Source organism: Pelmatolapia mariae, linkage group LG16_19, assembly GCF_036321145.2.
Source record: "Pelmatolapia mariae isolate MD_Pm_ZW linkage group LG16_19, Pm_UMD_F_2, whole genome shotgun sequence".
In the NCBI taxonomy this organism is placed as follows: domain Eukaryota; kingdom Metazoa; phylum Chordata; class Actinopteri; order Cichliformes; family Cichlidae; genus Pelmatolapia; species Pelmatolapia mariae.
This window is the reverse complement of record NC_086241.1, coordinates 59,104,802-59,386,129: the sequence shown is the minus strand read 5'-3', so window position 1 is coordinate 59,386,129 and position 281,328 is coordinate 59,104,802. Positions and strand designations below refer to the sequence as shown.

At 40.1% G+C, this 281,328-nt stretch overlaps 21 protein-coding genes, 1 long non-coding RNA gene and 2 other non-coding genes across 39 annotated transcripts in view; 12 read left to right on the top strand and 12 right to left on the bottom strand.

Annotated features, from left to right (window-relative positions):
• The window catches only part of grm1b (glutamate receptor, metabotropic 1b), a 24,850-nt gene extending 13,746 nt beyond the window's left edge, over positions 1-11,104 (bottom strand). For all 3 annotated transcript variants that reach the window (XM_063500221.1, XM_063500222.1, XM_063500223.1), the window contains exons 1-3: positions 10,998-11,104; positions 8,098-8,921; positions 4,280-4,529 (exon numbers count right to left, since the gene is read on the bottom strand). In XM_063500221.1, coding sequence (XP_063356291.1) covers positions 4,280-4,529; positions 8,098-8,812 — 965 coding nt within the window. In that variant the 5' untranslated portion in view covers positions 8,813-8,921; positions 10,998-11,104. The remainder of the gene's footprint in view (positions 1-4,279; positions 4,530-8,097; positions 8,922-10,997) is intronic.
• A 2,192-nt stretch (positions 11,105-13,296) lies between these two features.
• Positions 13,297-28,488, top strand: shprh (SNF2 histone linker PHD RING helicase). 2 transcript variants are annotated; one of them, XM_063500218.1, is made up of 30 exons: positions 13,297-13,415; positions 16,259-16,849; positions 17,068-17,197; positions 17,290-17,508; positions 17,654-17,732; positions 18,154-18,304; positions 18,435-18,537; positions 18,621-18,880; positions 18,974-19,627; positions 20,118-20,369; positions 20,456-20,534; positions 20,815-20,978; positions 21,146-21,402; positions 21,619-21,740; positions 22,005-22,093; positions 22,239-22,331; positions 22,447-22,554; positions 22,955-23,097; positions 23,205-23,378; positions 23,550-23,612; positions 23,695-23,920; positions 24,108-24,245; positions 24,573-24,674; positions 24,774-24,845; positions 25,302-25,490; positions 25,604-25,696; positions 25,789-25,875; positions 26,580-26,758; positions 27,366-27,446; positions 27,553-28,488. In XM_063500218.1, the coding sequence occupies exons 2-30, from the start codon at positions 16,268-16,270 to the stop codon at positions 27,647-27,649; spliced, it is 4,986 nt and encodes a 1,661-aa protein (XP_063356288.1). In that variant the 5' UTR covers positions 13,297-13,415; positions 16,259-16,267; the 3' UTR covers positions 27,650-28,488. The 2 variants fall into 2 exon arrangements, with proteins under 2 accessions (XP_063356288.1, XP_063356290.1); XM_063500220.2 differs by lacking the exons at positions 13,297-13,415; positions 16,259-16,849; positions 17,068-17,197; ... (1 more) ...; positions 17,654-17,732; positions 18,435-18,537 and having other exon boundaries at positions 18,199-18,304; positions 27,553-28,486.
• A 1,176-nt stretch (positions 28,489-29,664) lies between these two features.
• Positions 29,665-34,114, top strand: si:dkeyp-110a12.4 (pancreatic secretory granule membrane major glycoprotein GP2). Its single transcript, XM_063500224.1, has 8 exons — positions 29,665-29,748; positions 29,851-29,955; positions 31,717-31,877; positions 31,971-32,106; positions 32,597-32,691; positions 33,208-33,376; positions 33,594-33,708; positions 33,815-34,114. Exons 1-8 carry the CDS (start codon positions 29,695-29,697, stop codon positions 33,988-33,990), a joined length of 1,011 nt encoding a protein of 336 aa, XP_063356294.1. The 5' UTR covers positions 29,665-29,694; the 3' UTR covers positions 33,991-34,114.
• A 1,748-nt stretch (positions 34,115-35,862) lies between these two features.
• Positions 35,863-41,553, top strand: fbxo30a (F-box protein 30a). Its single transcript, XM_063499716.1, has 3 exons — positions 35,863-36,027; positions 36,908-38,958; positions 39,063-41,553. The coding sequence occupies exons 2-3, from the start codon at positions 36,946-36,948 to the stop codon at positions 39,264-39,266; spliced, it is 2,217 nt and encodes a 738-aa protein (XP_063355786.1). The 5' UTR covers positions 35,863-36,027; positions 36,908-36,945; the 3' UTR covers positions 39,267-41,553.
• Positions 41,554-42,608: 1,055 nt separating this feature from the next.
• Positions 42,609-42,691, bottom strand: trnal-uaa (transfer RNA leucine (anticodon UAA)). Its single transcript has one exon. It is a non-coding gene; the product is annotated as a tRNA-Leu (tRNA).
• A 713-nt stretch (positions 42,692-43,404) lies between these two features.
• Positions 43,405-46,145, bottom strand: stx11a (syntaxin 11a). The gene is made up of 2 exons (XM_063499195.1): positions 45,974-46,145; positions 43,405-44,807 (listed from the first exon to the last, which is right to left on the bottom strand). Exon 2 carries the CDS (start codon positions 44,800-44,802, stop codon positions 43,921-43,923), a length of 882 nt encoding a protein of 293 aa, XP_063355265.1. The 5' UTR covers positions 44,803-44,807; positions 45,974-46,145; the 3' UTR covers positions 43,405-43,920.
• Positions 46,146-47,526: 1,381 nt separating this feature from the next.
• On the bottom strand, positions 47,527-48,464 carry LOC134646044 (syntaxin-11-like). The gene has a single exon (XM_063499717.1). It carries the CDS (start codon positions 48,444-48,446, stop codon positions 47,595-47,597), a length of 852 nt encoding a protein of 283 aa, XP_063355787.1. The 5' UTR covers positions 48,447-48,464; the 3' UTR covers positions 47,527-47,594.
• A 12,382-nt stretch (positions 48,465-60,846) lies between these two features.
• akap12a (A kinase (PRKA) anchor protein 12a) lies at positions 60,847-71,388 on the top strand. Its single transcript, XM_063500174.1, has 4 exons — positions 60,847-61,103; positions 62,863-62,962; positions 63,137-70,018; positions 70,100-71,388. The coding sequence occupies exons 1-3, from the start codon at positions 60,996-60,998 to the stop codon at positions 69,988-69,990; spliced, it is 7,062 nt and encodes a 2,353-aa protein (XP_063356244.1). The 5' UTR covers positions 60,847-60,995; the 3' UTR covers positions 69,991-70,018; positions 70,100-71,388.
• Positions 71,389-71,477: 89 nt separating this feature from the next.
• Positions 71,478-76,129, bottom strand: rmnd1 (required for meiotic nuclear division 1 homolog). Of its 2 annotated transcripts, none has more exons than XM_063500175.1 (12): positions 76,050-76,129; positions 75,282-75,705; positions 75,089-75,194; positions 74,936-75,011; positions 73,501-73,540; positions 73,302-73,402; positions 73,114-73,220; positions 72,959-73,023; positions 72,745-72,821; positions 72,450-72,570; positions 72,245-72,361; positions 71,478-72,119 (listed from the first exon to the last, which is right to left on the bottom strand). In XM_063500175.1, exons 2-12 carry the CDS (start codon positions 75,675-75,677, stop codon positions 72,087-72,089), a joined length of 1,239 nt encoding a protein of 412 aa, XP_063356245.1. In that variant the 5' UTR covers positions 75,678-75,705; positions 76,050-76,129; the 3' UTR covers positions 71,478-72,086. The 2 variants fall into 2 exon arrangements, with proteins under 2 accessions (XP_063356245.1, XP_063356246.1); XM_063500176.1 differs by having other exon boundaries at positions 75,997-76,100.
• Positions 76,130-76,668: 539 nt separating this feature from the next.
• On the top strand, positions 76,669-79,632 carry ccdc170 (coiled-coil domain containing 170). The gene is made up of 8 exons (XM_063497747.1): positions 76,669-76,686; positions 76,847-77,020; positions 77,223-77,513; positions 77,886-78,086; positions 78,178-78,351; positions 78,503-78,745; positions 78,995-79,198; positions 79,381-79,632. The coding sequence occupies exons 1-8, from the start codon at positions 76,669-76,671 to the stop codon at positions 79,630-79,632; spliced, it is 1,557 nt and encodes a 518-aa protein (XP_063353817.1).
• A 1,059-nt stretch (positions 79,633-80,691) lies between these two features.
• On the bottom strand, positions 80,692-155,076 carry syne1b (spectrin repeat containing, nuclear envelope 1b). 7 transcript variants are annotated; one of them, XM_063497174.1, is made up of 146 exons: positions 155,010-155,076; positions 147,266-147,327; positions 144,691-144,786; positions 142,701-142,784; positions 141,706-141,798; positions 141,264-141,442; positions 140,965-141,161; positions 140,236-140,345; positions 139,803-139,853; positions 139,620-139,652; positions 139,242-139,349; positions 139,020-139,157; positions 138,406-138,570; positions 138,202-138,314; positions 137,941-138,109; positions 137,766-137,862; positions 137,136-137,338; positions 136,817-136,981; positions 136,535-136,687; positions 136,304-136,447; positions 135,710-135,877; positions 135,428-135,586; positions 135,179-135,343; positions 134,877-135,011; positions 134,524-134,682; positions 134,128-134,336; positions 133,530-133,638; positions 133,181-133,345; positions 132,469-132,636; positions 132,177-132,353; positions 129,862-130,002; positions 129,545-129,705; positions 129,201-129,351; positions 128,063-128,290; positions 127,866-127,964; positions 127,563-127,750; positions 127,266-127,389; positions 127,006-127,172; positions 126,758-126,911; positions 125,242-125,867; positions 124,956-125,135; positions 124,659-124,809; positions 124,374-124,532; positions 123,918-124,100; positions 123,702-123,803; positions 123,380-123,583; positions 123,029-123,236; positions 122,750-122,862; positions 122,168-122,373; positions 121,936-122,085; positions 121,530-121,821; positions 121,229-121,401; positions 120,837-121,146; positions 120,514-120,678; positions 119,495-119,851; positions 119,276-119,412; positions 118,891-119,068; positions 118,612-118,794; positions 118,355-118,498; positions 117,706-117,861; positions 117,213-117,377; positions 116,943-117,115; positions 116,596-116,749; positions 116,322-116,465; positions 115,949-116,113; positions 115,525-115,842; positions 115,113-115,268; positions 114,764-114,934; positions 114,269-114,595; positions 113,998-114,150; positions 113,616-113,783; positions 113,314-113,490; positions 113,034-113,180; positions 112,825-112,950; positions 112,335-112,511; positions 111,792-112,057; positions 109,393-111,553; positions 108,941-109,278; positions 108,691-108,835; positions 108,386-108,604; positions 108,020-108,288; positions 107,724-107,889; positions 107,371-107,526; positions 107,110-107,262; positions 106,800-106,982; positions 106,563-106,700; positions 106,228-106,413; positions 105,946-106,068; positions 105,643-105,825; positions 105,252-105,395; positions 104,866-105,054; positions 104,485-104,625; positions 104,208-104,321; positions 103,837-103,998; positions 103,420-103,614; positions 103,117-103,293; positions 101,986-102,177; positions 101,619-101,750; positions 101,146-101,246; positions 100,847-101,000; positions 100,628-100,756; positions 100,360-100,515; positions 99,880-100,089; positions 99,555-99,656; positions 99,318-99,437; positions 98,989-99,189; positions 98,694-98,867; positions 98,092-98,223; positions 97,695-97,891; positions 97,465-97,597; positions 97,018-97,200; positions 96,709-96,858; positions 96,232-96,408; positions 95,959-96,114; positions 95,725-95,880; positions 95,400-95,570; positions 95,098-95,231; positions 94,787-94,991; positions 94,394-94,576; positions 94,156-94,302; positions 93,899-94,053; positions 93,557-93,704; positions 93,371-93,465; positions 93,041-93,275; positions 92,626-92,820; positions 92,275-92,400; positions 91,969-92,124; positions 91,150-91,308; positions 90,841-91,007; positions 90,590-90,752; positions 90,051-90,238; positions 89,800-89,950; positions 89,439-89,621; positions 89,085-89,222; positions 88,674-88,865; positions 88,259-88,586; positions 87,835-87,903; positions 87,000-87,127; positions 86,602-86,728; positions 86,244-86,455; positions 85,853-86,053; positions 85,609-85,737; positions 85,285-85,497; positions 84,520-84,612; positions 83,575-83,633; positions 80,692-80,935 (listed from the first exon to the last, which is right to left on the bottom strand). In XM_063497174.1, exons 1-146 carry the CDS (start codon positions 155,074-155,076, stop codon positions 80,692-80,694), a joined length of 26,409 nt encoding a protein of 8,802 aa, XP_063353244.1. The 7 variants fall into 7 exon arrangements, with proteins under 7 accessions (XP_063353244.1, XP_063353242.1, XP_063353247.1 ...); XM_063497172.1 differs by lacking the exon at positions 155,010-155,076 and adding an exon at positions 148,310-148,765; XM_063497177.1 differs by lacking the exons at positions 87,835-87,903; positions 155,010-155,076 and adding an exon at positions 148,310-148,765.
• Positions 155,077-158,090: 3,014 nt separating this feature from the next.
• On the top strand, positions 158,091-160,156 carry myct1b (myc target 1b). The gene is made up of 2 exons (XM_063499091.1): positions 158,091-158,222; positions 159,082-160,156. Exons 1-2 carry the CDS (start codon positions 158,168-158,170, stop codon positions 159,576-159,578), a joined length of 552 nt encoding a protein of 183 aa, XP_063355161.1. The 5' UTR covers positions 158,091-158,167; the 3' UTR covers positions 159,579-160,156.
• Positions 160,157-160,604: 448 nt separating this feature from the next.
• Positions 160,605-174,889, top strand: tulp4b (TUB like protein 4b). Of its 2 annotated transcripts, XM_063498843.1 has the most exons (16): positions 160,605-160,702; positions 161,325-161,605; positions 163,219-163,488; positions 163,988-164,116; positions 164,278-164,439; positions 164,607-164,787; positions 164,881-164,988; positions 165,085-165,251; positions 165,608-165,832; positions 166,093-166,327; positions 166,775-166,898; positions 167,010-167,154; positions 168,357-168,450; positions 168,542-168,685; positions 168,790-172,244; positions 172,473-174,889. In XM_063498843.1, the coding sequence occupies exons 2-16, from the start codon at positions 161,588-161,590 to the stop codon at positions 172,587-172,589; spliced, it is 5,574 nt and encodes a 1,857-aa protein (XP_063354913.1). In that variant the 5' UTR covers positions 160,605-160,702; positions 161,325-161,587; the 3' UTR covers positions 172,590-174,889. The 2 variants fall into 2 exon arrangements, with proteins under 2 accessions (XP_063354913.1, XP_063354912.1); XM_063498842.1 differs by having other exon boundaries at positions 166,775-167,154.
• Positions 174,890-175,527: 638 nt separating this feature from the next.
• LOC134645173 (MFS-type transporter SLC18B1-like) lies at positions 175,528-182,498 on the top strand. Its single transcript, XM_063498510.1, has 14 exons — positions 175,528-175,631; positions 175,840-176,000; positions 176,772-176,867; positions 176,971-177,044; positions 178,017-178,164; positions 178,338-178,494; positions 178,610-178,746; positions 178,840-178,941; positions 179,021-179,112; positions 180,736-180,831; positions 180,962-181,036; positions 181,120-181,213; positions 181,284-181,333; positions 181,462-182,498. Exons 1-14 carry the CDS (start codon positions 175,592-175,594, stop codon positions 181,508-181,510), a joined length of 1,371 nt encoding a protein of 456 aa, XP_063354580.1. The 5' UTR covers positions 175,528-175,591; the 3' UTR covers positions 181,511-182,498.
• A 424-nt stretch (positions 182,499-182,922) lies between these two features.
• Positions 182,923-183,449, bottom strand: LOC134645174 (uncharacterized). Its single transcript, XR_010096515.1, has 3 exons — positions 183,386-183,449; positions 183,088-183,146; positions 182,923-182,966 (listed from the first exon to the last, which is right to left on the bottom strand). It is a non-coding gene; the product is annotated as an uncharacterized LOC134645174 (long non-coding RNA).
• Positions 183,450-183,751: 302 nt separating this feature from the next.
• Positions 183,752-190,399, top strand: LOC134644395 (MFS-type transporter SLC18B1-like). The gene is made up of 14 exons (XM_063497417.1): positions 183,752-183,907; positions 184,109-184,269; positions 184,793-184,888; positions 184,992-185,065; positions 186,375-186,522; positions 186,696-186,852; positions 186,975-187,111; positions 187,205-187,306; positions 187,394-187,485; positions 188,655-188,750; positions 188,869-188,943; positions 189,024-189,117; positions 189,188-189,237; positions 190,294-190,399. The coding sequence occupies exons 1-14, from the start codon at positions 183,877-183,879 to the stop codon at positions 190,340-190,342; spliced, it is 1,362 nt and encodes a 453-aa protein (XP_063353487.1). The 5' UTR covers positions 183,752-183,876; the 3' UTR covers positions 190,343-190,399.
• Positions 189,140-200,881, bottom strand: ahi1 (Abelson helper integration site 1). Its single transcript, XM_063497416.1, has 27 exons — positions 200,782-200,881; positions 200,388-200,466; positions 199,504-199,613; positions 198,660-199,234; positions 198,482-198,570; positions 198,195-198,381; positions 197,777-197,969; positions 197,598-197,693; positions 197,319-197,504; positions 197,057-197,209; positions 196,789-196,921; positions 196,471-196,594; positions 195,974-196,203; positions 195,303-195,418; positions 195,098-195,216; positions 194,784-194,914; positions 194,539-194,679; positions 194,248-194,441; positions 194,100-194,145; positions 193,962-194,014; positions 193,359-193,476; positions 192,984-193,042; positions 192,801-192,866; positions 192,554-192,716; positions 192,400-192,470; positions 191,751-191,839; positions 189,140-191,637 (listed from the first exon to the last, which is right to left on the bottom strand). Exons 2-27 carry the CDS (start codon positions 200,395-200,397, stop codon positions 191,454-191,456), a joined length of 3,636 nt encoding a protein of 1,211 aa, XP_063353486.1. The 5' UTR covers positions 200,398-200,466; positions 200,782-200,881; the 3' UTR covers positions 189,140-191,453.
• A 752-nt stretch (positions 200,882-201,633) lies between these two features.
• LOC134646130 (uncharacterized) lies at positions 201,634-207,352 on the top strand. Its single transcript, XM_063499849.1, has 13 exons — positions 201,634-201,823; positions 202,045-202,164; positions 202,800-202,919; positions 203,075-203,194; positions 203,470-203,589; positions 205,493-205,701; positions 205,784-205,829; positions 205,902-206,035; positions 206,247-206,378; positions 206,491-206,605; positions 206,701-206,835; positions 206,921-207,046; positions 207,160-207,352. Exons 1-13 carry the CDS (start codon positions 201,634-201,636, stop codon positions 207,291-207,293), a joined length of 1,701 nt encoding a protein of 566 aa, XP_063355919.1. The 3' UTR covers positions 207,294-207,352.
• Positions 207,353-207,502: 150 nt separating this feature from the next.
• Positions 207,503-213,943, bottom strand: map7a (microtubule-associated protein 7a). Of its 3 annotated transcripts, XM_063499846.1 has the most exons (16): positions 213,866-213,943; positions 213,336-213,599; positions 212,605-212,700; positions 212,425-212,496; positions 212,148-212,311; positions 211,933-212,032; positions 211,630-211,746; positions 211,248-211,411; positions 211,010-211,143; positions 210,680-210,918; positions 210,417-210,594; positions 210,173-210,341; positions 209,967-210,071; positions 209,127-209,177; positions 208,750-208,978; positions 207,503-208,335 (listed from the first exon to the last, which is right to left on the bottom strand). In XM_063499846.1, the coding sequence occupies exons 2-16, from the start codon at positions 213,460-213,462 to the stop codon at positions 208,325-208,327; spliced, it is 1,956 nt and encodes a 651-aa protein (XP_063355916.1). In that variant the 5' UTR covers positions 213,463-213,599; positions 213,866-213,943; the 3' UTR covers positions 207,503-208,324. The 3 variants fall into 3 exon arrangements, with proteins under 3 accessions (XP_063355916.1, XP_063355917.1, XP_063355918.1); XM_063499847.1 differs by lacking the exon at positions 213,866-213,943 and having other exon boundaries at positions 211,248-211,387; positions 213,336-213,790; XM_063499848.1 differs by lacking the exons at positions 211,630-211,746; positions 213,866-213,943 and having other exon boundaries at positions 211,248-211,387; positions 213,336-213,790.
• Positions 213,944-219,353: 5,410 nt separating this feature from the next.
• On the top strand, positions 219,354-237,017 carry LOC134644779 (otoferlin-like). The gene is made up of 42 exons (XM_063497836.1): positions 219,354-219,399; positions 219,938-220,064; positions 220,453-220,507; positions 220,604-220,735; positions 220,835-220,897; positions 221,005-221,089; positions 221,179-221,338; positions 221,414-221,600; positions 221,720-221,906; positions 222,040-222,263; positions 222,574-222,682; positions 222,924-223,101; positions 223,242-223,362; positions 223,448-223,548; positions 223,633-223,723; positions 223,814-223,930; positions 224,042-224,194; positions 224,307-224,496; positions 225,217-225,341; positions 225,452-225,586; positions 225,938-225,955; positions 226,510-226,671; positions 226,762-226,881; positions 226,984-227,145; positions 227,279-227,441; positions 227,527-227,600; positions 227,679-227,705; positions 227,822-227,953; positions 229,905-229,977; positions 230,580-230,698; positions 230,796-230,933; positions 231,045-231,176; positions 231,461-231,588; positions 231,703-231,873; positions 232,707-232,867; positions 233,203-233,345; positions 233,463-233,551; positions 233,700-233,798; positions 233,904-234,145; positions 234,312-234,490; positions 234,732-234,832; positions 236,837-237,017. Exons 1-42 carry the CDS (start codon positions 219,354-219,356, stop codon positions 237,015-237,017), a joined length of 5,400 nt encoding a protein of 1,799 aa, XP_063353906.1.
• Positions 237,018-239,676: 2,659 nt separating this feature from the next.
• trnaa-agc (transfer RNA alanine (anticodon AGC)) lies at positions 239,677-239,749 on the bottom strand. Its single transcript has one exon. It is a non-coding gene; the product is annotated as a tRNA-Ala (tRNA).
• A 1,769-nt stretch (positions 239,750-241,518) lies between these two features.
• On the bottom strand, positions 241,519-256,457 carry LOC134644382 (serine/threonine-protein kinase PAK 2-like). 3 transcript variants are annotated; one of them, XM_063497397.1, is made up of 15 exons: positions 256,211-256,457; positions 248,742-248,929; positions 248,510-248,616; positions 246,774-246,921; positions 246,662-246,678; positions 246,456-246,563; positions 246,183-246,303; positions 246,015-246,078; positions 245,840-245,888; positions 244,778-244,890; positions 244,566-244,683; positions 244,375-244,474; positions 244,064-244,260; positions 242,922-243,059; positions 241,519-242,739 (listed from the first exon to the last, which is right to left on the bottom strand). In XM_063497397.1, exons 2-15 carry the CDS (start codon positions 248,911-248,913, stop codon positions 242,653-242,655), a joined length of 1,539 nt encoding a protein of 512 aa, XP_063353467.1. In that variant the 5' UTR covers positions 248,914-248,929; positions 256,211-256,457; the 3' UTR covers positions 241,519-242,652. The 3 variants fall into 3 exon arrangements, with proteins under 3 accessions (XP_063353467.1, XP_063353466.1, XP_063353468.1); XM_063497396.1 differs by lacking the exon at positions 256,211-256,457 and adding an exon at positions 249,179-249,283; XM_063497398.1 differs by lacking the exon at positions 256,211-256,457 and adding an exon at positions 249,179-249,283 and having other exon boundaries at positions 248,510-248,613.
• A 1,173-nt stretch (positions 256,458-257,630) lies between these two features.
• Positions 257,631-269,613, top strand: hltf (helicase-like transcription factor). The gene is made up of 25 exons (XM_063497445.1): positions 257,631-257,739; positions 258,039-258,241; positions 258,372-258,538; positions 258,927-259,069; positions 259,164-259,249; positions 259,458-259,529; positions 259,739-259,930; positions 260,033-260,107; positions 260,201-260,261; positions 260,333-260,387; positions 261,425-261,492; positions 261,598-261,645; positions 262,066-262,176; positions 262,296-262,387; positions 262,498-262,641; positions 262,809-262,941; positions 263,477-263,612; positions 264,220-264,399; positions 264,580-264,695; positions 264,982-265,166; positions 265,283-265,405; positions 266,169-266,281; positions 267,320-267,500; positions 268,411-268,491; positions 268,645-269,613. Exons 2-25 carry the CDS (start codon positions 258,041-258,043, stop codon positions 268,786-268,788), a joined length of 2,907 nt encoding a protein of 968 aa, XP_063353515.1. The 5' UTR covers positions 257,631-257,739; positions 258,039-258,040; the 3' UTR covers positions 268,789-269,613.
• LOC134644410 (glycogenin-1-like) lies at positions 269,611-280,060 on the bottom strand. The gene is made up of 7 exons (XM_063497447.1): positions 279,919-280,060; positions 277,012-277,147; positions 276,754-276,928; positions 276,434-276,596; positions 275,002-275,128; positions 273,164-273,398; positions 269,611-271,859 (listed from the first exon to the last, which is right to left on the bottom strand). The coding sequence occupies exons 1-7, from the start codon at positions 280,058-280,060 to the stop codon at positions 271,689-271,691; spliced, it is 1,149 nt and encodes a 382-aa protein (XP_063353517.1). The 3' UTR covers positions 269,611-271,688.
• Between the last annotated feature and the right edge of the window lie 1,268 nt (positions 280,061-281,328).

The window sequence follows — 281,328 nt, the reverse complement described above, 5'->3', positions numbered from 1 at the left end:
GTGGTTTTCTGCTGCTGTATCTCCTTGTTGGTATCTCCTTCAAGGAGATACCAACACGTGCATTCCGAGATGCTCTTCTGAAGACCTCATCTGGCACCACAAACCAGTCACTAAATCCCGTTTCCCTCATTCTAATGTTTAATTTGAACTTCAGCAGGTCGTCTTGACCATGTCAACATGGCTAAATCCATTGGGCTGCTGCTATGTGATTGGCTAATTAGATATTTGCATTAATGAGCAGTTGGAGAGGAGGCTGGTGAGTGTACATTCTTTTAATGTTTATTTGTGTAGCATATTGATATTAGCGTTTAGGTTGCTGGGATCGCTTTTCCTGCTCATCAGCTTTGGAGAGTAACACCATGTGGAGGTGTGGTCTGTGGCTCAGCTGCAGGGGAGGAGCGGGGCAGTGAGCTCAAGGGGGCAGTGCCGGGAGGCGGGGGAGGCCACTAGTGGTGGCGATTGACTGATGACAGGCTCTGTTTCTTTCATAGTGAAGGAAGAGACGAGCGGGAGAGACTGAGATCTGGACTGGGAAGAGACTGTTTTCTTGTTGTGCAACTGTTAAAAAAAAGTAAAAATAGTGAGCACAACCATTGTGTGTGTTGTGTGCCTTAAAAGATGAAAGAATAAGAAGAGGGCTTTAACCTTTAAACGGACATTTAAATCTGGTCCAAAACAATTAAATACCCTTCAAAACAGAATATTTTAAAAATATTGTATATATTACACAAACCCATCCACAGGACAATAATAGCACTTTCCAGACTTCTACAACCCACATTTTGTTTAAGAAGCGAAAGCCAGCAGCATCTTTGGCTTGGCTGGTGCTTCAAAAATAAATTGACAATGGTTGTCCAGCGTGACAGTATCAACAGTACCTGGCCATCTGCTTCTCAGCATCACACTACCCCCAGTCCAACACTCTGGGTGCCAAAAACCTACAGCTCTGACGTCAACACACGCACATACTGTACAGACTTCTAACACAAGTCTGAGCTCACACGTCTGTGAATCATTTAATTTGGGGCACAGCGGCGTTATTAGAAAAACTATGAATGTAGAGCCAATAATTTTTTAATGAAATTATTTATTTGATTACTAGTCAAACATTGCAATCTAAATCATAAAATTGATATTTTCTATGAATTCCACCACAATGGGGGCTTCACTGGAGAGTTGATCAAATGAGTTGTTTGTTGTTTGTGATGTGTGGGTTCTGCAGCGTGAGAACAGCCATCTCTTTCATCCTCCACACAGCAGAAGATGGATGACTGATGACCAGCACCTCAGGCATTTCGATTTGCCCACTGCACAGGCCTGCGTGTGTTCACTTACTGCATTGCTCTAAAAAACATTTTCCTTTTTCAGTAGTCTCCTTGACCCAGAAAACACACACGTGTGCACGCACAGACACACACACTGCTCTACCAAACTCACGCCCTCCTTATCTTCAGTGTAGACTTTCACAGCAGTGCAAATTTAAGTAGAAGGGGTGAGAGTGAGTTTAGGCTTTAATGTGTCCTATTTTTTTTTTACTTTATGCACCTATTCCATCATTTGGGTCGCAAGTAAATCGGGTTGACTCCTTTGAATCTAAACATTAATAAACCACTCTTGGCAAATCAGCCGTAGCTGGCTTTTAGCGTTGGTTCTACAACAAGTGCTAACTGGACTTAAGGTGAACTGCTCCACAAAAAGGGAATGCCTGGTATATGTGCTGATATGAGCTTTGATATTCACTACTCCACTTTCCCCAGCTTATGCTGGAGGTGCTGTCCCATATTAGCCCATCCCTCCTGTGATCTGACAGGGAGTGTGAATGCATTATTCATTACCGAGCCAGACTCAAAGCATCTTCTTGCTTTCAGGGGAACTCTGCTACCGTTAGGAAAGGAAGAATATTTTGCTTCATATGAACTTTTTGTATATAATCCATTCTGAGTACAACTGAGTGTCACAACATGGAATTCAGCATTCATATTTCAGTCAGCAGAGTGTCATTTTTCTATGTTTAGCATTTAGTAGAAGACGAAGGGCTCCTGAAAGGATCTTCTAGTAAGATGCCTAACATATTTTCTCTAAAAGGAAAAAAAACATTAAAACTAAATTTAATCTTTAAACGTGTTGTGGAAGAATAGTTGTTAAATATTTGGAAACTGCTAATCCTTATCTTGACTGACAGCGTGTGAATGCTGCAGAAGAGCTACTAAATGATCCTAAGTGCCAAAAAGAAAGCAGAGCTGGAGCAAGATGGCATTTACAGCAGTACAAATTTCCCCATTTGTACACACTGCACAGGTGTTATTTTTAGATGGAAATCGCCCGTTTAAATTGCATTAGGGTTTGGAGTTGTGCATAATTTATGACATAACCACTATGAGTGAAAGATGGGTGCGATTTGTTGTACCATATTTCATTCATATAAATTTTACAGTGAGTTATGGGCACTCCTTGCTAACCAAGGTAACTAGGCAGCACTGATGGTAGCTGATAGCTCCCTAGACCTGTCCTCCAAATATGGTCATGGGTCACGTCTGCTTCAAAAGCAAGTCCACAAACTGGTGGCTAAAACATACTGGCATCTTTTGTAAAGGTCCATGTGTGCACATATACCTTGGTTTGATAATATTTGGTCAATAATGTGGCACAAGCACCTCAAGTTATTGAAAAATGTCAAGTTTTGAGATATAAAACACAGCTATTAAATGGAAGTTTCAATATGCCGGTTGGGAGGATAAATTAAAACCCCATTTCTAGAAATGTTGGGACACTGTGCAAAATGTAGTTAACAGAATGCAATGATCTACAGAGCTCATAAATCCATATTTTGCTCACGTTGAACATGGAACATTAAACATTTAAACTGAGCCATTGTCAAATATTGGGATGGGGGCAACAAAACACTGGAAAAGTAAGAGGTAATAAAAAAAACAGCTGAAGGTGCATTTGGCAACTAATTAGATTAATTGGCATCAGATCAGTAATAAAATAAGGTATTAAAAAAAGAGCATCTTAGAGAGGTGGCATTTCCTAATATCAAAGATTAGCAGAGAACCACCCGTGTGCAACAAAACTGGGTCTACAAATTGGGGAACAGTTTAAGAGTAATGTTCCTCAACATAGAATTATGAAGACTTTGAATATTTCCACATTTACAGTACATAATATCATCAAAAGATTCAGAGAATCTGGAGAAATTGCTGTGTTCCTCTGGACTAAAGAGGAACGAGACCATCTAGATTATGATCAGTGCTAAGTTTGGGGCCTGTGTCTCTGATGGTATGTGGGAGCATCAGAATCAGAATCAGAATGCTTTATTAATCCTTGAGGAAATTATGTGATTACGAAACTAAATTAAATAACACAATATATTTGTGTGTGTGCATGAGCAATTAATGATTTGACAAAAGCCTTATAACTCTGAAACTATGATTCGTAAAAGTGTCACATATATAAAGTACCGTATAAAGATTTCAAATAATATGTCAAATTTGACCTTTGACCTCCTCTTTACAGTCAGTAGATATATCTGAAGGGCAAGGCGTTACTATAATAGTTATGTAGAGCTATTTATAACTGTTTCTTACTGCCATTGTTTATATTGGCAACATATCAATAGTGATATATAGGGAGTCGATATATCACGCTATTTTGTATATTACAGTAGCAGGTTATAACCAATTAAATACTTAACAATTTGAATACATGTACAATGTTTCTGAATAAGTAAACTGCAGCACAAATGTTTTAAAATATATTTAAAAACAAACAAACAAGGAAAACAAAATAAATATATACAAAATATAGTAGTAGTCCCTTAAATGTAAATACTACCCAGAGCATGAGCTGCCTTGGGGGAGGTTTGCTTTCTCTGAGTGCATCTTATCTGAGATATGTTGCAGCCATCAAATTCAAAGTGACATTAATTTTTTCTTTAAATGCCACATTTTTGTCATTTTAAACAGTTAATATTTTCTACACTAAATTCTGGATTAAATATGAGTTAAAGAGATTTCCTAATCATCCAGCATCCTAACATCTTTGGGATTGGAATCAGCATTATTAACACAAAGGCCATTACTCTATTTGACATACAAATATGCCTCTTATTTATTTAAACTGATATACTGACTGATTTTTGTGGACCTATAAAAATACAGCTACTTTTGAAAAGCTTCAGCAAGAAAGATTTTCTTCTCGTCATTCTTGTTCTTTTATTCCAAAGAGCACCACGACTGACAAACCTAAAAGTCCTGTGGGAAAACATTCTCCAACAAACCTGCCAATTAGGAGGAACTCTCCGGCTACTCCGAGCCGTCTCATAGCCATGAGAAGCCCTCGGACTGTCATGCCTTCACAGAAGCAGACAACAACTCTGGCTTTAGGCAGACGCTCCCGCAGCTTTCTCAGCAGCCTGTCGAAGTGCTTCTCCCCAGCATTGCTGTAAATCTTGTCAGAATGGGCGATGCAAAGGCCTTCCTGCGAGGCAAGCTCTTTGAATACCTCCATCCCACTCTCCCCATAGTTACCTGAGAAAGATAAAAGGAGATGTCAGTGTGGCTCATTCACAAGAAAATGTAAAGGGTTCTCATTCATAAGTTCATTCTGTCATGTTTTATTCTATTAGATGTTCTTTAAAGGAAATAATCCAGAGGGAAAATTATCGAAAAACTCTTCTTTTAACATTTAAATAGTTCACTGTGTCCCCAGACCTCTTGCTGTGGAATCAAGAGCAGTGCAACTAGAGCAAATGGGCCAACCGTGACCTCAAGAGTAGTATCAGAGGACGAGCATTCACATAAGTCTCGTCGTTTTTGGGTTGTCCGTCCAGATGTTCACAGTCATTCAGCTGCAGCATCACTCATAAATCCAATAAACAGGCTGTAATCTAGCTTCCTCTGTAACATCTAACACCTACTGCTCATATTTAATTCATTACAGAATGACAAACAGGTATTCATTTCTGTAAACAAGGAAGGCTTGCCAGGTTTTTGTTTGGATTTATCAGATGGTTTTAAACTTGTTTTCATATTCCATCAGTTAAAACTGATTTGCAACAGCTGCCGTAACGGTGTCTCGGGTATAAAAACTGTGGGAGGAAACGTAATTAGAATCTGATTATAAAAACATGGCCTGAAAAAACGAGTTTGGGATGACTGTTGTGTTTTGAGCAAGTGTTGTACAAAAATGATAGTTTATGCCTCAAATGATCTTTAAGGCATGAAAACAAATGGTATAATTACCATAAAGAGACCTCACTTCTCCTCTGAAATTGCCCACCACTTGAACGAATATGGATTAGTCTCACAAAACAGGCTTTAATCATGTCTGCAGCCTCCTGCTGTTGGAACAGCAGTACATAAGCCATACTTAAACTGAGCACAACCACTTCATTAGTTACACCTTGGTAGTATTCCATTGAACCCCCTTTTCCTTTCAGAACTGCTTTAATTTTTTGTAAAAGTGTCATGAAATAGCTGCAGATTTGTGGATCACACATCTGTGATGTGAGCCGTTCCACCACATCCTAAAGACACACTACTGGTTTGAGATCTGGTGACTATGGAAGCCATCTGAGTACAGTGGAATCACTGTGATGTTCAAGAAACCACTCTGTGATGATCTGAGCTTTGTGGCATTGCCCTGCTGGAGGACCATGTCATAAAAGATGGGTATACTGTGGTCATAAAGGGATTGACATGGTCAGCAAGCACACTCAAGGTAGCCTGTGGTGTTTAAATGATGCACAGTGGGTGCTAAGGGGGGCAACGTCTCCATACCATAGCATACCACCAGCCTGGACTGTTAATACAAAGCAGGATGGATCCATGATTTTGTGGTGTTTAGCCAAATTCTGAGCCTACCATCTGAACGTAGTAGCACATGTCAATACTTATCACAACAGGCAACATTTTTCCAATCTTCTACAACCCAATTTAGGAAAGTCTAGGGGAGCTACAGCCATCCCTGTTCAAAGGCAACACAAATAGCACCTAGTGTGACCTTCCGCTGCAGCCCATCTGCTTTAAGGTTTAGGGATGCTCTTTTGCATACCTTGGTTGTCAGTGGCGGTCCTAGCCTGTTTGGCGCCCCGGGCGAACACGCCCTCTGGCGCCCCCCCCCCCCCCCCCCCCCCCCCCCCCACACACACACACACATATATGACCCTATATATGAAGAGAGAGAGAGTATGCATAGTATGCAAACGGCTACCAAACAGACATCATAATTCGTCATACAATGAGAACAGGACAAATCAACAATTGACACTGACTAATTAATATTATATTATTGTATATATTGTTTGGAGTTTAGTCTCTTACTGTTACTATTTTTACCATTTCTTCTTGGAGGAACTGTAACCCACATAATTTCCTTAGGGATTAAGAAAGTATTCTGATTCTTAATGTTTTAGGATACATGACCTGCCATTATCCAATGACACATCTGCTTACCTGTATCTTTTGCTATGGTGATGTGTAACGGGAGTCACGTGGGTGCTAGCGGTGACATTAAGAGGGCGTTGTCAGTCTGTCTTTCACTGGTTTGATTTTGACAGAGAGGAGGGCTGGGTAGCCGTAGTTTTTGTTGACCGCAGCACAACGAGTTTCCCCTTGTTGCATTAGAGCTGTGATGTTTTAAGAGTTTGAATCGCGAGCCGATCACATTGCTCTGTAAACTTTTCAAGCACTTTAATAACCAAGCAAGCAATTCCACCTCTCGCATTATTGCGTGAAGTTGACAGCACGTCAGGCAAATAGGCAGGCTCCATCCCCAGCCTCTAGCGACTGTGGAAGTCGCTATACTCCTCTTCTTTTCTCTTTTTTTTAAACTTTAAAAACGGGTTGTGTGTGAGACTTTAAATCAACAAAATATAAAATATACATTTTAAATTGTTATTGATCCCTTTACCCCTGGTCCTAAAGTATATATTTATTTTCTTACTCTTCTTATATTTATTGTTTGTTTACTTGCACTGCTGTAACTGGAGCCTCGTCATCTCATCTCTCTATATACTGGACTGTATGTAGCGGAGATGACAATAAAGTTTACTTTGACTTCAGCAGCGAGCAGGCGCACCGAGGGCTCTCGCGCTCACTTTTCGCGTATAGAATTTCGAAAAAACATCGGTGCAAATTATAAGTCTGTATCATAATGTCTGCTGTTTTCGTGTTTGTTGTATGTTTTTATTTTATTTTATTTTGCGAGTTGGTTATTAGATGCTGCTCCAGCCAGCCAGAGAATCCCCCGCCGCCCCGCCCTCTCCTCCCTGTGCCGCAAGCAGCAGGCGCACCTCGCAAACGGAGGGCGCCCTTACTCCCAGCAAATTGGCGATAGAAAACCGATCGGTGCCTATGCCATTCCCAATATGCGCTGGCATGATGTCGGGGCAGCATGAGTACGAGCATTTTTTTTTACCGATGCCCGTGATGCCGCCCCCCACCACGATGCCGCCCCGGGCAACCGCCCGTGTCGCCCGTATCTAAAACCGCTACTGTTGGTTGTAATGAGTGGTTATTTCACCTTTAAATCAGCTTTCTTACCCATTCTGAGTTATTTTGAGCTCTAGCATGTCATCATGATCATCTTTGAATTGACATTTGTGTTAAGGAGTAGTTGAATAGGTGTGCCTAATGAAGTGAGTTTCTTATAAAATAAGTTAGGTCAACAGAAACAACAGACACTATTAATATAGACCAGCATTTTTGCAAATGAAGGTCAGTTTACCTGTCAAATTGAATCCTACTCAGCTACTCAGTAAAAACATTTTTGGAGAGTTTTCAAGCTTGCAAAACCTGCCAAAATGATGTCAAATGATTTAATCTAGAACTTCTGCAGGTCTAGATGAATCTAGATTTCATGAAACTGCACTCGAAACAGTGTATTAGAAGGTCTGTATCACACACTGGAGATGTAGGGTTTCAACAGTGTGTGTTTTCAAACACAGGAAGCCATGAAGGGGCTTTTTTAAAAAAGCTAATGTGTGGCATTATAGGTACTGTAGGAGTCTAATAAGCTAGGTTCTCATTAGACGGTACTGTTTGAGTTTGGAGCACTGTGTTGTGAGCCCCCAGCTGATAAAGAAAAGTGTCTTACCCTCTGTGTGAACAGCTGACACATAGGTCCAGTTGTATCGTTTGACAATGTCCACCAGGGCTCTGGCTTGAAGAGTATCTGAGGGTACAACCCTGAGGAAGTACTTGAACAGTGTCTTGTCACTGAGGTCAATACTAGTTGCAGAATAAGCGATCTGCGGGATGTTGAATAGCTGCAGAAGGTTTTGCACCTGAATGGCAACAGAACTGGAGCCCGGCCCAATGACTCCAACGATGGGCTTCTTGGTCGGTGGTGGCTGACTGGAAGGCGCCCCTTCAATGCACCACCTGGAGCCGTCGCTCTCATCCCGGATGGAGATGAGAGAGTCTCGTATGAATTCGATGCTCTGCTCCAGAGCCACCGAGGAATGCCAGCAGGAGTCTCTGATCTCACAGCCAAGGGTGATGTTGGGTAACAGATTTGGGTCCGAATTAATCCGATCCAAGGTGTGGAACATGGCCTCCACCCTTTGGATGCCGTACTGCTCGCGGACCTCTCCACATTTCCTCTCCGCCACCTTCTCAGCTGATGGTTGGTGGTGAACAGAGAAAAGGGCTCCAATTATAATATCCCCGTCCATCCTCGCCACCAGGCGAGAGGCAGAACTTGGCACCACCGACCTCTCATACTTTCCTCTGGACAAACCGAATGCCTCGAACAGTAAAAAAGGTAAATATAAAATGCTTACGACAGTCAGGTAAATCATATTCGACATCGTGCCAGAGGTGCTGAATGTAGAATCATGTCCACTTGGCCATAATACAGGGCCATCAATCCTCTATGAGCAAATTAAACTCATCTGCTTCTTCTTCAGTGTTTCCACCCTGCAAATGAGACATGGAGTGTTCATTCTTACTTTATAATACATTTATTACATTGACAAATCTAAATAATTCAACACATGTATTTCAGAAATCTGTTTTATGAGAATGAATTGACTGAAGGAGAAAAAATACTTGCAGATCAATCATCTTTCATCCAATCACACCATAGCTAAAAATGTAAAAATATACAGGAGATCCAACCAGGCAAATACTTTTTGGGAGGGAATAAATACATATCTAAAGAAACTACATGTTCACGTGGAAGACACAGAGCTATTTGAAAACTGAGAATGCTCAAATTCTAGCACCACGGACAGCTGCCACTGTCCTAGTTGAGGGTTTCCACAGATTCTACATTTATACCTTTGACTGCTTGTTGAGCTTCTACCTCGGGATCATTCCTCATCTCTGATGCCATTTCAAAGTGGAGACATTGTGCTAAAAATAAGAGCAAAGCTCAGGATATTACGCTATAAAAATATTGTCTGTATTCTCCCCATTACTAGTCTCATCTCTATCAATTAAAAGTGTTTGAAATCTAACTTGACTTTTCTCCAAATGTATTTTAAGGTGTTAATAAACAAGTATAATCTAAAAATTGTATGACAAAATTTGCAGTAGTATGCACAAATACATTTTTTATATTAAACATTTTTTAATGAAATATGGTCCAATTTTTAAATGATGTAACTTTATCATTTAATACCCTGCAATCGACAATAAATATATGTACAACATTGCATATTCCATTTCATTAATTGAGAACTGAGAAGATAAAGGCTGCATAATTATGCTGCCCTATTTAACCTTATGTCTAAATCATCCTTAACTGACCTGTTTAAGAAGTTACAACCCTGTAATTCAGCCATTTTTATGTGTATTTAAAACAGAGCTAGAGACCTCTCCAGTCATTGATAAAGACCCCTGTGGGATAATTTGGGTGATGAAATATCCTTTTCACACTTACTGCCCTCTTACTTCATATTAAAAGTGTCAAGTTAGTGTCAGTTTCAGGAAAAAATGCTTGCTTAATGCTCTCAACAGCTTTAAAATCCATCATGATTATCAAAAAATGAAATAATGAGTGCTATATTTTGAAATTATTAAAATTTAAAGCCCATTCGTTCTACGTTTCCTTCTGAACAGTCGGTTGGATTTTCTGACATTTTGTGGGTTTAGATGCAAAAATAGAAGTGAATGAACATTTTAAACTATCACAACCTGCATGTTATTTTGTGTGCACTCCATTATTGCTTTTTACAGTAACAAGTAAGGGCAGTTTTATGTTTAAGTCAGTCATTACTCATGTCATGGACAACAAGCTAGTTACAAAAGGGGTTTTAATATGTTTAACAACTGCATGATCTAAATTACAAGAAAAATATCAGTTCACTCTGTAAACAAGTCACCATGTTGTGTTTCACTATATCAGTGAACCAATTGAAAACATGGAACATGGAACTGCTGATGAAAGAGTCATGTCTGGATCTTGTACAAAATACAGTATATTATTTTCTTTAAGTCATGTGAGTAGAGGGCCAGTGAAGGGGGGTGTTTAGTCAATTCAGGGAATCAACTTCATGCAAAGACTTCAAGTATTAAAAATGAATTAATATCTATTAATATCCATCATGAATAAAGCTATGCAACGGTAATGAAAACATTTAAAGTATTCTGATTTAATATTTTTTTGGGTAACTGAATTGAGCGAAGATCAATGTGGACAAGGTAATTATTTAAAAAAATAAATAATCTTTGATACATGTGGTTGTTTTCTACAGTTGAGCGAAGTTAAGTAAGTAAAAGAAGCCTTTGGAAATAAGTATTGGACTATTTTGACAAAAAAAAATCTAAATAAAAAATCACTATGGCTTGAGCCAGAAATGAGCCATCTCAAACAGCACACATAATGACTAATATTCGCTCTGCCTAAATACTCTTTATTATCGTTTAGCAGCTGTCTCCAGGTCCTCAGCTGCAGCTATAAAACGGTGTCATTCACAGGTCATAACATGCAACATCATCAGCTGCATACACATGCATGTTTAACAGTCTTACAGACATGATTTCACCTACCTGAACCAGGTAAGGACATAACCGGGACATAGTGGGTCTGTGTCTCCTCTGAAGCCGCCGGTCTGGACTCTTCTGCCTCCGAAACACGGTGGGACTCTTCCTCCCTCCCTCTCTCCCTCTCTCTCTCTCTGCATTGGTGATAAGATGCTCCCTTCTTCTCCTCTTGCTCACTGCATTTTTAAATCGGGTCAAACTCACTGCAGTGTCCCTGATTTAAAACCAGAGTTCATGCACATCACGACGGTCAGTGATGCGTCGATTGATAACATTTTGGAAAAGATCGGTATGAGAGTGAGGCTCCTGAGAAGCATATTTTAAAATAAATAAATAAGTCGGGGATAGATGACGATTTGACAAGCTTCCATTAAACCCCCCTGGACCAAATCAGTCCAACGTAAGAGACTGTTTATAGGCAGTCGCTTACTTTATGTAAACTTCAAAGGGACTCGTCAAACTTCAGTTTAATTTTTCCCTCCTGCGTTGTGTCTGACACCGACAGATGTGATGTACTTGTTATTCATTGCTGCAACTGTCAAAAGAGAGCGGGCTCTGCTGCCACCTTGTGGTGAAGGGGTGATGCCACCGCTGCAACCTCACTGAATAAAAGTTTACTCAACCTTAAGAGGTACCCTTTGTAAGCCTAGGTCACAAAATAAGCAACCAGTAAAACAAAGAATTTGGCATTGCATGAACTCTCTATAAACCTACAACTTTGTGCAAAAATGTTGAGTGACTCTTTTTTTTCTTTTTTTAAATATTTTGCTTCCAATTTTCTTGTAGTTTTGGCCACTGACTGCTTTTCGGCTCATTTACAATTCAGTGTTTTTACCTGAGATTTGTCAGAAGAATCTCTGTTTTTTGTAACGCTAAGCCACATAAAAATGACATATTAATCATTCAAGCACAACAAAAAACCCACCCAACTCAAAGGATGAAACACTGTTATGTCTACATGTAAGAGAAAACTTAGCAAAGAATCAAATTTAATTGTATCTTTAAGCAGTTTGTTACCAGCAGCCCGTTAGAAAAAGGTATAATTTGTGTCCTGGTCCAGGTAGTCTTTTTTCCTACTTCTTTCTTTTCCTTTCTCTTGCCTGCTGCTCTCTCTCTCCCTCTCTCTCAGGTGGAGCTGTGGACCTGCTGTTCTCGCTGGCAGAGCTTCTGATTTTCTTCAGCCCTCATACCAGTTCCCTGTCTTTTCATCAGATGCCAGTGCTTTAAATGATCATCTGCCAAAAAAGGATTACCGGTATTTAACCTGTTCCAAAATGCTTGTTGACCTATAATCAAACGTGTTTCTTATCATTCATATTAAGTCATTTTGAGCCAGAAAGAAAAAGTAAAGTACAAGCCGTAGTTTAAGCAAAATGATTTTTATGCATCCTTTAAATAGTCTTACTGACAAATAAATAAATAAATACAATTTTCAGGAAGCCATTCTTAAGGAAGGGAAATGGGGATAAAACGGCAAATTATGCCAGAACTGGCCTGAAAATCAGTGGAAACAAGTCTAATTGGGTGATGAATCAAGATTTGAAATTTGGTTCAAACCAGCACCAGTATGTTTGGAAGAGGTCAGGAGAGCAGTACAACAGTGAGTGTTGACAGCCTATTGCAAAATTTGGAGATCTTTTCAAATTTGCTAGAATTATAAACACATTTTTAAAAAAAAACCCACATACAGCCAGATTTTAATGCAACACGCAGTGCCTTCTGGAAAGCATCTTATTGGCAACTGCTTAATTTTTCAGCATGATAATTATTTTTAAACACACTACCAATGCAATACTACCATAGCTTAAAAAAAAACATGCAATAGAACCTATCAGTCATGGACTGGCCTTCCCAAGACCCTGGACATCAACATTATTGAAGTAGTGTTGACAGAGAGTAGAATGAAAGCAGCAAACAAAGGAGATCTTTTAGTGTGCTTGAAGAAACCTCGAAAACTATTAAACTATTCCCTAAGACTACTTGAAGAGATGACAAGAAAACTGAAAAAAAGAAAGAGTTCAGGCTGAGTTGAAGAATAAAGGTGGTCATATACAAATATTGACTTTTAAACTCATTAGACTCGAACAAACTCAGTTTTTGTCTGTTTTTCTCTGATATTGGCAATATATATAACCATGAAAAAATGTAAAGAAATGCAAAAAGAAAGACAAAAAACAATCATTTGGAGCAAATCATTTAATCTGTTGTAAGTTTTGAGTCACACAAATTTGTGTTAGATAAACTTAATCTGACAGTTTCCGCTGCTTTGACGTCATTTCCTGCATTTAAAAATGGCGGACGTCAACATTGATGTCCGTAGATGAACTGTACTGCGGTTCAGCCGGATTGTTTGGAGCTGCTTTAACATGAATCGATTTCTCGTCGAGCTGTAATAACAGGAGCAGTTTGAGGCAGACCCGACAAGTAAATATGCTTTTTTTTCTTTTACCTTTTTAATTTGCTTGTTTGCAGTCAGGGGATGAAATGTGGCGCGCTGTGCGAAAGTGCTCTCATTGTGTAACACTGTTTATACCACAGACTGTTGTGTTCTGATGGTTTCGCTGCTGACTGAATTCTCAGAGGATAAACTCTCCCCGCAGGGAAGGAGCTAATTTTAAAACTGCTGTTTGTAAGCCGTCGTGTAGAAGATGTATAAGTTAGCCAGCTAGCAGTGCATGTAGCCTGAGCCATAAGTGGTAAACACAGATACAATATAGGTGAAGTGACAGGCTCCAGCTGTGGATGCAAACTTAAACTCTGACAGTTTGTCTTGTGGGATATGTCTCATTCGCTTTGATAGTTTAATAGCACAGTAAGTACCTCACATGCTGCTTCCATTGATATGCTATCTTCCAATATGAGCCTTGTTGACCTGTTGGTAAATAAGAAGTCTGTTGTATCCCATAAGAGGCCTTTACTGTGAAGCAGGGTTTCATCTTAACCAGGAAACTTCAGGGTCAACCCTCAGTTTTCTGTACTACAAAGGCAGATCACTTCTTACTGGGATCAACATCAACATAGTAGCTTATGGTGCCAACCTAAATAAGTGGACACGTTAAGGTCATTTTCCGGATTAGAAATCAACATTCATGGTATCACCACCTATTGTTTTCTGGAGAACGGCCTCACCATTATTGGAACAGCCCTTGAATTCAATTTGTCCATCCATGTTCTTCCACTTATCCAGTTCTGGAGATTATCCCAGCTGTCATAGAATAGAATTAGAATTAGAATAGAATTCAACTTTATTGTCATTGCAAATGTCACAAGTACAAGGCAATGAAAAGCAGTTTGCATCCATCCAGAAAGTGCTTTAGCAATAATATAGATATATTACAGAATATGGATCTATTATAGGTATGTTACAATGTACACGGTATGAAGGTATGTTATGAATATGCTATAACTATAAGTATGTACAGACTGTAGTGAGTTTACAAGCTATGTACAGGCTATCAAAAGGATATAAATATGGTTAAAAATATTAAACTATACAGAATATGAAACTATACAGATTGTTGATATACAATTGTGAGTATTAATAAACAATTGTATAACTATTGTATTGTACAGAATGATTGTCTATACTATTCATATGGTGAGAAGCAGGGTATACCAGATTGCCACATTATTTTAGGGTTAACACAGAGATAGACTCACATTCACCAAGTAACGTAAGGGAGATCTTTGGACAATGGGGGGAAGCCAGAGTAAATACAAACTCCACACAGAATCCAGACTGGATTTGAACCCAGAACCTTCTTGCTGTGAGGTGATGTCACTAACAACCACACCATCATCCCACCCTACATCAGAGGACTAAACGTCAATTTAATGAAATACTTACTTATGATCAGTATTGATTCCTGACTCAGTCAGAGACACAAATATTTGGGTTGTGTCAGGAAGGGCAATCAGCATAAAAGCTGCCAAACGTGGCATTATGCTGTCATGAATAGGGAAGCAGCTAAAGGTAGCTTTGTTACTTAATTCTAATCCATCAGATTCTCCTGTGTCTTAATGTCAGAGTATTCTGGGTATGCTGAAGTTGCACAGGACCCAAGTTCTCCCCAAACAAAATAGCGTGGCTGAATAAGAGATCAGCCTTGAACATCACAGTTGCTGCCACCTTCATAATAACTGCTCACAAGAGATATCCACAATCTGTCGTTGAAGTGGTCTTATTATAATTAACTGTTGCAATTATGGGTGCTCGTCTTAAACAAAAAAGTTTTAAAAAAATGAAGAAAGCTTATGTACAAGTAATCCCAAGGATCCAAGAGGTTAAACGTTTTAAAACTCCAGTTTCTAGTGGGTTTTTTCCTACTTTTGACTCTGTATGATGCCTCTTGCCCTATGGTAGCTGGGATAGGCTCCAGCCCCTCGCGACCCTGACAAGGATAAGTGGAAGAGGATGGATGGATGGACTCTGTATGATGTCAACATATTACTTCTAAAAGGATCATCTTAGACACAAAGCTCTAGCTGTGAGAACAGAAGCATTCATGCATGTACAAACATACTACAGTATTAATATAAAAGTCTTTGTAGAAACATGATTTTTGCTGTGGATCTACCAGCAGTTGATTAATGCTGTGCACACTCAGGGACTCTGAGCTGGACAGTTTCCAAAAAAGTCATCTGATAAAGTCAACTAAAAAAGGTTGTACTAAGGCACAGTAATAAATAAATATGGATTAAGTTGAAATGTGAATTATGCAAGAGTACTAGTAGAGTATATTAAGTCCTGCATAAGTGCATGTAAAAATGTAATGATTTAAGGAGGGATATAGGCTAAAAGGCAACATAAATAAACAAAATGTTTGGTTAGTGGAAAATTGGATTTTACTTAATTTTGTTTGTGTAAAAGAAAAGCATATTCCAGCTGCTCCCTTATTCACCAGGTGTTGCCGTACTCTGGAGCTCTGCATATTTAATTTGACAGATTTTTTGAACTGGATGCCCCAAAGGGATTTGTGTTTCCTCTGGAGACTGAACCATAGATCTTTCACTCATTAGGTGAATGAGTAAACCACTGTACTGTGGAGCCATGGTCTGTATGACGGAAAGTTTTTATGATTAAGTTATTGTTTATTATTAGGCAATAATCAACATTGTTCAGGGAAACTCAGGAAGGGTATTTTCTCTCTGCCTACCAAATATAAATATAAGTATTTGGCATATGCTACTGATGTAGTTATCAATGAATAAATGGCATGGTGTTTATTTTTTTGGTGAGCGTTTCATAATATTTGCCCTCTTTGCAGAGCTTCACCATGAGTAGCCGAAGAAAGAGGGCCCCTCCTGTGAGGGTGGATGAAGAAGCTAAGAAGAGGTTGAACTGGAACATGTTGGAGGACCGCAAGAATGAGGAAGTCCAGGAAGATGAAGAGATACCGACTTGTTCCATTCTTTCAGCGGACCCAGCTCCTAGTAGCACCCTTCTCTCCCCTCCAGAGGGTGCCACAGAGGCTGCCTGCACCCCTGTCCGGTTTACAGAAGAACTTCCCAGCACGTCGTCCGACATCACCGCTGCCTCTGCCTCCCTGGCGCTCACTGTGTTTCCACTTTTGAAGTTCGGCCACATCTGGAAAGCACTCATTGGGGAGTTCAGTGTCAGGCCAGCCTGGCTCCCATCTGACTGCGATCAGAGAGCTTTCACGTTTCACAGGATGGGTGAGCAACTCTGCATCAGTTACAGCAGCTGTGATGAGAGCTCAGGGGTGCAGTGCAGTCCTGATGAAGACACTTGTACGGCAGAATGCAGCCTCCGTAGGATCCCATTGGAGGACCTCGACTGGCTACAGAAGAGGAGGGTGGTGCAGCTCTGTCACCAGGCAAAAGACGACTCAGTCAAGGTATGTAGGTATTTCTACTGGGATACAAAGATCCATGTTTAGGCTTGATTTTGTTAATAAATGGTCATGAAGTTACCCTGCTTTTAATACCATATATTTTTTAAATCAGCTGTCTTTGGCTGGAGTAAAATTGTGCTCCTTTAGTCAAATCATCAAACAGTTCAAGTTTTGTTAAACATTATTTCATATTTAAGCTTTTCCCTGGCTCTGTCTGGCAGGTGGGAATTTACTTGCTGGAAACTGGGCTCGGGAAGCCAGAATTCCTCAGTGAGGGAAATGCTCGGCTCAAAAAAGCAAACCAACTGATGCAGAAGTTAATGGAGTATTTCTACGATTTCATTATTCCCGGTAAGCAGACCCCAAGTTCTTCACACCATACTATAGCAGCACAGGGTTTCCAATTCACCTTGACTTGTTTTTGTTGTTTATTCTTCATAAAGAGGTCGTAGATAATGAGGAGGAAGAATGTGATACCGACCTGGAGAGGCAAAATGTTGAGGAGCTCTACGATTATGTCAGGCATATGCAACAGGAAGAAAGCCATGCGGTGACCTATGACGTCCAGCATAAGGCTCTTATTCCTGTACTCAGGCCCTATCAGAGTCAAGCAGTCAACTGGATGCTGAGAAGAGAGAAATACAGGATCAACTCAAGTAAAGGTGCCTCTGTTCATTCCCCTGCAGCTCATGCACCTTTAACTGGAATTTTAATTTAAATCCCTTTATATTTAAGAATTTTTGAAAACAAGATATCAGTGGTTTGTTTCAAAAAGCGTCATATTCAGTATTTACTGTTTCTTTGCAGAACAATCATTGCATTTCCTCTGGCGGGAGTTGATCGGTTTGTGTGGCAAAAAGCTCTTTTACAACCCTTTTATCGGCTGGTAAGAACATAGTTATTCTCATGTTAAAGGTTCCGATCATTCGGAAATATTTTCTGCCTTTTCAATATTATAAAGATAACAGGAATCTTAGCTTTCTGCAAACAGTTTACACTTAAACTCAATATAATCCACAGGCCTCACTGTCAGCAGTTTTTATGGGGACTACTATTTAAGTTGAAATCACAAAAGTTGTGTGTGTTATTATTTTGTTTGTTAAGCACCATTAGCATAAAACTTGATGGGAGAATTGTTATCTTAAAACCACAACAGTATAACAGCCTGAAGGGACACCATCAGTGGGAAAAAACGTGTGTAATTTGAATGAGTTGACCTTTTAACTTGCTGTTATCACATTAAGGTGACTCTCAGGTATGATATAGTTCTACAGCTACTAGAATTTAGTTTCTTTTTTTATTTTTAGCTTAATTCGAGAATTTCCACTGGCTGGCATTGAGTGGCCTGGTGGGATCCTGGCTGATGAGATGGGGCTTGGAAAGACGGTGGAAGTTCTGGCTCTAATCTTGTTTCATACCCGGCAGGACCTCGAACAAGAGGCCCTCACACTCCCTGTGGTTAGTAGACCTCTACTGTGATGATTGCCACATTTTTTTTCTTCCCTAAACTTTATAATCAAATCTTATGTATGTTTAACATACAATGGTTTATGATTTATTTCTTTTTTTTAATCTCGTGGCTTTGCAGGGAAAATCTGTGAATTACTTTGTTCCTCCTCCTCCGCTAGAAAGAAAGAAAGTTATCAGCTGCAAGTCTGAAGCTCAGCCTAAAATTAAAATATCCTACCCAAGTATGTCACTCAAGTCCTTTTAGACAATCCTCATAAGTCACTGGAGTTTCACACCTTTTTGAATGATACTTATATTTCTCCAGCTGTGCGTGTCATGCTACTCACTGCTATAAAGGAGATGAGATCTGGCAAGGGAGCCTCAGTCAATGCCATCTTCACCTACATCCGAGCCACTTATGGCTATGACCTCCTCAAGAACCGCAACCACATCAGGAAGACGCTGACAAAGCTCATAGATGACGGCATGGTTGACCGGGTCAAAGGTCGGGGCTTGGCGGGGTCGTTCAAGCTGGGAAAGAAGTACAAAGAAACAAAGAAAACATTTGCAGGATCATCAAAGTCTGTAAGAATAAAGAACTTCTAATATGAATGTTTCATGCTACAAATATGACTTTATTGTGTTGCCTGAGTTTGGTCTGCATTTGTCTTTCTTAAGACTTCGAGAAGCACGGAGAGCACGCCCAGGAAAATGTTTCAGAGACGAGCAAAAGAAAAGGCAGAGGCAGCTCTACAAAACTCTCTCTCAGATGATCAGAGAGATCCGAGCACCCCTACATCTGACTGCCCTGTCTCAGAGGAAGCAGAAACAAAGAAAGAGTGGGATGAAAGTCTGAATGAGAAAGCAGATCAGCCAGATGACATGCTGGATTCTTCCACGGCACCGTTGCAGGTTTCTCAGGATAAAAGTGACTCAGATACACGAGACATGTGCAGAATAGCCGATCTCCCCGAAGAAAGAGGAGAAGCTTCACAGCTCGATGATGACAAGGAGACGGAAACCCCCACCAGAGCGTCTGTCGTCCCGTTTAACACCCCTGACTACAGATTCGAGTGCATCTGTGGTGAACTCGGCATCATTGACTACAAGGCCCGCGTCCAGTGTATGAACTGTCAGCTGTGGCAGCACGCAGACTGTGTGAACTATAAAGAAGAGAGCCTTGAAACTACACCTTTCTACTGCCCTCACTGCCTGGTAGCCATGAAACCCGTGTCCACAGGAGCCACCCTCATAATTTCCCCGAGCTCCATCTGCCACCAGTGGGTCGAGGAGATCAACAAGCATATCAGGTCCTCCTCCTTACGAGTGCTGGTGAGAGAGTAGATTCATACATCAGTCTCTTGGTAGTATCTCATATATAATATGCTCAAAGTCTAAAATAAAAATAAAATAAATCTTAAATGTGCTTCCTGAGTAAAACCAAAAGGTGGTTTTGATTATTTGCAGTTGCTGTTTGGCTCAGTTTAGGCACAAAACTGATTGGTTAGATGTAAGTAACAAAACTGTTTTGTTAAGATTAAGAAAGACCAGGTTTTGGTTTAAAATACACCCTCTACCTTCCAACTTTCAGGTACTCTGAAAATGATGCACTCACTTAAATCATTGCATGTTACACTACTGTACCATCACAACAGTGCGAGTCGTCAGTTGCAATGATGATGCAGGAGCAGGAACAACACAACATTGTGCAAGCACTACACATCTTTTATAATTTGTTAAAGCACGCACTCTTCTCTCTCATCTGTGTTTCCTGTCATATCCTTGGCATGCCTAATTATTTTGCCTTTCACGTTCCTCCTAGGTTTATCAGGGTGTGAAAAAACATGGATTCATTCAGCCTCACATGCTCGCCGAGCAGGACGTGGTCATTACCACCTACGACGTGCTGCGCTCTGAGCTCAACTACGTTGACATTCCCCACAGTAACAGCAAAGACGGCCGCCGCTTCCGCAACCAGAAGCGTTACATGGCTATACCCAGTCCTCTGGTAGCTGTGGAGTGGTGGCGAATCTGTCTGGATGAGGCTCAGATGGTTGAATGCCCCACTGCGAAGGTGAGATCATTCAATTCTTGTTGCATCTCACTTTGTTTTGTTATTTAAACGTAGTTTATGTGATCACCTGACGTTTATCCCATTAGGCTGCGGAGATGGCTTTACGTCTTGCGTCTGTTAACCGCTGGTGTGTCAGCGGCACTCCAGTCCAGAGAGGCTTAGAAGGTAATGTGAAGAAACTGTTACCTCAGAAGAAAAAAGAAATACTATGAGTTTGAATGCAAATGGAATTTTTTATGTAGCACATAAAAATATAAAGATAAAATAAGTGTAGGTTTTCACTGCCTTCACCTGCCACTGCCAGAGAAAATGCCAAAATATAATAAAGCAAAGTGTTTTTAAATCTATGCAAAGATGTAATTAATCTGTCATGGTTGTGATTTCAGTCTTTGGTCTCTTCAGCAGTAAAAAAAAAAAAAAAATTAAAACTTTTTTTTTACTGTAGATCTGTATGGCCTTGTGCTTTTCCTGGGAGTTGACCCGTACTGGGTGAAGCACTGGTGGCACCAGCTTCTTTATCGTCCCTATCGACGTGGAAATACGGAACCTCTGTACCATGTGATCGCTCAGATATTGTGGCGATCGGCTAAAAAAGACGTCATTGATCAGGTAGGATTTTAAAAGTATTTTTCTGATCGTTGGCCTGGATTTCATTGAGACTGTCTGAAGAACTATTTTGTTTGACCCATTTTTTTTTTCATATGAAACACATCCTTAAAGCTTTCTCTTTTGAATGTTTGTACTCATCTTAGATGGTCCTGTTAATCTTTCTCCAGATTCAGATCCCGCCTCAGACAGAGGAAGTGCACTGGTTGCACTTCTCGCCCGTCGAGGGTCACTTCTACCACCGTCAGCACGAGGTCTGCTCCCAAGACGCTTTGGTTAATCTCAGGAAGATCTCAGACTGGAGCCTGAAACTTGGCAGCCTCGACCGCCGTACCGTCAATACCATCCTGTGCCCGCTGCTCAGGCTGCGCCAAGCCTGCTGCCATCCACAGGCTGTCAGGGGGGAGTTCCTGCCTCTGCAGAAAAGGTATTATGTTCTCAAGGTGCTTATGCATGAGATGAGGTCTTTATAAAGGCAGCTGCAGCAGTTAATTAACAATCCAGGTGGACTAAATCACAACATTAGGATGATTGAAGCCCCCCAGCAACCTTTTTGTTGCTGGGGGTGTTTATTTAAAGCTGACCCATTCTGTGTAATCTGCACTGGAGGATTATTTAAGCAGGTTTGCCTGCCTCTCTGTAGCACCATGACAATGGAGGAGCTCCTGAAGTCCCTGCAGAAGAAATGTCGAGTGGAGTGTGAAGAAGCTCACAGACAATTGGTGTGCGCACTCAATGGTTTGGCTGGAATCCACATCATCAGAGGTATAGATCCCCACGTCTATACATCTGCTCCCTTTGCTCGTAGTTTCCCATGGGAATTAGTTTAAACAAAACAGAGGCCGTGATCCCATCTTTGTGTCTCCCGACACTTTTTGCACCGGGATGTTTTGTTAAGGCTGGTCTCAGTAAAGCGATATGTTTATTGTTGCTGCACTGAGGTGATTTGTGTAGCCAACTTTGTTTGCTTGACATGTAGTGGACATTTTAAGTGGCACTAAGGTTGACTATTTCCTTTGCCACCTGCAGGTGAGTTTGTAGAGGCAGCAGAGATGTATAGAGAAGTGCTCCGTTCATCAGAAGAGCACAAAGACAGACTGAAGACTGATTCGTTACAGGTATGTGGCCTCATACATTTCATCTCTACAAAGACTGAGGGAACACGTGACTTAAAAACCAGAAGCTAAAATCTTTATGTTTCTGGCTCTTAGAGTGTATTGACATAATTAATTTTCTATTACTCTTGCCATTGTGGTAAAACAGAGGCTTCATGCTACCCATAACTTGATGGAGCTGCTAAGCGCAAAGCATCGTGGGATTCCTCCTACCCTCAGAGATGACAGACTAGATGAAGAGGTAATTCACAGATATATATTATACTGTCAGAATGTATCTATTTTTCTTCTTTTTAAATCAAATCTGTGTTTTAAGAATTACTATTGCAGTTTTTTCATTCTCCCTGTCTCTGTAGGCCGAGCAGCTGCGACAGCACTACATGACCAAATACGATTCTGAGGTCGCGGATGCTCGGCAGGCTTTGCAGCCAGTGCTGCAGAACATAAAAGAGCTGAAGCGAAAAGTGAGAACTTATTTACCCTCGGGGAAATTACATATTTTATGAAAAGATTACATATATAAAGAGAGACATAAGTGATGTTTAGGAGTGCAAAACCAATATCTTAAGATCATCAAATTTCTGCATTGATTGCCTTTTTATATACATCCTCTGCAGCTCCTAAAATTAACTTACTTGAAATGTATTTAAAATGACATTTATTTTGATCTGTTAATGAACTCCAACAAATTAGCACAACAAAAAGAAAACTGCATAGCAGGAAATTGGAGCTTACTGATCAAATTATTTCAATAAAAAGAAAATAGTAAATGTAGCTAATGGCACCATAATTGGCATTCTACTCGTTACTTACACAAACAGTTAAAGTAGTTGAATATCACTATGATTATCTATCTTTCTCAAGGTCAAGCTGAACTCTCCCTGGTGGCTGGATGTTATTCAGAGGGCAGTTCGCTGCTCCACTGATGATGACCTGGTGTCCCGCATCAAGAATGAGCTGACGTCCAGCTACAAACAACAAGCCCACAAGCTCTCCATGGCAGACAAGTAAGCACTTTTTATCAAGTAGTTCCGAGTAGTTGCATGGTGGTTGCAAGCAGTTACCTTGAACTTATCAAAAGACCAGAATGCTTCAAGTGTCTGGTGTCCTGCAGGTTCCGTGATGCCTATGGTCTGCAGTTTCTGCTCACCACGCAAATGCAGGATCTGATGAAATCTCAAAAGACCGTGCAAGATGCAGTGAAAAGTCTTGAGGGTCCGGCCTCGAAAGAAGTTATAGAGGAGGCCACAGTTTGTCATCTCAGGCCAATGCGACTGCCACTCAACAAGTATGTCATCAGCATTTTTCAGCTTCGTACAAGCACTGTTAGAAACCTTAAAATGTTCAGTTTATAAAGTTATGTGGAGGTTATATGACAGCTTTTCCTTGTGTTACATAACACTTCTTTGTAAATACTCTGAAACTTATTTTACCTAATATCTGTCTTGTCATTTTCTAGCTGTGTTTTTTGCAAAGCAGATGAACTTTTCATAGATTATGAGTCCAAGCTGTTTTCTCACACGTAAGTAGAGCAGTATTTTTAGATCCATCATCAATCAGATTACATAACCAAGCAGTGATTAATCAGTAAAATTCCTCCACAGCGTCAAAGGTCAGACAGCCTTCTTTGAAGAAATGATCGAGGATGAAGAGGGGCTGGTCGACGACCGTCTCCCTACCACTAGCCGAGGTCTGTGGGCAGCCAGTGAGACAGAACGCACTTTGAAGGCCATCTTGTCTTTTGCCAAACTTAAACGCATGGACCCAGACATGGTGGAGGAAGGAAACACTTTTATGGAACTGTTTGAGACTTGGAAGAAGGAGTACAAGGTTTGTAGGCACACTTACAACATTACAAGGACAAACGACAACAAGAGCATCTCTTATTCTTTAAAAAGCTGCATTTTTCCAGTAGGGCTTCAATAGGCATTTGGTATTATTATATGTATTATGAGGAGTCACTTTAACAAAAATTCTTTTTTTAAGTCTTTGTTTTGGTCTTGGTGTTTGTCCTCAGGTGCTGCACGAGTACTGGATGGTGCTGCGCAATCATGTGTCAGCCATCGATGAGCTGGGTATGGCCACCGAGAGGCTACGTGTGCGTCTGCCTGATGAACCAAAGCCCAAACTGCCGCACATCATAGAGCCCCACGAGGCGAGTTAAAGACAGTGACACTCGTTTAGCGTAGCTGCACGCTTATGTCAGTCTGGTAAAAGATCATTTATACAAGTTGTGACAACATGACTGACTTGTTATTAGGACTGTTAAAGGATTGGCTCTTTGCAGAGTTACTTTGCTTCATGGACTTACTGTCTGCAGAGATTTAAGTGGGTTTTTTTTCTTCACTGTCCCCGAGTTTTCTCATAAGTTATTGTTGGATCAGTGGGTTTCTACATATAATGTAGATCTTTATATTTGCAATGTAAAGTGTCCTGATATTTTTCATTACCTGACCCCTCCTCTCGATTGTTTTGCTCCCAGGTGGAGCAGAACAGAGTCAAACTTCTGAACGACCAAGCTGTGGCAAAATCTCAGCTCCAAAAGAAGCTCGGCCAGTTTTTGTATCTCACAAATCTGGAAAAGGTAATTTTATAGGTGATAGTAATTATACAATTCATAATGTTACCCCAGCTAAATGTATTATGTGAGCTTACTCTGAACAGCATACATTTCTTGATCCAGTCGCAGGACAAGTCTACTGGAGGTCTGAACCCAGAGCCGTGTCCCATTTGTGCTCGGCCGTTGGGACAGGAGGTGAGAGTCACTACTTCTTATACATCTTGGTTGGTGGGAACATCTCAGTAGATCATCAGTTTGTGAAATATTCATACTAGCCCATCTAGCATTTTCGAACAAACCACTTACAATCTGATTTCTTCTCCATTCTGATGCTCAGTTTGAACCTCAGCAGGTCATCTTGACCGTGTCTACTTGCCCAAATGGAATAGGTTGCTGTCACATGATTGCCTAATTAAATATTTTGAATTGAAAAAAACAAAACAAAACAAAACCCCCCCCCCCCAACAATTTCCTTCGGGGTCAACCTTCAGGATCAATAAAGTTTTATTGAATTGAATATTTGTGTTAATAAGCAGCTCAAGTGGTGTACCTAATGAAGTGGTTAGTGAGGGTTTGTAATTAATGTAAACAGTTAACCATACTCTGCTATTCATACTTTAGAATAATATCTTGCTCTTCTCCCTTTTCCAGTGGGCCGTGCTGACGTGTGGACACTGCTTCTGTAACGAGTGTATTGCTATCATTGTGGAACAGTACAGCGTGGGCTCAAGGCGGCGTGCCATCAAGTGTGCCATTTGTAGGCAGACTACATCCCACACAGAAATCTCTTACGTGTTCACCACCCAATCATCCAGTCAGGACCAAGACATACCAGTCAAGGTCAGCCAGAGACCCCATTTTCATGTAATGCAGGCAGAGATGGCCGGATACCTGTAAAGAAAAAATAAATGTATAACACAGCCATGACAACGTTCCTCTTCCTGTGTTGTCAGGGAAGTCACTCTACCAAAGTGGAGGCAGTTGTGAGAACTCTGAAGAAGATTCAAGTGACCAACCCCGGGGCCAAATGTCTCGTCTTCTCCACGGTAACAGTAAACTATCTGCACTCTTCAAGACTTACTTTGGCGATATCGAGTTTGGATCTGACCTGTTTTGTTGCCTTTTCTCTTGTGCACAGTGGCAGAGTGTCCTGGACATCATCGCCAAGGCCTTGTTTGACAATAACATGGAGTTTTCTCAAATCAACGGAATTCACAAATTTCAGGTTTGATTTTGACACATAATGAATGCCACAATTTTTAATACACACACCTGCTTTTTTACTTTTGTATTGTTTTGTTTTGTTTTTTGTTGAAATACCACAGACAGTGTGATAGAGTTAAACATTTGCAGTAAAACCCCCTGTCTAAGGACTCTCTAAATACCTACCTACTAGGTTTTCCTTGGTGTGTATTCTCCACCAGCAGCAGCTAAAACAGCTGTTCGGCTTGCTGCTACACCTTGTTCTTCATTTGAAGTTGTTTTTTTGTTTTTTTTTAACCTAAGATCACTCCCTTAAGGGCACATCAACCCTAAACTCTCAATATTTCTTCCTTTACCCCAGGCCGCATGGTTTTTTTGTGTGTGAGCTATACTGCCAACAAACCAACAGGTTGATCAACTGGAGATGAATCCCTACCTCTCATATGCAGAGACTTAATAATTAAGGTTTTTCTGTAGTAAAATACAGTATAAAGACTATAATGAATAAATTCATTGTCTATGGTTTTTGTGTAATAAAAAGGAGAAATCGGATAAAATCCGATTAAATGATTGTTTGAATTTGAAAATACACAGTATTTAAATTGCAGTATAAATTTTCAGGGGATCCTCATTTTTTTCTTAAAATTATTCAATTACCGAAGCATCTCTTGATACAGATATGACTGTAATTTGTTCATTATTGCACTGTTCATTGTGGTTTTCCAGGAGAATCTAAGTTCCTTCAAGTACGAAGAGAAGATCAACATTCTTCTACTGCCTCTCCACACGGGCTCCAATGGGCTGAATATCATCGAAGCAACACACGTGCTGCTGGTTGAACCAATCCTCAACCCTGCTCATGAGCTCCAGGCAATAGGCAGAGTGCACCGGATTGGCCAAACCAAGTAAGAAGCAGGCAGTAAAGCGTGTCAGTAAACCTCTGAGGTTTCAGCATAATTTTGTCAGCACTTTAGAGCTTCGTGTGGGTGTGTTGCTGCATCTACACAAAGCTTCTGCATTTTTCTCATCTTGTGAGAATTAACTTCGAAGCTGCAGTTTTTTTTCTTAGATTCATTTTTAATACGAGTGCAACCTCCAGTTGTTTAATAAAACTATAAATCCACAACTATGCAGCTTATAGTATGAGTTCAGCGGGATACACTGAAACTGATTTCATTAGTTTTTTGTTTTTACTCACCACTGTGCTCAGGGATATGCAGTTCTTGACCAAAGTGCACTTAAATAGCGTGCACACCTCTGTCAGTGCTGTACACACATCATTACTGCTTCTAGTTACAGATCTGCATCAGAATGCACAAATGCATGTAAATTAAATCTAACTAAGATTAATTTTTTTTTTCATTTTAGGAGCAGTTAAAGTCTGACAAAGGAATGACAATGTGGAGAATTTGTTAATCCTTTTATCAAAATAATATTTATATTAAATAATCCACCCTCTACTGAACAAAACTCAGTAAACAAATGCTCATTTTTGTTTCCTCTCTCCACCAGGCCAACATTTGTTCACAGATTCCTCATCAAATCTACAATTGAAGAGAGAATGCAAGCAATGCTGAAGACAGCAGAAAAAAGGTGCATGTCAGTTCTTAATGATGCTATTTTTGTATTTAAATACAAGTTTAAGAGGTCAGGGGATACGCTGTTGTCAAAGTACCAATAAAAGTCTTTTTGATTCCAGTCACACCAGCACAGCCATGAAGCACTCGGAGGCTGCGGTACTGACAGTCGCTGACTTGGCTGATCTGTTCACTGAAGACACTGAACCTCTGGAGTGAATCTCAGCACTGGGCTCCTCATAGAGGGATACCAAGTAAAGCAAACAGGAGAAAAAGGGAGTTCACGATTTACACAGCGGTGACAAATTTTGCACATTCCACTTTTTTTATATAAGCATCCTGGTGTTATGAAATGAATTTCCAAAAACTATTTTAAGAAATCTCTGATGGATGATGACTACAAATTTCTTACTTGTTGAATTTTAACTCAATTTAGAGCTGATGCATTTGCATCACTTGTCATAGTTGTATCTTACTGGTCCAACTTGTTCAGCTGTGTTTGTTTATCACATTTAGTCAGGTGTGTTCATTTATGTGCAACTTCACTGTATCTCCAGATGGATTGAACCACTTTGAGGCATTCTCACAACATTCAGGAAATAAAAGTCTGTGAGTGACGGGTCGTCCGCCGGTTATTACCAGCTTTATTTTTTTGTCCCGTCCTTTTACTGTGTGGTTAAAAAAATGAAGCAGGAAGGACGCCATTGATTTGTGCTCACCTCTGACATAAACTCACTTTGACTCTTTTACAACTGAAGTGAAAGACTGTCGCGGGATTTCTTCGGCCGGGCAATCGACCTTAAGTTATTTCGCTGTTGAAACAAAGCCACACAGTTTGGTCTAACAATGGCGCCCATCTTATTTGCAAGACAAAAAGAAGCACAATGTGCAGATTGTTGGAAACTAATCTTGTAAATCAAACTTGTAAAAATTGTGTGAAGATGTTTTGTGCTTTACAGCAACTGTCTCATTCTTTTCTATTCCTCAAAATCGTCTGGTCAAGCTTAAGAATCATGTGGCTTAATTAAATGTTACTTGTCTTAAACTGATTAAAATAATCATTCCTCTCTTGTATTTTATGGTCTCTTCTGCCACACACATGCACTCACTGGTACTTGGCATTGTTAGCGAATTGCCCTTGACTTGTAATGAGTTTCTTTTCACCTGACTGACTGCGATTCCCGCACTTGTAAAGATTTTAAAATGTCCAGACAACAAAGAGGGACAGCCTCGTGCTGGTGTTCCTTTTTACATGGTTACCAGACGTCTTGTTACTCCGTGTAGTAAGAAACAGTCATAAGATGTTTACTAAGAGAGCGTCGCCACAGTAGGCGGTGACATGCGTGTTACCTTGGACTCCCCCCAGTTCCCCCTATTCATGCATGGAATCTCATTGTTGTTGGGGGCATCATTCAAGCTGGTGTTTTTAGGGCTTGAGGGAGGGCCGCAGTTCATTAGTTTTCAAGGGGCTGGAGTAAGAGACGGGTACTACATTTTCTGGTGTCAGACTGTGGTGAATAGCTCGCAGAAGATTCACAGAGTGTCAGAGAAGGAGCCAAAAGGTAGTGGAGTGGCTGAGCTACCAGAAAGCAGAGGGAGAGTCTTTGGAAGATGGCATCTGCCAGTTTGGTTTTTGTCTGGCTACTGCTCACCATGAGGATGGTCACCTCGGCAGTCTATCTGGAGCCTGAGGAGGAGGGTGAGCACACGTTTCACAGCCCACAAATCTGGGGATGAACAAAAAACAAACTGATTATTGATTAGCATGTTTTGTTTTGTTTTACTGGCTGCAATAATTGTAAAAAGGTTCTAACACAAGAGAGGAGGATTTAGTCCACGTCCAGTGAAAGCTGGAGTATAACTGGTGCCTTTCTTGGCAAAAGCTGTATGCCTTGACATTAAATGCAGTGACGGGTTTCAACCACATTCAGGTCTTGACACTCTGAAAATTATTGAGGCTCATTTTTAAGAAAAATATATAGAAAATGACCTATATATACATACATAATGCTCAAAAGTACTGAGTCATAGTATAACTTTCAACAAAAGAGGAAAATAATCATTCTAAAGCTAATATTTTGGATATTATTGGTTTGGTTGATTTACTTATTGGTGGCTAGACTGTTGGTCCACTACATGTGCTGACTGGTTAAATAGTAATATACCTGTTTATAGGTGCTGAGTGTAAAATGTGACTGATAAAATAACTGTTTGTCTTTTTACTGTTAGAACTTAATGAAACTGTCATTTGCACCAACGACCGTATGGAGCTTGTTATTCCAAGCGCTTTTTTCCTCAACAAAGTTCCTCCTGTTTACGTAAGTCATCACTGACCAGTCATTAATAATGCCAAAGCACTGTGTCATTTTGAGTAATTATTACATATTTGTCTCTATTTGTTTTGTGTCTTCTCTTTTAAGGCTTGGGATTTGCATTTAAATGATCCGGAGTGTCGTGGTGATGTAGTCGGAGAGGACTATGTTTTCAGCATTAAGACAAATCTGTCATATTGCGGCACTATAATGGTATGCTCTATCTTTGATTTGCCTTAAAAAGAAAAGATTGCTATTTCCGGTGATCTTTTAAGAGTGTACTCAGATATTAAATTCAGGTAAATCTTATAAGAAGACAAGCTACTCTTTATTACCTCCATTAATGTTAAGAGAATCCCCTTCATAATGAATTAAAGTGTCTACAGGTGCTGCAGGAATATCTTCAGATCCATGATCCACGCACCTTCTTTCGACTGTGATGTGAATGTGGACTATGAGGCTCTGTGTTCAGATTTTGTATGGAAATTAGCTCATAGCAAGTACAATAGATGGACAGAGAAAGCCACACACTCTGAACCCAGAGAGACAGGAATGAAGAGAAAAGAAGGGGAGGAGTGGCATTTATTCAAGAAAGAGGGACAGAGCTGTTCTTTTTGCCTATAACAGGACAGGGCCTCATTTAAAGCATCAATGGGACCCTGAATGGCCTTGTATTTCTTATTTATCAGCATTCACGTGGGAATGATGATTTTTTTATTGTTAAAGCTCACTGAATTGGAAGGCCACAAACCACTGGGCAATGAGGCTCACGGTTATTTTAATCCAGCTGCTCTACACTGAAAGTCAGCCACTGCTTAACACATAAGTGTCCTTTAAATCCTTGGAATGCTTTAAAATTTTTCTTGTAAACCACCTAAAAGGTTAACACGGCTTTCAGCAGTTCTCTCAGTACTCAAGTATGTATGAAAGGAAAGTGCAGGTAGCAGTGGGGGGGGGGGGTTCTGTAGTTTGCTGTGAGATCTGTCAGTGGTCCTCTCATTGAGGCTGCCCCCGGGGGAGCGATTGAGTGTTTACCAAAAAGTAGTAAAAAATGTTCAACTGTTAGAGGTAAAGACAGTTTGTTCTGCTTTGTAACCATGGTCACCACCCTGCATCTCAACAGGGACCTGCAGAAACTTCACACACTAGCTTTTCACCTGTTCCCATTTTATGGTTTATTTTAAAAGGATGGTGACAGCTGAAAAAGAACATTTAATCCCAGTGACTACTCAACCTAACTTTAAATTGATCACTGTGTTATTATAGGTTGTTTACATGACAGTACAAAGCACCTTGAGGCAACTGGTATGTGATTTGGCACCATATGAATGAAACTGAATTGAATTTAAAAATTTATGCGGTGATGCTAGCATATCCACTTTGCCAGTATTCATATGTACAACCACAGTAGAGTTTATGTATTGTTAAATGTTAAGTTGGATTGGTACTTATATAGCACCTTTCTACTCAGTTGAACACTCAAAGCACTTTCTAATACAAGTCTCTTTCACTCAATTACACAAACATCCATACAGTGCTTTTATCTATGCCTAAGTGCTTTCTAACATTCACACAAACTTGCACCCTGATGAATATGGTGGTGGCAACTCAGGGTTCAGTATCTTTGACATGCAGACTAAAGGCAGCCCAACCTGCATTATGTTAGACTCGTGTATATATATGTGTTTTATGATGTCGCGATCCAGATATTAGTTAGACAAAGGCATGAAAACACAGACCAGATTCAGTGGATCGCCCGACTATTTGCCCTAAACTTTCACGAAAGACATCCTCTTAAGATCTCCACTATTTAATCACCCCATCACTTAATTTCTATTCCAGGTTTCTGCAGTTGTTCTTACCTAAAACAGCATTATTGATTTCTATTTCTATAAAAATCTAAAAAGTAACGGTAAAGTAAACAAACTACATTTCCCTTCACTGACCATCACACATGCTATGTTCTCTCCATAGGCCTCAGATCACACACACATCGTGTTCATAAACACCATACAGAACAACTACTCAGATATTATTACAAGAAACTACATCAACATAACATTTGCGTGCCGCTACCCCATCAACTACATGGTCCAACAGCCCAACGGAGAAAACATGATCAGAGTGGACATCAGGTAAATGTTTTCTTCTTTTCTGACTTTTCTCCAACTGGAGAATGATTTGTTCTCAACATTTGGCCTATTTTAATAAACCCATTGCTTCTGCAGACCTATCACTCTGAACACCGAGGATGGGAATTTCTCAGTGTCAATGCTGCTGTACAAAGACGAAGCCTTTGAGGACAGGTGGACCACTGTGCCATCGCTGACTCTGGAGGATAACATCTTTGTAAAAGTTTTCATGGTAAATCGCAGTGAAATGCCAGTTTATTATATTTTTCGCCTCCAAATAGTAAAGATGTAGTTCTCACCTTAACCAGCTGTATTATATATTTGCAAATTGGCATGATGCACAAAAGCAATATGTTATATTTGCATTTGATTGGCAGGATAAGTATATCTGTTAATATCTAACAGGGATTATATATACTTGGCTCTGACTGTTAAGCATTCAAAGTGTTGTTAATATTCACAGCTATTTTTGAGTTAGTTTGGGTGTGCTCTTACACAAGGTTAAGCAATATGTTTTGTGGGTAGTTTTCCAACCAGTGCTGGAAATCTAACACTCCACCCATGACTAGACAGTCATTTGAGTCCTCTTTCATGCTGTTATAATCTCTTGGTACACCTGTTGTTTACTTACTATGAGTCATCATTTTGTTGTGCGTTATGGAAAACTGTTTGTCCTGTTTAAGGAATTAATTGACCGTTGCCGAACTCTGTCTGTGTCACAGATACCTTCTCATCTGCAGCTGCGTATGGAGAGATGTTGGGCTACGCCGACCAGTGATCCATACAGCAATATTCAGTACACCTTCATCACAGACAGGTCTGCCTCTGGACTGTTTAAACTGAATGCAGATGAAAATGCATGATTGCCATGTTTACACAACATACTTTAAAGGTGTGGAAGCTTGTTTATGGCGTTCTCCGTGGCTGTGTTGTTTCACCGCATTAGCAAACAGTTCCACCTCCTCCTACGGGTGCACTGTTGAAATCTGAAATAAGAGAGTTTGTTGCATAGAGAGCTGTCCAGACAACAAATCTCACAGGCTGGTCATGTGACTCCTGGCTGAGAGGCCACATGCATTTCACTTCAACAGCTGTGCATGCCCTTGACAACCAGGCAGTATTTGGTACTGTTGGCAACAGCAGAGCTATGAAATGCAGAAAGATTTCTCAGTGCTAAAGAGATGAAAGCACTCAAACACTTCTGTGTTGTATCACCTGCAGTTATGTTTGCTTATTTTATTAGCTGTTTCTCCTTTTGTTATATTTAAAGTACAGCATCGTGTTTCATTGCTATCAACAGGCCTCTTAGACTTCTTTGTCTCATTCCCTCTAGCTGCCCAGTGTTGACCAACGACCAGACTCTGAGCGTGCTGAAGAACGGTCAGGGCCCAGAGGCCACGTTCAGGATACAAATGTTTAAGTTTGTCGGCAGCTCTTACACCAACGTCTTCCTTCACTGCAACGTCCAGATCTGCCACAGTGGTCCCGGTCTGTGTCAGCCTGTGAGTGACCCCATGCTGCACTCATTCCTCAAACTGATAGTCAGAAGCCAGTTCAGACAAGTAGCCTGCTATATGTCACCAATATAGCCCCATCAGCCTAGGAGTGGTTTTCAGCCATATGAGCCGCCATCATTTTAAATATACAGTGCTTATGACTGAGGGTTATAGCAATGTTGGTTTTTAAATTTCACATTTCACTCGTGTATTTGCCAAACAGAACTGTTCCAGTGAAGATGGATTACTGAGAACACGGAGAGAAATCCCACTGTCCCATACAGTGTCTTACGGACCCATAAGACGACTATTAAACCACAGTGAAAATCCCAGTCTAGGTATGTTTTTAATTCAGTCTTTGCAGTTAATATAGTTTAACTTCATAGTTTAAAGATTCCAGACACTGAAAGCAGTTCATAAGCATGCAGTCCCACCTGTGTGTAGATGCAGGAGGAGTCCCAGCTGTGGAGACCTTTGTCCTCGGAGGACTGCTGCTTGTCTTGCTGCTGGTAACAGGAGTCTTTGGGAGGTTGTGGCTTCGCTCCAGACATTTCTACCCAGCAAGGGAAGCACAGCTTACCCTGTCCAACATTCATCACATCTCAGAAGTGGCCTCATGAATTGTATGGACTTTATAGAATTAGTAAATGGACACAGGAAAACATACGTACACGTGTTTTTATAATAATGTTATATGTTTTGTGTATTATGCTCGTTAGAATAAAAATTTGTTTGATTTGTAAAAAGCTGTGGGTAATAAACATTTCTCTTAAACACATTCCTGATATTAAGATACTTGTGCTTTATGTCATTATTTTTATTTTGTGCTACTTAATTCAACTACTGTATACCATTTGTATTTTCACTGAAGTAAATTTTTTCTTGCATGTGTGGCTTTTACTCAAAAAGAAACTATAGTGCCTTTTCAACTGAATATGATCCAGAGCAACAAAACAAAAAACATGCCTGAACATTTAATGTTTTACTTTTTAATGTTATATGACACACAAATATGCTGCTCAGTTTTGGGTCACATGGTTTTAGTTTTAACACGTGACCCAAATTGCAGCTGTAAATAAAACAATGTTCTTAAATTAATCATGTTTAATCATGTTTCATGTTTAATGAAAATGGATGTGAATTTGCTGTTAATGCTTCCTGGATATGACAGGAACACTAATCAGACTTATTTATGATAGGTTAAGTTATAATTTTACGCCAGTCTTTTTATCTTTATGTATAAAAATGTAATTAGTCTTTCTGAGTTTTTTAAGCATCCTCTGATTTTTACTTGTATGCCTACATACAGTACCATGCAAGTCTAGAGCCGCCACTCATTTCTTTGTTTTTGCTATGAAAATGGGAAATAGATTAAACTAATTATGAATCATGCACAAACATACATAGGAATGCAGCATATATATATTCTTTATGCAGTGTACCTCTCCTGCCCTCCTCCCACACATACTGATTTTGATTCACCACACTATCAGACTTGTTGCCACTGATTTTCAGTCCAGTTGTTGTGAAAGTTTGCATACCTCAGCCTTTTATTCCAGTTTACCTCCATAAGAATGGTTTCTTCACAGCCACCCTTCCACTAGGACCACGTCTAATGATGCTTTGGTGAATAGTAGAGTTAGATGCGTCTCTCAGGTCCTGTGTCAGGTCTTTAATAAGCTTTTTCCTCTTTCTTAAAGCCACAACTTTCGGATTCTGTGCCAATTCTGTGCCAGCTGCAGACAGATTTTATACCTGACACTTGTTCTGTTGTCCTCCATTTGTCCAGTTTCCTTACGTTTTTTTTAAGGACACACCGCACACCATGCTGTCTAGACAGATATGAGCTATGATATGAGCTACGTTTTCAGTTAATGGTTCTTTGGGAATCACCTTGTTGGTTCAACAGTAGTATTTTATGCCCATCATATCATGTTGTCTTTGACTTTCTGTAGATTCAAAAAAGAAATTGGAACAAATTATGTGTTTTTGCCACAGGCTTCTAGTAACGAAGTGTGTCAGAACAATGGTTCACTCCTTGAGTTAAGTGCCTTGTCATGCTGGTATGATTCATAGGTCAGTGTTAAGCAGCTTAACAAAAATAAAAACATTCCTCTGAAAATTAGTGAAAAGGCAGCAAAAGTCCAAACAAATACTTTGAAAGACCTTTAGAAAGCCAGAAGAACTATTGCTGGAGACCACTTAAAAAATGACAGGAAACTGTCTCCTTGGAAGAAAAATATTAATTAGGGGTAGCTAATTAATATTATATTAAGAGTCTATTCCCATTAAATTTCCCAGACTGCATCATAGGTATCCTAATAGAGATTATGGATGTAAAACTGCCCTCGGGGGTTTTCCCACTCTGTTTATTTCAGTGCTCTCAGGTCTGCCTCCATAAACCTAAATATGACCGGGACACCGGCCGGTTTACGTGATGACGTAGTACTGCGCCGCAGTATCAGGATCAACATAACTCCGACTGACCCCGAGCAGCGAGGAAGCAGCTGCAGCCTGTTCAATTCATAAGAAGATTTAAACACATTTAATACCGCGGGGTGTTTGTGTAGTCACAGTTTCAGTACTGCAGGCATCGACGGAGCTGTTAAAAGTTAGACAGTATAAATAAAGCACACTCGGAGAGCCCAGCGACTCGGGTAAGTTGTTTGTAGAAGCTGTGAGCTAGCTAACTAAGTAGGCTAACAAAGTGTAGCCGCTAATGCTAACCGGCTAGTCATGTTGTTGATGATGTTCTTTTGTTTAGCTATTAAACTTTTTAAAGTTTTGTGACTTAGCTTGTCATTCTTTAACTTTATACCTTGTCACGTCAATGCATACTTGCCAAGCTCCTATTGGATGTTGTTAACATGTAATCTGTTGATGGTTTGATGTGTTAGGAGTTGTTGCTGTGTTTTTGTTTGTGTTTTTAGCCATTTGTGCTTGCGTAATTTAGACAGCGGTCGCCGGCCAAGGCATTAAAGACTTGAATAATAGCTCTTCTTTGTTGCACTGCATTGTTAGGGCTTGCAGCATTGTTGTGGGTCTTTAATATGATTGTTGTCCTCTTAGCTTGCGTTCATTATCCCACAAATCCCCTACACAAGTAGCATGACCAAATAAGCCCGGCGTTATAATTCACAAGTATTTTGGTGGCTGTGTTGCACCCGGTTGGCAGGTTGAATTGTTCGCTGTTCTTGTTTTACTTGTTACCAGAATTCCTTGAAAAACTAAGGGCAAGTTACAGGGCCTAAAGGTCAGGGTTCAGGTTTGCCTTGAAAGTCCTGGAAGAACTGGTGTGACCATGAAACCTAAGATGGGTGTTGTGAAATGTTACTGAATAGCGTAAAGGTTTACAGTGCATGTGGAGGGAATCGGTGACAGGGCTTTTTGAAGGCACATGTGTGCTATTAAATGGTTGCATAGATGGTATAATGTAACCCTCAACATGTTTTGTTCCAGCTAAACCTAAAAACAGGGGTGTTACCATGACGTGTGAGATTTCTCAACAAAACAAATCTGTTTATCATTTTGTTTCAGGGTTGGACACCTTCTCCAGCTACCATTAGGGGAAAAAAATGGAGACTCTACACCCCCACTGCCTTAAATGCATCAATAGAAGATGCATGGTGAGACCAGAGACAGGTGTTTCCTGTGACCTCATTTGCTGTCCTCTTGTCTGTGGGGCAGTTTTTCACTCGTGCAAACTAGAGGAACATCGTCTGCTGTGTCCCTATGAACGCCTCCCTTGCCTCAACAGTGGGTTTGGCTGCCCTTTCACTATTGCAAGGGTCAGGATGGCACAACACCTTGAGACGTGTCCTGCAAGTATAGTATGTTGTACTATGGAGTGGAACCGCTGGCCCGTCAGCTATGCTGATCGCAAGTCCTATGAAAACTTGAGCAAAGACTTCGATGAGGTGGAGCAGTTAGACATGGCTTTGGCTCTGCAGGATCAAAGGATGCTGTTAGAGTCCCTTAAGGTCACGACTACTGTGTCGAAGAATGGAGATAAAGAATTAGATGAAAGTGATAAAATGGCCACAGCATCAAGTTTACCAGAGACAGTGTTAGGTAATGCAACAGTGGAAATGGAAGAAGAGCCCTTTAATGAGCTGTACAGGGCTTCAGTGGAGACGAGGAGAAATTTAGCTGCTGCCTTGGACATCCTCACTAATTCCAAGGACATTAATGTAATTGTTGGAAACTTAAATGGCGAAAAGACTGATAAGAATGGAGCACTCCATAATGGAGAAAATGGTGATAGCCATGGTATTTATGTCGCTGAAGGCGGGAAGAATGTAGATATGCACGAAAGTGACTCTGATTCAGAGTGTGAGCTGGGAGCGGTGGGCGGAGTGGAGAGCGCTGCTATAGACGATGGAGAAGAAGATGGTATCAACTGGGTTGAAGAAAATGATTTTGTTGAGTTGCTTTTTGATGAGAAGGAAGACGACATTGATGAACCGATAAATGATTCCAACCTTGTCTGGCCAGAGATGCCTCAGAATTACATGCCTGTTGTAGCACTGGAACCTCCTGTGCCTCAACAAGAACCACTTGCACCTCCAATGCCATTCCTACTGTCCGATCATGTGAGAAATAACTTCTTGCAACACTTACCCACTGAACTCAGGTACAGGTGCCTGGAGCGTAAGCTACAGAATGTAGAAGTGCTCAGAGGAATAAGTATGTTTACATTTAATGGACGTCGGGCCCTGCTGTCAGATCCTTATTTGTTTCGAGCGAAGATGGAGGACAAGGCAGTTGACACGTCTGACCTGGAGGTAGCAGATGACCCCATGGGCCTCCATGGCATTGACCTTATCACTGCAGCTTTGCTTTTTTGCCTTGGCGATTCTCCAGGAGGCAGAGGAATCTCAGACAGCAGGTTTGTTGATGGCTACCACATTGATTTTGGTACGCAAACATTCTCCTTCCCTTCTGCCATTCTTGCAACCAACACCATGGTGGGGGATATTGCTTCAGCTTCAGCCTGCGATCATGCCAGTCCACAGCTTTCCAACCCCAGCCCCTTCCACACTCTCAGACTGGACCTAGTGCTTGAATGTGTGGCCCGATACCAAACCAAACAGCGCTCCATGTTCACATTTGTGTGTGGGCAGCTGTTCCGACGAGATGAATTCTCATCTCATTTCAAAAATGTTCATGGAGATATTCATGCTGGACTCAATGGCTGGATGGAGCAGCGCTGCCCCTTGGCCTACTACGGCTGCACCTACTCCCAAAGACGATTTTGTCCATCTGTTCAGGGCTTCCGGATCATCCACGACAGGCACTTGGGTTCTTTCGGGGTGCAGCCTGGTTTGCCATTGAAAACTGGGGACACGCGCCTAAGAAAGAACTGCCAGTTTAGCTCTCAGTGTGACCAGTTCAGCAGTCTTCCATTTGAAGTTTTGCAGCACATAGCAAGTTTTCTGGACAGCTTTAGCTTGTGCCAGCTCTCCAGAGTGTCCCGCATCATGAGAGATGTGTGTGCCAGCCTGCTGCAGATGCGTGGCATGGTTGTTCTGCTGTGGGAGAAGAAACGGCGTGCTGATGGGTCTCCCTCATGGCAGATCACAAACAAGGTTTGTCCACTTGCGCACTTTTTAAAGACAGCTGAGAGCAAATTTCACTTGTCTGTTTTGTGCTCAGCACATGAAAATGAACAAATTTTCCTATTTCTGTTCAGGTGTGGCGATTCAGCACAGCCTTTGGTACAGTGAACGAGTGGAAATTTGCAAACATCGCCAGCATGGCTGATCACCTCAAGAAATGCAAATTCAACACAATTTCTCGTCGGGAGGAGGCGATCCCTCTGCCATGCATGTGTTTCACCAGAGAGCTCACAAAGGAAGGGAGGTGTTTACGTTCAGTTCTCAAACCAGTAGCATAAACAATGAGGTCATCCTTCAGACTCCTCTGGGTCCTACAGAACTCAAATGCACATTTTTCCTCCAGTGTTTACAGACATTACGACTCTTCCGGCCTCAGAAAGACAACTCCTGGTTGAACTTTACCTGTGGTTCTCTGCTACACAGTGGAAACAGTCTTCAATCCCTCAAATAAGACAAAGCCAGTAGTGAGCTGACAAATACTTCAGCTGAGGCTGACCTGCTGCAGTCACACATCAGGACTGTAAAAAAGCAAATTGAAGTTCTAGCGTTGTATCTTCCTCTCTGATATTAATCCTGGTGTACTGAAGTTGTATCTTTACCTACTCTGACACTGTAAATAATCAAATGTTTTTGGTGTAGAATTTTTAAACAATTTTTATATCAAAAAGTCAGTACTGTGCTACATTGGTAAGAGTAGAGCCTTAACTTGAGATACACTTGATTTTTCTCGCCATGAGGTCGTTCAGAACATCTCAGTGAGATTTCTCCACTGCTTCACGCTAGAACAGTTACTGCTATCTAGAACGCTTTGACATCTTCTTTAGATACCTACAGTGACCATGTGTGTACTGCTTAGAACTCAGATTTCACAGTGTTAATTCTACATTTTCACATTGACCAAACTTCTGTGCTCCACTTTACAGGATGATTGAACTGCACCAGCATGAGCATGCTCACACCCTATTTTTTTTTTTCTTCTTTTGGCATGTTTTAGCAGTCACAACAGTGGTCCACCCTCAACTTTTTTTCACACTTCTGACTAAGAGGCGGCTTTGTTAGTCAGGGTACAGAGACGTGAAGCAACACTATTTACCAGTTGAGTGTCAGTACTATTTTTTTTTTCTGTTTGTTTTTTAAGCCACAGTTGGCTTGTGGGTTTTTTACCAGCTATTTTGACAAGTAACCAGCAATTATTTAGAGGTTCTTCTCTTCAAAAATCTAAATGTAGCAAAGTCAGATAATGAATGTACCTGGTGAATCATCAGTGACTGGTTAGCAGGAAGCGTGGTTTCCTTCCCCTCAGTGTCAGACCTCAACAAATCCTGCAGGCCAGGTTCTAGGAAAAATAACGGGCACACACTTCCCTCCTTTAATAAGCACCATTATCTATGTTCATATTCACTATTTATCATGGTTTTTAAGTTGTTGGGTTTTTTTTTCTTTTTGGCACTACATGTCCGCTATGTTCACATATTGTTGGTGTCTCAGGGTCGTATCATGAAGCTTCGTCTCACTGTAGTATATTTGAGAAAATTGCTGAGAATGCCACAACAGCTGGTCAGCTGCTTTATTATTACAGGATCCGTGGGGAACTGTTTCAGTATTATAGTGGTGTGAGTTGCAGTGCTGAAATAACATGGTTTTCATGTTTATCAGTAAGGTTTTGTTTGGTTTTTTAAACGTATAAATCTTCGTGATTGGGCTTGTTGAACAAATTTTTTTTTAGTCTGAATTAAGAAATTTGATGTAACAAAACTTGTAGTTCCCATATATAGAAAGAAATCTTCAAAAACTTTTTGAAACTGGTTTAAAATGACAGACATGTCATTAGTTAGTGATGAAATATGGGTATGGTGTGTGTTTCTTTTTCTTTTGGATGTAGGAAAGCCCAAGCTGTGTCAAAACTAAACTGTCTTTTTCAGTTTGTGTGATTTCTTTTTTATTTATTTATTTTTTTCTTCTTCTTTTTTTTTTGTACTGGTACATTTTTTTTTTTGTTTGTTTTAAGAAATGTAAGTCTGCCTCTGTTAGGTCTGGATTTGAATTACTGATTTGCACATGACGACATGTACTGTAAAATTTAAATCCTAAATCGACAGGTTGTCTTTGTTGAAGCAGCAAGAATGCTACTCCTTCCTGTTCTTCATGTAATCAGTCCAGTTACAGACTAATTTATACAGTTTGTTTCTCAGGCACCACGCATTAATATTAGTACATTTTATGTCCTTTCTTATATTATAGAAAGAAAGAAAGGATGACAGAAAGAAAGAATTTGGCGTTCAAGTTGTCCGAGTGAGTTGAATGAGGAACTGAGCATGCAAATCAGGCTTTTATTCTGTGGATGTTCATGCATGTAAGACAAATATGAGGTCTCCAGATAACTTTTTGTTTTGCAGTCTTTGCACCTGGAGTGTATCAGCATTTTGATCAGTATTTTGGGTTAAATTATCACTCCTGCTGTTTTTTGTTTTGTTTTTTTTTTCCCTTTTGGTTTTTTTGTTTTGTTTTGGTTTTTTTCACCACAGTATGCCAACTTCATTTGTTTGACTTTTGGTCCATTTTAATAAAGAGACTCTTGAGTTCTTGAATGTTTCGACTTTTAGTATTTTTCAGTATCTATCAGAGATATGTCTGTATATTTAGATAAGGTGTGCACTAACAGATATTGTTCTCCATAAAAACTCTTCAGACCCACTTAGTCTACATATGATTGGATCAAAAGCCATTTCAAACTGTACTCGAATATCTTTGTGTTTTATTCCTCCGTTTTGATCCATTGCAAAGGCAGAAGAATATAAATAGGACACATTGTCTTCTTTTAGTGCCAGCAAAGTCTTGAGAGATTTAATACAGTGTCTGTGAAACTGGGAAAACTATACAGCATTTGTGAAATAATATTTCTCTCACCGCTAGATGGCACCACATAAACAGACCTTCACCGTCAGGGGTGCGAAACCGTCCACACAGGAAATATAAATAGGCCTCTTGGTACATAACATCTTCCACTGCGATGATGAGCCAGGGTGTGATTTAGCTGTTGGTCCCCGATTGGTGGGTTTTGATTCAAGATAAGAAGGAAGAGAAAATAAAGTATAAAAGTCCTCATCATTGACCTCGTTTCAAATATTTGAATAAAAGCGTCACTGAAGAATGGCAATGATGAAAGCTTCTCCACGTGCATGTTACTTTGCAATTACGTCTCCTTTTGTTACAGCATTTGTAAATCTGTTAGAAAACATCAACTACTGCTTTTTTAGGGGCTTTTGAATATTTAAATATTAATATTTGCTACTGTACTGCCGTTTTGTTTGCATTTGGACCACACTGTGTAATCAAATACCTGTTAACTCTCAAATCTATAGTGAGGCAGTGAGGCGTGCCCCTTGTAATTACACAAAATCTCTCTTAGTTTCTTAGCTGAACCAGAGTGCATGCGTGGTAAGAAAAAAACAGACAAAGCAATGGCAAACAATGGCTTCGCAACAGGAATCTCAAAGGAAGGTGACAATTATTACTGTGGGAGCTTAAGCGCAGAAAGGCTGACCATGAAGAGTAAAGTCGTCCTGAAGTGCATGAGACTGCACGCATTTCCTCCAAACATCGGTTAAAACTTCCGTTTTTACCAGGAGTGGGGTTCGAACCCACGAGGACTATTGTCCATTGGATCTTAAGTCCAACGCCTTAACCACTCGGCCATCCTGGTGAGTACACGTGCACAATCAGCGCATGGCACACATCAGATAAAGCCGTGTGACTCTACCAGAGGCGTGACGCCACAGTTCAAATAAACGCGCTCTTGTCGGTAAATGCCCCCAGTAGAAACCGCACAGCACTGCTGAGGAAGTGCAATCATTGCAGCCCTGAAACTCATTTCAACACAGAGCAGAGGCAGTTAAGTCTGAAAACTCCCACAGGTACACAGCAGTCTGAGTCACAACACCCTCAGTTTACCAGCTGATGACTGGGATTCCCCCAGTGAGGGATGGGCTGGCCCAGAGGCACAGGGAAATAAGGGTTTTTGAATTTTACTACCATCACAAAGGGCAGTGAGATAGGCCTCCTGTGCAAACAGAAAGTCCTCTGACCTGTTTAGTTTGCCATTCTGTTCTGTTTCTCCTGTAACATTACCTGTGCAAACACCGCATTAAGTCAGGCAAACTGCCCTGTTAAAGAGATTTCACTGGCTTTGGTGACGTTGGTTGTCTGGCAGTGATAAACAAAATCATTGACTTTCTAAAGTGGAGCTGACACAGATATTTGTGTGTGTGTGTGTTTTTTTATGTGAAGCAACACGTGGAGGAAAAGCACAGCCTTGGCTTGTAGCTGGTGATAATATACATGGGGGTGGCTAACATATAGTTGCACAATCCTCACAAATCTAACTTGCCTCCCCAGCTAACCACAATTGCTGGTTGAGCTGTGATCAGTGTTTCTACACACTTGTGAAGCAATGGTTGCAATAAGAAACACGTCTATAGCAAGTACCGGTTCCAAGCTTAGCTGTAGATGTACATTCACGTTGTCCAAATATAGCCACTCCAAGGCATTTATTTATAAATAAAATCATACTTTATGGGCTTAAATATTGCATGCCACATCAAAAACTGTACAAAGCTAAATGCTAAACAAAGCTGCAAGTCACATGAAATAATAATTTAGATGTTTTTACAGCAGTCATGTATGCATAAGCTGTTCTCAGTAGCAATCAGGAAACGTAACTACCATTATCGCACTGTATATATTTGCATATGTGCGTGTGGTTTGAATCACTCTGACTAGTTGGTATCAACTCAGTAAAGAAAATGATACCAGAATGTGATATCTGGACACATCTAGAGCAGCAAGAAGCTTTCATGTGAGCATTTAGAAACATTTGCAGAGAAAGCGGATTTGAATCAAATGTTCTGGTAGGGGGCGGGAACTGGTGGCGCCTCATTTACAGCACGGGAAACAACAACAAAACAGCTTCTTGCATGGATTGCTTTTCTTGTATTTCACAGCCTGCTTGATCTGCGCTGAAGCTTTGGCTACGTAGTCCTCTGTTGCCCCTACATTTGCTTCTATGTTGTCCAGCATGCAGCCCTGCTGCTCCACCAGCATCGCCATCTGGAAAAAAAGGTCGTGAATGTCCCTAATGCGGCCCTCCAGCTCCAGCAGCTCCTTGTGCCTGTTCTCAATCTCGTTGAGAGCAGATCTGGCAGTCCTCCCTTCCAGCAAGAGATTATCCGAAAAGACGTTCCACTTGCCCGTCTCAATCATCTCATCTATCTGCTCCCTGGTTACCTCCTTGCCCATGATCTCTGCTTGCCTCTGGATGCGGGTTTTGCAATTCTCCCTTTGTGCCATTTCAGCCTCATTGTATTCAGACATGGCACTGTGGAAGGCGCTGGTCAAAGACACGTACTGCGAGCGCACCATGCGAGCCAAAGCTGATGTAACCCCGTGGTCTTCCTCTAGCTCCTTGCTCAGCTTCCCCATTTTTTCCAGCTTTTTATAAATGGACTCCCCTCTGGCCTTGATGTCTCGTCCCAGTGCGTTGGAGTCCCGCTTGATGCTGCTGATCCTCCTGACTGATGTGAGGAACCTGGTGTTCTGCTTCCCCAGACGTTTCACATCCATTCTGAGCAACTGGATCTCCTTCCTCATCACTTGGGCATCCTTGTAGATGCCATCCATCATGTCCTCACCCTCAAACACGATGGCGTGTTGCTCCAGAGGCTCCTCATCCTCACTGGTGAGTCTCTCGTTCTCCGTGGGCTTGTACTCCTGCTCTGCAGGCGTGAAGGCCTGCAGCTCAGTCAGTCGGTCCTTCATCTTACCTGCAAGAGTCACAGACATTTATTCACCTCTCTAATGGAATTGTGGAAAATGCACTCTTTACTCTGTGGTGAAGAACTAGATAAAAAACTAATATCAAAAATTCTAATGGCACAACTTTATTTTGCTGGCTTTGCTCCTCTTCATCTTATTTCCTGTCACATGTATACTGTTCATATTAAACATAGCAAAAGTTTCAAATAATGAGGTCAGCACATGCAAGAAAACAACCAGGCTTTGGACTGTTGTTTCTACTCTCAGCTCTATATGATGTCACTTTGTACATATATCCTTAACATAGTCATCTCAGGCACACAGCTCTCTGGCCTTGAGCACAGAAGCCCCACCCATCTGTATTCAAGCCCTCTGTTTTCAGCTAATCAGAAGAAAATTGGAGTAAAGGTCGGCGGCCATAAAGAGAGAGGACTTAAAATGACTTATTTGACACCTTAACTTAAATGTTTGAGATTATTCTGAAATGTGAATCACGCAAAGCTACACAAGTCACAGTTTTTTTAAATGTATGGAAAACCTCCAGTCACTTACGGAATGAAACTGGATATTGGATAGCAAATAAGATGGGTCACATAAATGTGACCAGCATGAGTAATAATCTACTGTTCTTTGGCAATTTCCTTTCAATATTGCACTGAAACCTCCTGTTAACAGAGAGAAGGAGGGGCTGGTATGACACCGAGTTCTTCTTTTGATATGTTATTATTAATATTAAGGCACTAATGTTAAGTCTCACTTTTAGATAACGATAACAGTTTTTGATGTACTATCCAAGGTGGCTGTAGGTCAGTGAAAAGTCCTCAAAAGCAAACTGGTGAGTTACTTCCTCAGCTGTATCACTCTCATCATCATGAGATAGAAGTTATTTTAAAAGTTCCTGTCCTTCATTCGCGGTTATTTCCTGCTAAACGAATCCATTCCTGAGGTGTACTGAGATGTAGATAATGTTAAAAATCCTCACTATAGTGAAAAAACCACATCAGAGAAGCACAAAGCATCCTCTCCCGTGATAAGGTGAGATCGGGAGGAAACAGAATAGCTCGAAAGCAATCTTTTGATACAGAAATCGACCTATATGATACAATACACCAATGTATCGATTACTGAGCCTATATCTATATAGAGAGTACAACAGAAGGTGCACACAGCCTACCTTTTTGTGTCCTCCACCGATATTAGAGAATTAAAGTCCCAAAAGCAGAAGGGGCGAGTACGGAAAGACTCATTTCCTCTTTTTGTCTCGGTTATAAATGCAAATTTCAACATGTACCAGAGTCAACTTAGAATTTTTGAAGGAGGTCTTGCATCACGTCCTATACATTACAAGTGACACGCTGACATTACACTGCCCATATACCCTGCAGCGGGTATTAATGCGGAAGATAACGCCTTTTCGCCTTTACACATTTCACTGCTTCTCGGGTTTGATTCCAGGAAGGAGGTGTAGGTCAGTCACAGTCATTTTATATGGTGTTTTTTTTATATCAAAGCGTGCGCATTTGGAATTTGCGCAATAAAGGTTTTGTGTTGTAAAAACGTTTTAGATTTATGAGTCGACCACGAATCTCAGTCATTTTCATTTTAGTTTAAATTCTTCGCTGTGAAGATAGAAAAGAATTCAAGAAGGACGAAAAAAGAAATTCATCTTAATATACTAATATAAAAACGCGAATAGAAGTTCAACATTAACCTTGAAAACGGGGGGAAAGCCTCGACATAAAACACATTTAGTGTTCAGGAACAAGTGTTTGACATAAGTGGAAAGTGCAACCCCAATATTTTTACATGTGGTTTTAATGATCAGGTCTAAGAATACAATGCTAAAAATATACAACGAGTATTAAAATGTATATTTCTGAGAGAAAGGGGAAGGGGGAGGGGGGAGTTACAACACTGGGAGTCTTGTAACCTGTAATAAGCAATTTTCTTTGGTAGTTGGGAAAGGAAAAGCTTTCATAATTGCCTTATATGTAGGGACAGAAGAAGTGCTATGGCCATTTGCTCCATTTAGTCAGCTGCAACAGTCCTGTGTTGAAAAAGTGAAAATGTATCAGATTATTTAAAAAGCTGAAGTTCTCCTAATGTAAAATTACAGATGATAAAGATTAAGTTGAAATAAAGAAGCGATAGTTACACAAGGTTTTTTCTTTTTTTAATTTTACTTAAGGAGGGCAAGTCACACAGACTTGGTATAGGCTGATATCCAGACTGCTGACACTCTCCTTTGGCTGGTATCATACAGGAGCAAAGGCTTTATCAACATTTGAACAGAAATCATTAATGGTTACAGGAGTCTTAGTCATACCGGCCTGTTAATGGCTAAACTTTTATACTTCCATCAATAAAGGCCACATTACAATTTCACATAAAATCACATAAAGTCTAAATATACCTAAAATAACAATCTGAAATCACCTAAGTTAAGGATTTAAGGTTAAATATTAACAGTTCTATGAGTCTTTACATTAGCAATTGCACTTTGCTTTTACAGATAAATGCCTTAAATAAATATTTTACTATAGATCTATTTTTAAGCACCTATACAATTCAGGCTTGCAGGAAGTGGGGCCCTTCCCAGAGAAACGGAGAGCCAGCCCATTGGTGGGTCTTGTTTTATGATGACCAGCGCAACTTGGCTTCATCACCATCAGTGTTCAAACCTTTCTATTAGTGGCGCCATCTACTGTGCTCCCATCTGTGGGTGTCTCCTGGAAGCCAGTCCGATTCATTAAAAGTTTCACCGTATTTTAGAATCAATAAAAGCTTCATAAGACCTAAATGTGATAACATGGAAAGCAGCCGCAAAACAGCTTCTTGAAGGGGTTGTTTTTATCAGATTTAGTGGCATTATCCAGATAGACCCTGCTTTCCAGAATGATCACACCAACATTTTGAACATTTTTCTGGATGTTTTCCACTCCTGTGCCCTGCTCCTCCATGAGGACAGCCACATCTAGGAACAGTTCCTGGATCCCCTCGATTCTCTTCTCCAGCTCCTGCAGCTCATGGTGCCGGCTCTCTATCTGCATTAGGGCAGACCGGGCAGATTTCCCTTGTATCTGGGTGCTGAACACAGTCAGTTCTTCACCCTCCATCATCTCCTCCAGGTCCTCCATGCTAACCTCCTTACCCACTATCTCCATCTGTCTCTGGATCTGCTTTTTACAGGCTTCCCTGTGGTCCATCTCTGTGTCATTGTAGCTGAACATCACCTCCCGCAGAGCGTTGGTCAGGCAGTGGTACTGTGTTCGAGCAATGCGCGCTGTTGGGTCCAAACTGCCGCACTGGACCTCCAGTTCACCTCTGAGGTTATTTAGCATATGCAGCCTCTGCAACACAGCTTCACCTCTGCGTTTAATATCTGCCCCGATTGCGTTGGAGTCCCGTTTTATCACAATGGAGTCTGAAGTCTTATTCAAAGCCTGATAGTTCACGTCCTTCAGATCTCTGATGTCATTTTGGATCTGCTGGATTTCCAGACGTATCAGCTGGGCCTCCATCAGGACATCATCCAGCTTATTATCTCCAGCTGTTGCTTCATGATCTGATAGGTTATCTAGCTGCACTGTACTGAAACCCTCAGTGTCAGTCTGCACCTGATGCAGGTGTCCCAGTCTGTCTCTCATGGCTGGAAGGAAACAGAAAAAAGGTAGATTTACTCATCTGGGAGAAAAGGTTTATCCGTGACTTGAAAAAAAAGCATCACACCCAATATATTTAGTGTTTAGCAACTTTTAGAGGCAATGAGCAACCTTATTCTTCATTTGTAGTCATGTTTGAGGCCAGTCTTCAGCTTCTAAGGGAGGTATTTGGCTCTTTGGCTGCTAAAGTTGAAATTAAACTATGTTGAACAGCTAGGTGTGTGTCTGTGTGTGAGAGAGAGCATATTTGTTTGTCGTTCTTTTCAGAAAAAAGCAGTCTGCAGCAGTTCAAAATGATGTGAAGTGAGTGTCTTAAAGTGAAAAAAACTCTCAGCGTTATGAAGCTGAGGAGATTATTATCATCTGTGGGTTTGTGAGTACGTGCAGTGCGTTGTGTAGATTAAAAATAAATAAACAGTAAATAAACAGTAAGCTTTGCAGCTGCTTTTAGTTTTTTTTGTTTTTTTTTACACAGTGAATGAATAAAAACATTTCAAATTGAAATTAAAGGAAATATTTACTCCTCAAACTTGGTTTAATTGATCACAACTAAACATCTTACTGCTGAACCGACCGCCACTGCCTGACCTTTTTACCCCGAACTGGCCAAACTGTAACATCCCTGCTGAAGACATAAATGCTTCCTCTTTTACAAGCTAAGAAGAAAAATGCAATTAAAAAAACAGAAAAACACCAAGAGAAAGCTGTTTCCCAGCTATTGACTGTAAAGCTTTTATTCTGGTAAGCTCATCTTACAAAATAAAACACAAAGGTTTTGTAATCACTGCATAGCACCGTGGCACATTTTCTACGTCTCCAGTATCGAGTAATCTTAGATGAATTCTCCTGATCCACTAGGACGTGTAGTCTGTCAAAGACTTGCCAAACAAGTTCTCAAACAGAGAAGCTGTTGGATTTTTTTGTTAGTGGTAAAACTTTGAATTAAAGTGTTTTAAGCTTTGGTGACGGTTTAGCTCCCAAGCAGATCAAGTAAACATGAGCCTCAAGGCTGAATGCAGCAGCCCAGGTTTGATTTGGACTTGAGGAACTTTAACACTCTCATTTCCTACTTTCCTGAAAAGCCCCACCCCCAAAAACAAAAATAATAATATTAAAAATTATTTTAAGCTTAACTCAACAAAAACAACAGAAGACAAGCAAATCATGTTACTGATCACCGTCATACAAAGCAGACATGAACTCAGTCACAAGGAAGTCTGGTTGGATTTAAATGATTTTTACAATAGATAATACATATTTTACATTATTGAAACACATAATCTATTATTCTGAGCACTGAAAAAGCCTTATTGGGATTTGAATAATTTCTGTAAACATTAACAGTGTAAAGTACATGGACATAAGTGTATGATTTTGCCAGTACTGGCCCTTTTCTTTGATGATGATTCATCAGGAAAAATTCTCCCTTTCTATCAGATGCAGTATAAACTCACTAACAGTTTAATATCTTGTAGCATGATGCTGTGCTGACAACATTTGCACCCCTGAGCAAACCTAAAGAATATAAAACCTATGAAGCTATGATTAATTATTATATCTTACTTGTATTGTTCCTAGTTAGCCGTAGATGAATTTCAGATACTTCCTTGTCCTCTGTAGTTAAAGGTGATAATGAAAATGGGAGTTCAGTCCAGTTAGTAGAGTGACGGCTGCTTTAAGAGCAAGTGATTTTTTTTAAAACTGTTAACCATCATCTCTGATAGACCTGCTTATGAGGAAAGGTTTTTAAAAACAAAACTTTCTGCATTCCTCTCGTGTCACGTAGAGACGTGAGGTGACGTACAGTAGGACAAAGCCATACTTGTCAATGATTTAACATATAGATGAAACACCCGTGCTTACATTTCACCTCTATTATCATTACCTTTACCGCACTGCTTTTTTTTAAAAAAAAAAAATAGCGTTCTCGGGTGTTGTTTTCTGTCAACAGAAATGGCAATGAAGGGGGTAAATGGCTGTGCTGAGGCCTTGACAAAGCACATATAAGATAACATCAGGGATAGAGGTCACTGACTTTGGACACACAACATGTTAAAAAAAATAAAGAGGAAGTATTTGAGATAGCTTATCTTCCAGAGGGGTGGGACCAAAATGTTCTTATATGATAAAAACTCAAATCTAAAAGAAAAAGAAGAAGAAGAAGACAAGAAAGACTGTCTTCTTTAGTTAATACTTCCTTTCCTGTTTCATGAAACACAATCTAAGTGTGAAGCCTCCAACTATCAAGTGATTTTCAGTCATGCAACCAGAAAAAGAAACTCAAGCTGTGTAGATCATTCGGTGCATAGGCTGCATGTACATGAGCAGTAATTTCCATCGGCCTACTGAGTTTCTGAGTCACTGGGATGTTTCTCATGGGGGATTTTTTTTGAAGGCCAACGTGTGCCCTATAGCTGTATAAGCATAACTGACACTTTACTCTTAAGACAAAAGCATAAATGAAACCATGTGAAGTTAAAAATTCCCCACTAAACCACAACCAGCAGTAGTGTTCTCTTTCACCGTTTCTGTTTTTAGCACATTTCTCACTCGCCTTCTTAAGACCTGGTGTCATGGGCTAATGGAGAGAGGACACAAATGTAGTACATAAAGAGAAATTGGGTATTGACTAAAAAAAAGGAATAAAAGCAAGCTAAACAAAGGGCAAAAAGATTACCCTAACACAGCACAGGAAGGACAATTAAAGAAAGACAAGGAGAAAGAGGAAGACTGGACTATATATAGACTGTGGACTAAATGGGGAATAAGAGACAAAAGAGGAAAAAGACACAGGTGAAACACAATCATAACATCCTTTATTTCACAAAAGGGGAAGGAAAATTAAAAAGCAAACTGTTAAATTTAAGCAGTAGACAGACACATTACTCGCACTAAACATGATAACAGAGAGGGTAGAAGAATATAGAGAGGAAACATAGACAAGGGAAACACTGTGGGAACTAAAAACCCCAAAAGAAGAACTTCCAAAAACCACACAGGAAACAGAACTCAAATTTAAAAAAAGCTAAAGCTCAACATCATTAGAATGATAAAGACGTCAAAAGAAGGAATCCAGAATTAAACCTTCACACAAAATCCTAGAAAATGCTGAAAGACGAAGAAACTTGGTTCATTTTTTGTGGTCCATGACTAGAAAAAAATTCAAACACATGCATTTGTTGGTCAATTGTCTGTTCAAATCACAACAAAGCAAAAGACCAAAAGATCGACCACTAGATGGCAACAAAAATAGATCGTTCAGTCAGAACACCTCAAATTAGAACCTGAACTTTGTTTTTCTAGTTTAACTGTCACCTACGACTTTGAGTAACGGAAATATTGACCACTTTATTTCATTTATCTCTATACAAGAGTGAAAGGGAAGTTTTACAAGATGATAGTGAGACCTGCTGTGATGTATGGTTTGTGACGGTGGCACCAACAAAAAGACAGAAGGTGGAGCTGGAGGTGGAGGCGGCAGAGCTGAAGACAGACCAGGATAGACAGGATTAGAAAGGAGTGCATCAGAGGGATGGCTCAGGAAACAAAGTTAGGGAAGCATGCAGCATCTATCTGGGCAGTGCAGAGAGCTATTTTCAATATATCAGATCAAATAAGTTCACAGTCAACAAGTGTAAAAATGATCCGATATTTCATGAAGAGCCAAAAAAGTAAAAAAAAATAACACATAAAAAATCAAGTAAAACAAAGATTATATAAAACTTTAATGAAAAAGCCCCAGAATGCTTGGGATTTAGTGGTTCTGCTAGTGGTTTTGCTGGCATGGTTATGCTCAGTTTGTCCAGTTAGAGGGAAGGGGTGATCTATTAAGCACTACCTCTTCTGCTCACTCACTTCAATCTTCTTCTTCTATCCAGCTTGCTGTGCCTTCTTTCTGCCACACCATCATGTGAAGCAGACCTTAGGAAGCTGCTCTGCTCCCAGGCTGTGGAACTGTCAGCCCCCAGATATAAGAAACATTTGTTCTCTCCCCCCAGTTTAAATCAACTCAACTCTGTTCAAATCTGCATATTCGCTGTGAATTTATTGTTTGTTTATTTTATCTTGTGCTTTTTGCTTTTATTGTTCTTCATTGTCATTCTTCTATTATGTGTTTTATTCTATTTTTAAGTGTCCTTGGGTGTCTTGAAAGGTGCTTTTAAATAAAATTTATTATTATTATGAAAATTTTTCTGAAATTGTATTATTTATCGTAAGAATAACAGTCTCTTCAGCAGTGTTATGGAGACTTGGAGAGCCAGTGCCAAGAAGCTGTTCTGGTGGTACACCACCTAAGTAAGACAACTTATGATTTTTTTTCCTTTAATCTGTCACCTGTGCTTTTTTGTGACATTTTTCTGGCCCGCTTTACTCCCCCTTTAACCATCACAGAACCCCTGGAATAAATCCTGAGACCCACTGGCTGCTCACACATCCGGAGGGATCTCAAGGTAGAGCCTCTGATCTTGCATCTTAAAAAGAGCCACTTGAGGTGGTTTGGATGCCTCCTGGAGGCCTTCCTTTGGAGGTGCTCCAGGCAAGCCCACCTGGGAAGAGAATCTTGTCTAGCTTGGGAATACCTTGGGAACCCCCTGGAAAAGGAATAACGTATTGACTTTTTAAAAAAATGTTTTTTCTGCATAACAATAAGTTCTTTTTTTGTATCTTGTGTTTTCACCCCATAATGAAACACATTTCTTCTTACATTGTACTGCTTTGGATCTCTTGCCTTGAGAGATGTCTAATACTGAATGTGATACTAATGGCACTTAACTTGGGGGTGCTCAAAGCTAAAAAAATAAAAATAAAAAAAAAATTAAAAAAGATCTGAAAGCCCCAGCTGCAATATCTCTTTCTAGAAATGTTGAGGGCAGTTTCATGTAGGAACTACTTTTATTTCTATTGAAACTCTTGCCAAGTCACCATGCAAAGGGAAGAGTCCACCTGCGCCTGAGGACACGCTTGTGTTGGTGACACTGTGGTGTAAACAGTGATGGCTGAGCTGCACGATTCTTTTGGTTCAAGTGAGAATGATGTACACCAAAGGAAAAACATATCAATTAGAGGTGAACTTCTGCCGGAGATTCACTTTTGCCACATTGTCTGTGCAACATGTTGAAGTATTTATTTTATCCAGCAGATGTCAGTGATAAAACAATCAGGTCTCAGGGCCACAGATACAACAGTACTTTAATCTGCTCCAGCAAAGCTCATTAAGTTTCCAAAAAACAAAAACAAAAACAAACAAACACATACACACAACCAGCACGAGGCGAGCAATAAACTAAAGACTAAGCTTTATACCTCTCCAAGTCATATGTAAACTAATGCAGCTTACATAATTGTTTTAACAAATTTCTGTTATTACCTTTTGAGACAGATGATGATATTAAGAAACATTACATAAGATTAAAAAGCATGCGTATTAGACTTATGGATCTTTATTTTTGTGGACAGTTTTTATTTTTAGATATTTTCCTGCAGATGTTCGGGCTTTTTATAGATTGCAGTGTCTTTGACTTATTTCCAGCACCAGACGCAGCTAAAAAAAAATAATAAAAATAAATAAAAAAGGGGGGGGGGGGGGGGGGGGGGAGAAAATACAAATTGAAAGTTCCAGTTCAATTTATGTAATCTGTTTTTTCAGTCAGCTGGTTCTAATTTGAGCAGCTACTAATCAATAAACCATGTTGCATGAGATTCGCATGTACATTTCCCTGGTCACAAGTTGTGATCTGGGCATGTGATCAGCAAACTAACTCTTAACATCAGACTCTAACTTTGACACTCTCTGCCCTGTTTCTCAAAGGTCCAGACCTAACCGGCTCAGTTAAAGAAACACTGGGAAACTGTTCATTGTGAACTAGCCAAGACTTCTTATTCTTAATGAAAAGCTGTAAATCTGCTAAACTCAATGACAAAGGTCTACTTTGTGCACTCGGACAGTTGAACAAACCAATATTCTCTTAGGCACCACTGTAACACTGTAACACTTTGCCACATTTCTCTGCAAATTTCCTTCTTTTTTTTAACCTACAGAGCGTTTTGTTACATAACGGGATCGCAATGTAATGGGAAAGATCATAAAAAAGGTGCCTTCTAAATTCTAGGTTTTAGTGATAAGATTCAGTAACTAGAACTGTCTTAAAATATATCTGAAATTCCTATTTAAAGTACAAAATTGGTGTCAAATTAATCAAATATTTACGTAACTGTGATAAGATGATAATCTCTGTAGAACAACATGCTTAATGCAATATATTACAGTAGCTTTCTGTGTGTGTTTTCCCCAAAAGCAAGCTGCAGCCATGTTTATAGTATAGTGATCTACAGTTAATCACATTTTCTGCATTTCTGCAACATATACAGTGCAACTGTGCAGTGCAAAGATAAAAAACAACAACAACAACAACAAAAATAGCTGTGTTAAAGCTTCTTTTTTTTTATAGAGCAATACATTTCATTCAGACATAAAAATTGAGTCATCTGTTAGGTCTGAATTTTATACATAGTCCTTTATGATACCACAAAACGCACAGGTAGAAGAGGACATGTACACACATGGAAGCTGACTCACTGAGACCCCCTACACTTTTATTACATTATGCAGCATTAGGCCTCAACAGTTAGGCTGCTGTAATCAGTGGAGAAAACATCAGCTGTTTTCACTTAGCCGAAGTTGTGACTCTAATTAAGTGAGCTTATTAACTTTGTACTAAGGTTCACATAACAGCACCAGTGTCTCAAAGCGTCTGATCAAATCAACATGAATGCCTGTCATGGGTTTGCAGAAGTTTCTCTGCTCTAAGCTTTCCCAAGGTCTCATTTTATCCACCTTGGTGACATATCATACTGCTTTTTCACTGAGGTGAAGAGAGGACATCACTGCTTCTATTACAATATGAAGCAAAATTAGTGCACGTATTTAATGCCTTTTAGGTTTAGAAGTTTAAAGGAATTTTTTTTAAACAAATAGAGCATATGTTTAATAATCAGTATATAGTACTCTTTCACTATAAGAAGCTTTGCAAGAGGAAAATTCTCACTTCATTGTTGTGAATGAAGATATTTTCTTTCCAAATTGATACAAATTTAATAAAAAATAAAATTGGATCTGGTCAAAAAAAAAACAAAACATAGACACAAATGATGGGATTTTCCTAAAATAATCAGCTAGTGACAAAAACAATGATTTATGATACCACATCATAATAAGAAATTATGAAAGGAAAGTTCTAAAGAAAATGTAAAAACATTAGAGAAACAATTATCAACTGTAAATACTGAAGATGGATTGTTTTGCTGAAGTTATCTTGAAACTGGTGGACAACTATGCAGCTGGGACTGTTTGCCAACAGCAGTGTTAAACCAGGTCTTCTGTCCAGCGTGGGCAGTAACAAAGGTCAGTCCACAACAAATAATAGCAGAGAGATGCAGTGTCCAGTAGGCCAATCAGACCAATCAGTCGGGTCCTAATTCTTTTTCAGAAGAGCATTAACAAGTTTAATCTTTTTATGAAAGTTAAAATGTGGGGTAAACAGGGGAGGGTTTTTTTCTTCCTATCTCCAGCATTGGCTGAGTTTATATGCAGACTAATCTGTTTAAAGTCCCACAACAATAAAACCTCACCTCAGTCAAAATAAGCAAACCGTTTAGAGCTGCAATATATTATTTCATGCACTTGTTATAGGTGTAAGTGACTCAGCTGGTGGCTCATTCCCCTTTAGCATGCTCTGTGTCTTGAAATCCATTTTTGCATTAGCTAATGATTTTCATCTTGTCTTATGTCTGCAGTTTCTGGCAGAAACAATTATACCTATTATAACATGCCTCAGTGTTCCAACCAGACAACCTGGAGGAGGTAGCTGGGGAGAGGAATAATGGATGGATGGATGGATGGATGCTGTAGTGGACTTACAAGCATGTTTTGTTTTGAGTGAGCAATGCTGCATCTCCAACAAGAGCTGCTCAGTGAACACATACACTGCAGGTTGGTGAGAAAATAAATTGAAATCCTGAATGAGTGGAGTGACTTTACAGTCAGTGTATAACAAAGGCTACTAAAGCTTTTCTGAAGACCTTCCTATATACATTCACCAAACACTTTATTAGGCACAGCTTGCTAACATTAGGTTAGACTTGCTTTTGCCTTCAGAAAGGCTTTAAGTCTTTGTGGCACAAAATCAACAAGATGATAGCATCACACAGTTGCTGCAATCTTACATCCTTGATGCAATCTTACAACATCCCAAAGCTGCTCTATTGGATTGCGATCTGGTGACTGTGGAGGCCACTTAAGTGCACTGAACTCAGTGTCACATTCAAAAAAGCAGCTTTTGGTGATCTGAGTGTTGTGACATGGTGTGTTATCCAGCAGGAATTAGCTCTCTGAAGATGGGTACACTGTGGTCATAAAGGGATGGACATAATCTGCAACAATATTTAGGTAGACTGTGGTGTTTAAACAGTCCTCATTTGGTACTAAGGGGCCCAAAGTGTGCCCAGAAAATGAACCCCACATCATTATAGTCTGAAATGTTGACACAAAATAGGATGAATCTATCCTGTTCTAGGGTGACAAGAGTGGCACCTGGTGTGGTCTTCTGCTGCTGTAGACCATCTCCTTCAGGGTTTGCTGTGATTCCGAGATGCTCTTCTGGATACCTTGGGTGTTACGACTGGTTATTTGAGGTTATTTTACAGTTGCCTTTCTATCAGCTTAAAGCAGTCTGTCCAGTCTTCTCTGACATCTGCTATCAACAAGGCATTTTCCCCAAGAGAACTGCTGCTCATTGAATAGTTTCTCTTTTTCATTTAAATCACATTTGTCCTTTTTCTGATGCCCAGTTTGAACTACAGCAGGTCATCGTGACCATGTCTACATGCCTAAATACACGGAGTTGGTGCTATGTGATTGGCTGCTTAGATATTTACAGGTGTTCCTAAGAAAGTGAGCAGTGATTAGGATGTGTTTTATTTATAGTTGGCTAAAATTCTGAGTTTGGCCTTTGTCATTACTTTGGCATCTAAGTAAAAAATTGCCATGACCATCATAAAGCATATGTGTAATATGCCCCCCCCCCCCCCCCCCCCCCCCGCCAAAAAAACAATCTACCACATTGCCACAATATGGCATTATCATGTAAGCCCAAACACTGCAGTGCTAGTGCTCATAAAAGAAGTTTGAGCAAAATGCTTTAATGAAAGAAATGCAGCTTAACAGATAAACACATTATTAATTTATCTTTTATTTTTTCACAGTCAGAAGTTAGACTGCAAGGGGTCAAGCTTTTGAAGCAGTCTTTTCTAAAATGAATCTTGTATTTTAGACAGACTGTTGTGTGTTTGTCTGCCCTGCTCATGATATTCTGCCCACACGCCTCAGTTTAAACACCAAATCGAATTAAGTCTGTTTTGCTCAAGAGGTACATTTGACCAGTCGGCTGATTTTCATTTTCAAGAAAACTTTTTTGCCAGCTTTAAAATATTTGATCATTTCCATAAGCTCTATGCTGTTATGAAATATTGTTTGTGTTGGACTGGTAACAGATCAGCTGATCAACACTAAATACCAAAAAAGAAACCCTCAGAGGTTAAGGGCGTAATGGCAGTCCTGACACTATGCCTTACTGCAAGCATATCCCACGTGATGCCTCCTGATGTCTTATGCATCAAGCTTTCTGTTACTCTAGGCAGGGACATTAAATCAACCAGTTATTCCATAAAATTTACCCATAGAAAACATTACGCAGTGCTTGAATTTTACACATTGGTTAAAACAGTATCTGCATGTCTGATTGTTGTCCTAAAACCTTGTTCCCTTTGAACATCAGACGCTTCATTACCAGCATGCTGATGCATTTTTATTCACCAATTTGCATCGTCTTGGTATCAATATATGTTATATGTCTTTAGTTATGTAAAGGAAAACATGAAAATGAGGCAAAGGGTAACTTTCAACATGTCTGAGAATATACATCACTAGACACTTTATTAGATACACCTTAATACTGTGTTGGACCCCCCTTTGCCTTCAGAATTGCCTTCGTTTTTAATAGCACAGATTCAACAAGGTGCTGGAAACACTGCACAGAGATTTTGGTCCATATTCACGTGATAGCATCGCACAGTTGGTGTAGATTTGTCAGATGCACATCTATGATCTGCTGTTCCACCACGTCCACAAGATATACAACTACTCTGAGATCTCGTTACGTTGGAGGGTATTTGAGCAAAGCAATTGAGTACATGTTAAAGAAACCAGTTTGAGATGATGAGATCTTTGTGGCATGATGCATTTTTCTGTTGGAACCAGCCATCAGAAGATGTCACCCTGTGGTCATGAAGGGATGGAGATAATGACAAAGTGTGTCAGAATATATCCCCAACACCACTGAACAACCAGAAGAACCTTGAACAACTTATTCAAGGCAGAATGGGTCCATTCTTTAATGTTGTTTACAACAAATTTTGACTCTGCTCATCAGTTAAGATATTTTTCCAATCTTCTAGAGTCCAATTTTGGTGCACCTATAGGAATTATACCCTCAGCTTCCTGTTCTGAGATGACAGGAGTGGGGCTGTAGCCTATCTGCCTCAACACTCGACATTTTGTGCATTCAGAGATGCTCTTATGCATACTATAGTTGTAATGAGTGGTTATTTGTCTCCCTATCAGTCCTTCTTCTCTGACCTATAGCATCAACAAGGCATTTTCACTCAGAGAACTGACATTCACTGGATATTTTCTATTTTTAGAACATTCTCTTTAAACCCTCAAGATAGTTGTACAGGAAAATCTGAGCAGATCAGCAGTTTCTGAAATATTCAGACTATCCAATTAGCACCAAGAAACACGCCACATTCAGATTTGCTTAAAACACCTTTCTTCCCCCATTTTGATGCTTCAGCAGGTCATCTTGATCAGGCCTACATCGATTGGCTGATAAATATTTCATTTTACAAGCAATTAACATGTGTTCCTAATAAAGTGGCTGGTGAGTGTAACGTATGCCATGTGGAGTGAACAGTAATTAACCTCAATATGAAAGCACTTTTAAAGTAGATTTGCTTTTCTATGGCTTTTTGTTTTGTTTTTTGGAGAAATGTCGTATAATTGTTGAACGATTTGTCCATGCAGTCTTTAAAGTGGGGAACTCTACTCAATTTTACTGTTTTGAAGATTCTGACTTAATAACAGTAATAATGGGTTAAAGTTTTAATATCTAGTCATGTTAATAATCATGTTAATATGTTTGGGTTTTTTTAGCATTAGCATGCAGCATTTTGTATATACTGTGTTTATATAAGGCTGGCAATTTGCTATTTAAATGTCCTCTTCTTTCCATTCTCTAAAAGATGTTTTAGTAGTACAGCTGCCCATTTTAATGTTATTAAATAAGTTATTAAGACATACATTTGTTTTCCCCAGAACACTTCCCACTTATTATAAATTAATTTTAAAAATGTTATACATAAAGAGGATTGTTCTAATGATAAGGATGTAGGATTTAACATGCTGTCCAAAAACTGGACAAAAGCATCTCCATAGAAGTATTTGCAGGGCAGCTGATGTAATGGCAACTTTATCAACAGGCAGTTCAAGAGGTTGTGACATTTTCCCCAGACACTGACCCACAATGTCCAGCCGCAACTTCATAAACCACTTTTGACTCTCATGGGCCTATATGACATTTGTTATAATGAAACCTGTCTGCTTATTTGTCAGACTGAATGTGCCCTACAGTGACTTAGAGAGGTTTTTGATACATAAAATGATCGCAAAATTTGGTGATCAACATGTATTCTTTTCATTGTACAGGTTATTTTACTCAGTTAGGCAAGTGCTTTACAAAGGGCTGCGCCTATTAAGTAATTGGAGGGATGCTATAACTATTATATATATAATAGCCAGCCAGTAGTTAATTTTAACTATTTTTAATTGTTAACCATTTCTTTAAAGATTTAAATAGTTTAAAAAAAAAAAAAAAAGAACATTCATGGTTTCAAAATTCTTAGGTTTTGTTTTTTGTTTTGTTTTTTATAATAAAACTAGTTATAAAATCCACTTTCCGAATAGCCAAAGTGTTAAGCAGCAACAGACTTTCTTATTTAATGCGGCATGCATTTGCAGCATCTGTTTCCGATGAAAATATCCTTTAAACCTTTAACATAGCCACTCGTTGTTCAGTGCATCAGCGGGCTAGTGCATCCTCACCAGTGCAGGTTTATGCTTGTTGCTGGGACATTCTCTTCAGTAATCTGAGAGCAGGCTGTTTTCTCTGCAGTTCTTTTTTTTTTCAATGCAGAGAGAGGCGGGCCGAGCCGGGCCGGGTCAGCTGGCTCATATGGCTTCATGTGATTCTGCAGGGAGGTGTTAATCTAAGAGGAAAGAGTTTTCCAGCATCCAGACTACACCATTTGAGAGCTGACCGCCTCCTGTGGCTCAGCTGAGCTGCCGGCCTGTTTTTCTTGTGGGATATCCGTTTCACTTGTGTGGCTCATTCCGGATAGCGACGCGCTGCAGTTCAGATAATGGGAGACACTCAGTCTGCGCAACGTGCGGGCAAGAAGGATGCAGAGGAGGAGGAGGAGAGCGCAAAAGTGAATGATGTTCAAACTGTGCAGGATACTGAAGACAAGGTAACATATCCCAAGAGCCCCAAATTCTTCCTTTATGGCTGTATTAACTTTGCAACAATGATTTAGCCTGTCCTCTTTACCAATCAGTGGTTTTCATTTGATTCATTATGGTGGCAGAGAACAAACAGTCGGCGCTTTGAAAGATGAAAAAATGCTGAGGGTGGATTTTGTTGTTGTTGTCGGGACGGTGCACACGCTGCATGCCAACACATCAATTAACGTCAGAATAAAAGGAAAAGTCCTTGTCCCTTCAAAGTGGATGAGTGCATCCAGCCATACTGGGACACTGGCGAGTAATGTGATTATTTTTTTAAGCTTTTCTGTAACAGGAAGCATTATTGATTGATATATATATATATATTGTGCTGGGTGCACAACAGCCTAGTGTAATTTCTCCTTAGACATAAAGACAAAGAAAATAAAAGGGGAAAAAAGTCTTATATGTGATGCATTTCAAATGTATATGTCCCACATTGACTGAAACTCTTTTTGGCCCCATTTTCCTTATAAAGCAAGATTTGCAAAATGTGAAAAAGAATAATAATAGTAAATCATAGCCTGAGTCTTACAACACAAAACTTAAACCATTTACTGTAAAAGTTGTTGTTGTTGTTGTTTTTTTTTTAAGTTGTTAAATGTATTGTGTGCAGTGCCTCATGTTGAAATTGTGAGTAAATTTAATGGCCCTTGACTGCTGGCTTTTGGCTCTTGAGGCTACCTGATAACTTACATCGTATTACTCTTCTGAATACTCATTTTTTACGATTTCATTGATGGCGCAGAGGTTTTCATTTACTGTAGATGAAAGAGGAAACAGCATGGAGGAATGATGACCTTTCATTCTTGGAGTGAACCAAATAAAGCCCATGGGAGAGATGGAATTTCCCTCCTGCTGGACTAAGCAGAAAACAACATTGATTATTAGTGTACAACATTATAACAGCTCATGCTGATGAGGATGTCAATTAGTACTGTCCTGTAAGAATCAGTAGAGAAATTGATGCTTTTTATTGCCGATGTTGTGTTGATTTGATGATATATTCGACCATGCTGAATGTTATTACGGTGGAGACATGACACTGCTGTAAGAAATCATGTGCTTAAGCTTGGAAGTGGGGTGTTAAAAGAAAGAAAAAACATTAATCCCAATAAGCTGTATTTAAATTGTGCTAATGGGAAAATATCTACTGATGATTATTATGGCCTTTAACTATCTAAAACTAGGTTGTTTTGCCTTCTGTTGCTATCATTTTCGGGCTCTTGGAGAGCTCGGATAGTCAGTTTAAATTCAGTTTAAATTAGATAAAACACTTAAAATAAGGCAACATTATGAGTAAACATGAGTACATGAGTAAAAATATAAGCAAAACTCTGTACATCTAATAAATTGGTTTAAAAAGTTGAAAAAAAGCTTAACTTGGAAATAATATCACCGTCTGATGCGTTTACAGTTGTTTATTTAGGTTTCTTCTGCACACTATTGGGTACAGCTAAGTTTCTTATTTCCTAAACCCTGCTCAGACATTTGCAACTAATCTGACTCATGGATTTAGGATTGGAAAAATTAGGAGCGTTAACTCTAAGGCTGCCACAGAACCTAGCCAATAGTAACTGGTCTATACTGTTTCTATAGGTCTTTGGCATCCCTGTTAATTTCAGATGGAAATTCTTCAGAGGTTCAAGCTAGACTTAAATTTTTTTCATGCCACCACACATGAGCAGAGATTTATTGTACATTCAGTTTTGTGCTTTTTTTCAGCCTCTCAAAACCAATGGGCAAATCTCTGAGATAAATGGAAAAGCAGACGGCTCTATAGCAGCACTCAATGGTCACTGCAAAGACGAGATTTCTGCAGAGGGTGGGTATTCATAATTTGTGTATTTCTGCCAGCATGGTTTCAATAGAAGCAAGAGTTGTTGGGTTCTAGGTGAAAGAATCTGTTAGCACACTGGGCCAATTTTGTTGCAACTTCTTGCCATCAAAAGTATTTTAATGATTAATTTTATTGTTGGTTTAACTATCCTTTCCCCAGACAAAGATGTTGCAAAGACAGAAAAGTCCCCTGAAGAAGAAAAAACTCCAGTGGAAAGTGTTGACATCAATGCAAAGACATCACCAGAAGAAGCTGATGCAAATGAAGTTGAAAAAGTAGAAATTATCGAAATGGAAGAGAAGCAGAATGACATCAATGAAAGTTTTAGAAATTTTTTCAGCAACATTGGTTTGAAATTGACAGTTAAAAAAGGCTCTGGTGAAAAGGCTGAAACAGATGTGCCTGAGGAAGTACCAAACATACCAGACAAGGTCAAAGACAATGCACAAGAGGTCAAAAGTGAAAATGAGGAACAGAGTGTGGATCTAAACACAGCACAGGAAGCAAATGAATATGATTCAACAACATGTCCCAGTCTGACAGATGGTACATCAGAGAATATTCCAGAAAATGCAGACATAAAGAAAACAGAAACCAAAGTGGAAGCTGAGCATGATAATGATGATGCAAGAACAACTTCACCTGCTGTAAATGAAGATGGACACCAGGATACCACACAGGAACTACATCCAGCATCACCAATGATTACTGAAGAAAAGGTGGTTGAGTCTCCATTAAAAAGGTTTTTTACCACAGGAATCTTTTCTAGTCTACGGAAGAAAAAGAAACTTGCAGAAGATGAGGTGACCGAGAAAGAACTGGTGGATATGGGGGAAAACGAGATTGCCGAAATAGCAGAGCAAGCAGTGGAAGAACAGGATAAGGAGGAGATTACTCTTGATACTGAGGCAGCTACAACTGAGAAAGGACTTGGAGAAGCTAAGATCGTGCCTGCAGTAACCACTCAGGATGATGTTAAACCACCTTCCATGGATAGATCAGATGGTGAGGGTGAAATACTAAACTCTCAAGAAAAAGAAAAAGTTCAGGCGAGTCCCCTGAAGAAGCTAATGTCAGGCTCTAGTTTCAGGAGTCTTTCCAAAAAGCAGAAAGCAAAGAAATCAAGTGACACAAAGATCTCTGACTCGCAAGAACAAGTCTGTGATCAGCTGCTGTCTTCAACAGAGTCAGCTGAAAATCAGAAAGAAGAAAATCCTGCACAACCCTCTGCACCGGCAGCAGAAGAGGACAGTGCATGGGCAGCCTTCAAAAAACTTCTGACTCCAAAAAAACGAATCAAGACGCCTTCATTGAGCAATGAACAGGCACAAACCTCAGGTTCAGCAGATGAGGAAAAACCAAGTGAAGGTGAGCAAATATCAGATTCCAGCACAGAAGAAGGAAAAAAAAGGAAAGACTCATCTGTGTCATGGGAAGCTGTTTTGTGTGGATCTGGAAGGAGAAAAAGCCGAAAATCATCAGACTCAGAAGAAGAAACACCCCCAAATAGCAAGCAAGACAGTGGACTTAAACAAGGTGCAGAATCACGACTAGAGAGATCTAATGAGGCCCAAGAAATTAAAGAAGGAAGTCCTCCAGAGAGTGATGGGGAGTCAACATGGAAATCATTTAAAAAACTTGTCACCCCCAAAACAAAAGCCAAGGATCTGGATGAAAGCAAAGATATCCATCCTTCTGACAATGAAGTTACTCAAGCTGAGTCCACGTTTTCAATTAAGAATCTCATACCTGGAAGAAAAAAGAGAAAGCCTGCTGAAACGCTAGAACAAGTATCTTTAGATGAAGCTGACAAGGAAGCTTCGGGTGATGAAGACTCTGAGACTCCAGCTGTGATTCCGCTGTCAGAGTTTGCAGATGAAATGGGAGAAACCAAGGCAGATGTAGAAAGTTACGTACCAGAAGTAACAGACAATGAAGTCCAGCAGGACTCCACTCCACCTTGTGATAGTCTTCCACTCGAAACACAAACGGTCCAAGACAATGAGGAAGCTTTAGAAAATGAGGTTCCTAAAACACTGGCTACACCTGCTCCAGTTGAAGAACCAGATGACCTTACAGAATCAATCAGTAAACACCAACAACTCAGTGATATTCCAGAGGAGGGAGTACTTACAGAGACCATGGCCACTCCGGCTTCAGGCATTGAGGAAGCAGCAAGAGATGACACTATAGCAGAGGACCTGGTAGAGATCACATCTGAAGCCATAACAGCTCCAGAGCCTGTTGATGTTACTGTGACAGATGAAACTGAGATGATCTCTGCAGTTTCCCAGTTATCAGACTCTTCAAAAACATCTGGTAACACAACACCTGTCCCAGCTGAATACAGTGTCAACAACACAGAGTTGTTGCTAGAACAAGTTGCTGAAACCATCTCTGTAAGCACGCATGTAGTCCCAGTGACTTTAGAGGAGCCAAGTTCAGAAAGAATAGTTAGTTCTGTCTCGCCTCAATTACTTGAAACATTTGAAAAAGAACAGCCGAAAATCCTGGAAATACACAAAGGATCAGATGAAACAGTGGTAAACGCAGAGCTAAACGCTGAACCAATTGATGCAATTAATGAACTTGAGGCAACAGCCCAAACAGAGAGCATACCTGATGTTAACAAAGCTGTTTTAACAGAGATTGTATCTGAGATTGTATCTGAGGAGATTGACAATGCAGAAGTCACCGAAGATGAAGTTCATGAGGTCAGTGTTACACAGGTGCAAGAAAGCATTAAAGAATTAGAAGTCACTGATGACAGCCAACATGTGCCAGAATGCATTTCTGAAGAAAAGGAAGAGTTACCTCAGGAGACATTACCTGAAGGTGATGAAGTTGCCCCAGATAAAGGTTCTCTAGTTGTGGCAGATCAAGTAGAAGAAGATACCTCAAAAACTGAGACTCAAGAAGCAGAGTCAGCTCTTTTTGTGGCTGATGAAATTAAAGATGGAAGCATCGAGCAGGAAGCCCAAAGTTCGTGCTCCATGGGGGATCAGATCAATCAAAATATTACTGAGCAAAGTCAAATTGAAGCTGAACCTTCTGTGGTGGTGGATGAGTTGGAAGCACTGGCGAATGTAGAAAAAGATGTAAAAGCCTCAGAAGAGGATACTGTTCAGTCACTTGAAGACGAAGCACCACACTTAGATGACATACCACCAACAGAAATAGTTACAGACGATTCCAAGCAGACAGAGCATCTTGCTGAAGTGACTGTTGAGTCAGAAGACAAACAAACACAGGCTGAAGCTCCTAAAACAGAGGATGACGAAGTGAAAGATGTAGTGGAAGTTGAGCAAAAAGCCACAGCAACTGCAGAAGAGGATAAAGTTCAATCACCTGAAGAAGAAGCACCGGCCTCAGAAGATGTTCCACCAGCAGAAAGTATAGATGAATCCAAACCGATAGGAGAGCATCTCACTGAAGGTGAAGTTTCCATTGAGCCAGAAACTAAAGAGACACAGTCTGAAGTTTTTGAAGTTACAGAAGTGCCAGAAGGTATTCAAGCCACAGCATTACAATCAGAAGAGGATAGTATTCAAGAAGAAATACAGCCCTCACAGGACATTCAAACTGCTGAACCAGTAACAGATGAATCCAAACAGACATCAGAGCATCTCACTCAAGTTGAAGTTTCTAATGAGCCAGAAACTAAAGAGCCACAGCCTGAAGTTTCTGAAGTTACAGAGGTGCCAGAAGATGTTCAAGCCATAACATTACAATCAGAAGAGGATAGTATTCAAGAAGAAACACAGCCCTCACAGGACATTCAGGCTGCTGAACTAATAACAGATGAATCCAAAAATACAGGAGAGCATCTCACTCAAATTGAAGTGACTGATGAGCCAGAAACTAAACCTGAAGTTTCCGAAGTTACAGAGGTGTCAGAAGGTGTTCAAGCCACAACACTGGAATCAGAAGAGGACAGTGTTCAGACAGAAATACAACCTTCAGAGGACATTCGGTCTGCTGAAATAATAACAGATGAATCTAAAGAGTTAGCAGAGAATCTCATTGAAGTGACTGAGGAGATTAAAAAAAAAGAACCACAGCCTGAAGTTTCCAAAGTTCCAGAGGTACCAAAAGTCCTTCAAGCCACATCATTGCATTCAGAAGAAGATAGTGTTCAAACAGAAATACAACCTTCAGAGGACATTCAGTCTGCTGAACCAGTAACAGATGAAAACAAACAGACAACACAACATCACACTGAAGTGACCGATGAGATTCAAAACAAAGAATCACAGCCTGAAGTTCCAGAAAAAGTAGAAGCTGTACAAGCAGCCACATTAGATTTAGAAGAGGGGAGTGGTCAGTCATGGGACAGAGAAGTAATATCGGAGGATGTTCCACCTGCAGAAAAAGATCAGCCCCAAGAGGCCAAAATGGTACCAATCACTGAAGATAAAGGTGAAGCACTGGATGATTCCATAACCAAGGATGTTCAAGAACCAGCAGTGTTACAAGTGGTACAAGCCGTCACATTAGATTCAGAGGAAGGTCAGCCTCAAGGAACTGAAGATGAGGTGATATCCAAGGATATGGGGGCAATGGAAACAGTTACAGGTGAACCCAAGCAGAAAGCAGTTGACCTAATGGAACCAGAAGCATCACTGCCTGATGCAGAAGACAATGTTCCTGCAACTGACCGTGAAGCATCCAAGTCTGCAAATGCAGTTGCATCAAGTGTTGAGGTGTTTAGCACTCAGGAGCTTGAAACTGAAGCATTGCTAGTAGATGTTCCAAAACCAGACACTGACAGCATTACAGATGAAACTGAGAAAAAGCAACCAGACCAGGATTTAGAAATAAACAAAGATCAGAAAACCGAAAGCATTTCACAAAATGATCAAGCTGAACACGAAGATAGAAAAGGTGAAGCTTTGGAAGAAACAGTACCAGCTGCTTATGTGCCTTCTGCAGAACAAGAAGAAGAACAAGCAAGTAATGATCAGGTCCATGAAGAGACTTGTGTTGACAGTGCTGAAGCTTCAGAAGAACCCAAATATGACGAGGATGTTAGCACAGCCCAAGTAAGTGTTGAGGGAGAAAAAGCTGGTGAACTTCAAGGCACTGAGGTAATCACTGCTGCCACTGAGCACGCTGTAGTGATGCAAGTAATAACATGTAATCTAAAAGATGCAGTAATACCTGATGTTTTGATTGAGGAAACAACTGAGATTCGAGAACACTTGATAGAAAGAAAAGCAAGTGAGATGGAGGTAAAGGACACTTTTGAGACTACAACACCATTAGAGAAGGACAATGTCATTAACACAGCAGAAGGAGGCCGTGTGGTTGTTATGATGCATGTTCCATCACTAGAGTTTGATGACAATCACAGATTCCAAGTGCGAGTGGTGGATGTTGATGTCAATTCAGCAGAGAATATCGTCAACACAATGATTGAGGTAGGGGTTACAGAAGCCAAAGAAGTTATTGATGTTTGTCATGAAACTCTTGAAAAAGTAGAAAATCTATCTGCCTCTACTGCAATCGAAGAGGAAGTGAATAACGAGGAAAACAATCTAACTGTTCAAGAAGTTATTCAACACGTAAAGGAGAATTTACCAGAGCCAACTCCTGAATCTGTGCCAGATGAGTTGGAACAAGAAGTTATAAAACAACCAGATGTTAGCGAGACAGTTCAAAGTGCATCAAGTGAACCAGAGGATGAAAAAATGATGAAGGACAGTTCTGGGGAGCTCATAGAAGAAGAGGGTGAAGGACATGGGATCCCAGCTGAGCAGAAAGAGTCTGAGGATCAATTGCAAACTTCTGATTTAGGTTTAGATATCTCTACCCATGATCACAAAGAGGATCTGGAAGAAACTAAAGCTGAGCTGCAAAAATCAGAGGTATGTGTGACAGCGGAGGATGCAACAGCAACATCTGAAGAATTAGCTAAGAAGAAAGATGGCGAAACCACCACAGAAGCACAAAAACTACAAAGTACACAAAGCCAGATTGTTACACCAAATAACACAGGATTAGTAGCCCCCCAGAACACGGGTATGATCTCGTCAATAGGTAATGTAGAGTCTCCTTCAAGCCTGTCCTTAGAATTCAAACTTAACATACAGTTTGGACAGCTAAAGGCACCAGCATCCCCACCACCTCCTGCAGAACCTGTGAAACAGCTTAATGTGTCCGAAGTTGCTGTTCAGGCAGTTGAAGCAGTGGAACCTACAAACCTGATAAATGCAATGCAAAGAGTAGAGAGCGAGAAACAAATGGAGCTAATGGAAGTCGCTGTTCAGACAACAGAAATCACTGAATCAAAAGCTGTGGTCTCCCATCCGCCTAAACTTCAGGACGTTGCTGTCCAAGAAATGGAAACAACACAACCAGCAGAACAAGTTGAATCAAAGGAACCAATAATCTCCAAAATCCAGGCAGCAGAAACCACCAAACTGCTGAAGCAAATCACAGAGCCAGCAGAAAAATTAGATTTAACTGAAAGAGCCATGATATCAAAACAGCCAGTACTACAGGCTGTTAGCATCCAGACAATAGAAACAATAGAACCAGTGGAACAAATTCAGTCAAAGCAATCGATAATTCCAGACATTCAGGCCACACAAACGACAGAACCTGTGATGCAAAAAGAGAAACGAGGCCTGTTGATCAGTCATCCTGCAGTCTTCAAGGCTCATAGCAAAGAAAAAACAGCAGAGGAGCCCATTAAACAAACAGAGGAGGAAAATGATGACGTGTGGCTGGATGCTGAGGAAGACATTTACACTCAAGAGGAAAAGGGGGCATCCCACATCGAAGTGGAAGAACCCACGGAGCCTCAAGCGGGAAGTGCACATGAGGAAAAAGAAGATCCTGAATCTGAGTTTGAAATGGCACCTGACGCCAAGAGTGAGGACGAGGAAAGTCACCAGAGAGTGCACGAAACAGGAGGAACAGGTGAAATTGAGAGTGAAGGTGAAGATTTTGCTGTTGCCCTGGAGTACCCAGTAATCACAACATGTGTCACTCAGGCAGAATGGGATTAACCTAACCCAGCTCAAGTGTTACTGAGTGGTAAGCCACTTCTCTTATTCTGTGTATTTTCACAATCAAATTCAATTAAATGTATGCCCTTTTTTGTATTTCTTTTTGTAGGTGGGACAATCAAAAAGTAAAAGGAAGAAAGCTTCATAAAGCCATCAAAGCCTTTTATTTCACATTATGTTGCACCAAAATATTCTGATATTTATTAGCGAAACTAGCCTTAATTGCTAAGATTATTTTAATATTATACAGTATATGACTTAAGAGAGTGTTTTGGAAAGTGTGCATTGAAAAAAAAAGGTTAATCTTCTCAGGGGGCATGGATTGTGATTTTTGAATGATTTTAGAAGTGTGACGATGAGCTACTTTTACCACACAGGGGCCTCAGTAAATTTAACTACCTGTTTGTCATGTAGTGCAACTTCATTGCTAATTATGTCAGGTCTCTCCACTCATACTGTATATGTCAGTAAGTCAATAAGAATATCATAATATATTTGTTGAATCTTTCACCTTTTATGGTAAAAAGCTTAAAAAATGTTCAGGTGTTATTCACAGAACACATTAAATCATGATGTATGTTACCAGTTACAGCACATAGAAAAACCTTTTTATAAAAATTAGCAAAATGTAGATATTTCACAGCTTCCACAACACATAGTTTTTGCAATCAGTATTTCACTTATATACATGTTGTCACATGATTTAAAAAGTCAGACCTGAACATACTGAGGAGATATATATATATATATATATATATATATATATATATACATATATTATTATTATTATACGTGATCTTGTACATAATGACTATTTTAGTGATTATAATTTTTACTGTGAGCAGTTTGAAAATAAGAGCATGGTGAGAGCATGGCATGAAGCAAGGTGTGACAGTGTTTCATTTAAAGCTCAACTTTATCAAATACGCAATTAATCTAATTTTAATCAGCAGTGCCTTAAGCAACCATGTTTACTCAAACTTCTTTTTTCTCCTGCTCTTTATGTACTGAAGGCTGTTTCTACCACTGAAAAAAATAAAAAATAAGTGGACATTTTGATTATCTCAAAATTTCAAGTTAAGCTGAGAATTTGAGATACTAACCCTAAATTTAGACTTCGAGACAGAAAAAATAAATCTGCCAGAAACAAGCTTCCTCACTAAGCTTGATGCCTGAGCCTCAGTAATCAAACTGCGACAGAGTGAGAGAAATAAGCTTGTGAAAGGGTATTTGTGTTAGTTGTATGTTTTTATTTTGAACATTTATTTCCATTACTGTCTGTTATGGACAATCCTTGCTTGTCTGATGTCACTAATATTGATTTATGTGTATTTATATATTTACTGATATATTTACCAGTGTTTAATTAATAAAAACAATTTTATTTGAATAAATTAATTCATATAAATTAAAAGTACTTCAGTAATAATTTGTTTACTGCAAAAGAAAAGAAATCTGTTAATAATGTTTAACATCCAAACACTGAAGCTTGGAAATATTGAACATAAATACTTTATTCCCATCTTTTTATAACAGCGTTACAGTTGGTGTTTGCGACTCAGTAAATCTGGATGTATTTCTACATCTTTTTTCCCCCCTTTCTTTTTTAAATCAGCTGCAAGATCAGTGTCAAGATGTGGGAGTCCCCGCCTTCCCATGCAAATAAGACCTTTCAAAAATGTGTCTTTGACACTGACAAGAAAACATAAATGCTTTCACATGACGTAAAAAGAAAATTAAGAACATAAAGACAAAAAACGTCCCAAAACATAAAGGTCAGATCATCACAAAAGATTAAAAATCTTCTTTTTTTGCCTACTTTGATTTTTCTTTGTTTTTTTCACAGTAATAAAGAACAAATGTGTGTAAAATACTCCCCCCGCCCTCAGCCAAGATCCTCAGCAACAATTTGTGAAATTCTTGATTTAAAAATAATTCATGGTTTTCAGAAAGTTGCTGATGTAACACATGAAGAGTAAACACATTCAGCGTTATCTAGGTCCCCTTCACGACTCAGTGCCTTCGCACAGTGCAGCATTCTTCTTTCATAGCTGCTTGTGCCCTTTTTAGAGTTGTTGTAGCTTCAGAGGAGCAGTTTAGAAGATCATTTTTGCGAGTTCAAACATAACCTACAAGAGAAACAAATGAGATGTACTCATTATTAAACATCTCCCTGTTTTTTTTTTAAAGCATGAATAAAGGTTTGTTTTAAAAATGCTGCATTCTTTGAGGCTTCTTGCTTGACCTCTTTTACCTCAATCGTAATCAGGATGACTATCATCCACTCCAACCTCAAGCTGTGCTTCTCACTCAGGTGGCTCCTCATCAAGTCTGTCAGCTGCGTGCAATGTTCCAGCTTCTCATTCACAACCTAAAATGAGATAGATTATGAAGCTACATGGGCAAAAAAATGAATGAGTGTTAACACAAAGACCCAGCAGCGATGGTTTATCCTTTACATTGACTCTGCGGTTGATGCTGAGGAACTGGCACGTCTTATCGTAGAGTTTTTCTAGGTTTTCTCTGTCCCAGTAGAAATCAGGCGTGAGGAGGAGGTCAGATCTCAGGTTTATACAGTGTCTGTCAAAGCAGAGTGTAAATAAAAATACTAAAGTACGGTAATACTAGAAAAGGAAACAAACAGCAGTTTTTGCATTTAGAAATAACATGTACAATTACACAAAACTCAAGCTGTATTACTTGCTCATAAATAGTGTATACAAAAATAGAAAGGCTGTACTTTCCTGAATTTACCTTAATGTGAAAAGCTCTCCTATCTTCTGCATAACCTCTGCAGAGGACAACTTGACTCTTTTCCCAGACTTGAGTGTCTGGGTGGGAAAGGAAAAAAAATTAGCATGCTGCCATTAGCATTTTAGAAAAATACCTCTCACGTGCATCTTCTAACACACAGACAACCATTATAAATAATCAATTATTCATTCTTGCTGTTAAGTGTCCACTGTACCTCTGGAATTGATTGAATTGACTCTACAAAGTTGTCTAATGCTACCTCCCATATTGCCAACTTCACTGGAAAAGAAAGCAAAGGGAGAAAGTTAGCAGTGTTCACAGGAAACAAACACATTTTTTATGATTCAGACTTGAAATACAGCTTCTCACCAGACAAACAAAGTGCATTTGAAAATGCAAATTTCTCCAAAACAGCTTCCTCTTGATCCATATCATCACTCAGAATAAAGTTGCCACGCTCAAGCTTTGTATTTCCCCTGAGGTGGAAAAATGTGTCTGTTTAGAAACGTTACAGAGTCTGAAAGTACTAACAAAACAAAGCATGAGGCTCATCGTACTCTCCCACAGTGTAGTTAATTTCCTCGTTTTCCCAGTGGACTAACGCTACTTCATAAGGCTGGATCTCATGGTGTTCCAGGATTCTCAAAATGTTTTTCATCTGTAAAGAGTGAGGGGAAATTACAGAGTTTAACAATAGTATAGTAGAAAAGTGAACTGGAAATTAGATTAATTGCATTAATGGTAATGTTTGCTTACCGTTTTCTCCTCGACATTCCAGAAAACTACTGAGCCTTCTCTAAAAATTTAGGAAGTGAGACAAGTCAGTGTTTAACCCTTCCTCTCATGTTACAAAACAAACTATTGGTCCAAGGAAATCATGAGGCAAGCAGTCAAACAAGAACTCAAGAGCTGAACAAAACAACTTTTAAACTTAGAAACTTTAGACTGAGATCAGGCAATATGGGGCCAAAGAAAAAAGCAGCAGTACTAAAGAAGTATTAGTAACTACACTGCTGAAAAACGTTAAAGGAATGCTTGATTGTCAGCGTATAACAAAAAAGTCAGCTAAACTTCAGGCATATCAACCTGTCAGTTAGAAAGCATAAACTATTAAGACTCAGTTTCACCTGCTCTGGTGCAAATCGAAGGGACAACAGGTGCAGGGGGAGACAACAACAAGACAACCCCCCAAAAAGGGAATGGTTGCCACAGACTGTTGCTATCTCCTTGTCCTTACTACCACTAGTAACATGAGACACTATCACCATCTCAGCCGGGTTGCACAAATAGTCCAACTCCTCCAGGATGGCAAATCCATACGTGCCATGGCAACAAAGTTTGCGTCTCTCAGCACAATCTCAAGAGTGTGGTGGAGATACCACAGTGAGAGCTGGACAGGGCTGTAAAAGGGCATCAACCCACCAGCAGGACCAGTATCTGCTCCTTTGTGAGAGGAAGAACGGGAGGTGGCCTACAAAACCTCACGCGCATGATTTAAATCAAACTGTCAGAAACAGACTCCATGAGGGTGGCATGAGGGGCTGACATCCATCAGTGGGACCTGTGTTCACATACAAGCACCATGCAGATCGAATAGCATTCACTAGAGATCAACAAAACCAAAAGGTCCATCAGTGGCGCTCCATTCTCTTTACAGATGAGAGCAAATTCACACTGAGCATATGTGGCAGGTAAGAGTCTGGAGATGCTGTGGTGAACGTTAAGCTGCATGCAACATCCAGCATGAATGGTTTAGCAGGAGGTCAGTGATTGTCTGAGGAGGCATATCCTTGGAGGATTACATAGATCTTCACAACCTTCCGCGACTGCTTAGACACAATGCAGTGGGACCTGGATTCCTTGCCTCACGTGGCAAGAGCGTCAACAATTAAAAAAGGCACCACTGCCACTGATTAGCCTCGTGTAATCCAGACCCGAATCCAATCGACAATCTCAGCAATTGCATGTTTAGATTTGTGTGTGCATCTGATGCTGAGAAATAGATCACTGATATAGGCATACAGGCAAACCAAGGTACGCCTGTATCACCGAGTACTGACCAAACCAAATATCAATAATCCCCAAATTAAGCCATATTTTTGACAACGTTTGAACAGAACTGACCTTTCTACAACAAAATAATACCATTAATATTGGAGACAAAGTCTAAACCAAAGCGCGTCAGCATTACCTGAAGAAGAAGATTTGTGCATTGTCATCTGGTTTTGCAGCCATGTCTGTGCTTATCACCAGAACATTCGAGGCATCTGAAAATAAAACATGACGATCTTGAAAGCCATCACTAATAATCTAATGCACAGCTGTATGACCTTTTCACTCATACCTCTGGGCAAATCTATCTCATGGAAGCCGTGGTTTATCAAGTCGTGAGAAAGTGTGGGCAAATGATACTGATCTGCTGTTGCAAAAGCAATGCACTGCATCATATCCTATGGAGACAAACAATTGAATCAACACATAAAACAATACCAGGCACAGCTAAATAAAACATTTCACTACACTAAAGGGTAAATCACCTTGTCTTCACTGAGGGAAGGCTGGTTGGCTCTGGATGGCTGCTTCGTCCGTGGTCCCTTGGGTGCCCTTTTCCCAGGCACTGTGGCTGGTTTCAAACCTGGTTTCAACACTGACTTTACGAGGTTGGTTGAATACAAACTTGTTTGTCCTCTTGCACAGTTTGAAAGTCTCCCAGGGTCAGTCAAAAACCCACTGCTAAGACTTTTACATCCACTCAAAGCAGGCAAAGAAACATGTCTTTTCTGCTCGTGCTGCTGATGAATAGAGTTTAAATGGCAGGTCCTGGAAAAGCTCCACGGAGCACAGTGAGTCCTGGCAGAAGTTAAAACGCAGCCTGATATGCTCCCTGCATGCAGCTGGGCTCCCAGTCTGGACCACAACGTCCGGAGAAGCATCTTCCATTCACACTCACCTACAGGTAACCTGCAACCAAACGAAAGTGCCTTTAGGTGACTGGAACCACAGAACTATTTTAAACAACCACATCAACTTAGCTAACGGACGTATAGTTATATTGTTACACGTTAAATCTAAAGTATAGACAACAACAGTAATCAAAAGTGCATCAGCAAGCAAAACACTCGTATATCCTGCAAACTAATTAGGATAATACATTCAGCAGTACTGCGGCTCCATGCCTGGAGCTAACTTCTGTATACATGCCAGCCGCAGACAATTCAGTGAGTAGAAAACGTCAGGAGTTTCTTCGCTTACCAGGTTAGAAAAAACAAAATACGGTGTTAAATTAATTCACAAATTCCAGCTACCTTCAGTGTTTGCAGTCTTGCATACATTCACAGGCGGCGTGTTTGTTCCCCGTCGCTTGTTTCCTGCTCGAAGTGACGCAATAGAAGTAGTCACATTATGCTCTCAGCTCTGACTTGAAGGTAGAGCGTTTCCATTATAAGCTGAACTGTATTACTAAAACTTCAAAACACAGCAGGAAGTACCTTACAAATACTCAGTCGTTTATATTTAGACGAACTCGATCAGTTTATGAGTGGAAAATTTCCGGTAAGTGAAGCTCATACTGGGGTTGAGCAGAAGGGCTACCTGAAAGTCTAAGCTCAGGGCTAATGTGGTGCAAAGCTAATGACCTTCACATTGTCGCCCGTTCAGCGTGACTTTGGATTTTTTATGCTATTGTATTAATTAAGAAATTAATCTTTCTAAAGTAAACTAAATTAAACTAAAATAAAATAAAATAAAATAAAATAAAATAAAATAAAATAAAATTCCACCAACTTGATAAACGAGATGATGCCTGACAGGCTCAGCTATAGCGCCCCCTTCTGACTGAACCTGTGTTTGTTGTTGCCAGGAGACTTCTTAAAACAGAGGCAACATCTACTTAAAGTTCACTTCTCACCTCTCTTATTGGGAATTATGGAAAACTCTAACGAGGTAGGACTTAAAATATTTTAAATGTCTACTGAATTCAGTCACAGTGGGGGGGTGGGGGGGAGAAACTAAATTGATTCCTATGTTGGCAACTTTTAAAAATAGATTTAAAAAAGCATTTAATAACTATTTAGTACCTTTCTTCAACCTCTGTAATTAACAGTGCAATGAGAAGGAGAGGCTGAAGATGAGGGTTGCTGTTTTAGAAGAGAGTGTGAAGTCCAGTGAGGTGGAGTGCAAAGCCAGCAGAGAGACGGTGCTGAGGCTGGTGGCAGAGCTGGACCAAGAGAGGAGGAAGGCTGCAAGCAGTGTAGCAGCACTTGATTCACTCAAAGTGGTATATACACAACTTAAAAGAGCAGTTACTTTACAGTACAAGATTTCAGATGTCTGGACGGCTTAACCCACGAACTAAAGGATTTAGTAGCGTTGTGTAAAAAGTACTGATTTCTGTATGAAATTGTTAATTTAAAGATTTTATTACCTTAGGAGTAAATGCTAAAATTGCCCTATTGTTGTGGTGTTTGTATGTCATTTAGGAGCTTGATGGTCTGGCTGTTGGGAGAAGAAGTGTCGAGATGGAGAAGCAGACCCTAACTGAAAGACTTGAGGCCAGTAAGAGAGTGATAGAGGCAGCCAGGCGAGAGTCACGCTGTCTGGAGAACCAGGTGGAGGAGCTTGAAAGAAGGACCCAAGAAGCTGAGGGCAAGCTGCAGGCATTCTTGGAAAAGTTGGTCGGCCTCCTGGAGAAGAAGTGTGAGGACGTCATCCTGCCCACGGAGAGAGATGTGCTACAGACACTGGATAACCTCTGCAATAAGGTGAGGAACGTTGGGATTTCCAACAAAAAATGTTTAAAAGCTGCTTTAAAGCTAAATTTGTTCTCCAAGGTACAAATGTGGCTCCAGCCAAACAACACATTTGCTGACAATTATAAATCACATTGTATTTTAGTTATTAGGATTACTTTTTGTTAATCGGTATATGTCATGAATGATCAGTTACCTGTGTAAAACGAAACATACCGGTTGATTTTTATTTTATTTTTTTACCAATAAGCATGCAAGTAGCACTTTAATCTCAATACTTGCAATACAGCTTCCTGTTCCATCTGTCAAGGACTTAGTCCAGCTGTAAGATGAAAAGGAGTATGCACACAATAGTTTATGTTACCACTCATTTTCACTATGCTGGTCTTTCAGAGCTTGCCAGAGGTGGAAATGAGGCTGTGTTGTGTTTCTGAAAAGCTGAGTGAGCAGACAGAGCTTCATCACAGTGCACAACAGAGGGCTCAGCTTGCAGAGCAGCAAGTCCAAGACCTTAGGGGAAGACTGCAATGTCTGGAGGCCGAACTGCTGACAGCAGACATGCATCGTGACCGATTGCAACACAGCAAACAGGATGTGAGTAAAGTCATGTGACTAAGCATATAAGTTACAGATACAGGTTGGTATAGCGACACATTCCTATGATTTGTCTCTTTTTTTTTAACAGTATGAGGAATTCTTGGAACAGCTGTCCAAGACGATGAAGGTTGAGGACTTTGACATTGATCTTGACTTCGAAATGAAGCTAAAATTCATTCTGTCACGTGCCGAACAACTTGTTAGACAAGAGGGAACTGCTTTAGTTGAGAGTAAAAGTCTGACTTACAGCTTACAACGGAAGGTAGTTTTTTTGTTTGTTTTTTGTTTTTATTATTCACAAGTTTATACAAGTGGAGAGTGGTGCTGAACAAGCAGATAATTTACCTCTAAATGCACAAATGCAGCTTAAAAAAATGTATACAGTTGATTTAAAATATTCCCATTCCCTGTAGTTGAAATCACAGAAGGACCAAATAGAGAGCAAAGGACTCCACATCCAACTACTGAGGAAAAAGGTTTCAGAGCTGGAGGAGGAGAAGAGGACCCGATCAGCATTGGCTGCGGAACAAAATGATGCACAACTACAGGCTGCGAGGCTGCAGAAAAAACTGGAGCGTCTTCAAAGTGAACTGAAAGCAACCAAGCTTTCCAACACTGAGCTCAAGGGCCAGCTCTCCCATACCAGCGAGCTCAAGGTAGAGGGGAGAAGGGTTTGGGCCCAAATTCACTCCAGAGGGATTTTCACTTCATAATGTTTTGTGTATTTGTGTTAATTTTGGGGCATGGGTTGGTGGGTCATTAAATCATATGCATATGCAATCAATGCATACTTTCAAAGTATCAGAGTATCTTAGATTAATAATTTGACATAATTAAATAAAGTCACTCTTGTTTTACTAAAACCCGACGCTCACTCGAGTCTCTGCTGTGCCTAAAATGCCAAGCTGAAAGTCGCGCAACAGACTCAGACCATGCAGGAGCAGAAAAAGAAGCTGGATCTGGTGGCGGGTGAGAAGGCAAAGGTGGAGAAAAAGCTGAGCACAGTTAGCTCAGACCTGCAAAGCCAAGAGAAGAAGACAAGAGGCGACCTACAGGAACTCCTTACCCTCAGACAGAGCCTGGCTCAGCTGTCTGAGAGGCACAGAGAGGTAAGAGTCAGACGACAAATAGGAAAACTTGTTTACCATGCTTTCATCCACATCTCATGACCTTGCACAGCAGATGTTTGTTAGCGGTCACACAGCTCATTTAATGTTGTTTGTTAATATAAATAAAAGAAAGGTCACAAGATTTCTGAAAACTTTTGAACCAGGTAAGTTTCTTTTTTCAGTTGGTGGATTTCCGCATGCTGGTTTCTCAAACGTTGGGCCTGGATGCCACAGCGTTGGCTCTTCCAAATTATGAAATCATCAAATTACTTGAAACCCTTCTTCATGGCCATTGTCACCGTCACCACCTTCATCATCATGTTAACATACCCCAGCACTGCTCTACTCACCAGAGACCTCACCTGCAACAAGTCCAAGAACTATCCGATGGCTCCAACCTGGATGTTACCACCTGTAGATCTCACGAAACTTAAAATCTATTCACTCCATTCACACCAAAAATAAGTTGAAATGTTGAGAAATAGTGGAGATATTAATTACTTTTGAAACACAAAATAACAATTTAAAAGTTTTCTTTTATATTTGTGTTTTCATGGGGAGATCAATATAAGTATGATGCACAAAGGGTGAAATATTAAAAATGCAAACTCACAAATAAAATGACAACTTTTAGAATGAAGGTTTGGCATTCATTGTTTTTGAGAGTCGCATATACATACATTTCTCATATTTTTTCTTTTTGCATTATATACATATGTTAAATAACTCTCGACTGTTATACATTTGATACTGAACTCACAGTCTTACAAAATATGCAATAATTCTATTGGTCATATTTCTCAATCTTAAAGACATATTTCATATCTTGAAAAAATAAAACAGCAGAATGTATAAAGAGCATGGATGACTGTTAAAGGTTAAACTCCTGCGTTGCGTCTGACTTGGATATTAAATTCACTTGACTTGGCTTAAATGACTCTTGCATGAATCAATGTGGTTCAAGTTAAAAATGGACCGATTACCACAGACACAACGATGGATGTAAGTAAGTAAAAGCAAAGATTAAAACTGCATGCCAAAATACAGGTAAAAAAATAATTGCAATGTAAGATATATTAAATGTATTTGCTGTTTACAAACTTTTAGTTACAAGCAAATTCACAGGCTATATATCAGCATTTAACTTTGGTGCCATCGGCTTGAGAGAAGTTACGTCATGTTTACACCACTGAGTCGACACGTCGTTTATCCAGCAGATGTCCATTGTGGGCAGAAACCTCCAGATCCGTTACACCAAAAATGCAAATTAACTGACACAGCATTACACAGAGTAACATAGTGAGATGCTTGATCCTATGTGCTACACACAAAGATATTAACTGTAGATGGCAGCTGTTATTCTGCAGTAAAAATGGACGAGCAGGATTTGTTTTTGCTCCCAACGTGATTAACCGTTTCAAGGATATCAACATGAATCCCACTAAGGTCATTCTGGCTCAAGAATACTAAACATAAGTGGTTTTTACGTCCATCTAGACTGGAGGCGGTCCGTTGGTGTAGCTCAGCATCGGGTAGAAGGAATGAGCAAAGTTGTTGGACTGAGCACAGTAGTCCTCCTCAGACATTGGCAGCAGAAAGGCAAAAACCACTAACAGGAGCAGGAAGAGCTGGAGAGGCAGTGCGACCCAGAAGACGCGCCACAGAAACGAGGACCTACGAGATGATTGTGTCTCCGAGTCAGAAGGGAAGAAAGCGGATCCAGCGTCGCTGTGAGGCCTGCTCACACACACACAAGCATTCACAGGATTAGTCAAACACAACTATGGATTATAGACTTTTAAAATCTCCTTCTCATCTGCACTACTGCAAATGTGTTTCCAAAAAGACTGTGGCCTGAATGTATACAAAAGCAGAATGCAATGGATTTTAAATCATTTAAACCCAACCTAAATTAATTATCAATTAAAGGTTTTTTTTAATTAATGAAAAGAATTGGCAGACCTATGTCTAAATTTCCAGTTACTTTTCTTAATTTCAAGCTTGAGCTAATCAGTCGAAATTTTCAGACAATAACCCGAAATTTTGACTTTAAAATGATTTTTTCAGTGACAGAAACAAGCTTCCATACAAAACATGTAACATGCTGGAACAGAGTTCTTTAAATTATAACTTATACTATAGTCTAACCAATCAAAGTCTGATTTTCTTCATGGAAATGACGGATAGTTGGTCCTTTGGCATAAAGAGAACATGAGCCAACATCTATTATATGATAATAACAGTAGATGTAGCTTTTATAACTTGACCATCTGTGAAGAAAGATACAGGATAAATAAAAAAAGATAAATGCAGGTTTTGAAGCAACACATGCTGCCATCTAGATATCAGCTAGCCTTGTTTATTTTAGCAAAACCATAGTCTCTGTAGTAGAGAGAGTTTGGGTGATACCCGCTAAAAACTCTTGATCACAATTATAAACATGCCCTGCACCACCAATTTGAAACATGAGGCTGCTTTCAAAATTGGCTGAACATATATAAAAACATAGAACAGAATATTTTATAAATCAAATTACTTGCATTTCATCATTTGATTTCTTTATATTAAATATAATTGAGTTTAAATGATCATTGCATTTTTATTTTATTTACATTTTGCACATACTCCCGTCTTTGTTGGAAACACGGTTGTACTTTCACAGCTATATAATCCACCAATCTTACACGTACAAAACTGCTTCTCTTTGCTACAGAAATAGTAAAAATTACAAACAAATTAAATTAGTCTAATCCAATAAACAAACTTCCCTTTAAAAATTATCCTAATTTAATATCCTTCTCTCCACACTCTTCACTGTTTTAATGTTGCCTGCATAGTTTCAATCCAAATAAGATCTCAGTCCAGCGACAGTGGAACTGCATGGCAGTGTGTTAATGTAAGCACCATGCTGTGTTTGAAAGACATTGCCAACACAGGGTAAAGCAATGTTAGACAATGTTTAACATTGTGATCTACATGCTGACTGAGACTGGGATGGATAAACACAAGTACGAATACGGTCACAAAACAGTTTTCACGGCATACATTCTGCAATCCTGTGCCAGACAAAGACATGTAATACGAGAGCTTGCATTTCTTTGCAAAAGGCGTTAGAGTAAAAGGCAAACGGCATGCTGCAAGTAACAGCTGAATTTGAGAATACTCTCTTTATTCATATAACGATGGAGTCTTTGAAAGTTTGTGTCCTGTTAAAAAATGCAAAGCAAACGGAGGCGGGGAAGAGCACGGCAATTAGAAAACAGCATCTTTGACCCTGGTAGTTAGCTGAGCTTTCTTAAATCAACAGTTTGGGAAATCCAGTTCACTTTCTAGATTTAGAGTTAGATGAGATGACTGAAATCCCTTTGTGAATTAAGATGTTAAGATGAAGCTGGGAGAGAGCCTAGTTTAGCATGGACACTGGGAGGAGGAGGAAAGAGCCAGACACGCTAGCTGTTTCCAACTGCTTCCAGGTCTAAAAAAGAAACATAAATAAATAAGCGAATTCACAAAATGTCATACTATGAGTAGTAGTGTATCATTTTTCTGTCACCATCACCCTCAGTAAAACTGTCTTCTTATAGCCTCAAAAAGTTAGAAGACACGGTCAGTTGAAAGCAGTAATATAGGGGTTTACATATGTATGTATTGTAAAAAATAAAGTGTTCAGAATGTATTTAAATTGAGACAAATCAAGGCTGCTTTGCTCTCTAAATGTATTTTTCCCTCAATCCCAGAATGCATGAACAAAGTGACTCGAGCTGCCCTGTGTTTTTACCGAAAGTGCCCCTTTACCATTTCCCAAATGGAGACCTGAGAGGCAAGACTCACAGATGACAGACTGAGGGGGGGAGATGGTGGATACTCAGTGAGATAGCAGCAGCAAAGGGAGAAGAAATGTAACACACAAGAGAGAGAAAGCGCAAGAGAGGAAGAGAGCGGCCTTTGCATTGTTCATTGCAGACATTTACTGGCTCGGCAATTTGAGAGCAAAAGGGTGTGTGTGTGCTCAGTATCAGCGAAGAAGTTAGATATAGAGAAATATTTGTGTTATTCATAAGAAACGCCCTCTGGTTAGCAATATTAAGCAGCCAAGGACATTGGCAGAGAGGAGGCCTTGCACCTTTCCTTGTGAAACTCCTGTCTCGGATGCGTGGGCTACCACTCACCTGATCGCCTAGCCTACACAGAGCATCTAGACTTACAGAAGATGATGGAATTCATTATCATGAGCTGCTACTCTGGCACGAGCATTAAAAGCTGAAATTCTGAATATTTGTTTCATTTCAAAGCTGAAATCAACTGATCTCCAAGTGCATCATGGGCTGCTGAGTTCCATTATCTTCTGGGTGTGCTAGAAACCAACAGAAAGGTACCTGTGGTGTGGACTGCTCACAGAGGGTCCAGGCTGTGACAGACTACATTTGCCCCGTTGCTGTTTGCAATGAACAGGGGGGGGAGGTAAAAGAAAGAAAGTATGTTTAAGTCCAGGCAAATCAAGACAAAGCTATTGATGAAAAGAAAACCCAAAATGAAAGAAGAGCAGCAACAAAATCATACGTGAAAGTGACTGATTTTGTAACCTGTTATAATAAGGAATCTGGCTCTTCACAGCGCACAACTACTTTGAATTGCTTCAGCTTGGGAGTGCAATAAAGGGACTGCTACAATTATGCAATGTGATGCATGAATCTCTTTGGAACAAGGACATTTAGTAACATACACATAGTATAAGCAGGGACATGCTTATTTGGACTGATGTACAGTTGATTAATGAGAAAATAATGCTTTCTCATTGCTGTTGTTGATGCCATGCTTGCTCATTAAACCAACAACAAGTTCTATGCTACACTTGAAATTAAGCAGTTGCACAATAGCCAGTAATCCTAGCTATAATACTACGAGGATCGAAACGTATCTACAGTGAAAAGAAATTTAAGGGAAGTCTGAGAAAAAGAAAAGGGTTTCAGAAATACTGAAAGAGAAAAAGAAACAAACTGGGCAGAGCTAAAAAGCCTGCCAAGAAAAGGAAGGAAGAAGTAGAAAAGTTAGAAAGGAGGAAATCTCAGGAGACTGTCTGGAGATTGACAACATGCAAGAAGAGTAAAAGGCTGGAAAAAAGTTCAAAATCCAGAGGGAGGGAGCGTAACGCTGGTTGTGGAGGTGGAGAAAGATTTGAAGAGAGTGAGGAGAGATCTTGGAATGACAGGGGTGAATCTGGCCTTCACTGGGGCATTTGGGGCATTTACTCTATGTGTCTTAGGGGTTTCCAAACACTTGGTTCTCATATAGCAGCATGTACAGGTAGGGATAAACATTACCGATCGTCTGTGACTGGGAGTACTCCTTCCTGATACAGGACTGAGGGAGCCAGACGTGTCCAGCTCATCGGCAGACGACCAAGAGGAAAGATCCTGATGTTGGAAACAATCACAGATACAAAGAGAGACAAAGCAGGTGAGAGTTAAGCAAACAGTGACCCCTTTTCTAAATGTGGCCACAGACTACACAGAGTGGTTGGCAGGTGATTAGTACTTAAAAAAATCTAAATGAAGGACACAGCCAAACAATATAATCCACTCAAGTAAAATTAAGTGCATCCTGTGCTGAAACAATCATTTATTTGCAAATATGATATTTTTTATTCAGTGTAAAAATATGCTCCACATGAGAGCTATAACTAAAAATGTGAAATGATTACACTCGTACAAGATTCGGGCAAATTGCACCATCACAAGTTTACTCCCCACCTTTGCTAATATTGCACATTAATGGTGTGAGTAACACATTTGTGACTAATGAAGTATCACTGGAGATGAACCTGTGAATTTTCAGCCTGTCTGCGTTTCACAGTTCTTTCTTTTTTGAGCATTTTTCGAGATTATAGTCAAATTTATTTATTTATTTATTTATTTATTACAAAAACCACTTTAAACTTGAAAATTCTGTTTTAAAAAAATCTGATGATGGAAAAAATTGAAAATGTTTCTGTCAAATGCTTTTTGACTTTTTAAATGCAGGTGAATATAAAAGAAAAGACGTGTTCAGGTAACACATGACAGGTACACAAGTGACTGAGGCTCTACCTGTTGACTGCTTGTGATGTCCAGAATCTTGGCCAGCTCTCTGAGGTCTCGGGTTACTTCCTTTAGCAGGAGTTTTAGGCGGTTTCCTATGACGTGAACCTTCTCCTTAGCCTCCAAGCAATCACTGCCCTGCGAGTTGACCAGCAACTGGAGGGACATGTCTTGTAGTGAAGCAACTTTAAGCTGTGAGTCTAGCAGCTCCTGGCGGATTTGCTGGAGAGAAAATTTAAGAGATACATTCAAAAAAGAAACCTTTTACAGAGTGGATTTATGGAAGTAACATGGAAAGACACACTTAAGTTTAAGAGTGCGACAGTTTGGTACCGTGAGTGTTTTGTGATGCTCATGGAGAGTGTCACTGTCCTGGATCGGATCAATGGGAACCACCTCATTCCTCCTCCGATCGATGTTTTCCAACCAGAGCAGCAGACCGTGACTCATCTCATGAAATTCCTATTGATCAGATGGAATTTGGGAAGGTGAAGACCCAACTAGCATATCATAGAAGGATATTCGTACTCATGAGCAAGTCGATCTGTTCAAACAGTCCGACTTGATCAGCACTCACTTGACACTGCATCAGAGCTTCCTGTAATGAAGACCTCCATTCCTCCAGCGCGCTGCCGAGTTTATCCCAGTGGTTGTTCATGTCTTTCAGTTTGGCTTGTAGCTCTCGGGACTCATCTGTCTCTGAATGCAGAAACTCCGCACTGCACAAGTTGATGGAAAGCACTATAGCTTTGCGCTTGTCATACGCCTTCTGCAGCTCCTGTAGACAAACACGCATGTCCATGGTGACGTACAAGTAATGCAAAAAATTCCCAATTTGATGAGAAAACAAGGAAACAGTAGGAATAAAGACTGTAAGGTATATATTTATAAGTATTCAAGTAAGAAAATAACAAGCAGAGTAATAAAAAAGTTAAAAATAGGGACTTTACTACTAAAAAAAACTGTACCTTGAGCTTTTTGATACGCAGCTCAATCGTCTGGATGTCCGTGCCGAGCTCCAGTCTACGCTGCTGCTCCAGCTCTTCCTCTGTCTCTCCCAGCCAAGTCAAGATTTTGTTCAGGTCAGAGTTCAGCTGCTGCCACTGCTGCTCGTTCTGCTTTGTTCTCATCTCCTTGCTGAGGTCCTGAGCCTGCAGGAGCTCCCAGCGCTCAATCACTCCTAGATTGACGGATGTGAGACCAAAAAGATTATGTTAACTGAATTTACCAGCACCGTAGCCCAATGGATAATTCACATTTTTTTCTTTAACAAGCATAAATTAAAATAAATGCTTATTTAAGATGGAGGATAGTTATAGGTATTACCTGAAGTCTGGGACTCTGAGCTGCTGGGATCTGCCAGTCCAGACACCGTATCCTCTTCCTCCTTCAGCTCAGAGCCCATCCTCCTCACTGTGTCAATACTTCCACGACACTCGCCCATCAGTCGCAGCTACAGAGCAGTTAAACGACTGGTTATTGCAGGCAGTGTAATAGGATTATACTGACTATTTCAAAATTGGAAAAAATATTGTTAAACTGAAGAACCAAGTGAGTTCTGCGAGGAGAAAATAGATTATTAAAAAAATATGAGCAAAAATAAACAACAGCAGCATTCAAATAGACAAAGCAGAATTAATTGCGGTTAAATCTACAGTCCAGTGCAGAAAAGCTTTAAAGAATAGATTGTTCTGAGCTCTAAGCGTAATACGAGTAACACATACATATCCCATGTATGAGGAGTCCGTTTCTGTGCTTGCAGAAGTGCGGCTGCGGCTGCTGTCTGTTTGTTGCAGGTGGAAACGGCTGATATCCAGAGGGTGAATATGAGAGTCTGCAGCAGCAACCTCCCCTGTTAACACAATATTAGCTGATTATATTTCCATAATGTGTTTGTGAAACATGTTTAACATCAGAAAAGAAGGTAAGCCACCCTGATTTAAGAAAAACAAAATGTGGAGAGCGAAAAATGAGAAATAGACAGGAATGCAGATTGTTTGTTCTGGCCTTTTGTCGCAAATCACAGCACTCCCTTTGTGCCCCTTGCATCGGGAGCTGCATCCCTGATTTGAAATAATATGTTTAAAACCCGTGTTTTTACTGTGATTTGCCTTTGTGTGACCAGGGTCTATGAGACGTCTAAACAAATCTGCAGTCCCTTCTATAAGAATCAATACATTTCTTGTTTATAAACAAACAAACAAAGGAAAAAAAAACATGCAAATCAACAAATCCAAACAGGTTAGCTACAAAGAACAAGTCAAGTTAAAAAATGAATAAAGCTAGTTAGAAAGAAGGGTTAGGCTGAATTCCATTTCTGTTCTGCTGAATTAGAGCCCAAAGCAGAACAAGTGAATAGAGGGAATAAAAATGGAATTGACCCTATTCCCCAGGGTTAGAAAGTGTTGCCATTTGTGCCCAAAGTGTGTTTAAGAGAAGAAATGAACACAAATCAAATTCCAAGCTGGTGAAAAGACTACTAGTGTTTCATCACTCAGAGTGTATCTGTTATTTCTGGCCCCAAACACATGTGGCATGCTGGGGTCTGCTGTTGCCTACCAGTGGAAGACCTCAGTGTTTGTTCTGTTAGTTTAACAAAGGCCTCAGGGCTCTCTGGGATCACTACATCTGGAAGAAACATTATACAGTACACACATTTAGCAGTGGGCTTCACACTGACTCAGTGAACTGATTATCCTGGTATTCAACGGCACCAAGAAAATACATAATGTAATCAGTCACAGATAAACCCTTCACTAACTTTCTTGTGTTCCTTATGTGTTTTTCTGTGATTATTCCTTTTCTGTCCCCTATGGGAACTTTTGATGTCATTTTTTGGACTTCTCAAAAGATGCAGAGGCACAATGGTTTAAGATATCTCTCTTCTAACTTTTTTTAACAGCTAACACTGATAAAGAAAAGTTATTATTCTGAAAAATCTCTTAAATTTCAAGCATAATTTTGCACTGGTATGGGAACCTACCTGACAAGCCTGAGGCAGGGCGCTGAAGGAAGTCTCCCTCTTCACTCTGCTGCTCTCTGAGTGCCCTGCTTGCACTCTCAAGCCCACGGCTCAGGTCGTAGTCATGGTCCCATTCCAGGGGAATGGAGTCCACGCTTGCTGGGGTGTCTCTGCCCGAGCGCTCAGTCCGGAGCTGGGCAGCCAAGGAAGCTGAGCGACCGGAGGACGGCAGAGGTGACAGGAAGCCATCCCCCAAACGTTCACTCCACGGCAGACTGGACAAATCACAATGCTCATCTAGCTCCAGCTCACGATCGGACAATGACACTTCAGTGTCGTCATCTGCAAGCTAAAGATAAAGGACTTTAGTATGGGAAAGATTACATTTGGACCCAAGCCACAGATCTGTCAGATTCTCTCAATTTTGAAGTCTTACAGGAAGGCGAATGAGTTTCTTGTAGTAGCGCTCCACTCGACCAAACACTTCCTGACAGTAGCGCTGCAGCTCCTCCAGCTCTTCCTCGATGACAGCAGCATCCAGAGGCTCACTCTTCTCTATCAGAGCCTCCCCCTGGTGGAAGATGTGCTCGATCTTGGCTGTTGTTAGAGAAATCTCCTGCTGGAATGACTGTGAAGCCGGAGAGAGACAAGCTGTTAAAGCTAAACACAGAGTTGTGTGTGATGTGTATCTCTTATTAATTATGAAATATCCATTTAGCTGCTCTTCACAAGTGCAAACTGACTCTAGAAATGAAGATAAAATGAACATATGTAACAGTCAGTAGAAAGCAGTGTTTGAAAAATGCATAGTGGATTTTCTTGGTCTGAAATATCATGGCAGGCTCACCCTGAGTTGTTTGATCTTGGCCTGAATGTCACATTCAGAGAAGTGCTCGATGTTGGTCAGCTGAAGGTCCATCTCTGTCAGCCAAACCAAAATGCCATCTCTGGCTGTCTCAAACTCCTCTCTCTGATTAATAAAGTGCTGCACATGTAAAGAGGGACACTGGTGTTAGAGTCTATGCTTTCATATCGTGCAAATGGAACAAACCTTTGTTCGGGCTTTATTAGTGAAAAATAAACAGTCACAGAAAAGTTAGATGAAAAGAAATGAATTCAGAAATGCATGACAGAAATTTAAAATCAAAATGTACAAAAATGAAATGGAAATAATATATAAGTACTAGTAAAACAATTGTACCTTAAGCCTGCGGAGGATGGATGCCACCCTCTTCTGCAGGTTGTCCCATCGCTGGTTGGCATCATGTGCCATCTCCTTCAGCCGGCAGGAAGAGTCAGTGCGGTTTTCTCTGGCCAGGCGGCGGTATTGCTTATTGATTAACTCCAGCTGAGTCAGACTCTCGTGAACTTGTCTCTGGAAGGCCTACAAAAACACATTCATACATTTTCTCAAGAAATTTGCTTTTGTCTTTTAGCTTCGTGTTTAGTTTACATGTTTGCATTTGAGAGATAGAATTTTCTTATTTAATGCTGTCCTACTAGGTGAAAACAGTAGGTAGTTTGATCACTTGTACAGTTTACACAAAATAATTCAGCAATACCTCAAATTTCTTTAGTTCCTCCTTGGCTACAGTATACAGCACACCAGAGGAGTTGGGTAGAGCAGCTGTATTTTCTGAAGTTACCAGCCACTCCTCAAAACGTGCAAAGTCGTCCAGGAACTTTTGCCATAAACGCCATGTCTCCTCAATCCTAACAGAGGGAATAATTTCAGGATAACAGTTATAACAGTTACCTGTTATCCATAATAACGTATGCATTTGTTGCTTCCATCTAGTGTGTAACGTCTTACTTTAATCTCCTCTCCATAGACAAGGCACAGATGCTCCTCCAGCGGCGATCAAGGCTCCGCGTTGCCTGCTGGATGGAGTCGCACTCTGCATCGGTGGCGCAGGCGTCACAGTCATGCAGAAGCACCTCGCATAGATTCAGCACAGATGCCACTCCTGTACTGTGCTTCTCTATGTCACGCTGAAGCTCCTAAGAAGAAGAAAAGAGTGACACGGTAAGTAATAAGATGAGAGACAGAAGGAGAAGGAAGAAGCTTGATAGAAAGTTAGAGAATGACTTTTTGAAAGTGGTTACAAACTGTACAACAATAACTTTTATTAGTATATTATATCACAAAACCTGTTTGCATAGAATTGATACTAATAGTTACATTTTCATTACATGATTACAAAAATGTGAAAGTTTTTAGAAATTTCAGCTAAATGACTGCAAAGCCCTGTTGCCTGTATGCTATTAAAGAGCTTGCATTTGACACAGACTGAATGATTCCTGGCAAGCTGCACATATGTATTTTAGGTCCTGTTCAGTATATTATGTCACCTGCTGCAGATCGAGCTTCCTCTGAATCTCTTGGGCATCACAGGAGTCATAGGCGATAGGTTTGGACAGCTCTGTTTCGATGTGGGCGAGCCAAGAGCGCAGGCTGCTCATGTTTTTATCTAGCTGCTGCACAGCCACTAGAGTTTCTCTCAGTTTCTTTACTCTGTTAAAAGAATTTAACAGATTAGTTACAAACAACCCAGCATGGGATAAAAACACAGCTGCACAGCTGTGACTGCACGTCTGCTCACCGCGCTCCAATGAGATCGAGGAGATGCTGCCAGCGGTCACTGACTTTGTTGAGTTTTTGTTCGATTTCAGTGGCTTTGCTCTGGTGACTGGCCCTGGCCAGGCGCTCTCCCAGCTGGTGCAAATGTAGCTTGTTCTCCTCTGCTACTGTGATCTCCTCCTGGTAGTCCTGGCATACAACGCAATGCAAACAGGAAATTTGAAAAAACTGCACTTGTAAAAGAAGCAGAGTAGGAAAAACAAAACGTAACTGAAATACAACAATTAAATAACACTGTCAAACTTTGTAAATATTGGAGGTGTGTACAAACCTTGCGAAGCTTCTCGATCATCTCCTCAATGCTGACGTCTCCATTCTGGGACACCTTGCTCTCCATGTTAGTGAGCCACTCGCAGAGCTCCTTATACTTCTCGTTGAAGACAGTCCACTCATTTAGCTTCTCGCTTACCTGCTGCCTCCGCAGTGACAGCTGTGGAAGAACAGCAATACATGACAAGTTAACTGCACCTCTGTGCGAAGCACATAAAAACTGCCAACGAATGCATGGTAATTTAAAACAAAAGCTAATAAAGATCAAGAAGGCTCTAAAGGAAGCCGTTCAGACGCTTTCATTTGCATCACGCAGTGAGTGAGTGCTGTATTTCCTGTGTGTGCATTTTATCCGCTGCACACAGGATGCCGCTGTGAAAAAACGAAATCACCTTGAGGTTTCAGCTTTTCTTAACTGACTGACTGATTACATTAACTTGTCACGCCAACTGTTCCTCTCAGTGTATTCCTTTCTCAAACTTGTTGCACAATGGCATATTCAGCAAAATTGAACTACTGCTCCAACCGTTTAAAAAAAAAATGCTAATACTATGAATACCAATTTTTTTCTAGTATATAGACATAGATTTATATATGATGTTGAGCAACATCTACCATCTACATATACAAATATATGCTTTGTATCTTATAGTGAAGATTGACATTAGTAACACTATCTCCTGGGACTTGTAACTGTTACACAGTAAATATTGTGTAATATGCAGAATGTAGCTATAAACTAATTTTTGAGAATCAGACTTATAGTACACAGTATATTCAGACAATCCAAAATAGTAAGCAACTGTGCCAAGAGTTGTACCTGGTGGCAGATTTCATCCCACTGTCTATGCAGCAGCTCAATACGCTCTTGTAGGACAGAAAGGTCCTCAGCACTGATGTAGCAAGAAAGTGACTCTCTCAGTAAGGTCAGATGGGCCAGATCGCCTGTCCAGCCGTCAAATGTATTTTCCAAATCCTGGAAAAACAACAGTACCACTATTAAAACACTAAACAAGCACCTGAACAATGTACAAAATCAGCTCAACATACACTTAAATAACTCTACAGATGTCTTACATCTAGATGCACAAAGAAAAGTCAATTTTTTAAATGTTCAAGTTGTTACCTTGCAGCGGATCTGTTCAGCTTGCAGATCCTCATTGTGATCGGGAATAGGTTGAGAAAGCTGCTTTTTGAAGGCTCGAAGCTTTTCCAGTGATCCACAAATCCCTTTTTCACTCCTCTCCCAGTCCTGCATTCAACAGATTACAAACACAGGCAAAATTACGAGTTGCTCTAGAAAAGCTGTCCTCACTGAAACTACAACTAGAAGAGATTGGTGTATTATATGGAAATCAATGTAAAACTTAATACATACAATGGAGATTGTACATACAAATGCAAGAATTATAGTAGCCATCAAGGTATTCTGAAGTGGCCTGGAATTCAGAACGTGCTAGCATATTGTCTGTTTTACCTTTAACAGAGTGGAAAGTTCTTTCTTCTGTTCTTCCAGCCGTATGCTGGTTTGTTTCCATCGCTCCTGGACATCAGTGAGCTCTGCCTGCAGGGTCGCCTCTGCTCGGCTATCAGCTGATAAAAGCAATTGCCTGCCAGCCTCCACCGTCAAGATATAGCTGCCCTGCTGACGCTGCAGCACCTTTTCCTTCATCTGAAAAAGGAAGAAAGGATTCTTATCAAGCTACAAGCCTGTTAATTTACACAGATAACGCCCAACCCACAATTGCAGTTGCATGTTTAACATTATCAGATAATATATTTGTGGTTTATTACATGAAGAACATCACATTGCAACAGCTTCTTAATGTTAGCTAGCCTTTGCTGTCACTGCTGTATTAATGTGTATTACAGTCAGGTTTGTCACTATGTACCTGGACCGCGTCCAGCATAGTACGCGCTTGTTGCAGAGGAACTGTATTCCCTGCCTGAAGTGTCTCTGTACGATGGGACACTTCCAAGAGCCATTTGCGCAGCTTGTCCACCATTTCTCTATACCGCTGCCACTGGCGGATGAGACCATCGATGATCCCGCGCCTTTGCTGAGCACGTCGCACTACGCCCTGCCACTGGTTACTCAGCAGAGCCAACTTCAGATTGAACTCATCTCTGTAGGTGATTTCAGAAAGACAGGAGACAAAGAAAGGCTTGCAGTGGAGTATGGTGGTAATCTACAGATCTACAGAGTAGTCGAATAGGTTTACCTGTCATCTACCTGACCCTGCTCTAGCATTCTCTGTCCATCACTGATGATGGAGTGGAGGATCTGCTGCCGACTGAACATCTCAGCTTGGAATAACTGTAAGATAAAAAAATATTAAATTTGTTATATGTGTTAACAAAATTAAAATATACTGCCTGAGGATCATTTTCTTCAAATGGGCCCTAACCTCATGGGCTTTCTGCTGTTCCATCAAACTCTGGTAGTTCCCTGAAATTTCTACAGCCAGATTCTCTTCTGTTTGGACCAAGAACTCCATCCATGTTTCACACTTTTCAAGGAAGGTCTGCTGCTGCAGCAGGCATGACTGAAGCTTGCTGCAAGGAAACAAACAAAAGGTGATCTTATATCTCAGTCACATGGGGAGAGTGGCCTTTACCACTTTATGGTATTTGTGCCAGTCCTTCATTCATTCATTATTGAATTTATCTAACCTTGTTATTTAACAGAGTATCTTGAATTAGGATGGGTTTAAACCTTTTCAGACTGACTTGTAATTTTCTTGTCTTACCTGAATCTCTCTGTGGTCTGTGCTGAGGTGGTGGACCAGCTTCTGTTGAGATTCTGCACGCGCTTAATCTCAGAATCGTTAAGAGGGAGCCGGTAACCAAGCTCATTAAGACGCTCTAACTCAGGTGCCATACTGCTGAATTTCAACATGAGCCTCTGTAAAGCCCAGAAATTACAGAAACATTTCAGCTGTCGAACCAGTACGTGATATTCTGCAATTTGTTCACCAAACTCAAAAAGGAAAACAGTAAAACAAACCTTGAGGTCCTCCATGCGGTCCTGGATGACTGTTAGGTCAGTAGAGCCATTAGGATCTTGTGCCTTCAGAGCCTCTTCAGCTTCAACTACCCAGGACCCCAGTGATTCCAGTTGATGGTTAAAGGTTTCATAGTCTTGAACTCCAGTCTAGTATAGAAGAATGCCAAAATACTGGCTTGGTAACTGACTGCCTATACAAAAAAAAAGTGCAGTATGTTTCATAAATCTTTTTTTTTACCTGTAGGGCGGTGAGCTGTCTAGTAAGAGCCTGTTCCACTGCAGCCAGCCGCTGGGTAAGAGATAGGTGATCGGACTGGATAGCAGATGCTGCTGATGTATCCACCTGCTGTTTCAGCTGTTCTCCCAGTTCTTGGAGAACTTGAAGTGAGGCCTGGACCGGAGCTTGGGACCTGAGCAACTCCTGAAATAAAACACCCATAACATTCAGGGCAATATGTCTTCATTATCAAAACTAAAATACAACATCCAACTGCACCAAACACGTGAGGGAATGTTTAATATCATTAAAATTTTCCTTCATATCGATGTGGCTTTCACAATGAGGCATTAGAAGTGAAATACTGAGGAGTTGTTCTGATGTTGCAAGTTGCAAAGCTGTGGCTTGACTCACGCTGCATTCTTGAATCCAGTCAGACACCTCATCGTCAGCAATGTCCTTGTTGCAGGTAATCTTGAGGAGCTGATCTGCTTTTTCCTCCTGCAGCTGGATGCTGTTGCAGCTCTGCTCATAAAGCTCTTTGTAGCGCTGCCACAGCTGAAGCAGTGCTTTGCTGCTTCTGAGACGCTCTCCAATCTCCTCCAGTAAGCCAGTCCATCTAAGTGCAATGACATGGTAATACGCTAATAAATGTCTTAAATTCGTTAAAGAAACACCAGTAGTAATGATAGTAATAAGCATAGCACCATGCTAATTAGGTTCACCTTGCATTGACATCTTTCAGGGCATTGTTGAGAGAATCTGACACTGAAGGGTGGCACTCTCTCAGCAGTTGGTGGGTAACAGCACCAAATTTTCTGAGACTGCTCTCCTGTTTTTCCAGTTCCCCTTGCAAATCCTTCACAGTGACAGATACAGTGGTAAATTCACCAGCAGTTTAATGATCACATTAAGAAACATACCCCTAACATTGCTACAAGATTTCAGAAACTCATATCAATACAGTTAAAGGCTTTAGTCAGTAAATATGAAAAAATACACTGAATGCCCCTTTATCTTAATATACCTGCAGACTTTGCACTTGCAGATGAACAGCCTCCAGTGAGCCTGTGAGGAGGCGGAAACGAGACACAGAGTACCTTCCCTCCATCAGGTAGCCATTGATCTCCTCTGAGGCGTGTTTGTATAGAGTCCACTGGTCCAGCACTGACTTCAAGCTGATCTTTAGCTGCCCAATCTGTAGAAGGTGAAATCAAAAACATGCATCTACATCCAGTAAATTGCAAAATCAGGCCAAAGTCTGAGCACGATAGGGATGGACAAGAGAGGACAGAATAAATGGGCCTAACCCAGGTAATAAAAAATAACAAAAAAAAGAACAAGGAGATTACCAAGTGGTCCAGGTTAGCCCAGGTGTGATTGACACCTTGGAGTGTCTCCATGACGATAGCACAGGCCTCATCAGTCTTATTTTGAACAAGGGCACAGCCTTGCTCTTCGACTCGCTCCAGCTCTTTCTCTTTTTCTTTTACCAGCTCCTCCATTTCCTTTAAAAAAATTGTTTTTATTTAGCAAATACAAAGACAAGATGAAGGGCAAGAATATCTTAATCAGATCTACAGTACCTGGCAGTCTTTTAGAGCATTCTGCACAGATGTCAGATCCTCTATCCGGTGTTTCCTCTTCAGCCTTTCTTCTTGAGTTACCATCCAAGACTTCAGGGCCTGAATGCTGCTCTCATAATCTAACCACATCTCCAAGAGGCTCTCAAGGAACTGGATCTTTAAGAATTTCATGCAAAAAAAAAAAAAGTTAACTTTGGATGTTGCATTGATAAAGGACATTGGGTGAATATGCTGTTGGTTTTATTGTAACATTATCAATGATTACGCCCTCACCCTCTCATTGATGCGGCCTTGTAGGATCTGCCAGCGCCTGTTCATGGCTCCCAGGCGCTCAGCAAAGTCTGTTTTATCACTGCGCTTGCTCTCCACATCCTGACCACTGAGCTGCAGCACTGACTGGTTGACAAAGTCCACAGTCAGCTGCTTACAGCTTAAATCTACTCTGAATCCCTAAAGTGAGGAAACAACAGGAGATTTTATAATAAAAGATCTACAGTTAGAACCAGTAGTTGCATCACCATTATGATCAGGTTAGGAAAACTCCATGTTTAAAAATCGAAATTTTAGCTCTCAACATATGCTCTTATTAAGAATTTTATCTAGAAAAAACCTTACTTGCAATGGCAAACCACAAAAAAACCCCAAAACCATTCATTCCACTAAAAAAAAGTTATATTTTTGATTTAATAAGAGTTCAGACCATACATGTAAACAAAAACTGTCATGAATCAATAAAAAATGCTCCACTACCTTATATTTTTGCAAATAGTCTTGAATCACACTTGATCCCACAGCACTCTTGAGGTTTTCTTCATCCTCGTCAATGACACTCTCCATCAGCGATATCCAGTTAAACAGCTCACAAATGGCATGACGGGAGGCCAGTTTTTCCATTTGGATCTAGAAAAAAAAAGAGAAAAAAAGAAAAAACGACATGTTGGTAGTTTAAAAACAAACTGCAATGAAAACTTTTGCATGCAAACTGGAGAAGCAGAAAGAGGTAATCCTATTTGTCCTGAAGCAGGTAAGCCTTTTTAGTCCGGCTGCATGTGACGATACCTGATGCAGCTTCTCCTGGACCACTGGGATGCGTGTGAGTAGCTCAGACCACTGAGTGTCAATCCGTGCCAGGTCAGAGCGCAATACCACCGTGTCCACTTTCTTCAGCCGCAGCAGCTGGTTGCCCTCATTAACCACTGAGCTCTTAAGGCTAGACTTTCCCTCAACTTCTTTTGAAAATTCCTAAAAAAGAGAGAAGTGGAAAATCATCCAATCAAAACTATGTGGACCAGACTGCAGCAAAACAGCGCTACTGCAGAAGATAATAACAATATTAAACAAAAACAGGCCCAGCATGTACAAAATGAGTATGTTAATTTGTAGTATATCCTACTGATGAACTGAGGTGTTATGTTCATGCCTACAACTGCCATTAATTGAGGCAGCTGGTTGGCCAGCAAAAACAAAACAAAACTGATCAACCAAATTGATTGTTTTTGGCCTCACAAGGAAAGCAGAGAGATGATCTCTGACGGTTTCCAGCTCCTGTGGCACTAACACCGCCTGCGTGTTCCAAAACTCCAGACGCTCCAGAGCAGACTGCAGCCATTCGCTCATCTCTCCACACTCCCTTTGATACCTAAAGAAAAAACAATTGAAATTAGACCATGCACTTATTCACTGGATATTTATATCCAAAGCCTAAGAAACAGTCCTTAATTAAAAGTCTTTCTGACCTGGTCCAGTGTTTCAGAATAGCCTCGAGGCGTTGTAACTCCTTGTTGACCTTGGCAGTGTTGTTGAGCCAGTGTTCCCCTAAGAGTGCGAGCTGATTCTCCAGCGAGGGGCAGCACACTGACAGTAACAGATGTTTACCTTCATCCAATACCTGGTAGAGCTTGTGCTGGTGCTCCGCTAGTCTCCCCTTCAGACCCTTTGCAAAGAAGAAGAAGAAAATGTGTTTCCAGCTAGATAAATATATTTTTCTACTTTGCAGCAAAGACAGGAAGCCCGTTTTGACTTGAACCTTTCTTAATCAGCGTATAAGAGAATTTAAGCGGCTTGTTCCTTTGTCACAACTAAACAGTTAGCCCGATGTAGTAAATTTACACCTGAACTCATGTGACATTGTACCTGATACAGTGATATTCTGTCCATAAGCCTTTCTTCAGTTTCTTCAACCAGACCAACAGAAGGAATACTTTCTTCAACAGCCTCCAGATGTTGGTTCAGACTCTGGTAGTCCTGCACCAAACGGCACCAAGTCTGAAAATAAACATGATTATAAATAAATATTTAAAATTCAGTCGTCTGACAAGTACATCTTTGCTCTTTTAATCAGCACACTTGTTACTATGTAACTATAATAATATTTTTTTAATTTTACCATTAATTTGATTTTTTGTTGAGAGATTTTGTACTAAATGCTTGCAAACACATCGGTCCTCCTACAGTACAACTCCAGCATTATCTCACAGCTACCAACTTTAATATGTAATTTTTTTCAAGGTAATTAAAAAGGCTTTTAAAAATGTGTTTATATAGCTTGTGATGTTCTAATATATAACATTTAAAAACTAAGTAAATGTCTTTTATTAAACATGTCATATCTATTATATCTACATGTAATAAGATACAGTTAAACCAACCACACTTGGAACTGGTCAAAAAATTATCCATTATCAGAATTTTGTGACTACGTTAACCTAATATGGCATAAATACTCCTTCACCTACCTCTAGGATACACTCCAGTTCGACTCCTTTACTGTGCGCCTCTTTGAGGACTCTCTGAGCCTCAGCTAGTGTCTCTTCCAAGGCTTGGTTTTCTTTGGGAAGCATCAGGCCACTGATCTTCCTGAAGTATGTTTCCGTTAGAATCATATGGGACTCTAGACCCTGGAAGAACTCCTAAAAGAGGCCAGAAACAAAGACGATCAGCTCTATTTGTCTCCTGCATCACAGCAAATTGGGTTCAACATGTAACCTTGTTGATTCTTTAAGCCTAAAGGATTTAGCAAGTTGACTATACTTTATGTTTGTCCAGGTGATTCTGGACTTCCTCCACAGAGCTGGCAATAATTCTCTGATCGGCAGCCATCTTGTCTTTAGCTGTGTCCACCAGGTCTTTCAGGTCCTGCAGAGCACGTTCATACTGCTCCTTCAGTGCCATGTTCTGGTTCAGCCCACTGCGCCGGGAACCCACTGTCATCACCAGCTCCTCATAAGAATCCTGGAAAAACACAAAATATCAGTTTCAGGTTTTGCATCTTTTGAATTTGACGGTAATTTCTTTGCTGTACATTCAGAAGTAAAACCAAATTGATGATTTCTCCATGAGCCATCAGTCATGCGTGTTACCTGTAGTTTGAGCAGTTTGTTTGTTGAGATCTGATCCGCGTGCAGTGCTGATCCTCTGGTTTTAAGTTCTGTGATTCTTTGCTCAAAGTCTTTCAGGCTCTCCTCTGCGCTGGCAATGACCTGAGAGAAACCGATTAGATGTATTAAAGACATTCACAGTAATGTTCTTGTTTTCTACAAGCTTTAATGGGAGATGGTTAAAGCTTCAGGAGGAATATCAGTCAACTCTTGCATTACCTCCAGTTGTTTTGATGCTGGTCTATCCATTGCTCCAGCTAGGGCTTGCAGTATCTGGCATTTGGTCTCAATTAAAGCAGTTTGAAGAAGCTGCAATTCAGTCTGTGTAAGACACGAGGTAATTTATAGGAAATTAAGTCCAAATGCATGCATGCATGTCTGGTTTCATAATATAAAGATATAAATGTTGTTCCCTATAGGCTTGTCTTTGTCTTCTGCAACAGTGGCTTAACTTAATAAAAAGAAACATTTCCCCAGTGGCTGTCTCTTTAAATCGTCAAACATTAAAGGGCTTGAAAAACAAAAAGCACAATATGAGGCAAACCTGATAGGACGTGAGTTCATGTGCTCTGCTCCTCATTTGGTCACAGCGTTGTCCCAGAGCACAACCCAGAGCTCCTAATCTCTCTTTGAGGCAGTTAAGGTTGTCTTCCAAAAGTACTCGTTCTTCGTGCCTTAACGCTGAAGATGAAGCGAGCAGAGTTTGGCTGAGCTTCACCTCCTCCGTCATGTGCCTCACATCGTTCTCCAAGGTCTGCAGAAGAGGTCAGAATCATCAGCTTGATTTATACTAAATAATTACAGGGTGAAATCTGTAATATGGGAAAGCATTTTGATTGACAGTGTAACACTGCAGTTAAAATGACATAGCTTTATTTTTATGCATCAGCACCATGCTTCCCACCCAGAACTTTAGCCACATGCTGGTGTAGACGTTACCATTTAACCCTTGTGATCATGTGATTTATTCATTTGAGATTTCCTGCAATATTTACTAAAGCTCCACAAATAAGGCCAATTGTACCTCCTGCTTTTGTAGCTGGGTCTCTGCATTTTCAGCCAGCAGCACTGAGCCAGAGAAGACGTTGTTCTCCACATTATCCAGCCAGGAGGAGGTGGATGACACAGCTGTGTAGAGCTGTTGTTCCATCTGCGCCACCTGTGTCTCACCACCACCAGGCTACATACACATGTACACGGGAAGAATGTAAGTTTTCATTGAGACCACATGCTTGAAATAAAAAGTTGCATTTCCAACATTGCATTAAAATATAATAACAGATATGCTAAACCTGCGGGGTGACGTCTTCTACTGTTTGCCTGAAGCTATTGTACAGAGTCTTCAGAGAGGACCTGTCAGCCTGGGTGTCTCCTTTAAACACCGGCCCAGATGTGGACACACGGGAAGCTCTCGAAAAAACCTAAAGGACAAAAAATAAATATTAAACACTCTGATTAGTTTTTTCTATTGAGTGTATGCTAACAGTAATTGAAAACACAGGCATATGTACTGGCTGCTTGTGGTCCTGCTCCAGGGTTTTCTGCAGGAGCTGGAGTTTAGTTTTGAGCTCCAGTCTCAGACTCTCCCATCTCTGCCTCATCTGCTCCCGCCCAGCGTGCGTTTCCCTTTCAGCCAAAGCTGCTGGTGAAAATGGTTCTGTCATACTGCAGGATGACAGAGAATAAATTAGTGCTCTGTTACATTACTTACATTTATATTCTGCCATAAGAATGAACCTCATACATATACTTCATATTTTATTATTCATTTAATTATTATTCGTGTATAATATAACTGTTATTAACAGACCTGGCACTGCTGGGTGAAGCCTGCTGGATGAGGATCTCCTCTCCTCTGCTGGCAACTGACTGAAGAAGCTTTTTCTGCTCTGCAAGCTGCTCTTCCAGTTCCTACAGTAGAAAACAACCAACAAAACAACAGTGTTAGACCATATGTGGCATCACAAAGAAACATTTATGAAGTTATTTATACAAATGCTCGTTAGACCCTTAGGGATACACATGTTTTGGTGAGAAACACAGATTTTTGGCTCTTGTGGGGACATGTCATTTATTGCACACTCACTCCTTTTTACATTCAACTCACAGATGAGGACTGACCCAAAAGACAAATTAAAGTTTGTCATCAACATTAAGAGAATACTTTGTGCAACTTTATTGTGCATTCCTGGGTAATAGTCAAAGAAATCCAATGACAAACTATGTAAGAACGTGTATTTAAGTCTATACTGAACTTAATGAAGGTTAAAAAAAGAAAATCACCTTCTGTCTCTGAAGACTGTCTTGGTGCTGTTGGGTTCGTGTGGTTCGGGCCTGGGCCAGCCAATCTTGTACACTGGGACTCTGAGAGAGGCTGGAGTCTGATTCACTGTCTTCCTGCTCCTGCAGAGAACCCTGTCAGATCAGAAAGTTAGACATAAGACAAATGCTTCAGAAAAAGTAGTATTATCAAATACAATAATTCAAAATTTACATGTGCATTTGTTGTAGACCCATTGCTGATAAATACACCAGAGCAAACTTTGCAAATATGGTAGTCACAGTGAGGACCAAACACAGAGTCAAATATTCTGCACTACATGCACACACATCAGCGGATGACAACATTTAGCCCATGCAGCAACCTCACCTGGATGTTACCCTGTTTGTCCTGTAGCATCCTCTGCAGCTCCAACAAACCACCCTTCAGTGTGCGTAACTTCCTCGCCAAATGTTCAGCTTCCTCTCTAGTGTCTGTGCGGCCTCCCCGCAGCAAGTTCTCACTGTGAACTGACAGCTCTGACAGGGCCAGCACCTTCTCTTCAATCTCCAGCAGCATGTTCTGCAGCAGTAGGAGGAGAGACGCCAGATCAAACATCGTGTTTCACCGCCTACAGGAGCTCCTCCATCTACACGACAGCCTCTCCAGGTACGGATGAACCCCCTTCACCAGCAGCTTTCCCTGTCCAAAGGACAGGGACGGCTCTCATCCTTGGCCCACCTCTTCGGCCTTGCCTCCTGTGCAACATATTACCGCTAATCCTTCAGGCTCCGTGCTCTTCAGCATACATGCTCTCCCTCAACTTACAAACCAGTTTGTCTGTGTAGAACACCATTCTAATTCCAGACCAGCTGTCAGTGCCCATCAGTAAAGATTGTACAAATGTTTAAAGAAACATTTGTTTTTTGATATTACTGACATTCCTTTGCAATCGTTAGAGTCTGCATGTTATTCTACAGCAGAGAATCGCTTCCCACCCTACTATCCTACACTCCCTGTACTCTAGGATTCCCCTACTTGGATATTCTAGCAGCTTTGTCCCGAGCACCAATCCAGGTAGCGAGCTCTGACTACACAGCCCTAGGCTTCTAACATGCCCCTGTCGCATAGAGAGATCTGCATAATCTGCTTAAGACTAGTGCTACAGTCACTTAGGTCCAGCCATGTGAAGGTCCCTATTACTCCTCTAATACGCTTGTTTACTCACTGAAAGGCCCCTGACCCCCTGAAATGATCCATGTGTAATAAGGACAAAATACTGAAAGATGAGACGTAGGTAAATAATCCACTGACAAATCTGATTTGCACTAGTGTGCTCAGAAAAAAATCCCTGAGCATCTAAAAAGTAATCCCAGACATCCACCTGTCATTTCTGAAAATTTCCTGTGACATGCATTATTAATTAACCCCACATTTATATTCACAAATCCATTAATATTCTCAAGTACAGCAGTGTTCGAGGCTGCATTACTGTGGGTGAACAGCAGGGGGAACTCTTACTTGACATTCAGCCAGTTGATTCTGCATATCTGTCTCCTCTGCAAGTTTAGGTTCAAGGAGGGACATTACAGCACTGCGCATTTTGCCCAACCACTGGTCCAGTTCATCTGCCTGGGTGTGATAGAGCTGTACGGCCTGTTCCTGAAGCTGACCCTCCAGGCGGTCACTGACACGCTCCTGAAGGATGCCACATCCAATTTGAGTTATTATAACAACTTTCTAAGTTGGTATTCGAGAAATAAAGTTTGATTAATTAATAAAACAACTATTTCTACTATTTGATATGATTTTCGCAAAAAATACCTCTAATAATTGTTGTTTCCCCGAGGCTTTCATGTGGATGGTGGCCATCCTCTCAGCTAACACGGCAAGGGAGGACTGCATAGCCAGCTGGTCAGCCATGTCTGAGTCCACAGCATCAGTGGCCAAATCTTCCGTGAAGCTTGTCTGCAGCCGGTCTATTTCTTCCTGCACACTCTGAATCTCTTCTATCAGACCCTTTACAAAACAACCAAAAGTTATCCTACTCAGTTTACAAGCAAAAACTGAGACAGTGAAGTAATGTTTACACAAAATACCATAATCCTGTAAAAAATAATATTAAAGATTCAAAACAAGGTGATATGATTTGGCCACAAATACATCTTCGACAAGTCTGACTTTCCTCAACTCAGCTCTCTAATCTTCACAATATGCAAGACCTTTCTGTATGTGACAAACCTTATGTGCCTTTACGTGGCTATCTGGACTTTTATCTCCCTCCAGAGGTTCACTGAGTTTGGCTTCTAACGCCTCCATCTTAGAAGAGATTGATTGGAGTGAACCCTGGTAATGCTGCTGCTTCTCGAGAGCTTCATACAAAGATCTCTGCTTCTCACTGATCTGTAAGACAAAACAGAGTATAAAAAAAGGTCTGAAATACCATTGATACACTAATAATGCTAACCATTAACAAGGAATAATCAAATACCAAATTCATAACATTGTTTCTAGCTGCTAAAAACAGTGTTTTATTAAAAAATGTTCAAATCTACGTGCTGGTAATCGACATTTTTTATTAAAAAAGCAGTAAGATGAAGGCTTTCACATACCACATTCTTTAAACTCTCCCAGGAGCGCTGCAGGTCATCTAAGTTGGCCACAGACTCAAAGGTTGGGTCATACAGTTCTTGAATGGGAGCTCTTGTGAGTGTCCCTCGTCCCATCTAAAGGGAAATTTAAAGGGTGTCATCAGCAGTTACGTTATTAAATGGATAGTAACCAGACAGAAATATTTACACGAAGACCCAAATCTAGTGTCATCTACACTACACAAGAGAATCCTTTTACTCAACAACTTCGAACAAAAAGAAGAGAGAAGGCTGAAACCTTGGTTACAGTTGCTTCAGTGTAAGTTATGGGAGAAGGAGAACGGCACACAGGAGGAGAAGAGATCTCGCTGTTAGTGCCCTCCTCACCAGACTCCTCAGTTACAGGTGACAGCAGGGTGTGACAGCGTCCAGCTGTCATCTGGCACACCATGCAGGAAAACAGAAGAGCAGACATGCAAGGTAAATCGGAAAAGATGATTCACAGGCAAGGCGTAGATAAACGTAAAAGCTCCACAATAGACCTGGACCAGGAGCGAATTAAAGAAAAATATCCAGGCTATGCTAAAGCTTTAAACAGTAGAATAGGTCAACATATTTGTTTATCCAGCACAAACTTTATAGCCATCAGTATATTATGTTGTGCATGATGTTCTCTTACCACGACAGCTTGAGCTGCAGATTTCTTTGATTTCTCCCCATCCATCTCCTGGAGATCCTCAGGCAGACCCTCTACATCAGTCACTGTCAGGAGCATGGTGGCGTGCTTGGCCTTCACTGCCAGCATTTTGCATTTTGAGTTGAGTGAGGCGATTTGCTCCTGGTAACCTTTGATCTTTTGGGCAAGTTCCTATTCAAAATACATACAGACGTTATATAGCAGTTATGGGTTACATATAAGGCTCAGTATGAAAGACAAGCAGATATCAGGATTTTTTTGAATCAAAATAACAAATACAGCAGTGAATACAGCACAAGTTCACACAGTAGGTTCCTGTTTTTCTTAAGAAGAAAGACAGGGAAAGTGAAAGAGTTGAAGTACTGTACTTCATGGTGTAGGATCTGGGCTTGCAGTTCCTGGATGTTGTTGGTGGGGATTGGTCGGTCCTGAATGACCCGGTGCGCTTCCTCTATCAGCCCCTGTAGATCTCTGACTTCCTGTTCATACTGCTCGTACTGCACCACTGCCTCCTGAAAAAAGTGAAGTGAAAGTTTTAATATTACATGATTCGTTAAATCTCAGAATGTAAAAAGAGTAAACTTTTCAAATCCAGCGCGTATTAAAAACTGAAAGAAACTTTGGTTACAAACTTTGAGAGGACTCAAAATACACCTTAAAGGTGTCAAGTAACTTTCTATCAGTACCCAGCGTTGTTGCATATTTTCTGTGAATACAGTGTTGACGTTATTATGCTGCAGCAGTAGTGTCCCCCTGTACCTGTAAGATGTTGCACTGCTGAATGGCTACATGCTGCAAGTGACTGGCTTCTTGCTGCAGGCGCAGAGCTGTGCGACAGATAGCAAGGTTAGGCATCACCTCCTCTGGAACCTGCAGTGCACTCTGACACAGCTGCACGGCCTGAACCTGCTGCTTGAAGCTCTCCATATCCGCCAGCAGACGCTGTAAAAATGTAAAGTTAATATTGCATGAAAATGTTTAAAATACACAAGATGAAAAGTGAACATTTGAGGCTCTTTATTAACAATAAATAAATAAAAGGCATTCATGTGTTTTGGTTACCTGTCTCTGAGCCAGCTGTTCTTTGAGGCTCTGGCGTGCCAACTCTGGTGAAGTCAGTGTAGCTTGGACCTGCTCCAGAGCAACATGGAGGGCCTTCACTTCATACTCCAGGGCTTCCATACTCTGAAGACAGACGTCCATAAGATAATTTTCACAAAGTGCTACGAGTATTAATGCTCCTTTGGGTAAATTCTACTAGTAAAACATGATTTTAAACTAAAATAGAGATGATCAAAACTCTTAACAAGTGAAACAAAAACAAAATCTTTTATTTTTCTGTACCTTGTCTGCATCCTGCAGACTCTGCAGTCGTGTCTTCATGCTTTGCTGAAGCTCCTCAGTGTGTCGACTGAGCTCACAAACCTGCTGGCTCATAGACTCGACCTGCAGCACTTCAGACAGAAGCTCTACTTTCTCTGCCATGGATTCAAGGTCTCCATGCAGCTCTCGAGACTCACGCAGGACAGCCTGAGTACAGAAAGAGAAAGGTTAGTGGTACGGTGTCCAGAGGGTCACAGGATTGTTCCGTACAACAGCTAACTTTGCCATAGACAAAAAAACTGAACCCGTTTATGACTAATAACACTAATAACACTTTAAAAAACACGCCAACTCACCTGGTACATCCGTATCTGTTCCTGCAGATGAACAGAGGAGTTCCAGATGATGTTTGCCCTCACCAGGCTTTTGGCTTTTTCTGACCACCTCACAATGAAGTCCAGCATCTCATTATACTCATCTAAATAACAGACCGCCTGAAAAGCCACAATAAGAAAATGTAAACTCTCTTTACCTTTATTACTATGTTGGATTTATATAACTTATTGTTATGGAGACGACCTGAACAAACAAACCTTTTTGAGCCAGTTGTTTCTACAGTCTGCCAGTCTTGATGTATGATGATGCATTTCTGACAGCTTGCTGATGGCATCACTTAGCTGTTTGGCCAGCAGGGGGTTTCTGCGGCCAAACTCTTGTACAGCTGCATCGAGCTCTGCGAGAGTGCGACCGCAGGTATCCAAGTCTTCAAAAAGACTCTGGGAAAAAAAATCGGTGCATACAAGTTTATATCAATCATTGTTCTCAATGAAAAAAAGTGTAATTTCAGAGTTTCCTTTATCAACAACACATAAAATACGATCAAACACAAAGTAAGCATTCTACCTTGACCTCTTCTTTGGCATGGTCAACATCAGGAGATTTTTCCTTAAATTTAGTGGAGATGGCTTTGAGTTTCTCTGACATGTCATGGATTCTGGAGCTGAAGTCCTCCTTTATTTCTCTGGTTTTCTGATTTTCTCTCTCCTTGGAAAGAACCTGGAAAATAGATGAGAAAAGAAGTGACAGAAGTGACAAATGCTACAAATGTAACCGATGCCCATTGATGTCTAGTTTATATTCTGGGCTGTGTGTGTTGTAGAGTACCTGATCCTCAATAGCACCCAGAGCAAGCGAGACCTCTGCTAGTTGCATGGAGATTTCTGAAGGGAGTATAGTGTAGAGGTCCAGGTACTTGCTCTGTTGTTGCTCTGCTAATTTATCCACATTCTGACGATAAGTGATCACATCTCCATGCACAACCTATGCGCAATAAAGAGAAGACCTATTTAGCCTTTTTTGGCATCAAACACTTTCACTGATATTGGCCATTAAAGAACAGAATATTTTGGAGACTTAGTCGAGGTATAGTGTGAGCAACAGTGTTCTTTTCAGACATATTTAATTCACAAATTGGACATTTCTCTGTTTAGATGACAGATTTTAGATGGCAGATATACCTCAAGCTCCTGCAACAGAGAATCAATGTCTGGAGTGGGATTGAGAAGAAGTTCCCTGGTCTCCTGTATCCAGGCTTTTACAACACTAAGTTCCTTCTCCACTTCCTCTCTGTCCCTCAGCTCCTGAGCTGCCTGAGCTCTTTTGGTCCTGGACTGTGTCAAGAGGCTGAAGACAAATAGATAATTAATTCATCTTATATTCTGAACAGCAACATAGATCGAACTTCATTTTGAAGAGCATTTTTTCATCTCTGATCGCTACAGATGGACTTGTTTAAAGTTTCTCATCATCCTACCTTTCCATTCGGTCTTGTACAGCTCTGATCTCCTTCAGGCTGGGCAGCTCATCTTGTCCATTTGTTGGCGAAGGCACTTCCACATCATGCAGCAGACTGAGTGCGTACTGGCGCAGCAGCATCAGGGAGGACAGTTCCCGCTCCAAGTCTTGGCTCAACAAGTCATGCTGGTCTAACAGAGACTGCAGAGTGGCTTTGGAAGCCTTCTCCACAGCACTGTCAGGGAAACGACTTTGGAGCTCATCGCAGACCGCTTTAACCTTCACCATCTATATAAAGAAACATATTTATAGATGTTTTCTACTGCAAATCTTTATTTTTCCATACTTAGCAATACATTATTTCTCCCCATTGGCTGCAGTGTACCTTCTCTCTGAAAGTCCTCCATTCCTGTGCGGTGTCCTCAAGTACTCTCTCCTGTCCCCGTGCTACACTGCGTAATCGTGTCCACCGCTGCCACACAGTGGTCATGGAGCGACTGATGGTGGCCTTGCTGGCGTCACTCCCCACCAGCTCCAGCTGAGCTGCCTGTTCCTCTAAACCACTCAGCTTCTCTTGGAAGCCATTCACCAGAGATACAAGGGACTGAAAAAATTGAAAGAATGTCAGTAGCATGAAGCATTCACAGAAGCACCACCTATTGAATAAAATAATATCATAGGCTATCATACTCTGTGACTGCCTAGCTTGTCTTCAGCCTCTTGGCTTGTGGCTGCCTTTGCAGTAGAAAATTCAGTCAGTTTCTTTTCAGCCTCATTCATAAGCTCAATGACAGTCTGCCTTGCTTCCTGGTATGACTTCCACTGGGCCACACAGCTGAAAAAAAACAGAATATATTCAAATATAAAGTACCACTATAAAACACCAACAATAAACTGCAGATAAAGGGCAGATTGCATGATCAGACTCTTTTCTTATTACCTGTGAAGGACTTCCTGGTGACACTGGAGCTGATCTCGAACCTCCATGCCTCTCTGCTTTGCCGACTCCACACTCACCCGTAGCTGCTCTTTAGCAGTAGGGTTGACCAGTTTCTCCAGCTGAGGAAGGAGGGTTTGCAGTTCCTCTAGGTGGATGAGAAACTCCTGCTCTGTGGCCATGATGTCCGCCTGCTGCCTCAGACACTCTTCATAGTTCTCCACGTCCACACCCAAGCTAGCTTGCTGCAGGAAAGATACGGCATCTTCCAGCCACTCGCACGCTGCTTGCATCCTGAAGTGGTATTTCTGACACAACACCAAGGCTTCCTCCAGAGTAATCTTAATCAAAAAAAATCAAATGAGAAAAATATGAAAAGGAAACGTCGATCTAATTCACTGAACAGCTAACAACTTTAAAAATGAAACATTTCCATTCACTAAAGATGTTCCCACCTGTTTGGCAGTCAGTGCCTTCTGAACATCTGCCTGTAGCTTTGCCATTTCTTCAAGACTTGTATCTACGTGGGCTGGGACAAGCTCATTGGCACTGATAAACTCCTGTTTTTCCCTGCTACTGAGAGCAGCCACAATTCTCAGTCTGGACTGCACTTCTTCTTGCATGATTTGCTGCTTCCTGATCTCCTCCTGGACCTTCTCCACCCTGACATCCACAATCACAGCACAGTCAAGATCATCCCTGACTTGCTGCAGCCAGTCTAGGGTCCTTTTCATCTCCGTCTCAAAGTCTTTGCTTTGGATAAACCTGTTCTCACATTCTTCGATCAGCTCCCCTACTGCAGCTTGTAAGGATCGCAGCTCCTCTTGCCAGAGCACCACTTGCTCTTTCGAGGCATCATGGGATGATTGGTCCACACGATGAGCAAGAGTGTCCATCTGCTCCATGAGTCTTGACAAATGAGAGTTGGCGCTCTGGAGACTCCCTGCCAGAGCATGGTAGTTCTTTAGCCTCTCCTCAGCGGACTGCGTTTCTGCATTCACTTTAACCAGCTGCTCTTTTGTGGCCTTTAACTCAGAGTCAACCTGCATAGCCATCGCCTTGTGGTCCTCAAACGACTCCAAGGTTTCGTCCAGATGCTCCACTTTCTGTTCCACCAACCTCTTCAGTCCATTGTACAGGCTCACGAGCTGGGTCATTTCCTCCGGGCGCCACGGCTGGCCAGTGCTACGAAATCCCTCTTTCTTCTGGTTCAGTTCACTCACTGCTAGACCCAGGTTGCTCAGATCTTTCTGAATTGATTTGTAATCACTCTGCAGGCTGACAACTTCTTCTGTTTGCAAGCCTACAGGCTGAGTCCCCAGATTATTATACTGTTCCTCAAGTTCTTTCAGTGCTTTGTGAGTGATATCTATGAAAGACTTGTACTCGTTCCTTGTAATAATGGCCTGCTGGATTTTCTCCTGTTTCTCTTTGGCTAGTGCTAATATGCTGTTATACTGCTGAGGAAGGGTGTTAAGTTTTTCATCTAAATAGCAGTGGTCAACTTCATTCAGAGTCGGCAATATTTCCTGGCCAGCTCTTTGCACAATTAAGAGGAGGTTCTCATACTCAATTGCCTGTTCAACTATTTGTTGATACTTCAGCAACTGTGCTTCCAGTTCAGCATCTCCAACCATCAAGTTTATTTCAGGAAAGGTGACTATATCAGCTTGCTTCAACCACTGGCATATTTTCTCTAAATCAGCCTTGAAATACTTCCTAGAGATAAGCACTTTTTCAAGTTCTTGAAGTTTCTGGCCACATCTATGAAGGGTTTTGTCAAAGATACTTTGCAGCTCCTGCAGCTTTGTGAGAATCTCATTCCTTTCTTCCTCACTCGCATCCCTCATCAGGTCTCTCCCCTGAGACCACAAGGATGTCAGCTCGCTCTGATAGGCCTTCAGACTGCTCTGGATGTTGCGACAGGTTCTGACCTGCTTGCCTAGGTCATCAGGTAACAAAGCAATGTACTCTTCTGCCTGAGCCTTCTTCTCATTCTGCTGGACCCAGGAGATGGACTGACTTACAGCCATCAGGAACTGTGTCCTCTCAGTAAAAGCTTTGCTGAGGTGTTTTCTTCGCTGCGTCACCTTCACACTCAAAGATTCTACCTCAGATTGTGTGTCGGAAATCAGCTGCTGCAGATGCTGTCGTTCACTGAGGCCCAGCCGCGCTAACACCCTGTCAGCGTCGGCCATGGCCTGAGCCAGGAGGAGCTGCTTCGCCTCCAACTCACTGCAGATGCTCAGGTGATCAAAGAGAAAGCTCTGAGCTAGCTCAGGAGGAGGACTCATTTTCATGGCCTCAGACAGGGCAGGCTGCTGCTCTTCAGCCCAATCCCGAGCCTCTTTCAGACGGGCCTCCACTTGATGCATATCCTCTAGGGTCACGACTGAGTCTTGGATTTTTCTTTCAATTAGGTTTTGCATCTGAGACCACCGCTGCTCAAAGTGGCTGATCTGCTCTTTAACCAGCTCTTTGTCATCCAAGTTCAAATGCTGGATGACTTTCTGTTTCTGATCCTTGAGGTCCTCAAGAGTGCCTTTTTGCTCTTCAAGAGTTATTGCAAGCTTCCTCAAGGCCTCCAAATGCTGAGATGAACTTTCGGCATCCGTTCTGTGAATACACACACACACAAAAACATTTCCTTAAATTTGTGGACACATAAAGATTAAATTTTCTTGATTACGAGCTGAAATTCAACTCTAGGAAAAAAAAACTCTATTTATGATGAACAATTATTCTTGACAGTTTCTGCCCAGAGGACAATATTTACCTCCCAAGTTAAATGTAAATTTAATTTTCAAAAGCTATGTTATTCCTGAATTGAAGTATAGTTCATATAAAAACACACCTGGCCAAATTGTCCCACTCTTTGGACACCTGTTCAAACAGCACCTCCACTGCAGCGATACACTCATGGTATTCTTTAGACCTCTGCAGATCTTCCTCTCTCTGGCTCTGGAGCTTGTTGGCCTGGTGACAGAGCTCGAGCCAGGAATGGCTCAGACGGTCAAGCTCTGCATGCTCTGGAGACTCTTGGGCACCTGTTAATCTGCTCACAGTCTCAGTCATCTTGGTAAGGATACTCTGTTTGGACTGAAGTTGCTGGCTGCATTCCTGAGTGAGTATAGGGGATGGTCACCGGAAATACTTCCAAATACCAAGCAGATCTCACTTTAATCCCATCAAAACCCAGGCCACAAATGTTGCAATCACAAGGGAACAGATCAAGATTCACTGTGCTGTATGGTTAAAAAGCAAGTGAAAACATACAGTAAAACCTAATTTACAAATATAAGTACAGAAGCAAGGGATACTTGATAGTTATTATTGAAAAAGAGTAAACCTATCTGTGCATTAATGAAGGACTGATCATTATGATAGTGTATCCTACCTTGGCTTGTGACAGCATGTTTTGTGCTATCTTGGTCTCCAGCTCTGCTGGCCTTCTGGAGAGGCTGAGAAGCTGCTGCTCCATGTCCTGGAACAGGCTGGTTAGGTCTTGCTTCTGTTCCTTGATCTCTCTCCAGCCCTCTGAAAGCTCTTGAGCACTGGACATCCGTTCCTCTATCTGCACAAACACATGGTAAATCTTTCTACGGTCAGTACAATACTTGCAAGATGATTCATTTTATAGTGTATATCTGTCTGCACTAGCACACTGCATGCCTTATTAAAGCATATACTGAGTTATTGCTTAATTAACAGCCAACTTGCTTTAGTACGTTACAATATTTTGCACTTGGTCTGAAGTTCTGTCAACATACCAAAAAAATTCTGTTTTATCCATCTTATTGCAAAATAGAGTGACTATTACCTATATTGTGATATCCACACTTTATATCCACTCTTATGTTGCAACAGGAGGTAAAAAAGATACCAACCGTGAGTTTGACTTGCTGGACCTCCGCAGCTGTCACTCTTACGGCGTCATCGGACAGGTCACACACAGAGCAAACCAGGTCTAGGTAAGTGCTGGCCTGCTCCTGAAGTGCTCTGTAGTGCTTCACCTGTGTTTGCAAAAGTAATAATCAAAATAAGTTATAGAAAAATAACTGAAGTAAAGCTGGAAAAACTGTGCAGTGCTAAATACCTGCTTCAGTGCTTCCTGCAGACCAGATGGTCCCTGATCATTGAGCTGAAGCTCCTCTTGTACAGTAGAGAGCCACGTTTGACACTGCTGCAATGTGTCCTGGTGATTAACATGTTTCTGCAGTTCCCGATCCAGACTCTGGTAGACCTGTGGAATATGTTTTGCATTACATACTTTATCCTTCAGTTTTGATTTGCTTCCCTTGTTTTTTTCTTCTTCTTTTTTTTTTACAAAACACTCGAGAAACAAAAGAGTATTGTCTTCGTCTTCAATTACTCACACGTTGGGCAGTACTGCAGATTGCAGAGTAGCTATCACTGGTTCCCTGTATGTGAGCCTGGACCTGCTGACTGATCTTGGTTTGAACTTGGTCTGTACAACTGGCAACAAGACCTTCTCCCTTCTGCTTCAAGCTGGCGAGACGCTCCTCAAAACTGGCTATTTCCTCCATTATAGCCTAAAAATGATGACACAAGAGCAAAACTGTTGAATTAAGGAAAAGCAGAGCTAACTTTGGACTACTACTTTAAACTGTAACATTAATGCTTTAAAACTTCGAACAAGAAATATGAAGTTGATTACTTTGTGTCTGGCAAGCTGCTGAGTGGCCATCTCCATACTGCTGGTCTGCATGGAGTCTGAGGTCACCAGCCTACTGGACATCTGCAAAAGCCATTTCTCAGCTTCCTGCAGCTCACTGTTGTAATCCTCATGTTCTTTCACCCACTCCACAAGGTTCTGGACCTGTGCCTGAAACACAACAAAAAGCATTTCTGTGTATTTTTTTTAATTACACCTGAAAAAGTATAGGCTTTGGACCAAGATTTGTCTTTTTTAATGTTTGCTTATATATTATAATTAAAAAAGCATAAGCAATGATTAAAATGTAGGATATTGGACCTATTTCACACCCTTCATTCCAAGTTATATTAGTGATATCTGAGTAGGAAACAGTTAAAAATACCTTAGCAGCCAAGCACAGATCCTGATAATCAGCCTGCAACCTTTTCATGTTTTCGCTGATAGTTGGATCGTTTACTGTATCAAGCAGTGCCTCTCCTTTCTCAGTGACAGATTTCACTGCTGACTCATGAGACTGGACTGTCTGCTGGATGGTCTGCGTGCATAACAAGGAGGAAACATATTGCATGTAAATCAAGAAGTTGTCTCTTTCTCTTTCAAGTTCATTCTCTCACTGGTGCAAAGCTAAAAAGGATTTAGCGGTATGAAGTTACCTTGTACTTTGCCAGCTGAGCCTTCTTCTGGTAAAGTTCAGCTTTAGGCTCTACATTTGATGCTAAAAGGTTCTTGGTCTCCATCACCCACTGGGCCTGGGCCTTGTACTTATCCATAAAGTCTTTGGAGAGGGAGATGCACTTCTCAAGGGAGCTATGCTCTGTGCGCAGAGCTGCCATAAGTTCCTCAAGCTGGAAGAGTCGTGTGCCCACCTCCTCTTTGAGCTGTTCAGCTTCAGGCTCTTCCAAGAATGCCATTGCTCGCTCTGTCTTCTCCCTCATTGCCTTTAAGTAAATGTGACCCTGCTCCATGTCAGCCTGAAGAGCCTGAAATGACATGGGCTAGCATGACTGATCGATGTCTCTATTGTGACATAATACTTCCAGCCCAAACAGGCTTTAGAAAAAAACAAATTCATATCTGTATTAGGTCTAATCCTGTGAACGTCTTTATAGATAGTATAAGCAGAAGAGATGCTATTTAATAAACTATACCTCTAGTTTCTTCATCTTTCTCTCCATGGCAAAGCGGTCCACTATATCAACACTTATAGCCACAGTGCTGAAGTTATTCTGAGCTGTGCTGAGCCAGTCTGAGAAGGTCGTGAAAACACACTGTGCCTCTTCGATGCAAGACACCTCTTCCTGGAGCTGTTTGATAGTCTCCTGCAAAGTAAAAAAAGAAGTAAACATAACAAAGAAAAAGTTAAAGAGGAGGCAAAAGCTTAGGGTAACTTAAACTAATCAAATCTTACAATTATCAGTCTAAATATAAATTCACAATGTCAATAAAGGCATAGTAATATTTGCAATTCCAGTGACGTTGTGTTCAAAATCACGTTACCAGTAAATGCAGAAGCAGGGCGTGGTAGCGGGCTGTGATCTGGGTGGCTCTGGTACTGATCCTGCTGCTAATATGTGTCTCATCGAGAACCTGCTGAGCCAAAAGACTCAGGCCCTCCATTTCTTCTTGATAAACCAGCACTTCCTCCTGCCAGCTCTAATTAAAGAAACATGCTATTAATGTCAGGACCAGACTTGGATAATTAGATTTTATTATATTCATTACTTGACTGCAGAACAAATTAATTTCTTCAACATTCAGCCATGAAAACTTGAAAAACTAAATGACCTGATAGAGGAGACAATGAGTGACACAATAATATGAGCAACTAATTATTTACAAATAACACTGCAGATCTGTACAACTCAGAAAAGATTGTCACGAGTGTACCTTTTGTGTATACTACACTAACCTTTATGAGCTGAAGCTGAGCATCTTTAGTGGCACGGTCAGATCGCCGATGACTACGCAGTTGTGCTTTGGTCTCCATGCCCTTTAGCCAGCTGTCAAGACGCTGGAACTTCTGCTCCATCTGCCGAAGTTTGGCTAGAGCACTGTTGAGCTGGGCTCGGGTGTCTGATAGCCGGGCCTGGTAAAGCCGCCACTCCTGCTGAAGCGTTTCTAGAGCTCTGTCTTCTAGCTGAGGCAAGCCCCAGGGAATGACCAGCTCTCGACTCACCAGTAGAGTGTTTAGTAAAGCCTGGCCCTCTGTGCAGTGAAGCTGTAGTTCCTGTAATTATATAAACGCTTGCTTTCACATAATATACTCCATGCTAGTGTTTTCTAACCATTTAATCCTTATTGAGTTATAATTTCCACAGTAATAATTGTCGGACCTGTAACTTTTGGAGAGTCTCTTCCAGCATATCAACATCACCCTCCAGCTGGGTGTAGCAGCCAAGCTTCTCTTGTTCCTGTTCTAGCCACTCTTCAAATGCATGAAGGCCCCGCTGATACTCTTGGTGGGCTTTCACCAGCTCCTCAGCTTTGCCAACAGCCCTCTGAAGAAGTGGAGAGCGATAAAAATTCAGTGTGAGCTAATATTTTTCTTAAATTAACCCACAGATGAGTCTAACTTGTAGTTTTTTATTTAAAAAGAAGCATTCTTTTGCAGACATCTTTAGGTTGATTTTTTTGTATCAAGCTGTAACACTGAAACTGAAATTCTGCATACGATTCTAGCACTGTTCAAATGTGTCGAGTTATTACCATTGCATTGTCTTTGACAGTGTTATAGCGCTCCTGCAGATCTTGGAGTTCCAGCTGAGTGACATAGTTCTCAGTGATGCTGGCACTCTTTGCTGTTATGGTGTCCAGTAGGGTGTTATGGGTGAGCACTTCCTCATACAGTAACTGAAACCCCAAAATTAACAATCCACTGAAAAAATATGCTTGTAAGACTATTAGAGCATAAGGTTAACACAATAAATTGTATATTTAGCACACAGTATGTAGTAGTTGTAATAGTAGAAGATTGCAGTGCCTTAGCTTTGCTCAGATTTGCAGTTTTATCTCTCATCTCTGGGCACTGTTTATCAGCAGGATCGAGACTCTCCTCAACACGCTCAATCCAAGCAACAAACTGGTGTACATCTTCCTGGTAACTGGTCCACTGAGACAGGGAGCCCTCCAATTGACTATCAGTTTTAAAGATTAATATACCGTGAGACAGTGTTTGATGCAACAGCGGTAATACGACATGAAAAAACTGAAAATACAGATGCAGCCTCAAAGTAAATCATTTACACTTTCCATGGAAATACATTTACTAAAGAATGCACTATAAAGCAACCAAACAGTACTTGCTGTTACTTTTGGTAATGCACAAACCTTTTGCATTGAATAGAAGCAGAGAGCAGAGCATCCCAAGAATCTTTTAGCTCCTGTATTTGTTTTTGAACTGCAGGCACTCCCTCGGCTGAGGTGTTCCTCTGAACTGATTCTCCTCTTGTGATCAGCATCTTCAGCTGAATTTCCTTCTCCTGACGTGCAGTTAGCAAAGCCTGGTGCAAAATCCACCCATGTGCATTTATTAAAATCCTATACTGGTATTAAACATGGTATGTTTTACTTTTGAAAAACAATAGTGACTTGGTATACCTCCAGCTTGATCATCCTGCTGTCAAGAACATTTTTGTCAGCTGTGGGAGCACAGTAAGTCTGCAACATATGGCTGGTGTCAACCACCCAGTTCTGCAGCTCTTTTAAACCTTGGGAGAAAAGCTGGTGCTCGGTGACTATCCGATCAATTCGTGATGCCTTTTCCTGCAGAACCATAAGGCAGACACAACCAGCAAGTTACTAGACAGATGGAATCCACAGCCGCTTCAAACTTTCAAACTTCAAAGTGCACATGCAGATTTAGATATCTTGCAAAGATACATTTAAATTAGTTTGTATAACCTCATTTAAAAGAGCTGCAATAACAAAACAAAGGAATCAGTGTTTAGTTAGGTGAGTTAGTACCATCACAGTTATCATCTGTAAAACATTATTAAGTCAGAGCTCTGTCCAGTCTAGTTCCTCTGTCTTCTCTCCATGCCTACCCCAGAAATGCCCCAGTGCACAAGCAGTTTGGTAAGCATTACTTTACCTTTGTCAGGTTGGTTAAAGCTAGGTACTGAGCAGAGAGCTGTGACACACGGTGCACAAAACCCTTGCCGGCAGCGTGTTCGTCCCACAACAGCTTGGCCTTCTCTTTCAGCCTGCTCAGCTGAACCTCTTGAGAGGCTAACTCCTCAAGCACAGACTGGAAAAGCACAAGCAGGTTATCAAAGACACATGCAAGCTGGCGCACAGATATTTAAGACAGTTAAATTCAGACAAACAACAAGGAGTTAGAGATGGGAACATGACAAAAAGGAAAGCGAAAGAGATATCGTGCCAGCGCTAGTCTCAATAAAGCTCTTGGTCATGACATGCAGTCGAGCCCTCAGAAAATAGTCAGTGGACAATTTTAAATAATGAAAAATATTATAAAAGGTCTTTTCATAGGTTAAATATATTAACTCATATTAAGGACACTGTTAAAAAGACATATGAGTAGCAAAGGAGCAGAAAGTATTTGCAGTTAGCATAAGCTCTTGGCAGTGCATCTAAAGTGAAGAGCAGCAATGCTTTAACTCTGTAACTTAGCTGGAATGGAGAGCTTCTGTCAATGGAAGTTAGGTTCACACTTAAACTGAGTGGCATAATTGGCCTTTATGGGTGTTCCAAATCTGGTTGATTTTGAACATTAGTACCTGTAGCTTGTGAAGCTCCAACTTCTTGGCTGTGAGATCATGAAGTCTTGTGCTGCTCTCCTGTACAGCCAGCTCTGTGGCGTTTAGGAAGTCCTGAACAGGTTCTGCACTCGCCTCAAAGTCCTTCATCTGTGACACAAGATTCTGAAACACACAGGTAGACTGATGCATCACTTGGCATAAATCTGATTTCTACACTGACGGTTTTAGGGAATAAGATGCCCCCAGTTAATGACAAGGGGTGTTTGAATGCTCACTTGCAGACATGTCTCTCTGTTGTGCAGACTGGACATCATGTTTTTCCAGTCCTCTCTGGCAGTGTTCATTTTAGCCCGAACTGCATCAACTTTATCTTTAGCTGTGACACTAGAGACAAGCTCACCGTTCAGAACCACAGCATTCAGCTTTGACTGACCTTGCTCCCTATCACTTAGAAACTCCTGTCAAGGAAAAAAAGAGACGAGAAGATCAATTATTAGGCTGAAATATTGGATATAGATGCTAGGTCTTTAGTTAGTTTCATTAAAGTCCTATACCTGAATTTTCTGCAAACTAGACGAGGCCTCACTGAGATTTTGAGGTGCATCAAAGCACTTTGCCGTGTTGATCTTAGCATTAACCAACCACTGTTGAAACTCTCTGAAGGCGGAGCGGAAACCTTGTTCCAGCAGCTTCTCTTTGCCCTGGCACTCCCTGGAGGCTTGGAGACTCAGACTAGAAACAAATCATGACGAATTTAAGAATTTCTTTCTGTTAATGTCATTATTTTCAGTCAAATCTGAAATTGTTGATTGTATTTTCTTATTTTCTGTTATAACTTTCTTGATCAATCATTTTTAAATACATGAAAAAATGTATCACACAGTATAGTGTATAAAATAATGGTCTACATTGGAAAAAAACATCATTACTTTTACTTACCTATTGTATTCCTTGATGAGAGCAGACACTCTCTCCGACTGTATTCCCATTTCTCTGGAGAATCGGCACAGATCGTTTAGTTTAGTCTTCAGACTATCAGACATGGGCTCAGCTTTGACAAGTTCCTCCAAAGTGTCCTAAATGGAAAACAAATATGAAGTTATGGACCGTCAATTAATATTAACTTATCATTGGAACCAAACTAAATCCAAGACTTGCCTTTGCTATCTGCCAGCCCTTAACAGCTTCCTCTCCGTCATTTTTTCTCTCTGCTTGGGTCAGCCTTAGTCGCCAGTCCTGCAGCTGTCGGTTGAAGTCCTGCAGGTCCTGCTCCAGCTGTGCTGACAGGCTGTTGAACTCTTGTTCAGAGCTTGCTATCTGTGAGAGTGTGGTCTCTAGACTTGCGCGTGTCTGTAGTGCTGCCCGCTCCCACTGTTCCCATGATGACAACAGGGCTGCTTCCTCTCGCTCTATAGTCTCATATCCCCCCGATCCGGTGTAGTCTCTTGCCACTACTCCGCATCTTTGAACCCGGTTCAGCCTCTCTCTGCCTCGCTGCTTAGAGTCAAGCAACTCCTGGAAAAATCCAAAGGAATGGCAAACAAATTAAATGCAAATTTCTACTAATTAAATCTGTAAACAGCAGCAAACTGTGCCCCCACTGGATATAGCGAGAAGATATCTGTCAACTGAGAAACCTGTAAACTCAGTAGTTAATGTAGCCCGCTTTTAATATTTTCAGGATAAATCCATGCGCTCAGTGAACCAGTTGTTTGCTCAGTCACACTCATGGTCTGACAAACTAAACAGTGTATTAATTCCTTCCATCTGATTCTAATTTTAAATATTTTTTTCTGCCTGTAGGACCTTTTTATCAGTTTAACAATCCCACTCCATATTTTAGAGGCTTTTATAAATAAATATAAAATAACAATTTCTTAGGTTTTAAAGGGTACAGCTGACTGGGTAACTTAATTATACTGAGCTCTTGACTGTGGCCAAAATCATAAAATTATTGCTACCTCTGGCACAAATAACTGGGATTCATGTCCAGCCCTTATTTGACGCTAAGAAGAATGGAGGAAGAATATCTTGATTCCTTATGGTTGTCTCCCTAGTGCTTATTTGGGGAAGTTTTCAGGCTGGAATATGAGACGTGCATCACAGTGGAAAAACTAGATAACCTCAAATACGTTTTGCCTTAAATATAAGCAATTATGATTATTAAGCTTCCTCACCTGCACTTTGGAGAGCTTTCTTTTAATGCAAACTGAGTCTCCTGACAGGTCAGACCAGCGCTGGAGTTCCTCTTTTGCTGAAATTAGCCAGTCGTTGAAGTCTCTCACAGCATCAAGATATTGCTCATGCTCAGACACGATGTTTTGCATGGACTGTACTTTACCCTTTGGGGAAAAAAAGACAATAAAAACACTGTCAGTTATGAATGAGTCAGCTTCCTGGATGCAGCTTCTGTTTAGCTGTCCTGTTTTCCTGTATTGATGATCAATAATTCAGTAATTATTTGTAAGCACCATTTAGCCTATGCCTGAAGTTAAATCACCTTGACAACAGCCGAGATATCAGCAAAGTGTGCATTGAGCTCTGCCCTTGACTCTGGTCCAAAAATCTGATCACCAGTTTTTTCATGCAACTCCACCGCCTTGTCTGTTAGGCGTGACAGGACTGCTGCATGAGTGTCCACGTCAACCTGGATGGCTCTGAGGCGCTCAAGTAAAGCCGACTTCTCTTTGAGGCCTGGCTGCTGAGGCAGAGTCATCCCCACCTCTTGCTCCACTGACTCCATCCACTGCTGCAGTTGGCTTTTATTTTCCTGATAGCTGGTCCACTGAGCCACTGTCCACTCCAGACGACTATAGAAAATGACAAAATTTCATCACGTAATGTAGATAATGTAACTTTTATCAGATCCCGTGTAGAGGACATGTTTCCTACCTGTGACAACTCATAGATGTCATTAACATATTAGCCCAGGCATCCTTCAGGCTCTGGAGCTGCAGACAAATAACTTCTTGCCCTTCCATTCTGTTGTGCTTTAGAACCTGTTCACCTTTTCCTACTGTCATGTTGAGCTTCACCTCACCTTCGCCCTTCATTAGCAGGATATCCTGAACATATGAGAAAACAGTAAGGAAGATCTGTGAGCCACCTATGAGATCGCTTATGCACTTCAAAATGTGTCCAGACAACACTGTGGACCAAATAACTGCATTTCTGGTACACATTATTTACTGACCTGTACAAGGCCTAGTCTTTTTTCCAGAGTCTCTTTATTGCCAACTGTGCTGTTGAGTGAAGCCAGGCGCTCCTGGACACCATTGAGCCAGGTCCAGGTAGCCTGTAGTGTCTCTTCAAAGGCCTGTTGCTCTTGCAAAGTGAGCTGGCAACTGCGCAGCCTCTCTCTCACACGCCTCAGCAAGGCCTGGTGTTGTGATTGAAGCTGAGCAGAAACTCTTGTCTCACTTCCATCACCTCGCCCACCTTCATTAAGTGCCTGCCCCTCTTGACAGAGACGCTCAAATGAATCCCTGCATGTAGGAAGGTAGGATGTTTAATTGCTTTGAATCTTTTGGGCACATTCAGAAACAATGATAATGCACTAAACAGTCTTTCCTTGGCAAATAAACATGTATAGTTAGCACCTTTCTTTGAGCACTTCCTGCTGGTATTCCTCCACTTGTTCCAGGACGGCCTTTTCAGGACCACGTTGCTGGGCTTCAAGCAGATCGGTGGTCATTTTCTTTTCCATGTGTTCCAACCAGCATCTGAGCTTCTTAAGGCGACCCTCAAATCTACAAGGAAATCAAAATGCCTCACTTATAAATGGTGGGCTTACAAAGGGCTTTACAGATGCACTTCAGCAGAGGTGCTCACCCTTTCATAAGAGATGCACTGTCTTCCAGGATCTGTTGGTTCTGTCTGCACTGCTCCACAAAGCTGTCCCAGTCCTGCTGGATGGATGAAAGATGCTGCTGGACCTGCCCAGCGCTGGCTTTGGGAAGATGAAGTAGGAGCTTCTCTCCTTCCTCACAGACCTGAGTCAGACGTACCTCACCCTCCTCCACACGATCCATGGCGCCCTGATAGATAATCCACATCACTTTTAGTTTCAAACTCCTTCACATGTGAATCATACCACCACACAAGCAGCATCCAGAGCCAGAGGAAAGACTTTATGCTTTTAACCACAGATACTGCACATACAACCCCTTCCTGTGAATGCTACATCATTTAAATGATCAAGTAAAACATCATTGTAACATCCTCTAAAAACACTTCTCTGGCTGCTAGTCAATGCCAAAACGTATGAATACAAGTGGCAATTTTGTATTTGATCATCTTGAATCAGTGACACTAACTTGTGATTTTTACCTATTCAATACCTTTAAAGTCTTCACTATTACTATATATTCAAAGATTAAAGGTTATTTACTGTAGTGGTAGTAGTCACTGTACCTTCAGTTTCTGCAGTTTGCGTTCCACAATTTGAGTGTCTCCTGATCGGTCAGAGCATTCTTTCACTATCTCCCTCTGCTCTGACAGCCAGCGATGAAACTCCTGAACTAGGTCTGAGGAATTGGGGGGTAAAGAGAATTAATATCAGGTGTAGACTTAGACAGAATCAAATCTAACACAATTAATAATTTTCTTCCTCAGGATTAAAGTTTACACAGAGCATGGATTCCCATTAAAGCGCAGTATAGCTGTACGTTTTTATCCAGCCAGCCTTCTTACCATTGAACTGCTGCTGAAGACCGTTCTGCAGTGAGGCAAGTGTCCTTGCAGAAAGCTGGTTTGCAGACTCATAAGTCTTGATAAGATCAGTGAGAGCTGAACCCAAACCAGCCAGCTCCTCCGATGGATATTTTCTGCACAATGTGTTGAGACTTTCTCTGGTGGAGTCAATACTCCCTTGCTGATTTTGCAGCTCCTTCTGGAGGTCCTAAAAACATGTTAAAAATGTAGTTTTGATTATCACTGTAACTTCTCATTTCTGTCTTCTTTCTCAAATTTATAGAAGCACATTGCATTCACCAATTTTTTGCAAGGACTATAATTTTAAATTGGTTATTATTTAGACTGTACCTTCACTCTGCATATGTCCTCAGGATCTGATCCAGTTGGAGAAGAAACTAGAGAATCTTCCATACTTTTTAGCCATGCGGACATCTGTGAGATGTAGTCTTCAAGCTGTTTCCGTTGGGAACTGAAGTCCATGAGATTTCCCATAGCCTGCTCATGTAGCTTCTGGACAGTGCAGATCTTTTTGCGCAGGTCATTCTCCAACACCTAATACAATCACAGTAAGGGCCTGTGGTATTTACTGAAGAAAGACCAGTTCGTCTGCAGCGCTTGAGCTAATATTTGTTTGTTCAGTCCCACCGAAAACCAGAGTTGCATTTAGTACCTGTAGTTTAGCTGGAGTCTCTTGGTTTTGACTGCACTTCTTCAACTCTGCCACTTTACTTTGCAGGGCTTCAAGTTTCTGCTCCTTCTCACCAAGTTCCACCTTTGAAGATATCGAATGAGAAAAGCATGTCACGCACAAGCTCACTTACAACAACCAAACCCAGGTAAAACAAATCCTTGCCAGTTTTCCAAGACATCATATATCTTACTGTACCTTCAACTCTGTAAGCCTTGCTGATATCTTCTGGCTGTTGTTTAGGTTGTTCAGGCTTTCATTTAGCTCAATCACACTTGTGCCAGTCCAGCTCTCAATATCATCATTGATTTTACGCACATCATCCCACAGCCCCAAACACTGGTTTAGTCGATCAATGTTGTCATCTACCCTCTCAGACACCTGGGAAATGGAATACACTTTACCATTGTTGATTAAACTGTGTGGACAGTAAACCTTAATCCACAGTAGATGAAATTTATGCTCTGTTGTACATCTTACACAGAGTATAGCTTTTTACGCTCTCTGTTAACACATAGACACAACACAGATAGAAGTCCAGTCTTTTTCTCCGATTTAAAAAAACCCCTGCAAAAACCTGAGCAGAGAACTTTACTGTTAACAACAAGGCATAACACTGATGCTTCAGAAATGAACTCTTAAAGTCAGGCTTACATCCAACCACTGGTCAACAAGTGTCTCCATATCCTTTTTCATCATTTGAGAGTCACACTCAGGGACCTTCTTTAGTTCAGTCACCAGCTGTTTTCCTTTGCTGGAAAACTGATCTAGTTCATGCTGCTTGGCAGCCAGATCCACCTTCACTGCTTCATGCTACAAATGAAGTAAAGACAGCAAAGTATTTAAGTAACACAATGTAGTCTTGAGCCTCAATATAAGAAAAAGAATAGAGGCATAATTCCTAAAAGCGATTTATATATTTATATATTTTGTTCCAACCTTGGTTAGTGACCTCCTAGTTTCCTCGTGGTCCTTCAGAACAGAGCTTATCTCAAGCAAAGGCTCAGCACTCTCAATAGTGCTGCTGAGTGAGGCTTTCAGGATTTGGTATTCTCTCATAAGCTCAGTAAGGACACTGCACTGCTCCTGTCTGTCAAATGGAAATGAGTTTGTTTCATTTTAACTGTAAATTAACTGGAAAATACAGTAAATTGAAGAAAAATGTGTTTAAAGACACTCAAACACACTTAAACACATGTTAGAATGAAGGAATCCCCATTGCTTTTACTTCTGTACCTCTCTGCAATGAGCCTCTTGGTGTCTTCCCATGTAGTCTCTAGCAAGCTGATTTCCCTCAGTACCTCTCCAGCCAACTCTGCATCTCTCTGAGCCAGCTGGTTGCCTTTGTCCCTCAGCCACTGCTCCTCATGCTGGTGTGAGTGGAGCTCATCTTCTAGCTGATTAAAGAACCGAAGTCTGACACACAGAGGGATAATATGTATAGTTATTGACTATGTTCAGTTGTCAATTTCACCACTAACTTCACATTTGAATTACATCAGATATTGCTATAATACTCTACCGTTGCTGTAAGCCATGCAGGCTGGGCTCTTTAAGGCTCTGGCGCTCTGCTTTTTCTTCAATATCTTCCACGGCTTTCAGAAGCTGCTCTTTCCGCTGTCTAAATGAAGTCCACAGAGCCCCCAGGGCTTCTGCTTCATTCTGCTTAGTACCAAGCAAGTTCCTCACTGCATCCAGCTCAACACTAAGTGAATCCGCCAGCATGCGACATGACTTAGGAGAACCCTCATCAGCACCAATGTGAAGATGACTTTTGCATAGACTGCTGTCCAGACTGATGGCTAGAGTCTCGAGCTGACTAATGTCTGGGACAATAGTGGTCAGCTCTTGCTGCAGCTCCTCCACTCTTCCACGGTCCCAGCTCCCAGCACTTTCGACAGTCTGTCTCAGACCCCGCAAAACTCCAGTCACCACACTGTGGGTCTGCAAAAAAGCCTCGAGCCTTTCCAGGCACTCCAACTGGAGCTCGGCTATATTGTGGGCCTCCATGTAGGGCTGCAGACAGCTGTCTGCTCTGCTACGTAGGAGCTGTGCATCACCAGGCTCACAGAACTGACAGAGCTTCTCGGTTTGCTGCTCCAAACTCTCTCTCACACTGGACTGCTTCTGCAGGGCCGCCTGCATCTCCTGTAAGATGCAAGTTTTAGAGAATCAGCTGTTGCTCTGAAAGCTCAATTCCTCTGCCTATTTCCTTTTATCTTGGAGAAAAGCATGTTGGTTTTGTCAGTCATAGCCTTTAAAAAAGGCTATTGAATGTTACATTCAGTTCAATTCATATTTAATTTAAATAGCACCAAACCACAACAACAGTTGCCTCAATGTGCTTTATATTGTATGGTAAAGACCCTACAATAATACAGAGAAAACAGAGAAAACTGTTTGGCGACATTGGAAAGGCAAAACTCCCTTTTTAACAGGAAGAAACCTCCAGCAGAACCAGGCTCAAGGAGGGGTGGCCATCTGTTTCGGGGTTGGGGGTTTATGTCTAAATTTAGCAAAATTTGGGTATTTTAGAGACTAGAATCCAATTTTTTCCATAATATGTCTGAAGTACATCTAAATAGTAAATTAAGGTAAAAAAAATCAGGTTAAATTTGGCTCAAAAGAAAAATTTTAATAGTGTTCAAGATTACACCTTAAACATTTGATTGATTTGATTTCCTTTTTTTAATATGTATGTGTGGTTGTGACTTTAAGATCAAATAGACATACAATGTCACCCTGTGGTACACAGAAAAGGTATGTATCTTTTACTTCAATAAAGACAGATAGCAGCATCAATAGATATTCAGTAAATAGAAAAGTTGGCATGGTGGTAAAATGGTAAGCAGTGTCGCCTCACAGCAAGAACAGTTTGAGTCCTTTTCTTTTGATTAACCAGAGTTAAGAGATAAAGTGATGTATTTTTGTGTCTTGAAGGGTGGCTTAACAATGTTTAGGTAAACCTGTCTTTTCAGCATGTCTTTGCCACGGGTGTATTAGGCATGCAAATGTAAGAAAAACATTTCAGTTCTTACCTTTACTTGTGTTGCAGCAGGTTGCAGTTTGCCGATATTGATTTGAGGAGATGAGTGCAGATTTGAGAGCATGTTCTCACTCCATTGGCAGAATTTAAGCAAGGCCTGGTCAAACTGCTCTACCAGTGAAAGGTGGCTCCTAAGCTCTGAGATTCTGGGGTAGAAAAAGGCTCCATGGTAACTCCACAATTTAGTTAGTGCAAGACAAGCTTTAAAATTTAATTTGCAGTCAGACTATTTCATTGTACCTTTGAGGGAGAACTTCATTTTGGACATGCAATCTCCTCTGCAGGGTTTCAAGCTCATCTTTCAGCTGACTAACTCTCTCTCCCTCTGCAGTGGGATACAACGATGTCGCCAAAGACGCCAGTTCAGCATGAGCCCTCTCAAGGGATTGGACCTCAGAGTGCAAGGACTGCAAGGAAAAAATATTCATCCATGTTGTTACAATAATATATTATTAATGGAATTCTGTTTCATAGTTAAACTGTGTCTGTATAAATTGTACCTGCAAATTCTGTATCTCGCCGCGGAGCTTGGCTTTATCTGCTGACAGGAACGGACTTTCTGGTTTGGATGCAGATTCACTTCTCTCCAAGCAGGAAATAAAGTTTGAATGCTGCTTCTCATACCTGAAGGACATCAGAAACATTGGAATTGTAAGATTTATTCACAGAGTTGGGTGCACTTTGCTTCAAAGGGAGACACGGCTCTGTTTTGTCTATTGTCCATATCAAATGTAACTATCAGCATTTCTTAATTTTATCCTAAAGCTTTTAAAATTACTATGCTACATAATCCATACTTTTGCCAAAGGGAGAGCAGGTTTTCCAAAGTGCTCTGTTTGTCCTTTGCTTCCTGTACATGCTGGTCATAGGTGGTGTTTAGCTCTGTCACAGTCCGCTCTGCTTGCTCTTTGTCACTCAGTCGACGGGCGCCAGCCGACAGCGACAGCAAGGTTCCTTTCAGCCGTTCCAGACACTGACAGGCATCCTGGAGAATAATAACACATGGCAGTGACCAACAAAGCCTCAACCTGCACTCTCGTACCATTACTGGTATTTAAAGTTAACTCATAAAATGAGCAATTGTAGAAAGAAATTAATACCATGTGGTTTTGAAGGGCTTTGTAGGTCTCTGATGAGGAGGTGCAGGATTTGATAGGATGCTCCAGCTTTGTATACAGCTCACTAAGAGATGCTTGTACCTGACAGAAAATTAAGACCCGATTAACTCCATTAATTATTATCTCTCTAATCTTTTCTATATACCAAAGTTCAGCAGTATCAGTCAGTGAATATATACCTCCTCTAGGCTCATTTTGAACTTCTGCTGGTGAGAAGAGCTTTCCTCCAGCTGTCCATCAAGCTGCTGAACGCTCTCCTTCAGCTCCTCCCAGTACCTGCCGATTTGGGTCAAACGAGCCTTGATGCGAGCCGCCTCCCCCGAAGACACAAACTGAGCCAGGGCCTGGGAGTCTGTCTCCAGCTGAGAAAGAACCTCCGCTCGAGACTGAAGTCCTGCCACAACAGCCTGAAAAAGCAAGACAATTAAACTGTAATAAAGTCCAAATAAGATCTTTATGACTCAATCAGTGTTCCTCAATCTAAAAAGAGGTCCTGCCCACAATTAAATCACCAGTAGTTACTGTTTATTTGTCAGTAAGGACTAATTAGGAAGGAAACTCTTTGTTGGGCTAGTAGCTGTTAAACATAGTCAGACAGAATAAGGCATTCATTTTTATAATTCCAAATTAATAATAAATAGACGATGTGTCCCTTTTATTAAAGGTAATAAGTGACTAATTAATGGCGATACATGCACGAATGTGAGTCATCAGACCACAATCTATTTCTATTGTCTCATCATTCAGATCTGATGTGTGTATCCTCAAATGTAGTAATCTTCTATCTAATGTGTATTTGATGCACTTATATGATAGCCAGCATACAGTTTATCAAGATTTCCGACCCCATCTTGCCATCACAATTTGGCCCCTTGTTAAAGTTGTTAGCCTCTTAACTTAACCTCTGCCATTACTAAACTGTTCGAGTGTTGCCCGATATATCCCAACAGCCAATATTTTCTCTGGGGTTTTGTGCCTTAAATGTGCCATCTTCCAATTTTTCAGGAAATATAAGTTTCACCCTCAAGGCAAATTTGTCAAAACTGTGACAGCTTGAGGAAGTCAGATACAAACCACAGACTTCATGAGTAGCTCGTTCTCTCATTTGTGTTAAAGACTGGGGGTTGCTGTGGGTGTCAATGAGAGAGACAGGCTCGATGGGCAAAGCAATATTGCACTGTTGCTTCCAATGGCCTCTTTAGACACCTTATCGATTTTAACTTTAATGTTTTGGCTTTGTGGTTATTGCTTGCTGGCTAATATTACTTTTTAACCTGGTTTTAAAGATTTGGAGCGTTATAATACACACTACTGTACCTTGACTGTGTCGATCTGTTCCTCCAGAGGCAAAGTAGAAGACTTCATTGCATCCAGCTGTTTTTCCTTTTCAGATATCCATAAGGAAAAGGCTTCAAATCCAGCTCTAAACTGATCCCACTGATCTTTCATTTCTTCCAGATTCTTGACACTGGGGGAGTAAAAATTATAAATAATATAAGTTTTAGCTGCAAGCAATGCCTGATGAGTCATGTTAGGTGTAAGACAGCTAAATTTACTACTGCACATGTCAGTCAGCAAACTCTCAAATGCTCCAATGTGTGTATGCGTATGTGTGTTTCCGAACAAAATAAAAGCTTTAATCAATGAATCTATTTTCTTACTCTTTTTTCAGCCCAGACTCTATTTTATCCACTTGTTCGCTGAGAGAACGGGCTTGCTGTAAAAGCAGAGTCTTGTTTTTGGGGCCCAGCTGGATTTCTGCTGATCTCTTCAGCAACGTGTTCATATGTAAGGCCTTTGCTTCACATTGCTTCAGCAGCACCTGCTCACAAAATGGCAACATTTAGTATAGTTTTCTACAGTATTTATTTAAACCATACCTTTCAGTTTAAATGTTAAGAGTCAACCAAAAGATATTTTTTGGTTTTTTGGTTTTGTTTATTTGTTTGTTTTTTCTAACTTAAAAAAGAAGACTTACTCTGGCCTGATCAAGTTCAACTGCCAGACTTTCTGGACTGCTGAAGTTCAGGTCTCTCTCCATTGTTGAGCGTGCTTTGTTAACAAACTCATGAACTGCTTCCTGTTGGCTGTCAAACTCCTGCCAGGCTGCCAGTGTGACCTGGGAATGACAAGCGTCAAACTCATTAAGGTCAGATCAGCATTATTTTTAGATCCATTCATTGTGTTTACTGCTGATATCAAACCTTCATATTTAAATGTTATAGCAAGATAATAATCATCACCCAGTGGCAGAAAAAACACATTAAGATCACACTAACAGAACACAAAGGCACAACACTATACCAAACCTGCTCGGTATGACTACTATGTATGCAAATGACACCATAGTGTCTGCACCTATCAGCAGGGGTGATGAGTCAGCACTGCTAACACTCGACAACAACCACACCATACAAGGCAGCAACTGCACAAAATCATCGGTGTTTACATTACTGATTATCAGTATAACCGCTAGCATAAAAAAGGCAGAACTTAAATTTCCATTTCAACACTAACCCCTCATCTCAACAGCCCATAGCAGCACCATTAAGAATAACATATCTGACTCACTGCAGCGAGGCATCCTTAGAGCTGTAATGCTTCTCAAAGAACAGTACTCCATTAGAAAATATCAGTCAGACCTTTCAATCCTCTATACATAACATTTTCCTTTACTCACTTCATTCATTTATTTATACGCAGCAACACACATTAGCTTATATAATATATAGTAAAATGTAACTGTGTCAGAGTCCTGGAGAGAGTAAACATGCAAAACAATATAAAAACACATAAAGGGGAAGCACTGTGAATTAAAGTAAGCTTAATAATAAAAAAGGCCTCAAACTTCACAACAACAGACGCTGAACTGAACAATACTGAGGACTACACAAGAGTAGAGAGTCAGTTAGAGCAGCGGTCCCCAACCCCCGGGCCTCGGACCGGTACCGGTCCGTGAGTCGTTTGGTACCGGGCCGCGAGAGTTGAGGCTCGGGTGTGAAATGTATGGTTTTCAGGGTTTTTATCAGTTTTTAGCGTTATTTTGTTATCGTTTTTATCGTTAACTCGGTTTTCCTGGGTCTTTTCACGTGTGTTATGAATAATTTTTTTTTTCGGTACCGGTACTAGTTTTATTTTGTTGTATTTATCCGCGACACCTTAAAGGCCGGTCCGTGAAAATATTGTCGGGCATAAACCGGTCCGTGGCGCAAAAAAGGTTGGGGACCGCTGAGTTAGAGCAGAGAGAAAATGAACAGTTTGACTAATATCAGAAAAAACTTCTTACGCAATAAAGTTTACTTTGACTTTGACTCACACTTTAACAAAATAATATGAGAGCAAAGCAGTGGAGCGATAATGCGTGCTTCCACTTGGCAACCTTACGTGATATCATAACATTCATTACCATAGTTACGCAGATGATACACAGATATACACAGATATATTTCTACAGAGCCATGTGATAATGATCTACTCATCTCATTAGCACTTGACATTAACAAATTGATGACTGTAAACGCCTTAAAACTTAATAGAAACAAACTGGATTTTTTTTTTTTAAATTGGCCCTAAAAACAAACATGATCTGCCTTTTCATGAGTTGGGGATATCACCTGACATAGTACAGCCACAAATTAAAAGTCTTGGGCTTTGTTTTAGATTCTGGTTTGAACCATTATTGGTTCCATCACAAAGATATCATTCTTCCATCTTAGGAATATCGCCAAAGTACGAAGTTTCCTGCCATGACTCTGAAAAACTCCTTCTCAGTAGACTGCAACTTATCTAGAACTATATGAAATATGAAGGTAATGAACAAAAACAAATCATTCCAGTTTTAGCAGAGCTACATTGGCTTCCAGTTTCTTACAGAGTTAATTTTAAAATACTCTTACTTGCATATAAAATCCTTTTTTTCTTACTTCCTTCTCCTCCTCCCCCAAATATTTCTTAATATGGTTTTATGGGTGTAAAACCCTTTGAACCTGTACTTATACTAGGTTATACAAATTGAATCGAATTAAATTGAATTAAATTGAATTGAATTGAATTGAATAATACAACTGCTAAATTGATCACTACACCAGGATTAAGCTCAGATCCTGGGAATAACTTTTCACACCATATGCTCATTTCACCAGAATTATTCAGAGCACAGTGTCACAAAAAAGAACTTCATGACTTTAGTGGGTGAAGAAGCATGCAGCAAAAACACTGTTTCATCCCTTTAGCCAGTGTATCAGTGTATCAATAGCTTTCATTGCTTTCAGATCAGTCTTAAACACTGCTCACCTCAAGGCTTTGCTCCTGTGAATCCATATTCTGTTCCATTTTGCTAAGTGTGTTCTCTAAACTCTGCAGGTCCTGCTGCAGAGTCTCCCCCAATCCTTCCTCAGCCTGGAGTTGCTGGCCTCTGGTGAAAAGGTGCTGAACATCCTTCCTCTTTAGTTTCAGGCGTTTTAATAGTTGCTATTGGGAAACATTAAAATTGTTTGGTTATGAGAATCAAATTCAATAAGAAAATCAAGCAAAACCAAAATCCAAAGCACGGTAATGTGGAATTATTTGTTTGGTCTAAGGATACCTGATGAACAAGCAGCATCTGTTGGGCTTCTCTAGCAGTTGAGCAGTCCAGTATTTTAGTAACCTCAGCCTGAGCCTCTTTCTGCCCCTGAAGCAGGTCTTCCAGTGTAGTTTGTACCTCTTCTCTGAATTGTACACAATCCCCAACAGCCAGCACCATCTTCTCGGCCTGATTAAAGACATGAGAGAAAAATGCAACGCTGTCACAAACAATACTTACGTTTGGATATTGCTATTGTCTGCTTCTGTTGGCTGGAAAATGTCAGTTTCATGATGTCAACTGTAACAATATTTAATAACTCATATCTTAGACTGTAGCTGATAAGAGATATTTTGATAAAATTCAGTGGTCTCACTTATATGGTCCACAGGCCAGAGCCATCCTGTCAAGAGGATGACTGCACAGCATGAAAATTTATATCTTAAATTGGAGGGAAATCATTTATAATCCCAATTTTAACTGTTTTCTGTTAAAAAGTAAAATATGACTGTGATTTAGATCTACATATGAAGTATTTGTACCTATTTTTTGAATAAATTATTGGTTTGTTAAAGACTAGTAGGTCCAACTCAAACTAGGTTGCATGTGCAAGTTAACTAAAATGAGTTTCACACTCTTCATACTATATCTGTATTCACAGTTTATTTTTACTGTATGGTATTTTAATTGTTTTTGGCACCTTAAGAAAAAAACATGTGAGAACATCACTTACCTCTAACAGAGAAGCGAGAAGACCCTTAAAATCAGTGGAGAGCTTGCTCAGTGCACTTCCTTGCCTCTGGGCATCGCTGTCAGCACAGATTTCAATCAGTACAGCCATACGGCTTTTCAGCCAGCCAAGATTCCCCTCCTGTAGCTCTGCATCATTCCTCAGCTCCTGCACACAACAACAGAGTGTGATACGACCCGTGTGGACAAGAGTCACCTGACTCGGAGTGTTTATACAGTAACATCCTCAGACACGACACTGAGAAGCCTATTAGATATCAGATGTGACACACCACAGAAGAAAATGGGAAAGGAAGTAAACAGTTTGGACTTTAGGAAGAGGACTAACTCACCGTTATGGTAGCCTTCACCGTGCCATATTTATTGGGGTCATTAGCTCGGTTTCTCAGCATCCTTAGTTGGCTTTCTTTAGATATAAGCCAACAGGAAAGTTCAGCGTATCTGTTTGACACCAAAAACAAATCTCATGAAAACCTTGAACAGCACTTTAAATTTATACAGAAAATGAGTACTTCTCTAAGAATATATATATAATTAAATATCAGATGCACTACGGAAGCTGGGATAGACTCCAGCCCCCCGTGACCCTGATAAAGATAAGTGGAGGAGAATGGATGGATGGACGTAATTTGGAATCTGTGATCTTTGTACCAAAAACTGAAAACACTCGTAACTGCTACAACTGCTGTTCTTTTTCTCAAGTGAATGAAAGAATGTTAACATGATTACATTGGGTATGCCAGGAATGTGTGGCACTGCCCGGGAATGACAAACACACAGTTTTATTGCTGCAGTGCCACAAAACACAAGGTTAAATTCTAAACACAGCTCAGACCTCTTCTTGCAAGTATGTGCGTATGTGACATTTACAGAAAGTTTTTACACTGAAAGAAATGAATCATAATGACTAATTTTATAACATTATTGCACCTTTTGTTGTACTCCTTCCATTTATCTTGGTGCTGCATTAGCTTCTGGTGAGTGTTCTCAATTTCCTCCCGGACCTCAGCAAAGTCCTTTCTTGCCGTCTCCAAGGTCTGGTGAGCCAGGTCACCCTCGGGGAGTTTTTGACAAAGTTCCTCCATCAGCTGCAGCCTTTTCTCACATATAGACTGTGGACCCTTTTCCCTAAAGAAGGCCTGAAGGCCATTTATATAAAGCAGAAAATGCATGTGAATCCAAGGCAAAACAAAATGCTGCTAAGCTGGGTGACAGGAAAGAGATTCAGCTCTCGACACACTGTTACTGTGCGAGGCAGTGAACTGATTCACACTGAGTTAATCAATACATGTAACCAGGCCAGCCAGCCATCTACACTGTGCTTACCCTGTGCTCCTTAATGAGCCTTTCGCTTCCCATGCTAGCCAGGTGGCGGTTTTCCCTGGTCAGCTCTGCCTGGCACTCTTGCAGTGACAACATCAGCTTGCTTCTTTCCACCTCCACCTTCAGATGCAGGAGATGAAAGGGAGCATCTGTCTGTATATCCTGAAAAAGGAGAAAGACAACAGCAAAGCTGTCAGACTCTGAGCAGCACAGTTTGTTTGCACCAACTTTTTGAAAAGCTGCAGAGAGAGTGTCAGTCATTCCAGTACATTTTAAGAATTTCTTACTATCTTATAAAAGTCATATTGAGATTGAAAACATTTTAAATTAATGGATTAAACATCCTTGACACCAACCTTCCAGTGTTTATGCAGCTTTCTAACTGTTTCCTGCAGTGACTGCTGCTCCTGCTCCGGCAAAATGTCTGTCAGCTCATCACAAGCTTTCAGGAAAGTGTTCAAGACCCGCTGGTCGAGCTGTCCAAAGAATTCCTGAAAAATCCCATAACTGCTCATCATGTTTAACACTTTGCACAGACTATACTTTGTTTCATTGTTGTACATGTTACTGCACTGGGATTCAAGTATACATATCGTGTATACTGTCATAAACTGATATGAAAGATCTAAAACATCTGAATCTGGCAAAGTACACTCACAGTGTGTTTCTTCAGCAGCTCTTCTGGGTTGCCTCTTTCTGTCAGAAAGTTCTGTGCCATTTTAAGAACCTTCTCCAGCTCTACCCGTGACTCATCAAATCTCTTCATTAGACTGCTGTTGGCCTCCACATGTTTTCTCCACTCTGTGGACTCTTTAATCAAGTTCTAGGCACAAAATAAGTCATTTTTAGTGCTAAAATAATTCAGTCACTGATTATGGTGGAGAAGACAGCAGGTCTTGATGTTTACCTGTGATGAGGTCTGCAGGTCTGCTACCCGTTTCTGCAGTAGACCCATATCCATATGCTCAAGGGTTTTACTACTGTTCATTATTTTCTGGATGGTCTGGTGGTCTTTCTCTATTACTGTCAGACACTTCTTACAGCTATGTGTGAAGGTTGCCAGTTCCTGCAGTATTAAATGACAGGTAGGGTGTTAGCCATTTATGTTCATCCTGAGGGGTTTAGGCTAAAACATACATAAATCTGCTCGAACTACTAAAATGCCTCAGTGTATTTCACAGTGACTCACCTGGCATTTCTGTTTAAAGTCTACTGGTCCCTCCGAGTCGGTGGTGCTGGTGATATGACTAGCCTTCTCCAGAGCTTGGTAGAAGCCTGTGATATTCTTCTCCATTTCCTCCAGTGGAGGTAAAAGCGATTGAGACTCCCGAAGCAGAGGCAAACATCTCTCCCTTATCTGATTGGAGGAGAGAAATGGTAATAATATTTCATCATAAGAAACTTCATTATCCTTATGTTCAATACAGGTTATCCACTTTTAAAATTATGATTTTTTTTAAAAAAAAATGTCAGTACGTAAAAACAAAATGTTCTATTAGAGTAAAAAAGCGGTTTAGCTTTTATTCTATTAATAAAAATGGTACATTTGATGTTGTAGGAAGTGGCAGTTCTTGATTTAATTTTAATAAACCATGGGCTAGAAAATCTAAGAGGTTAGATCTCACAGCTTGGATTTCATTTAAAGACCTCCTTTGCTCAGGAATACAAAGTAGTGCAAAAAAGCTAATAGAGTAAGTAAGATGCAGTGGTGTTAAGCAGCAGGATTTCTATTTTAATCACACATTAAAGTAAGGCCATGTAATCTATATAGACTTGTACACACGTTACTCAGCTGCTCTTTGATTGAAGCCATCACAGTCATCATCTGTGAAACTTCCTCTTGTGGAGTGTCTTTGGTTAACAGCTGAGCTGTACGGCTTGCTGCCTTACAGGCTGCTTCCATAGCTGGCAATTTGTGCTTGATTTCCTAGAGGAAGTTGAAAAAAATGATGATATATCATATAATAGAGGTATTCTCTATAAGGATTTGTCTAAGTTGAGAAAGCAGATTTACCTCAACATCTTGGACAAAGGCTCTGCAATTTAGAAAAGATACTTGGATAGGAGCTGTCATCTTCTCATTGGTTGCATCCATGAACATCTTCAGTGTATTAATCCCGTCTTGGTAGTCTTGCCTCAATTTATCCACCTCATCCGCTCTTGCATACTGCAAGTGAAATAAAAGATACCACAATATTTTTGTCCAAATCGTTAAAACTTGCAGCTGTTTGGATAAAAAGTACAATTCGATATTTTTTGGTGGTGCATGTGTTGTTCCAAAGTGTGTTGCATTTACATGTTTGACTTTAACAAACAGTTCCCTCCATCTCCCGTTCAGCAGCAGAAGTTGCTGCTTTAGATCCCGTGAGACCGTATCGTCACACGTCTCAATGAGAAAGTTCCCGGCATCGTTCATGTCCATGTGCTGCTGGATCCAGTGGGAGAGGTTTCTGAAAAAGTCCTGTAACAAGGAAAAATAAAAAAGGTAACACAACTTTAACTGTCCACTCCTTGGCCAAAGAGAAAAATATGCTTTTCTTTCTATTCATGTTTTTAAAAAATCAACATAAATTGTACAGAAAATATTGTTTTTTCTATTATCTGAATGCACTTACACGTTTGGCATTCTCTGACTGGCTGAGCATCTGCTCTGCATCCTCTAGCCAAGCCTGCAGAGCTGCCACTGTGCTGCTGTACTTCTCCCAGTTAGCGATCACTTCCTCCAGCATGCTCCGTACACTGCGCACCTCCAAAGCCAGGTTCTTCCACTGAGCTGTGGTATCACTGAGGAATTTACTCACCCCCTCTGCTTCATCAACTTAAAACAGAGAATAGAAATAGTAGTTCAGTTAAACCAAAATCTGCATGGATGCCACCTGTATACAAAGTATTTGATTATGTCCGCTGATGATTTGGCCTCATGGTTGATGCTGGTGTGTTAGGTCAGAAAAATCATGCTAAAAAAGCATTCAAACTATTGTTACTGCATGCATTATGCATGATTTCATAGTTTGGGGATTTTAAAGAGAGCGAAACGAGAAGTGCAGCCCCCTATTTGCAGACAGAAATGGCTCAGGATCAGGCAAAGTTTGGACTGTTTTTGGACTTACCTCTGTTACAGGTCTTAGACCCTGTAACGTGAAATCAACAGTAAGTCTGTTTACAAGAAGCCCAAATTAAAACACTTGCATATAGTATGCACAAATAAAAAAGCAGCTTATAAATAAAAAAGCAAAGAGACTTACTTGAACTGTCAGATTTAACATAAACCTCTGCAGCTTGCTTGAGACCTGTGAAGATTGTCTCATACTGCTCAAAAAATCTGTGGCCTTCAACGAATGTCTGAAACAGAAAGAGAAACGCTCGTTGGTTTGATGTCTTTTAAAAACCCGGACTACAATTCCTATGACTTCAACTTACAAGGTAGCTTTGCAAGAGGAGTTCAACTGAATCCCGTCGGCCATATTTAATGATCCACGACTTGAGTTTTGATTCAGCCAACATAAGAAATGCCATCAGTCGATACTTCATTTCCCAGAATTCCAGCTTAATCAAGTGAGCGTGTGATGATGTAGACACAAAGTTGAACCTGCAAATTAAACAAATGGTCTGTTATTATTTTGAAAAGTGCAAAAAAAGAAATCATGAAACGGCAAAGAAAAATCCTGACAACGATCTTACCGTTCTGCCATATCCTGGAGCTGCTCAGGTGGGACAGGCACCCCATTCACCGATCTGTCCCTGTGGATCTGCTGAAAGGTTTGCCTGTGGGACTCCAAGCTTTTCAATACCTCCTGCAAAATTAAACAAGCGCCTGTTTCTTCATACCGTCCAAAACAAAGTTAACCCCACAACACGTAAAGACTAAAAGGTAAGCTATGCTACCTTATGCTGCTCTAGTTTTCTGTGAAGAACATTGGCTGTCTCCTCATGAGCATGTTGGATGGGAATGTCCTCTCTCAGAGCCATCTCGGCTCTGTGCAGCCAGGCGCCAATCACTCCCAGAGGCCCAGGCAGGGACTTGTCCAGATGGATGTGCCAGTCCAGCAGCTGCAATTGACACTCATTAAACAAAACCACTCTACCAAAGCAAGATCCCACCGTACAGGAGGCTATGCTGGGCATAACATTTCCACATGGTCACAAGCAATCAGGCCACAAAAGAGTGTTATGCAAGTCTAGACAAGCTGTGGGGGTCTCGAGGAGTAGACCGCCCCGTTAACAAAATTGCCTCTGTTCCCATCTCCTCCCCCTCTGAACAAACCGCTTGCACCCCACTGAACTTTCATTGGCAACGAGTAAATAGATGAACCCTGACTGGTGTTTCTCAGAGCCTCCAGTGCATCAATCCAATCTTTTTAGCCAAGAAAAGAACAACAACTAAAAAAGAATGATTATTACTAATCATCAGGTTTTATTTAATTCATGTGTGGTTAATTATCACAAATTTTCCTGCTGTCTTTGTGGCCCATAATGAATTATTCATGCAGTACAATTACCCTGGTAGACACACGGTCCCAGGCCTGCTTGACCAGAGCTTGATCCACAGAGAGCTTGCCATCCTTTTGGACTGGCTGTAAGAGTGGATCTGTCTGCTTTTTCTTCATTTCATACTGGACACGGAAGTTCTTAAATGCCTAAAAAAAAAAAAAGCAGACACACATTGCTAAATGAGTTTTCCAAAGAAGAATGCTACAGTCCATTTGCCACACCTCACTAACCTGGTACTTGTCAGCAAGGCTTCCCTCTGTTCCTTGGGCCCGGAGCACATCTCTCTCCAGCTGATCTAAAAACACCTTTAGTTCTCTCAGCATCTTCCGCTCCTCTCTCTGTCACAATCAGCAGACATACAGCTTAGATTGGGAACAGACCTAATCTCTTTCATTATAAGCAGGCCAATGGGAATCTCAAGTAAAAATGACATGCCGAACACACACAGTTAAAGATTAGACTCAAGACTCAACTTGCAAAGAGACACACACACAAACACAACCTCTACATTTAAGGACTAAATAGTTTTAAAAGTTAAGGTAGAAGAAAAGAGTGTACAGACAGTATCTTGTTAGAAACTCTGATTTAGTCTTTTAAGTTGAACATACCTCAAGCATTTGCTCTATATCTTGGGGACCAAACTATCCAGGAAAGCGGAGAGATGCAAATATGTGATAAAAGCATTAGAACAGCAAGGGAAAAAGAAATAAAGTGGATAGAAAATGGAACAAGATTGAGGTGGACATTCACTCCAAACAGGAAGCATGCAGCACCGTGACCTGAACGCTCACCTGGAGCACTGGCACTGACAGTGCAAAAGTTGGAATTGAGCCAAGAAGCAGCTTAATGTGCACAAAAAATAAATTAAAGAACGAAATTAAATGAGCCCATGTTGATGGAAAACTATGTTGATGATTATATTTATGCTGTGATCATGCAATGATTGCTTTATCTCACTTAAGCTTTATGTGATAAAATGACAAGAATCACATATAAGCAGACATGGCTATTCAAAACCTTTGCTCAGCAGCAGATGAAGCAATTTTCATTAAGTATGGACAGTTCTCTGTATGTCGGCAGTTTTTGGAAAAACTGTAGGCACTAAGTACAAATTTAAATGTAGTAACGTATGTAGTTACACATTCATTCTAATCCCCATTTTACCCCAAACTATCACTGCCTACATACACTTGAAATATAAATGATAAATTTAGGGTTAGCTACCTCATCCTGCTGACCGTCGGTCTCAGAATGATGGGGGTTCGGATAGTGCTTCAGAAACTGCGCCACGTATGTCATGATGGATTTCTCATCTGGCTTGTCTACGTCCACATCTGCAGATTAACATAAACATTGTCCACTGCACTTGTTGAAAGAATACAAAAATAATCATATTAAAAATGGATGCAAATATATTGAGAGGTTTAATAATCCTGTCAGTATTAAAGGTAAAACATGCTATGATGCCTGTAGAGATGAGGAGGATATCTGACACAGTCATTACTTTTGGTATTAAGTCAGTATGGCACATAAATACTTTGTGTCCTTAGGATAACTCTCCCAAGGCCTGCCAGCTAATTATACATGTCTTTTTCATTTCCATCCTTGACCTGATGTTTCTAGAAATTCGGGTCAAGCTCCTATAAAAGCAAAGGCATTTCAATGTGTAGCTGCAATAAAGCATCACGACTCTGCTAGAGAAGACAGGACTGCAGAGCTGCTGCAGACTGCTTCTACACAGACTGAAACTCAGAGCTACAGATAGCACAGAATATTAATCCTCTGTAAGGTGGTATTTTCCACCACACAACTTAGCAGCACAATTTCCTGTGCTAAAACACTAGCAAACATCCAAAACACTCAACAGTTAAGCATGCATACTCAATACCATTTGCAAGAATAGCCTGCAACTCTGGAATAATTAATGCGAGCTGTTGAAAAGGTCAAGGACACCTTCTGGATCCAGCAGACGGGGAATGCCCAACTCATTTTCTGCGAGTGAAAAGGCCTCCTCCAAATTCTCCCTGTTGCTTCTTCGCCGTACCACCTCCATGTCCACCAGGTCAGGTCTGATGGCGTGCACCACTGACTGGAATGCAACACCATCACGCCAACTGGGACCAAAGTCCTTCACCTCAATTCCAAAATTCCTTAAAAAAGAAAAATGTGAAAATGTTAATTTTGCAGACTTTGCATACATGAACCTTTCCCATATGATATATATCATGATGATGATTTTTAAAGTGACATACTTGGCTGCTGTACACTGCACCCATTTGAGCAGTGCCTTCTTGGCATTGCCCTTAAATTTGTTGACCACCTTTCTCTTCATTGGAGGGCTTCCTGTTCCAGAGCTGGCAATACTCTCCACAGAAGAGTTGCTGTTGGATAGAGCCTGAAGGGCTGGCAGGTTACTGGTTAGCTCTTCAATCTAGTTGAGAGAAAAGAAGAGAAAACAAGGAGAACATGGCAGCATGTCTTGAGATTTCCCTGCATCTGTAATTTCTAACATCACCTTTAAGCTGCTTGACTTATACTTTGTCCTTTGTAAAGGTTAGACAGCATAGAGATTAGCAATCGATTAAATGTTGACCAAAAAAATGATCAGAGGGTGTTACTTGCAGGACAGCAACTCACCTTGGAGAGAGACAATGTAATAAAACTTTTGGGATTTAAAGAGAGATGAAGTATTACCTGGAAGTAGAGGATAATAGTCCATATCAACCCAAGGACAATTGATGGTCGGCCATCTGCGATGTCAGTTGCATGAATGTTAACAAGTTTGATCTGAAACAAAAGCCAAGCGAAAGGTTATTATGAGAGTTAAGTCATATTCAGGCAGTCTAGAGGTGAGACGTTCAACCCAGAGGAACCCTTTCAGTTACACAGTCCAAAGAAATCTGCAAGCTTTTGTTTGCTCAAAGTCATCAAAGCCACGTCTTTGATGCAGTTAAGTATTGTCACTGGCAGAAGGCACAAACAGCCACAATGAAGAGTCAACCAGATGAACAAAAGAAAAGTATTCAACTAAAGGTTAAAGCAAAAGCAGATGCAACACAGCGTTTCAAACCCTGCATTGAAGAACTGCTACAATTTGTCATGTTCGCATCTCTGCTTTTGGAATTTAGGGAGCCAAACATACCAGTAATCAGTGGTGTAGTCAAAATGCTTTAAACACACATCAGTAGAAAAGCTTAATGGCTACATTTATAGAAAACAAATGACTGTATCCAAGCATTGCATAGTCTACATCGTGCATCAAAAGAAAAGGATGCATACAGCATATGATCACACAGGGCGTTTACTGGCGACTGACCGGTGATCCTCGATACACAGACTGAAGCCACACGTGATGGGAGAGAGATCACAACAATAGAAGTCTCAGTCCTGAGGGAACTCCAATGAAAGTGGGACACAGGCTTCATAGAGCCAAGAGATTTAGAGATGGCTTATGTAATCAAGAAGTCCCGTTTCCTGCTTCTCTAAACGTAGTGCATTTTCTACCGACAGCTACCTCATGCATACTAACTAAATAGCCAATCAAAAGCTTTTTCTCGGGGGTTATTAGCCATACCTTGACTTCTTGAAGACATGTCACGTATTTCAAGTATTATATTCAGTTGTGGAAGAAAAATACTTGACAAAATTTACTGTGAAAGGTCAAATTGTCATTATGACTGCATGCTTACCTTCCTGCCTTCGAGGAATTTGAGTGCAGTGCCGATGTTGGAAACCCAGTGGATCCTCTTCAGCTGGCGGCCTTGCTCACAAGGCTTAAGACAGAAAGGACAGAAAGTGAAAATTTAGCTAGCTCATTAAACTTAAGGATATCTTCATCCAACCATCTGCCATCTAATTTGTAAAATTCAGATTCAGATAACTTTATTAATCCCAAAAAAAGCTGTGTTTGTTTGCAGCTACCCCTGACTCACTGTAACACACAGGGAGTAGTCTGTGAGAATTAGCAGGACTTTTCGTATATAAATTAACAGCAGAGTGCCAAAGTTGCTTTGAGAAAAAAAGTACAATCCCAAGCTTCAAAGCATGAGTTAGAACCAATGATATCTGTCTATATTAAAATCTTGGCTGATCTAATACGACCAAGGGTGCACTTCTGAAAGCGGTAAGTGAAATCATCAAACACTGTTCACCATGAAAAGAGTGAATGACTCATTTGCCAACCAACAGCTTTACAGATGACATGGAAGTCTGTATCAAGACAGGTCTAATCAGAAATTGCAAAACAGAATCTGGGTCAGCGCGTGTGTGTGTGTTTCTGTATTTGTGTGTCAGGAGAGAGTGAAATAGTGGCACTGTAGTACTAACAGCTCCTCACAGCGGGGAGGCTCAGATCAAAATTAAGTCCTTGTACAGTAATCCACGACTAAATGTTTACAGCCTTTTCAATGAAACTTAGTTGTCTAAGTTTACAGTATAGTATATACTACTAGATTTGCTTGTTGCCTTAAACACAGGACAAAATACAATCATTGAGTAGGTTTTGCTAGCATCTTCATTTAACAGAATAGAACATTAATATTAAAACCCCACATACTGTACAGACCTGTGAAAACCTAAGTACACGCTTAGTGCTTCCATACTAATTACAAGGTAAGTAGCAGTCAATTGCTGCTAATCAAATCCACTTTATTAACTGATTATCAGCAAGTGTGACCACCCCAGTAAAAGCAGATATTTTGGCAGTTTGCAGGTCTGGAACATTCAGGTGTGTGTTAATACAATGTCAAGGAGGAAAGCATTAATAATTACATTAGAGAAGCAATTGTTGCTGCCCATTAGTCTGAGAAGGGTTATAAGGCTATTTTGAAACAATTTGAAGTCCATCATTACACAATGAGAAAGTTTTTTTGCAAGTGGAAAACATGCAGGACTTCCCAGAAGTGGACTTCCCTTCAAATTCAGTCCAAGGTCAAACCATGCAATCCTCTGAGAAATTCCAGAACATCCAGAGCTACAACTCAGAATCTACAGGCCCAATTCAAGAAAGACTAAACAAATAAGGCTTGTTCAGAATGGTTGTCAGACGAGAACATGGCAGCACAGGTTAGGTTTGAAAAGTTGGATCTGAACAACCTAAAAGACTTTTAGAATAATATTCTTTAGACAAATGAGACCAAAGTGAAGAGTTCTGCCCACAATCACACAAAAACAAACACAGTATTTAATTTTGAAGTACAGTGGCCATGAACTCCTCTGTATAACAAAGTATTTTAGAGTCAAATGTGAAACCATCTGTCCAACAGCTAAAGCTTTACCGAAAATGGGTTCCACCATAGGACAATGATCTCAAGCATATCTGCGAATCTACAACTTGAATGGCTTAAAAATAAAAGCATCAAGGTGTTGCACTGGTCCTGACCTCAAGGTGACTAAAATGCTGTGGTGGTACCTTCAGACAGAATGTCTGCAACCCTCACTGAACTGAAGCAGGATTAAAAAGAATGGGCCAAAATGTTCTCACAATAAAGTGAGAGATGATAAATTCATAGAGAAAGCAATCAAAGTTATTGCTTCTAAAGGTGTTACAAGGCACGGCATCATGGAGCGTAATTAGTTTTTCACAGGACTGTAAATTGAAAGTCCTGTGCAATCTTTCTTTTTCACATGAATGTAAATTCATATAATTTATTCCTAGATCCTGAAAAAAAAAATACTTACAAGTCTTTGGCCAGACAGGACCTCAAGCAGTGCCAAGAGCTTCACCCCATCTTTGATGTCCTCAAACAGGTCATTTACCTCCAGTGGTGGTTTATGCTGGAGGAGAGAAGACGGTTTTAACGTGCAGAAGCAAAAATGTCATGAAAATCTGCAGTAATTAGAAGCTAAACCATTACACTATGAATTCTAGTGTATCGAAGGATACCAGCACATTACAGCAAAGAGGAGAAACCAAAGGCTGTTTGTGAGAAACAAGCTTGTTAGCAACAACTACACAGCCTCCCTGCAGCTGAAAAGATGGTGCCTTTTCCTCAGCAGTGGCTTGGTGCCCAGTCCTGAGGCGATGGTACTCATTTAACCCTAACCGGTTACTGTCTCCTGATATCATATCCTCACTTTTACAGAACTGCAGATTCTCCAACATGAATGACAGCGTTATGACGTGCTGTTTTACACGTTCAGCACAGAATAAATAACCAGAACACATGTTTATTTATTCAGCACAGTGAAGCTGTAATTAAAAGCAAAGCTCACCATGGGAATTCTTTATTTGGCACTGTATACAGGCCATTTCACAACTCAACATATTCCATGACAGGATGCAGTTGGCTGCCTATTTGGGGCAAAGCAGCATGAAGAAGCAAGCTACTGTCTTGTTACTGGTTGCATGTACTGTTTTGTCTTTTTGTCACAAAACAACATTAGATAATCTCTTATTGTGCTCAGTTCTGTATCATACTACCGGTAAATGAAAAATCTCAGTAAATGCCCGGACAGTATAACACTGTGTGGGATCACCATTCGGGTTTTTCCTGTGATTTTTCACCTCTTTATACAACCTAATTAAAATGCACTTTGTTCCTTCAACACTGCAGCTTAATATCCACATTGAAGTATGAGACACAATTTTAGGAATGTAAGTTTAAAGAGTTTTATCTATATGTCGTGATCTATTCTATTTCTGTTAGATAAAAAAAAAAAGCAGCCCTTCAGCATAAAGCAGCCTTTGTAGTTTGGAAAATCGCACGTACCCTGGAAACTTAAAAATTACTGCGCTATCAGCAAACACTTAGCAGTGGAAAAACAGTGAGAATCACTGGAAAGTTGCTTAGTAACACAATATCAGAGGAAATGGGCACAAAGGCTGAAGGGAAGTGTGACAACTCGAGGAAGTTCAAACTTTGATAAACTTTGTTCAACACTCATCTATAAAAAGCTAATTTAATTCAAAGTGATTCTTAAATATTTATACATAAGTGCACCAAATCTTTATGTAGAATTTTTTCATGACAGCAAAAAAAAAGAAAAGAAAAATTGAGACCAAAAGTCGCCACTGTTAATTCTTCTGGTAAATAATAAGGCAGTCGCTCAGGAGCTGTTTGCAGTGCAAACCTGACTGTGTGAAATGGCTTTCATGATGTGGCTTATGCTACATTAGTCCTATTGGTATGCGCAGTGTGTGAGCTTGAGCGCAGTGCATGAATAATGATGAATAGACCAACAGAGCGTCCCAACTCTGGCCCACCACATTACTCAGATTCTTCTAAAGTTTTAGAAGCCAAGCTTTGAACTATCGTGGGCAGATCAGGCTCAACAAAAGACCCCCTCTAAACCAAATCCTTTGCCAGATCCCAGGCTGAAAACAAGCAGCGTTGCCCCATGCTACACATTTTGCTGTGTCATCTGCAGTTACATAAAGATTCCCAGCTAGTTATTTATATTTTGAGTAATTTCTGGTATGTAGTACATCAACGGACACAATCTAATTTAGCTCCTGATGCATTCCAGTCCCACTGTGATGCAATACAGCATGTGGGCATGTGTTATTGTTGTGCACTTAGGCCCTTGTAATTTACATGCGTGAACCTTATAAGCAGACGACGGCCTGCAGGGAACAGTCCTCACCCTCTTGCTCTCCATCTGCACACTGCATCACTGTCCCTGCCAATCCTCTCCGCAAACACACACACACACGCCGACGCACACACAGAGTACATGAATAGCCGAACACCAACACACATACTTACGCACTCCTAAACAGAAGACACACAAACGCTAAAAAAATACAAACACATAGCCCAAACGCCAGTTTTTAGTTAATCCTTAAATCCATTCCACTTTGACTATAAATATTCAAAGTGTGATTCTTTAAAACTGAACTGAGCTTTGTCTGATCTTCCCTGAAGAACCACAGGTTTGTATGTATGTGGAGTTTGTGCCTTCCCCTTCATTAGACCGATTGTAAACAACAGCCCAGTCTCATTAAACAGGATTTCATTTTAAGTGCTTAACCATCTTGGTAAATGATGTCATTATTTACAGCTAACTGGATAAATTCATTTGTCTTGTGCAGTGTTATAAAGGCTGGTGTTGTCACGTGGCAAAAATCATTTCCTTTTACAGATCTGACAGGTCAGCAGCTTGAAAATAGAAGCTACATAAATATGACAAGTTTGACAGGTTGTTTTAAGTGAGTTTGATCAGCCTGTAAATTACATCTCCGATAGTTTATAAGTGATTTAGGTTAGTTAAGTAAAGAAAGCAGTGGACTGCATGGATGGAAACTCACACTTACCTTGGCTAAATGAGAATTGATCCATTTTGTGAAGGTTCTCTTCTGCACTGCCTCTTGCTCATCTGGAAATTAAAGGAACACAGTCCATGTCAACACATGATTGCTAAATCGCATGCTCCGATACATTATGCTCCAACGTTAGGCTCACCAGGAGAACTGGTGATATTTATAGAGAACAAACCACCAGATGAAACGAACACACATAGTAAACTTCTAAAAAAAATCATAAAACACATAAAATAATAATCTCACATAAACTTTTGTGACTTGAAACCATTTTCGGACTTCCACAGTCAGAATAATATTTTGTCATAACTTACACTATATAATGTCAGGTAGCATTGGAGCACTCCTGCACTGTGTATGTCCGCATGCATAATTTGTGGACTATTTAGATGTGTGCGGTTGATTACCAGGTCTAGTATAAAGGATCCTCCTGGGAAGTGCGCTCCAAAAGAGGTCACACTAGGAGATTAGAGGATGAGTAGAGAGGCAGTTTCTCACCCCGCAAACCCTCTACGTCCAGCGTTAACATGTGTGATTGTTTAGGTCACCCTCAGCCTCTCTTGTGGCCTATTAATATATTCATTCAAAATCCCTCATGCATTATTCAGGATGTGTAATAAAAACAACACATTTCTTTGCTTTGGCTGTTGACACGGTGAGAAGTGATTTCTAACACTCTGTCAAACATACCAGTTGGCTAATGCTGCATGCCACACAGAGTGGCCATTTTCAAATATCCACCCTTGGAGATATAGACAGTGGTCACGTGTTTAAGGAGGCATTGCGAACACTATAGAGGGAGCAAAGATATCAAGTTAACCCACAGGCAAATGCTTCATCACTGATGCACTAGGGATGCCCACTGAAGCATAGCAAGTACATACAGATGTGAACATGCAAGGATGCAACACTGAGCTGTGTTTGGGCAGCAGGCTAACTAGTTCTGAAAGCAGGGATTCACCTACAAAGCATTAGGATATGTTATGCCCCATATTAGCCACATACGACCACACAGACAAGAGACGATGCCCTACTTACCACGAAGATACTGAAAAAATCCAGTCACCAGATTTAAAGAAGTCTTCCTGACAGATACATCCTTATAGTGAGCCATTCTACACCCCACTCTCCGGCTCTCGCCCTGTGCATTTCATGAGTTCCAGTGTGCATATATGTGTGTGCGAGAAAATAAAATCCAGAGTGGAAAAACTGACACAAAAACACCCAGATGTCCTTGCACCCTTTTTCCAGCAGGAAGCAAAACAGATCTGGCTGTCTGGTTTCCCAGTGAAAGCAAAAGAGCTGCTGGAGGCTGTGATGAATACGTCCCCTCCTCCCTGACACCCTCAACCTGACACACACACACACTCACACAAGCACACACACATACACACGCGCACACAAACGGCAAAGCAGAAAACCCTAACAGAAAGGGTGATTTACAATCCCATCCTTCCTTCTTCCTGTGTTTTTCCCATCCAGAGGAGCCATGCCTGTGTGGATGTGCACAGCCCCCGCTGTACTGCCTCGCTGTATCATCGTACCATCTGAGGCTGGAGAGAGCTCAGCTTGAAGCATGGCTCCACCAATCAGCATACGGGAGGCGGTGATGTCACAGCCCTGGCTGCATTATCCCGATTTAAGCTTGGTTTGTGTGTGTGTGTGTGTGTGTGTGTTTGGCTGTATTTGCCTCTTAGATTTGCCTAATCCTCTATGAGACTGACACATTTAAAAGCATTAAAAAGCCAAGACAAACAAAAACTAAAAGTTAAACAAGTTACTTTTTTCACAGCACAAATAAATAAATTACATTTAGGTTTATTTATTAAAGAACAAAATTAGACTTCTTCACAAAGCTCTCTATGCTAAAACTAATCTTAATAATTAATGCAGTCTAGTGAGTGATGTCTACCACCTGCTCTCTCAGTGTCAATGCTATTGTGACGTCAAAGCAGACACACCCACGCCGGGATCCCCTTTGTACAAAAAGAAGCATGTTAAAGCTCTCAAGCGTGCCCGTATTGTTCTATTAAGACCTCGAAGAACCCCCTCAGCTCTGACCAGTCTGACTACCACTCAACTCTCCTGTATATAACATACAACAGTTACTAAGTATGGTACGTGATAGCTTCTCAGCTCCTGCAGAAAAATCCCTTTATTCTTTCAAGACCACCAGCATGCTAAAAGCCTCTCTGATATGTTAAAAATAGGCCTGAGGTTGCCGTTCTATTATTATCGCTCTATAGACTGCTGGTGAAACTGGCCCAGAAAAGCTATTTGGGTGAAAATGTTTTTCTGTTTTTTATCTAAACATCAAAAGGTTATCGGTACTCTTAAAATGACGCGCAAAGCTGCCCATACTGAGAACAATAAGCTTTTAGAGGTACTAAAACTATTACTCAGCTCAGCTAAATACCAAACTCTCCATATCAGACAGGTCCAACCCAGGAAAAGATCTCAACTGCAAAGGAAGTGATCTGTTTTTGTTCCTATCAGAGGCAACTAGGGCAGGAATCAAGTAAAAAAAATATTGGATACTAGTGCCAATATGGGTGTGGTTGAACAACTTAACATATAAAGCTGTTTTTTTCTGCTTTTTTCTTCAGTCTAAAGCCGCTCAAATTATAAGTGTTGTTTAAATGAAAGGCACTGTTTTCGATAAACTCCTGCTTAGGTACGAGTCAAACGATAACTGTATCATGTTAAGAAGCCAAGCATGTCTGATTATAGGACCAATATTATTATGATTATTTATGGAAAGAAAATGCCATATGGAGTGGGAAAGACTTGGGCCTGAGACTGGGGTTTGGGAAAGGCATCAGTGAGACTGGCAGCAGCTCGCAGGAAGGGCAGACCCCTAGTACCAACCGGAGAAGGTGAACAAACCGGCATGTGGGGCAGGAAGGTTTGCGAAAACATATAACCAGATGCGGAGCATGGGAGAAATTCAGATAAATTATCTTCAGTGAGTTAAAACAATAAAAATCTGGCATTCAGTAGCAAGTTCTTGTTATTCTATGCAAAGAAACAAAAGTACTGATGTTCGATATCCCACCCCAAAAAACAATGAGAACATCAAAATGAACAAAACTATAAACTTAAGACTTATTGAACTTTTCCTGATGTTCCAGCTGTTCGGTACGATGCTCAGCATGGTATTAAGGAGCTGTCCAGAGTCCTGAACTCTTGTTTAAAAGGCTCATTTCCTGTAAACAGATGCAGGTAGCGGGTAGCTCACACCTTACTATCTGGATTTAAAAGCTTTGCCTAGGACTATTTAAAACAGCACGCAATCATGAGTCGTTATGATTGTGTCATACTTAATTATCAATGACATAATACTAATAGATAAGTGGCAAATAAAGTGCATACACTCAACTGGAAATAGCACACAACACATCAAACCACTAAAACACCTGCAATTCATGTGAGTAATGAGGTACTTAAGGTGATCTTAGGAGAGATGATACCACTGGAAATACTGTACAGTCAGTGCTCAGCTTCACTGGCTAACGGTGGTCACCTGGGAGCACTGTAAAAGCTCACTTTTGTTCCATTTAGTCGGCGGCAGCCCTAATTGAGCTCCAACAGGCCAACAACAATCAAGTAGGCCAAGAAATGATGTGCAGTTGGACTCAAGCCAGCCAGCCCCATATGAAATGCATGAGTGAGAATGTGTTACTTAGAATGGCTTACTTATCTTCATAGTAATATGGCAACGGTGTAATCTAATTTTCAAAAACAAAGACATATAAGCATAATACAAGCTATTGCAGAGAAATAACTAACTTCTACAATGTTAGGAATCTAAAACAGTCTGATGCGGAGAGTAATTAGGCTCCTTGTTCATGAGGTAAAATTAGTGTGATGGCTGTCTGTTTGCACCAGCTGTCAGTGACGCAGCAGAGTAAAAGCATCTCTTAGGGCTAAAGACATGCATCCTTCTCTTTGTTTGTTTTTCATTTACTTGCCGTCACTCTGTTGATGATGTAACGACAATCCACTGTGGTGCACTCAACGGGTGCACTCTTACACAGAGGCTATCAAAGTGTGACCACTGGCAACAGGCTATGAATATGTTTTAGCAAAAAGTATGATTATCAGAGCTCAATGAACGCGACAGACGCTAAACAATTATTGCTCTAATGTTACTCACTGGTTGCAGTTCTTTACATGTGAGCATTTGCTTCTTTATATCTAATTATATCTTTTAATCTGGATATCTCTACATTTTGGGCTGCTGATCTGACTGAAAAAGAATTTGAAGCCAAGACCAGTCTATCAGCCATCCATGTGTTGGTGTTGTTCCTGCATAATCATCATAATGTTGGTCCAGGATCAACATCGCAACTGACCAATCACCCTGTTGTGATGTCATAGCTTTGAAATTTGGAGTAAAAAAGGAAAGTGTTCCTTTTTTTAAATGTAAAACTCTCTTCTGGAACAAATAACAGGCATTTCAAGTATTTTGTTTATTGATTATTGGAATGTAACAAATATGTTATCAAGTTAGCGTTACTGTTAGTCAAAATTAGATTACTCATGTTGGTTTGCTGGCGACAGTTATTAGCTAACGTATTGGCTAATGCTAACAGAATGCTGAGACAACATGATTGGTCAGTTGCAAAGACGATACTGGACCAACATAATTAGGGTGATGCAGATCGTGCCTGAAATTATGTTGTTGGCTTTCTTTTTTCACCCCCTCTAAATGGGTTTGGGGTCTGTTTGTTTGAAATAATTTAAAAAGTTGTCAGTGCGTTTACATGAAAATTTTACCTTTGTGCAACTTTGTCAAACCAGATCAAGAGCTAGATCAAGGAAACCTGGATATTTCCCATCATATCTTTACAAATACATACCAAATCAAAATTTTAAAAAACTTGAAGACATTGGCTTGATCTACTCAATTAAATATCATAAATTGATATAGATCCAGATATTCTTCTGCATCCAGGAACTCAGTGTTACAGAGGGACTGAATCCTTTAACTGAGATAGTAAGTGTTGCAATTCCTAATTCAGACAATGAGGCTTCCTTACTTTCCTTACAGAACACTAAAAAATAATACTAGATTTAAAGATCTGATATATGGACTCATTTTTCTCTTAAATATCACCAAATTTTCCTAACATTTTTTTATGTGTGGTTATTTACGAGTCCTTAGTAAGACGACATAACAACACAGTTTTAAAATGATCTTGTTTTATTGTTACAAGTTTTTGTTTCCACTCTTGATATTTGTGTTTGTGGCATACATGTGTTGCCAACAAGCACATGCATGCCAAGTTGCAAAATGCTCCTTGGTAAACAAACTTTGCAACATCAATATCCATAACATGATTGAACGGTGTTTGCTCTTCACTTTTTAAATGATCATTTATCCATCCACCCATTTTCATCTTCTTCTGCATGTCTTCAGACTGTGATGAAGCTAGAATACCCTGTGAAATCCCACAGTACATGCAAACTACACAGAAAGGCCGAAACCTGGACCAGCCAATATATCAGGCTCTACTAGACATCTTAGTTTAAAAAAACAACTCCTTAAATCACATTAACAGGCTTATTTCTGTGTATATAATACGCGATCAGATTGCCATCTTTATGTTTCTGGAGCAGACATTCATTATAGTCCACATCACCGCACGCAATTCACTGCACGCAATTTACCAGCTGTGTTTCCGCATATCCTGTTTGACACACGGTCTCAACTAGAGTGAAACCCACAAGAAGTCAGTGAGCGTATTATGAAAGGAACACGCCTGTCACGAATGCTCCACCTGGCAACTAACAGGCATCAATTATTCCCCGAGGGCATTTAAGGTTGCAAGGTGAACCATCATAAAGGTTTTAAATCAAAGCGACAAACAGCGGGAAACCATGATAGAAGCAACACGTTCTTAATCTACCTTTTTACATAATGGCTTTGCTGTCAATAATGCATCTGTTGCTCCATTCAAAGTGAGTGTGCAATAATTGTCTCTGTAGGATACTTTAATTGACAGGAAGCTGCATATGATTTCCAGTGGAAAAGCCAAGAGCACCTTGCCGCTTGCAATCTAAAATCACCGGCACGCTAATGTCTTCCAGATGTGACTAATATACACTTCCTGGCATGAAACACAACAGCGGCTGGCACTTTGCAGTGCAGATCGTGCCATCTGTGTACTGATCGTGTGAACTTTAACAGAATTTTTATCATTTTCTTTGTAAGACCTAAGAGATTTGGCATATATTTATCACTCAGCAATACTGCAATGTCAAGAAACAATCCAAGCATGCTTCAATTAAGTCTAAGTGAGCTGGTAGTCCTTCTCATCAGGGTACAGCTCAGCCAATATGAAGACATCAAAATATCAAAACACCCACACAAAAGTGTTCTTTGTCACGCATTATAACCTTCTATTAGTTAACATATATTACCATTAAGCAAACTGAAATAGCTGCGCAATGCACAGGAAATGAGGTTTCTCTGCAGCAGGAACTGGGCAGCACTGGCACAACCACAGACAAACCTTTCATAACAGTATCTATGGCGACACGCCATAAGGTGTGAAATTTCCTAGTATACTGTATATCTGAAATACAACTAAACCTGTGCCAGACTTGACCAGACTTGTGAAATGATGGTTGTGGCCTAATGCCCTTGTAAGAAAAGGGGGACGCCAACAAAAAGAGACTCGCGTTATCGACCTATTCTCTTACCAAGGACAGAAAGGGTGTCAGGTTTTAGTCTTGTTCAGTGCATTGTCTGTGCACTTGTGAAGGCACTGTTGTTACGATTCAGTATCTCCTACCAAGACTCGAAGCAGATTAAATGTTTCTTGCAATCATTATCTTGCCTCAAAAAATAAACAGCAACCAAAATAACCTACAACTAAAGAGCAAAAATCAGACAGTTCACTGAAAGAACTTTTCTGACTAAATAGCATTCTAGCACTTAAGAAGCACAGCGTTCTCTGCACTGGTGACAAGACTTGATGCTACTTGACATGACATGATGTAAAAATGTGTGCCTCTTTATTAAGAGTTTGACCTACTAACACTCACATGAAATTTGACGTGAAGATGTGAAGACAAACTGATCAAAGAAAATGAATCATGTGCTTTATTTCACAGTATTCACAAAATAAATCAAATTGTGTTCCTCCAAATAACTTCTTAATTACCCAGTCTGGGTCACCAAACAACGCACTATGTCTTCTTGTAGTGTGGTCACAAGATTTGCAGGATTCGACATTATTTTTTCTTGATGCTCTAAATGCGATTATGTGCTACCTGGAAAAAAAGCCTTCTGACAAAAGGGACCATGTGCACACTATATTAAATTAGTCAAATGTGTAATTCTGTTATGCTTTCAAAAGCTACAAATGTTTGAGAACAAGTCAGCTGCAGTGTAGTGAAACTTTGTACTGAAACACATATGTTATAGTGCAAACTTTGGGCATTTTAAAACTATTTAAATCAACTGGCAACACAGTTTGCAGAGTGCCAAGAAATTTATTTTAAGAGTAGGTCTACTAACTGTAAGCACACATGCTCACATACTACTTTGTAAGTGTGCAAGCATGTATAAATGTAAGCCTGCATGTGTGAGCATCCTGGATTGCAAATGTTGGCAAACTTCAGATGGGCGTGCAGCCAGACTTTGAATCAGCACAATATTACAGTGCAGCAGTGCAGGAGCAGAGGATGCTGTGTCCGTAAACCAGCTGAGCAAAAGAGTGCCACTTACCCTGCAGTCTCTGCATCACATTAGCTATGTCCACAGACGATCGACCTGGCTGCCTTGGAGAAGCCATGTTGTCTCCTTGCAGCTGTAATGACAAGGTGGTGTCACTGATGCTGAGAGCAAAAGATCCTTCACAACTGTCCCGTGTGGGACATCCCCTCTGCTCCTCCCTCCTCCTCTCTGCTTCTTTCTAATTTCACTGCAGGAGAAGGCCCAATTGAATCTCAGGTTTCATGAAGGGACAAGTAGGTCTACTGTCCAATAGAGGCACTTCTTCCATTCACCGCAACTGCAACAGAAAGATATATCACTCGAGACTGAACAGAAATATTTTGCTGTATCGTTCTACTTAAAACCTAAAAAATAAAACGTCTCCAAAGATTTCTTTCAGAAGAGCCTGTTGGTTACTTTTAAGTTCTTAGTGGTCTTAATCAAATAGATATTTGCAACAGATAAGTCAGTAAATGATTGTGATCAAAAGTAACTCGTTGCTGCTATCTACTCTTAATATCATTCAAGTATCCTTTGAGACAGGCAAATTCATTAAAAATAATACTTGACTTCATTTAGTTTTCTATGTTTTCACAGATAACTAAACATATTATTGCATCACAGCAAGGAAGGCACACGTATAAGGACAACAGAGCCATGGTTTATGGTATTAGTGATACTTGTGCTTTTCTGACACTCAAGAAAATGCGTATATAGGATCCTATAAGACTACAGGTGTTACAAATTGGGGGAAAAAATGATGACACTGTCTAACAGTCAAATATTTGCTTACATGATAGGTAAGCTACAGACTACAAATTCAGACTATGACTGAATTTGACTGCACTTAGAAACTGGCAGGAAGTCATAGATACACATTTAGATATAACGGCTAAAAACGGTTTCTCCTTGGCTGATGCTTTCAGTTATCTAAAGCAAAGGTTTGTTTTAACAAAAAAGGAAGTTAAACTGTCGACTAAGGAAATGTAAATTAAGATTAGCTCAAGTAAATGTTGAATTTAGCTGGACACCAAGCTTTGCATCCAAAGCTCCCATGCCTTACTAGACCTACAGGCAAGTTACTTTACTCTTAACTATTGTCTATTAAAGTAGCAGAGCTGTAGAGCTATCTGATGTGTGTGCATGTGCGAGTTCGACAAGAGAGGAAGTTACTAACCATTACAGAAGCAACACACACAAGACCGAGCACGAAAACGCCCGAGATCACAAAATACAGGTAATTAAACAGGAGGCTAAATGAATGAAACATTAACAATCAAGAAATCTGCAGCAGCTTCTTGACATTTCATCTTACCGCACTGAGCACTGAAGAGCACGGTAACTTCACAGAGGAAGTGCCTGTGTGCTGCGCGTGTGTTGCCTCGTTGCCATTGGTAACTCTGAAAATGAAACATGGTGGCGTGAAGCGCTGCAGCCGCCGATAAGTTCGCAACCGCAAGAAGCTGAGCGGCAAACTGCTGGCAACAAGCTGCACCACACGCTGCAGGAGGAGGGTTCGGGAATGTGTGGTCAAGTTCCTGTCATTCCTTCTATTCTATTCTATTCTATTCTATTCTATTCTAATCTATTTGTTTGTTTGTTTATTTAATAGGAACAATGGGTTTGTTTTTCCGCAGAACACAGATGATTCCCGGGTATATAGCCCTTTAAATATAAATTACTTTTGATGGCAAAGTGATAACATTTTAAAATGTTTAGCAAATAGTGCATGGCATAAATGAAAGAAACACACTGTGGTGGTTTAATACAGTGCATGCACATCAATAAGCAAGGCTATTAAAGATAATCTGTGATATGTAATTAATTACTTTATTAATATTTAATGTGCTTTGCTTTATATGCTACTAGAGCTATTTTCAGGTTGCCAGATTGTTAAAAAAAAATCCTCCTCCAGCGTGAATCTTTAGAGGGACCTCAGTAGACTGTTTAATCACTTCTGCTCTGCAAAAGGGCTGCTTATTAACATTTACAAGTGACTTAATAGCTTAAAGCATGAGCATGTATTGGTTTACATGTATTACATTTAATTCTTGATACCTCATGATACAAACACACACAGAGCTCATTACTTAAACGTAGCACACAAAGTAAAGAAATTAATTTGTGTTTATGTCTAAATTTTGCGGAACACCATCTTGAAGTTTTCCTAAACGTGGCATGCTTAGAGCAGACACCCACTACAGCCAAGAATCATTGTCACTACAAAGAAATAATCGACCAAACACACATTTGTGCTAAATTTAAATTTATATTTATTCTCTAGAGACTTGCACGAACCATTGCTTGCCAATGTTTTTTATCCCCTAAAGGAAAGCAAGTCTGTACACTATCATACCTTAATATGTTTCAAAACCTATGTGCAAACCAAGTGCTCGAAATAAAACTCATTGCAAGTACTCTGGCGCCATCTACTGGACCTTTCTGTGACATGACAGTCTTACAAACGAGCATCAGCTCATTTACCTAGAAACAACACGTTTTAACTAAATGAAAGCTTGAAATGAAACCTTATAAAAAAAAAAAAACAGAGGAACACAGAAATACAAAGAAGTGCTGAGCTCCAGAGAGCTGTGGTTCAGGCTGTGCTGTTAGCCTGAAAGCTCTTAGGGCAGGAATGAAGTGGGAACACAGCAACAATTGAAGGAAATCCCCACAGAGACTCGGAGCTTGATACCCTGCAGACTCTTAAGCAGATGGTTAGGTTTTCATTATCCAGAACCTTGTCAAGACACTTGAAAACTTTCTCAGGCACATGAGGAAAGACTATTTAATCTGACTTACCTGAAAATCCATGAAAAACTTTTTATATGACACTGAATGATCTGAAAATAATTGTTACATAAGTAATAGATCTCTTAAACATGGCCTGCTTTTTAAATGTTAAAAAAAAGTGTCAATAATGGCTCATTAAAAAGTATTGATCGTAAGGAAATGATGCAAAAGGAAATGAGCTTGTTTCCCTGTGTTATGTCCCACTCAGATAAGCAATGCATTTGCTAATTTTAAAGACAGAGAGGGAAGGAAGCATGACAGCAAAGTTTCCGCCACAGCAAACACTGTAGGGGGGGAAAAAGCAAAAAGTCTGTCTTGGAAAAAGCTCAGTGTTTCTCCGTCTGTGTGGAATCTAGAGCTGGGCTCATAGTGTAATAATGGCACAAAATAAAACGGATCCCTCTTTGGAAATAGACAAATCATTCAATCTGGGTGAGTGTATCTGCATTTCTTTCCCAAAGCTGTAGCCTACACTGTGTAAAAGTACAAAGTTTTGTATTTTAAAATATAGATGTGATAGTTCTTCACTTGATTCAACACATATAGTCTCACAGTAAAAAACCTGCAATCCAAAATTAGATCACTAGAAAATACTGAAATGCACATTATTTTTGGATCAGTCAAACAAGTACTGAATGGTCTGGGGCCAAAATAGAGTCCTGCTGCTACTTCAGTACTATTCAAGTATCTTGGATGCAATTCTTTACTGTAGACAGAGTCAGAACAGCAAGTATACAGCACTTAAAATAGCCCCTTTGAGTTTCTTATATTTTCTTCTATAGTAGAACATTTTTATCTGTGATAGGCTTTGTTTGCCATAGCTGTCTTGATGTCTTATATAACATATGAATTGCTTTCTGTGCGCCTGTCCAATTTTAGTACGTGATTTTAAAAGGTTCCATTGTTTCTGGACAAGAATGACGATGGAAATGTTGAGTAATTTTTTATACATGTGACATAAATGAAATGATCTGTTTGCGCTTCATCGCACTGATACTACACAGACTAAAAAACCCACACACCAGGTATGATGTAAGGTTTTATGTAACATCGTAGCCCAGTATAGCGTTTCCCAGAAACAATAAATCAATACACCGGAGGAAAATTTCCAAACAACTCTAAGACCTTAGCTGTTCCTCTCCTGAAACTACCATTTGGATATATAATTTACCCATTATGAGAACAACACAATCCATCCTGTCTCCCTCTAAGCTAAATATCTCCAGCCATTTTTTTTTTTATCCCTCTGCAGTCCCTTTTCTGAGACTTTGCATGATTTCTCTGTTTCCAGGCGATATGATTCTAGCCTTCTGTTTATCTGTGCTTGTGGGCCTGCTGCTGGGTGCTTTGATCTACGTTCTGCTGACCTGGGCATCCAGGCGCCGGGCTACAGCCAGGATCACCAGGCACTCCAAAAAGAAATCTGGCGCTTCACAAACAAACGATGCCACGAGCAGCCAGCTGGGCCTGTACCGAAGCACTTTTTTGAGCGTCTACAGACAGCCCTCTCTCGAGCCAGTTGGCCCCCTGGGGAGTAAGCCAGGTGCAGAGACATCCACGTTTCGCCCACTGCCCAAGAAGAGCAGGCCTGCCCTAGATATGGGAGATGACACCCAGGTGTCTGAGGATGCAGCGCCTTCAAACTCATCTGATTCAGCATCGCTTGTGTCAAACAAGAGGCATTCCTTCTGGCTGGGCAACAATGGGCTTAAAGGTTTTCTACCCTCGCAGACGCCCCCGCCTGCATATGACACTGTCATCCATGCCTTTGAAGAGACTTGCACCTGAAAACGTCCACATAAATACAACAAGAACTGAAGCAGTTCGGTGGATAACAATAGACTTTCTGGCTTTGCATTGTCTTTAAAGGGACAGCTGTCTGTGCACGATTCACTTTGAAGCAGTGTGAAGGGGATGCTTTTAGAGACATGAAGTGTCAGCTCAGCTTTTGTTTAAAGACACGAATAAGGGTTGCAGTTTCCATAATTGATACATTTGCACATTATTTTCCCTATAATTCACAATTCATAAAATATCAGCAAATGACAAAATAATAATGGCCATCCTATTTTGTCTTCTTTAAATGTTACATATCCATTTGTGATGACCTATAAACGGACACAAGAGGCACATTTGCACACCGAGGAAGATTGGGGGAGCTGTTTTCGCTTTAGCTTGGAAGTGGTTCACTGATTAGTTAGTTATCAAAAACAGTCAGTGGGTGATTTTCTTTAAACTTGTTAATTGTAACATGTCCTCTCATAACCTGTAAACTACCAATTGTGTTTGTTTTCTTTTTGTTGTTTTTTTTAAAAAGGGTCTGAGAGCAGATTCTGAACCTGATTGTGTGTCCATGAGAGCCAATAAAGAACAAAAATAATTATTTTTAAATGTCTGAATCTGTTGTTATAGAATTCACACACATGTGAATTTAATGAAATTCGTGTCTCTTGTTTGTGATGGTGATCATGAAGCAGAAAGGTGGGACAGTGGGTTACCAGCACACGCATAACATCAAGGTGTTGTGTCAAGAATGTCACCTCAACTTACGTCGCAAAGATCGGGTGCGCCTTGTGGGGTTGCCATCATGAAAGATACACGCTTTTGAAGTGCAGTGTTGAATCTAATGTTTATTATATGCTAACAGCACGTGGACGAGCCTCCATATCATAAGATACCTAAACGAACTGCACATAGTCACCTCCAGCGCTTCTTAAGACGATTATCATGGGTGTTGACGCTTTTATTTTGTACTAACTTGAAAAGATTGGTCTATTTTACGTGCTACCTGCCTCATGGCAACCCGCGTTAAAGCCACAACCCCGAAGTGCGCCAGCGGAAAAGTGCCTGGCAACACTACCGCACTGTGCGCCGACTACATCTGGATTAGTACGTGATTACAGCGGTGTCAGGTACGTACAACATATAGGATATATTTTTCTCCCCACAGTCGCTTTTATAAACGAATGCATTCATTTACCACCGCAGTTTGTTTTTGTCTCGTAAGCGCTCAATCATTCAGACTACTGCATGCGGTGAGACGCCTTTGAATGGGAAAATCATTTGATGTAATGTGTCATGTAGTGAGAGACCTTTATAAAGGAAAGGATGGGTAATTTATTTCGACTGTAATCGGGTGCTAAAGTCTCAAACCTCAGTTTGAGTCATAAGATGCTATTATATTATTGTTAGCTGCACTATGATATGTTTTGGGTCTGCTTCGTGTAAAATATTGGGCATTTTAGTTCTTATGCTTGCCTGACTGCTGCTGCTGCTGCTGCTGTGGTGGTGGAAAGGAACAGACAGTATCAGTACCCATGGAGACTGCGAGTGCCTTGGTCTCCAATGCAGTGTTGCTGTTGCATAGAGACTGAGAAACACTGTGAATTTCAAGGTTGATGCACTGAATGACAAGGATGCTATTTAAAGCAAAAACCACGTCTCTCTCTCTCTCTCTCTCTCTCTCTCTGATTACCTTACTTGTTGAATAACAAAATTCCTCTTTTCCTCTTTTTTTCATCTTCACTGCAACAGGATTGCACAACTCTCTGGAGCCACATCAGGAAGACATGGGATGGGCTACTGGCACAGAAGCCTCAAGTCATTTCATGGCAAACTCTGGAGTGTAGAGCTGCTTGATTTGGGTGAATGTAGAGCTGGACACCATTTGGCTGTATGATGCATTTTACTTCCCCGTAGATTTTATTGTAAGTATCAAGAGCAGAGCAGCCACTACCCTCCAGTGCACCATCTGAATGGAAATATGGACACCTTCAATGGAGGAATTTTGACTCAACATGTCCAGGAACTATGAGGTATTTTTTTATATTTATGTGCTGCCAGACTAACTTGAATGTCATTTTTCACTTTACTTAGCCATATTATAAAATGCTATTACCTATTATGTAGTGTGCTAGACGGTACCACGTAGGATCTAAACTGTTCATAAACAGATCTTGATTTTAAATTGCAGAAGAGACACCCAAAAACCAAAATCAAACCAGACTAAATTTGGCTGTTTCTGTCGTACTTGTAAAATATTGTGTTCAGTGAAATTAGTATTATAGAATAACATTGTTTAAAAGCTACTACGGGGACCTAAAAGAATTAAAATAGCATTTTAAAGGTTCTCCAGTGCTAATGTGGGAAATCTTGGTTTTCTACTTTACGATATCTATGTGAGCTCTTTCAGACATTTTCATGTAAATCCAAATGAGTAGGAAGGCTGCGAAATGAATGCGCCCAAAAATGAAATGTGTCTAACCTACGTTGTGGAGACAGGATTTAAAAATACACTGTGGTTTGCATATTTGTGCCCTAAATTGCAATTCACATGTTTCGTCTAGTCCTCCTCTCATTTTCAGTTTGTGAATATGAAGAAATAAAACACAGACTGTCGTGATGATGTAATCTAGAGACAAATCCTGGAGCCACTCCATGGACAGTGAATAATAGAATAACAGCTAGAACACTATGAGCAGCAGACATCGTGATTTTACTGGTGTCAGAGCACATTTGGTGATTCACTTGTGTACTTGCGTAAAGTCTGTTCACGCAAATGAAAATCATTAGGATGGAATTTATCAAAGAACCTGTAAGTCATGTAAGTGCCTGGTTTCACTCGCCAGTCTGGTACCTGCAAATAAGCTCAGGAAGATGATGCCCTCTGATATCCATGAATTCCTTAATTGGGTGTTTTTTCAGAGGTTTTCTCTTAACATGCAAATTTACGCCTCTGGGAGGCAACATTTTAAAGCTGAACCAACTCTCTGCTCATAACTTGATAACATAGGTGACTCATCTTGATGATCTCTATTTAAAAGGATCATACACAAAGCTGTGTTTTTATTGTTATATAGAAAAGTCTTACCATATCTTGTGATTATACCACTAGCCCCTTGTTTATCTTTGTATATATTGAAAATCCAGTTTTTCTCTCTTTACATTAAAGACTTCTTTCCAAAATCACCCCTAAACCTGATGTTGAAAGTTCAATCTTTGTAGCTGCTTTGATTAAACTCCACCCCAAAAAAGGCCTTTGAATGAACTGCCAGGGTCCAGAAGTGCTCAGAAAAGAAGGAAATTTGTAGCAGGAAAACAGCAACTGCCTATTAAGATTGTATGATATGACTGGAAGCATCAGGAAAGCTTGGATCTTGCATTGAGATTGTTCTGTCATCTTGTGTTTTTAAAGGTCAATAAGCTTTTAATCTAAACTATTTCATATTTTACATTAGTAACCACAGCTGAGCTTCCCGTTGACCATGACAGTGTTCATACCAGAATGCCCTGAGCTTCACTGAAAAGGCAGTTTTAAGTAAATGCAGAGTCACACACTGACATAAACTGAAAACGTTCATTATCTAGCTTTATTACAATTGAAAGCATGGTGTTATTTGAAACTCTCTTTCTTGGTTTCGCTTGCCAGCCTGGTCAATCAGTAGGGATGTTGGCCGCCGTGGAACATGGTCCCATCCTCTGCAGCGACTCCAACATCCTCTGCCTCTCGTGGAAAGGCCGGGTCCCCAAGAGTGAGAAGGACAAGCCGGTGTGCCGGAGACGGTACTATGAGGAGGGTTGGCTCGCCACAGGGAATGGGAGAGGAGTCGTTGGGGTGACTTTTACATCGAGTCACTGCAGGAGGGATAGAAGTACACCTCAGAGAATCAATTTTAACCTGCGAGGACACAACAGCGAGGTGGGATTTTCTCTTTTTTGCAATGAGTTGAATGTATAAATAAGAATTTGACCTCTACTCTTTCATTTTACACAACTAAAATAATGATCTTCTTACTGATCCAGCCCACTCGTAAAGGAACTTTTGCAACAGCAGAGTAAAATCAAGAAATTACTGTTTGAATAAATAAATTAAAACAAAACAATCCTGCATATTACAGAACTAAATTGGGCTAAATGCGCACTATATTTACAGAGACTATGCATTAGCATACTTTGTAAAATGATTCATCTTGCTGAAATGCTAATTTTTATTACATTTAAATAAATTATAATGCTATATGAACAGAGTGCATTTTCATTATTGTGTGTCATTACTATTTAAACACATTTACTGCTGTTGAAATTATTATTTTTTTCCTCTCTGTAAGTTGATTTTTCTTTGAACTACTTTAGCTTTTATATCGATGAATGTTCCTCTGCTAGTGAAAAAAAGCTGATGGTGTTTGGGGTATTTGCAGGTTGTTTTGGTGCGCTGGAATGAACCCTTCCAGAAGCTGGCCACTTGTGATATGGAAGGAGGCATATTTGTGTGGATTCAGTATGAAGGAAGATGGTCTGTGGAGTTAGTGAATGACAGAGGAGCCCAGGTAGACATTTTTTTTTTTGCAAATATGAGCTAAAATTGCTTTGTTTTCCATGTTTATGGTATTTAACACATTTGTACTCCAACTGATGCAACAGAAAGGCTGTATCTTCTTGGCGCTGACCTCTTGTGTAATTACACTAATGATAGAAATCTTTAAATTAGGTGAGTGACTTCACTTGGTCCCATGATGGCACTCAAGCCCTCATTGCATACAGAGATGGGTTTGTGTTAGTTGGCTCGGTCAGCGGTCAAAGACACTGGTCCTCTGAGATTAATCTGGAGAGCCAGATCACCTGTGGCATCTGGACCCCTGACGATCAGCAGGTACCTATGTTTGGCTGAATTTGTACTACATAAAAGATAATTACAATTACGTATAATTCAAAAATGTAAAGGTGTTGTGGACTAATGTCATAATCTTGAAGTGAGTGAGTGAGATGGGTTTGTTTATCTAGTCAACTATTAAAGTTTAATGTGCAATGTCCCCTCAGGTCTTGTTTGGAACAGCAGATGGTCAGGTAATTGTGATGGACTGTCACGGAAGGATGCTTGCCCATGTTCTGTTACACGAGTCTGATGGGATTGTGAGCATGTCTTGGAATTGCCCCGATTTCCTAGTCGAGGACAGCACAGAGAGCGACACAGACTCCGATGACAATATTCTGCCTTTAGGTACTAAACCGGTTTGCCCTTCGGCTCATGTAACTTAGTTAAAAGTGTTGCCTGAGGAAGACTCACATGTGTACTTTTCTTTCTTCCTCCAAGTGCGGCGAGTTAAGCCTCTGTTGACTGTCACCTTCTTATCAGGAGATATCAGTTTGATGAATAACTATGATGACCTCTCTCCTACTATTATTCGCTCAGGGCTTAAAGGTATGAACTCTGAACTCTGAAGTATGTTAATTTGCAACTTTAGTGATATGTACTGTTAATCATGTGAAGTAAATATCCTTTTTCTTTACACCAAAGACGTCGAGGCCCAGTGGTGCTCCCAGGGAGACCTCCTGGCTGTGGCTGGCATGGAGAGACATGGGCTCCCTTCTGACTCAGCTTGTGCATCCATCATGAGGAATGCCCTTGTTAAGTTTTATAATGTCCAAGGTGAACACATCTACACTTTGGAGACACCGGCGCAGGTTAGTCCTTTATAAATTAAGGGATAGATGTCTTGCTTAAAAAAATTATAATAATGAACATAAACCTTGTGTCATATTTCATAAAATCCACAAGTGAGGATCAATTAGTAGAAATCGTCTTTCAATTGTTAACCATTCTCAGACATTCTTGAAAGCAAACTACAACCAAGATTAGGATTGACACTTTGCCAGATACAAGGGTGTAGATTGTTTGTTTTGTAATCTAACCTAAAGGGTGTTAACCTTTGTTCCAGCTCTAAGTCAACAATAGGAAGTAGCATAAAACAGAAACTAGCGAACCTGCTCTGCTATTGACGTCTGCAGGAAGTTTCTTATTCTCAGTGGTTCTTTTTCAGAGGCCCATCACCACCATTTGTTGGGGTCACAGAGATTCACGTCTGTTCCTTGCATGTGGACCAGCTCTCTATGTGGTCCGTGTGGAGCACAGGGTGGCCAGCCTCCAACTTTTATGCCAGCAAGGCATTGCCAGCGCCCTGCGAGAGGAGAAAGATGTGGGGAAACTAAACATGCCCTCGCTTCTCTGCTCTTATGTCACCACTGCTTTTATCCCCACCATCAAGGTATTAAAGTTTAATGTGCAATCCTGCATCAGGTCTTTTTTGGTACAGCAGATGGTCAGGTGTTAGTGATGCTTTTCACCACTGCTTTTCATATACACCATTGAGGTGCAATGATCCCTGTTTCATTAGTGTGCAGTGACTGTCAAAGATAGGTTTCTTACCAATTTTATTGCACAGCGAGTAAAGGAAAATTGCTGACAGGGGCATGTTTTCATTTGAGTGTCCAGCAGTCTTACAGCTCCTTCCTTTCTTTGTTCTAGCCCCCAATTCCTGACCCCAACAACATCCGCGACTTTGTCAGCTATCCCACAGCAGGGAACGAGAGGCTCCACTGCACCATGAAGCGAGCTGAGGACAGTCCTGAAGCAGGCGGACCCTGTTACACGCTGTACCTAGAATATTTAGGAGGACTGGTGCCTATTCTCAAAGGAAGGCGCATCAGTAAACTTCGGCCCGAGTTTGTTATTATGGATCCAAAAACTGATGGCAAGGCAGGTGGGTATAGACCTGAAAGAAAGCACTTCACCTAAATCTTTTAAAAGTCGCTATTCATTTTGTCTTTAGCTGCAGTGAAAACTCTGCACAGTGCGGAATGGTCATGAACCAAAGTAACCACAAAATGCATTAGGGGTGGAACAGAAAATAGACCTGCCCAGGGTCATCCTGTGTGCACCTTGTTTCTGTGCATATTTGTGCTGTGCGCTCGTCATTCACCTTGAGGAAGAACAAGTACAGAGTGTGGTGATGAGTGTTGTTTTCTGATGTAACATGGTCTGGGGCCTGATACAGGAATAGAGTATATCGTGACCTGGCTGCACTCGTGTTGCATTTAATGTTATTCATGCAGAGGTTGCCCACTAATGGCATGTTAGTAGGTGTATTGTAGATATTTTGTTCAAACTCAACTTTATTTCTTATTTTTCTTTGCTGTACTTCTTTCAGAGGAAGTTTGCGTCAATCCCATGATCTCATACACTGACAGCTGTAACTGCTCTGACTCCAGTGACATTGAGCTGAGCGATGAGTGGGTCGGGAAGAAGTCACCAAAGTTATCTCGCGGAAACAGGTCACCAAAACACATCTTAAGTTATATAAATGTTTTTTTTATTTTTTTGCATTGTTTTCTCATCATTCCAAATGATTTTATGAGGTGTAAAAATGTGTCTTTGTTTCAAAGGTTGAACATGGAATCAAGAAAATCTCCCAAACTTTCACGTGCCAATCAGGAAGGCCAGCGATCACCACGCCTACCAACAAAGAAGCCTCCCGTTCGGTCACCCAGCCTGACACGGCGTGAGTTTTCTATGGATGGAATTACGGAGGTAATGACCTGCCAAATACAATATACTGCCAAGTATTACAGCTCATGCTCATTAACTACTATTAATATTAATACTGTAGTACCTGCATTATTATCACTGTGTAATTCACAGCAACTTATGTTACAATATGTTTTCTTTGTTACTGGGCTGCCATATTTTTTTTAGATCCTTTAATGATTGGCAAACTCACAGTCTATTATAGAAAGAATATGTCACTCATTTATGATACAGTAATCATTACTGCCATAGTGGAAATACTGACTTTGAATTTAAGCATTAAAAAAAAGAAAAATATTTGTTTATCTAGGGCAGCATAGGCCAGTTATCCCTGTTGCCATACAGCAAGAAGGTTCTAAGTTCAAATCCTCCATCATCTGGCCATGGCCTTTCTGTGTTTGCATGCTCTGGGCTCTTTCCAGGTACTCTGGCTTCCTTCTGAAGTCCAAAGACATGCATTTAGCGGGGTTAGATTAATTGGTGATTCTGGTGAATGTGAGCACAAATGGTTGTGTGTCTCTCTGTGTTAGCCCTGAAACAGATTGGTGACCTGTCCAGGGTGTACCCTCTCGCCCTGTGGCAGCTTGGATAGCCTCCAGCCCCCTGAACTATCAATACATCCATCCATGGGTAGAAGAAAAGCATTTAGTTTAGGCAGCCAACTACTATGATGAAGTTCAGCACTCAAACGGATGATGGCCACTGTGTAACAAATGATTTGACTGTAGAATATATGCTCACCTGTCAGAGGTAAAGAAAAATACAGACTGTGATTTATTGTTAGGTCCACATTAATCTTGTCTCTACTTCAGCAATATTTAAAGTAAGGTACACAAATTTAAGTTTCTGCTGATGTGCCAAGTGAGCAGATGTGTGCAGCCTTTAAGGGCTCTGCTGTAGTTAACTCTGTGAAGCTACAGATAATTAACTGCTTTAGCTTCTATTTAAGTTTTTTAAACCCAGATTACACTCTTTACTTGATTATCTCTTACATGTAGGTGTGCATTTGCTCCATGATCAGGCAGCAGGGCAGGGGAAAATCAAGAGGGAAAACTAGTGAAGGGGCACTGTCATCAGTTTAATTATTTATCATGGACTATAACTGTCAATAGTGTGCTGGAAGTAGGTTCACATGTGCTTAGCAGCAAAGCTTTCACACTTATTATTCACTTTCCCCCCCTTATCTTCAATTTTCTGCCTCACAGCACAATTACCTTGCACAAGTGACATCTAATATTTGGGGGACAAAATTCAAAATTGTGGGACTTGCTTCTTTCCTCCCCACGAATCTTGGCGCAGGTAAAAAACAAAAGCAGCACATATACATGACTTTACTCAAAAGTTACTTTCTTTTTCCTTCTCGAGTCAACTCTATTTTCTTCTTTTTCAGTCATCTATAAGACCAGTTTGCTTCATTTGCAACCGAGACAGATGACAATCTACCTTCCAGAAGTGCGAAAGATTTCTCATGACTTTATGAGCCTGCCTGTGTTCAACCCCAATGTGTTCAGCGAGGATGAGGATGACTTACCAGGTAAAAAGGAAATCCAAAAAGATGCAAATAAATTAGTTTGCATGCCCATCAGTTTATTATCATCCTAAGTCGCTTATACTCTTCTTCTGTGTCTTCTTATATAGTGATGGGACCATCTGGAGTGGCTGGAGACAATCCTCCATGTACAGTCAACATTCCCATTGCTCCCATCCACAGCCCAGCTCAAGCCATGTCCCCAACTCAGAGTATTGGTCTGGTTCAGTCTCTTTTGGCCAATCAGAATATTCAGCTTGATGTTCTGACCAACCCGACCGCCACTGCTGCAGCAGCAGCTGCAGCAGCAGCAGCCTCTGTCCCTGTCACTGATCATGGTCAGGATGCTGTTGCGTCACCATATCCCGTGCCAACTAGATACACCAGCCCTGGTCAGATGATCTTCAATGGGTTGGAGATGGGTCCTCTTCTCCCTGGCACTTTACCTCCCCCACCTCCACCTCACCATCTCCCACCACAGCCTCATTCACAGCGTTCTCATTCACAGCAGCCTCGCCAGCAGCCATCTAAACAGTCACAACAAATACAGACACAGCAGCAGCAGAAAATGCACCATCATCAACAGCAGCAAGGGCAACTGCAGCAACAGCAACACCATCACCCCTCCCAATCACAGCAGCAGCTGCAGCAACAGCAGCAGCTGCAGCAGCAGCAACACCAGCAGCTACAGCAGCTGCACCACCAGCAGGGGCAACAGCAGCAACAGCAACACCATCACCCGTCCCAGTCACAGCAGCAGCTGCAGCAGCAGCAGCAGCAGCATCAGCAGCTACAGCAGCTGCACCACCAGCAGACGCTACATCAACAACAGCAACATCAGCAACATCAGCAACACCAAGTTCAGCAACATCAACAAATGCAACAAGCGCAACAGCAAGTGACGAACCAACAGCTTCAGCAACAGCAGATCCAACAGCAGCAGCAGCAGATGCAGATGCAGCACGAGCAAATGCAGCAGCAGCAGCAGCAGATGCAACAGCAGCAGCAGCAAATCCGACAGCAGATCCAAGAGATGAGGCAGCAGCAGCAGCAGCTCCAGCAGCAGCATCAGCAGATCCAGCAGCAGCATCAACAGATGCAGAGGCAGCATCAACAAATGCAGCAGCAACTGAAGATCCAAATGTCGTTGCCCCCTCCTCCATCTGGCTATCCAACCATTTCCTTGCAACAGCTTCATCTTCTTCCCCAGATGCCACCTCCCACCACTGAGCCAGGGCTCGACAGGGGAGACCATGGACACACTCTGAAGCCAAGTCTGCCACGTACATTACCTCCCTCCTTTAACGATACAGATGTGTCTGTAGAGATTCAAATGAGGAAAATAAATCCTCCTCCTCCGTACCCGGGGACTGTAGTGTCTGCAGCAGCTGCTTCAGCTGCTGCTCCTCCTCAAACTCTCATCACAAACTGTGACAGCCCAAGTATCCTGGCACCGGACCCCTGCCTGAAAAAGGATGAATTTTTGCTTCATCCTGTCACCTTACAGTACCCAACACCTCTTGGGTATGAAAGGATCACGACCTTTGACAGCAGTGGCAATGTGGAGGAGGTGTGTCGGCCACGAAGGCGCCTCATTCGCAACCAGAATGCATACGCTGTGCACAGCATTGGGGGCTCAGCCACACTCAAAGTCACTTCCTCAGAGAATAAAAAAATTCAGCTTCCATACAGCTCAGCAACATTAAGTCGTCTTTCTGTCCCTCGATACACAATACCAAGTGGAGACCCCCCTCCTTACCCTGATCCAGCCAATCAGGTAACAGCTACACTTCCTCCTCCCCAGAGAATTGATAGCAGCCTCATTCATGCCACTCTACGTCGTGAACGAAGGGATGTGGGCCTCAAAGTGCCACAGATGATGGACAGCTCAAGGACACTACCTACTAAAGCTAAAATGAACAGTGCATTAGCCCTTTCCTACCAGCAGAGGGTGCCCACTGCCTTATACACATGCACACAGTGCAGTAGTAACAGCAGCAGCACCAGTGTTAGTGTCAGTGGAGGTGGAACTACCAGTAGTGGTATTGCAGGTGGAACGGTGGTGAGGCAGGACTTCCCACCAGGGAAAGGTGCGCATCACAGTACCATTATAGTGCACTCCAAAAATGCCTCGCCAATGGCATCTCAGTCATCTTACAGTCTACTGGGTGGCGTTGACAACAGTCGGGACAGAACGGTGTATGTTAACTCTGCATTTACTGAGGACGAGACTTTAAATCAGCAGTGTCACCTTGAAAAATCAGTACGTCAGCTGACTCTTGGTGATGTCAGTTTGACAGTAAAACGTCCTCCGCCTTACCAGTGGGACACCTCCGCCACAGAAGATTTCTGGCTCACCCCGGATCAAACAATGTTAGCTCCCCCACCTCATAAACCGCCTCCCCTTATTATCAGTCAAGCTCAGCACCTTGATGTGACTCGGCTTCCTTTTGTCCTCACAACTAAACCTCCAACCAGTCCGAGCACAAGCACTCTTACTTTTCCATCAGGTTACCAGATATCCCTGTCACCTTTTCCTCCAGGGGTGGGTCACAGTGGACCCCCACTTCAGACTTTGCAAAACCCTCCGCAACAGTGTTCTCCAAATGAAGTGGTCGCTCCTGTCCCTTTTGCTCAGCAGGACCCCAATTTGGTCTTGCCACCGGGCTACCCCCCAAATCTGGCCAACTTGGCCTGCTGTCCTCTCCCTCCTCTGTACCCAGGAGCAAGCTCATGTGCCGGACTTCAACTGCACCCGGTCAGCCTCCACCCTTGGAACCCTTACCCCTGCCCACCGCCCATGCAAGATCCTCCCGCGCCTCCACTCCCAACCAAAACTCACCAGATTTTGGAGAAGCCAATACTGTCCCCACCTCCTCCTACTGCACCACCTCCCCCACCTCCTCTTCCCCCTCCTCCACCACCTACCGAGTTGCCACCATCCAAAAGTGCCACAGAAGATCTCGCAGAATCTGCCAATAACTTTCCAGAGCCATCATCCTTGAATGAAAGCCCTGTCCCACAAGAGTCAGAGCGCTTCAACAAGAAGAGCCGCAAAAGGCTTGACAGCCGGGCAGAGGAGGCCAACATGCCCACTGTGTCTGAGGGCAAATCCAGAAAGGAAGGGCGTGCGCTGTCTGATTTCAACACTCTCATTGCGAGCCCGAGGCTTGGTAGCAGAGAGAAAAAGAAGCCCAAGGGGCAGAGAGAACAACTTAATAAAACAAAGAAAATGAACAGGACCACAAATGAGTTTCAGGATAGCTCAGAGAGTGAGCCAGAGCTCTTCATTAGCGGTGATGAGCTTATGAACCAGAACCAGAGTAGTAAGAAGAGCTGGAAGAACAAGCGCAGCATGCGTATGGCAAGTGAGCTGGAGGAGATAAAGTGTCGCAAGGCAAATGAAAGGGAGGACCGTAGCTTAGGCAGCCAAGGGTTTGTCTACGTTATGGCCAATAAACAGCCACTGTGGAATGAGGCCACCCAGGTGTACCAGCTTGACTTTGGAGGTCGAGTCACCCAGGAGTCAGCAAAGAATTTTCAGATCGAACTGGATGGTAGACAGGTAAAATTTAAAAATGATTTGTCACTTCATCTCATAGGGGTTTCTATTTTTCTATTTTTGCTTCAGCCCTTAAAGCAAAAACACCAAACATGTATGACATCAGTGATCTGCTGCTCTTGTTCATCTTGTATATCTTTGGGCTTTAGCTTTAAAAAAGCAGCTTCACAATGCTTATGTTTTGGTTACTGCTTTCTTTCTGAAATATCTTCTTCTTCTACAATTTTTTAGGTGATGCAGTTTGGCCGGATAGATGGAAATGCTTATATCTTGGATTTCCAGTATCCTTTCTCAGCCGTGCAAGCATTTGCTGTTGCCTTGGCAAATGTGACTCAGAGGCTAAAGTGAAAAGGTCATTTGGTGTTGCTGTGCACTAACTCAACAGAGCTCAGCGGTCTTACTTTTCAGCGTGTGGGGCTACGATGGAGAAAATGTCCTGTTTTATTAAGAAGAGATTAATATATGTACAAGCTAGTCTTGCACATGGAGGCAATTTACAATCAGTGTGTTGAGGACAAACTCCAGCTCGGTGTTGATGAAAGAGATTTAAGTGAATCCATAATTTCTAGTTCATATATTAAATGTAGTCATGTAGTCAAACTATTATAATTATTATAATATGGTATATATTAGATTAAAGAAAACAAACCTTTTTCTGGGATAGAAAAAAATGCAAACTAACTTATGTTGCAGTGACTTTTAAAAACAGTCTGGAGGTTTAGTGGCATCTGTAGTATCAAACACATTATCTCGCTATTGAATTGCAAATTAATAACCTTGTCGTGTTTATAAAGAAATAAGCACAGCAAATATATAAGTCTGAAGTGGCGTTCAAAATTTATATACACGTTCACTAAGCCATACCATATGTTATATGAACGCTGCACTATTTTAAATCTGTATTAAGAAATAAGTAGATATATTATACAGTTTTATTATATCACACTTATAGGTATTTAATTACATTTATTTATAATCTCATTTGGATTTTTTTTCAGTTGAATGTCTTCACAATGTTATGTTCAATTTGCTGAACATGCAATAGAGGGATATATAAATTTGGTAGCTGCAACATGAAAAGTTGAGTACAGTTTACCGTGGTTTATATATTTTCTCTTTATGCTACTTCCATGAAGTGCTGCAATGAACATAGTTAATCGTATTATTTTGGCCTCTGTACATTCAACCCATTCAACTCCTGATGGTGTGTTCATTTTTCCACTTGTAAATTTAAACACATTTCGATTGAAGAAACATTATTCTCTATTTCTTTGTTGATTTCAGAATCAGCTATTGTGGATACAGTTGTCAGTAATCGTGTACAGTAAGTCTATGGGTGCCATATCTAGCCAAAGGCATTTGGCTGAAAGGATGCCTGCTAGGAAATTAGCAGAAAATGATGTCATGTAGATCTCATCTCACCCAGAATAAATCTACACAGTAACGATTAAGATCTTTTCAATCAAATTCACTTGGTTGGCTCTGTTTTGTTTCCACTGGGTGTTTAAGATGCTACTTGAATTCTGCATTTGAATGTGAAGTACAGTAGTTTGCCTATTTTGGAAACCAGTGCTGCTTTAGATAGAGCTTGTGTGCAATAATGCTACCTACACAGAACTTAATGTCGTACCTGCAAAAGAAAATGTAATGCTGCTTGCTCTGTGTATTTAGTGACCTAACATTATTATGTGCTTAGAAAAATATGTGTGTATGTTGCTAATTTGAATAATTTTGTATTTCACCTTTGCTTTAACATTGCACCTTGAGTTGTTTTTTTTTTTGTTTTGTTTTTTTGATGTTACAGAAAAAAGAATGAGAACATAAACATGCAGAGGTATTAACTACAACATACTCATAAGTTGCTAGAGATGACCCGTTAGTGGGAGTGAGATTCATGTAGATTTGGTGCTATTGTATAAAGAAAAAAAAGTGTTCATATCTGGAAATCTGTCACTTGTTTTTAGAAGATTATTTTAACTGGAAAGTATTTTGCAAAACGTTACAGAACATTTGGTGCAGATGTTTTCATTTCAGCTTTTTTTATTCAGTGCAGCTTCAGAGATTTTAGCAACAGTGCGTGTCAGTTATTATCAGCAATACTGCCTAATAACCGAATGGTTTGCTGCCTGATTGTTTTTCTCTTATTTTGTGATGGAAACAAAAAAAATATATGACTGTAGGTTTTCTGGGGACCTATAAGCTGGCCAAAATGGAATAAAAATCTATGGTTCCAAAATGTTTTGTGTTGTTTTTATTTTATTTCTTTTTCTTTTTCATATTAGATCTTTTACTAACTAATGCAATGGAAGTGATTGCAAAAGACTTCCTCTTCACTTTCTTATTTAAATGTGGGAGAAAAATTACTTAAATCTACTGCAGGGTTACTGCAGGGTTAACACAGAGAAATAGAAACCAGACACCCATTTTGCAGAGAATCACAAATTAATCTAACATGCATGTCTTTGGACTGAGAGAGAAACCTGCAAAAGACATAGAGCACATGGAAACTCCACACAGAAGGGTTCCCGCTGGCTGGTGGATTCAAACCCAGGATCTTCTTGCTGAGAGGCCAAGGAGAACCTCCATGTTGTGCTTTGATACATAATAGTTGTAATATCATGGTTATATTTGCATCATTGTTGTAGGCAATAACTTTAAGTTACAGTTTACATAAAAAAAAATACAAATATTTATATTTTAAAGGAGTCTTTAAAAGAAAAAGAAATATTAAAAGTTACAAGCAATTTGCGGTCAGATTCATCAATTATTAGCATCAGAGAACAACTGTAATATTATAAGAATTAAAGAATGCAGTCAGATATTTTAGCATAAACCTAAGTAAATGCTTAACATAAATCTATGTTGCAGTTAGTGTAATAACTAATGATCATAAAAAGGATGTTTTCTACAGTCACTGGTAGTAACATTGTAATAACCACAGGGAGTGTGCTTTTATGGTCATCTTTTAATGTAATGATTTGCCTGAAGTTTTTTTTTCAATGTGTGGGAAAATTTGGAAAAGGCAGCTGCTGCATATCAAATGCGAGTTTTTACCAGAGCCCTCGAATGGTACTTGTTATTTGCAGTACTATAATTGTGTTACGACTGTTACTATTTGAGTTTCCAATAAAATGGCAGTTTAATATGTCAAACTGCGGAGGGCAGTAATGGGATGGGACTAAGAAGAAGAGGGTTCGTCTGGAAGTGCAGCGGGTAGTCCATGCTCATGACTGTAGTCACTTGTAGCGGAGGAGGCTGTCAGAAGGCATTTACTTCGCGGCTGGTGCTGTCAGGATTTACGTTCTCCTCTTTCACTTGTTCTGTCAACGTCTGCATTTCTCAGCCACTGGATGTTAAAAATGGACCAGCGTCCTGATCTTCCGACGACAGGTTTGTGACCTTTGTACGCTGTGTAAAAAAAATAATCAATAAAATAAACTCTAGCATTGTTGGCAGTCACTCAGCTCAATATAGCTGCAGACTTCTCTTGACTTTATTCCCTTACCACTGCGATAATTTTAACCACGAACTTTATGTTCTTTCAACTCAGCATGGCCTAATCGCATTATTCATGTTTCTCTTCCCGTTTTCTCTTCAGAGATGTCAGATAACAACACAGATAACAACACCACAGCTGAATCAACAGATCCTCCTCAGAGGTTCACAAGAAAAGAGATTCTCACCTTAATATCAATGGCGTCTGTCAACTTTGGCTCTATGATTTGCTACTCAATATTGGGCCCATTTTTTCCCACTGAGGTAAGCTCAAGGAAGCCAGCATCATAGGGTACAAATCACATGTTACAGCACAAGAGTTTAAAGGTTCAAGATAATAAAAGCTTTAAAAATTAGCTTATGAATGCAGCTTTTGACTGAAGAAATAAAACACTTCCTCTGATACATGCAAGTTCATATATCTGCAAACAAATCTTTTCTTGCAGTAGGAAACTAGGAACAAGCATTTCCTTCTACTAAAATGTATTTGTGCTCCCATGTAGTTGTACAGTTCACATATTAGACTATTGCTTACCTTAAGAACTCAGTAATGTCTTCTGAAGGAAATGAATGAGTAGTCATGCGCTACCAACAGACATCCTCCCTGAAGGCCAGTGAAGACTGGCTCTTTTGTAATCAGCCTTTCAACTTAAGGTCTGTCATGAGCTAGAAATGCAAATGTTGGAAAAGAGTGGCACAACAAGCTTTGTCACCTTAACCTCTTAAGTTTAGCATATTTGATACATACAGGTTTTTTTGAGTTCTTGACACTTGACACCAGTTGTGGCAAATATAATAAAAATGAAAACTCAAATATGCTATTTTTTTAAATTTGTCAGAAGGTTCAATAAACACTCGATCGTTAAAAAAAATTGAGTTTTATGTCAAGTCTTTTATGGTTCAGGCTTGTAAGGGTTATTAATATATTTATAATTTCTACGTTACTTTTGAGATTCACTTTTCATTATCCTTGTTGTTTTTGTTGTTGTTATATAAATCCCCTAACTTTATCTGTTGTCCTGTTTTAATATTTAGGCAGTGAAGAAAGGAGCCAGTCAGACTGTAGTTGGTCTCATATTTGGGTGTTATGCTGTCTCCAATCTAATTGGTTCATTGGTACTAGGAAAATATGTAAGTATACACTTTAATTTCATGCCATATGCATAACAATTTGCAGCACAGGTGTAACCAGAGAGTCTGTAACAGTGCAACTGACCCATTCTTTGTGTATCAGATTGTCCAGATTGGTGCTAAGTTCATGCTTATTGCAGGACTTTTTGTATCATCATGCTGCACGATTATATTTGGGTAAGTGACCTGTGTTTCATATTATGAAAATATTAAGATAAAAACAATTCTGTTTATTTGGATATATGTCTGTGAAGGTTCTCAGTCATCCATGTCATAGTCGTATGACATGGATGACTGAGAATGATAAATATGCTAAGCTTCTTTAAGTTGCTTGAAGACGTTTCACCTCTCATCCGAGAAGCTTCAAACCTAGCTCCACCCTATCATGTGATTTCCTGAGGTCAGATGGCCCAGGATGTGAGTGGGTGTTAAGGCGTCTGGGAAGGGTCCTCAAAATTGGATTATAGATGGCAGACAGTTGGTGTCATAAACCACCGCCTCTATGATAGAGTGGGGCTAGGTTTCACAATGAGCTCACCCGAAACCTTAGCTGATTGTGACCTACACCCATTTTCACACCTTGGCTCATGTGATTAGGTAGAGGATCATTAGGGGGTCCATTGTCCCTCTCGGTGGGTTACTCCCACAGAGCTTAAATCTGGGAATCTCCACCATTTGACCCTAGAACTGAGGAAGCTTCTCGGATGAGAGTTGAAACATCTTCAAGCAACTTAAAGAAGTCCAGACGCTTTTCTTTCCAAGCTCCTTAGACTATTTGGATGTAGCGTTACAACTTCCTTACCTGGATGATTAAGCATGTTTTAGGACAAACCGTGACAATATAACAAAGTTCAAGGGGGAAAGATAATGACGTAAGAAAACAAGAGGAGAAGTAACAGGTGCAAAGAGAGGGGGAGATTACTAACATAAAGAGTCAAGAGAAAGTTAAAGTTTAAAAATAAACTACAACATTCACCACAATAAAAAAAAGAGAGAGACACAACTGAATCGGGAGACAAGAAAAAGAAATATAGAAATAAGACTGGAGGAACAGAATCAAGAATGGATTAACTAAATGAAAATAAGGATCTCTGGAACTGAAGCTAAGAACTGACGGCATAAAAGTGTCTTGTCTTGTCTTCTTTGCAGATTTCTTGATCGGGCTCCTGCAGGACCTATATTCATCAGTCTGTGCTTTATTGTGAGGTCGCTTGATGCTGTCGGCTTTGGAGCTGCTATGACGTCTGCTTTCGCCATGACAGCAAAAATATTCCCAAACAATGTGGCAACTGTTTTGGTGAGGGTGGACAAATTTGTCAGACTGGCATGCTGTTTAGACATTAGAATCACGAGAAAACAGAACGACCGTTATAGGTTTAAGTTGTTATGTATCTCTCACAAAACAACTGGCTCTTGGCTATGATGTAAGAAATTCCCACAGTATAGTAATCTGGGTCAATACTGTTTTAGGGTAGCTTGGAGATTTTCACAGGACTCGGCCTTATCCTGGGACCACCACTGGGAGGGTGGCTCTACCAGTCTTTTGGTTACGAAGTCCCTTTTTTAAGTCTTGGATGCTTGCTGTTGATTATGGTTCCTTTCAACATTTACGTCCTGCCGTCCATTGGTATGTAACACATGAGATTTGGGTGTATTATTTGTCCATTTGAAATTGCTATTTTGTATTTTTTCATTTTTCTCACATTATAACTGAGCCGTATTTTGTGCTTCCCTCCTCTTAGAGGCAGTCCCATCGAAGGATTCATTCTTTCGACTACTCACCCACGTGAAAACAATCCTGGTTTGCTACGTGATTTTCACTCTGAGTGCAGGTCTGGGCTTTTTGGATGCTACTTTGTCACTGTTTGCTATTAACAGGGTAATGATATCCTTTATAATCAAATTAGCTTACGTTTGGTAGAATTTTATGTGGATTGCATGAACAACTTTTTTTCCTATTCATCATCTTTAGTTCGGTCTCTCAAATGGCTACGTGGGACTAATAATGCTTGGTTTATCTTTACCATATTGTCTGGCATCACCGCTGATGGGGTATTTCACAGATAAACATCCAGTATGTATCCAAGCAATCAAAATGATAAAATATAAATGAATATGTAGATTTTGAAATTAAATTTGATCTTGTGCACCAGGCCACTAGGATGGGGGTCTTGGTTACAGGAGGCATCACTGCTACAATTGGCTTCTGTCTGCTTGGTCCCGCCCCTTTTCTTCACATCCAGAGGTTAGTGTGGGATTCAGGTAAAACTAACACTTTTGTATTTAAAAATGATGGCCATTTTAAGAAATATGTGTATCCCCTTCTGAGCCGAGAGTCATATCAGAGGAGAGATTGGAGTAGATTTTCCCAGCCTCATTTTTACAGTAATGTCTAACTCTGGGAAACAGTCCCACTGTGAATAAAAATTTGATCTTACCATTTGAAAGTGTTTTAAACCTGCACTTTTTCTAATGGCCAGAAATAATATGTGGTTAAATGTCCTCAACCAGACACTCTTGATTGCCATCAACATGCATAATTCTATTTGCCTACTTGACCAGTTTATTGAGTTGAACTGGTTGGTTTCCCGGTGTGGATCTGGCTTTCAACTGTAGTCCACAAATGTTCAATAGGGTTGAGTGTAGGCTTAGTGTTAGCCTTCTTTATCCATCCCAAAACCAGTTTGGGATCACTGTCCTGCTGGAACATGCAATTGTGTCCAAGTTTCAACGATCGAGCTGTTGATTTGAGGTGAAGTCAATGAATTTGGAGCCAGTCCTACTTCTTGATTATCACATCCACTTTGTGCATGGTACCAGTACCACTGGCAGCGAAACAGCCGCAGAGCATGATGCTAACACCACCATGTTTGACAGGTTGTACAGTGTTCTTGAAGTATCACCTTTACTACTCCAAACCATACCTCTTGTTGTCGTGGCCAGATAGCTTCAGTCTTTGCCTTGTCTGACCATGCCTTCTCCATGGCTTCTCTATCTCCATTGGCTTGTCCATGTGGAGAAATTTCAGTCAAGCTTATAGGTAATGATTTGGGTAATGTAAAACTTGCTTCACTGTGGACAGTGACGATGGTGTTGCAGCAGTTTCTAGTTCACTGAACATCCTGAATTTTCCCTCGTCTAGTCTTCAAGACTTTGGAAATACTTTAGAAAAGTGGTGACACATCTGAATAACCTATATTTACAAATAATTGTTTGAACTCATGATCTTGGAATCAGGTTTTTAGAAATGTTGCCAAGAAGCCTTTCCAAGTTGCATAAATCTATAATTTTTCTTGTTTGATTGTCACTGAGTATTGATCAGGCCTGCCAGCATAAGAAGAAGAGAAACTACCAGTTGTAGTTACTCATGATCTCTAACAAGAAGGTACAAGCCTTAGCCTTGTCGACTTAAAAGACATTATGGAAGTTTTAGTACCACTTATTAAAATAGTATATGCACATATTTCGCCTTGTGTTAATGGGAGAAAATCCAAAATAAATCCAAACGTGCACCCAATTTATATTTTTCAAAGTCATTGAAGATGTATACTGTACCATCATTCTACCCTGGAAAAAGATATTCAAAAGCTCTAAATTGCCATGACATTCATGCCTTTGAATGTGGTTGAACGTCAAACCTCAATGTAAATCTCCACCCACTCCCTCCTGGCTGCATTCTTTTCTTCATCTCTCTTGTGCACTGTGTGTTCATTTTGATGATTAAGCCCAGATATTCCAACTTTATACCACTACTAGGGAGGTCTTCAGTGGGACATACGTTGCCTACGACAACTTATACACTATTTCATCCCTTTAGCTTAAAAAGTCTAACTTCTGTATCTTTTTCTGTATTTTTGTTTTGGTTTAGTCAGCTGTGGTTGCTGGTCGTCATGCTTGGCCTAATTGGATTTTCTCTGGGTATGAGTGCAATCCCCACGTTCCCTGAGATCATCACATGTGCATAGTGAGTTGCTTCACATAATGCTCAACATTCATGAGCTGTATATTGTTTTGGGTTTTCTTGTGGGGTTTTTTTTTTTCATAAATACGGCTGGATGAAACAAATGTTCTGCAAATTTTGTTTTTTCTCATAGTGAAATAGGATTTGAAGAGGGGCTAAGTACACTTGGAATGGTGTCTGGGTTATTTGGTGCAGTGTGGTGCACTGGGTGAGTCCCTAATATATTTGTTTCCCGTCCTTTTTGCTTTTTAGCGCCTTGATGTTGGTTCTAATTTTGTGCTTGTTTTTAAGGATGTTTTATGGCCCCATTGTGGGAGGAATTATTGTTCAACATCTCAGCTTTGAATGGGCTGCTACAGTTCAAGGAGCGTTGGCATTTTTGGGTGTAAGTATCAGTGACTGCAGCGTTTAGATATTTTATGTCAATACAATGTTAATGATCACTCTGTCCTCAGGCATTTCTCATCTTCGTGTATTCTGTCTGTCAACGGACAAAACAACAAAGGTAGGCCTAAACTTTAAGTTAACATAATAATATTTGTCATTTCAACCACATAGAAAACTTTTTTTAACCTTTGTGCTGTCTGCAGCAACAAAAAAATGGTAACTCTTTTTTTAACGTTTAAATTTAAGGGTCCAAGAAAACAGCCAACAAGCAGATGAAAGAACCCCTCTCCTATGATCCTGTGTTCCAGCTCCAAGTTACACAACTTTTTAAACATCTTATCAGCCATTTTTTGTTATCAGGCTGATATTGTTTTAATGTTGTGAGTCCTTTGGTTATTTATATGTGGTTCTAGGGCATGCGTTGTAGTAGGAACTACCAAACAGGTATTTTAAGTACTTTTGCAGGTATTTATAACTCTATAGCCTGCCTCTTATCAATGCAGTAACACTGTGTAATTGTATTATGTTTTTACAAAAAGCTAGAGAGTCATGGAGTGGGTCCAAAAATAATTTGGGGAGCAACACAGATATTAAAAATGAAACCAGAAGTTCACTACACAAACCCAGCTTGATTGTGATCTAAGTTAGAGTCCTGTGCAGGTAGAATCCACAAACACAGACTCCTACCAAAGTATTTAAAACTGCCTTATAATAGTTTCTTCAACACTGCCACGATGACTCACACACAATAACACCAGCCACTTGGTTAGTAAGAGTGAGTTTTATAACCAGTGGCTTAATTGTAAAGCAGTGCAAGTGTACTGATTTAAGGTGGTGCATCTGAATGTAAGTGTTTCATATGGGTGTGTAAGTATAAATGTATTTACTATACTAAAACAGTGCAATTTACTTGATAATCACAAACTATTGCCGACCACAATTGTGCCTTTTGTAGAGATATTCATAGGATTTCTACATCACAACTTGAATTTCATGTTTAATTGTCCAATATCAACATCTGATTACCTCATTCATAGAAATGTGAAGAAAACCATGTGATATAATGATATCTTTGGAAAGATAAATTATACAGCTCATAATGAACCTTTCATACTGTACTAATTCTTCAAACAGGGAATTTATTGCAGATTTCACTGCAGTTAGAAATGTTGAATGTTTTAGATTCTTTTCTGCCTGCATTATAGATTTATTTAACACTGATATTGAGATTTTTTCACTCACTGGCAATTTAAGGGACTGCAAAGACTGATTATGAATAAAAAATGGAAATAAAACTATAAATTAATTGTTTTTGTTATTGTTGTAGAGAAATAAATAAATAAATAAATAAATTCTAGCTCTCTTACAGGGTAATCAAGTAGAATTATAATATGACATAAGTTTTCTTACATGGATAAGTTATTCAAAAAAACAAAATTACAAAAAATATGCTTATCAACTTTACATAATTAAAATAATTTTGTAATTTTGTTTTTCCCAATTCAGCTTTTCAACTTTTCAATACTAAAAATATATCACAATAATAATAATATCACAGCAGCACCACGGTGAATGGTCAATTCATCAGAATCATAAAGAGAAACAACCTAGGAATGGAACAGAGAGGTAGGACAGTTGAATAAGTGTGAAATAAGGCTGCGGCTGAGCTTTAAATTACACTGGATGCTTACTACTTGCTGAAGAGGGGCAGAATCTGTTTCCACGTGGATCCCTGAATAGTCAAGAAGAGTCTGACAAGGAAAAAAGGACATTATTTAATTCTTGTAGCAGCAATTTTAGAGGGCAGACACCACTGCAATCCTGCGTATCTTAGCAACATTAAAATTAATTGGAAACATTACAAAATCTTACCGTCTGTAGTCTAAAAGACGAAGCACCTTTTAGAAGATAATCGACAGGACTGAACCGACCTAAAAGTATAAGAAAAAACATCAAGAATTGAAACTGCATTAATATTTTATTACAATTGCCAGGAGTCCATCTGTGTTCATAGCATACATGCTGCCCAGTGCTGAAAGGATTTGGCCCATGTTGTACGTGGCGCAGTTAAAATCTTCATAACTTTTTGCATTCAGTTACACAGCTCCAATGAAGCCATTCACTGGTTAAATACAAATAACTGTGTGATTAACTGAAAAAAGCCACTTACGGGGCTGAGTGCTCAGAGAAGCCTGTGGGATAAGCTGCTCTGCCAGAGCACCAGTGAGCTTCAGTCTGGAGTGAGGTGACAGGAGAGATGAAGGTGGGAGTGAGGCATTTAATCCTGTCTGTAAAATAAATATAACAACACTTAAGTAACTTGCATAATAATTCAAAATGGCAATAATTTAATAGATTATTGAATTATTTGCTCATGCTAAAGTCAACATAGAAAGACTACATATTTCTACATATATCTGGTTTACTTTATTATCTGCCAAACTGCGGAGGGCAGTAATGGGATGGGACTAACTTAGTTATTACTTAGAAGAAGAAGAGGGTTAGTCCGGAAGTGTTGCCGGTAGTCCAAGCTCATGATTGTTTTCACCTAGCGGAGGGGGCTGTCACAAGTATTTGTCAGGATTTACCCTCTGCTCTTTCAGTTGTTGTATCACCGTCTGCATTTCTCAGCCACTGGATACAGACCCCTGAATATTGAAAATGGATCAACATGCTGATCCTCCGACGAGAGGTTTGTGACCTTTGTACCCTGTGGAAATTAATTACTGTGTAAAATAAACTGAGAATTGTTGGCAGATACTCAGCTCAACATAGCTGACCTCTTGACTTTTTTCCTTATCTCTGCCAAAAGTTTAACCACAAACTTTATGTTCTTTCAACTCAGCATGGCCTAATCGCATTATTCATGTTTCTCTTCCCGTTTTCTCTTCAGAGATGTCAGATAACAACACAGATAACAACACCACAGCTGAATCAACAGATCCTCCTCAGAGGTTCACAAGAAAAGAGATTCTCACCTTAATATCAGTGGCGTCTGTCAACTTTGGCTCTATGATTTGCTACTCAATATTGGGCCCATTTTTTCCCACTGAGGTAAGCTCAAGGAAGCCAGCATCATAGGGTACAAATCACATGTTACAGCACAAGAGATTAAAGGTTCAAGATAATAAAAACTTTTAAAAAATTTGCTTATGAATGCAGCTTTTGACTGAAGAAATAAAACACTTCCTCTCATACATGCAAGTTCATATCTTTTCTAGCCAGAGTAAACTGGGAACAAGCATTTCCTTCTACTAAAATGTATTTGTGCTCCCATGTAGTTGTACAGTTCACAGATTAGACTATTGTTTACCTTAAGAACTCAGTAATGTCTTCTGAAGGGAATGAATGAGTAGTCATGCGCTACCAACAGACATCCTCCCTGAAGGCCAGTGAAGACTGGCTCTTTTGTAATCAGGCGTTCAACTTAAGGTCTGTCAGGAGCTAGAAATGCAAATGTTGGAAAAGAGTGGCACAACAAGCTGGCTAGTTAAAAAGGCATTATATTATCCTTGCTGTTTTTGTTGTTGTTATATAGATCCCCTAACTTTATCTGTTGTCCTGTTTTAATATTTAGGCAGTGAAGAAAGGAGCCAGTCAGACTGTAGTTGGTCTCATATTTGGGTGTTATGCTGTCTCCAATTTAATTAGTTCATTGATATTGGGAAAATATGTAAGTATACGCTTTAACTTCATGCCATATGCATGGCAATTTGGAGTACAGGTGTAACCAGAGAGTCTGTAACAGTGCAACTGACCCATTCTTTGTGTATCAGATTGTCCAGATTGGTGCTAAGTTCATGCTTGTTGCAGGACTTTTTGTATCATCGTGCTGCACTATTATATTTGGGTAAGTGATCTGTGTTTTGTATTAACTATGATAATGATAAAATTGGAAAAAGTCCAGATTCTCATTGTGACAAAAGGACCCAACAACTCCAAGGATCATGCTGACGTTCTGTCACTTTATTTGTTTTACACACACCTTTTCAGTGTGCTTTTGGAGTTCGCTTTTCAGCATGACTCAGCGAGTTGCTGCTGCTGCTTCTGCTCTCCGACTCTCCACACAGCGTGTAATAGGGGAGGCATGATTAAACAGTGGTTACCAGGTGTCAGCCATCCTCCCCTGGCACTGCCTCCTGCTGCCCTATCCCTCTTCAGCAGCCGAAAAACAAACAACACCCCGCCACACTCATCTCCCACAAATTTCCTGAAAATACCAAACTAACAATGAATTTATTCATGTAAAAAATAATGTTTTGTGCTGAATAAACAAAATGAAAACAGATCCATTAGCCACAATGTTTAGCACACAGTTGTATATTTATAGTTATTCCCATATACATATTGTTCTGCTGTAAATACACAAACTGGTTGGAGTGATGACTAAATCCACAGCAGAAAATAGTTCCAAACTTGTGTAGGCAAATCTGCCAAAAGCATACTGTGCCAAGCTGCTTAAAAGGGAGCTTCAGTTGGAGCACAGACTGTGAACGGCAAGCACACTAGGGAAGTTGTAAAGTTTTGGGGGTTTTTTAAGGCTGGCGCATTGTTGGTTTTAATGAGGATAAAAAAAAAAAATAACTGAAGGTTAACATTCTTGTTAATTTTTTCATCTGTCACATAAGAGCTGTGTAGCAGGCAGATTGTGGAACCAAATGCAAAACTCAGGAAGTAAGGCGTAAACTCAAAACATAGCTTTAATGTTGCCCATCCATAAGGACACAAAAGGTTCAAGACAAACCATGACAGACAATATAACAAACATCATGGGGAAAGATGATACGACAACACAGAAAGAATACGACAAAAGACAAGACTGGAGGAACAGAATCAAAAGAAGATCAGCTAAATGAACCTAAAGAACTGAAGGTATAAAAAACACCAAAGGAAATTATATGAAGCGTCAGGAAATAAACAGGACACATAAAAACAAAGAAATCACAATGTGAATAAAAAGCTAGATTCCATGAATACAGAACCCTAATACAAAGACACAAAATGAGAAAGAACCCCTCTAGGGCCAAGGCCCAGAGACCATGGCACAATCACCTTTGTTTCAGATCACACACAGTTCCTCTGAGCTTATTTATTTCATCTGCATTTCCTTTAATCTTTCTATTCTCTTTGACACTTGCTGGCTCTTGTCTTCTTTGCAGATTTCTTGATCGGGCTCCTGCAGGACCTATATTCATCAGTCTGTGCTTTGTTGTGAGGTCGCTTGATGCTGTCGGCTTTGGCGCTGCTACAATGTCTGCTTTCGCAATCACAGCACAAATATTCCCAAACAATGTGGCAACTGTTTTGGTGAGGGTGGACAAACTTGTCAGACTGGCATGCTGTTTAGACATTAGAATCACGAGAAAACAGAAACAACATTATAGGTTTAAGTTGTTATGTATCTCTCACAAAACAACTGGCTCTTGGCTATGATGTAAGAAATTCCCACAGTATAGTAATCTGGGTCAATACTGTTTTAGGGTATTTTGGAGATTTTTGCAGGACTCGGCCTTATCCTGGGACCACCACTGGGAGGGTGGCTCTACCAGACTTTTGGATACAATGTCCCTTTTTTGTTTCTTGGATGCTTGATGTTGATTATGGTTCCTTTAAACATTTACGTCCTGCCATCCATTGGTATGTAACACTTGAGATTTAGGTGTATTGTTTGGGTTTATTATTTAAAAATTGCCATTTTGTGTTTTTTCATTTTTCTCACATTATAACTGAGCAGTAATTTTGTGCTTCCTTCCTCTCAGAGGCAGTCCCATCAAAGGATTCATTCTTTCGACTACTCACCCACGTGAAAACAATCCTGGTTTGCTACGTGGTATTCACTCTCAGTGCAGGTGTGGGCTTTTTGGATGCCACTTTGTCACTGTTTGCTATTAACAGGGTAATGATATCCTTTATGATAAAGTCAGCTTACGTTTCATAGAGTTTTTGTACATTCCTTGATCAACTTTTTTTCCCTATCCATCATCCTTAGTTTGGTCTCTCAAATGGCTACGTGGGACTAATAATGCTTGGTTTGCCTTTAGTGTATATTCTGGCATCACCGCTGATGGGGTATTTCACAGATAAATATCCTGTATGTATCCAAGCAATCAAAATGACTAAATGTGTATAATTATCTTTTTTCTTTTCTTTTTAAAAAAAATTTGATCTTGTGCACCAGGCCACTAGGATCGCTTTCTTGGTGACAGGCGGCATCGCTGCTACAATTGGCTTCTGTCTGCTTGGTCCCGCCCCTTTTCTTCACATCCAGAGGTTAGTGTGGGATTCAGGTAAAACTAACACTTCTGTATTTAAAAATGATGGACATTTTAAGAAATATGTCTATCCCCCTCTGAGCCAAGAGTCATATCAGAGGAGAGATTGGAGTAGACTTTACTAACGTCATTTTTACAATGTCTAATTCCAGGAAGTAATTGCACCTGCCAGGTAACAGTCACACTGTGAATGAAAAAAATGACATTGCCATTTTGGAAGTGTCTTAAACCTGCATAATTTTTCACGGCTAGCAGGGAGCCACTCCTGTGGTAGCAAAAAAGAAAGCCCATTGTACAAAAATTTGTGAGGAATTAACTCTACTTTAAATGTTATTATATAACACTAAATATTGTGCTAATTACTTTATGGTCTCAATTTCCAGGTTTAAGTTTATTATTGGTTAAATGTCTCAAAGTAACTGGCACCTCGACCAGACACTTTTGGTAGCCATCAACAAGCTTTAGGCATATTTCAAATTGCATAATTGACCAATATTTTGAAGGTGTTGATTTTGGAGCACGAGCTTCTTTCTAGGTCATCTTCTTTCTAGTTGATTTAAAACTTGTTTTACCGCAGATGCTGGTATTTCAAGAGTTTCCAGTTAATGGCATGTTTGAGCCTTAGTGGTTCCTGGGCTGTTCATGAACATCCTAACCAATTTCCTCTTATCTAAAAGTGACAGTTTGGGTCTTCTTCCAGACCTTGGCAAAGTGGTGACATATTTTAATAAGAGACCTTTCTACCTTGTGTAAATCTTCAACTCTCCTTGTTAGATTGTCACTGAGTTCCTTGGACTTCCCATTGTTCTGAGTATTGGTCAGTGCTTCTCGCTGCTCTCCACAAATCACCCCCTAAAACTCATTTCCACCACTCCCTCCTGTCTGTACTCTCTTCTTTATTGTTCATTGCATTGGACGGTTGAATCCAGTTATTTAAATTCATTCAGCTTCACTGCCTCTGCTCTTGGCAACTTCACTATTATGTCTGTCTCCCTATCATTGACACATAGGTCGGTTACTTTGGATGGTTAAGCCCTGGTATTTAAAATCTACACCACTGCAAGGGGAGTGGGACACATGTTGCCTCGACAAGTCATATACTGAATTAATCCCTTTGCCTTAAAAAGCCAAACTTCTGTATCCTTTTTTTGTTTTTTTTACATTTAGTCAGCTGTGGTTGCTGGTCGTCATGCTTGGTCTAATTGGGTTTTCTCTGGCAATGAGTGTAATCCCCATATTCCCTGAGCTCATTTCATGTGCATAGTGAGTTGCTTCAAATAATGCTCAACATTAATGAACTACAGTTTGTTTTTTGTGTTTTTTTTTTTCATAAATATGGCTGGATGAAACAAATATTCTACAATTTTGTTATTCCTCATAGTGAAATAGGATTTGAAGAGGGGCTAAGTACACTGGGAATGGTGTCTGGGTTATATGAAGCAGTGTGGTGCACTGGGTGAGTCCCTAATTTATTTATTTCCTGGCATTTAGCTTTTTAGTGCTGTTTTTGGCTCTAATTTTGAGTTTGTTTTTAAGGACGTTTTATGGCCCCATTGTGGGAGGAATTATTGTTCAACATCTCAGCTTTGAATGGGCTGCTGTAGTCCAAGGAGGGTTGACATTTTTGGGTGTAAGTATCAGTGACTGCAGCGTTTAGATATTTTATGTCAATACAATCTTAATGATCACTCTGTCCTCAGGCATTTCTCATGCTTCTTTATTCTCTCTGTCAACGGACAAAACGACAAAGGTAGGCATAAACTTTAAACGAACATAAGTTCTCTTTCATAGTATTCATTTCGTTTCTCACTATGGGAACGCCTTCTATGTGACCTCATCAGAAGCTGAAATGCCATTACGATAGCTCTTACAGGCTTTTTAAGTGACGCTCATGTCAGGAGGGGCTAGGGCCTCCCTATATAATAGACTGACATAGTGTCAGATGTCATTCAAAAACTCTTCTCACTTCCTACAGAAGGCTGTCGATAACTGTGCTGTTGGGTTTAAGCTAAACTGTCCACTGTCCTTGCAGCAGATTTTCTGTCCAGGGGCAACCCACTGAATGCAGACTAGAGGCTTCAACCCTCCTCTATACTTTTCCACCAGCGGCCCTCCTGACAGCTCCGCGCTAGCAAGAGAAACATTGGCTGGCTGAGATTTTTTTAGCTGCTTTCCAGCCCATCTTGACCTCATCTTCATCCCAAAGGTTATCAGTACATGTTCCCCAATAGTATTGCCTGCCTTTTACCAGCTGGCCTCCATGCACATTCCACTAGGGGCCTGGCTACCTTATAGGCTCTCTCTAAGGGAGTTTTATCCAGGAGGTGTGTGCAACTCCATGCTGGGCCTCATCTCACACATTTGCTAGGTTTTACAAGCTAGATGTGACAGCACCTAACCTAGCGCATTCAGTCCTCAGTACAGGTTCTTTGTTCACCAAACAAATGCTTTGAAAGAGAACTTAAGGTTATGTATATAACCCTGGTTCTCAGAGTAGCATGAGTGTCTCACCAGACCATCCTCCTCTCTATAAAAAATGAAAAGGTGGGCTTGTTTTGAATGACATGTGACACAATTTCAGCCTATTATATATGGAGGCCATGGCCCCTCCTGACATAGTCAGGTGCATAATGGCATTTGAGCTTCCGATGAGGCCCTACAGGAGGCGTTCCCATAGTTATACATGTATAACCTCAAGAACTGTGATTTCTTCTAAACAGAATTATTTTGGGGTTTTTTAAACATTTGTGCTGTCTGCAACAACAGCAAAAATGGTAACTCTTTTTTTTAAACATTTAAATTTAAGGGTCCAAGAAAACAGTCAACAAGCAGATGAAAGAACCCCTCTCTTATGATCCTGTGTTCCAGCTCCAAGTTACACAACTTTTTAAACATCTTATCAGTCATTATTTGTTATCAGGCTGACATTGTTTTAATCTTGTGTCTTTTAGTTATTTTTATCTGGTCCTAGGGCATGTGCTATAGTGGGAACTGCCTAAAATATATTTTTTTAAAAAAAGCTAGATACATTCATGGAGTGGGTCCAGCTGCATTCCCAACGGGTTCCCAGATATATTTGATCACTTATTTGGGGAGCAACATGCACATTAAAATTTAAACAATAAGTTAGACTCCCATGCAGATATCCACAGACACAAACACCTGCCAAAGTACTTTAAACTGCCTTGTAATAGTTTCTCCAACACTGCCATGATGACTCACGCACAATAACACCAGCCACCCAGTTTGGTTAGTAAGAATGAGTTTTTATGGCCAATGGCTTAAAAGTAAAGCAGTGCAAGTGTACTGATTTAAGGTGGTGCATCTGAATGTAAATGTTTCATCAACATCCAATTACCTCCAAAAATCATGTTATATAACAGTTATACAGGTCAAAATGAACCTTTCGTACTGTGCTAATTCTTCAAACAGGGAATTTATTGCAGATTTCACTGCAGTTAGAAATGTTGAAATGTTTTACCTTCTTTTCTGCCTGCATTATAGATTTATTTAACACTGGTTTTTTCACTCATTTTTTGTACATTAGCATTCAAATGTGACAATGTAAGGGACTGCAAAGACTGCTTATTATAAAGATGGAAATAAAACTATAAAGGAATTTTTTTATGTTGTGAAGAAATATATATATATAAAACTTCTAAATCTCTTCCAGGGTAATCAAGTGAAATTACAATATTACATACGTTTACACAGTATTATCTGTTTTCTTACATGGATAAGTTATTCAAAATATTCAATGTACAAAAAATATGTTTATCAGCATTATACAATTACAATATTTTTACAAACATATTTAACAAATTCAATCTGTATTAGGTGCAATATAAACTGTGACTTTTCAAAACTAAAAAAATATCTACAAACAAAAAAAAGTGAAAAATAGATCACAGCTGAAATAAAAATCTGAATAAAGCAGACATACGGTTGCTGTTTGTTTCCATGAGTTTATGGATCAGGTTCAAAGGCACCGTTTGTGTTGTCTGTTGGCCTCTTTGGCAAAGGTCGCCCTGCTGACCTGCCTATCCTCCTGGTGCTACTGGTCGACGCTGATGCGTCTGCATCTGAAAACGTGGCTTGAGAGGAAGCTGCAGGGACTCGTGGCTTTTTCACCTTCTTTTTTCTTCTACTTCTATGGGGGAAACGTATTTCACAATCAGCACTCAGTATCTCTCCACCGCAATACAGCTTCATCAGCCTGTGTAGTTAGGAGTAGTTAGGAGTGAAGCAAAGAGAGCCACTTACCTAGTAACTGCCATCTCAGGTTCTGTGTCGGAAAGCGTCGGCTCGGAAAGAAACCTAAGTTCTCCAGAAGAACTAATGGCAGCAGACACCTTGGAGATATGAGTATAAAGAAAAAAGTGATGGCCCATGGGAACTGGAAAATCACGCATATATAAAACCAGACAACATTTGTGAATTTATGAAATGAAAAGCAATCAAAGTGACACTTGCCCACTGTAGGCTTTAAAATGACTCATGGTTTGTCATAGTTTCGCCAAAATAGCTGCTTACAGCAGAACATGGAAGTTGTAGCTACAGCTAGATTTGCATCAGAAGACTGAAAAATACAGAAACTGATATTTTCTTCCAAATCTCTTATTTTCATGCACAAAAGGTGGAATGATGAAGACCACTGCTGTTCAAAATGTTGTTGTAGCTGTAGTATGTAAACAGAGAATCAGGAACCAGCAATATATTGATATTTTTCAGTCTTCTCTTCTCTTTTGTTGCTGACATGAAATCAAGCTGACAGTTTTTTTGACAAAAGGCCTACAGTGGGTATAAAAAGATTAATTAATGAGATGTAAACTCCACCCCCACTTCACTTCACCAAAATACATTAATGACCACATCCCAGTCAGATGCCACTCTGATTTTTTTGTTCTCTTACCCTAGTAGGTGTTGACCTCTCATCAGGCTCTTTAGACAAAGCCATGTGAGTCACCTCTTCATTGTAATCTCCTAAAACAATAACATGTTTTTATCATTTTTATAAACATTTTTTTTAAAAACATATCTACCACAATAAAAGATAATCCACCTACTCTGATCTGCTACGTAAGAAGCAAGAAAATATCCCTGCTGCCCGTTTTCAAGGCGTCCAAACCACCAGTTCTCGTTGTCTTTGTACAGTACTTGGATGACATCACCACGGCGAATGGTCAATTCATCAGAGCGATTTGCTTTGTAATCATAAAGAGAAACAACCTAGGAATGGAACAGAAAGGTAGGACAGCTGAATAAGTGTGAAATAAGGCTGTGACTGAGCTTTAAATTACACTGGATGCTTACTACTTGCTGAACAGGGGCAGAATCTGTTTCTACGTGGATCCCTGAAGAGACGTGGTCAAGAAGAGTCTGACAAGGAAAAAAGGAAATAACTTCATTCTTATAGCAACAAGCAGGCAGACACCACTAAAGTCCCTGCCTATCTCAGCAGCATTAAGATTAATTGGAAACATTACAAAATCTTACCGTCTGTAGTCTAAAAGACGAAGCACCTTTTAGAAGATGACCGACAGGACTGAACCCACCTAAAAGTATAAGAAAAAACATCAAGAATTGAAACTGCAGTAATATTTTATGTATTACCACGGTAAATATTATACATTACTACAGTAACTGCAATTTGCAGTAGTCACTTCAAGAGATGGGTAACAATTGCCAGGAGTCCATCTGTGTTTCTGTTCATAGCATACATGCTGCCCCGTGCTGAAAAGACTTGGCCCAAGTTGTACGTAGCACAGTTATAATCTTCATAATCATTTGAATTCAGTTACACAGCTCCACTGAAGCCATTCACTGGTTAAAGACAAATAACTGTGTGATTAACTGAAAAAAGCCACTTACGGGGCTGAGTGCTCAGAGAAGCCTGTGGGATAAGCTGCTCTGCCAGAGCACCAGTGAGCTTCAGTCTGGAGTGTGGTGACAGGAGAGATGGAGGTGGGAGTGAGGCATTTAATCCTGTCTGTAAATAAAATGAATAAATAAATATATAACAGCATTAAGGTGCAATAAATTAATTAATACAATTCAAAATAGCTATAATTTTCTGTCTTATAATAAAAGTAAAATTTACATTTGTGTATTTCATGTAAACCCTCTAATACAATTCTCACTGTCAGGAACACCGATTTAAAATCAAGGTTAAATAGAAATCTAAACATTTCTTTCAAATATGAAAACATAAATTAACACAGAGTGGGATTAGCATATTACACAAAGGGAAAAAATGGCTGAGTTTACAATTAAAGTATATAAACCTGGTTCTATGCTGTTTCCCTTCTCAACACATTTAGGGCAACTGAACAATAAAGCGATTGGAGGCAGATTACAGAAAACAAAATCAATATTGACAGAAAAGGCTCATAAAGCTTGTTCACCATCTGTGACCTCAGCAATGCTTCAGTATACAAAGGTGTGTATTTTGATATAGTATTGATAAAAACTCACTGTGCCGACATCTGATGTGAAGCTCCGGCCTGTGTGAGTACTGCTTAATTTATCTGCAAACCAGAAAAATAGGTTAAAATACCAAATATAATATAGCTAATTATATAAAGTCCTTCTCATCTAAGCTGCTTAGAGTACCTTGCTCATAAATGAATCCAGTAGCAGAAGATCTTTGACGTGGTTCCTGAAAAAATATGTAAAATCCTTTTCTAAGAATTTCAGTTAATTAACTACACACTTATTTCACTCTACATTTAAAAATTAACACAGCGTTATGAGCATTTACCAGAACTGAGTCCAGTTGTTCCTTCACACACTGCATTTTCAGTGCAAGTCTTGTTGCTTGGGCAAACTGATCCATGGCTGCAGAAATAGATGTGTCCTGCAAAGCTAGAGGGTCAGGTGTGTTTATAACAGTTTTGATATCTTCAGAAGCTGATCTGCTTGCTGCTTTCATACTGTGCACCTCCATCTGGGAAACTAGAAAAAATAAGAGAAAAATAAGGCAGAAATGAAGCTGTGCAAGTCTGTACAATACTACTGACTAACTTCTTCTTTTGTCAAAGAAAACACAAACCTTTGCGGTCATACAGGTACACGTGGACAGGCTGGCTCTGACCGAAGGCACAGAAAGCTACCATGTTCTCGTAGGGGTGAAATGACACGCCGTGGAGAGCCGTGGGGTAACAAAGCTCTGAATATACTGCAACTTGATCACCTGGGAAAAGAAACGGCTGGAGCAACTATGCAGAATACTGTCAAAAACATTAAGAACCGACTAGTTTCTTTGTTACAGGAAAAAATAAAAAATTTCATGCTCACCTGTATCAGTATTCCAGACATACGCCATCCCATCCTCACTGCCAGAAAAGATGAAGTTCCCACACGGTGTAAAAGTACTGTAAATCCTCTCTCTGTAGTTAATGGCTCCAGTGTATTTCTTTACAGCCAGACTTAAAGAGGGAAAGCCCAAACACATATTCAAACACACATAATATAATAATTACTCCTCATTTATATGCAAAGTATAATACAATACTATAATATTTGTCTTTTCTTTATTATATTTCTATTTTTTTATCTATTTATTTTTATTTTCTACAATTTCACACAATACTTTTCTAATTTCGTCTTACATTCTCAAATCCATCATCCTCAGTACACTGTCTTTGGCATGTATGAGCAGGCACCGCCCATTCGGATGGAGCTGCAACATGTTGATGGGGATACCACTGAGATCACTCTCATCAATTTTCTGCCAAAAGAAAACATAGGATTTTAAAATGACCATAAACTAATGTTAGGTAAATAAAGTGCAGTGAATAGTATCAATTCTTGTACCCTCTCTGTACACCAGTGGCGACATGGCTGCTGCCGCTGCCGCTGCCTGCTGTCATTTACTGAGGTTTTCCACACAATGATGAGGCCCATGTTGTCTCCAGAAAACATTCTTCGACCTATTTACAATGAAAACAACATCAGATATGGCATAAGATATACAAGAGAACAAGCTTCACATTCATTATAAAAGAGTAGCAAAACCAAACACAACACCCCTTCACAGAAAGGCACACATGTGGCTCATAGACACAAAACCAGAATTAGTTGGCTGGCTTTGAGTGTTTCTTTGCTTTAAAGAGAGCAGCTTTCCTTCTCTCTGAACTGGGCCTTGAAGTAAATGACAGTGACCGTAAAAAATAATAATAGAAATAAATAATAGGCAAGTCAAAGCAAATCAGTCAGTCTGGCATAAAGGTTATACTGGCAGGAATGTTTGGGAAAAAAATTGGAGCCAGTGGATTTATAAAAACAGAGCTATACATAAAGTTCACATTAACCACCATTTTATTTACAGCTATTAATAACAAGATTCATTAAAACATATACAAGAGACATCATTCTTTAAGAGACTACATTTACTCTTATCTTGTTCCAAGTTTTCCTAGCTCTCAGTAACTGACAACACACACACACACATCGGGGATATGTTTCCATAACAGGGCTTACAGTACCTTCGGAGTCAAAGCAAACTGTGTTAATGAAACTGCCGTGACCCTCAAACTCCTGCAGCAGCTGGCCATTCACATCACCAACATCAACTCTCCACACTCGTATCAGGCAGTCGTAGCCCCCAGTTACCACCAGGTTCTGGGCTGTGGGATGGTACCGAGCAGTGTACACAAACGATGGATGAGGGAGCACCTTCTGGGCTGTTACTTGAAGCCTCTCTACATTCCACTCTCTGAGATAAACAATGTAAAAATACAAAAACTATTTTATATAAAGAAAAATGTGTTTGCTAGTTTTTAAATCAGAACATGACCAGCATTGTTGAGGCCGTTTCTCAAAAAAGCAATGTATTACACACACTACAACTTAGTTAACTTACTTTATTTAGAGCTAAAATATAATAGATTATACAAAAACTGAGTCACTACAAGAAACGGGGACACCTCATTCACTTCTAATCACTTGTATTTAATCTTACATTGTACAGAGACGAAGTTACCTGACAGTTCCATCAGAGGAGGCAGACAAAAGGCTACGGTCATCTCTGGACCAGCAGAGATCATACACTATTTTGAGGTGACCATTGAAGGCAGCCAAAACCTTGCCAGAGGGAATCTCATACACTGAAATAACAACAGCATGTTATTATTTTTGTTTGTTTTTTACCTGCTTTTTAAAAAATATATATGCACAGACATGGGAGAATCCAGATGTCATCAAAGAGGTGTTCATGGCATACAAACAGCAAAGAAATTACCTGGTTGGAGTCAACAAAGCATTAGAAGGGGGACTTTTACACCGATGAGATGTGACCTACCTACAACAGGGAAGGCATCTTTGTCAGCACAAGCAGCAGCCAGTACGGTTCCAGCGTGAGAAAAGAGTACTGTGAAACAACCCATCTGACCACCACGGAATGCCAGCATTGGCTTGTTAGGAATTCGACAGATCTGCAACAGTAAAACTCTCTTCAGTTGTTTGACTGCCACTCTTTGCTACTGTACTTACCCATGTTCAGGCTAAAAATATAAACATGTATATTTGTATGTAATATTGACAGGAGCAGTTTAAACCCTTCTACAAACCTGACCAGGCAGCCTGCTCCATCTCAAGGTTGGAGGTTTGCTGTCTAGAGGTTGTGTCAGACTTCTCTTGGTGATCTCATTCTGCAGTTCACTATAGGAGGTGCTGCCTCTCTCCTCCTGCAGTGCCATCATAGACCGAATACTAGGGTCCACCTGAAGAACATAACCAGCTCAGCTACAACAGACTCCATCCATTAATCCATCTATGTACATATGAAGATTTATTAACCTTCCAACAACTAGGCAGTAGCAGCTAACTTACATGCTCGGGGAGTTTAATGCCTTTTACAGTAACATAGAGGGTAGATGCATATTTGGTTCTTGGGTACTTTCTCCACCATTCAACCACCTCAACTGTTTTAGGTTGGCTCTTTGCCCGATGTGGAGGGCAAAAGAGCTGGAGACGAAGCTTACTGTCAATATTCAGCACACCATTTGTGCCAACAAGCTGAAAAATGGAGGGGCATACATATTAACAGGGGAGATTAAAATATAATCAGACTGATCTTTTCTTTCTAAATGACCAGATTAAACACATTACCTTCAGAAATGCCCAGGCAATCTTTCGGAAACCTCGATCATGCTTGTCAACATCAATGTTGGCTCTTGCTTCTTCCATAGTCACAAAATCAAGGATCTTTGCAAAACATTTAAATAAAGGAAATTACTGTCACGCATGTTAAAATATGGTTCATTAACTGTTATTGAAATAACTCTTACTTCAAAGAACAGTATGACTTTGGGGCCTTCGTCATGTTGTTGAACAAAGTAGCCAAAACGTTCATTGAAGATGATCTGCTCCTGCCACTCAGGGATGACTGATTTGTTCTTCTTGAAGTCATAAGGCTGGGTCATGATCGGGAGAACGTGGTCAACATTTTCCTGCTCATAAAATGAGGATACGGGGCGATGACTACAAAAAAGAAAAACAAAATGTGAACTGAAGGTAAAATGTGTTATAATTCAAAGGTTTTGGCACTGTTAAGTGGCTTATAAATACAAATATCTATAGATCGTGCCTAAATTTAACTGAAAAACAAATAACTATGGTCCAACTATTTTAAGGTAAAAATATCTACAAAAAAATGTACCCAGAAATTGAAACACAACACTAAACCTAATAGCAGAAATGTCTCACCAGTCTTCTTTCTTCACATATTGCCCTGTGGCTTCATCAACAACGTGGATCTTCACCATGGGGTGTGAAATCATCAAGTCGGTCTTGAGGCGGTCTGTTCTGTGAATGTACACTCCAAGAACAAGGTTGTCATCAAAAACTGGTTTCTGAGGTGCTTCTGACTCCGCTTCACTCTGTTCTTTGGCAACTACAAGGGGAGAAAACAAAATATGAAATGGATCACCATCAACACCTTTATACACCTTTAACTGGAACTTGGTGAATCCTGAGAATTATCGTGCAATCACCATGTTTTTTCTTCTTCTTTTTCTTCTTTCCCTTGGATTCTGTTTCATTTTCCACATCAGCATCCAGGTCTGTATCTTCATCTTGATCCCTGGAAGCAAAAAAAGAAGAAGAAAGAAATCAAACACTGTTGCTTTATCACTAAATATAACTCCATAATACACTAATAGTTATACACACCCTGCATCTGAATCTGTGACTACAGATTTCATCTTTTTCTTTTTCTTCTTCCCCACATCATTACTAAGCGTAAAACTTTGCGAGACAGCACTCTCATCTTCTCCTTTGACCCTTGTCCTCCTTGAAGTCCTCTGCTCCTCCTTTACTATCTTTTGCTGGTATTCATGCAATAGGTTATCTTCTGTGTCCTCCACCTGGCTTGCTTCTTTAGCCTCTGTATCACCTTTGCTTTTTCCTTTTTTATTTTTCTTCTTTGGGGCCTTTCTACCTACAGAATCATCTGGATCCAATGGAATTTCAGGCTTTGATGCATTTGCATCCTCTTGGATGTGACTTCCGATGTCCTCGGGCGTAGGAGGAGAGGGAAGGTCCCTCTTACTTTTTCTTTTAGATTTTGATGTTTTAATCTCCTCTTGGTTTCTATTGTTGTTAAAATTAACCTTCTCTGCTATTTCCCTTCTTTTATTCTTAGTGTAGCGAGGGCTGCCCTCTTCTGGGTCATATGTGTTCTGGAGGATGGTCTCATTGTCTTCTGTGTCCTTCTCAAGGTTGAGATTTTTTTTTAGATTCTGAAGCTAAAGAGGAAAAGGGAAAGAGGTGTCAGTACTTAAAGTCTTTTTATTTTGTTATTTATTAAAACTTCTGCAGTTAAAATATGTCCGACATGTTGTATGTTTTGGAAGAAGGGCATCATGACAGCCTTGTTCACATAAAATGCAGAATCCACAAGGATTCTGAACTATTCAGAAATAGTTTTAAGACATGTCCTGCAAGTTCTATATGTTTTTGCCAACATATAGAACGTCTGATGTAAAATTATCAATAGAACACAAGAAACACATACCACAATAGTCTCCGGTGTTTCAGTGCTTTTCTTTTTCTTCTCTGATTCTGTGTACTTCTTGAAGACTTCATTAAATCTTTCCCGGGTTTTTGCCCGGTCTTCACTCTCACCTATAAAAGGGAACATTTTATATAGATTACATGAAAATGCAGATTAGACTTTATAACATTAATAAGATTAACTACACGTTGTTGATAACACTTCTGTAGGTTGATAAAATCTTTTTGCAAAACTTGTAACTGCATTTTTACACTACTGCATCACACTAAGTAAGAGACGTTAAAGTAGCAATGCAACAGACAGGGGACAAGTGAGGTGAAGAAGAGAGTGTAGGCATGGTGGAGTAGGTGGAGATAAGTATGAGTAGAAAGAAGGAGACCAGCAAGAGTGACAGAGAAGGTTTGCAACATTTTAGTGAGAACTAATATGATGTATGGTTTGGAGACGGTGGCACCAAGAAAAAGACAGGAATCTGAGCTGGAGCTAGTGATGGAGTTGAAGATGTTAACAATGTTAAGGGAGTGACCAGAATGGACAGGATTAAAAATGAGTACATCATAGGGACAGCTCAGGTTTAAGAGTTTGGAAACGCTACCAAAGTTAACAAACAAGACCAAGGGGGTTTGGGCATGTCCAGAGGAGGGGATAGCGGATAGATTAGACATATGTTAAATATAAAGCTACCAAACAGGAGGAAAAGAGAAAGACTACAGAAAATATCCGGGAATATAGTGAAGGAGGAAATGCAGAGGGATAAGGAGAGATGCAGGCAGATGATGTACTGTGGCGACCCCAAATGGGAGCAGCCGATAAAAAACGACATTACTACTTTAATTTAAAGAAACTTCCACCATTGGAGTGAGCAGGAACAGCAGGAAACTTACTTGCTGGCATTCTCAGACAGCGTGATGTTTGTCTTTCCGAGCGCAAAATGAGAATAATCCAGGACTTAAGACTCTCATTCTAAAAAATACATGACAACGACGTTAAAGTTGCACAACAAAATCTCTACTGGGTTAGCTAGGTTTTGCTAGCCAAGCGTTTAATTATATAGTTTAGCACTCTAGTAAAACAAAACCGTATTCAGTCTCCCATGGTGTTTAATTTGCTGAAGTCAAAGTATAGGAAAAAGTACAGTTTGTGTGAACCACTAACCTTAGCCACTTTAGCAGCTAGCTTGCTAAATGCTTCTGATAGCTCACTGACTTTGTGGGGTTACTACATTTGGTAAGATAATATTTAGGAGCTTCAACGAACAGTCTGAGTATTAAAACAAACCTCGCTCCACAGAAGCAGTCCGTAAAAGTATGTATAAGAAGCAGAAGAGTTGGCCGAGGGTTAGCGCATGTATCTACTCTGCAGTGATTGTGCTGTCCTCCATCTTTAACAACAACGCTTCGACGGTTTCCAAGTCAACAAAGCTGAAAAAGAGAGGCGGAGCCGGTCAAACGTAGTCTGACGTGCATACAAAAACAACAAATTAACCAATCAAAGCTGAAGACAGAATTTCATAACAGAAATACATTTACATGTTTTTTCTGTTATGATTAGCTTCATTTTCTTCGTATTTTTATGTCTACCTCTAAAAGCCTGATGTTTATCTGTCCATAATGTTAAATATAGAAAAATAAGTTATTGCATTAATACAATGGCCAGAAAAGAAGTATCCTATTAATTTATTCAAGTAATGTAATGTTTTTACCCGTGTTGCACTTTTTTGTAAGCTGATATGCACTTTACGCAGTTCACATAGAATATCGTACAATTCTACGTCACAGTCACAAAAGTACGGTGGCTGGGAAGTGCACACAAAAAAAGAATACAATAAATTTGTAGCCTAGAACAAAAGAAACGCAAACGAAAATACGACTAACCTAATATGAAGGCTGCAGAATTCCACAAACTTGCACAGCCGTGAAACTCCTAAAATATTTAAATATTAATATTTATTAAGTGTCACAATAAGTTTTACTTTTAAAGTTGTGTAGAGATGCAAAAACTTTAAAGCTAGAAGAGCAAGATACTTTCGAGTCTAAACTTACCTTGCAGTCACGTGACACAGCAGTAGGCGTGTCTACGTGCAGGTTGTGTAAAATAGACAGGTGTCAGGCCCTTGTGCAAGATGCAGTCATGGCTTCAGGGTTTTGTGACACCTGCTCGCGGTTGTTGAAGGAATTTGCGGATCATTTGAGGAGCGCTTGGAGAGAGCTGGAGCTCAAGATAAAGGAAGCTTTCAGAGAGATTGGACGGTGCAACTGCTTTAGGATTTCATCCGAGAGAAAGACGGCTTTTGATTTGCCTTCCTTACGCCTCAACTGTGGTAGGAAAATTGCAGCCATGCATATTTTTTTTATGGAAATCGCAGTAGAAGAACAAAAACCGAGGCAAACGGCCTCTGTGTTATTTGGAAAATTGAAAAGCATCAAAGTAAACGTTTAGAAAGCAACTTCTTTAAACTTTCATACTGCATGTGCTATTACTCTTCAAAGTTGTACACAATTTTATATGACCAATTCAATTAATCTCTTTTCCCCCTCCCAGACAACGAAACTCAACTTCTCAGCCAGGAAAGTCTGCAAACACTGAACAAACTTGCAACCTCAGAAAACACTGATCTACAAATGACTTCAGCCATGTATTATCTACACCTCAGTCATCATCGTGAGTATAAAGATTTCACGTTTTTGTTTCATCTGACAGTGTTCCTGATAGCAGTAACTTGCAGTTGATCAGCTATTGTTTGCACTTCAGGTTCCTTCATAGGCCTCCATCAGTTACTGCAGAGATATTTTCTCTAACGGATGTGACCAGTATGCAAATTTCCAACTGTATTTTTTTCCCAAGGCTGGCAGATAAAACGCCCACTTATGGACCCATGTGTTACAAAGAAGGAAGAATAAGAGGATTTTACTGTGAAATTCACAGTATGCTTTATGATAATCTGCCAACCAAGAGCCCAATGGTGCATATTAACTGAGGCTTCTTCTTTCAGTACAGCATAGACAGTGTTCTGTAGTATGTAAATGGGTGACCAGGTGTTTTGTGTATAGGTGGCAGTTGACAGATTGCTGTATTTAGATGCTTGAGGTTATAGCACAACTCATGAGGGATATATCTTTTGAATTTATAATCAGCTACAAGTATGTAAATCAAGTTTGTAACATTTAGCTTCTGCAAGTAAGACTGACATACAACTACTATAAATTGGTCTCAACTCGAACATTGTTCAATCTGACAGCCAAAAATGTGACTTAAGTTTCAAAATGTGTTATTTTTCCCTTGTTTGTGTGTTACAGTGAACTGTCCATTACCAGATGCCTTCATGGAGCCCATCATGGCTCTACTTTTATCATCTGATCTCAATGTTCAAAAGACTGTCTCTCTCGCCCTTGTAAATCTGTTACTAAAGAATAATGGTAAGAGATAATAATAGTATGATATTTACATTATTATAATTTTTTTTTAATTAATCCAGAATTTTAGTGATTTTGATAATATGATTCTAAAAACTCATGTTCTTTTGGATCAAATGGCTTATTTATGATTTGCCATCCATAAAATTTGATTTCAGTGTCTAAAGAATTGGTGATAGAAATGGGGATGCTGGTGCCCATAATTGAGTTGTTCCGGTCAGGTGATCCCGCTGCTCAGTGTCACTCCTGTGCCTGTGTTGCCATGTTGGCCTCCTCAGGTTTGTACAGACCTTCATTTTTAAAGTATTTTTTGACACGGTTTAGAAAGTACAAACACTTAATTTTAAACTTATTATGTATTGCAAAATAAATGGCAGGACTTTGAGGATGGCAAGAGAACTGAAGCCTTATGAGAAAAGTAGTTATTTTGTTTCATGTGCTTCTTGAAATGACCTCTCCTCTGTCTTGCTGAAATTCTGCTAATTTGTTTTGGGCCTCTAGCACTCCAGAATTGTCCCTGCATGCATGGTTGCTATTTCATCTTTCTTTCCAGAGTCAAATCGAGATTCTTTGATGGTCGATGGAATCATACCACTCTTGGCTTTAGCAAAATCTTTTGATCCAAAGGTCCAACGGAATGCAACTTGGGCTCTATTACACCTCACGCAGTCAGGTGGGACCATTTCATTTGAATGTAACTGTGCACTTACAGTTGTGTTTAGAAGTTTAGATACACTCATCATTGGCATCAATGCCATGGTAATTTAGGGATTACTTTGAACTGTTCTTTTTCTAGGGTGGAATGATTGTGCAGTATACATGTTTATTGAGTCTGTGCACAGTTTTGAATTTATTTGGGATTTTGTCTAATCGACCCAGGGTCAAAAGTATAGATGCAGGCTCAGATATACACACATCCTTACATTAGTGGAGGTACTAATGTTTTGTTAAATGCCCTTTAGTAAGTTGCACCTCAACCAGATGTTTTTAGTAACCATCAACAAGCTTCTGCAATAATTCTGGATGGATATTTTACCGATTCTGCCAAGAGAGGTAGTTGAGTTTTTATTTATTTGTTTTCTTGTGGGGTTTGTTTGTTTGTTTGTTTTTGTTTTTAAATAGGGTTGAGGTTTGGGAAACCCACTCCAGAACCTTAGTCTTAGCCTGCTTCATCCTTTCCAAAAACCAGTTTTGATGTGTGTCTTTGAGATCATTGTCCCTTTGGAAGACCCAACTGACTCCAAGTTTCAATCATCTAGTTGTTAATTTTAGGTGAATTTGAAGGTAGTCCTCCCTTCTTTATTATTCCACCCACTTTGTGCAATGTACCAGTACCACTGGAAGCAAAGCACCCCCAATGGGGCGATCGTGGCTCAAGAGTTGGCAGTTCGTCTTGTAATCGGAAGGCTGCCTACTGGTGGTGGTCAGAGGGCCCAGTGGCGCCAGTGTCCGGCAGCCTCGCCTCTGTCAGTGCGCCCCAGGGCAGCTGTGGCTACTGTGTAGCTTGCCATCACCAGTGTGTGAATGTGTGTGTGAATGGGTGGATAACTGAATGTAGTGTAAAGCGCTTTGGGGTCCTTAGGGACTAAGTAAAGCGCTATACAAATACAGGCCATTTACCAGAGTATGATGATACTACCACCATGTTTGACAGTTGAGTTGATAGCCTCACCTTTATTGCTCTAAGCACACCTCTTGTCTTTGTGGTATTCTCTTTCTTGGTCAGCACCCCCTCAGCCCAACTGATGTAAAACTTGCTTCACATGAACAGTGATGCTGACGTTCCTGCGGTTTTCAGGCAGGCTTGAGCCTTGGTGGTTCCTGGGTTGCTGAATAAACATCCTAACCAATTTCTTCTCATCTGAGGGTGATAGTTTAGGTCTTCTTCTTTTTTTTCCAGAGATGGGCAAAGTGGTGACAAATCCTAATAACTTGTACTTATGTACAGTTGTTTGAAGTAATGCTCTTTAAACCTGCAGTTGTTTAGAAGTGACTCCAAGAGACCTTCCTAACTTGTGTAACAGTTCTGATTGTTTGTTCTTCACTGAGTTCCCTGGAGTTTCCATTGTTCTGAGTATTGGTCAGTCCAACATGTGCGCTCAAACAAATGCTCCTTATGCAGGCAAAAAGAAACTGAGTTGTAGTCAATCATGATCACTAACAAGGAGTTAATTTGCCGTGGCCTTAGGCCTAGAAGCTTGTTGATGGCTACTAAAACCATCTGGTCGATCTGTAACTTAGTAAGGGAGGATATTTACCCATTATTGGGGGTGTAATTATATAATCGAGCCTTTATCTATACACTTTTTTTCTTGGTGTGGATTAGAGAACTGCACCCAATTTGTGTGTTTGTTTTTTTTAAAATCATTAAAGATGTATGCTGTACAGTCTTTCCACCCTGGAAAAGAACAGTTTAAAGAATTAAAAGGCCAAAATTCCCGTGACATCCATGCCGATGACGAGTGTATGTAAATTTTTAAGCACAACTGTATTTTCCAGAAACTTCTCCATTTCTTCCAGTGTTACATTTCCTTTTTTTTTTCCCTTCTAATTTTATTTATTTTTTTACTCTTCAGATTGGTCAACAAGGATGTTATGCCAAGCAGGAGCGATTCCTGTTTTGCTTCTTCTCCTACAGTCCTCAGATTCAGAGGTTCAGTTTTATAGCTGCACTGCTCTTTGCAACATCGCTGCTATCCACGAGCATCACCCAAGATTGCTCAGAATTGGGGGTCACTATTTATCAAGGTCTCTTTTGACTCTTATGTCTTCACCTGTGAAAAAGGTAACTCTGAACATGAGTTATTTTAACTTAGTTTAAAGAAAATATATTTTTAAAGAGGAAAAAACAACAACTTCCTTTTCAGAATTCAGCCCAAGCATGCCGGTGCCTGCAGACTCTTTCGAAGAATGGTAATTATAAAAAGTAAATTCAAAAAAGGTATCATACCTCTGGCAGATGGTGTTTATTACTTTTATGTGTAGTTCTCATTCAGGACCAGCTGATGGAGCTTGACTGTGTGTTGCCTCTGAAGGCACTGTTAAAAACCTCTACTTCAGTGTGGATTGAATCGGCCCTAACACTACTGTCTACACTGTCGGCACACCCGTCAAACACCGTATGTTAGCCTAAATAAATAATTAACAATAAAGCTGGGAGCAGTCCTGGTTTTATTATAAAACTGTTTAGTGGTTGAGTATGGTTTTATTTTTGCATTGTGCCAATATTTATTTAAATTTTACTTTAGTGGCATTCAGTGTCACCTAAAGTAATTGCACAGTTTTTATTTAAATTCTAATATTGACAGTAGTTTTGTAATTTGATTCCAGGACATCCTGGTAAGTGAAGGACTATTGGAGGAAATTGGTCAGGTGCTTCATCATCCCAGATCAAACTCTGTTATAGTCACATACAGCTGCAAGATAATCACCGATCTGTGCACTTCCCATGTCGGTGAGCAGGTACTTGCAGACTACAATTCTTCTTTTTTTTTTTTTTTTTTTTTCCTACCCCTGCTTTATTGATTTGTCCGAGACTGATAAAGTTATCCTAAATCCAACCATTGTAATCTAGGCTGTGATGGAAAGTCTGTGCTTACCAGGACTCCTCTGTGCGCTTGTATCTAACACCCTGTCAGATGAGACATTGCTTCATGTGACATCATGCTTGCATCACCTGATGGCCTGTGGTGAGAGATCTTGACTTGAAATAATGACTTATTTATTTTGAATGTTTGCAGTGGAAAACTTTTTAATAATCTATTACCATTACTCACTGTTTCAGATGTACTCCGGACAAAATTGTCAGCAACCATAACATCAGAACAAGTTTCAGGCTTAGTGAAGCTGTCAGAGCAAATCAGAAATTCCCAGCTGGCGTACAACTCTGCAACTATCATAAGCGAATTAGAAATGACTGGTAATGCAGTGTGGCAAGAGAAAAGAATGCCTTCCTTTTGTGTTTTTTACGCTGGATATATTAAATGTTTCTGTTTTCATTACAGAAGAGATGATCTGTTTGTTGAAGCCACATTACACTTCCATATCCAAGTACCTGTTGGGATTCCTCAAAAAGAAAGATGTTAAATTCCAGCAGCTTGGCATAGTTACCGTATTTAACCTCAAGAAAGGTTTGCATTAATTGTACATTTATTTAAGAACTGAAAATACTGATATTACTGCATAAAATTTAAACAGTCTGTCATTGTTAGAGTTCAGAGTTTCTTCCTGTCTTCCTCTGCAGATGGAGACTTTTCATCTCTGTTGACTAACAGTGAGCTACAGGTTCAGCTATTGAAGGTGCATGCACAGACAGAGGAAACTAGACAGCTGCTTCAAATGATTCAGCCCCTTTCTCCATCTCCTCTCAACTCTTGACTTTCTCAATGAAGTTACAAAGAGAAGCGCACAGACTTTGCGTGAACGTAACCACGTTGCATGTAAAAGCTACATTTTTATATAATGTGTTTTTTAGCCTTGGGTTTTAAAATGCTTGGTAGTTTTTATCTTTACAGTTTATTTATGTTTTCAGCTGGAAAAACAAGGCAAAGACGTGGCATAGTATTAACTTTAATCAAATATGGCATATAATTGGCTAACGTGATAGTCATAAGCAGTACTTGAACTATAAGATCAAATATTGCGGCTCAGATACATCTGGTTTTGTTTTATGCTTTTATATGAATAAACGCTTAAACTCTATGCATCAGACCTTGCTTGTAAAGTGATTATGCAATATCAAACAAAGCAGTCAGTGCAAAAAAAACACACTGTGCATTGTATCCTCTAAATTGGCACAAATACACACACTCACAAGAAAAATGAAGCACAGTCTTTGGAAACTATATTCCTTAGCAGCTTTGAATTACATGATTGCTATACTTTACAAAATCCAAGGTTAAGGTACAGTGGGAATGCAGGAAGTCATCTTTTGCTAACACATTAAACTCTTGTATTCTCAGAGCAAACTGCCACTTATGCTATTCTAACTCCACAGTGACAAAACCGAGGAAGAAAAGTGCAAGGGTGGCAAGAAATATCAGGAATAAGCAAAAAGCATACGGCATATTGTGACTGTTTAGAGTTCCTATTCCTAATATTTCAACAGAGGCAACACTCTCCTTAACTGATACACTGCGTTTGCCAGCACAGTCTACATCTACTGCTTTTTGGATAGTTATTAGATCAGAAAACTGCTGTACTGAAAAAGCTCATATGCGATTCGCTTTATGCTTGTGCCACTGGTTACACACAGAAAAGTGACCAAATGCTGACATCCTCATTGGGAGGCAAGGCTATAATTTTACATGCTCTTCAAAGTGCCGAAGGGGAGCAAAATAGCTGTGCAGCAGTAATTCTTGTGTTTCACCGGTCTCCAACAAAGGCTTTGAAAGTCATCCTGCAGGCATTCAGATGACCTCTAAAAAAAGCAAAAGAAGACGACGAATGATAGATATTAAATCAAAAACAGCAAATATAACATTTTGAAAGCAGCATTATGAGCATAGAACGCTTCACCATCAACTTGAATAGGTTTTTTTTCAAAGCTCGCATAACTTTCCCCCATTTATAGCTGAGTTTTTATGAGTTGGTTGCTACGGGCCTGCCTGCACAAATCACTGTGGATCATCAATCATGAGTGAGTGAGCCTGCCTGTGTGGGTAGTACAGCCAATTGGGAATTAACATGGCAAATTATAACATGTAAATGAGTAACTGGTAACTTAAGGTGGGTGATTCTACAAACACACTCGCTGATTATTAGGCTGATGGTTGGTTTCGCTTTCCCACCCTGAGGACAAGTGTTTTTAAATACTATGCTGGTTGTTTCTCACCTGCACGTTGGTGGGTCTGGATTTCCTCCAGGCCAGTGAGAGTTCTAAGAGACCTGCGTTCTTTGAAGGCCACAACAGGTAGCATATCCTCCTGACTGTTCAGCCCCAGCTGTGTGGTTTTATTTCCCACTGGCACCTTGGCTGTATCTTCTATCGTTCCATTGTGCACAGGCTGTGTGTTTTCCTTTGGTTGGGCTTCATTTGACATGATCCTCACTGGAACAGATTTCTGTGATAAAAGACATTAATCATTTTAGTCAAGGACAAGTTGTGTGGCTTTTAAAAGTTAAACTGATTGTTAAATAGCTGATGCAGAATGTGCGTCATGAGAGACCTGAGGCAGTATACTTTTTAAAAAACGAAACACTTAATCTCACCATATCTGGAGAATCAGTCCTTCTGGTTCTCCGCATGATCTCCTCAAGTCGCTGCAAAAGAAAACAACATTCACTAAAATACTTTCACTCAGAGAATACATTCAGTGTCTTTCATAAAACAGATTTTTCGGCACACCCTGTTTCCATAATAAATTTAAAAATGCTTACAAGTTAAAGGCAAAATAGTAAAACATCCACTTTTAAAAATACTGTCTGTAATATATTTTTTTGACAACCGTGGCAATGGCTAAAAGCTAAAATGAGGCAACTTTTATTGCAGAGTCTCCTGATGTTCCAAGGAACAAGGGTACCGATTTTCAGCCTCGTCCCTTGTGTACGGAAATGTCTTCGGGCTCTGTAAAACTCTGAAAGATATTAGTGATCACAGTGGATGAAATCTCCAAATTACTTAGAATTAAAAAGGTTATTCTTAAATGGCTGAAATATTTTGTCCATGCAGTCTTTCACAGAGCGATGAACCCTAGTGCAGCTTTATTTCTCAGTCTAAGTTTCTTGCTCTTTTTATACTCATTGATTTTTCTTCTTAATTTTATAAGTTGTCAGATTTTGGTATTTCGTTTTTTGGGGGCGGGTTTTAGCATTATACAACAGCGCCATTTTCAACATACTGCAGGAATCAAGTTCAAACAATGAATGGAAACAATAAAATCTCAGTTTGAACTAAGTCTTTTAAATATTTTCAGTTACACAGTGTCCATTTTTATCATTGTAACTTCTTTTTCTAAGTGGGGTGTATTAATTTTTTTGATTAATTCAGTTAATGTGTGGCCCGAGCTGTATACAGAAATGACGGTCGTACTTTAAAATCCTAGTTGTCACCTTTTTCCTTGCTTGGCGCTCTGCCTCCTCTTTCTGTGCGAGCATTTCCCGCTCTTGTTTCAACTGCTCTGCTCGTGCTTGCTCTTTGGCTAGTTCCTCCTCTCTCTGCACAGACAGGTAAAAAACATTAAGTAAGAATGTGAATAGAAAACCAAATTTATCTACGAATATAATGCATGATAACAAAAAACGTTTCTGTTTCCCACCTGTTTCTGCAAGAGGGCAGCTTCCCTCATAGCCTGAGCTCTCTCTTCCTCAGCTCGTCGCTGCTCTTCTTGCTCCCTTCTCCTCTTCTCCTCTATGAGACGCTGAGCCTCAGCCTGCTGTCGTGCCCGCTCCTCTGCCCTCCTGCGCTCAAGTTCTTCACGGCTCCGCCTGGATGTTATTTGTAATGTTCTTAAAAGCTTGCTAATGAATATTGTTACCATATACTTGGATGTGCTTTTTTACCTTTCGGCCTCCTCCCTCTGTAATCGCTCTTGCTCCTCTTTCTCCCGCTGTAGTCGGGCCTCTCGCCTCTTTTCAGCCAGGAGACGTGAGGCTTCCTCTGGGTCAGTAGTTCCAGCTGAGGGGCGGGACATGACTTCAGGAGTCTGTGGAGCTGGACAAGGAGGCATTTTGGAGAGACCTAAAGAGAAATAATTTACACTTCACTATAAATATCCCAGAAACACATTGACACACTTTGTGCTAGATACATTTTTCTAGCTTACCTCCATCTCCTGCTGTTCTGTTTGATGTCACTTTGTCTTTGTCAGGCAGGTTTGAACTTGGAGTCTCCTGTGGATTTTTACCCCTCAGTTTCTCTTGCTGAGATTCAACTGATGTCCTGACAGGCCTGAAGTTAGCAGGAGAGAGGGCAGAGTTGCAAACAGCAGCATCTTCCTCAGGGACTGATGGGAGCTCAGGCTGGAGCGGGGTTGGCTGTTTGATGACTGATCTTTGTGAGGTCCTTTAAGAGAAATTAAAAGGGAGCAGATGTACCATTTTGTTCACATTACTGCCGCTCTGTCTCTGATGCACAGTTGTGGCACTTTACCTACCGTTCTGATGACGGAGAGGATGTTCTGCTCTGCATCACAGCTGATTTTACACAGACGCTGATGGTATTTGATTGAACATTAGAGCCAGTACTCGAGGTCCTCTTAACAATGTTTTGCTGCTTTGCTGCTTTTATCTAGATCAAAAGAAAATGTTATTTCCAATTCAAAACTGTGACTGAACAAAGAGACAGCTGGCTGATCGTAAAGATTTCTAATGAAAAGAAACAGCTAGCTATACCTGTGCCACACTGATGCTTCTGTGCTGGCTGTTGCGAGAACCAGAGGAAGCAGATGGCCTGTTGTGGACTGAACCAGAGTGATGCCGGGGTTTGTGAGTGGTGGTGGTGGTGGTGGTGGTATTCATGGAGTGGAATGAAACTGCACGGCGACAAACATGGACAACTGAGCCAGTGTTTTGCGCCATAATTATGACAAATTGGAGAACAATGCACAAATGGTGGGAACAGTGAAAAGGATGGAAATATGAAGCAGTGTATCAGCAGAGAGAAAAGCAGCAGTGTTAGAGACCAGAAGGCCCTGAGATGTTAGTTGTTGTAGCAACAGAAGTTCCTTAATGTTAAATTAAAATAAGTACATTCTTCTGTTATGGGGGAGAGTACCTTGTTCTCCTGACTGACAACCAGCACTCTTGCTCCTGGCCAGATAAGAGCATGTGGGGGTAAGGAGACGACTGACCAGGTTCTTCTCCCATGTGGTCAGTGGCAAGCGATGTGGAACTAGTGTATTAATCAGTGTAAAGTTTTAAATGCAGCAAAAACAGAAGATAGGGGATGCCAAGAATTGTTGTGTTAAGATATCCTACAGAGACAACAGATACTGCAAGCAGGTTGTTATGAGTTTAGTAAGATTATGTTAGAAAAAAAGAAACGAGAGAGAAATGAAAGCACATTCGCCTAGCTTACCATTTTTAGTGAGTTTCCTTCCTCTTGCATTTTGACTGAGGTTCTGCTGGACCTTTTGGCTCTTCTCGAGTGTCCTACGCACTGCAGATTCATATCGTTCCTTAATTCAGAAACACCTTTGAGTTAATTTTACTTATGCAAGTCGCAGAGCCTGAACAGTGAACTCATCAGCATTGCTGGAAATAAAATACTCGATATCCACCATCAAAACTCACTCTCTCCTCTTTGAGCCTCTGCTTCCGCTTCTCTTCCACAGCAGCACGCCTCCTCTCCTCTTTGAGCCTCTGCTCCAGGAGTTTCTTCTTGCGCTCCTGCAGTTGTTGTTCATAGTAAAGCCTAGCCCGCTGCTCCCGCTCTAACCTGCTCAGTTCCCGAGAGGCTAAGAATGAACAAAGCAAAATGGATTTTTATGTATGTAAATATTATTAGAAATTGAGGTCAGTGTACTTGCAAGGACATGTGAATATTACCATCATGTAGGGGCCCACATACCAAGTAGCTTCTGGTGCTCTTCTCTTCTTTCTCGTGCGGCTTTCAGCCTCTCGTCAACATTTTGTCCATTACCTGCCAGGATGCAAGGATACGATACAATAGCAATTTTACTTACAGAAGTAAAAAAACATGGCCAACATCCTAAAAATATGACAGCAGGGTGAGTGTTATCTGAAAAACCTGCAGCAGCCCGGGGAGTAACTGTGTTGCAGATGTTGACAGAACAGGTTGCTTTCTTCACTGTTGCTGAAATCGGTTTGTGATACAAGCCATTTTCTGTCAGAGAGGAAAAAAAATGAATCTTATTCTGTGAAAAATTCTCTCGTCAAGGCTCTATTTTTTAATAAAACTGATACTCATTACCCAGATACTTGGAATTGTCTCCGTCTGTAAACAGACACAAGTTTATAAAACTAAATTGTTTGAAGTGGCCCTTGGATACAAACTCAAATCAAATCAGCTTTTAAGAAGCTGTCCCAAACAGTGGTGGTTCAGGACTGTTTGGCCCCAGGGTCAGCTCCACATGAAAGAGCCTTTATAAATTGCCTACATATAAAAGGCTAGCACCTGATCAGTCCTCATGAGTGCAGCTGAATCAAACACTGTAAAAGGTTATGATAGAGTGGCACACGCAAGACTGAAGAGTAATTAGTTTAAACAAGGTGTTTCTTTAGGGCTGTACCGTATACTGGTGTTGTTAGTTTATTTTGTAATATGTACAAACAGATGCCTTGTTATTTAGTTCACAGTAGTCATGTGCAAAGATTTCTTAGGAGGAGTGCATAATCTATATAATCAACTAATAATCGATATGGTGAAATGATCCTGTGGTTCTAATCTACAATCTCTGATTCAATGAAAAGGCAGTTTTGATAAGATAATCATAGAAAGCACATAAAAAGGCTACTAACCTTCTGTTTTTTCATATCTGTTTCTCTTCCTTTGGCTTTCGATGGTACGTGTAGAAAGAGGTCCCTGCGATGGAGGGATGACACACTGTTTCTTCTGCACAGCCATGCTATGTACTGAACCTGGCATACCAATGCTCTCCCTTAAAACCCCCCTTCCTTTCTCTCCTCCTCCTCCTCTTTTGAATTTCTATTTCAAGATGCCTCTGGGTCCTCGGTTAAGTGTGCTGTGCGTGGAACTGCCTCCTGCATCAGCTGCTTGTCCATCTGTGCCTCACAAATAAACAGGGAGAGGAGCAAGAACACAAAGCCTTTAGTTATACCGTGTCCAATGGATTGGAAAATATTAAGGCAGGGTTGTTCACATTGAAAATTTCCTCCAGTCTCGTTCAGGATTACGAAAGTCTGAAGAGATTCTGAGCCTCTGTGAGTGTCATCTATAAAAAGGCTACTCCCCCTTTAAAGATCTCACCCTTGTGAGCTGCTCCGCTTTACTTTCACATAATATAGCTGTGTCACTTTAATTCCCCCACCTCATTGCCTCTTTGCTGAATGGAAGCAGGCAAAGGGATGCAGCATTTCCTGGAGGCCGTAAAAAATTGAAGCAAACCTCAGAGCTTGCCATCATGCATAATTACCATTGCATCACGGCTGCAATATCCAATGACATATATTGCCTGGACATTAACTCGCTGTGATGCAGTTAGTGTTCATAACAGATGAGGCGAAAATGGCCTCTTTTTCCCTATGATTCATCCTTGGCGAATGAAATAGTCTGACCACTAGATGGAGGGCTTTCTTTAAAGAAACAGATTCAGCTATATACACCCAGATTTGACACGTGACATTTTTACTTAAGGGTTTGTTGTTATTAATTTATGTGCTTTACCACTTGAAATTGAAGCAGTACATTATAACTTAGCTGACCAGCAGTCCATGTGCTACACTTATTTTTAACCTTAACCTGTCACCTCAATTTTTCTTAGAAAAGTTTAAAAGATAGCTGCACCATTCAATAAATTTCCAGTCTACTTAGAAATCGACTGAAAACAGAAAGTGTGTATATCTCACATGGATATTTAATTTAAGGCTACAACATGATTTAAATGCAAAGTTTGATACCAGAGTGTTATTTTCTAATATTCTTTGTAAAACTGTTATTTATGACAAAGCTAATCACAAATGTATGAAAGCTTAGTGGCATAAAAATTGCTTTTACAATGTTATGAATTTAATCTTTGATTATTTTGCAAAGTTTATATGCTGATATGTAACTTTTTTAAAAAGTATTATTACAAAACAATAAATGAGTACAATCAAATGAATGCATTAATTTTACATTACAGCCTTGTGTTCAATAATCAATATTAGCTGCAAATGACTGAGAACAGGTTGTTTAACCTGTTTAACCTGCTCATTTCTTCCTAGTTGCCATCTTAACATAAAACACCATTAAAGATGGAAATCATCTGCCAAGTTAAGCAAGAGATAATTCTCCATCCATGGTTAGCTACAAAAACACTAAGCTAGCATGGCTATTAGCTTACTTTCTTCATGAAGCTAAACTATCAGCTGAACTTTTTCTAAAAAGTATAAAAAGTTTAGCTTTTTATTAGCAAATATCTACTGATAAATAGATAGTTTTGAGAGAAAATAAAACAGTTTATAGGCATCTTTCATACAACTGTTAGCATCAGATTTAGCTAAAACAAAGTCTATACTGTCTCTGAGTAAACTTAGAATGATCCAGTCAGGAACCAGAAAAGAACTGTGCTGGTGCAGTTTGAGTTGTACGGAGCCCCGCAAGGGACATGGGAGAAAAAAAATTACGATGAACTTTTGCGAGATCTCGCAAAACTTTTGCGAGATCCCGATTTAGTTTAGATAGAGATACAAGTGAGTCCAAATTATATGTTATCTTGTATAACATATCTTGATTTGGATCAGAAAACTTTGCCTTTTGACTCTCACTCCAAAGGCTTTAAAAAAAAAAGTCAGGTATGTTTAACAGTCCTTCTAAATTCGGTCTCCTCTGCACTGTGAGCAGTATTTTGGGTATCAGCTGACTGTTAAGAGTAGTGAAAGGATATTTGTTCCTTGTCTTTAGTTCCCTTCCAGGTATGGTCCTCTTTTTTTCAGCTGTGTAGTGAGCCAGAGCCAAACACAGTACAGCCAACTGCAGTGACAGTTCTTCGGCCACCAGGTGGTGTTTCCATTCCTTTCTTTGGGATTAAAGACAGAAACATGGTAAGATGCAAAAATGTATAGACTCTCCAAGCGCTGTTCCTGATGTGGTCACACAATTTGACAACACAAACACTCTCACATGATTTTTGTTTGCCCATTATATGATAATAGGGTGTTTTATTATATATAGTACATATTTCGATCCACAGACATTAAAAATAATCACTCAGATTCTGAGTATTTCTGAGGTCATATAGGGTCAAATACACCCAGGTCCTACATGCTCACTAGTTAGCACAATGCCAACTCAACACCACCACCAACAATGCCCTGTGGCTGTGTTTCACTGGTCAAGCTTGCCAGAGTCGTCATCCAAACAGTCTGAAATGTGCCCCAACGATATAGTACACCACAGTCAGCTGGTGTCCCCACAGAGTCAGTGGAGCATGAATAAGATGTTGATAACCAATCTACAACCAACAGCCAAAAGAGGTCTTTGGACACTGGACCTACATGGGATAAGGTTGCATGATTGGTATCAATTCATTCTGTGACTCATCTGTGACTCATCCTAGACGACATTGTCAAAGGTGTCACTTTCTCATGCATATTCATAAGTGTTACCTAAATATTCATCCATAATATAGATAATGCTTTCTTTTATTGCACAGTTATTGTGTTTTGAAACTCTTATGTTGTATAAAGAAGTCCACTTCAATTCAATTTTATTCATATACTGCTAATTCACAACAGTTGCCTCAAGGCGCTTAATATTGCAAGGTCAAAACCCTACAAAATTAGCGAGAAATCCCCAACAATCAGATGATCCCCTATGAGAAAGCAATTGTGACACTGGGAAGGAAGAACTCCCTTATAACAGGAAGAGACACCCAGCAGCACCTGGATTAGCCCTCCGCTCTAACAAGCTAGAAGATAAGAGGAAAGAGAAGAGAAAAAAGAAGAGCACAGAGAGACTAGAACAAAACAAAAACTATGGGAAATTATTAATTCATGTTAATTTTTGTTCTTTGTCAAAACAGAAACACCAGCGATGGCAGACTGGTTTGGTCCCTAGAGTCATCTTCTGTGCTTAAAGTTGAATTTGATGACAACATCCATCAGAGAATGAGGTTAGTATATGAGACAGCAGGGGCAACCAGTAACTTTGCACTATTGGTGACACAGTTAGCTCTCCTGGAGGAACTAGGACATCTCCTCAACCCCTCTTAGCTGGTATTGAATCATGTAATTAACAGCAGAATCCCTCAACAGACACCGGTGACACCACAGGCTGGTGTCACTGAACCGATCCAACACTTCCCACTGCGCAGGTGGGAAAAGAATATATCTGTTACGGATCTAGGTAAAAACAAGGAAGCTACTGCACAAAGTTAAAAACAGTGTTTTGTTTGAAATGCATTTACCCAAAATAGTTTCATACATGCATCAACTAAAATAGTCTTTGCATCATTTAATTAAGAGTTATCCATAGGCATTTTCCCTATATGATAACAAAGATACTGTGTTTGTGTTATTTCCTGTGAGCAAATCTATTTCTTTTATTGTGAACAGTGATACTGCCTCTTAATGAGGTTGCCACATGCAACACTGACTGGGCCATCTAAATAATTTAGGGACTTGTTTCATCGGATACCAGGAACTTTAGACTTTGACGTATAGCTTACAGACTGGCTGTATGTGTAATTGATGAGATGATGAGTTGTACTTCAGCATGCAAGAGAAGTTGCATTGAATAGAAGTTGCTAAAGCATATCTCAGCTCGGCAAAATAATGCAACACAATCAAGGCTTTTGGCAAATACTTCTACTCCCCCTGTTAAAAACACATGCTGGTTTCTTAATCTTTCAAGTAAATAGCCCTATTAAAATAACAACAGTGACTCAAAATTTAGGTCATCTTTGAAATTGCTCGAACTTAAATGGATTTGAAACGCAAGGCATTGCAAATATGGTTTAACATCATTTGGCAATTGCACGATGATGATAAAAGAAAATGCATGTGTGCCCCAGGACCAAATTGGGCGCAGCACCTTATTAATGATTAAAAGGCAGCATTCTTTCAGCTAGGATGGGCTGACATTTTGGTTACTTCCATGAAATCCTATCACTTGTTACACAGCAATATACTAATTATCCAAAGTTCACACAGTTTAAAGCACTTCCAGTAGATTTTTTTTATACAACCCTAACTTATGGTAACACTATGAAAATCTTAGAATTGTCTTTATATTCACATTGTAGCAAACTTGATTATTATTTAGTGCAACATACTTTCTAAATTGTACTTAAAACATACTTTCCAGTAGTGGTATTGAAGCTTTGCAGGCTATGTTAGGAAGATTCACTACAATAGAATGATCATGAACTATCTCATTCATTTGAAATGTTTTAGATATATATATTAAAAAAAAGCTTAATACATATATCCTTTGTAGTTCAGAGCCTGTGTGGATTGGCAGACAGTGACGTCTCTCAGCGGTCCCTAGTTATAGTTACCAGTCTCGGGTTCAACACTCATGCACTATTCATTGGTGTATCACATCACTCCTGCCCAACTTTGGACTTAGACAAACCAAATTCTTTTCTGCGCAACTTTACTTTGTAGCCTTATTCTTTGTGCTGCGCAAATGTCTAAAATGTTTACGTAGTGTTTCTTCCATTTCCAGAGGGAAAAAACAGAGGAAAAAATAACAGCCTGCTTAGAGGAAGGACACAGGGGAATCATTCCTTCTGTATGGTATGTATGATCAGATTATTTGAAGTCCTCAGCAACACCAAGTTAAGTGAAAGATCAGCTGTACTGTGAAAATAACTTTGGCAATTAGGCCTCAGTGTTTTTTCCTCAGTGTTTTTGCAATATACTTGAAAGACTGTTTCTTTGATGAGGAACCCTTTCGTGGCTTGGTAGATTAGATTCGGTTGAGTTAAAAAAAATTTATGTTTCAGAGCTGAAAAAATATTCATTCTTTTAGTTATTCTAAACTTTCTCAGTGTGCGAGAAGTTGGTAAGAGTTCTTAAGTTGGTATTGGTTTGAACAGTTTGAAGCATTGATGCTTGTTTTACACATTCAGCAGAAAGTGTTGCAATGTATTGCTTTGTTTTTGGATATTAGTGAAAACTGAAAATGTAAAAAAGCAAAATTCAAAACAGCTAGAAAAGGTGACACATGCTAGTTAATTGACACCACAGAAATCCAAATTTCCTTATATATTTTTTAAAATCTCAGATAAATGAGGGAAAAATTGAATTTTCCAGTGTCCAAACTGTTAATCATGTTTTTGTCCTTATGTTTTCTTTTATCCTGGCACCTGCCCCACAGTGTGCCACTTCCAAAATTAATTATTTTAAGTGTATTATTTTTCACAATGCATGTGAAATGTATCCCCTCCAATTCATGTATTAAGGTCAGCCAATCTAAATAATTGAAAAGGCCCTTTTAAAGGGTAATCCGGGGTGTGGTAGTATGGTGACACCCTTCTTCTTACATACCTTCTGTGCAGTGTTCTGTCCTTACACTTGCTTTTTGTTTGTTGTTTGTTTTAGCATTTAATTTAAACAGCCCTAATAATTTAGCCTCTGTCTGCAGCACAGGCCAATAGTAAAGTGCCATGGTTTATTCTGCTGTGGTTTTGCAGGTGTGTTACTGAAGAATGGGTTTGGTTGCTGTTTCTGGCAACAGAACATGCATAGAAAATATACAAAAAACAAAAAACACACAGTTCACTCATGTTGATAAAAAGAAAAGTACAAAATTGTTATGAACTTTTTATTGTTTTATTTTTTTCACAGAGCACTTGAGGATTGTCGTGAACCATGAAGCGCAGTAAGAACCGTGGACAAAAGGAGGACAGAAATGGAGGTATTGGCCAACATGGATGATTAGGTCAAAATAGCACAGACCCACTAACTCAAAACCCAGCAACCACTTTTTTCAAAATGTATTAGTATCCTGAATATAAAATACAGAAATATCAGCTTTTGTATGCCAATCTTGTTAACATTTAAATTGCCTAATAGCTATTTGGATATTAGATAACTAATCCTGCACTGTTGCTTCTAATTGGTAGATGTAACACATCAAAAGGTCAGCAGGATGGGTTTCAAATTATGTTCTATGGTTTCATCTCTCTGTGTCCTCTTAATATAATGCCGCTACTATTAATGGTGTAAGGCATTGGTGTCAATCTGGGAAGGGTAGTATTTTGGCTTTATTTCCTGAAGTAAATACTGGACTGCCACTCTCACAGCAGTCAGGCTACCTGCTATATTCTCTTTTGTCTCTGCTGGGAGAGGCTGAAGGTATTTTGGGGTCTTCTCTTGTAATGACATTTTTGGAATTAACGCTGCTACTAAAATAACACGTTTTCCTCACTCTGTGTCTTTTATTTGATCGACAGATGAGCCAGCAATTTTGGAGACAGAGGACCTGGATCGCCAGGGCATGTTCATGGGAGGAGGCGTGGACCCTGACACCATCTCACTGGCCTCAGTCACAGCTGTCACCACCAACGTGTCTAATAAGAGGCAAGAGTTCTGTAGTGCTTGAACAGCAAGGACAGTACACACCCTGGACGTTCTCTGTTCAAACTGCTGCCATCCTGCAAAACCATTCAGAACCATAAAAATGAGAACGAGTGGACTGAGGAACAGTTTATCCTAGCATTTCCTTCCACTACTTAAGTTTCCACCTCACTACACACTTGACTATAAACGCTTTACGCTAGCTAAGTTGTGTACAATGCCGCTGTGTTGGTGCTGCTAAGTTTATTTTTTATCTTTAGTTACTTACCTATTTCTGTTAATTCTGATTATTTATTATTTTTATTTTAATTATACATTGTATAATGACAATGAAGATAATTTATTTGCATCCGTCTCACTCTACATTAACCACGTTCACATTGCGATGCAGGTCAAAGCCAGACATCAAGATGGAGCCCAGCTCTGGAAGACCAGTAGACTATCAGGCAAGGGAAAGTTGTTATTGAGTGTATTTATGTTTTTATATTTAATGTAGTGCTTCTTATACAATAGCAGACAAACATTTGATGATTTAATTCCAGGTCAGTGTGACAGTGATTGAAGCCAGACAGCTGGTGGGCTTGAACATGGATCCAATGGTTTGCGTGGAGATCGGAGAAGATAAAAAGTACACCTCAATGAAGGAATCAACCAACTGCCCATATTACAATGAAGTCAGTCTGTCATATATACATCATGTATAATAATTTATTAAAGTTTATTAAAAGGGCAACTGTGCATCATTGTCATTAAAACTCTTTTTGTATCTCCAGTATTTTGTGTTCGACTTCCACGTCCCTCCAGATGTTATGTTTGACAAAATCCTGAAAGTGTCTGTGAGTCGTTCTGTTCCTTATAGTTAAACATAAAAGTCACTGATAACAGTTCCTTTTCACAAGCGCACTAAATGCTGTGTTGTTTACTTCCCTAAACCAAACTATAGGTAGTGCACTCCAAAAATCTTCTGCGTAGTGGGACCTTGGTTGGAAGTTTTAAAATGGATGTAGGCACAATCTACTCCCAGCCTGGTAAAGAATTAATCGAGATCAGCTTTTTAAAAATATCACTACATTAATGATACAAATGCATTAATAAATATGTGTTCCTTGACTTGTAGATCATCAGTTTTACCACAAATGGGCTCTCTTGTCTGACCCTGATGACATCACAGCTGGCTGTAAGGGCTATGTTAAATGTGATATTGCAGTTGTGGCTAAAGGGGACACTATAAAAACTCCACACAAGGCAAATGAATCTGAAGAAGATGACATAGAGGGGTAAATAAAACACAGATGTATTCTTTTTTTAACATTAGAAACTAGTGAAGAAAATATACTAACTCTCTATTTCAGGAATCTCTTATTACCTGAGGGGGTGCCTGCAGAGAGGCAGTGGGCTCGTTATTACTTGAAGATCTACAGAGCTGAGGGGCTCCCCAGAATGAACACCAGCATCATGGCGAATGTGAAAAAGGCCTTCATAGGAGAAAATAAGGACCTGGTTGATCCTTATGTCCAAATACAGTTTGCTGGGCAGAAGGTGAGTGCTAACAAAGCTGCCATGCGTTCGTTGCCCTATATAGCATTTTTTTTTCTCATCCAACTCAAAATCTAAATCTCACTGACATAACATAAGTTTACAATGTGTGATTACTACAGGGGAAAACATCAGTTCAGAAGAGCTGCTATGAGCCTATCTGGAACGAGCAAATTGTTTTCACTGAGATGTTTCCACCACTCTGCAAACGTATAAAGATCCAGCTCCGAGATTCGGATAAAGTGAATGATGTTGCGATAGGAACGCACTTCTTAGACCTGCGCAAGATTTCTAACGATGGGGACAAAGGTGACGCAACTTTAAATGTTTGAAGAAATATCTTCTCCACAAATTAACTGCAGAAGATTTTCTTTTGACATGTCAGTTAGTTTTGCTCTTGCAAATCATTAGATTAAAATCCCCTTTTCTCTTTATTTTTCAGGCTTCCTTCCGACTCTTGGGCCTGCTTGGGTGAACATGTATGGCTCCACTCGTACCTACACCCTGATGGACGAATACCAGGAGTTAAATGATGGACTTGGAGAGGGCGTGTCCTTCAGAGCCCGTCTGCTCATCAGCCTTGGCATGGAGCTCCTGGACACCTCCTCACCTGAAATTACCAGCTCCACAGAGGTGCAGATGGAGGGAATACCCAACATCTCAGAGGTGAATGCCTGCCTGGATGGGCAGCCATGCAGATGGAGCCAACTGTTTCTCCTACTGATGGGTTATGTGCCTGCAATTACTGTGAATTATTAATAGTACCTGGTGTATTATTAATAGCTGTTTGCATCAATGTGGCTAAACACAGTGGTATGCCTCATAATATGGGATAAATTGATTGTTGTCAATATGTAATGAAATACAATGCTTTAACCTTTTTTTTTCTTTTTCTTTATTTTACATGGATGCCACCTTTATATAAGTCTTTTTTCATATACAGATGATTATACTTGTCCATTTTTTGTTTTCACAGACTGCCACTGGAAAGGTTGAGGAATTTTTCCTCTTCAGTTCCTTCCTGGAGGCCACAATGATTGATAGAAAGATTGGTGATAAGCCCATACACTTTGAGGTCACCATAGGTACTTTCCATCACCTCATTGTCAGTGTTAGTGTTTAGCAGACTTTTTTTTTTTTTAGAAATTAGCATGCCTAATGACCTTTATTAAATATCTTTACACTGTTTTATCCTTTACTATATTAGAATAATAGCTGTGTTGCTGTAGTTTTTTTAATATACAATCATATATATACTATTATTGCTGGATATATAGTAAGTACCACATCTTATGGTTTAACTGTTAACATCATGGTTCTTGCCAGGTTATTATGGAAATGAGAATGATGGAGTTGTCAAACCAAAAACAAAGGGGAAGAAGGGTGATGGAGACGAAGAGGAAACTGAACTGATCAACAATTCCAGTGAAGAGGAGATGGACGACGATGGAGATCTGCAGTCAGTGGCAACAACCCCACCCATGAAACCTGTCATCACAGACCGGTCAGAGCAATAATATCACATACAATACAAAAGTTTTTAGTTCTTGCTTTGATTTAAAAGATTGTAAAAACAGTTTAGAAGTATTGATTTAGGTATTTAAAAAAATAACATATTAGATACGCTCTAATTTTAATCCACAGAAACTATTTCCATCTGCCATATTTTGAGAGGAAGCCGTGCATTTACATCAAGAGCTGGTGGCAAGACCAGAGAAGGAGGCTGTATAATGCCAACATCATTGACAACATTGCTGATAAACTGGCAAGTCATGCATTAACTTAAAGCTAAGTTTGTCTAAGTCAACGCCAACATAATTTAAATCATTATCGTTATGTTACTTTCATAGGAGGATGGACTGAATGATGTGCAAGAGATCATTAAAACAGAGAAGGCCTATCCCGAGCGCAGGCTTAGAGGTGTTCTTGAGGAACTCAGCCAAGGATGCAGGTCCGTGGTTACAAACCTAAGCTGCACATTAAGTGTTTTTAATGATTGTAAACATTTGCACTCACCAAACCTAAACTCTTTCAGTCAGTTTCTTTCATTGGCAAACAAGGACCAGAGTCAGTCGGGCAGAACCAAACTTGACAAGGAGAGACTGAAGCTGTGCTTGTCGGAAGTGGTACGTTAACTCAAAAGAGTAATCTTTATTGTTCCCACCTATTGATTATATTTGTACTGTGCTAACTGCTGAACCTTTTCCTCATTTTAGGAGGCCATTGGTCAGCAAGCTAAGACCATGAGGTCACAGGTGAAAAAAAGCACAGTGAGAGATAAGCTGAAGCTGGCTCAGAACTTCCTGTCGAAGCTGCGCTTTCTGGCTGAGGAAGTGAGATCTATGTCTATGTCTTTATTTACAAATAATCTTTTTTGGTGCATTTGTATGTTCTATAGTGGTTATTCAATAACATGTTTAAATGAAGATTCATTCTTAATGCAGCCTCAACACAGCGTTCCAGATGTTTTCATATGGATGATAGGCAATGGAAAGCGTATTGCTTATGCACGTGTCCCCTCTAAGGACATCCTTTATTCCAGCATAGACGAGGAGAAGGGAAAAGACTGTGGGAAAGTCAAAACAATCTTTCTCAGGGCGAGTACCTAATCTATTCTGAAACAAACTCCCAGTCTATAATGAAACTTTTCCGTATCTGTATTCTGTGTTCTTCAGTAGCTAAAGTGTTTTGTATTTTCCTCTTATAAAGATTCCTGGTAAAAAGGGCTTTGGACCAGCTGGATGGACAGTGCAATCCAAGATAGAGATTTATCTGTGGCTGGGTCTGAGCAGGCAGCGCAAAGACTACCTGAGTGGCTTACCTAATGGATTTGAGGAAAATAAGTTGTCCAGAGGACCCGGCTTGCCAGCCTCACCACCCATCAGCCTCACCTACATGAGTAAGGCCATTTTGCAGCTCACCTTACACCAGCTTTTCTCATAACAGATATCTACCATTCACACTGTGGCTAAAGTGACAAATTATGCCCATTCACAGCTGTGTAAATTTATTCTTCAACTTTACTAGATTAGCTTTGTGAGAATCTCAGTTCAAAATTATCCTTTACCATATAGTTATATTTACTCTTTTTATGGCCTTCCTCGCTTTAAGCCAGCTTTCTTCTGATTGGCTGCAGGTGGGTGGACATGCTATGCTCACAAAATAGACTCTGTTTAAAAGATTGGCGTAGTCACTATGCTGTCACCCACTGGTTAGTGAGGTCCTGTCATGAAGCCTTAGACAGATTTGTATCTTGGTGTAAAACTGGTCTTTATGAGTGAGGGGTGGATTTGACTGACATTAATCACCCATTCAATAGAAACTCATCAATCACAAAGTTTTCATTTCTTTAAGGTGGCCTTTATTGTCTTTCTGAACCTTAATAGTAATGAACGATCACACATAATTTCCAAAGCATAAGGGCACCTCCTGCTGGTCATTAGAGGGATTTGCTACTTGGCTTCATTTTTTACACCTGGAAACTGCAACCTGTCTTTTATATGGAGTGTATGGCAAACAAACAAAAAAAAGTATAATATCTCTAAATCTAACTTAATCAAGAAGTACATATACTGTTATATACTTCTTGAGTCACTTATGAGAATTTACTTCTCTGTAGTGAAACAAATCTTCCAGCTGAGGGTCCACGTGTACCAGGCTCGCAGCCTGTTCGCCGCTGACAGCACAGGTCTGTCCGATCCATTTGCAAGAGTTTTCTTCTCATCGCAAAGCCAAGTCACTGAGGTGGGCAAGCTCAAAAGTTGTTGTTTTTTAATGAGATCACCTGTTAGCACGAAATTTTATTTGCTTGAGAACCTGTTCTCGATCACTTTAAACGTTTTGTCTTCTTGCAGGTGCTGGCTGAGACCCTCTGCCCCACGTGGGACCAGCTGCTGGTTTTTGAGAATGTGGAGTTGTTTGGGGAGGCCAGTGAACTGAGAGATGACCCTCCTATTATTGTCATTGAGCTCTATGATCAAGACACAGTGGTAAGAGTTATTTTGATATACAGAGGCCTCTCTGTTTATAATAATGTGGGCAAAACCTCGACAGCAGTCTTACCATGAGCCTTCATTTTTGTATGTTGAAATGTATGACTAACTGAGTCTAAAGAGGCTAAAAGTAGCATGTGGTATACCCGCAATATTTTTATTTTTATGATTACATTTTTTTTAATTTTTTTTTTGCATAAATGGTTGGGTTAATTTCATTGAGTTTGTCTTTGTCTCCATAGCAACCTGACATGAATTATATCTGAAGGAATGTGTTTGCTGACTGACTATTTTATATTATCTCCTGACAAAAACACCATTGTTTTGGATGACCCTTTGGATAAGTAGAGTGTGGATTGGCTTGATGTACTGTAGCAGCACTGTCATGTGTGCAGAGTAGATTCCTTTGAAAGGCATGCAAGAGGAATAAGATATGTCCATAAGGACCTGATGGACTCTCGTGATTAACTTATCCCTGTTGCATTCCTTTAAGTAAAACTTGTGCTTTTGTATGTGACCAACAGGATTTTTGACTTTTTATAACCACTAACTGCAAGAAAGATTAAGTTGCTTTTGTTCTTCTTCTTTTTTTTTTTTTAGAAACAATGATTAGATATTCACTCATTTTCTGAATGTGCATAAATGCATATCTGTTTTGCAGTTCACTGGTTATTTTAGGGATCTTTCATTGTTTACTTTGTCTTTTACCTTCAGTCCTTTTTATCTAGTGTGAAACATGTGCACCTTGAGCCATGTTTCTTCCTGCTAATGGGACTAATTACTTCACAATCAGCTCTCTAATTGCTTTTTTAAATGCACTCATTGTAATATAAACACTAATACGGCAAGCCAAGAAGAGCATTTTTTTAAATAATCAGATCAGATGTAATTTTTCACTGCGTCTGGTCCTTTGCTTTCAGGGTAAAGCTGACTTCATGGGCAGAACCTTTGCTAAGCCTGTGGTCAAAATGGCTGATGAGCACTACGGTCCCCCACGTTTTCCTCCCCAACTGGAGTACTATCAGATCTACCGTGGAAACTGCACTGCTGGAGAAATGCTGGCAGCCTTTGAACTGCTGCAGGTTAGCTTTCCAAAGTACAGACACCATCAAGCCGTGAGCTTATGCTTCCATCACTTCATTTGCTTCATAGTTCTTTATATCGTCCTTTAGATTGGCCCCAATGGAAAAGCTGACCTACCTCCCATAGATGGTCCTACAGATATAGACCGTGGCCCAATCCTCCCAGTACCACTGGGGATCAGACCAGTGCTCAGCAAGTACAGGATTGAAGTAAAGACTTCAGAATAGCTTTGATGTCATCTGTTAACTGACGGACATTCACTGAAAGAAAGTAAAACATCTGTAATGTCAGCTAACCTTTCTTTTCTTTAGGTTTTGTTCTGGGGCTTGAGGGACCTGAAGAGGGTGAATCTCGCCCAGGTGGACCGGCCTCGCGTGGACATTGAATGTGCTGGAAAGGGAGTTCAGTCTGCCCTCATCTCCAACTACAGGAAAAACCCCAACTTCAGCACTCTTGTCAAGTGGTTTGAAGTGGTACCGTACTGGCACTATTGATATATTTTTCCATCAATGCATTTGCGTTCAAACATAGAACTGAAGCATGGGTTGACTCATGTCAGCCACCACACCTGCTCTGCATGAACTCACTCTGGATTTTGTGTGTCAGGACTTGCCTGAAAATGAGTTGCTTCACCCGCCGCTGAACATCCGAGTAGTGGATTGTAGAGCTTTTGGCCGCTACACTTTGGTTGGCTCTCATGCTGTCACCACTCTGCGGAAGTTCATCTACAGGGGAGCTGACAAGCAAGCCAACAACTGGTCCACTACAGGTATCAAATAACTGAAAAGTAGTATACATGTTTGCGCCATACAGTATTGTCTGACAGTTTGTAATGATGTTTTTTTTTCTTTCAGAGGAAATTATTGTTGTCAGCATGGATTCTGAGCCTTCTTTTAAGAAAGTGGAAACTGTGGTCAAACTTGACTGTGTAAGTGTAACTTTTGAAAATTTGAAAATTACAGAGATAAAAAATACAAACTAAACACAATCTGGTGTTCCTTTGTAGGGCTCCGATGCTGTGGTCAAAGTTGAGGTAAGTAGAGATCTGTGCTTGCTTGATTTATAAATCAAACTGCAGTATTTTATTTCATGGTGAATCAAGATGTCTCAAAGCCTTAATCAAAAGATCTGTGTTAATTTTATACAAAGGATGATGACAAGGATGGCAAAGGGAAGAAAAAGAAGAGGAAGAAGGGTGATGAGATGGAGGAGGAGGAACTTGATGAGAGCATGCTGGACTGGTGGTCCAAATATTTCGCTTCCATTGAAACTTTGACAGAGGTAACAAGCCTTCTTTTGACTGATTATATAATGTTAACAATGTTGCAAAGTATGATGATACAGTACTACATGAAAGTTTTGAGTTGTGTCTCATTTCTTTATGTTTTGCTTACTAACTGTCTTTTAAATTTTTTTTAAAGTGTTCTTGAGCAATAGTGCTCCAGGATTTCTGTGGGACTTTCACAGTTTTTCTTTGGATATTGGCTGCTTTTTCACTTATTTAGAGTCCAGTTCTTCTACGTGACCATTTTCCGAGAAACTGCTTTTTTAAAATTTAGTATCAATGACCTATATAAACATAAAAAGGTGGAACGAGGGATGAACAAGTGTTCTGAATGAAAAAGGCGTTTCCCAAAGAGTTATTAGCCAAAAACTGTCACGATCTGAGGAGGCAGACCGTGCGGTGGTGTGTGTGTGGACCCAGGTGCGAACACACGAGAGTAGACTGGGGTAAACTTAACTGAAAGCGAGCCTTTATTGTGGCTGGTGACAAGAAGTGCAAACAAGGCAGAAACGCAGTGACAAACTAAACTATAACTAAACTGGGAAAATGATACTAGGAAAAGCTATGAAGACACGGGAAACCATAACTATAAATACAGAGACTGGCTGTGACAACATGGAGGGTGGAAACACAGACGACGCGACACAGACTGCATGAAACACAGAGACTAAATACACATGAGGGATAATCAGGGGAAGTGGCCACACATGGGAACATAGCTGACACACATGAACCTAACGACAGGACAGGAGAAGTGAAACTGAATACACTGACATAGAATACAGACTTTCAAAGTAAAACAGGAAACATGGAGATTAGACATGACATGAACTAAACATAACCACGCAGACATGACACATGAACCAGGGAGACTTAGTGCAGGGGGAGATGACATAAACAACAAAGGAACAAAGGACTAAACAGCAATCTCAAAATAAACTAGACGAGCTAAACTAGGGCACAAATGAATACAAAAGATACATAAAACTCAAACACTGGGTCGCTCGACCCAGGACCATGACAAAAACTTTGCATATATCGCCATTATGTGCAATGTGTCCTTTAAAAAATTAAAGAAACTGGTAAAAGTGGAGGACAAAATCAAAAGCAGCAGGCCTAAAAACTATCGTCATATCATTAAGAAGTAGGAAAAAAGGGCAGCAAGAAATCACACAGAATCTGGGCGATGCATCTCCTTAGGTCTATATATCTACTGCTCATTCAAGCCTCATCAGAAATGCTCTCAGTGGAAGGATGGCTGTCAAGAAGCCATTCTTAAGGAAGAGAAACAGGGAGAAAAGGCTGCGGTGTGACAAATAACACAAGGCCTGAGCTGAAAATCAGTAATAATGGGTCTAATAGGGTTATGAATTCTAATTTGAAACTTTTGGTTCAAATCATTGTCAGCATGGATCAAGGAGATCAGGAGAGAGGTACAACACTGAGACACTATCAGTCATGGACTGGCCTTCCCGGACCTCAACATTACTGATGCATTGTGGGATAATCTTTGCAAAGAATGGAACAAAAGGCAGTCAACATCCAGAGAAGAGCTTTGAATGTCCTTCATAAATCCAGGAGAACTATTCCTGAAAACTATTTAAAGAAATAACAAGAAATCTTGCCTAAGAGAGCTTTGGCTGTGTTGAAGAATAAAGGTGATCATACCAAATATTAACTTTCAAGCTCATTCAATCTTTACAAACAGTTCTTTCTTTATATACAACATTTCTGTATTTGTTTTCATGTTTCAGTAAATCATTGCAACTATTTTCAAATTTCCTTTCAATATAAAGGGCAGCTAAAGACTTTTGCACAGTGCTGTAGATTGAATTTTTCTTCAAGACTTTATTTAGACTTAATGGATCTTAACCTTGATACTATAGCTGATAAGTAGGAGGTTATGTTTGGTCTAGACAGTTAAGAAATAGAGCTTTACTCTTTCAGTCACTCAAGGCTCAAGAGGCAGCTCTCTCAGACTCAGAGGACAAAGATGACATGGACATTGCAGATGGTGGAGGTAAAAAAAGAAAAAGAAACCTTAAATTTCTTCTTTTTTGTCATCAGTTTTAAAATCCACTAATTGCATCTCCATATGTTTTTGTGTTTGCTGAATATTGTTTTTATGTGCTTTAATAAAAATCTGTGATGTTCATAATTTGACACGTGTGCCTAAGTTTAAAATTCATCCTTTATTAGCTCACTAACTCTGTTGTTTTGTTCTACAGTGCAGTAGTGAACCTCATAGCCTTCATAGCCCAAGAATGCCTCCATGTAGATGCTGACATGAATCCAAATTTCCATTCGTAGGACAATTGCTTGTTTTCTTCTCCCATACATGCATATTTGTCATATGCTAGCCATGAAAGTTGTCAATAACAAGACAGTGACTAAAAACACAAAGATGATGGAGCATGACACACAATAAAGAATCAGCTAATACCTACAGCTTACCTGGAGGATCCCGTCACAATACCAAGCATTCTCACTGAACTCTATACTTCAGGAGTTCAATGGCATGCTTGCTTTGTACCGTAATGGCAACTTTCATGTGGAATTCATGTCTCGAGCGCTCTGCTCCTTCTCCCTGTCCCTGTGTCCTCACTACTAACCTGTACTCAGATATCAAACCTGATGACTCTCCTGTGAAAGGCACAAAGAAGGGAAAAGGAAAGAAAGATAAGAAGAAACCGGCAGTCGACCCTTATGAAAAGAAAAAGCCAAAGCTGGATGAGCTGAAGGTATACAGTTGTGACTGCGACATACAGACACAGTCTTAGAAAACAAGTCTTTCCAAACCTAATTTATGTGTTTATATATACACTTATCTGTGTTCAGGTGTATCCTAAGGAACTGGAAAGCGACTTTGATAACTTTGAGGACTGGCTGCACAGTTTTAACCTGTACAGGGGAAAAGCCGGTGATGATGATGATCAGAATGTGACAGATGAAGATAGGATTGTTGGAAAATTCAAAGTAAGAAATTGTCTCTTCTTTTTCATTGATAATGAAAGTCAAAGCTCTTTAAATAATTCTTTCATATTTTCCTCTGAATACCCTTTCATTTGTATCGCTGTGTCAATTCAGGGTTCGCTGTGCATGTACAAAGTGTCGGATGATATGCCAAGAGACATGAACTTTGATTCCAACATGGGAATGTTTAATAACATTCCTAGCAATGATCCCATTAACGTCCTTGTTCGGATCTATGTCATCAGGGTAAGCTATGTGCTCTGCTGTGAATATTTATTTCAATATCCTGGGAAGAGGTCCTTTAGCTCCTTTGAGTGCTCATAGTGAGGTTCATACCAAGGGTGCTAGCTTGTGGATGGTTCTGAGCTCTGCATACGTTAGCTTTAGCCACTTTGCCTTTGAGAGTTTCTTTCAAATACCCACCCACATTTGGAAATGTTTAAGGCTGACTGGCTGGTTACCGGTCATAGCCGAGAATGCTAGACTTACTTATTATTATCATACTCAAATTTATCCAATTTTTTTCATAGGCAACTGATCTGCATCCAGCAGACATAAACGGTAAAGCCGACCCCTACATTGCAATAAAACTTGGAAAAACAGAGATAAAAGACAAAGAGAACTACATCTCAAAACAGCTGAACCCACTGTTTGGCAAGTAAGTAATTTTAGAGCATCGCGGCCTTATCTATACGATCTTACAAGTTTTTATTTTTTGTGAATATATTGAATTTTAATTAAAACCTTAAAAAGAAAATCTGTCTCTTATTAGATCTTTTGATGTGGAGGCCACATTCCCAATGGATTCCACATTAACTGTGTCAATTTATGACTGGGACTTGGTGGGAACTGATGATCTCATTGGAGAAACCAAAATTGACCTCGAGAACCGTTTCTACAGCAAACACAGAGCCACATGTGGTATCACACGCGCCTACGCAATGTAAGGATCACACAATCTGTTGACTCAAGTAGCATTAGCCAACATGAAAGCAAAAACAAAAAAACCCAGTACTTTAATTTGTTCATTTTTAATAGATGCACTGCTCTTCACCACAAACTTTACTACAAATTCAATCAAATGAAAGCGTTCAGCTAGCTAACATTATAGCTCACAGCCACCATTAATAGTTAACCTGTTGCTAGTCTGTCTTCATAGATATCAAGAAAAACCTAGTTCCTGTTGTACTTAAAACTGTTTATGATAAAGTTTGGAGTAAAGACATCATGATTTCTCGAGAAGCCCAACAGGGTAAAAAGGCAATTAAATTAATCTCCAAAACTGGGCAACTTACATCAAATCAGTCTAGATCAGGGGTGTCACAAGCCAAGGCTCAGGGCCCAGAATTGGCCTGGCAAAGGCTCCTAATCTGGGCCACTGTAAAATGTGAAGGAGGCATACATTTCATACTTTTACTTTCATACGTTTTACAGCTTTTTCTGCAAGACATCCACATGCCCAGTTGTACTTCCCCAAACTAATTAAGTCACAGTTAAACAATCAATTAACATAAAAGTGGGCTGTGGCCCGTGATGTAAAATGAGTTTGACATCCCTGCTGTAGATGAATTTGATTTGTGTTAAAGTCTTCCTTTAATATTAAACCCATTATATCTGTGTGTGTGTGTGTGTGTGTGTGTGTGTGTGTGTGTGTGTGTGTGTGTGTGTGTGTGTGTGTGTGTGTGTGTGTGTGAAGGTTTTTTAGAGTTTTAAAATGTCACCATTTACTTTCATTTGATTATAGTTTAAAAAAAATTTTTTAACCCTTTTTTGTAGCCATGGTTACAATGTGTGGCGTGACCCGATGAAACCCACCCACATCCTGGCTAAGCTGTGTAAGGATGGCAAACTGGATGGGCCTCACTATGGTCCTGCAGGAAGAGTGAAGGTGGAGAATCGTGTCTTCATGGCACCAACAGAGATAGAGGATGAAAATGGTATTCAATGACCTTCTGTTTCTCCCACTTCATTTCTCTGTAACTTACTAAAGAAAGGCAATATTGCTGTAGTGGGACATACTCTCTCCAATACTTGTTGTGTGCTTGTTTGTGAGGTTGCTAATGCACAGTTTCATGCTGGTACTACTGACAAACTGGTCTGATAAATGCCAAAAAGTTGATTCTGTTCATCAACTTTTTGGCATTTACTTACCTGGATGATTGGACACGCATCAAGTCTGATAAATGCTTAAACAGTTTAAAGGGAAAGCTTAATTTCATTTGATAATATTCACTTTAAAAAATACACAAACTTTTGTGATGATGTTTGTCAGGTCTGAAGAAGCAGACAGATGAACACCTTGCCCTTACTGTCCTGAACCACTGGGAAGAAATTCCACGAGCTGGCTGCAAGCTTGTCCCAGAACACGTGGAGACCAGACCTCTGCTCCACCCTGATAAACCAGGAATTGAGCAAGTGTGTAAAGTTATTTAAACATAATAACTTTTGATGAAAAAGGCTTGTATGTTGGAATTAGCTTCTACAGATTATTTGCATATTGAAAAAAAAAATCTCATCCTGTACTTTGTTTAGGGAAGAATTGAGATGTGGGTGGATATGTTCCCTAAAGATATGACAGCACCTGGTCCTGCACTTGACATTTCCCCAAGGAAACCAAAGAAGTATGGTTTCAACAGTCATCTTTCAGCTTTAACACACACAGTATAAAGTTCAAAACCATCTTAACGTATTTGAATAAATGATGCAGTTTAATTTGAGGTTTTTACCAATCACTATTGATCATTGATTAGTGTTTTTGCGTTTGTACAGGTTTGAACTGAGGGTCATAATTTGGAACACAGACGAAGTCGTTCTGGAGGATGATGACATCTTCACTGGCGAGAAATCTAGTGATATATTTGTGCGAGGGTAATAATGTATCTTTTGTTTTTTGTTTATTTGTTTATGAGCAGAAATCAGTCAAATCAGATTCCCGATACGGAAACATTTACAAATCCCCCCCTTTTCTCACAGTTGGTTAAAAGGGCAGCAGGAGGACAAACAGGACACTGATGTCCACTATCACTCCATCACTGGGGAGGGGAATTTCAACTGGCGCTTCATCTACCCGTTTGATTACCTCATGGCAGAGGAGAAGATCGTCATCTCCAAAAAAGAGTCCATGTTTGCGTGGGATGAGACTGAGTACAAGATCCCTGCTCGTCTTAACCTGCAAGTGTGGGATGCCGACCATTTCTCAGCAGATGATTTCCTGGGTATTGTCAAAAATCATTAAGCTAAAAAACATCGCTACTCATAAGAGCTTGTTTGTGAAACACCACTAACACAGCAGGCAACATTGTAAATTTAGGCGTAATGACATTAAGATGGCTTAACCTTCCTACTTATTTGACATTTACTGTAGAAAAAATGTCTTCATAGGTGCAATTGAGCTGGACTTGAACCGTTTCCCACGTGGCGCCAAGACTCCCAAGCAGTGTACCATTGAAATGGTGACAAATGAAGGAGAGATGCCCATGGTCTCCATCTTCAAACAGAAGAGGATCAAAGGCTGGTGGCCCTTTGTGGCCAGGAATGAAGATGATGAGTTTGAGCTTACGGTCAGTCACACCAAAGCACCACCTGAAATTATGGTTCTAAATAGGGAATGACTCATTTTTGTAATGCTAACGCAAGCAGTAAAGCACACTGTTTCATAGCATATCTCCAGGATTAAATGTGTAGTTAAACCTTTGTATGCAGAGTTCACTGGTCTCACCCACGTTATAAAATGAGTTTGACATCTTTGCTTTAGGTAATAGCGTGAATCCATATCACTCATACTGTTTTTTGTCTTTACAGGGAAAAGTGGAAGCAGAGCTGCACCTTCTGACAGGAGAGGAGGCAGAGAAAAGTCCAGTTGGTGAAGGACGAAATGAACCAGAACCACTGGAGAAACCCAAGTATGAAGGATGTTTTACTATCATCCATTCTTTTGATTGAATTTTTTCAGCGGCATGGTCAAGTATATTCTTTTGGCTTCTACATAAACCCCTCCTATAAACAGAAACAGTCACATACTAAATAGTGTGTCCGTGTACACATACCTGTACCTGCACAGACACATGCAGGTTTAAAAGTTGACAGTCCGAACAAACATCATTCAACAGGTAAGGGGGAAAAAAAGAAAAACAGAGAACATAATAGATATAGTGGTAAATTGAATTGTTAAATCAATTATTGTAAAAAAAAAAAAAACGCCTGTTAAACAGTCATTAAAAAACATATAAAAAGCAATATTAAACTTGCATAAAAAGCAATAAGCAATTTCATGAACTGAGGAAAGACAGTTGAAGGAATTTGCTTCAGTCAAGCGCTGGACTTAGACCTAGGATCTTCTTTCTTTACTCGGTAAGTTGCTGTTTCTTATCCTTATTTCTAACTAGAAGTATTTTTCCCCATCCTGCTTTCTGCTTTATTGTTGTTTCAGGGAGTCCACTTACTTTCAAAGAATTAACTCAGTTTTAATGTAGAAAAAGAATAACAGTAAAATGCTCTAAAGGCCTTCAAATCTGTAATACTAAACGTGTACATTTTTGTCCTTCCAGCCATCCTGACACCAGCCTTTTGTGGTTCCTCACTCCCTATAAGGCCATTAAACAATTGGTCTGCACCCAGTACAAGTGGCTGGTCATCAGGATTGTCACTGCTCTCCTGCTGCTGGCTGTGCTCACTCTTTTTCTCTACAGCACGCCCGGTTACATGGTGAAGAAAATGCTGGGAGCTTAAGATGCTCTGCACATGGTTCCAGCAGACTAGTCTTAGAACTTCTGTCTCACTCTCTCCTCCAAACTTCCTGTGCACTTTTTCTATTGAGTCAGCACTTTTAAAACTAAATACAAGCAATGAAGCAATACATTAAAATGTACAAAGATGTACCAAGAAAACAACATGCACTAAGAAAGGATTCAGAAACCATATTCTTTAAGAAATCTGCCAAATTAACTTTCACACACCCACGCTACAGTACTGTTTGGCCTGTTCATGCTGCTCATAAATCAATATACTTAATAATAGTCAAAAAAAGCCAAAAAATGAAAATAACAATAGGGATGTTAGACGTTATACATTTGCCTAAAATTGGTCATTTTAGCCTAGGTTGCAAGGTGGTTGCTAAGCATGTAAAATTCAATTTTTAGCACCACCTCAACAGATGAAACCTAGTTTATTTCTTCTGAGATATAAGAACTTAAGCCTTGTGATAGATTGGCAGCTTGTTCAGAGCGTCGCAGGGATTGGTTTCAGCAATGCACACAACCTTGAACTGGGCAAGCAAAAGAAAATGGACGAGTGAATGAATGGATAAGTACTAAACATATAATGCACCTGAAAAAAATAAAACAGAGAGGTCAGCAGTCACTTCTGCATGGTAACAAGTTGGAAGCAGAAAAGCAGAAGCTCATTTCTGAAATATTTCTATTAGTGGCTATGGCTCAGGATGTAGAGCAAGATGTTGACTAAGTGGAAAGTTGGTGGTTTGTTCCCTGGTTGAGTCTGTATGCCAATATATACTTGTGATACTGAAGCCCAAGTTACTCCCGATGCATTCATTGGAGTGTGAATTGCAGATGGCCCTTCCTCCCTGAGTCTGGCTCCTGTTAAAAGAGTTCGTTAACAAACACCTGAATGCTCCAGACCAGCAAACTGCCAAAATAGTGCTTTTATAGAGGTGCTTACATTTGCTGATGATCAGTTAGCCAAGTGCATTTTGACTAGCATCACCTTGCTGCTACTTAATTCTTAATTCCTATGGAATCAGTTATGGTGTTAAACAGGTAACCAGTAACCTTTGCTTGTTAAATCATGTGGGTATTTCCATCATGCAAGTATTCGATTATTTTGCTTATCTGTGGGCCAAAATGGCTTTGGCTTCTTTAACGTCTTTTTACATCTCTGTACTCCACCAGCCGTCCAGATGTTGCCCTCCTCTGGTTCCTCATCCCCTTCAAAGCTGCGAAACACCTGATTTGTGACCAGTACAGGTGGCTGACCATCAAGATTGTCACTGCTCTTCTCCTGCTGGCCATCTTTGCTCTTTTCATATACAACATGCCTGGATACATGGTGAAGAAGATGCTGGGAGCTTAAGAGAAACAGCTGAGGTTTTTACCTTTTCAAAGACTGTGTGTTCAGTGATAACTTGTATTCTGTTGTGAATGGTTTTCAGCTTTACAATATCTTAAATTAACCACCACATTGTTAAACAGGCACTATCACAGTAACACTACTGATAATACTTATTACTTGAGTGTGTCTGATATTGTTTATTAATGTGTACAAATCATATTAGAGGGGTTTTTGTTGTTGTTGTTGTTGCAGTTTTTCTTGTTTGTTGAAATAGTGTTTTCTGTATTTTCAGTGCTTGTTTTTAAAATAACTGAACATTAGTCACCTTCATATGTTGTACTGGTTTAAAAGTGAGTATATTGTGTTTGAATTCAGTTTTTTGCTTTGCATCTGTGTATGATATTTTAAATTTGTGAATAAACTGAGATCTGGACAATCCATTTATCTCTATATGAATGCCTTCTTTGTTTAGTGCTCAATAGAAAACTAAAAAAAGAGTGCATGCAGTGTTGTTTTGTCATCAGTGAGTATGGGGTTCAAATATGTTGGTTTTTTCTCATTTATGTTTTTAATGTAGTACAAGCCAATTGGTGACAACCTCTAGATGTTCGGAAAGAAAATTGGTTTGTCAGTTATTTGATGTTATTTGTCTAACGCAGTGTTTATAACTCTGTACTCCACCAGCCGTCCAGATGTTGCCCTCCTCTGGTTCCTCATCCCCCTCAAAGCTGTGAAACGCCTGGTTTGTGACCAGTACAGGTGGCTGACCATCAAGATTGTCACTGCTCTCCTCCTGCTGGCCATAATGGCTCTTTTCTTGTACAACATGCCAGGATACATGGTGAAGAAGATGCTGGGAGTTTAAAATAAACAGCTGAATTTGACTGTTTTTACACTGTAACGAAGCTTTTCACTAGTGTTTTTGAAGGGTGCGGGGGGACAGTACTGGATCTGTAATCCAGGGTTTTTGTATTGTATTTGGACTCTGGATTCTCCTTTATTTAATATTCTAAGATTTGGTGTATACACCTGGTTTTGCTTTTAGTTGTTTTTCTGGTTTGTGTACTATTTGTAGTTTCTAGTCTTGGCCATGTCTTCATTTTTGTTTAACTCTTGTCTCTGCGTTCGGTGTTTTCTTTCTGTCTCCCCAGTCAGTCTTGTTTCCATGTCTGTTTCTCTGTGATTATCATACTTCCTGTTTTATTTTGAAAATCTCTCACCCTGTGTTCAGTGTGCTCAGTTCCGCTTCCCCTGTCCTGTTAGTCTGTATTAGTTCCAGTGTGTTCCATCCTGTTTCCCATCCTGTCGTTATCCTGTGTGTATTTAAGTCGTCTGTCTTCCTCTGCTTGTTGTTGTGTTGTCTCGTTTCCTCTGTCTTTTCTTGTGTGCTGTGTTTCCCTTGTAATCTAGTTTTTTATCTCCTAACTGATTAGTTCCCCGTTCCTAGTAGTTCCCCTTTGGCTATTGGATCCTACCTCCACCTGTCACACAGTAATACAATGACATTTGACATATAAAGTTTTGATTACAAGCATATATGCTATATATGATCCCCTTTTGCAAAAATTATTCTCATATAATCTAATCCATTACCGTGGTGTGGTGGTGCAAAATGTCATTGTTTCACAATGACGGCTATATCTGCTGAAATGATTACCATTAGTTTTAGTGTTGTGATTATTGCTGCCCCGAGGTAAGACTATCGCATTTGTTCTGAATTATTGTAATATGAAAAGCTTGTTAAAGTGTGCAGTAATTTGTGTAGTTACGAAACAACAATAAACATTTTTATCATCATCTGTCAGCATTTCTTTCCCTGGAAGATTAACTCACCCTTTCAAGAAAACCCTTGAAGTTTCAGCATTTTCTTTCACTGCATATACTGACCTGCATGTGCATGATCCTTTCCAGTCTATAAAATTTTTTAAATCTAAAATCTTTATTGTAAAACACTTTAAAAGAGTTTAAAATCTTGCCACAATAGTGTTCCATAGCATGCAATGCGTGTCCAAGGAACTCTAAAATTATCAGTTGAGAGAGGATTCTGTATTATAAAGTTTCTGGCCTGTTTGCATCCATCCTGTAATGTGTGTAAATGCTCATATTTATTAATGGTTTCAATTCTTTCTGCCTTCTATTTCTATTCTCTTACCATATTTAGGGCAAATTTTTAGATCCAGTTCTTTATTTCCATTTTTCTTTCAGAATAAGAATCAGCACTTTACTCACATTTCACTTAACAGAACAGACAGTCAATACCAACAATAACAAAATCACACAGATAATAAAAATACATAAAGCATATTTGTATTTCTTTGTATAGAATCTAATTAATTAAACTACTTTGGCCATGTTGGTCCTCCATTTGACGTGTTCGCTCCTTATAATAAAAAAAAAATACACAAACCTACCTGAACACGTGGCTCTAAATACACGCTCATTTTAAACTAAATGAATATAGACAGAGGAGAGATCAATCTTTTATGAGTCTATGTTGCCATCTGCTGGTTTTCTGTGGAATTAACAGTAACAGTGCTATACACGTGCGACTGCTCCGCGTAATTCGCTGATCATTTGACACAGAGTTTGTTAAGAGGTCATCGGTTACTGATAGTTAATGTATGAATGAAAATGAAAGAACAAATATTCAATAACAAAAAAAAAAAAAAAAAAAACATGTTGGAGGATGCGGGCATCGATCCCGCTACCTCTCGCATGCTAAGCGAGCGCTCTACCATTTGAGCTAATCCCCCTAGCTGTACAGAACCTCACGTCACCTTGTTTTATCAGTGCATCCACTGCTTAGCTTCCTGTTTTGAAATATCGTGTGTAGAACTCTTCACACAACACGTGAACGTTAATAAACACCAAAAGATAACTTCTGCAGAACTTCCTCACTACTCTTTTTATTATCTTACCTAATTTTTCTGCATACCATCCTTTTTGGTCGTTTTTTCGTAGTCAAGACAAAAAATGCTAACAGTCACTTCAACTTTAGTTACATCTATGATTCATATTAACCGAGACACAAATCTTTAAGGCTCACCTTTATTATAATTTCTGCCGAAATTACGCACGCATCAAGGATATGTTACAAGCAAAGTTTCATTGTTTCCAGTCGTTGTCTAAACTTGAACTATGAAAAATGAGGTAGAAGCCAATCTCAGCCGTTATTCCAATCACGCTAAAACAAACACTTTTTTCCTATTTTATTTCTAAATGATGCCTAACACAGGTCTGAGCATCTCAGGGTTATCAATACATTATGTGATTTTGTAATATTTTATAATACGGCCATAATTTCTAATACTATAAGAAATTATATTTTCTAATACTATTATAAATTATATTTTCTAAATGAATACTTATATAGCAATTATATTTACCTACACATACTAAGTTAACTACACTAGAATAAGAGGGTAACAAATCAGGTTTTTACAGGAGATTTTCAAGATGACATTGTTGGTCAGAAACAAAGAAATCATTATACTGTAAGTAAATTTAACTATTTTGTAATGAATGAATGAAGAAGTAGTGCATACATAATTTGTAGTGCTCCTTAAATTTCAAAGGGAAGGAGACTCAAATTACACGCTAAGTACTGCGTAACTTTTTTTGTAATCGTTGCAGAAAAACAATATTTCCCCATCTGACACTGTCACACCTTAGTTTTGGGCATGTGAGCTAAATTATGAAGTGGCTTAACCTTATTTAACATCCAGACATTTTATAGCAAAGGAGACATGCCTTTCCTATACACTACTTTTTAAAATTATGTTTGAACAGTTTTTGTGAGAAAAAAAAGACTTCATCATCGAACTTACATAAGCCTGCAATTATTGATGGTATTTATTTTTTCTTGCAAGTTGGTAAGGGAGAACAGTTCTCATCACATGTATTTTGGTAAAATAAAAGGATAATAGAACATCCACCATGCAACATCAACATAATGACTATTAAATAAGGATGTAAAAAGGCAAGATTAATCCACTCTATAATACGGCCCCACCATGAAAAGTACGATGGGGAATCACTGTTTGTCAAATTGCACACTGCCTGTCAAATTGCACACTGCCTAAACTTAATTATTTAATCATTTCTTTGTTTCTTGTAACATTCTGACTGATTACCCCCATATTCCAGCCTACCAAGCTATCTGGATCCAACTATAAGTATTTTTAGGTAAATAGAATTATATTGTAATTTCAAATAAAAAACACTAAAATTCCTTTTAATTACAGGTGAATACGACCTTTAAATCGTGGGCCGTATTATAGAGTGTTACCAATTTCTGAGTTCATAATTGCACAGTTCAGGAAACCAATGATGAGTTGATAAACAAGAAATAAATTCTGAAAAAAAAAACCACCCCTGAAATGCTCTTCTGTTATGTTAGTTACAAATATAAAACAATGTACATACTAAAAGCTGTTCACAATACAAGACACTACACAAATATACAAAATGTAAAAAATGTAAAAAAAAAAAAAAAAAAAAAAAAAAAAAAAAAAATCCTCCAGTTTAACGCTGTCAAACAACTGCATACAGCATTTCTGTTGCACTAAAACCAACAATAAGGCATCCATTAGAAAAGACAAAGAGAAACAAAGAAAAAATGACGACAAAGCTTTCTGAGAAAAAGTGTGGCTGAACTGATAAGCTAAAAAGTATTGGTCATGCAGTAAACAGTGTTCAGATCCATAATCTGCAGGAGATCCTGCAGAGATGTTTTCATGGCAAAGCTGTATGCGTAATTTTGTTTTTTGGTGCCTGCAATACCCCAAACTACCAATAGAGGGCCGAAACATGAAGTGTGGACATTACTCATCTTCCAAATTAAGATAAATTAAAAAAGCAGACTGCAAACAAAAATATATAACAAAGATCCGACTTTACTGGAATGGCAAGATTTTCATTCAGATACAGTACACTGGCCTTGTTTTTCGCTCCATAAAGACTGCATTGTCCCATCCTCGGCCACAGCACAGCACAGTTTTAGCACACCATGATTTTTAATGTCACATTTAAAAGTTTTGGATCCAGTTAGTCACAACGCACATGTGTAACCACAGCAGAAATAACCACAGAAACCAGCTGCATGGTCACATGGTAGAATGATAAACAAGACCATGTTGTGCTCCTGTCATAACACTGTGATCTAAAGAGAAGAAAAGAATTTAAACTTGAAGCGCCTGGCATTTATTTTTCCATTTTAATTAGGATATGTCACTTTACTGACACAGTATTCACAAATAAAAAGATCAATGTAAAGATAGCAATTTTATTAATTAAGCGTAAGGTTCACCTCTGTTCTGTTCTGGGCTTTTTAGTAGAACAAGTCGTAAACCAAGATTCTTTATGAATATGGCCCTCGGTGTCTAAATTAACAATGATAATGCATCGGTTATGCACAGATAACCAGTTTCAACATCACATACATACAAACACAAACAAATGGATAACATATTATGGCTATATGCAGCTTTAGAACAAGGCACAAAGGTAAGATAAATATCTGTGTGGAAACACCGGGAAGAGTGGAGCAGCATTTTATGCTCTTTTGGAAAAAAATCATTAACACTAACAGACTGCAGATAGTCGTCATATGTGGACCAGCAGGAGATGCTGGCTTGGAGTCTTTGCAGGCCAGGGTTTAGCGATTGCTCCTGATGGCTTCCTTGGCTGCCAGGATGAGCGGGGTGAGGCTGGATAGAGGCTTCGCCATCTTCAGGAATGGATGCTGAATGGAAAAAAGTGGATGTGTGAAATTTTAATGTTAGGGGTGAAATGTATTTTCTAGGCTCAACCTTAGATAATAGTGTACATAATTCACTGAGATGCATAAGAAAAAAAAATCTAGATTCAACATTTAAAGACATCTTGAATTTGGATGAACAGGTCAGATGAATAGGTCTTTTCTACCTGCAGCAGCTGTCTGCCTGACCCTCGTTTCTCCACGTCCATTTCCAGACAAAGGTTAAGGAAAGATCTGAACACAGGAGACAGCTTCTCTGGGTTCTGTAGCTCAGGGGTCCCATTGGTGGCGATTAAATACAATGCCTAAAACCAGGATAATGGCAAAGTAAGAAAAGGTGGGCAAAATATTATTTAAGCACTAGTCTTTAAACACAAATGTAATTTCTTATAAATTGGATTGGGACAGTCAAAACACCAGATTTTACCTTCACGGTTATTGTGATAAAATTCACAATATTATTGAGGGTTTTTTTTAAAGCAATAATGCTATCAGTCCAGTTATTTCCGATCTTTGCTTACTGTGTGTAACCTTTTGTGGAAAATCAGTACAAACTGCCATAACGGCACAGAGCTGGATTGGATAGAAGCCAGACTCCAGTCATGCAGTCATTACAGCCCTGCTATGAGCTCTGTAAGCCTTTCATATTTGACCAAAACTGCAACAATAACATGCTTGTGCTGACACATGCTTAGTGATAAGAAGGTGTAATGTTTCCCATGTTCATCATCTTACTTTAGGAAAGATTTTCCCATAAATTACTGTGCAAACAAAGAGAATCATCAACCTCAAGGTGGTGCTATAGGAAAAGCAAGAATTCTTCACTTAGGAATTGTTTTTAAAAAAATGTTCCAGTCCATCTAGTAGATGCTGTCATATTTTTAAGTTTAAGTGAAGTGAAAAAGCGAACATCTATCCAAAAATAGAGGATCGCAAATGTCATCAGGGTTCAGCGTCTCAGCCACGAGGTTATAATGTAATGGTTTTCCATTCGGTAGTTGCTGAGGTATTTCAGCCTGGATCAAGCCAGTTGACATACTGACCAGCAGAATGTGCACATTTCCATCCACAGAGCTGTGACACATGTTCTATTTCCAACATCTTAAATGTCAGCATTTTCTCCTTTTTCTGCATTATTTCATTCTGAAAAAAATAGACTTACATTTCCTTTTCTATGATTTTCAAGATAAAATTTTAACAAAAAACTTGCAGCTTAAATCTCAGGTTCGCATATTGAACCCTTAGTGTAGGTAACTGTACAAACATCACAACAGGCACCTGATCATTGCTGCTCCCAACACACACTCACCCTGAGAGGATTTTCATTTAGGTATGGAGGCTCTCCCTCCACCATCTCTATGGCCATAATCCCCAGAGACCAAATATCCACTTTGGGTCCATAGGCTTTCCGGGTTACTACCTCTGGAGCCATCCAGTAGGGTGTACCCACCATGGTGCTGCGCTTGCTCTGCTCTGGGGTAATCTGAGCACAGAAACCGAAGTCAGCTGCAAAGAGAGAGAGAAATAAGTTGAGGTTAGAAGAAAAAGCAATGTGTTGTTCTGTTTGAAGTATATTATTAATCAGTGGATGTGTACACATCTGAGTGCGTTCTCACTCACTGAGTTTGACTGATCCGTCCATCCCAAGGAGAACGTTGTCACTCTTGATGTCTCTGTGGATGACCTGGTTTGCATGGAGAAACTCCAGGGCCTGAAGGACCTGAACGCATGTAGGTAGGAAGATTATAATCCACCAAAATTGCAATAGACAAACTGTTTTCATTAGCTCGGCTGTCTGAGAAAGATCCTACCTCTCTGCAGACAGCAGCAATCTGAGCTTCATCCATACAGGTCTCTGTCACAACATCAGTTAGCGACCCACCAGCCAGGTATTCCATTACCACGAAAAGTTCGTCTCCAACAAGGAAACTATAAACACGCACAGAAGGTCGTATTTACAAAGCGGTCCACTCACAGCTGGTGTTGTGAGGTGTATTGTATGTTTTGCTGTGCAGCATGTTACCTGTCTACAAAGTTGACAATGTTGGGGTTCTTCAGCTCCTTCATGACCAGGATCTCATTGATAATTAGCTCCTTCTTTGGCTGCTTCTGCAAGTTGATTTGTTTGATGGCAACCTGCAGAAGACAAGATATTGTAAATTTGCTTCAAAACACACACAAAACCTATCTGAGCAATCACAAGGTGCAACTAATTTTGTTCATAATATTTCCTGAATTTGGATAGTCAAATCTAGGAGATGTAAAATTGTAAAGACAAAAGAAAAAATAAACTGCTTAGTCAGCCATAACTGCAATATGAAAAATGTATATTCTTCTGATAAGGACTAAATGCTGGGGTTTGAAGTGTTGGTACAGACCCTGCAGTGTACTTGTAATATTAAAACACAGATTAAACAAATATCATTAGCGATGGCTCATTTTTATCAAATCTCTCAGTTAGCAATGAGTGTGACAGCAAGCACGCCCAGGACTCGGCAGCATAAACCGCTGTAGGCAAGGACAAGATTAAAAGTATGATAAGCTTTCTGGTTTCCAGCTGTAGTCTGAGATTGATTAATCACAAGAGTCACAAGTTGCAAATGTTATTTGCAACTTTTTACATCAGAAATCTCTATAAGCTAATTCAGCAGAATGCCAGAATCATGAAATTCGATATCAAAATTAAACAAACTAAGTTTAATACAGTCAGTGAAGTACCATATGTGGTATTCGTGATAAGGCATATCAAAGTGTGTGCTGAAAAAAACATTTTTTTCCACTGTGATCTCCTAATATCTTCTTGTGAAAAAACCTACAGGGTGACGGAAACAAAACAGCAAATTGCAACATAGTTTAGTGTTTCTAACATATTAAAACCACTGAAACTAAAGACAGCATGTGGTGCGATTGTGTTTCTCTCACCTCAAGTAACTTTATGAACTAAAAAAAACCCCACCAGAATGTGTTTCATAATATATTAATAACTTGTAAATAAATAATTAAATAGATAAATCCCAATCCAACTTCATTCTGAAAACTGAGGTAAAGGTGAGGTAAAAATTTTGGTAGTGTCTCCAACACTTACCTCTTGCCCTGTGGCAACATCGATGGCTGTGTAAACTGTGCCAGACGCTCTGGAAGTGAAAATTTCAACAATTACTGTACATAATTTATTTTACTAAACTTGTCATTTTGAACCAGCAACTTGCTACACGTTCTTACATTTTTCAGTATACACAGTGGCCAGAATTAAAACTCACCCCTGACCGATCTTGTCATAGCGAGTGTATTTCTTCTTAGGATCTCCAATGCTCACAATCGTTCCTGAGAATCCGGAAAAAATAAATAAAATGAATAGTGCTTCACCAGAGCCAAAAACTCTGTTGGGCTGTGATTCATGATTTTTAGTGTGTGGGTGCTTTGCATACTTAGTTTTTCCATGATTTCATCATCAGTCATCTTTCTTGGCGTATTGTTCTGCTTGTCAGATGCCTTAGAGGTGGCATTTCCATCTGGAGCTGGGATTGGTTCAACCGTCTTCGTGTACATCTGATACACACACACAAAAAAAAAACATAAGTCCTGAATAAATACTAAACTTCGACTGAACCTGCTAGCAATTTTGACTATTAAATTCTTACAATATATTCATTTTAATTTACTGTCTAATTTTAATTGTGAAAACAAAACATCAAACTCACTGATTTCGTGTGTTCTGGCCGTGGTGCCACGATTGGTGGCGGCGCATCATCTTCATCGTCGTCGTCATCCTTGCCTGATGGGGAGGTTGCAGTACCCTGCTTGCCTGGCTGCAACAGTAAACGCATAAATAGCACTTTAGTCTGAATTTGCTGATGCAAATAAAGGCAGTGAATAAAAGTAGGAAAAAATGAATGGAGCTACTTACCGACTGTGATCCTTTGTCTGAAAGAAACAAAATAATTCAAAGTTTAAGAACAGAAAAGTGAGCCTGCACCAAACCGTGCTTTTATTTATCTGCTGAGAAAAAGAAAACTAACCCGGGCCAGAAAAACTGAGGTATTTCTGTTTTCCACTGGTGGAGTCGTAGAACTTGAGAACATCAAGGACGGCCTGAGGATTTTGTTTCTGTTCTGATTTACTGATGTTAGAAGTTTGAAGGAGACGGGCCCACTGCTCTGGCATGCCCTGGACAAAAAGACCCACAGATACATTTTAAAAAAAAAAAAAACAACCCAAAAAACCCCACATACACAGATCTATTCAAATGTAAGAAATTCATTAACAGGAACACAGATGAAACACAGGCCACAGTCTTGAATGGCCAGTGAAGAGTATTTCATCCAGCTGGACATCCATTTTTTTTTAGCCAGTAGTTCCTTTCTCTCCCTCTTACTTCCTTTAGCTCATGTCAATAATATCTTTTTGAACAAAACAAGAACAAAAAATAAATAAGTCACCCGTCTTCTGACTTCCAGTTTTCAAGGGTTAAAGAATATAATACTTATGCTGACTCCACACAGAGGAGGGCATGAAATATTGCACGCCTGACCAACAAATCTTACAGCAGCACAACAGGAAATTCCTGGGACTTTCCATGGCTCGTCACAGTGGAATCACTGGATCAACTTCTCTGGAAGCTCGGCTCCAGCTCTAGTTACACATGAGTGCAACAACCACCAAAAAACATCTAGAACATTTCTGAGTGAAGCTCCATGTGGAGGGGTCTTACAGTCACAAATGCATGCTACAAATTCTTCTTCTTTTTTTTTAATCTCAGACAGCTGCAGTGATCTCATCTTGTCCCAGCAAGCACTGCAGCTGACAATCTCACAAGTTATCTTATTTACAGCAAGTATTTCCTAAGTGGAGATTTACATGGTAAACAAAGCTAGTCCAAATAAACCAGATCTTACAGAGATTAACAGTGATAACTTTTGCATACCACACTGAACTAACTGAGAAATCTGAAGTTAGCTTGCTGACATACCTAACCTATAATGGACTGCAAGTAAAAGATGTAATGCGATAATTGCATCTTTTACACAGCGACAGTAACTTTTAACTGCTTGCCAATTGTAGTATAAATCAGAAATCACTCCAATTATTAGATACTGAACCTGTAATTAATATGCTATAATATGATTAATGCCTAAAATGATGTGGCACTGAGGAATGTAAAAAGATGACAGCATGCAGAGATCTCAGCTGTCTAATTAAGGGCTTTTTGCAGTGCTGGTGAAACTGGTCAGCAAATGAAACACCATGTCTAAGATACTGTGGCTCCCTCAGAAATTCTACAGTGGATTTCACACTACACTGGATTTTATGCTTCTGCGTTAATCAAGCCATGCTATAGCTAAGGAAATTCTTTTGAAACCATATGATGTAACCTGCACCATAACCTGGTGTGCATTTCCCAAGAAATGTAACTACACGCCACAGCCCATAACAACTGTGATTGGCCCTTTGTGTAGGTTAGATTAATTGGTGACTCTAAATTTAAAATAATAAAATAAAATAAAATAAATTTAATTTTCATCTCATCATTTAATATTTTATCAATGAATAAGAAAAGTCATATTTTAATCAAGCCTGATGTTTACTCAAACATAAAAGAAGCATTCCCAGACTATTCCTTAAAGATATGATTACAGTTCATTAATTTAACACTATTTTGTCTGCAGATGCCTTAAGCCAAGGTATCAGTGAGATCAGTGTATGAATTAAAATCTCATTTTGCAAGTGAACACTGCTCATTATTTAAGGTACTTACCGTGAATTCTCCAGTAACAGCATCAAAACCCACATGGATGGTGTGCTCAAAGTCTGATGGGGAGGAGATTTCAGGTCTGTCCTTATCCCGGTCCTTTTTCTTGCCTGCTGCAGACAAAGGTCAGAGGTCAAAGTGACATTCTTCCATGGCCACTCGTGTGGTCTTTTATTGTGTTACTGTGCAGTATATTAAATGTCTGGGTTTACTTATGTGCGTGTGCTCCACGTCTCACCTTTCTCTCCAAAGATGGAGATGATCTTGTTTCTAGGCTTCTTCTCCTCTGGTGCAGACGGAAGTGGCCGAGAGTTGTGATTGGCTGATTGGGCGTCTTTGACTCCTCCTTGGCTGCTCATCCTGACAGGGGGGGCGGGGGGCTTATCCTCACACACTCCGCTGTCACACATCTACACTCACCTCGACCTGCAGAATCAGGGTCCACAAATTTAACCGACATCCAGAAAAATCCACAAATTTCACAAACATCCAAAAAGTGCAGTGCACACTAAAACTGCGGTCCTCTTCTTCCTGTTTTTTCACATGTCGCAATACTTCTATTGCACGTTAGGCCAAGCTGTCAGAGAGAAATGGTTGCTGCTTCGAATAAAGCTTAGCATACGCCACACACAGAAAAAGAAGTAGCCAAACAATAAATTTAGAAAAAAAACTCACACAGACATAACTAATCCATCCATGCTACAATGTGAGAATCGGCTCTGACTGTTGGAGCGAAGGGAACCAGCCAAATGTGAACAGGAAGCAACGCTGAAAGGCAAAGTGACGTGCTGAGTCGGTTACAAATGAATGAGGAAGGAAAGCAGACAGAAAGAGAATAAGAGTGTGCAAATGAGTGTGACGCCGAATGGTATGACAAGTGTATTACAGGGGAAAAGACCAGCCCTAAAAAAGGGCCTGATCAGGGTAGTATGGATCCCTAAAAACAATGTTCAGATTGAAGTTTAGAAGTTTGTTATTCCTTTCTTTATTTAGTAATATACTAGTAAAAAAAATATAAATTTTATGTTATGAAATGCGTTTTCAACTTTTGTTTTGGTATGTCATTATAATCTCATAGAGAACCCAAACATATTCTGTTAGTTTGTTGTTTCAGTCAATTAGGTTTTCACTTTTTACCAAACACAAATGAACTCACTTGTGCAATTCAGAGCTGGGTCAGTTTAGCACTTTATGTTGTCTTCAGTGCCACTGTGACTGACTCACATTAAATTCGGGTATTGGCATGTTGGATGCAAGCATGCCAACAACATGATCTGACTGTTGCTGGTGGAATTCTGACTGGACAAAGCTACTGGGACGAGGTCTTCTAACCTATATTTCTCCCATTCATTCTGGATGACAAGCACATCCAGACACTTCCTGGCTAGCATTTAGTCCTGATATACCTCCTACTGAACATGCCTGAGATATGGCATGATGATATGTTCATTAGGGGCAGCCACGGCCCACGCCCACTGAACAGCTGCAGGTTGCATTCATCCAGTAATGGAGAGAAATTTGAGGAGTCCATGCACAGATAAAAGACAGCTTGGATCACATTCAGAAGAGGCTATGCCATATATTTTCCATCATCAATATTAGAATAATATAGTGTCTATATATAAAATCTATTTAAAACACAAACATGTTTCTTTTACATGTTGGACGGTCAAATTAACGACTGCCAAAGTCTCAAATGTTCAAGTCCCTCCAGTGAGGCAAAAGCTCAAGATTCAGACTGGTCTAAGCAGACCATTTCAGACAGTTTTTGTACTCTTAGATCTGCATGATGCCAATGAGAGCACATGTCCTTATATGGTCATCTCAGACACACAAGTTGTCAGCACAGAAACCTTCTATTTGCAAGAAGCAGCCAATCAGAATAACGTTTGTTGTTTCAGACAGAAGATGACCAAGGCTGTATATAATATAGATTAGCATTATTTTTAACTGTGAGTCATGCACTCAGAAAGTTATGTTGTTGAAGAATTCAAGAATATTAGTATTATAGAAAATGAGAGTAAGCAGAGGTACTTGTTAGGGCTGTGCGATATGACGAAATATATCAGATGACGATATGGAAACATCTGTCGCTTCAAATTATACATTATCGTTTGCTTTGTTGTGTTGCAAACTACACTGTTTATGGCAATATTTTTTCATCGGGGTACAGAGAATACAAGCATAGCCATTAAAGAGGAGGCAGAACCAAGTAGCTCCAAACAGAAGGACCAGTGAAAACAAATCGAGGACCTTATTCCTAAACGAGGGGCTACCTCTGTAGCATTGACACGGTTTGGTTATGAAAAGTCTGACACAAACCAGAAAACTGTACTATGCAAATTATACCGCAAACCAGTCCCCACCAGACTCAAACATGACAAACCTCTTCTATCAGCTACGCAAGAATCACGTGAAAGACAATGGAGAGTGTTTATGGATAAGAAACAAAAAAAGAGCCATCAGGTGCTCAAAATAAACCTTAGACTCAAATGTTAGAACAGGCTTTTCCTCGCAGCAGTTTCATGCATCGGTCAAAACACTCGACTCCAGGTACACGACGCCCAGCTGAAAGCACTTCACACAAGTTGAGTTGCCCGAGATGCACAGAATTTGGTCATATCGCACAGCCCTAGTACTTGTTTATACATCCATGTTTCAGTTTTCAGGGAACCTCAGAAAAAAATTAACTTTTCTTACACCACCACATCTGAAATGCACTGTTATTAGATACTTTTAATATCAATATTTTGCATAAAAGACCATCTCTTTAGAAATAGTTTGCAATAACAAACAAACAAGGACTAGAAATTGATGTAAGAAACTTTGTTTTGCTTCATTATTGGCATGTACAGCATGATCATTCAAGATGCATCTCTTAATCTGTTGCATGAATAAAGTCCCAAACTATATAAAGCAACAACCAGTGTCCTTATTTAACATGTGGCAAGTGCTAAATGCAGCTGTATTTTCTGTCCACTCACCAAGTACATCTGACACATTGGTGCATTCATGCGTGTACCTAAATAGTCTTTTCACTCACCCACACATGCACAGACACATGCATATCACGAGGAGGCACTCCTAACCATCTAACCATAACCATAAAGAAGTGGCAAAAATCTAGCCAATCCAAGGCACAGTAGTGGCCAGCGAGAAAAATGTTTGCTTGGAGAATCGCAAAAGGTCATTTCAAACGCTGGCTACAAGAGTAAAACGTTTCTTGGTCATCTCTGAATTGTATTAACAACATAAAATTGTCTTATATATTAAGATATTTATCATAGGGCCAATCTTCTAAGGTACGTATGCTCAAAATAGTCAATTATTTTGGTCCCAACTTAAATACTACTACTACCACTTCTTACTTCCCCATAGGTACACATCTTTGGGTTTATCCTAATATGGTGAAAACTGAGATTGCAGACAGACACGCGCAAACACAGAAACCCTGAACCTCAAAAGCACCTTTTAGGCTCTTGCAAAGCAAGAAGTTCGATCAGCTCTGAGCTGCTGCTTGCATTCTTGATGACATCACAGACAGGAAATAGGAAGCAAACAGAGGTTTCCTCACTTCCTGCGTCTGACCGCAGATGACACAGCTCGTACTCAAACAATATAACAAACGTGGCTCAGCTAGGTATACCTATGACCTCTTCTTTACACAGAAACCCTCCCCCTTGCCGTAGAAGCTCTGCAGACTCGACTCGGTTGTAAAATAAAATCAAAACACAGAAACTAAATCACTGGATTTCAACACTGATCCATTTCCATGATACATTAATCAAAGCCTTTGTGGGTATCAAAAAAATCCACACAAGCAAATTAGTTCTATGTAATAGCCAAGCCCTCAGGCCCCAACATGGATACAGGCTAACATTTAACTGTGTCAAGGCTAAATACTTCCCGTTCTGCATAATGTCTGAATCATTGTACTGTAGGTGCGAGGCTTTCTCCTCTTCAGACTGACTCACTGGATGGCTGTGTGTTAACTCTAGTTGGTTTTCACACTTTAGGTCAAGCTTTCTATTGTGACAAGAGTAACATCAGCAACAAAGTCCACCAAGTCCACCCACTCAAAATGAGGCACCTCCTTTATGCTCTTTAAGCCCTGAAATCTCTTTAAGCTGTGAGCACTAACCTGTTTTGTGCTTCTTCTGCCCCTTAGAGAAGACCAGGTAAACAATAAAAACTGCTGTACTCCCAGTGGATCTGTGCACCTCTTTCTCTGGTGCTCATTTATCTACTTAGCTCTTGCCTTTTTCCTTACACCCTTATCTCTATATTTTCACCCTCACAGGGCAGGTCTTAACAGGCTGCCTCATTCCTCAGTTATCCTGAAGTGGACAAGTGTATTCTTGCCCAAGCGGGAAAAAACTAGACCCCATCCAGCGTTAATATCCAATTCCACAGAAACTGTGTGTGTGTGTGTGTGTGTGTGTGTGTGTGTGTGTGTGTGTGTGTGTGTGTGTGTGTTGGGATGAATTTTGGGAGCAGGCTGTTCAGGTTGAGACACGTTGTCTCTCTGTAGGAATTCCATAGCCTGCAGGGCTGCATTAGGAGCTGGGTGTGTTCCCCTGTTCATCACAAACACACAAGCCTTGTGCATACCTCACACACACATTCCCTGCCCTAAAACACACCCTCCTTCTGCCAATAGATGCTTCAATAGAGCATTTGATCGTGTTTCACGTAGCTTTGGGGTAAAACATACTAGGGTGGGGGTAAAATATCAATATGTCAGTATCATACTGCTTCCTCTTGTGGTACAATAATAAAACACAATGGTTAGGAAGGACAGCCACTATAAACCCAACAATCTGACGTACTAGAGTTGCTGCTCATTCGTGGTGGAACTTCTCAAATGAAAAAGAAAGTGAAAAAGTGAAAAGAAGTTCTAGTACAAAAAACTCACAAGGGGAAAGATATCACCGGAAAACAAATCAGCGTAGTAATAATCTGACAGCTTTTCTTCCTGCCTAGCAGCTCCATTTTCAGCATTCCTTTATCCAGTATATCGCCTACCTGTGCACATGTATAAACCCTCTCACCCTTCCCTCTTTAACTTCATCTTCAAACCATTAAACCTGAGCTATCCCTCTGATGTACTCATTTCTAATCCTGTCCATACCAGTCCCTCCCAGGAAAATTAGCATCTTTCGGTTAATCTCACCATCTCTAAGCAATCGTATTGATCGCATCGTAGCAGGCCGCGCTACCATCTTGTAAGTCAGCCCTTTCACTCTTGCTTCTTTCCTTCTGTCATAAATCACTCTCGATTCTTGTCTCAACCTGCGCTTTCTTCTTCACCTCTCTTGTGCACTGTCCATTGCTTTGCACGGTTAAACCCAGGCATTTAAACTCACAAACCTTCACTACCTCTTCACGGAGACTTCTGCTTAACCTCAACTGTCAACGTGTCCATCACCATCGCAAACAAGAAAGGGCTCAGTGCAGATCCCACCTCGACCTTAAACCCATCTGTCACTCCTCACCACTGTCTCGCTGTTCTCCTACATGTCCTGCACCACCCTCGCACGCTTCTCTGCCACTTCCTGATATAGTAATACAGTTCCTCTCTTGGCACCTTACCATATGCTTTCTCTAGCTCTACAAAGTGCAACTCCTGACCTTTTCTATACCTTTCTATCAACACTTTCAAAGTAAACATTGAAGTTACAATCACAGAATAGCTGTATTACAATACCAACACTATTGTGGGCAACATGCAGTGACATTGTGGTGAGTCTCACTCCTAGCATAAACTGTGTTTGCATTTAGCTTTAAGCCTTTCAGCATAGCTTCGGGTAGCTGCTATTAGCATTTCTCTCTTAAGTGACAACTCTATTACCGAAAAGGTTAATACCTGAGACCAGTTGTCAAGCATGGTGATTGTGGGTCACAAGGCCTGGGCACCTTGCAGTCGTTGAGTCAACCATGCTTTCCTCATATTTAGTCAAATGTGATGCCCACTGTCCAACAACTAAACTTGTTCACAATTGGGTCTAGACAATATTCCCAAGCACAGCAGCAAATCAACCACAGAATGGCAGTTTTTAATTGAGCAGTTATTTCAGCTCTACTGAAATATGTTGCCTTTAAAATCTTCTGTCCCGCCAAGCCAGCAACATGCCTGTGCCTATACCATTTCTATTCCTCATTCCCCACTCTCTCACTACATCAGGATACTTTCTATTCTCTGCGGTTGGCTGTGATCAAGGGAAGCCCACTTCCTCATCCTGGAACTCCCTGAGCCACAAAGGGTCACAACATCTTGCCAGCCAACCAGAGAGCGGAGAACACGGCCGGCAAGATGTTTACAGGAAGTGGACAACAAGTCTTTTGTATTCAGCTTCTATAAAAGGAAATTCTGTGGAGTACTTCCTGGAAGGAGTGATAATGAGTGATGGAAGGAGTGATGAAGCCATGCACACACACACACAGCTTTCTTCCACCTTCCTTTCATTCAGTGACATAAATATGCAGAAACATACAGTTAGATGAGAAATCACACATTTATGTGCACCACACAGACAGAGACACACACACACACACACACACACACACTGTATTTACATTCTTCCTCTTCCCATTTACGTCCCTTCCCTGACCGTAAGTCTGACAGCAAATGAAGCGTAAACACGCTGCCCAGCTGCACACCCACAATGAACACCTTATCCTGTTTTTCCAAACAGCTACCTCACCCCCGTGTCAACAGTTTAATGGCTCAAAATAATCAACCTGCAAGCAACTTGAGGGCTTTAGGCTTTGTATCAGGTACAGAACTAAACTCACAAATCAAAGTCGCAATGTTTTAGCTTCCTGCTCGACTACAAAAGTCACAGTGTGGATGGAGAAATGACAGGCACAGATTTACAGATGTATAGCACTTTTTGGCAAGCCAGAGTCACGTGATGCCCACATTGCTCCGATTTTCCAGGATGAAAGTTGTTTTGGCAAACACCTTTTAGAAAAAATCATGTTTAGCTCTTGTTTTAAAAAATGTCTAGAACTGACTATTTATAATCTATCTGATTCATTTTCATACAGCCAGAGTTGATCACGTGCTGGTTTACAGTGCAATGTCTACAAGTTTGTTAGAAAACTACTAAATTCGTGATTGTTCTTTATCAATTTTAATTAGAAACAACAACAAAAATGCCTTTAAATGTCACGAAAATGCACTAATTAGGTTTAAATTTGACTTAAGTGTGTGATTTCTCTGCAAGTACAGGCTGTATTCATTTAAAGTCCACCTTACTTAAGTTAAAAATGTGGTCCTACAGATGTAAACCACATTCAAGTTGCAACTTCAACACCTCACTCTCGGTACCGTCATTACTAAAGCAGGTTTTGCTTATTTATAGACTCCTATTTGTAGAATAGATTCCAGCGGTTTGTGTGAACACAGTCCCTGTAGACTGACATCACTTGGGTTAATTATTATATTGCTTTGACAATATGACAATGTGGCGAAGCCAGCCACAAACCCAATTCACACTGGTATCTAAATTTTTTGCCTCCTGTACTTTATTATAGTTTTTTCAATCTCATCTAGTGATCAGTATGATCTAGTGCCTTCTCAGTAATTATGGAAGGAGATGCTATCCGGTTTGGGTGCTTCCTGTGCCAGAAAAAGATCTAACCGAAGCAAAATATTTAAGACAAGTGTTGCATTGACTAGTGAATGAAGAAATCTTAACTTACCGGTTGCTCTCAACCGCAAAACTCAACCGCACTCCGGCCAAAACTACCGAAACTCCGCCCCGTGTCTGTTTGTTTTTAGTCCGTTTAAAGCCCAGATTTGACGCTGAGATTTCACGACAGTCCTCGCGGGTGCGAAAAACGAAGCCGTCTTTTATCACGCTACAGTTTGCCTTCTTTTCTCTCCCCGAGTGTTTTCAACTTGACTCCGTGCTCGGGCCGGGGAGGAACCTGACGGAGAGGAAGCGAAACAAACCGAGCAATCGGAACCACGCGGCTTCCGTAGTGCTTTTAGGGCAAAACTCAAAGGCGCGTAAACGCAGCTCCTGCGCAACATCCGTGGCAACGACACCGGAAACAACAGATCTTTAATTTTCAGAATAATACCAAAAAGGGCTGTTCTGATGATATAAACGTATTATCTTCCTTTTTTAAAAGTATTGATTAACTAATTCATAATTCTAAAACCTGGCACAATGATCAAAAGCAAGAATTAGAATTTTTTGTGGTTTTTGAAAAAAATGAACCCAAAATATACTGCCATTTGTTGTATTTTCTATGGTTAATAAAATATACTGGACTAAAATTATGATGAGATATTGAGCTGTCACATTAACAGTAAACAGATGTGTAAAGTAAAGTACTGTCTAGATCAAAGATTCAGGTTTTGATCCATCCCCCATTTCTTCATATTGCAAGAAAAAGGTGAAATGAGTGCAGATATATATTGAAACATGTGGAAACATATATGGAAATACAGAGTTTGCACAGTTCTATTGAGCTTGACCACCTTCATTCTTCAACACAGGCGGAATTCTCTTTGGCAGTGTTCTTTTAATTTCTTTAAAAATGCCATCAGGAATCGTTCTCTGTGTTTCTTGAAGGACATTCAGGGCTCCTCTTTGGATAGTGGTAGATGATCCCACACTTCTTCAATAATGTTCTGGTCCAGGCTCTGGGGAGGCCAGCCCATGCTTTCTAGATAGTATTATTTGGTAGCTCAAAATCTGATTGCACTTTTTTGTGTATCATAATTCTATCAATTTTGACAACATCACCAGTACCACTGGGGACCAACACACAGATCCTCCACTGTATTTTGCTGGTTTCGTTTCTGATTTCCTCTGTAGAAGTAGAGGGAAAAGAAAATATGTAGGCCCTAAAGCATGGTGCAACCTGTCAAGTGAGGTGTATTATTTGGGTGTATGGTTTTGGTGGTGGTAAAGCAGGATGCTGATACAGGATGAGAGGTGTCTTGAATAAGGTTATCGCTGTCTAATCGCTGTCTAATCTTTTTTTATTTTACAACTCATTTGATTACTAAACGTGAACGCTCTCATATATAAATGTCTATTTACTGGGCGATCTTTTTAAACGAAATAATAATTTATTTTGAAACGTAGTACCGGAAGTTATAAAGCAACTAAAGCCGTTTTTACTTTTTGAATAAGCAGCAGATGAAAGTAGCTCAAACGTCAACAAAATACGTCAAAAACAACAAACTACAGTCTTCACCGAGAGGAAGTTAAACAGTATGAACGATTTGTTTCATGTCGACACTCTGTAACAGTCTTTTATTTGTATGGACACACTACACATGCTAACTCTTAATAGCTTATAAGTCTGTATGTAGGTATAGGTTGAGAAGCTAACTTTATTATATTGTTATTTATATTATAGTTTAATTCCACTGTTTAAGTGCTATTTCTGCATCTGCGTGTCCTCGAAGTTAGAATGCGTATTTTCTGTCGTTACAGTCTGCAGCTTATCTTATCACATCAGTTCAGGGTACTCTGTTATCTAAACTCATGTTCTTTCATCTCTGCTGCAGTCATGCAGTTCAACCGCAGGTGGAAGTTTGGTTGGGGCAGGTTCAGTGAGGTGGACCTCTTCACAGATCGCCATGAATCCAATGCAGAGACTCTCTCACAGGCCATCAGAGCTGCAGCGTCTGAGGAGCCCGATGCAGACGGCAGCGTCCTGTTTGGTCAGCTCAAGGGAACCGTGGTCGGCCTCAGATATTACTCAGGGGTGGTGAGGATCAGTCAGGGTCACTTTTATTCCTCTAGTGGACAGATGAGACAACACAGATCAGAGCTACCACAAAGGTCAGAAACATGTTCAGAAACCTGAAAAGCAAAAGGTATTTTTACTCTCTGGACAGGTGAACCAAGGGGAGATGGTCGGTTTAGTGCGGCAGCCTCAGAATCCATATGACCGCAACGCAGTGATGGTTGCCAACATTTATGGAAATCAAGTCGGACACATCAAGAAGGAGCTGGCAGCAGCAATGGCTTACATCATGGACAACAACTTAGCTAAAGTAGAAGGGTGAGCTGCTATATGCCTGAAACTATTGTCCCTTTCAGAAAATAGGACTATCATTACTTGAACCCCTAAACAAAAGCACTCGGGTGTTGCTGACCACTAAAATCACATTATTTAATCAAACTATTTACTCCTTTTTTGTACATATATTCCTTATAGTACTGTACTGTTTTGGATAACAAATGTAGGATCCCTGGTTTGCTTCCAAGAGAAGAGACAAATCCCTTTGGGGTTGTGCAGGAAAGGCATCTTCTTGCAAAAATCTCCAAAACCAGACATGTGACATTGTCAAAGTGACATTGAGCTGAGGCGCATGTTCATTATTAGAGGATTAATGTTGGCAAATTGTAATTTCCTACGTGTACTAATACACTTCTCATTACTTTTTCAGGGTGGTGTACTCGGGGACGAAAAACACCTACACCATGCCGGTGATGCTGTCCTTCTGGGGGAAAGAAGAGAGTAAAAATTCTGTACTGGAACATATGTCACGCCGAGGATATAAGCTGAACACAGAGGGAGGCAAACTGAAAGGTACGCCCTGCACAATTGCTGGACTTAATTTACTCAATTTTAATGTGTGTGTATGCTCGTGGTTCTTCATTTACCTGCATGCGTTGGATTTCAGGCGACAATCAACAATGGTATAGTAGTCAAGATGCTCGTGCATTTTCATCAAAAAAAGGTGTGACCACTGCACTGACTGCTGACGAGGTAAATAAATTACATTAAATGTTTTAGTAGTACTCTGTAAGGCTTTATAGCTTTTAATAAAATAATAATAATAATTATACATTTTATTTATAGGCCCGAAAACACTCAAGGACACCTTACAAGCAAATAAATAACAAACTCATGGGATGGACCAACATGTATCTGTGTTGAAAACAATGTTTTTTTACTTATATTTTTTTCCTTTCAGCTAAAAAATGCATTTGATAACCTTTTCGAAGGGTTGATGGAGAGTAAGGATGGAGAGAAAGAAGCTGCTGTGGTAGGTATTATTACCTGCTTTTGTCTGCAATATGTTTGTTTTTAAACTTCATAAACAACAGTTAAATGTAATGATTGAGATCATTTTATTTTTTATACTGGAGTTAAGGAAAGAGTTTTGTATATCTCTCCAAGCAGTCACTACATTTTGCTTTTCTTTACATCGGAGTGCAGCTTTAGTGTTTAACATACAACCGTCTCTCTTTCCAGTCTGTGGCTACTCCCCTCCTGCTCCATCAGAAGCAGGCACTGTCCTGGATGTGCGCTCGGGAAAACAAAGCTGCCCTGCCGCCGTTCTGGGAGAAGAGAGGCGAGCTATACTACAACACCCTCACGTGTTTCTCTGCCAAAGAGCTACCAGAGAGGGTTCGTGGAGGCATACTGGCAGATGACATGGGGCTGGTAGGTGACACACAGATAGACATATCAAACTACACATATCACATGATCATATTCTAACAGCATCCACAGTCAGCGTATATTGCACTGTTTCCTTTCTTTTAGGGGAAAACTCTGACTGTAATTGCGCTGATTCTCACCAATTTTCACAAAGGAAAGCCGCTGCCTGTGGAGAAATGTGTAAGTAGGAGTGTGTTGCAGTCTTTTCAGGCAATATGCTTCATGAGTAACTTGTTTTCACCGATTACAAAATGTGTGTTTATATGTGTGCAGGTTGAGAAGGTTTCGCCCATTAAATCGAAAACGACATCACAAATGGCCCTGACACTGGAAGGTACTGAAAACTTTTAACACAGTTTATGATTTTGTCGAAATTAAATAAAAGATGTGGTGTGTTTGCTTCAGGAAGCAGCAGTGCGGGTAGAGCTGGAGTGAGTGGCACATCAAGTTGTTCTAACCTGTGAGTGTATTATTGATGTACATTTCACTCAAATTATACAACCTCAATTCCAAAAAAGTTGGGACTCAGCGTAAAATACATGTCTCAAAAATAAACTGGGACAGTGGGACAGGCCATGTTTACCACTGTGGAGCATCCCCTCTTCTTTTAACAAAACTGTAAACATTCATATACCTTTCAACATTAATGATGCCTTTCCCAATGTGCACGCTGCCAGTTCCACAGGCACTAAATCTTCCCTATACCAGCAAATGCAGGATTTTGTGCTGAATGTTGATAAGAAGCCAGATGGTCCCTTTCCTCTTTAGTCTTGAGGATGCATCTATGAAATTTTCCAAAAAGAATTTGAAATTTAAATTTGTCTGACCACAGAAGAGTATTCCACTTTCCCTCAGTCCAGTTTAATGAGCTTTGACCCAGAGACGACTGCAGTGTTTCCAGATCGTGTTCATATTTAGCGTGACAGAGCTTTTGTGGATAGAAAATGTTGATGACAGAGAACTGTGTTCACAGTGATTTCTGAACTTGTTCCCAAGTCCATGCAGGGATTTTAGTGGCAAAGTAATGCCTGTTTTAATGCATTGCTAGCTGAGGACCCAAAGATCACAGACTTCAATAACGATTTTTAGCCTGTGCACAGAGATTTCTCCAGATTCTCTGAATTTTTTGATGATATTATGTACTGCAGGTAATGAGGTATTTAAAGTCTTCACAATTTTGCATTGAGGAACACTATTTTGAAGTTGTTCCACAATTTGTAGACAGTTTTTGCATATTGGTGACCCTCTGCCTCCCTAAGATGCTCTTTTTATGCCCTGTCATGTTACTGATGTTTTGCTAATTAACATAATTAGCTGCTAAATATTCCCCCAGCTTTCTTTTTAGTACCACTTGCTTTTCCAGAGATTTGCAAGTCATTGCATTCTGTTTTTATATACATTTTACACAGTCTCACAACTTTTTTGGAATTGGGAATCTATTTTCTGCACTATTATATTCTGTGTTAGCTCATGACCCAATTCCCCTGTGTGAATCAGTACCCAGGAGGAGGTGATCTGTGTTGATGAACCACATGCAGTGAAGTCAGCAGATAAGTCAGAGAAAAGTAAGAATTGTCATCTCCACATGTTTATTTTAAAACTTTTGTTTGTGCATTTGTGACTTACTTGCATTTTTAACCTGACTTAATCTTAACCTGACCACTTAACAGGTAAGAGCAAAGAGAAGATGAAAGCAACCAAGAGAAAACCAAGCAAAGGTATAACTGTAACCTGTAGAACTGTGTACTTGTGATGTGGCTCAGGAGGTATAGAACATCATCTGCTAATTGGAAAGTTGGTGGTTCGATCTATGGCTGCTCCAGTCTGCATGCCAAATTATCCTTGGGGTAGATACTGAACTCCAAGATGCACAGATTTACAGACAGTGTATGTGAATCTGTGCAATGAGTGTGAATGTACGATAGAAAGAACTTGGGTAGAATGAATGGATGAATAAGGCATGTTGTATAACTGTGAGTGCTCAGATAGAGTAGAAAATTGCTTTAAAAGAACCAGTCCATTTACTGATGAGAAAGTAGATGCATGATTGCACTGAACTCATTCTTGTTTTGCTTCTAAACACTCTTAATAATCATTTCCTGTGAGTAAAGTTATTGACTTGTATGCTCTCGGTGCAGAGGGATCGGTGTTGTTCGAGGATCTGGACTTTGCTGCAGCTCTGAGTGGCTCAACATCTGACACAAGCTCAAAGAAGAAGAAAACAGACAAGAAGTCCAGTCTCACTCAGAGTGAGTTCCAACAGTGCATGTTTATTGAGTGTTTTATGTTTATATTTCTGTTTAAAGAAAGAGAACTTGGACAGTCATTTAATATTTGATTTGGGCTTCTTTTTTTTTTAAACGTGCAGGTGCTGAATCCTCCATCGCTGAAAGCACAGATGACTTAAAAGCAAGAACAACTCTCATCATCTGCCCCCTCTCTGTGCTCAGTAACTGGCTGGTAAGAAGGCACACTTTGAAAGAACTGTATTTTTGCATGCCATAACAATTGGCTACAATTAAAGTTAAGCAATAGTTTTTTTCATCATTTTCCTCTCTTCTTGCATGCAGGACCAGTTCGAGCAGCATGTGGACCCTAATGTGAAGCTGAATGTGTATTTGTATTACGGTCCAGAGAGAAACAGGAGTAAAAAGTTTCTGTCCTCTCAGGATGTGGTGATCACCACGTACAATGTCCTCTCTTCTGATTTTGGGGTGAGTGTATATACACAAATGTGTTGCAGTGTGGACTGAAATATTCACACAAATTAAAACTGAAGATAATCCAGCATTGGTTAAAATTTTTTAAAATAATTCATAAGTAACTGGACTGGACGCTTCTCTTAGGAGATCCCTAATGTACTATAATGATTTCCTTTCAGAATAAGAGTCCCCTCCATGGGATCAGCTGGCTGAGGGTTGTGCTAGATGAGGGGCACATCATAAGAAACCCAAATGCACAGATGAGTAAAGCTGTACTTGACCTGAAAGCTCAGAGACGCTGGATTCTTTCAGGTATCCCATGTCTACATACACACACACAGATTTCAATAGATGACAGTGATGGTATGGCACGGTTTCTACTGGTCATTTAAAAGAATGAAATGAAACTCAAGGAGATACAAGTTTTAAAATATTTAATATTTTCTGTAAATTTGTTATAGGTATAACATTTGAAGATGAACTGTTTCAGACTCATAAAAAATATAAACTTTGTTAAACCAGTTTTTAAAGTGTCTACTTGCATTTATTTGCGATGCATTTATTTTAATGTGTATTTATGTAGACTGGCACAGTAGACAGCTCTAAACTAATACCATAATTGTGACCATTCTGTGCTGTGTCATTAGCATCTTCATCTACAGAATGAAAATAACAGAAATTATGGCAGTTTCTGTTCCATCACAGAATGATATTGGTTTGATCGATCTTAATACCACAACTGTAAATACCTAAATAAACAAATCCTCGACAACATCATGGTACGCCATTATGTTTTTTGAATATGTAGTAAACAGGCACACTCATTCCTCTTCCTCCTTCTCTTCAGGTACTCCCATCCAGAACAGTGTGAGGGATCTGTGGATGCTGGTGGCCTTCCTGGGTCTGAAGCCCTTTGATACGAGAGAATGGTGGAACAGAGTGATCCAGAGACCCGTTACGCAAGGAGACAGGGCCGGCCTGCAGTGAGTGCTCAGAGATCCTTTAACTTCTAGACTGCAGCACCGCATCAATCCTCCAGAGGGTGCCATTCACTTAAGAGTAGCAGTAATCTTTCTGTTTAAAGCCTATTTGCCTTACTTTAATTTTAATATTGTTTCTGTTCCCTACTCCTTACTCATTGTTGCATTTCTTGACTTTTAAAGTTTTTCTTTGTCCAAAACAAAAGCTTAAAGCTCCAGGGTCTAATCTCTTGTACAGAGAGCCTCTTATTCAAGTTTTTAATCAGAATCACTTTGCCAGAATCACTTTCACGTTACTGTGAAAGATCCACGACAGACCTGACCACTCGTTCATGCTTTTCAGCATACTTTTACTATAGCTCTGCAGCTCACTGCTGGATGTATACCAACAACAGTCAGTCAGCACAGACTTTCAGCCGGCTAGGCGTGATTGCGGTTGCCATGCAGGTGCGTCCGCCTCCCCTGCAGTGGAACCGCAGATCATGCCCCGCATTTTGTGTGAGGGTATGATAAAGGGTTTTTTTTTTTTTTTTTAAGAATTTGTTATAAAGTACTATTAATAATCAGACACCTTACAGTATTAGTCTGTGATACTCGTTACTGTGTGCAGACACCTTCAGACACTAGTGAAGTGCATCACCCTGAGACGGACCAAGAACAGTGAGGTGAACGGGCGGCCTCTGGTGTCACTGCCTGAGAAGAAAGTCTACGTGGAGCAGGTAGAGCTCAGCCAACCAGAGAGGGAGGAGTACGAGCTGGCACGCACTGAAGGAAAAAACACCATTGGCAGGTACATGCGGAGCGTGTCAAGGTACTTGTACAAGCATGCTTGAGAGTGACGAGTGTTTTTGCTGAGACAGAAAGTACCTGTGTGAGATTATTTGACGGGACATGTGACTGTTGATTCATCCATTCATGTCAAATGTTATAATAAAAACTGTTTTATACGATTTTGTGTGCATTTTTGCAGATATGTAGCTGAAGGTACAGTCTTGAGGAATTATGCTGATGTGCTTGCCATTCTCATGAGGCTCCGACAGCACTGCTGCCACCCTGACCTGCTGGCAAAGATTTCCTCAGATTTAGGTAAAATCTGAGATTTGTGGATTATTTTGTTGTTTTTTGCTTGATAATTAGGATATTTTTACTTTGCATTGCTGCTATCTTGAGCTCTAACGTGTTGAGTTAAAATACAAAGACACTTTAGGCAAACAGTTGACTTTGCTGGTAAAACCTTTTTCTTAACACTACCTGTTCTGAGATAATCAGTCAAACAAATACTTGTATTAATACAAACATTAGAAATGTTTCTCCTTTTTCCAATTACTTCGTTTGATTATTTCTTTCCCTCCTCATCACTTTCTGGCTTTAGGTGCTGCAGCAACACCGGCAGAGCTGCGGGAGCGTCTCATAGAAAAGCTGCGCTTGGTGCTGGCCAGCGGCTCTGATGAGGAGTGCTCCGTGTGTCTGGACTCGGTCCGTCTGCCTGTCATTACACACTGCGCCCACGTATACTGCCGGCCTTGCATCGCACAGGTCATCAGCACTTCAGGACAGGTATATGTGCATCAGGCATTTGTAAATTAGCTGTCATTCTACATAAAACAAATACATATTCAGTTTAATTTAAATTTATATTTCTCTCTTTGCTGATGCTCCATATGTTGGCACAGGAGGTGGCGCACTGTCCTCTCTGTCGAGGTGAAATCAAGACCAGTGAACTGGTGGAGTTTCCACAAGAAGAAATGGAAGAAGAGAATATTACAAAGCCTGAGAGGTGGAGGACAAGCTCAAAGGTACTCACGTCACTCAAATTAAGTAGGAGAAAATAACAAATGCACTCAGTAGACCCTAAAACAGGAGCCATCCCTTAACCTGCTAAGACCCGAACTCTTCCACAGCATGCATTTTTAATTTCTCTTTGATATTTGGTCACATTAGGGCCCGATCAATGTAAAAACAAAGAATTACCAGATTTTTTTTTTTACCTTATTTTTGTTTTTAAGAAAAATCAGAGCCACATATGAGGATATTCGTTTAAAATTTTGATTGAACAGCAGCAGTATAATGTCCTCGTGAATGGATATCAGGCCCATGTAGAGCAAAATTCAGTATTTTGGTCTAAATAACCCAAAATGTGATGTCCGCATATGTGGACGCCAGGTCCTAGGAGTTTAAGCTTAATTTTCAACACATGGTAAAGCTTCAGCTAGTCTTTGCTTGCTTTTCGTCCTGGGTACTTTTATATCAAACAGAACATGACCACAAACACTGGAATATAACCAAGGTTAAGGTTTTTCTGATTCTCAGCATGTGGCTGTTCATCACACCTTGTGTCATTAAGCCCGTGGTGCACACATGGAGACTCCAGTGACTGCTAATCTCTAAGCAATCAGTGGTCTGATATTTTGTATATAATAGAGCAGATTAGTTCTCTTTCACAACTTTAGCTGAGGTGGTGCCAAAAACTTAAAGCAAGCAGGTAGCTCCACGGTTTTGATTTGGCAGGGTTGGAAAATGGGTTTGTACTGTGCCGTGTAAAAATCTGTGTCTTTGCAGGTGCAAGCACTCATGGGAAACCTGCTCAGGTTGCGATCTAAAGACAGCAGCATAAAGTGTTTGGTCGTCTCTCAGTTTACACGCTTCCTCACCATCCTGGAGACTCCACTCAGGTAATACACACTAAGATCATAGATTCAGGATTTGCAGTGATTGCTGTGGCTTTGATGGAGGACGGCAAGACAGTGGTGACGTATGCAGTATGAGTGACAGATGGGATTAAGTTGGAGAGGGGATGAGAAGGTTGACAGATGAGATCAGGCGGGAGTATCCATGGACTATGACGTTTGGACATTGTGATCTTAAGTGAGAGCAGGTAGCTGGTGGATTGAAAGTCAGTGGAAGCAAGACAGAATGTATGTTCGTATTCTCGTATGAGAGGGAGGCTGGAGGAATGGTGAAGATGCAAGGAGCAGAGGTAGAAAAGATGGATGAGTTTAAATACCTGGGATCAACCCTCCACATCAACGCACTGCACTTAAGAGAGTGTAAGAGTGAAAACAGTAGTGAGACATGTTTTAATGTATGGTTTGGAGACATTGGTATTAACAAAAAGCAGTAGGCTGAGCTAAAAATGCCAAGATTTTCATTGGCAGTGACCATAATGAACAAGAAATGGTTATATGAGAGCAGTTTGGAGACAAAGTTAGAGAAGTACAGTTCAGATACTTTGGACATGTAGCTTAGTGGAGGGTTGGTGGATATATTTCTTCCTGCTTCCTGGAAGCAGGAAGAAAAAAGGAAGACCTGCAGAGGACATACAGAGAGTTGGTGTGACAGAAGAGGATGCTGGGGTAGGATGAAAATGAGGCGGATGATCTGCTGTGGCGACCCCTAAAGGGAGCAGCCAAAACAAAAAGAAGCAGGAGCAGCTGTGGCTTTGATGACCAGGGAAAAAATACAGTGCAATAAACAAAATTTATGAAGGAAGCTCTAAATGTGTCTTCTATTTCAGTAAAATTCAGCTAATCATTTCAGTCATCATTTTTATTTACTTTTACTATTATTAATGATTGCTTTAAAGCCTATTGATTTATCTGCTACAAGACAGAAACTAGCACTGAAAACATACAGACTGTGGCGTAAATGTAATTGATTGTATTAAATATTTTATTTGATTGGTCATCATGGAAGTGTTTCCTCCTCACCAGAGAGCATGGCTTCCGTTTTGTGCGTTTGGACGGCACCATGACCCAGAAGAAAAGGACTCAAGTCATCCAGGAGTTTCAGAGCTCAGCGGCCGACAGCCCTACCATCATGCTCCTGTCACTCAAAGCCGGAGGAGTGGGGCTTAACTTGACCGCTGCCTCTCATGTTTTTCTCATGGACCCCGTAAGTACAAAGCCTGGTGAAAGCAGACATTCAACCACATGATAGATGGGTATATGCATGAGACAGCATACTTAGGTTGGTGGCCAAAGACTAAGTTATGTAACAAATTGACAACATCTAGGAATCATGTTATCAAAGATTGAGATTTTCTTTGGTGCATGTAGTGGAGGTAGACTGACTGGAATAGGCGAGGAACAGCTCTCTGAACATTAATTAAAGTTTGTTAATCTTTTTTTAATCATTAAAAAAAATAGAAAGAACAAAAGAAAACAACACAAATGCCATACATGGCTGTGTGACTAGGTCAGGACTTGGGCTCTTATCTCATAACTAAACTGATAGAACTGGTATGCATCAGGATCTGGCTTGCTTTACCACCTAAGGATAATGTTGAGGTAATGCTCACTGGTCATTGCTTGTGCAGATGCCAACACTGTGCCACAATCATCTATATTCACACCGGATGGATGCTTGACTCACTGCAGTTTATTAATGATTAGTGCTGTTGCTTAAAAAAATCATTAGTTAACTGAAACAAAGTGATGGTAGATTTTCTGCAGAACATCTGATCTTTTTCAGCTGTTGCAGCGGGGAATCCCTGTGACTGCATTGATGTTTCACAGACTGACCCACTTGCACATTTGTGCCTCCAGCCTAGCCCAGGAAGCTGCATTGGTTGCACCGATGTAGCTAGCAATGTCATGGGGGTTGCATGACAAGTCAAAATGGCATCAGAGTGCACCACTACTCAGCATTCATTACATCCCGTTAGATGTTTGTGGACAAGGATGACAAAGAAGATCTCTAAGAATGAAATCTCTAAATCTATCTTGTCATAGAAGGTTTTCAGGAATAAATATTGCATATTTTCAGTTGCCGTGAACTCTCTCTCTCTGTGTTTGTGTCTTAGGCATGGAACCCAGCTACTGAAGAGCAGTGCATTGACCGCTGCCACCGTTTGGGCCAGAAGAGGAAAGTTGTAGTCACTAAGGTCAGTAATTTGGCTCTCACTATCTATAGTATTGGAAAGACATATTTTGCTTTTTTCTGATTAGGGATTTTTTTGTTTATTTTTAAATTTAAAAAAAGATGCTAGATTACTAGAGAACTAATCATGTGACCATGTTTGTGTTTTTTGCTGCAGTTCATTGTGAAGGATTCAGTGGAGGAGAATATGGTGAAGATCCAGAGGAAGAAACAGGACCTGATGGAGAAGGCATTCGGGTCCACAAACACTGAAAGGAAGACATCTCGCATCGATGACATCATAGCTCTGATGGAGCTGTAGACGTCTGGTACTGGACTTGAACTGAAGCGTTAACACGAGTTACAAACAACGATTTGCATTTGAACCGTAACCATCAGTTATTGTGTATTCGTTTGTCATGGTCAGGCAGTGTTTCTGTTGATGATAAATGTGCTCAACGGTTTTTAAGTCACCATTTTGGTACGAAGTTGCAGGATGTACCACTTGGCAAGCATTCATATTATTCAGCTGTGATGTTTAGCAACTGCTACTCTTGATTTACATGTTTTAACAAGCCAATACTGTGCTGATTACTGGAAGCGGCTGATAAAGAGATTAAGGTTAATAATTAAATGAGGTGAAGGTTGGACAAACCTAACTACCTTGTAACAGTTTTAACTTTTCAGTTTTCCCCATGCAAAACTGAACAGTTGTGAGAGTGTTTTGAGTTTTTTTATAACTCTAGAATTAAAGAAATGCACATGACTGATGTAGTACATCTGTATCTGCTATATATAACTGTAAATACAACAGCTTCCAGATGTTAAATGAAAACTTAAATGAAGAAAAAAGGATCTGTGACACATCTGTTGTCACACCACGTAAAGGAAAAGTAGAACAAATGATGGCAGCATGTTCAGTAAACGTCTGAACCATCTACCAACCTCTAAAATGGACCAGTTTCCAAAATAAAATGTAGCTTTAAATAGTTTCCAAATCTCTTAGCCAATATAAAACCAGACATTTTGGGCTGTTTACACTTGATTCTCCACAGCCTTGACGTTTGACAGAAATCAAATAGCACAATTGCAGCACTACATCCAACCACAAGTACAGTAAAAATTAAACAACACAAGAGGTGGATTAAAGGTGTTTTGTTTGTTTTATTTGAGCTTTCAGAGGGATGTACAGCTAACAGCTGGGAAACAGGACAGATGTGCACTAACTTACGTCACTACAATTGCAACCCAAAAAGCTACATATGGACTTCTCCCGTAACCTTGCCAGCTTGTTTTAGGAGTGTTTTACTTAACAGCTGTGGGTAACAGTTTTGAGGGGCACTCGGCAGGATTGAAGCAAAGAGGGTATTGGCAACAGCAAGGGACGGAGTCAACGTTCAATCCGTTGTGCCACTAGCAGCAGTTACAGTAAGTGAGGTTTTGTAAACAGTGAACCGCAATAAGGCAGCTGGTTACACTACAGAAAGGAAGTAAAGAAGTTAAACCCAGTTAATGGCACAGGCGCACTGATGCAAGTTTGACAGGGACATACATGCAGGAGACGGATGGACGGTAACAGATGTCTGAGGAGTGCGCTATGGTTCAATCCCACGAAAACACAAGACAAACCTGACTGTTAACAGAAGATGTGGGTGGAAGCACCTCATTACTGATCCATGTTTTAACTCTGTGCCATGCAAATACAACACAACACGTCTTGCCCTAAAACGATACCAGACAACACAAAGCTGAAGTCACAGGGAGCTGGTGAGTGTCAGAGGCATAGACAGGAATGCTCATCTGTGCACTCCAGTGAGGTGAACTGTCATGTAAAGCGGGATTTTAATAACTGTCTGCATAACTGCTTTAAAGTGGTTTAGACAGAGAGGTTTATTGCCGGTAGGATAGACGGAAAAATCCTGAAGCGACTGCATTTCTGCTGAGCTGCTCAGATTTTCCAAAGATCAGGAAGACTCAGAACTGTGAGTCCGTTTTCAACAGGTGCACTTAAAAGGAACAGACATTTTAGGAAGTAGCTACAGTTTTTTTCTTTCTTGTCAAGAGTTTGGTGAGAGGATTTGCTCCACACAGCTGGATAACCTCGCTTAGCATGAAGACTCGAGCTGGAGAAACAGCCAGAGCACAACTGACCAACCAGCACCTGGAGGTTCATCGATTACAGCTCATTTATTCATCATAAAATTCATCTAAAGAAAACAAATAATAAAAATCAGCATTTATGTATTTATGTGGCTCAAGGTGCTTGGCCAAGAAAATTGAAAATTGATACGTTACAGGTTATAAAACAGAACCGTTGTTTCTTTACACTTCTGCTTTTGTAGAGAGTTTCTAATCAATCGCTAGTCTTTGTTAACTTTGGACACAGACTAGCAGCTTCCACTCAATATTTGTGACCTCGATACATCACTTGGCGATTGGGTCACATAACCTTGGGCAGGTAAATAGGATGGAAAAGAAAGTTAAAATTTAATTATTATTTTTTTAATTTCAGTTGTAAAAAGCATCTCCAAAGATAGTTTATACAAATTAATACATGTTCAGTCTCTACCCAGACTTTTAAAATGTTTGCATGGGGTGAAGCTAAGGTCCACAACCTCTGTCTTCCATTGTAATGTAAGGGATCAGTGAAAATACTGGATTTAGCTTTGTTTTTTTCAACATAAAAAATACCCCATTATACTACTATACTGCAATACTCCAGATAGACAATACACATCTCTAGGATTCTTTAAAATATCTCTCTCTATATATTTTTTGTACCGTTAGCTATGCAACTAAATTACATCTCAGAATATACACAGCACTGAGGTGAGGGATAATAACGACTATTTGCAGTCTCTGTGCTAAGGGAGTTAGTTGGTCAGCTGCTTCTATAGCTTCACACTTACTATAAAAGCACGTGAATCTTCTCCCCTAACTCTCAGCAAGAAAGTAATTTATCCTAAAATGTCCAATTTTTCCTTTAAGAGGAAAAAAAGTGGAAGGTGGAGTGCATGGGAATTTTGTTTTTGTCACACTTAACCCTCTACACACTAACAGGATGCAGAGGTTGAGACTGAAATTTGCTTAGAAGCATTCATCCAGTCAGCTGCCAATCAAGCCCCTGTGATTCACTAAGTGGTGGTTTACACTCCCACCTTCCACCCCCACCCAACCTCACAGAGCTTCAACCAGTGTCCGTCACGCTCCCTTGGTTGCCCACTACTTTAGGAAAGAGTTAAGTTTTTCCTCGATGTTGGCAAACGAGTCGTCACCCATGTAGTCGATCTGGCCCGCTTCCCAACGCTGCTTCCGCTCCTCCGATGAAATCTTCTCAGGCACAGAAGGAGGAGAGGACACCGACTCCTCTCTTACATCCTCGTGAAGCTTACCCTGCATGACATGGAGAGAGAATGAATGAATCATTAAGTGAAACTAGAGCAATACTTTATAAGGACTGCTTTCCTCAAGCCCGGCCATGCTCCGCTGGAATTACCTCACAGAGGAATTTGCTCTTTTCTGGCCTTGAGACACGTTCGGTACGTGCAGGCATTTCTTAAGGACAGTAAAAATATAAACGAGACATTTTGCAGAAGTTAAGAGTAGTACTATTTTCTGAGATAACTTATCATAACACTATAAAAATAAAAAGTTCTAGATGCTGGATGTGCACTTAATAAACTGTATCAGGTGGAAGTCAATTAGATTTTATAACTTAAACAAATATTTTAATACCAGAAGTTGTTTCCTGATTCAGAACAGTCTCCAATCAGTTGGTATTCCCCCTAATTTTTTTATTTTATTTTATTTTATTTTATTTTTTACACATCCTAATCCTTTCAGACTATCATACTCATAGATATACAATTATGAATATGAAGAGAAAAATCTTCAAATATCAAACTGTAAACATGCATTCTAATCACTTTTTTAGTCAGATTTCTTGATACTGTTATTAATGCAGCCGGATCAAAAATTGTGTACAATTTCTACTCATCATTTAAAGTCTTCTATAAAAATGTAAATAAAACAGATCCGAGTCCAGATCTAAAGAACTACACCACTATAGTTTTAAAAAGTTAGTCATAGCAAATGGAAAATTCCCTTTCTCCTCCTGCTTGTCTGTATAAACATGTAAGTGTGACACAATATGGCACAGTTTCAGGCTGTTGGGCAAAGCCACAGGCTTTTGGCAGCGTTCCTTTGTGACAGAGCTATTTCACTACAGTGCTGTGACTTACAGACTGCACGACAACTTCCTGCTATTCTGTGTTAAACAGTTGCTGAAGGTCCCAGCACGGCTCACTGATGACAGTAAGCTATTCATGCAGTTGTGGCACTGCTGACAGGAATGACAAAGTCAGTAGCGACAGACATCGTCTGGTGCTGAGGAATGTGGAACCAATCAGCTCTTATTTACTATTACTATTATGACTAAACCTAGCATTTTAAATGCAGCTTTACAAGAAATTGAAACAATTTAAAGATTTGGTAATTGCTCAACATGATGGAATTTCACACCTGAAAGATATGTGCAATATAAAGAAGAGTTGCTATGCAATTAGAAGTTTCAAAACAGTCAGGAAATGCTGATTATGCAACATGCTACAACACCTAAAATCACATACATTCATAGTCATTAATGTTTCATCACATTCCCACCAGCCACACCCGAGACCCACAAACCGTTAACATACCTCATCGCTCTGCTCTATAAAGCCGCTGAGGAAGGGAGTGTCTCCGTAGGCCTTCTGCAGTAAAGGCAGCACAGATTTGGTGTACACCTGCCACCACATCAGCAGATAGTCAGGGTGCAGCACGCAGGGGTCAGGTGAGGACTGACCTTTGACCTCGCCGCTCTGAGCATCGTAGGAGTAGTTCCACGGTTTCACTTTGCCCAGGAAGTGCACCACCTTCGCACCTTGGCCGTACCTGTGCAAACAAACAGAAGACCGTGAGAGGGGAAAAGGAGAGTGAGAGAAACATGCAGTGAGAGGGCTCTAAACACTTCATCCATCCATCCATTCTCTTCCACTTATTCTTATCAGAGTCGTGGGGGGTGCTGGAGACTATCCCATTTGGGATGGAGGATTGTGAGAGATCAGTAGTCTAGCACAGAGAGACAGACAACCGTTGACACTCACATTCACACCTATGTCCAAATTAGAATGTTGCACCAAATTTGCAACACACAAACTACAGTTTACAGCATGAGATTATTTCCTGTCAGTTCTGGAAGTGACCAGAATGCACAAGATTACAGATGAGTACATCAGAGGAACAGCTCAAAATTAGAGGCATGTGCAGATGAGGGATAGTGGCTATACTGGACAAAGGATGATGGATATGGAGCTGCAATGCAGGAGGTAAAGAGGAAAATCTCAAAAGGGGTTAATGAATATAGTGAAGGAGAACATGCAGAGAATTGGTGTGGGAGAAGAGGATGCTAGGGATAAGATGTGGTGAACATAGAAACTGTGGCTTTGATGACAAAGAAGGAGGACAAGAAGAAGACGTTTATTTTGAGGGTCTGAATTAAAATTATCACTGTACTTTTGTCCAGAGCATTTGTGAACTCCAGTAGGATTTTTTTAAAAGTGGGAATGATCCAGTTTAGTCATACTGCAAACCAGTTTGAGTCAACCTCCATTTCTTTCTCTTTCTTACTTTCTAACTATTTGGACATGAACACAGCTTTGCTTCTGTGTATTGCTTCAACAGTGGTTTTGAAATGAAGCAATGAAGAAGTAACTTAAGGGTACTCTTAATTCAAGAGAAAAAAGTCCCTAATTATTTTCACAGGTTTAAAAGTCATTAAGTAACAGACTGACAGTTAGCTGTTCATGTAAACTCTCAACGGGGACCTAAAAAGTGAAAAAAAAAACTATTATTGTAATCAGACCTACTGATAGTGGAAAATCTATAAGAGGAGAAAAAAATTACTTGGATGAGAACAGGAGAAATATCAAGCAATGAGAGGGCTTACCCCAAGATTCAAACCAACATGATGGAGTTATGTCTTGTTAGGACATCTAGGGCTGCTAATAGAACTAGTTGTTCATTGATAATGTGACTGTTGATCAAAGAATGACCAATTGATTCTAAAGTGTGTATTTAAAAAGCTGCATGACACCCTTCCTGCAACAGTTTCTTGCCACATTCCTATAAAACTCTACTAAGCAGCAATTACATTTGTAAATCCAAAGATATGAATCATGACGACACACTACATCCACCGATCTCCTCCAAAAGGACACAAGCGGTTCCGATTTAAATGAAACAGCATATATAGCTGCTCTAGTTCCTCTTATTCGAGCCAGGTTTTGGTAAAACTTGCGATCTGTTTCAGTGGCTTCTTGTAATTTAACACCCACCCACTGACACACACACAAACACAGGACCTTTAAACTGACCTTGAGGAAGTTTTGTCACCTCAACCACACAATGAGTGCATTCAGCATTTCCTCGCATGTTCACATCTACTAATTTCTGTAGTTTCCAAAGAGAAACTGTGTGCATGTGCTCGCATACTAACTGTTTGAAAGCTGGTAGGTAGGAGTAGATGGCAATGCTGCTGAGGTTGTAGATAAAGGGGAGGTGTTTAGAAATATCTGCCGTCGCCCAGGTGTTAAAGTAACTGTTGAGAACTCCCTGATCCCCACCTGAAGACAAAGACAAGCAGACAAGCATTATCAAATACACTTCACGATATAACGGAGCACAATGAGAGGTAGCCAGTGATCAAAAATACACAATAGTCTTTAAATTAGTGATAGCAGACAAATGACTTGAAAAGAGCATTTGACGCTTTTAATTTAGTGTCTTTCTAATAAAGGATAAAGATGTTCTTCAGTTTCTGGCATTTTCACCTCATCCGACCGCTCTTCTCTCACTGCTGTAATCCACACACACACACACACACACACACACACACACACACACACACTATGGTAGATACAAGAATACCCACCACCACCATTGCATTCTGTACATTCCCACAGGCTGTGTCCTATCTGACATGTAAAAATAGAAGCTGAAAGGGTGTGCTGACAACGCTGTGGGAAGATACAATGAGTAACAACATATGGCAAAAACTTTTTTAGATTTCTATGATTTAGCTACTTACTCAGTCACAGAATCAATTCTGATCATAGAAGTAGCTTTGATCTTCCGTCCACTTGATTTGTTTTTGTTTTTAATTGATTTGGGAATTGCTTTGGTTGCTACCTTAGCTAAATCATTGATTTTGATATGGGACTTCCTGAAACGACATAGTAAAATAAAAGCTTCGAACTTAAACTATGCTGAAAACACTTATTCTGGTGCCATTTTCCATCATGTTCACGCGTACACTGTCCAAATATAACCAGGGCTTTTAAAAGAAAGCACAGTTTATTCAGATACTCAAACTTGTTTATTCAAAGAAACTCTCTGCAACGAGTCATTCTGTGGACAGATAAGTCTGAGTTCCTATAACTTTCGAGAGGTGAGAGTGTTTAGTGTTCACACTAAACACCACCAGCCATTCGCACAAAAGGCTGCCTACAAGGCCACTAAGGAGACATTTGGAAACCACTTTTTACTGAAAAATATAAATATTTTTTTCCATCATGGTGCCAGGAACAGTGATCTCAACCACATAAGTTGTTAACAGCTACTCGATATATTGCAGCAATAATTTATACAGATATTCATGATTTCCAGAGATTTGCTTCAGGAATGCCATTCGATGCCAATCCTTTTATCTTGATGAGCAAATAACTACAGCAATGAGGAAATAGCTCTCATCACCTTTACTGTTGTTATAATTTGCTGATTAGCAGGTTAAATAATGGAAATTGTAAACGTTTTATCTGCAGGTTAGCTGTTAGAGTTTAAGCACGATAAGACAAGAAGGACCACAGCTGGCCCTTACTTTTCACTGCAGACAATATTATGTTTGGATGTATTTACACAGATTCACTTGCCATCAAAGCTGCCATTTTCACCACAGAATGTGATGAGCTTCTCGTGGGTCTCATTGGATGGTCTGAAGACAAATACCCCAGAGTTGAAACAATCTGGCCAACCAGGATCTGGAGCGGCAGATAACTCCTCTCTCTCAAAGAGTTCATCTATGTTGGACAGCACCTGAGTGCATAAATATAGATGTATTAAGAATAATTTATGAAAACGGCAGAGGTTTAAGAAGGAAAAGCATTTTAGATGTCCGCTGTGTCTTTACATCGCTACAAAAAAAGAGCCAATGCTGTGTGGTTTTTGTGCTGTTAACAGATCTCTTTCTCACCAGTGTGTCAGCATCCATGAACACACACTTGCTGTACTGCGTGAGCGTCCAGCAGTGCAGTTTGGTGAACGTCACCCCCAGGTCCGGACGCTTCATCAAGGCCAGATGAGCTGAATCGCCTGAATCCATCACGTCCACCACATGCACCTCATCAAAAATGGAGCGCAGCACATCTCTATAAAGCAGACGGTATGATTTACATCAGCATGTATGTCACCTCTTATCCTCCGGTAATGGCTAAACAGCTGATGCTGTTACCTGCAAGGTTCTGCAACATGGGGCCCCACGAGAGCGACCAGCTTCCTGGTTGTGTTGTGGCTTCGTAACAACTGGCCGAGGACCATCGCTCCCTTTGCATAGCTGTCATTTGTGGCCAGTGTCACAAAGGCTTGATCTATTTGGGGAAACACACATTCACACACTGAGGCAGATGAATAACACGTCATAACATTACTGCTATAACTTCATGTGTCTTTCAGGCACAGGCTAAAAACCTTTATACATTCTGACAGCTTTAAATATGAATGCCTTAAATACCATCTTTCTGCAAAAAGACTAGAAAAAGTGCATTTTATTTTACACCTAAAGGTGCCAACAGCAGGTCCCACAGGTCTTTTCATTCAACTCTGTATTAAATTAAGTAAGAGGTGCATTATCATTGCAGACTGCATTTCATTTCGCTTTATTTTCTGTAGTTTCTTAAGATTCTGTTTTCTTTTCTAGTGAAGGCCTTAAAAAGCTGCCCTTTTCACCACAACATTTACATAAATGTATATAAAAAATATTACTGCTAATAGAAGCAGTATTACAAATTTTGATTAAAACCAACTAAACCCGTGGCCCCGCTTCCACTTTTCCTCTATAGCAGACATTAATTGAAGCCTCATGATCCCCTTCTGCAATTACGGTAATCTCCTGCATCAATACAATTAATTTTATCGAATTTTATTCATCCTAAAACCAGTTATGCAAAGGTCAGCGTATGATGAGTCCCCAGAGCATAAATTAGCAACCACAGGGGGCAAGCAATGTTGAGTGAAAGCAGGCCTGGAGCCAGCTGAGAGCATTTATCAAGTTGAACGTATGAGCTGTCGGGGGGCTTCTGGGAAACCTGACCCACGTGGCTGTGTTGTACAGTTGCTAAGATCTTATTCAAGGAATTCTAAGCGGACTGTTTCAGCGTACAAGAAAGGCTTCTCTCACCTACAGGGCAGTACAGGAAGCATGTGTTGCATTCTCACAGGGTTAAACGTGGCTACATGAAGCCTCATGACCTTTAGGTATGATGTGAAGAATGATGATTACCCAGTTCAAAATGTGAAGTCTGCTCAAAAGCCTCCTTTGTTTACGAAAATCACATTTGTCTTTATTTGATATAAACTAATCAGAAATGTTGCAAACAATGTGCAATGATTATATTATATGAAAACAAGTATGGCTTTCTTTTAAAGAACACGTGATCCCAAACCTTTGACTTGCAGTTGCTTGTTTCATGAGTAACCTGTACTGGAAGCAGACAATTGCTTACATATTTAACTATTAGTGTTACAGTGTTGTACACACACTATAATAGTAGTTATATAACTATGTTTTCCATATTCAATCGTTAGCCACATTAAGACTTTCACAGTAACACACAGAGAGACACTAAAGATGTTTTAGTGTACTGAGAGGAAGGGGGAGGAGACAACTTCAAGCCTACATACAGCAGCGCACGTCCACACTGAGAAACAAAGTGAAGTTAATTGAACAAAAACAGGAAGTTAACAATGTATTTCTAAAAGAAATAAAAGCACGCGTAAGACGCTGAGGGATAAAGTCTAGAGAAAATTGTTACCTGTTTGAGTAAAGGGGAGGGCGAGCCATAAAACAATCAAAAACAGACTGAAAAGGTTTACATGGCTTCTAAACAAGTATTACATTTTGCAACTGGTGCTGTGTACACTGATTTTCACTGAAAAAGAAAAAAATATATCTAAAAATGCAAAAAGCAGATTTGCAGATCAAAACTTGTTCAGTTTTCTGGCTACAGACTAATCACTTGATCAGTGCATGGATACAGCCTCATGCTTCTCTACAAGTACTTGTACAAACTTTTGGTGAAAAATAAAATACCAAAAACACTCACATTTGTGTACTGTAAATATGCCACCAGCTGGCTTTCAGTCTTAGTCCTAGGCTTATCCAACTCACTACAGTTTGTATGATGAAATCATGACTGTGGGTGAGGTAACACAGGGAATTCCCACATGCCCACCCTGTGAAATCCAGATGTACTTATCAGCTATGGGCATACTAATAAGAGTTAAACATCCATGTAAGACTAAAAATGTTAGCTGATAGAGAGAAACTAGTAATTGTATTTAAGGCTATATTTTGGTATAAGCACCTCACATCTGAGTATTCAATGTCCTTATATTTATGCTGTTCTTGTATATATAAAGTGGCATACGTTTGAAGACCGATTGTTTTAAAATTACTGTAAAATTACAGTAAAGCAACAATGAAAAAACTGCAGGTGTCTTTTCATGATGCATTTAGAAAAATTTTTAAGAATCTGTTTCATGCCTTACTGAGGCATATGTACAAATTTATGTGGCATTTGAATGAGTCAATAATTCAACAGTAAGCGCTTTGACTGTTATAACACGTGGTGACACAAGGTATACCTCCAGCTTTTCTAAACATTGTAGCAAGTGTCTGCATATTTTGTGATAGTTTCGTCTGCTTGAAGTTTTTTTTTTGATATGGACTAATGTTGCATGAAATAAAGGTGAATTTAAAAAAAAACAACGGTTCGTTAGATCCGTAGTTGTTGGTACGTTTGTACCTTTTTAATCGCTTAAAACTACTCCGATTTTGAAGCTTGTGACCGGATGTGCTGCTTTTCACCATCGCCAGCTTTACTTTGGTCCAAACCTCTGCAGAAACTCATCAAAGCAACTCTATGACTACACAACCATTTAAACCACTAAATCGCAACTTCTGTGCACCACATGAGTGTGGGAGCGGGTGCTGCAGCCGCTCTACAGCTCCAGAGTTTGACAAGTACGCGTTGGTATTTCGGAGGATGCATGCAGTTCGCGCAGCTCCGCTCCGGTCCGGTCCGGTGCGACCGGGTTCCGATGTCAGTGTAACGTCTGAGAGAGTCGGCCGGTCTCTTACCCGACATGGTGCGCTTAGGAGGGTCCACCCAAGGGTCAGGGGTCGTGATGGGGAAGACGAAGGGCTTGCACTGCGAAGGGCAGAAGCGCAGCAGCTGGGAGCAGTCCAACACAGGAATTAAGCCCCACATTTTCCGGGTCATGTGACCACTGACAGCTGACACGCCCCCCTACGTTTGTCTCTTTCTGTAAAACTTTATTTGTGATGGTCTTCATCACAGACAAAAGCCATCTTTTTACATTTTTTTAAATCAGTTAGGTAATTAAGGCTGGGTAAAAGCACAGCGCCGTTAGTATAATAATAGATTACAGATTAACAGATTAATAAAGATTGGATTAGTGTGTACTTAACTGTATTCTGTTGTTTAGGTCATTATAAAGGTCATATTTTATTTATTTATTGTAAAAAATAAAAAATGTATGAACTATTAATATAATAATAATTAAACGGTAATGCGTTATTAGCTAAAGTACGCATACAGCACGCTGATTTTTCCCGATGTTGAGTTACGTTTTTTATATGTTTAAAATAAAAATCCCTGAAATTAGAGAATTAATTTTAAAAAATCAAATTAAATGGGGCAAACTATATAAAGTTTACAGTCTGACATTGATATCCAAAGGTAAAAGTGTAAGTCCCAAACATCATAAGCTTTCCCATACGTCATCCTAAAGGAAAATTTAGCGTCCGTTGTCATGGAAACGATGTCGCTGCAGTCCTTCGGGTGATGTCCATGGAAGAGCATCACTTTCACTTTGACATAATGACACCATTATACTCCCCTGCTGAGGTTATAAATGGGAACTGGCTTTAGTCGAAGGGCAGAGTTATTTCTGCAGAAATTCTCAGAGACAAAACTTTTGTTGAAATCAGGAAGTAACAGGGTTTTTTTTTTTTGTTTGTTTGTTTTAGGTATTTTATTCTGCAGCCTAAAACGCAGATGACTGTGAATTTAAGCATGCATTAATTTTACGAATTTTGTGTGAAATTATGTATTTTGTGTGTTATAAGAGTATTCACCTATATATGCATTATAATATGCAATAAATATGCCATTACACATGTCTCTTGGTACTTTTAAATAAGTATATAAATATGTTCTCCACTTCAGTAATGCAGACAGACATTTGTTTTGCTGGAATTCTACCCTTGAGTATGACATGCTTAAGACTACACTCAAATGAGCAACATTTCATTACATTTCATACCTTAATAGAGTAACATTCATTAAGTTTATATATATATATACTCCAATGTTGTCCGGGCTAATCATGCCTGATTGAACAAATTGACTCCTAAGTACATTTTGGTGATAATAGTTTCCAACGCACAGCTTTTACAGGAAAGAATATCTGCAGTAATCTTACCTTTGCAGGAAAATGATCTGGTGATTTATATCATTCAAGGACA

Bases quoted from the DNA above. Each gene is read 5' to 3' on its own strand.
- akap12a (XM_063500174.1), top strand. From the start codon at position 60,996: ATGGGAGACACTCAGTCTGCGCAACGTGCGGGCAAGAAGGATGCAGAG. The intron at 61,104-62,862 runs GTAACATATCCC...GCTTTTTTTCAG, and splicing joins TGCAGGATACTGAAGACAAG to CCTCTCAAAACCAATGGGCA. The intron at 62,963-63,136 runs GTGGGTATTCAT...TCCTTTCCCCAG, and splicing joins AGACGAGATTTCTGCAGAGG to ACAAAGATGTTGCAAAGACA.
- syne1b (XM_063497172.1), bottom strand. From the start codon at position 148,385: ATGGCTCACTATAAGGATGTATCTGTCAGGAAGACTTCTTTAAATCTG. The intron at 98,224-98,693 runs GTAGGTGAAGGA...GTTTATTTTCAG, and splicing joins AACTGGAGTGTATCCTAGAG to ACTTGGTGCCGTTTGGTGCA. The intron at 90,753-90,840 runs GTGAGCAGACGT...TTCTTTTAACAG, and splicing joins CTCGATCTCATTGGAGCGCG to AGTAAAGAAACTGAGAGAAA.
- ahi1 (XM_063497416.1), bottom strand. The intron at 194,442-194,538 runs GTTTGTGTTTTC...TATTTTTTCTAG, and splicing joins GTACCTGTATGACCGCAAAG to TTTCCCAGATGGAGGTGCAC. The intron at 192,867-192,983 runs GTAAGATTTTGT...TTTCCTTGTCAG, and splicing joins CGTCTTTTAGACTACAGACG to ACTCTTCTTGACCACGTCTC.
- LOC134644382 (XM_063497397.1), bottom strand. From the start codon at position 248,913: ATGTGTGACAGCGGAGTGTGTGAGGATAAGCCCCCCGCCCCCCCTGTC. The intron at 244,684-244,777 runs GTAACATGCTGC...GCGTGTTTATAG, and splicing joins ATTGTCAACTTTGTAGACAG to TTTCCTTGTTGGAGACGAAC. The intron at 242,740-242,921 runs GTAGAAAAGACC...TTTTCCATTCAG, and splicing joins CAGGCAGACAGCTGCTGCAG to CATCCATTCCTGAAGATGGC.
- myct1b (XM_063499091.1), top strand. From the start codon at position 158,168: ATGGCACAAAATAAAACGGATCCCTCTTTGGAAATAGACAAATCATTC. The intron at 158,223-159,081 runs GTGAGTGTATCT...CTCTGTTTCCAG, and splicing joins AGACAAATCATTCAATCTGG to GCGATATGATTCTAGCCTTC.
- LOC134644779 (XM_063497836.1), top strand. From the start codon at position 219,354: ATGAAGCGCAGTAAGAACCGTGGACAAAAGGAGGACAGAAATGGAG. The intron at 221,907-222,039 runs GTGACGCAACTT...TTTATTTTTCAG, and splicing joins TTCTAACGATGGGGACAAAG to GCTTCCTTCCGACTCTTGGG. The intron at 227,954-229,904 runs GTAACAAGCCTT...TTACTCTTTCAG, and splicing joins CCATTGAAACTTTGACAGAG to TCACTCAAGGCTCAAGAGGC.
- ccdc170 (XM_063497747.1), top strand. The intron at 77,021-77,222 runs GTATATACACAA...TATGTCATTTAG, and splicing joins CACTTGATTCACTCAAAGTG to GAGCTTGATGGTCTGGCTGT. The intron at 78,352-78,502 runs GTAGTTTTTTTG...CATTCCCTGTAG, and splicing joins CTTACAGCTTACAACGGAAG to TTGAAATCACAGAAGGACCA.
- rmnd1 (XM_063500175.1), bottom strand. From the start codon at position 75,677: ATGCTTCTCCGGACGTTGTGGTCCAGACTGGGAGCCCAGCTGCATGCA. The intron at 75,012-75,088 runs GTATGAGTGAAA...TTTTATTTTCAG, and splicing joins TGAGATAGATTTGCCCAGAG to ATGCCTCGAATGTTCTGGTG. The intron at 73,221-73,301 runs GTACGATGAGCC...TTTCCACCTCAG, and splicing joins ATTAACTACACTGTGGGAGA to GGGAAATACAAAGCTTGAGC.
- fbxo30a (XM_063499716.1), top strand. From the start codon at position 36,946: ATGGAGACTCTACACCCCCACTGCCTTAAATGCATCAATAGAAGATGC. The intron at 38,959-39,062 runs GTTTGTCCACTT...ATTTCTGTTCAG, and splicing joins CATGGCAGATCACAAACAAG to GTGTGGCGATTCAGCACAGC.
- tulp4b (XM_063498842.1), top strand. The intron at 165,833-166,092 runs GTATTAAAGTTT...TCTTTGTTCTAG, and splicing joins CTTTTATCCCCACCATCAAG to CCCCCAATTCCTGACCCCAA. The intron at 167,155-168,356 runs GTAATGACCTGC...TCTGCCTCACAG, and splicing joins CTATGGATGGAATTACGGAG to CACAATTACCTTGCACAAGT.
- LOC134646130 (XM_063499849.1), top strand. From the start codon at position 201,634: ATGGCTTCAGGGTTTTGTGACACCTGCTCGCGGTTGTTGAAGGAATTT. The intron at 201,824-202,044 runs GTAGGAAAATTG...TCCCCCTCCCAG, and splicing joins TTCCTTACGCCTCAACTGTG to ACAACGAAACTCAACTTCTC. The intron at 206,836-206,920 runs GTAATGCAGTGT...TTTTCATTACAG, and splicing joins AAGCGAATTAGAAATGACTG to AAGAGATGATCTGTTTGTTG.
- hltf (XM_063497445.1), top strand. From the start codon at position 258,041: ATGCAGTTCAACCGCAGGTGGAAGTTTGGTTGGGGCAGGTTCAGTGAG. The intron at 259,530-259,738 runs GTAGGTATTATT...CTCTCTTTCCAG, and splicing joins GAGAGAAAGAAGCTGCTGTG to TCTGTGGCTACTCCCCTCCT. The intron at 264,400-264,579 runs GTACATGCGGAG...GCATTTTTGCAG, and splicing joins GGAAAAAACACCATTGGCAG to ATATGTAGCTGAAGGTACAG.
- LOC134644395 (XM_063497417.1), top strand. From the start codon at position 183,877: ATGGATCAACATGCTGATCCTCCGACGAGAG. The intron at 185,066-186,374 runs GTAAGTGATCTG...TCTTCTTTGCAG, and splicing joins TGCTGCACTATTATATTTGG to ATTTCTTGATCGGGCTCCTG. The intron at 187,307-187,393 runs GTATGTATCCAA...CTTGTGCACCAG, and splicing joins ATTTCACAGATAAATATCCT to GCCACTAGGATCGCTTTCTT.
- stx11a (XM_063499195.1), bottom strand. From the start codon at position 44,802: ATGAAGGACCGACTGACTGAGCTGCAGGCCTTCACGCCTGCAGAGCAG.
- LOC134645173 (XM_063498510.1), top strand. From the start codon at position 175,592: ATGTTAAAAATGGACCAGCGTCCTGATCTTCCGACGACAG. The intron at 178,165-178,337 runs GTGAGGGTGGAC...ATACTGTTTTAG, and splicing joins ACAATGTGGCAACTGTTTTG to GGTAGCTTGGAGATTTTCAC. The intron at 181,214-181,283 runs GTAAGTATCAGT...CTCTGTCCTCAG, and splicing joins GAGCGTTGGCATTTTTGGGT to GCATTTCTCATCTTCGTGTA.
- LOC134646044 (XM_063499717.1), bottom strand. From the start codon at position 48,446: ATGAGAGACAGACTGGGACACCTGCATCAGGTGCAGACTGACACTGAG.
- si:dkeyp-110a12.4 (XM_063500224.1), top strand. From the start codon at position 29,695: ATGGAGCTTGTTATTCCAAGCGCTTTTTTCCTCAACAAAGTTCCTCCT. The intron at 29,749-29,850 runs GTAAGTCATCAC...TTCTCTTTTAAG, and splicing joins ACAAAGTTCCTCCTGTTTAC to GCTTGGGATTTGCATTTAAA. The intron at 31,878-31,970 runs GTAAATGTTTTC...TTGCTTCTGCAG, and splicing joins ATGATCAGAGTGGACATCAG to ACCTATCACTCTGAACACCG.
- shprh (XM_063500218.1), top strand. From the start codon at position 16,268: ATGAGTAGCCGAAGAAAGAGGGCCCCTCCTGTGAGGGTGGATGAAGAA. The intron at 20,370-20,455 runs GTGAGATCATTC...TTATCCCATTAG, and splicing joins TTGAATGCCCCACTGCGAAG to GCTGCGGAGATGGCTTTACG. The intron at 22,332-22,446 runs GTAATTCACAGA...CTGTCTCTGTAG, and splicing joins ATGACAGACTAGATGAAGAG to GCCGAGCAGCTGCGACAGCA.
- map7a (XM_063499846.1), bottom strand. From the start codon at position 213,462: ATGCCAGGTTCAGTACATAGCATGGCTGTGCAGAAGAAACAGTGTGTC. The intron at 211,144-211,247 runs GTATAGCTAGCT...CTTTTGATCTAG, and splicing joins GAAGCATCAGTGTGGCACAG to ATAAAAGCAGCAAAGCAGCA. The intron at 208,979-209,126 runs GTGAGATTAAGT...CTTTTATCACAG, and splicing joins GGACTGATTCTCCAGATATG to AAATCTGTTCCAGTGAGGAT.
- LOC134644410 (XM_063497447.1), bottom strand. From the start codon at position 280,060: ATGACCCGGAAAATGTGGGGCTTAATTCCTGTGTTGGACTGCTCCCAG. The intron at 276,929-277,011 runs GTAACAGCATCA...TCTGCTTTATAG, and splicing joins CATGTTGCAGAACCTTGCAG to AGATGTGCTGCGCTCCATTT. The intron at 275,129-276,433 runs GCAAGTGAATCT...CTTTGTCTTCAG, and splicing joins TGAAAATGGCAGCTTTGATG to GTGGGGATCAGGGAGTTCTC.